Here is a 288,358-nt window from a genome sequence, read left to right on the forward strand (position 1 = left end):
TTTGAGGTTAACAAAATCATTCACACATGTTCTCAGTGGTCCCTAAAAATGAGCAATAGATACAAATCTGTATTTGTCTTTCTAGTGTTTTGCTCTTTTTTTTTGGTAACCTGAGGGAATGACATAATAAAGCCTTGTGTTACTGTATCTCTCTAGCATTTAAAATTAAAAAATGAGAAATACTTATTGTTGAAATTCAGTGATCTCTTTTGTCTTTAAAATATTTATAAATCAGAAATATAAATGTAACACCATAGATATACTTATCATTGATTAAATAATTTTCAAATAAATTTACCAGGAATATTTCTTCACAGCTTTCCTGAAATTTTATATCACTAACCAAGAAAAATTCACTTAAATTGTGGATTCTCTGTTGGATTTTTATCTCAGAATACATGACTGAGTTGGGCAAAAGTTCAATTTTTTAAAAAGCCAATATATTTTAAGAATAATATGAGATCATAAACTGCATTTAAAGATTGTCTCAATGCTAAAGCTTTGAGGAAAATGGCAATGTCTCGGCTATTATTCGTAAACTAAAAGAGAGTAGAGAAGTCAAGTAAATGAAATAAAAATGCTTCTGTCTTGCTTTTAGCATCTCTGATATATAATTCTAGCCAGAGGATTCTCAACCACACAGTTGATATTGATTTGAGTATGTGATAGGATAACTGTCTTTATCCAAGGAAATAATTTTGTGTTGTAGTAGAAAAAGTGAGAATGGTCTAGGTGATTCACATTTTCATCCCTGGGTCAAATCCATTGATTATTTTGTACTTTACTGCCACTATGTTGAAAGTGGAAGTTTTCTTCTTCATGTTGTTCTTTATTGGTCAAATGAAAAATGTCACTAGGATTTTAAGGACTCATAATCATTTAAGAATGTAGGGTGCATTTGTTTGATCACAGTGTGTACCACAGCTGATATTTTGCACATCAAATGCTTCATAATTGTCCACTAAATGCCTACTGTAGTCCAGCAAATTTGCAAAGTACTACTGGAAAGTAGTAGCAAAGAGAAAAATTTAATCCTAGTATAATGTGAGTGTGTTTGTGTGTGTGTGCAGTATGTGTGCAAGTATATGTATATTTTTCCCCTTAGCTAGAAATTCAGGGGGAAATCCATGCTAAATTTTCTGGTATTGTTTGTAATAAAAACCATAGGTCACAGGGAGCATCTGAACAACTTTATTTGAAGTAAAGTTGGAGAGGATACCTCAAGCTCTCCATTTTATTAGACCTGCAGAGAGTGATGAGTTTTACCTCCTCCCCCATCCTTTATGAAGGAAAGTCTCTAGAGATATGAGTTCATGTTGCATCTCTTAAGATTGTGCTTTGGAATGAATGATGGGAGTCAAAGTGAGTGCCAAGAATAAAGGTACTACTTGGAACCCAAATGTTAGGCCAACTAAAAGCTAAATGTCAAGTGCAATAGATCTTCAGCTCCCAAGGTGTCCTGTATTAGCTGTCAGGAGTGCGTGCAAGTGAAGCATTAGTTCAGTTTAGGAGTAGCAGACAAGTACATTCATACACAGATGTACATACTATAAGTACAAATATGACTCATTTTTCCTGAGTCAAATAAACTTTCAGGAATAAAAGTGAGCTAAAAATCACTGTGAAAAAAATGTACAGCTATAGTTTTGCTTGTGAAATTTCCCTCTTCTCTCAATTCTTTCCAATAATTCTAGGATTATCTGATAAGTCTTTAGGCTAACTTATGCTTCTGCCTTTACTGGCATTCCCTTGTTTATTTCCTACTTCTGTTCATTCCAGCCCAAATCAGAAACTTACAAACAAACAAACTCTGCCCTTATCATAGTCATCTTGGGCTACCATAACAAGTTATCATAGACTAGGTAGTTTAAACAACAAATATATATTTTATTACATTCTTGGACTCTGGGTCAGGGTGCCAGCATGGTTGAGGTCTCTTGGAGGTCCTCTTTTTGGCTGACAGACACAGCTATCTTCTTGCATCCTTACACAGTGATGAGGGGGAGAGTTAGTTCTTTTCTTCTTCTAAGAGCACTGATTCCATCATGCGAGCTCCACTCTCATGAACTAATTACCTCCCAATGGCCCTACCCCCTAGTACCATCTTATTGGGGGTTAGGTTTCAACATATGAATTTGGGGGGCACAAATATGCAGTCCATATACCACTGAACATGCCACTAGTGTTAGGGTCAATCAAAGAACAACATCATTGCTTGTGTCAGCCAGGGTTTGCAACAGTCTTTGCGTGTGTTTGTGAGTACACGTGTGGTGTGCTTGCATGCAGGCATATGTGCATTTTGAAGGCACTGTCTTTCATTACAGGGGACCCTGATGAATCATTAGATCTCTTGTTGAAAAGTTCTTTTTTCTAATTAATTAATGAATTATTGTACCTTCCTTACTTTATTATTAAGGGCTGAGCTAGAAGACAATGGGATGTGTAATCACTTGCTACCTGCCCCACCTGACTTATCTCACTCCCTTTGAGTCAAAGGTATGTACTTGGTCTCTCGAGAAAAGTAATTTCTACAAATTTGGTTTGGATTTTATTTCATATACCAATAATATTCAACAGACATGAGGTTCAAGCTGTTACAAATGATAAAAACATAATCCTGGTTACCAAAATTGATAATATAAGAACACATGATAGAGCTTACTACATTCCAAGCATCTTTTTAAGTGTTTTACACATATTTCATTTAAAATCTTTACAACAAACGTGAGATATTATTGTATCTATTCTAACAGATAAAAAAAAAATTGTGGCATTATAAGGATTAGCAACTTGATTAAATTTACATGGCTAGTGAAAGGAAGGAACCAGAATACCAACCTAGGAAATATGAAGCCAGAAACCAAAGTCTTAACCAATATGATATCTGCTTAAGGAATAGTCCAAAAATGGCCCCTCAATCTTAGAAGTTCATTAAATAATACTCTGGGCATGCAAGGATTTATTTAATGTAAATAAGTCTATTAAAACCCTAAATTTCGGGGCTTCCTTGGTGGCACAGTGGTTGAGAATCTGCCTGCCAATGCAGGGGACACGGGTTCGCGCCCTGGTCTGGGAAGATCCCACATGCTGCGGAGCAACTAGGCCCATGAGCCACAACTACTAAGCCTGCGCGTCTGGAGCCTGTGCTCCGCAACAAGAGAGGCCGCGATAGTGAGAGGCCCGCGCACCGCGATGAAGAGTGGCCCCCACTTGCCGCAACTAGAGAAAGCCCTCGCACAGAAACGAAGACCCAACACAGCCAAAAATAAATAAATTATTAAAAAAACAAAACAAAACAAAAAAAACCCCTAAATTTCTCCGTAACAAAAAAAGAAAGAAAAATATACACAGTAAATACAAACAAAATGTTTATATACACATTTATAATTTTAATAAATGTTACAGTGCATTTCATAAAATCCATGTTTCCGCCAAAACATAATTAAAACAGTACTAAAGATATTCTTTAATAAAATAGATGCCTTTTATTTCTGTAATTCCTATTGACTTCATGGAGAAACACAGGGTGTTCTTTTTAAAATAAGAATTAGAAAAGAACAGGATCCTATCACCATTACTGTTGGGAAAAGTCATTTTAGCTGACATTACTATTTGTAAAAACATTTCAAATATTATATTTCCCCGTCTTTAAAATAAAAAGAAATACAAATATTCCAAACTTGCTAACCAAGCTGATTGCAAAACTAGCCTGCTAACCACAAAATTTTCCAGAAAGCTACACAGCCAACTATATTCTCTTCTCTTAATTTCACCAAGAAATAGTTTCTATTGCAACTTGTAACACTCCACTGACATATGTGATACAGAACAGTTGCTTCTCCAATTATATAAAAAGCTATGCTCCATAGACCCCAGGCGGTGCATGCTGCTCTAAGGTTTAATGTGATATACAGGCTCCTGAAGTGTCAAAGCAATGGAGCCTTTGCTTACAAACTAATTTCAGGTGTGAACTGGTCATTTCCTGTTCTACTGAAATATAATATAATTTTATTTCTTCCCCAGGTTTGGCTCTTTTCACCACAGCTTCCACGAGGAATAAATATTTTTTAAAATTGATATTATTTAAGACATAAGGTAAATCAACTAAAAGTATCTCTACATTAGAGAAATATGCAGAAGTAATCAAATCCTTATGCATAATATAAACAATTTGAGAATTAACTGTCATGATATTTATGAAACAAAATATTAATGCCCATGGAGAATTAGGATGATTGTATTTGAACCGATCAATTTATCCCCAAATTATTATATATAATATTTTTATAAAAAGAATTTAGAAGTTGTCACTATGTTCTTAAACAGTATAGAAGTGAACTTTTGTTTCATTGACAGTTTATCTGTGAAATTTTACTGAGTTTATTGCTTTTAAATAATGTGGGGAAAGTTAAGAGAAAAGGGAAAGGTTTTTGACAACTCAGTTTCTCTTAAGGCCTATGATATATTTAGATTTGGTAAATGTCTCTGCGTCAAAAATAATAATTTATGTTTTCTCCATATATTAACAGTTTCATCCAGTATTCCCAATATATTTGCCAGAGTTGAATAAAGTACTCATAATTATTTTATGATACCCAGCATTCATATTTATGTTTATTCTTATCACTGTTTTTTGTGATTTCTCCATTTTTAATGAATAGATTTTCTAGTTCTTTATTTCTTTTACTGCTTTTCTGTTAAATCAGATTATGATCATGATTATGATTATTTTGGCCTCACCATGCATTTTTCGGGATCTTAGTTTCTGACCAGGGAGTGAACCCCCGGCCACGGCAGTGAAAGCCGGGAATCCTAGCCACTAGGCCACCAGGGAGCTCCCAGATAATTATTATCTTTATTTATTAGCTCTATTATTGCTTCATTTTCAATTTTATCAATTTCTGCTTTCACTTTAACTAATATATTCCATTAATTAATGTGGTGTTTTTGAGCACTAGGTAAATATCAATACAATAATTCATTTACTTTAATTCTTTCTTACTTAGTTATGTATGCATTTAAGGTCATGAATTTTTCTGAATTTCAATGTTAACTTGTTTATTACATGAAATTTTGTCATCATTACTCTTTAGATCTGTGTTCTGCACTATGGTAGCCAATAGCCCCATGTAGTTATTCAAATTTAAATTAAATTAAATTAAATTTAAATTAAATTTAAAATTTAGTTCCTTCATTACATTAACCATGATAGGTATGCTCATACCTACCACTTTTTAATTTTGTTTCATGAGAATGTATTCATACTATATTAACTGTGTTGTAAATTGGTTTTTTCCCCTTTAATAGTATAGCAACTATATCTTTCAAAGTTATTGAAGTGTACTGAATGGCTCTGTGTCCAGCTCCAGAATCAGAATGCTGCATTCAAATCCTGACTTCTTTATTTAACCAGCTATTTGATTTAGAGAGAGTTACTTAACATTGCAATATCTGTGAATGGAGAGATTCTCTAGCAACTTCATCATTAGGCAGTTGTAAATGTTAAATGTGATATTTACATTTTACTGTGTATATTTCCTGTTACAGTTAATACAACTGCCCAGATAAGGCTAACTTTATCCTTATGACTATTAACCATGTTGGTGTTCCTCAGTTTGTAACAAGTGCAAAGCATTCTATATAAACATAAGTCACATGACTGTTTACTCACAAATTTTTTCATTGTTGAATACAGGTTGCTTGAGTTCTTGATATCAGTTTTTAAGAATCTCTGTAAGTTGGGACATAATATTAAAATTGTTTCATAGAAAGTCTTTAATTAAATGTTTTGATAATTCCTTATGGTTTAATTATGCTTCCTGTGCCTCTTCCCTCTGGACTTGAAAGTTTCCCCAATGGACAGAAAAACGCTCACCTCTGGAGAAACCCATTGTTGTGTCTGCTTGGGTAATAGTTTCTTACCTGTGGCCTCTCTATCAAACTAATCCTATTGGCATTCTTTCTTAGAGAAATCCCCCATAATTCATGGTCCTTCTATTTTTCCTGGGCATGTATAGATTTCCTTCTCCTCCTTCCCATCTTATTCCTTCTCTTTCATCTTTGTAGTAATTCGAACACAATTTGAGAAAGTAGAAATATCCCTAATCAGAATCGTTAAACTTGTAATTTCTGACATTTTTCCATAAAAATTTTTCAATGTGTATTCAGCTTTGAGGCTTATAAAAAAATTGACAGTTTTTTATTTGGTTAATACAAGCTGCTTTAAAAGCAGATTTTTTGCCTTTTTGCAACATCACAATAATCTTTACGTGTTCTTTATATATTGTTTTAAGTGGTAGCATATGCTATTTTCTGCATGTAAGACTATCAGAATGGCTATTTTGATTATATTGACTGAATAGTTATCTCCCAAGAATTATCACCAGTAAATTTAGTTGATTATTTTGCCCTCACATCCTTAATTCAAACTAGTTTAGTTTTTATTCATAGTTGTTTTACTGTCAGATACACATAAAAATGGCTATGTCTGCTCAATCTGATAACCTAACAGCAGTTTATATATCATATTCTGCTTTGAGTTTTTGCACAAAAAACAATTGCAAACACAAATGATTACTGGTAGCATTCTCCATGTGCACCTACCAAATAACATGAGTGTAGTTATTTGAAAGACATGTGAACATGGCAATTTATAAGTATATACTTAAAGGTACTATTAATGTTCATTTGAGCTATAACTGAGTTCCCAGACTGTGCTTTACTCAAGATGAGTAATATAATATCTGAATAAAATAAGTCTCATGGTGTGATCTTATAAAATGGAGAGCTCTGAAATGCAAACTTCTCGGGTTATACAGTTTATTAAAATGGAAGTAATTTAAAGCACTCTGTATCTTGTTAGTCTTTAAATATGCAGATAAGAAAGGCCATTCAATTCATTCATTTTTATTTATGACATTTCCAGATGGAACATAACTACTCATTATAAATTCATTTCCACTTTTCAGCCTCTTGACTTTGCATCTTAGCTTTTGCTTTTTAGCATTGTAGAGCAAATTGATGCCTAAATATTACAAATTGAATTTTAACTATGATAACTAACCCTAACCCAAGATGGTGTAAATTTAAAATCTCCAACAATGAAGTATTTTTTCAAGTTATTGCCTTTTGCAGTTTAGCCTAAGGTTTTTAATGGTATACATATCAAGAAATTTATAATGAATTTAAATAAATGATTCACAGATGAAGAAAGAATTATATTTCATATGCTCTCACATTTCACCTTGAATTGGAAAAGACTTTATGACTTTTTGCATTGTTAAAATGAAGTCACTCTTTTGTTGTTGTTTTTGTTTACAGAAGTATCATGATATATTTTTTTAATCAAGTAAAAGGTATCCAATTTTCACAATTAGAGGAATTTTTCAGATGGGATTCTAATTCTTCAGTAGAGATGACCTCTCCAGATAGTTTGTTATAATATACTAATATCAATGAGCTCCATGAATGAAATGAACCAAACCCCAAGATTAGACTGGACACTAGGAAATTGGAGAATATTACACTCCTTTACTTTACTTGGTTACTTGTAATCAACCAAGTAACCAGTTAGAGCCAATTCCTTTTAATTAAATATCAAAGCTTAATATGAAGGAGTCAAATCATTTTTACCAATTATGATTCTTTACAACCTGTGAAAAAGCACTACTTCTGTTAACTTTTTTCATTAATTTAATCCATAATTATTGAGTATATTCTAAATGTCAAATGCTATTTCTTCATCCATACAGAATTTGAAGATTTGTACTGAACACAAACATACATCTCTCTGTTAGCCAGTGTTCACACCTCATCCAGAACCACACTTCTTGAAATTGTTTTTATTTGCTATCTTTACCTCTTATATACTCTTCAACCCATTCCATCATGGAAACTACAAGAGAAATGTTTCAAAAAAAGAAATACTCAAAACTATCAAAAGTGATAGGTCAATTAAAGATAAAGGTCAAATTAGATGTTGCTCATGCTGGATAATTTCATAGACTGGAAAGTGGTTATTTGTCATACCACTTTATTATTTGTTATTTGTTAAATACTCTCCAACCACCTTCTTTCCCTAGTATCCTAAAAAAAATTTTTCCTGTTCATCTTTACTCAGCATAGGACATCTTTGAGATCAAAAGACAGTAATCAACCTAGTAACCAGTTAGAGCCAATCCCAGTTGTTTGAGCTGGTACCTAAAACCTTCTCTGGAAATGCATTGTTATTGATACATTCAGTCTGATCAGACATGATTCATTATTCTTGGTCTGGCAGCCTCAGAATATATTCCCATATATTTTCTCCATATATTTGCCAACATAAATTAGTACAATTTTGTAATTGTTCCAGTTGTTAAGCTTTCTTCTTTGAAGTTAGACTTTGAGATCTTACGTTCCACCTCAACTGAGATTTCTTGTTATATGTCTGGAGGCAATGGGGAAGTGACCTGAGGACATTTGACTTCCCAGTAAAAGGTCATTTAGGCGAGGCAGGGAGAGTCTCATCAGGCAGAGGTGGACAGGCTGCGTCTTCTGGCCAGCATCACTTAGCTTGGATTTAGGGTTCAGATTCTCTGTCATGCAGCTACATTCTCAACTAAATGCAACTTTTATTTCTTATAGTCCAATTTTCTTTTTTTATTTTTCTGGTTAATATCTGAAGCTTTACTTAAGAGGCCTGGTGAGACTGTGTTTTCAAATTAGCATATAACAAATAGAACTTTAAGTTTGATTTTAGGCTATGCCAGCCAAAAATGTGCTGGGGTCCTTTAATACAGGAAATATCATTGGAGATATCGAACTTTCAATTTGCTGTATTTATTATTTGTAGTATAAGCAATGACATGTCTCTCTCTCTCTTATCCTGCTGTAGCTATTAATACAACCCATAAATTTATGTATTTTCATTTTGATTTAGTTTTAAATATTTTCTATATTGTGAAGTGTGTTTTTTATCTTTCATTATCTTTTTACTTTTAACTTTTCTGTATATTTAAGATTAGACTGTGTTTCTTGTGAATAGCTTGTAATAGTTGATTTTTTTAAATGCAGTTGATTATCTCAGTCATTGTTATGTGTATATATATATATATATATATATATATATATGTTGCTCATTTACATTTAATGGAATTAATGATATATTTAATTTTTTTATTTTATTTTTTTACCAGAGTATAATTGCTTTATAATGTTGTGTTAATTTCTGCTGTACAACAAAGTGAATCAGCTATATGTATACAAATATCCCGTCCCTCTTGGACCTCCCTCCCATCCCCCCCATCCCACCAGTCTAGATCATCACAGGGCACAGACCTGAGCTCCCTGTGCTATACCACAAATTCCCACTAGCTAGCTATTTTATGATCTTATGGTATGAGTCCCACCTGTTTTCTGTTGTGTTTCCTTTCTAACTTGATTATTTTTATCATTCTGTTTTTCACTCCTCTATGGCTTATGAAAGGCATATTTAACTTATCAAAGCCAAAATTATCTTTACTTTCTCTTGTATAGTACCAGAAACTGAGAACATTTTAGCAACTATTTCTTGTTCTCCCAATTAATAATTACTTACTGTATATTTGAAACTTTTTTTAGCCTAATGAAGTGTTCTTCTTCTGTACCATTAATATTCCTCCATAATTAACTACATATTTACCACTTTTTTTGACCACCATTCTTTCTTGCATCTTAGACCTTCCATCTGCTCCTCAGAAGTTGTACTGTTTCAAAGGCATTTTACATATTTTTACTGCTGCAAAGTAACACTACATAGTGATTAGTCCAGGAGTATTTTATATGAATTTCATAGACGGCTCATGTACACTAAATTCATAGCCATGAATTCTCAGAGATTTTATTTTACCATCCATCGTCTTGAGACCTAAGCCTGATATCCTATGTGTACATGGCCCTAGTACTTCAAACTCCCTGATTACTGAAGACAGCAATCAATCACAGAGCAGCTTAAGACTCATTGCTTCTGGTAACTCTCGTGTTTGAGTTTTTTGTCCCCAGGGCTCAGCTGTGTATTTGAGGACTTGTATCTTATTATTTTATCTATGTTGTTTAGCTTTTTTTGTGGCTCAAGTTGTTTTTTGCATGTAAGTTCTCCAAAATGATAGAATTGTAAGTCAATGAATTTTTAAATAATAATTGTTTTATGTGGAAGAAGTTGCAGTCCACAGTCTCATTTAAATTTTTACATTTTGTTCTTTTAATATATCCCCTCCATGACATAGTAACTGAATGTAAGGGAGAAGACAGTACAGATCCTCATAATATTCATAATTGGAAAGAAGTTTCAAAAAAATTGTGATATTTTTCAGTGCACTCTGCTGTTTTATAATACACTTATAAAACATTCTATGCACTATAAATATTTTGTAATTTTGATTTGCTTTTTTTACAGCCTATGTATAATTACTTCATCAAGAAAGCAACAAAATAAATACCTGATTTCATACCTCCTAACCTCTAATTATATAATGATTTGTTATTATAATTTTTCTGAAAGTGACATATCATTAGTTTTAAAGTGAAAGTCATTTAATAAATGGGTTTAACATACTATTTTTTTTTCCTAGCAAGACAGAAACATACTTTTTGGCGATAAAAGACAACACTATAAAGTCACTTTGGAAATAGTGAAGAAGTCTTGAAAATTACGGTGGAGGAGATTCGGTTGCAATGGCTTAGTGCTTCCTGACCTTTCATTTACTCATATCAGATCCTGGACATTTGTTTGGCATTCCATACAAAATAAGGCCAATTTTAGTTTTAAAATTGATATGCTGTTTTACACAGTGACCTGACTTTATATTGACAGTAGTAATAGATTATTTTCACAGTGACTCTGTGGCTAGTTTTTGTTTGTTTGTTTGTTTCTGCATCACTCATTCATCTTCTCTTGAAGAATATAAATGCATCAGAGGTGCTGAATGCCATTAACAGACACTGTTATATTCTTGACACTGACCACTAACCTTGCTTACCATTGTGACTTAAAGTTTGAATTTTAGACAATGTATGGTGATCCTTTAATCCTATTTTCCTTTAGACTGCCCCCTAATGAGATATTGAGATTGATACATAACTTTCAGTCTTAACTCTTTAAAAATCTATTACTTAGGGCTTCCCTGGTGGCGCAGTGGTTGAGAATCTGCCTGCCAATGCAGGGGACACGGGTTCGAGCCCTGGTCTGGGAAGATCCCACATGCCACGGAGCAACTGGGCCCGTGAGCCACAATTACTGAGCCTGCGCGTCTGGAGCCTGTGCTCCGCAACAAGAGAGGCCGCGATGGTGAGAGGCCTGTGCACCGCAAAGAAGAGTGGTCCCCACTTGCCGCAACTAGAGAAAGCCCTCGCACAGAAACGAAGACTCAACACAGTCACAAATAAATAAATAAAAGAACGTGAATTTCTTTAAAAAAAAAAATCTATTACTTAATAAGTTAAATTAAAACACTAGTATTAATAATGTCTTACCATCTTAGTGTCAAACAAAATTTAATCCATTTGATAATTTTAAAATATTCAGTATTATCCCACACTATCCATGTAGTCCTGGAAATAAAATATTATTTTCTATAACTTTCATTTCCTCTGGAACCATTCTTACTCTATATTCATCATTTTCAGTAGAAGATATATATCTGCCCACTCGACCTGAAATAAAATGTAAGGGTGAAAGAATATAGATGCAGCATTAATTGAATGAACACCTGTTGATTATAGATGGACGTCATAGAGAAGGGGATTTCTACATGAATTGGCTGAAATCTCTATCACTAGAGAGCTTTCAATCTAGTGAAGGGGGATTGACACACATCAACAGACATAAAGTAGAAAAGTATTGAGATCAGTCTATGGAAGGAGAGAGATCGATTCAGATAAAGGAGTCCTCTTGTATAGCCTGAGAGTTGAACAAGTGTATTAAAAACAGATGACAATGTATTAAACACTGGCCTGTTGAGTGTAGGCAGGATACGTTTCCTGCTGTCAATGTGACGTGTCTAAATATTTCTATTTTTTTTCTTAATTGAAATAATGCTTATAATGTATACAGATATTCACAGTTCTTTGGGAGCATAAGAATGGTATCAGAAAAAGTTTTAGGCTTTTGAGTTAAAGGGGCTAATTGGTTTCCAGGGAAATATTTCCACATCTGCAAAGTCCTAGGACTGGGAAACAGCTGGCGCACTCAATCAGAGTGATATTTACATCAGATACTTCAAATACACCTTAACCTTCATCTCCAAGATTTTGTAATGGGGAAATAAAATAATCAATATGATAATGCATAGCATAGAATAAAAACCTGGGAGAAATACAGTTACAATTTGGGTGAGCAGTATCATTCAACAAGTAGATCATGAAAGCCATGGGTATCTTGGTACTTTTACTTGGAGTTATCATTGAGGGAGAGGGTAAGCAAGACTCACTTTCTCTGCAAAGCAGAATGGTAGTATGATGGTTCATTAAACCTTAATTAAGACCCCCCTATAATCCAGACATATATATGACAGATGCATGAATAAATAAATGCACTGCAAAAAACTGACAATACTGATAAAAGGGAAATTTCCCTTTTGTGAGGGCGATCAGCTTAGCTGCCTCTCTAAGTAAAACTTGTTATTTAAACAGGATGTTCTGGAGGTGTATGCATGCAGCTTCAGTGTAGTTCCTCTACATGTGTGCCCTGTGGCATTAATTGTCATAATCCAGCGATACCTTCTGAATCATGGAGATCATCTGAATATCATAAAACTTTACTTCTACTTCATGGGTAGAAGAGATGAATGGTACAGAGGAAGATCTTTTCTCTAGCATGGGTAGGGAATTAATCAACTTGTTATTAATAGCGAATCTTAAGGTAGTTCAGAAGGCAGAGAGACATGAACTTACTGAAATAAATTTAATTGAAAACTAGACATAGTAAATATTTTGGTGATGACTCTTCTGAAAAGGCAATCAGTATCTAATTAATAACTTTCAGATAATATCCAATATTTTGATTATCTGAGGTCTGCGGAGTTAAGAAATTATAATAAAGAGGTCAAGAGTCAAATGTGTACTATAAAATTATAGTTACTAGCACAGCACCACATATGTCCAGGCTCTAAATAAATATTTCTGGATAGGAACTTGATAGGATTGTGATTACCTAATATAATTATTTATTGAAGGAGGGAGTGGAAATGTGAAAAAAGTAGGTTCATAATGGATTTTAATCCATTTTTTCGTTGTTGTTCAGCCTCAAATGAAAGCTTTTGAATGATATAGTTAGTAATCAGAAGCTGAATGCAGGCTTGATTATTCACACAATTTAGGGCTTTGTCAATTCTCTTCAAGAACACTCTGATGTGATCATGAAATGCAGTTCAACTTACAAAGTTAAATATAAATAGAATATGTTTACAGGTGTAAAAATATGACAGTATCTCGATCAGGGTGCTGTTTACATGACCGTGTTTTCTTTGTGAAAATTAATAAAAGTCTATATGCTTAGGATTCCTGCACTTTTTGGTATGTATGCTATGCTTCAAAAAAGATTTTTTTAAAAATATTATGGCGCTAGTTTTTGTCCATGATTCTAATATATGCTCCAGTTATTATTGAATAAAATTGACTTCATGGACATAATATGAGGAATGAGAAGAGGTGTATTGAACCAGAGAATAAGCAGATAGAAATCTAGATGTGAAGGATGGTATATATGTTGAAAAAGTTTTGATTAGACAACTTTGGAAGTTTTGAAAGTGTTTGAAGTTCACCAGGACTGCTTCTTTTCTGATTAGCCATTCTTTCTTATATATGTACAGCTGTCTACCTGCTACTAATATGTGTAGTCTTCAGTAAATGACTTAATGAGCATTGTATGTATAAACAGGGGATAACGTCTACCTGTTGTGATTCTTATTAATTTAAAAGGAAGGTAATATAGTGACATACTGGCTTGCAAGTCATGTAGCCTGAATTTTGACCTACGTCAAATGTTAAATAGATGTATAATCTCGCATACAAAAATTCATATTCCTAGACTATAATTGAGTCACATACAAAAAGGAGGATGATTTATAAAACCTCTACTATATTTGAATATTCTGTTATTATATTCTAAAAAATAAAGTGAAGGTTTTAATTACTGACTGAAAGAATATTGAATTTTTCTATTATCTTTTGGCTAATACACACACATGCACACACACAAACACAGTCAATGTATATAAATTTTAAAGAATAAATAAATGAATGAATGAGGCTAATGTGTTATTTGAAAATTGAAGCATCTCCTACCAATGACCCTTTTATGCATATAAAGTGTCTTGGATCGTGGAGTAACCTTTATATTTATGTTGAGTCTATTTTATTTTACGCTATATTATAAACTGTTCCCTTTCTTTCTTTTTATCCGCCTTAGAGTAAGAGATTGGTCTTAGAAGAAAGTTGAAATACTGACTACAATGAAGTTTAGGGTTATCTGTTGATTTTCTTTTTTCATTCTGTTTTTATCCGAAGATAAATGGATACTTATTTAGGTTTGAAACTATTTATAGGAGAGCAGCAAAACTACAGACAGAGAATGTTTTCCATCAGTTCATGAAAATATTTGAATCTTCTCAGGATTCTTCCATCTGAGATTTAAGCTTGGCATGTTTTTTACTATCTTTGAAATTTCTCATGTTTTAAAGACAGTGGTATCTCATATTATCAGATTCACATGTCCTTATACTTACCCAGGTAAACCAATGCACATTTGTCATGGCATATGGCAAAGCCAATAAGAGATAGGTTTTATGAACCATCATGGAAATTAGGATACCAGAAACAATATGCTCATTTCATCAAATAATTTTGTGAATGTATACTTAAAGAAAAAGACTTTTTCCTGGTTAGAAGACAGGTCTGAATATTAAAATGCAGATGTGTTAAAAATCAAGTTATCTTCCAACTGGGGTGGTTCATTCAAGTGATGCTATGTGGCCAAAATTATTATTTCATTCTCTATTTTAACAAAAAAAAAAACAAACTAAACAAAAATCTCTGCTTCAGAGTTAAGAATGACTCAGGGCCTCCTAGGTTGAATTTTGGAAATACACACATTTTATAACAAGTGGAAAGAACATGCAGATCTTAGAATTACCCACCATCAACTCACAAAATGTACTTAAAATTAATAACATTTTCACTTGCTATGAGAAGGGCTATTCTTTTTCTCAACCACCTTATTTTCAATGTATTGATCATTTGCCACTTTTATGGAATGGCAATTGTAATTCTGATTATGTGAGGAGGGTGGATGAGGAAAGAAGAATATTTGGGAAAAAATATTAGTGGTGGACAGTCAAAGATGAGAAAGTCTACTGCAAGAGAAAAGGCATCAGGAATATCAGTATCCTACACATCATCTTCCCTATTTTCTTCTTCTTCTTCTAACTTTCTCCATCATTAACATGGTTTTTAGTGCCTGCATGTTGCTCAGTCGTGATTTGTTGAATTATTTGGTGGTTATTGCATTCCAGATTCTGTACTGGATGGTAAGGTCACACACACACACACAAAATTGCATTTAACATTTGTGTAAATGTAGTCCCTACCCACTAAAATTTATATAGGAAAAGAAGACCATAAAAAAATGAAGAAAGAATAAAGATGGTATCTAAATTAGGCCAGGAGCCTAGGTTTTTACCAGACAGCCTGGGCCTCTTTCCTATGTACAATTTAGAGATGGGAGAATTGCTGTGGATATCTGTACATTAATAGACACCAATTCATTCAACCCAGTTTATTACATCCTAAGTGTGCTACGCCTTGAGACAGAAAGATGTAGAAAACACATTCTCTACTCACACTCTAATGAAATACAAACATGCAAAAGAGTGTACAGTAAAAGATAATAAGTACTATGATGGGGGAATCAGAGTGCTATGAGAAATGTTGAATAAACTTCTTCCCCAGCCTACGACAATTCTAGTGAGGCTTCCTAGAGGAGACAGTGTTTTAGAAAGATGAATTTGCCATAAGAAAATCAGAGAAATTGTATTCTGGAGAAAGAGCACCATGTGAGAAAAGATACAAATACAGATTACAAATCTGTATTACATTTTCAAACTGCTACGCATAGTCTGGGTTAAAAATGAAAAAGGAATGTGTGAATTGGGAGTACTGAGTGTGAAGGCTGGATTGGAACAGGGGTAGCTGACAAAGCACAGAATGTTTATACACAAAGGTACATCACTGGATTTATCCTGAGGAGGGTGAAGAACCAGTAAAACATTTTAAGCTGGGGTGACATAATTCGATTTCTTTTTTTTTTTTTTAAAAACACTCTTGTGGCAAGTGAGAGTTGGTGTTGGGCATGGTTTGGAGGGTTTTAGAAAGAATACAAATCTCAAAGTAAAAGACCAGTTTCTTCTGAGATAATGCCCTTAACTGTTCCCTCTCTAATTATGGGATGGGTCTATGGCTTTCTCTAACATCTGTCTCTCCAAAGTAGAAGTACTTCAGGAAGACAACAAGATTCTATTCTCAGAATCCACTTAAGCATTCTTATCTTTCTTCTGAGATTGACCCTTTTGATTGGCCTGATTGATGTTCTCCTTCCTTCCCTTGGATTTAAGGGATCAGATCAGCAGTGGTGTTGAGAGGAGGAACAGCAAGGCATGTTGAGTATTCAGGTAATGGATACTATTTTGTTTTCCCTCTGAGAATGGTACTTGGGTTCAAGATGAATATAAACTAGACCCTCTTAAATAATATTATCCAAGAGAAGAATGCTTTCAGAAATCAAGTGGCTGATGCACATAGAAACATGGCTACTACCCATTATTCATTTGTTTCGACACCTGGACATAAAAGGAAGAAAGTAGGAATTGCATACAGGGGCACAACATCCAGTTCATTTTCAGGAGTTAGATGGGATGAACTTTTTCCTTAGGACACTCATTATATAACTGAGCTCAGATATTATCAGTGGTGCCATGTGGCAGAGTGATACTCCTGATAAAGGACAAACTGAAGACCCTAAAGACCAGATTCAATAGTTGGGATAGATTAAGGTACCCATTAGGAGGCATATTAAACCAGATTCAGTGTGTTGGATAGAAGCTGGTGTCCAGGCAGGTCAAGGCACAAGGATAAAACAGAAATAGAAACCCCAGTATATGCCACCACTCAGGCTCATATTACAAGCTTTCTCAGTGATCTGCCATACCTCCGGGCCATCTCCCATTATCCCCTCTCACCTGCCCTCATCCTATTCGGCTCTGGAGCCCTCTGAATTTCAACTGAACAAAGACCTTGTTTTCTATGCACGCTGGATTGTCTGAACATTTGGAGAAAGACGATAAGCTCCATTTTGAAGGGATTATCAAAGTGAACATTTTTTTAGGGAGTTGTTTCTTCAGGCCAAGTGGTCAGGAGAGAGATGTCAGCTGAGATTAGACATGAAATGTTTCTATGAGTTGAGGTAGTTAAAAATATGAAAGTAGAGCTTCCCTGGTGGTGCAGTGGTTGAGAATCTGCCTGCCAATGCAGGGGACACGGGTTCGATCCCTGGTCTGGGAAGATCCCGCATGCCTCCAAGCAACTAGGCCCGTGAGCCACAACAGCTGAGCCTGTGCATCTGGAGCCTATGCTCCGCAACAAGAGAGGCCGCAATAGTGAGAGGCCCGCGCACCGCGATGAAGAGTGGCCCCCGCTCGCCGCAACTGGAGGAAGCCCTCGCACAGAAACGAAGACCCAACACAGCCAAAATAATAATAAATAAATAAATAATTATTTTAAAAAAAAATATGAAAGTAAATGAGTTCTCAAAGGTCTATAGATAGGAAGATAAACAATTTGCTTATTTATTCTCTCCCTATGACTGTGTTAGATTTCAGTCTGTGGACAATTCAAAAGAATAAATCAATGTTCATTAGAAAAGTTATCATCAGTAAAGCTGGAAAAAAGTTATGAAGCCAGAATTCAAAAAAAAGTTATCACAACTTTGTTTCAATCTTCAAAGCAAAGGTGGGGAAAGCCAATGGCTACTAACACCTCTACCTGTTCCAAAATGTACATTTTTCTTAGACTAGTTTGTCAGTTTAGAGCCAGTAAAATCCAGGAAGAAAGGGCAAATGCCAAAATTTGTGAGGCTGACTAGTCCCAATACACTTTAATTCAGGCAACATTCCAAGCATATTAGAAATGACATTAGCAAAATTGTTTTCTTGATTTTCCAGAATAAATTGGCAACTCCTAATAGGCTGGATTATTCAGTTTAATATGGATCAGACTACAAGCTTTACAAGGCTTTTTTAAAGTGGGCCCAACCTGGAAGCTTAATAATTCATAATGCAAAACGTTTTGAATTTACACTTGATGATGGCTATTGTGCTTAATAAAGCATGCGTTATAATATAATTTTATAGCATTGTTCATACAAGGATGGATCACAACTGATTATAGCTGTATTGAAAATACAATTCTCCTCAATAAGACACAGTCCAGTGCCTCCATGGTGAGGGAAGAGGTCCATGAGAATGGGGCCAGATGGACAAGGCAATACAACCATGCTCATTATGCTGAAGGCTGAGAAATGAAGTCAAATGATACATTTACATATTTCCTGAACAGTTCCCAAGTATTGCAGTTTTAGGGGCCATATTTTATTTCAGTTTTCTATTTTTTATTTAATCAGGATAGTGAGTGAAGCACAAAGTCTACTAGCCAGAAACTTTCAATCATGCTGGTTATAGAAAGCACATAGGATTTCATCTTCATCTTTGAGAGGATTTTCTCTGCCAAGGAGAAATTTGATAAAGACATCAATGTGTATGCCTTTTGTAGGTGTGCATATAAAACCACTTATTAATGTTCAGATTTTTAAAACGCTAGAACATTCATTTATTTATTGATGTGAACATTATTGAATATATAAAATGTTATCTGGTACTGTTAGTAACCATAGGGTAAGCAGCAGAAAAAATTTCAAAGAAAATTTTGTTTTCATGTCTTTAGGCACCAAGCATTTATTTAGTATTAACAGTGTGGTATTAACATGGCAAAGGAATTATCGGGGCAGGGAGCACTTAATGATGTTTTATTATTATCTGAGCAACAGAATATTTTAAAATAAAAGACTTTGGACATAATATATAGGGGAGATTTAAATTATCATATAGAAGTTAAATTAGATTGTACATTTTATTATTTTGCCCCCATTAACCTATGGATGAGAACTTTGGAGATAAACCAATTTAGTTACAGGATCTTTTTTTTTCTTTTGAGACATAATCGACATATAACAATGTGCAAGTTTAAGGTGTACAACACATTAATTTGATACATCTCTATTGCAATATGATTGCTAGTGTAATGTTAGCTAATACTTCTATTGTGTCACATAATTATCATTTCTTCTTGTTGTGGCAATGTTTAAGATCTAGTCTCTTAGGAAGTTTAATGTTTATAATACAGTTTTGTTGTTTGTAATCACTATACTGAATATTAGATCTCCAGAACTTATTTATCTACTAGTTGCAAGTATATACCCTTAAATGGTATCTCTCCCATTCCCCCCACCCCTATATATATATATATATGTGTGTGTGTGTGTGTGTGTGTGTGTATGTGTATATATATGTGTGTGTGTATATATGTGTATATATATATGTGTGTGTGTCTGTATATGTTTATATTTATATTTATAGATAATAACTTGATCATTTGAATTGTAGTGTGTGTATTAAACTTATTGACTCTGTTATAACTTTCTTAATCCAAGAAACAAATGCTTACTTTGGAGAAGGCACCAAGCAGGGTAATGGAGGGGATAAATTGAAAAATTATAGCCATGAGTTATTTTTCCAGGAACCCACAGATTACACTATTTTTATAACTTTCCAATTCTGTCTTATCTCACGGGTGGCCTTGCCTAGACACTGAGTGAAACAAAATAAACAATAAACTATGTGTATATTGATGAATAGAGTATTTTGCCCAATTCTCCAACCTGTGAGAATAAAAAAAAAAAGACCCTCTTATGGATCAACGAGGATTTGAGATCTGACTAAATTCTTTGCATCTCATTGCTGAGCTATTTTGTTATTTTTTTTTTTAATAAATTTATTTATTTTATGTTTTGCTGCATTGGGTCTTCGTTGCTACGCACAGGCTTTCTCTAGTTGCGGGGTGAGCGGGGGCTACTCTTCGTGTGGTGCTCGGGTTTCTCAATTGTGGTGGCTTCTCTTGTTGCGGAGCATGGGCTCTAGGTGCGCGGGCTTCAGTAGTTGTGGCACGCAGGCTTCAGTTGTTGTGGCACACAGGCTCAGTAGTTGTGGCTCACAGGCTCTAGAGCACGGTCTCAGTAGTTGTGGCGCACAGGCTTAGTTGCTCCGCCGCATGTGGGATCTTCCTGGACCAGGGATCTAACCCTTGTCCCCTGCATTGGCAGATGGATTCTTAACCACTGCACCACCAGGGAAGTCTGATTTTGTTATTCTAAGATTTGTAACGAAATAGGATTTTGTGTCAGACAATTAGAAATAGTCTTTGTATAATGTCATTACACCTTTGTCTATATATAAAAAATCCTTATATTAATTACAAGGTATTGTTTCATTTGTTTTTGCTTTGTCCTGGATGGTCTTCTGTTTCTGTTGATGTATAAAGAAAGGGAGTGAATGGAAGCATAGGCTTAGTTAAGTCTCCATTCCCATACAAAATTTTTATAAGCGAACTCCCTGTCTTATCATTTTGTGAAAGAGGGTCATTTTGCTTTATTTGTGTTTTGGATTCAACATTGGTTGGGTCATTGATCGTATCACCCATTTTTAGCTTCTGCTTCATCAGGGAGCTTGAGATACTATGTACAAACAGACATATGTTGAACAAAAGAAACAGCCTCTTTCTTATTGGGCAATGGTTTATCTATGTCAAAACAGCAAAGTCTTCCAAGAAGAACTCCTGTTTCCTATATAGAGTTGTAATATAATTCTAACTTTTTGCACTCTAGAAAAATTAGGAGACAAAGCACCAAACACTCAAATGTCAGCTTCCTGAACTGATATGCTGAGTTCTCATAATTCCAAGAGAGTCTCAAAGACTCTGTAACCTTCTAAGTCAGATATCACTTTGTACACCTGTCTCTCTTCCTACTCTGCTTAACCTACGCAGCCCACTTAGTTTCTTCTATTTCTTCTGCCCCTTCTCCTGTCCATCTAAATGAGCTATGTTTCTCTGGGAATTTATCAGAAAAAAATTACATTGTAAAATTGTTAGATCAAAGGTAATCTACAGAATTTGAATTAAAACCTCAATCAAGAGCCAAGTTAAGAACTATAATGAAGGGTTTTCCTATACCTCAGAAAAGTTACTACATAATTCAAGGTTTTGATAGACTGTTATTGCCCCTAAGTACAGATCAGTGTCAACTAGTTCAGCTAATTGTTAATTCAGTTAATTGTTGAAAGAGTGTAGCACTGGCTAAGAAATTGGCATCTATTTCAGTAACTGCTTATATATCACTATGTAAGTCTGAATTTTCTTTCAAGGATGGTTCAAATGCCATCTCTTCTGAGACACCCACGCAGATTATTGGATCAGTGGCTCCCTTCTTCTTTCTCTAAAGCTTCATGTAGCCATGGAATGGTTAAACAGAGAACCCCATGAGTTGCTGTTGCCAGAATGGATACTTAATGTCATGCAGAGAATACAAGTTTTCCAAAACTGCTTTCCAATACAGAATCTCTTGTTGCATTTGACTCTAATCCTAAATATGTTCCATTTGCCAAATTATGAAAGAATGAATGTCCCTTTCAATACCATGATTAAGTCAGTAGACACAGCTGTGCAGGTAAGGAACAAAAATGCTAGACAACTTAAAATAAATCTGGAAAAATATCAGCCCAGAGACCATTCTTTCAGTGACATTTGGATTATGGTTTTTACACATTCTTGGAGAAAGAGAATAAGAAGTTCTTTTCTGAGTCCTTCATATAATTATATCATTATATTTTAGTTAAATGAATGGCAATAGGCTGCTGGGTGGTCATTCTATATTGTGGAATCAACTGTTCTCAAATTACATGTATGTGTTTGCCTTATAAATCTCAAGTTAAATATCCTCATGTTAATTACAAAGAGATATCTGGTTTATTTTTACCTTACATGACTTACATGACTTCTGAGAAGAGTATGGTACCTAGTTAAAGAAGAAATCTTAATTCTGAATCTCCTGTTTCTTACTGGATGTGCTAAGCAATGCATCAGCTTATCACTTTATTACAGCACTTGCCATTGTGTTATGACTACATATAACTTTGCTATTATATTATGTATTCCTAGAAGTATAAGCTATATTTTGTGCCTTTATATGTGTATGTAAGAAAAAGTACCCAACTTAGGCTACAGATAGAAGCTTCCATCTTGACCTGAGACAGACCTTACAAGTTAGGTCAGTGAGTTATTTCACCAAGATTTTAGGCTTCAGATGGATTAAACATACTTATCTTTTTTTTCTGTGGCTAAAAATGTGAAAGTTAAAGCCCAGAGGGTCATTTGTTATGACTTCCACATGTCTTTTTGTTTGTTTGTTTGTTTTTGTTTAAAGTCTGTCTGTACTGAGCAAACCAATTAAAAGGAAGTATAGGGAGAAGCCAAGACTAGTAACAGGTACACAAAATCCTAAGGATCATATCATTCCTATATTTGGGTATCATGAGACACCTAAAATCCCTTTTTAGTTAGTTTGAGGTGTGTTTCTGTTACTTGTAACTGTAAGATTACTAAATAATATGAGGAGTGGGCGCGGAGAAACAGAGATGACTTTCCAGTTAGAATTCATCAGGTTGTAAATATATCCTCTTCACATGAGTTTATATAAAAATGTGTCTACCTAGAAAATTAGTGAGAGTCTCATGGAAATCCAACAGAAACCCTAATTCAGTTAAGCTTTGTGACAACTAGAAAGGGAACTAAAATATCATCAAGCAGCCCTCTCTTGGGGGATAATTTCTCATGGCACCTGTGTTTCTTTCTACACATTTAATCCATTTTCCTTTCTCTACCAGTTTGCTTTTGCCTACTATTAATGGCCTCTGTTCTATTAAATTGTTGGGTTGCCTATGGTCTTACTAAGGTACCAAATCACTTTATTGTGCCTGATAGCTGGGATAATATGAACCACAATAACAACAATAGCTAACAAATATAGTATTTACCATTTTCCTGGCATCCCTTATATTTAAGACACAGAAATATGAGCAAGGCTCCACTAATCATGCAAATCCAGCAGAAACTAATTATGTGAAAGAGCAGGGACTGTCGGCAATCCATTTTGGTGAGGACAGTAGGAGCAATGTCCCCTATATCCTGTTTCCAGCGCTGTCTGTTTCCAATTGCAGTTCCAGGGACAGTGTTGGCAGATGATAGAATTGGTGGGATAGGCTGTGGTGTCTGGTGCCTTACAATAGCAACAGTGGACAAGTTTTCATGGACAAGTTCTACTACATGATTAAAAATTCCTCTAACCCGGAGCTTTCAAGCCTGGTCTACAAAGCTCCCAGAGTACCTATCAGCTACATGGTCTTTGTAATAATTCTCTTAGATTATCCAGATGTGGTTTCTTTCCGCTTGCAACATACAATGCTGATTATTACTGGTGTCTTTAGGTCAAGGGTTGGCAAACTTTATTGTAAATGACTAGATAATAAATATTTTAGGCTTCACAGGCCACCTGCAAGCATATTCTTTGTTACTGTTTTGTGGGGGGTCTGTTTTGCTGTGCTGAGTGTGTGTTTTGCTTTTTACAACCCTGAGTTCATGGGTTATACACAGAAAATAGGTTGTAGTTTGCAAATCTCTGATCTAAGCATTTAGCGCTACTGCTCCTTCCCTCAGTTTCTTAGCTATTCACTTCCATCTTGCAGAGAAATTTATTTGGTGCTATCTATCTCCCTGAAGCAAGTTGTTCCTAAAGGTAGCTTCATAACAGTTTCTCATAGGTAAGCAGGGGAACTCTGAAGACAAGAGTTACTGCTGGCATAAGTGCACCACCCAGTGAAGAGGGAGAGAAAGGGATCGAAAATATATTTGATGAAATTATGCCTGAAAGATAAGAAGTGTTGACGTGGCAAGAATGTGGAATAATTAAAACTCTTGTACATTGTTGGTGGGAATGTAAAATGGTACTGCAGCTATGGAAAACAGTATGGCAGATCCTCAAAAACTTAAAAATAGAATAACCATATATTCCAAAAATCTCAGTTCTGGGTATATATCCCTAAGAATTGAAATCAGGATCTGGAAGTGCTATCTGCACTCCCATGTTAATTGCAGCATTATTCACAACAGCTAAGATATGGAAATAACCTAAAAGTCCATTGATGAATAAATGAATAAAGAAAAGTTGATAAATCCATACAATGGAATAATATTCAGCCTTAAAAAAAGAAGGAAATCCTGCCATTAGTAACAACCTGGAGAACATGATGCTAAGTGAAATAAGCCAATCACAGAAGAACAAATACTGCATGATCTCATTGATTTGAGATACCTAAAATAGTCAAACTCATAGAAACAGAGTAGAATGGTGGTTGCCAGGATCTGGAAAGGAGAGAGAAATGGGTAGTAATTTAAGTTTTCAGTTAGACAAGATGAATAAGTTCTAAAGATCTGTTATATAATTCTGTACCTATAGCTAATAATACTGTATTGTGCAATTAAAAATTTATTGAGGCTAGATCTCAAGTTAAGTGTTTTAACCACAATAAAAATGAAATATTGGGAATAACGTGTTTTGGTAAAGATAGAAATTGTGACTCATACATGGTTGATAGGAGTGTAAATTGGCACTCCTTAAGAAATCTATTTGTTAGCATATATTAAAGTTGCATATACAAATACATTATGACCTACTTTGATAAATGTATATGTACCTAACAGCATGTGCGTCCTCAAAGATGTGCTTAAAATTGTGCATGGCAATACTATACATAATAGCTCCAAATATTTTAAAAAATTAGATGTCCATTAGAAGTAAAATGGTTATATAAATTCTCATATATCCACTTAATGGAAATCTAAATAACAAAAATTAATATTTGTTGCTACATAAAATAAAGTGGATGAATACCACAAACATAGAGCAACAGTAGTAAATAAAAAGTACATGGTATAAGATACAATTTATTAGCCATTTATATTTTGGAATGGAATAAAGGTATTAGTATTGATTGTGAGATTGCACAAGAGGGCCTTTTTAAGGGTGTTGATTATTTCTATTATTGACTTGGTTATTGTTCAATGATGTGTTCACTTTGGGATCCTTTATTAGCCTGTAACACAAATTTGTATACTTTTTGAATATTATAAAGAAACACAGGGTGTGGGGTTATGTCTACATAATGGGGGTTTGGATTTACAACATGCAAAATTATTTACTTGTTAGACTCTTTCAATCTCTTGTTCTGGGGTCCTGTAGGTTAGGCCTTGATCTCCATAGTTTTAATGGATGGCCACTATTGGTCCTAGGGACTTAGATGCTGTCAGCAGTTTAGGCCCAGGGAATCACTTGTTTTAAAGAATGGCTATATTTCTCTAACACTCTATTTCCCCATCCATCTGAACCCTGCTGAAGGAGATTAATTCCTGGTGTAGCTCAATGAACATAGCGTAATAAAGCATTTCCCCACCAGAGCGAACTTGGTATTGCTAGATCGTTTGGTAAAATGAATGCACCTCACTTGTCCCCAGCCTGTGACAGAAATAATAAATAATTATGCTTTCATTTCACAAAAGGAAAGCTGGAAGAAACTAATTTAAGTGATTTGCCTGAGGTTGCTTATGGGGTCAGTAGCGAAGTCGGGAACGGAGACTCTCAATCCACTTCTCCAAGTGCGTGATTCCCCTGCCAGCTATGCGCTCCAAGTGAGAACTTTTCCCAGGGTAGCACAATAGAATTCACTTGGTGGTTACGGTCCCTGTTAGTGTTCATACAGGAAGAATGAAAATTGAGCCCAAGCCTTCAGGATACACTGGGATTATTGTGCTACAGGCTACAGTGGATTTACCCAACAGCTGTAAGATCACAAGTTCAGAGGAAGTTAGATAAAATGCCTTTATGTTTAGGGGTTCAAACTTGAAGAGTCATATTTCATAGTGCATTAGGAAATAAAAACCCCAAATAACAATAATATCACCACAACCTAAAAGTAATGGACTTTGTGTAGTAGTTGGAATGGTCATCTGAGAAAAATCGGAGCAGCTTGTGTCTTGCTCTAGCTCAACACATCATAAACATTCAGTGAGTCAATTCTCCCATGTAAATCGACTGCAGATGCAGAGTTAAACAATGAAAATGATTTCTGGTGATGAAAGGTTAGGGAACCAGGCTGGATCCCTCATTGTATGTGATTGTCTGTTGCATCTGCCATCTGCTGTATTACAAGATTTTGGCACTGGCCTAGAGGATTTACCCACCAGCCGAGTCAGGAGACACTTAACTTCTGTGACACTCATAAAACTATATAGGAAATGCAGTGGATTTTTTGTAGCCTTTAAGAATATATTTTAAGTTTAGAAAAGTTACAGCTGGGAGCCTTGTTCTCTGAGATTGATTTAAATGCTCTGTGTTGGTGTTTATGTGGTTCCTGCTGGGTTATAGCCATTAAGCACTCAAAATGTAAGAGCTCTAGAAAGAGAAAAAATACAAGCACCAAGCAACAAGACACCTCATTTCTCACACCTGTGGTTTCCTAGGTGGGGAGGTGGGTTAGGTAACGCAGAGTCTTGTGAAGAGGTCAGGGGAGGGCAGTTAACTGTGATTATGGGGCTTCCTAAGTTGAACTCCAGAGAAGGAGCAATGCGAAGTAATATTAGCTGTGTGAAGTGTGGATAACATAGATTAAAATAGAGCATATACCAAAAATCTTAGTTTGGGTGAGAAAGAGAGAGAAACAGAGACAGAGAGAAAAAAAATGTCTGGACATGCTTCTATTTTTTGAGGGACACACATGAATGAGGAAAAAATATGAAAAGAGGAAATTTGTAGAGCCCTAATGCTTGAAATTTAGAATCAGCCCTCTTACCCAGAGATTATCTGGAATTTGGGTGTATGAATCAGTTGGCATTTTGGGGAGAATATGACATTTTCTTCTGGACTTTAAGACAGAATTCCATTTCAAGTCAGGAGCTAGAAGGATTTGGGGCTCTGATAAATGCAAATCTGCCTCGTCCACCCAGAGATACTTGCAACACAAACATATAAGCACTCATAATAAAAATGAGTATGTATTTGAAAATCTGGTTTCAAAGAAACACTTACTATTTTGGGCCTCTCCTACCTTTAAGCCACTATTGCACAGCCGTCCTATTGTGTATTGCTTTTTCACCCCAGATCAACCCCCATGTCCTTCCTTCTTGTTTGTGCCTGGTCTGATAAACACTGTTGGAGTAATGTGCAATAATGTTCCAACCTGCTTCACTATGAATTCAATCTTGTAAGTCTTTAGTTTGCCTTGATTGGGGCTCAACAATCCTTTTAATTTTGGCAATGTACACATGTTAAAACACCAAAAACACAGCCTGGTGTTTAAGTTCCAATAACTATGTCTCCTCTCTAACCACTTTCTCTAATTCCTCTGCCCCCTGTCACTTTATATTGCATATTTTGTGCAATTCAAGATTTACTCATCACAGCGGTACTTTCAAGTATTTTCTCTGCATGAACCTTGGTTCCTGTTTAATATTCTGTCACCTATTCATCATTCAATCCTAGAAATATTTCTTCAGAACCTCTATGTGCAAAACAGGATGAAAGTCATCATCTTCTATTCTCTCAGAATAAAAAAAATAGATATTTGTAGTCCTCACATCATGCTATACTTGAGTCTAAAAATAATATTAACAGTAATTATATCTTAGATTAACTTACTATTTATTTTTTTGAAAGAGAAATTCGTGTTCATCTAAAATTCCATTATGGATGTTAAAGTGTATAAAATAAGGGATTAAAAATGTGCATCCTCCAATCCTAAATTTATTCTCTAAAGACAAATATTGTAGATTGACAATTTGTCGGGTTGTTGCAATTCTTTCTGATACTTATAACACACACACAGGTCACAAGATAATAGTGTTTTGCTACTTGCTTTATTATTCTTAACAATCTAGTTTCATCTTTCTATGTGAGTATATACAGATAAAATTATTTCATTTTGGTAACTGGATAATGTATTTAGGTAAATTTGTAAACTGAGATTCAGAAATAAGAGAAACACTTAACAATATATACTATTATTGACCTTTCCATTCTGCCTTCCTAGAAAGCAATGTAACAGAAAAATGAAGTTTCCTCTCTGTGGTGATCCACTTTATTAATAATGTGCCTCTCCAAAATTGTTGACAATAGTAGCTTTGAAAACAGGAAGGTAGTCTCTGAGAGAGAGATCATATCATCTTTAACATAGAGCTCTGACTGTCAAAAAAACTTTTACAAATATCAGTTTTGTGAGTTAAATGACATAATTTGACCTTAATTATCTGAATCTGTGGATAATAATAAGCTATAATGAGACTCAATTGTACTTTGAAAATCACTCAGATTTAGGAAAGTTTCTTGGCTCTTCAAATTGTGAATCTTCTGCACATCAAAGGTTGATAAAACCTCATGTGATTAATGGTCATTCTTAATTAACATAAAAGACTACAATGTATCAGAATGCCTCTGATCTTGTATTGTAAGTTTTATTACTGGTTGTTACAGAATTCCAAAAGCTCACAAAGCGTATAATATGGAAGGAATGAAAAGGAAAAGATCTACTTGGGAAATAAATCTAGAAAAAAGTGAAACCGCCAGTTTTCCATGAAAAAGAACACATTGTATCCTTGTAGAAGCTTGCATTTCTGATCATACATCACTTTCATCTTTTTATAATGATAAATTAGGACATGTGATGAAAACTGCATTTTTATTATTGTTGCATGACATTTTGATATCTTCTAAGAATGCCTGGATTCTCTTAATCAAAGGGCAAGGGATTTGAAAGGGAGGGATTTTATTTTCTGAAAGTGATACATAGTTGTTTTATGTTTACTGCAATAAATAAATTATATTTTAATGGGTCAACCTTGGCTGAGGAAATGTGACCTACTTTTTCACAGCGACAATTGTTATGAGACAGTCTCTCCACTGTCATGATTATATCTTTGTTATAATTGAGATCACACTCTTATTAATGACTAGAATAGAAAAATCCAAGAGAGATGTGCTATTCCCAGCTAGTGTTTAAGAAATTGTTATAGAGAGCCAAATCATATTCTCTGCTTGATCTTTCCAGAGTAGTCAATTTGCCATCACTGACGCAAATTTAAATCTTAACATTGAAAGATCCTGGACAGTGTTTGCCACAGGATTGCAACAGAGACGTCAGGGTGGATAGAGAAAATTAGACTGTCATGATTACAATGCTGCCAACACACTTGGTTTTCTAAGAATTGACATGCCCAGAACTTTGCAGATATTATTAGCATTGTTGCTGTTAGCTGATAGTTACATTTTACACAGAGTTGCTGTCATACATATGTATTTAATTTATTAAGGTTTATTAATCCTTAGTAAGAAAAAAATGATAGGTTTTTTTGGCTGAAATAATGGACACTTTTGAGATCATTACTGTGGTTCACACTTAATGGATAATTCTTTTCTCAATACTTTTCTCTTTTTCATCATATCCAACATATCAACATTATCATAATTACCACTGCAAAAGGTATTGTGTTACACTTTTTTTTATACACCATGTTATTTAAAGCATTATTCTATTGGAGTGAAGTAGATTTTTTGTGTCTAAAGTTTAAAAAACAAAGACAATCACATGTCATTAGGGACATGCAAAATAAAACAATAATGAGATACCAGTACACACCTATTAGAATCGCCAAAATCTGGAACACTGACAATACTAAATGTTGGCAAGGATATAGAGCAACAGGAACTTTCATTCATCACTGGTGGCAATGCAAAATGGTACAGCCAGTTTGGAAGAAGTTTGGAGGTTTCTTACTGAATTAAACATACCCTTATCAGATGATCCAGCAATCCTGCTCCTTGGTATTTACCCAAAGAAGTTGAAAACTGATGTCTACACAAAATCCTGCACACGAATGTTTATAGCAGTTTTATTCATACCTGTCAAAACTTGGAAGCAACCAAGATGTCCTTCAGTAGGTGAATGGATGAATAAACTGTGGTACATCCAGACAATGGAATATTATTCAGCACTAAAACTAATTGTGCTATTAAGCCATGAAAAGACATGGAGGGACCTTAAATGCCTATTACTCAGTGAAAGTAGCCAATCTGAAAAGGCAACATACTGTATGGTTCCAATTACATGACACTCCGGGAAGGCAAAACTATGGAGACAGTAAAAAGATCAGTGAAGCTAGGGATGGGGGGTCAGAGGGATGAACAGGTAGACCATAGAGGATTTTTAGAGCAGTGAAAAGATTCTAAACAATATTATAATGATGGATGCGTGTCATTATACATTTGCCAAACCCGAAGAATGTACAACACCAAGAACGAACCCTAAGGTAAACCGTGGATTTGGGGTGATGATGATGTGTCATTGCAGGTTCATACTTGGTAACATCCTCGAGACTGATGTTGAAAATGGGGAATGCTGTGCATGGGTGGTGGAGGGTGTTACATGAGAAATCTGTATATTCCTCTCAATTTTGTTGTAAACATAAAACTGCTCTAAAAAACAAAGGTCTTTACAATAAAAAAATAATTAAGAAAAACGAAGACAAGGTAAATGAGTTTGCATAACATGCCTAAAGTTACCGAGATACTAAGTAGAAGGCCAGAATTCAAATTAATAACGGACTTCAACAGTGACACTCTTAAACACAAAACTACATTGACTGGTTCTCCTATAACTTTTGACATAGAAGACAAGGACAGGAAATATGGAAAGCCTTCTGTGAGAAACAGAAATTCTCAATAAACTCACACATTTTCTTTTTAACATCACCTACTTATGATATCTGCGATAGTCTGCTACCTCTGTTTATATTTCTTCCGCTTTGAAAGTTTCTCCGGCGCTTCACTGTCTGTGTGACTGTTTCACATTCCACATTTTAATAATAACTAGTATATACATTTTAAGGTCAAACGAATAATGTCTCTCATGAAAAAAATAGCAGCATGTCTAACTAAAACATATTGCAGACACTTGTCTTTAAAATCAGTGAAAATTTCAAAAATGATATCTATTTTATTTTAGAGTAATGTACTTCCTATGTGCTCTACTGAGTTTAAATATAATAGATGATAATTTTAACTTCTTGTAATTATACTTTCTCTTGTGGAGAATATTTTAAAGGCTTTCTAGGGCTATTCACTGTTCCCAATAATCCTAATTTCAATAATCTCTGAATATTATTTTCATATGAGGACATTTTTTTTTCCTAAATAAATCTACAGTTATGTATGTGTGTGTATGTGTGTATGTGTGTGTGTGTGTGTGTGTGTGTGTATGTGCTCACGCATACACACAGTATGCCAATGTGGGATGCTGTTTCAAAAATATTTTCATTTTCATCCACAACTTTTTTGATCTCACAGTTGAAATTTTTTTAAAAGCAGAAAGTAAAAAGCATAAAATAAAAATCATATGTCTCACAAGTAGGAAAAATTATCTTTGATAATTTATTTAATAACTTCTTACTTTTTCTTTTATGCATATTTAAAATATGTAGAGAGGGCTTCCCTGGTGGCTCAGTGGTTAAGAGTCCACCTGCCAATGCAGGGGACATGGGTTCGATCCCTGGTCCGGGAGAATCCCACATGCCACGGAGCAAGTAAGCCCATGAGCCACAAGTACTGAGCCTATGCTCTAAAGCCCATGAGCCACAGCTGCTGAGCCCATATGCCACAACTACTGAAGCCCACACTCCTGGAGCTCATGCTCCGCAACAAGAGAAGCCACCGTAATGAGAAACCCGTGCACCGCAACGAAGAGTAGCCTCCGCTCGTCACAACCGGAGAAGGGCCCGCATGCAGCAACGAAGACCCAATGCAGGCAAAAATAAAATAAATAAAATAAAAAATAAATAAATTTATTAAAAAATAACTCAATGAATAAAAATATAGAGAGATATAAAATAACAAAAAAAGAAGCAGAATCACAGATCTAGAGAACAAACTAGTTATCAGTGGAGGTTGGAGTAGCAATACAGGAGTGGGGGAGTGGGAGGTACAAACTATTGGGTGTAAGATAGTCTCAAGGATGTATTGTACAGCACAGGGAGTAGAGCCAGTAATTTGTAATATTAAAATGGACAGTAACCTTTAAAACTTGTATAAAAATGTTTTTAAAAATTAAAAATAAAATATATAGAGGTTGTGGTTTATATACAGTAATTTGGCTACTGTGTATACCTGAAGAGTATATTATTTCAAGATAATTTTCAATGCTTATAACATTCCCCATTATTTATATGTCATAATACATTTAACTAATTCCTTACTGTAAGTTTTAAAGGGTATTTATTTTCAGAAAATAAAATATAAATAATTCTGCAATTACATATTTGAAATACATCTTTCATCACCTAGCTGATCATTTTTTTAAAAAACTAATAATAATAACAACAGTAACAACAACAATAATATTAGCGATTAGATAGCATTTATCAAGTGCTCATTATGTCACTATGATAAATATGCTGTATCTATAATCTAATTTGATCCCCGCAATAGCCATCATACGAAGGAAAAATAGTTTCTCCCATTTTACAGGTAAGATGTTGAGGTGCAAATAAACTGAATAACTTAGTTAAAATCTCACAGCCAGAAGTTGGTGGAGCTAGAATTAAACTCTGTTTAACTGGTTCCCAAACCCATGATCTATATTACAACAGAATGTGTGTAGAAGTCCCATTTGCTGTGATAAATACATACATATTATTAAAGCTCTAGATACACATTACCATTGTTGATATTTTTGTCATCTGTATGTACTTGTATATGATAACTATATGATGTGTCACTTTCATTTGCATGATTTTTCTGTCGTATAGAATGTTTTCATTTTTATTGACCCAACTACGTGTTTCTTTGTTTTGTACTTAAAGAGTTAATTGTTCTAGAATTTTTAAAATAGCTTTATTTTTCACTCTCTGCTGAGATCCCATAGCTCAGCACCGGGTCTAATAATAGCAACCCTGGAGTCTCTGCCTGTGGGATTGAAAAAATGTCCTTCCTGGACCACCATCCAGTGAAGTCAGCACCGGATTTCACGAATTTCTCTATTGTAGCTCCACCCTGGGCAAGCAGCTCCGTTGCCATGTGGGGAAGAGCATCAGAGCTTTTCAGATTCCCATCAGCCGACTGGGGTCCAGTACATAATTTGTGGGCTCAGGGCAAAGGGAAAATATGGAGCCTGTGTTCAAAACTTATCAGGAATTTCAAGATGGTGACAGCAGAACAGTACAATAGGCAGAGGCCCTTCTAAGCCAGGAGCTCTATGGCCCAGGTCACACATCCATGATTTCTCTCTCATTGGATTTCAAGCCACTGTGTTGACTGTTTATGTGTGCAATATCCAGAAAAACAACATCCCATGCCATTACCAACCCCTATACCGATTTCTTTTACCTTCTAGCCTATTAAACATTATATCTTTTTAAAAAACTGCTGCTGTTATTCATCAGGATTGCCTGCAGTATTTTACCATTAATGCTGATATTGGATTCTAATTGAAGAGTTTTCTCATTTTCAGTTCTAAGTAGTTTTTTTTAAGACTTCCACAAATGGAAGTTTTTTAATTCAAGACTTATTTAAATAATCATATGGTTATTATATATTTGGCATATTGATATGATATACTGTATTAATGGCATTAATAATATTAAACTACCACTGTATTCCTGGTGTGTAAGGAAAATCTATTAACTTTTGATGCATTCTTGCTGTTGTAGGGAGAAAGACTGTAAAAGCACATTCTCCCTTTCTTTCTCCTCCTCCAGGAAAATGGAACAAGCCTGGTTGTCTAAAACAGTCATTTCTGCCTCCTCATTCCCCCCAACCCACCCAACCCAACAGTTCTTCCGATTTCATGGTTTTAGTTAAAGAAAATACCTACACAGGTGTTTGACAAAAGGCATCAGCAAGGAATAAGGACGGAGTGGATCTGTGGATCATGCAGGAGAGAGGCTGCTGTTGAACAGGAATAAGGGAATGGCTAGACCATGGACAGGGGAGAGAGGAAGAAGAGAAGGCAGATGGTTTCTTTCAGGGGTGCAAACCTGCTTCCCACACAAGGGCCACGGAAGAAGCAGAAACACAGACAGGGGTGACACAGGTGTTCAGTAAGTACTGGGATTCTGAGGACCACGGTGGGGTGTTCTGAACTTAGGCTATGTGTGGCTGAGGGTGTGTCTCAGCTGCCTGAAGCATCAGCATTTAGAAGATGCCCAGGACTACTGTGCTTCAGAAAGCTAGTGGGAAGCAGCCGCATAGCACAGGGAGATCAGCTCAATGCTTTGTGTCCACCTAGAGGGGTGGGATAGTGAGGGTGGGAGGGAGACGCAAGAGGGAGGGGATATATGTTTATGCATAGCCGATTCACTTTTTTATGCAGCAGAAACTAACACACCATTGTAAAGCAAATATACTCCAATAAAGATGTTTAAAAAAGGAAAACAGAAAGTGCAAGAGAAAAAAATGACGACCACTAAGTTGGGAGGATTGTGACCATTCCTTCTCTCAGCAGGTGTCATTGCTAGGCTATTTACCTGACACCTGGAGATAGGTGTGTGTGTGTGGCGGGGAACGAGGGGATGGAATCACTCAGTGGGACATGAAGCCAGCTTTAATTTCACTTAGAAAAATAAAGAAATGAGATAATTCTCACTCCAGAGTATTAAATGGCAAATTCACATGTTTTCCAGCATATAATATTCCTGTATTATTAATTTAATATCTTTTGAATGTTGCTGGCTAGTCTGTTATTTAGAATTTCTGCATCACAACTCACAGAGAATGGAGCCTTATAGATTTGTGTTTGAAAGATAGTATATGCATGTGTGTGTGTTTCTGTCTTTCTGTTATCTTGTCCAAGTTTCTATAAGGATTATGCTAGCTTCATTCAAGAACCTAGGTTATTTACCAACTTTCCTAACGGTTTTACAAATATTTAAATTATATGAAAATGATTTATTCTATGAGCATTCCAAAGAACCAAGCTGCCAAGGCATATGAGCCCACATCCTTTCTTTCTCTCTCTCTTTTTTTTTTTTTTGGTTTTGATAGACTGTCTCTTTCTCATGTGTGTTACCACGGTTATTGTTCTTAAGAGATTTAGTATTCATTTATTGATTTACTTACTAATTGCATTTCTAGAACAATTTCTATTTTGGTGAAATTGTCAATTCATTAACTTACAAGACTATAATATAGAAGCAGTTTGTCCTAGTGACTCTCTGTATTCAAATTTAAGCTCTGTCATTTACCAGCTGTGTGACTTCAGGCAAGTTTACCTCGGTATCCTAATTTATACAAATTTTATAACAATAGGAAAAAATTATAATGTCTACTTCACAGGCGGTTTGTTAGGGCTAAATGAGTTAAGGTATGTGAGGCCTTTAGTATCAGTGACAGTCACAGGTCATGATGACTAAATATTAGACAACCATGTTTTAATCTTCTATTCCAATCCTCAGTCTAAACTAAGAGCTGTACTCAAAGTCAGGTCCACTTCCCTATTCTCTTCCCTCTTTCCAATTGAGTTAGTTCACCCAAGCCCTAATCAAACAAGCTAGAGAGTTATGCTTTGATTGTGGTATTTTTCAAAGTAAATTAGAAAAAAAAAAAAAAACAGATACAGTGAGGTTTTTTTTTGTAATTATGGAAAATTAACTCAGTAATTGTCACACTAAATCACACTAATGATGAAAAGAATTGGGACAGATTTTTCAAGGTTATGTGATAATAAATGCCTCTAACAGAAACCTAAAATAACAAAAAGCCACAGTTTAATTTGTAGATATATATGAACATGTTCTGGGGGTTTTTTGAGCTGCAAAATATTACATGAAACATATAGAAGTATTTTCAGAAATATTTTCTATGTATTGAACTTTAATACATGCAAGACTCAATTCAGGATTGAGGATAACTTTCCTCAGTTAACTCTTCCTAAAACTCTTTCAAAATAAATATTCTATCCTCATTTAAAATATTAGGTTATGTATTTCAAGTGTTGGAGCTAGGATGTATAGTCAGGTATACCTAAATCTGAACCTTAGTATTTTCTTTGCACAGTTTTTCATTTAGTAAACTTTGTTAGGTATTGAAGACACACACAGACAAACACACATGGACACACAGATAATTAAATAAAAAAAAATAAAATGTCATTTCTGCTGATAGAGGAAAATATTTAAAAGAGGGTGACAATGAAGTTTGTTGTTTTTTTAGGATGCGTGTATACACAAATATTTATTTTCCATAGAGAAAAAAGGAAAGGCTTTACGGTGGCGTGCATACTAGATCCAAAGATGGAAAAGGTGATGAGGTCACCAAAAGCATCTGGAAGGGCAGAGTGGGAGGGAAAAGAAATGAGATTATAAGTAAGAGGAACAGTAACAGTAGAGGCATGGAGAGGAAGAGTCTGTGCAGCTCCCAAGTGTAATTTTACTAGAACTGGGACAATTCTCTTGTAATTCTCTTGAAGAATAGCTTTGCAGACAGAAAGAGATTGCTTCAATTTTACAACATAGCTAATCTCTTTATGTTTTATTAAAAGAAGAAATGTAGATAATGCAATAGTCCTGCTTTTCGGCTGTGTCTCATATCACCTGTCCTACCTTCATTCTGAGAAAGCATTCACGTGAAGCTGTTGTTTTCTCACAACGATGGAAATAGCAGTTCTCACTTAGTAATGAATTGCAACGTTAACAGCAATTAGAATCAACAGACGCTCCTAGCAAACCAGCCTCAAATTAATTTACATGCTCTACATATTACAGAGTGTCTATAAAATGATGATAATAGAAGTGACATGCATTTACATGGACCTTTACAATTTGTAAAGCTTTGTGTGTGTGTGTGTGTGTGTGTAAGTATGTGTGTGTTCTTTAATGCTATTCTATTCAGGTCAAACAGTATATTGGAGAAACCAGAATATGAAGCTGGACATCAGATGTGTGCTCTCAGGTGACCCTATCATCTGCACTTAGAAATGAATCCTCCAAACAAGCTAAGGGTTCAGGATCAGAGATCATCAGGATAGATTTTGTATGTGTTAATTCTATAGAACAATATAAACGAGTTCAGGAGGACAACATGCTGACAACTGTCCTCACCGTGGTTACAAGCTCCATTGTCTCTTTATCCCTCTTAGCATCATAGCTTAGATCATCTAAAAGCTAAACTTTATCCTTTTACCTGAATACGTACAAGAATTTCTGGATGCCTCATATTCTTCAGTTCTCCATATTGTAAATGGTCTTGGTCTTAATGAAACTTCACCTTCTACTTTCTCTCCTCTCTTGTTTGCTTCTGCACAGGTACCTCAATCAGACATATTTCTCTGACTTTGCTTGTTAACGCACTCTCTGCTCCATTGCCAGGTGCTGAGACCACAAAAGAAGTATAAGTAATGGAACTTGTCCCCCAGGAACTCACTCCAGCAGGAGAAAAGTCATACCGTTATCTAGTCAACAACAATTTCTTGATCTTCTCTGTGAGATTAACTGCATACTGGAGATGAAAAGGAAGTATTTACAACTGTCTGATGGCTTGAAATTACCCTGACTTCCATTTGATCCCTGTCTCTTTAAATATCTTAATTTTAATGACTGCTTTGCAGTTGTCCCCCTCTCTCAGAACCTGTCTAGTCAAATAATGTTTATAAAATATTTGTCATTTCTATTAGCGTTTAAAAACATTCATCTTTCTCCCCATGGGAATTATTAGGTAAAGCTGTTCTTTATCTTTCTGGATTTATTTGCCTTAAAGCCCAGTGAGACAACATTAACCTTGTAATTTTTATGATCCTTATTTTGAAAGTTTGTTGACACTACACTTGATGGTCTACTTACTAGAAGCAAGATTTGTGGTTGGTATAGCTCTGTATTTTAAACTGACATAATTGAGAAACTGATTATGACATTTTAAATAAGTATTTGGAAGTCAGAGGTCATCATATCCTATGAGGTTGAACTTGGGGGAATTTCATTACCTAAAAGTTCCACCGAACTGCTTTCAGAAAGCTATTAAGCATGCATTGCTCTCCTGAACCATCCCAGTCAGCCACAGTGCCATAAAATGGGGGAAACAAGAATGAAAGTTTTTCAAGTGTATACACAACTGTGCATCTCAGTCTATCCATGTTGAACAGAAAGATCTAAAGAATATTATATTAAAGGGAATATGGAATTCTCCAGTCAACTTTAAAATGTAGACCTTTGAGCCTGTTACTGCTTATCTATTGCATTGCAAATCCCCAGTATTTCTCCTAATGGCCTCTGGAAATGTTTTATAATGAGAAGCAGATTTTGGTAATCCACATTGTGATCAAATTACTTTTGTCAGTGTCTTTCATTTAGTAATTATTAAATATACAAAGCCTAATTTGAGAGGTAAAAAATGTTCGTTTCTAAGCCACCTGATTGTCAACTGTCAGCGACTGATATAAAATGACTCATTGTGGGAACACAATTAGAATCTTAAAATACTAATGGAAGCGTGCATAAATGGAATTCAAGAGGTTTTCAGATCCATTAAATACACGAAAACTTGCTTATAATGTGCCTACACTCAATGCTTTTCTATACAATAACTGATATAACTGAAAACTGGAAAATCCTGACCAATGGCCCAGAAAGTATTTCCTGCATTTAGAGTGTTTCTCTCTTCTTCACTCATTGCCTTTCAAAAGGCTGATATAAATTAATCTGTTTCCAACCATTTCATGGCTTTCTGTACAGGGAAAAAATATGTTAACAGAACCAAGCTGGCCATACAATTTAGTCTGCTAGAAATGGAGAACAATAAGACAAAATCCACAATATATGGACCCTTATACCTCCATCAACATTAAGGCTAAGGATTTTTTTGTCTCGAATTTCTGCTGAAACCACAAAGATGGAAAAATAATTGTGATCACTCTCCGTCACATTCTGAAGAGAGGTGATGGATTTTTTTCATGACTGATTTAAGAAAAAAGGGCAGAGCCCATCCTGTGACTCTCAATTTTCATTAATGAGCTCTAGCTGCAAAAAAGAGAAAGCGATCCAGTTAGGTAGAGTCAAAAATGTAATGAGCTGTAAGCCTAAAGGTACACCTTCTCTTTCTCTTCTCTTTGGGGAAAGAGAGAATGAAGTGTCTTAAATTATTTAGGTTATCTATTTAGAGATGTTTCTGTTGTCGTGGCCCAAACGCGGGTTGGAAAAGAATTTCCAGACACAAGGCAGAATGTAAAGAAGATAGTACTTATTAGAGGGAAGTTTCACTGCCAGAACAGCGGGCGGACTTCCTGGTAGTCTGGGAGAGTTGAGCCCGAACCTGTGCTATTGATCTGTTTTTACAGCCAGAAAACAAAGAAATGGGCCGAGGTGAAAATTTCGTTCACTGATTGGTCGAGGCACATATACCTTCCTTCTATAGGGTGGGAGTGGGACAGGGCATATGCCTTTCCTTATTTGGGACAGGCCCCGTTGCCCAGGTGGGCATCGCCCAGGTGGGCTCAAGAATTTTATAACCATCGCAACATTGTGGGGAGGGTGATTAAGGGTCCCCGTAGGGGGTGTAACGCTGAAACTTTTTCAGGCAGGGTGGACCCTTGTCCTCGAAGCACCACATCTGTTACAGATGTTTTGGAGGGAATGCTTGCAATGGGAAAGTAATAGATTAGAAAACAAAACTTAAGATTCCTTTCAACTTAAAGGGGAACATTTGGCTTTTGTAGTATTAGACAAGGATACAACAGGCTATCCAATCAGCTGACCCTCAACACCCCTTCTTTCCAATCACACGTATACAAAATCGGTCCATGGGATGAGATACAGTATCCTCATCAATAGTTCAACTTTAATGTTTTTAAAAACATTAAGTACACTGAGTGACTGCATCCTTACCTGACAGAAATAAAACAAAGACATAGTTCTTAAGATTTAATTTTAATTAGACTATAAATGTAGCTGGAGCTATGTTAGTTTTTCACTACTCTATTCTATCCTCACACCTTAAGATATTTGTTACAATAGAATAAAATATCATGAAAATTAAGGAAATTATATTTCCGAAGTAAGGGGGAAAATCTCTACTATATTCCTTTCCAATGAAATTAGTGTATGTGCTTGTATGTGTGAGAAAACCTGAGGATCTAGGTAGATACATCAACTTTAATTATTTCGCATCATAGAAACTGAATCTGCAATAGAATAAAAGAAAAATTTCAAGACTGTCAAAATTCTCAACTCATAAGAAACCACACTTACAAGTTGGTAATCTTTCAACGAACAAGCATTACTACAATGATGGTAACTTCCCTCATCAACTAATGCAGGAGAGAAATATGCCAAGATTCAAACTTTGAAATTCCAAGCAAATGATGACTGCCACCTTTCAGTCACCTTGTTAGTTAGCTACCATAGTTGAGTCTATGTACAAAAATGCATGGTCTTTCTGGTTGTTGAATTTCCTTTTGGTTCTTATCATACCTGTAGCATTTTAACACTATTTCCTAGAGATAAAGCTGTCTATATTAACTTGTTATCTGTTGCCACCAAACACTTTACTCTGAGTTTTTTACTAGTAAAATGCTTAATCTCATAACTGAATAAGTAATGAACAAAAGCATAGATAGTGCATCTCAGAATCATCCCATCCATTGTACAACTTGAAACATTTACTTTAAATTGCTTTTTTTTTTCTATCTCTCTCCCTTCCTTCCTTTCTTCCTTCCTTCCCTCTTTCTTCTGCCTTCCTTCCTTCCCTCTCTTTCCTTCTTTCTCTTTCTTTCTTTTTCTTTCTTTCTTTCTTTCTTTCTTTCTTTCTTTCTTTCTTTCTTTCTTTCTTTCTTTCTTTCCTTTGGCATTACCAATATCTCTGTAATCATTTGAAAATAATTTATCAAAAGGTACCACTTGTGACTGTTTTTCCTCCTTAAACTTTCCTTTCCCCTGACTCTCTTTGAATTTGACTATGTGATTTTTGGTCAGATTCCCAGGGCTTGGGTGGATCAAAGCTGACAAGCACCGTTTAATTTTTTCTTGCATGAGTAAATAGGAGACTTTGAAACCTTCCCTCCTTCCGCTCATGAAGAAGCTGAAAAGCCTCTTTAGACCCTTCAGTTAGTGTCTAGAAAATGCAATATAAACTTCATTCTTCATTCCTCTACAATTTTTTTTGCCCTGAGGGGTCAGAGGTATAGAGTTGGTGCATTATAAAAGAAAAACATGAACATTGATAAATGTGGGAAAGCTAAAGAATTATCTTGGAAATTATTTCCTGGAAATATGATACTAAAATATCCATTTTGGAATACTGATCTTTTATTCATCACAGAAGATTACAAAATCAGAAAGCAAAACAGTGCATCATCTGTCTGACCTTCTATACGAATGTAAGTATATAAAGTGGGATAACAGCAGTCTTTGAATGTGAGCTCACCAGATTTAAATCCTGGGTCTACATCTATGCTTCATTGGCTGTGTAAATGACTTTCAGTTTCCTTACCCGTCAACTTTGCATCATATCTAACTTGATTGTTTTTAGAAGAAATTAGTGTGCTACTGAATACATGTAAGTTTCCTGGAACGGTATCTTGCACAATGTGGATACTCAAAATTGTGGTGATGGTATTAGTATTAATAGCAGTGATAACAATGGTAGTAGTACAAAAAGAAGTAGAAGGAGGAGGATAAAATAAATGAAACATCTGGGACCTCCTTACCATGAAATTTAATGTCTCTCATGACACTTGACAGGCCCCCTTTCCCATTAGCCCTATGTACCATCCTGTGATCCTTATTCACTACCACACCTGGAACTGGCCCTGCAGGACTACATAGTTCAGAGTCAGAGTTCACACAGTGTGGACATGTAGGCCACAGTCTGTGACTAAAGCAACTTTCCACAATCTACTGTGGGACAAATAAAGAGAAGCTTGGTGTGTGCATTCCTTTGTAATGAACGTGATCTGCCCAGCTCTCTGAGAGCATCCCTGGAATATCCCCATTTACATGGTAACTGATGCATTTTAAAAACAGTCTCAGGTAATAGTAACCATCTGGATGGGGCTCTGATCCAGGGAAAGGGCCAGGAGCACTGAGGTCCTAGGAAGACAAGTCTAGCTAGACCACCGTGTAAAAAGAGAGCTCAATTGGAGATACGTGGTTTAAACTGCTCTTCATTGGGAAGAAAGTGGTAGGCTTGAATAAAAAAAAAAAAAAAATAAGGAAGAAAATCCAAAATGCATTATTTGGAAAGACTTAAAATTAGTAAACTCCATACTTTAAAAATAATATTTAATTTAAGAATATAAGTACTGAGTCATTTTACCTTTTTATTTCTGATTAATTTGTATACATGTTGTCGTTAAGTATGTATGTGTTTGCGTATGTCTTTTATGGAATAACCTATAATACATCTCATCTGGTTGATCTGGGTGTTCTTCTGGGATCAGGAGAACTAAGACTCAAACAGTGCTAAATTCTTATACTTTCCTAAATTATTTCAAAAATGCACTTAGAAAAACAAAGAGGCCAAAGTATCCAATTATGCACATTGCTCTGTATGCTTGTAAAAATATACATTTCTAAGGAGAAACAGAGTTTAAAGCATAAGATTTCAAAACTATGCTATTAAACCTTTTAAAAGTGACACTGGTCAGGTGGAAGTGCTAAGGCATTCACCAACATTCTTAAAGTTTTTATGTGAAAGGGGATTTACAAGATTTAAGCAGTAGCATGTTGATTTGTACAAACCCTACTCTTAAGAGAAGAACTATCTTGGATTCCTATTTAAATGGCTATGAATGAGTTTTTAATGAAGGTACTAGAAGCTATCTTGTCTCAATTTTTCTCTCAAAGACACTTTCATCTAATTTTCCATTTATTCATTGTTTTTAAATACTTTGAATACAAATATTTTAGGCATCTATATGTGCCAGGTGCTATTCAAGTTGCTGCTAATTCAGAGATGAATGAAGAAGACCCTGCAGATGCCCTCCTAGCTTTTATATTCTTGTGAGAGTAACCAAACAAAAAACAAAAGAAAGAAATAATTCCAGGGAGTGACAGATGGTGTGAAGACATATAAAGTGTGTGAGCTAGTGGGTCTCACCAATAAGGGGAGATCTATGTTGAGCAGTTCGATTAGGAATGGTCTCCTTGAGAAGACGATATTTCATGGGAATGCCCACATAGGTGTTATGAACTGTAATATTGTATATCTCATTTGATTCTTACTGCAATCCTGTAAGGTTAAAGGACCAGACCCATTATTGTAATTTTAATGATGAGGAAACCAAGACTCAGAAGACTCAGAACGGTAAATAATTTCACTTCCATTCAACAACTATTTACACTTTGGCTGCTATGTGCCTAGAACTGTTGTAAATGATCAGGATACAACTAACAAATAACTAAGCTTTCTTTCTTTTTGTGAAGCTCGTAGTCCAGCAAAAAGAAAAAAGGAGAAAGAGAGAAATACAAACGTACAAATGACTGAGAATATGGTGTCATTATGGAGTTATGGACACAGTGCTAGGAGGACACAGATGAGGGGTTGATTCACATTCCCTGAGGATTGGAGAAGGACATGTCCCTGCATGCAGCACTGATACAGACAGTACACCATAGAGGACCTAAATGAAGCGGAAGGAAGGCAGGAGAAGAGAACAGAGTGTTAACTGAGCACTTCTCCATCTGCCAGATACTGTGCTCATCAGCTCTTCTAAACAACCCTGTAGGTAGGAATTAATATCCCCATTTTATAGATTAGGAAATGGAGCCTGAGAAAAGTTAATAAGCTTACTTAAGGTAACGAACTTAGAAAGAAGCAGATTTTGGATTTTGTTTCGGATCCTTCTGGCTGCCTGGGCTTCTTGCACTGCTCTGCATGTCTCGCTGGGCTGGGATTCCTTGGAGAGAGTATCACAGGGGCAGGAGGTGAGGTGGGACTGGACTAAGTCAGCACTAAGGACACTGCCTGATCTGAGCTTCTGTAGCTTTGACTGATCAAAGTCCTGGCATCTGTTCTCAAGAGCACAGCTATTTTTTCTAGAAAAAAAAATGAGCGAGAGAGAGAGAGCATGAACCATGAAGGCATAAAACAATGATTTCTGTAATATTTTATGGAATTTAAATATGTTAAGGAATCACATATTTTTTATAGAAAAATATGTCAGGTATCATGCTTCAGTCTCTTAATTTTTCCCCCTACACTCCCAATATTGGGTAAAATAAGGAAGTTATTTTATTCAAAGGATAATTTTACATGAGAGTAGATGTTAAGCTTGGCTACAAAATACAAAGTGAAGCTTGGTCACAAAATAAATGGGTCTTTGGTTTCTATACTGAAAAATGCAGGTGTGATAACCAAAGTGATAGCCATTGGATATAGCTTCCAGTAAATCCTACATGTAATATTCTATATTAGCAAACACTATTTCTCTGAGACAGGGCATTATGGTGCCTAAAAACACATGCTCTGCAATCTGAATATCTGTATTTAAACAGGGATTTAATCACTCATAATCTGCATGCACTTGCAAAGCACAAATTTTTTGGACCTCAGATTTTAACAGTTAAATAAAAAAAAAGACTTCAAATTCATACGTATCTATCATTCCAGATCTGTCTGCTACTTGATAACTGTGTATATCTGGGCAAGTTGTGTCCTTTTTTCTGTACCCCAATTTTCTCAAGGATAATTAGAGTACATATTACATAGTTTGTTGAATGAAATACATGTTAAATGCTAAGAAAATTTTGAGGCACATAATCACCATTCAATAAATGTCTGCTAGGACAATATATAGATGACACATCTTTTTTTATAAGAGGGCTAAAAAGGTTTCCATGTCAATGTGGAGGAGTATTAATTTGGGAAAATATAAATCCAAATCCTATCTTTGAAAGACAAAACACAGCCTGTTATAAGAATTATACCTAAATTCATATAAAATTAATGTTTCAAATGTTTTCAAAAAGAAAGAAACAAAAAAAGAATAAAGGTAGGCAGGCAGACAAGAAAGAAAGAAAGAGAGGGAAAGAACGAGAGGGAGAGAGGGAGGGAGGAAGGAAGGAAGAAAGGAAGGAGGAAGGAAGGGAGAAAACTGAAGAACAAGATATATGGGCAGAAATTTTCTTACCACTGTAATAGGTCTGGACATATCACTGTAGATGATTTTGATTATAATAAAAATCTACTTTAAAAACTATTAACTTACAGCACTCCCATATGCATTTAATATGGAGCACTTAAGACATAAATGTGTTCAAGACCAGGAAAGATGCAAGAATATTGAGAAAAAATAATAGCTTTCTCCTGAAATTTCATAACTCTCTTAAAATTTCATGTTTCTCCCTTTTAAGGATGTAGTTGTTTTGGGCAAAATATTTCTGATAGTTCTATTGCTCAAACGGATGATCATTGATAGCTATGTAACTTAACTCAAGTGCTACAATCCTGGACAAGCCAAAGTTGAATTAATTTTCTTTCCTATTGTTAATTTTCACTTAATTAAGTAAGCTAAGTCACTGCTAATGTAGTAAGGTAAATGTCTAAAGATGCCACCTATATTGATTGGACATATTTAATTTTAGCAAATATATTGGCTAATCATAAGCATTATAGGACTTAATAATTGTGAAATTGGCAAGTAGGTACAAAATTTGACTGAACAGAGCAATCCAATGGTGACAATTCTGGAATGGAGAAATGCCAGAGAATTTTACCAGAGCAAAGCTATTCTTAGAAAAACTGGATGCACAGAATCTACCTTGGATCTTATTAGAAATTTGTCTACATTCACAGGAATGAAATGGGCAAACATATTGATTAAACGTTGTATGCTGAGCTTGTAAATATGTTGTGAAGACAGAGAAACAACCACTCCCTTGAGGTTAAGAAGCCAATGTCACTTGACGTCAGAGGCAAGAAAAATCAGCATTCTCTGAGGAAGGTTTCTTTCTTATGATCTACTAGTTTCATGGTCCTCTTCATCACACCTGTTTGAAATGAAGCTGCCATATGTACAAAAAATAAATACTAGATGGACTCTGAAGGTATGCAGGGAATTAGATGCAGATATTCAGGATCAGGAACTGCTTGGCATTCTTATTTGTATCAGCTTTTCAGCATTTGCCTCTGCCCAAGACAGGAGTCCAGGTACCACTTTGTGCTAAGACATTGGTATGGGAATATATAAATGTGATCTCCACATGGTCGGTACTGGAATTTGCAGAAGAAGTCATTTTTAGGGCAGCCATTAAAATTAAGATGGACAGGATTAGGATAGGCAGAGAAGGGGTATTTTGGAGTGACAGAACTAAACACATGGGAAAGTACAATATTTGAGAGAGAGTGAGAAGGCTGAAATGCTGGTTTGTGAAGTGTGGCCGTGGCCTGTGAGGGAAGGTGGAGAAAAACAGCTTGTGGAGCAACTTACCTCCTCGTGTTCAGAGTAGAATTCCCATCAGTCAATTGATTATATGGCTATTTAATTCTGGGTAATGTAGGCAGGTGACTTAAGATATTCATGCTGTCATATTCCTCTGTACAAGAGCTGCCAACCTTCCTCAGCTATACTGAAGGTATAATTAATTAAAATTCCTGCAAACAATTTAAACACATGCTCAGCCTATACACTTGGGCACATGTTTTCCCCTTCAATCCCTCCCCCAGTTTTCTTAAAAAAAAAAAAAAAGGAATTTAGAGCATACAAGTGATTATATTTTAGAATGTTAAAACTAGTAAAACCAAATGTATCACATTGGAATCATCTATAGTAAAATGCAGTATAAAGTTTTAGCACAAGGAAATAGTCAAGATGCTCTGTGATTATCATAAGCTATCGATATTGATATGAAATGATTTCTGCTCTATATGATGAAGGTAAAATCACAGATTAAAAATGATTTAAAATTATTATGAAAATTATAGTTATTTTTTGTAGTAAAACTTTTCTCTGAAATTTCCTAACCGGTGCCTGTCATAGAGTAGCATTAGATAGATATTTGTTGAATAAATAAATGAAACAAAAAATAACAGGTTTTTTTTTTTTTTTAAGTGGGGAAAGTCCGGTCTTTCTGCCTCATCTAATAGTGTGTTCCCAACTATTTGGAAGAGTTATTATCTCAAAGGGACTCCTATCAATCTTTAAGGGGTAGGAAAGTAAAGGGGGCAGAAGTTTGGAAACCAGTAACATGGGGTGAATGCGAATAGTAAACCTTTCCTATTCTAAGTGTAAATATGGTGGCAAAGTCAGGCTGAGGAACTCAACACGAACTTGTGTTTTCCTACAGAGGATGGAATTTCATGATGCATATATGATTCTGCTAAAGCCCTGTGTTGATATAATTCTATATTTTATTTTTCTCAACTTCCACCTAGACAAAGAGAAGGTGCTTCCCAGGAAAAAGAGAATTATTTAAGAAACGATGAGCCAATTCCTGTAATAAACTCCCTCACTCTTGCTCCCTCATTCTTTCCCACTCTTAACAAAGAAATATTTTTTCCTGACTTTGGGTTGCAAAGTGAGATGCAGAGAATAGGTAACTTGTAAAGACTTTCTAAATTGTGTGTATGCTCTTTTCCTTTTTTTTTTTTTTAATTTTACTTATTTATTTATTTGTTTATTTTTGGCTGTGTTGGGTCTTCGTTTCTGTGCTCTCTCTAGTTGTGGCGAGCTGGGGCCACTCTTCATCGCGGTGCGCGGGCCTCTCACTATCGCGGCCTCTCTTGTTGCGGAGCACAGGCTCCAGACGCGCAGGATCAGTAGTTGTGGCTCACGGGCCTAGTTGCTCCGCGTCATGTGGGATCTTCTCAGACCAGGGCTCGAACCCGTGTTCCCTGCATTGGCAGGCAGATTCTCAACCACTGCGCCACCAGGGAAGCCCTTTTTTTTTTTTTTTAATGCTTCTCAGCCTGGGATGCCTTCATTCCCCAGGAGATATTTGCCAATGTCTGCAGATATTTTGATCATTGTAACTGGGGAATTGATGTTGGTATGTCGTGGGTAGAGGCCAGGGATGCTGCTAAATCCCCCACAATGCACAGGACAACCCAGGGGACAAGAAGTCATCTGACACTAAGTGGCAATGGCATTGAAGTTGAAAAACCCTGAGTTAGAGTGAACAAACTCCTTAACAATCAAGACATTTAGAATGAGTGGAAGCACTAAAAAGTGCCCTGTCTGCCTCACATTCTTGGCTGGACGATCATGTTTCCTCATTATTAAAGGCTTTTCAAAAGGAATATGCTGCAAGTGCTCAGTGAGCAAATTGAGGTATAAAGCAGTTACAAGAGGTAGGAATTGACTTTGGCATACTTCACAGGACTGTGACTGATTTTGTTTGTCACGTTATCATTAGATTTGAAAGTCTAATATGGCATTTGCATTAGGATGATGTGTCACTTGCAGAAATGGCGTGTGCATTTTAGTAACTTACAGTCCAGAGGTCATCCGGATGTCCCTCCTAGACGTGGCAGTCCATTCGTAATGGACTGTAGGACTGAAGAGGTCCAAAAGAAGCTAAAGATATTACCTTGGCAGAGTTGCATTGTGTGACAATTGTGCAATGGTGTTCAAATTGAAAATTGCCTGAACAGTTTCTTCTTTACTTTAAAAATTGTGACAGACTTCCTCCCAACTCCGTGCCATATTTTGATTTTTAGTCTGATGTGGTTTACCCTTATTCCACTACATGCATTTGCTTCATAATGAGATTCTGCCACATCAAAATATAAACCCCGTATAAATGATTCATAACAAATAAAACACTTTACATAATAACAGTAGAAAAGCTCCTTCCCCAGTGGAGTTAGTATAGGTTGGTTGATGGAGATGCTTAAGGATAAATTGCTACAAGGAAACATAGGCACATTGGCATAGGGGTTAGTGGAAGAAAATGATACATTACCACAACACATGCCTTTCTGAAAGCAGATCACCTAAGACAATGAGGAAGTGATGAGAAGTGGGGAAGCTAAGTCCTTGACTTATTAAAAACATCTGCCTACAAAAGATAAAAATAGGGACATTTCAACTCATTATGAGTACATGTTTTTGCCTGTTTTATAAAAGTGGGGTTTTAAGTAGGTTGGTTATGAATTTTAATATCTAAAAAAGTAGAATTGTCTTTGTTATAGTCTCTTTTTCATATCGATAGATATTGATACATATAAATATCAATACCTATCAAAATCTAATCTATATCTATGTGTGTGTGTATATATATATATATATATATATATATATATATATATATATATATATATCAAACGTGCTTCTGTCTGATATATCTCATGCAGTTTCATAGGAGAAATATGACAGTGACATTCTCTCAGAGTTCTTTTCTTCTTCCTTGTTCTTCTTTCATTCTTTGTTAAGAAAACGGACTCTTCTTAAAGCTAAGATCTGAAAATATGTCAAAGTAGAATTAAGTATCCTTTTTGGGCATGGTGAATTGAAAAGAGTTAGTGCTAAACGACACAGGTTTTCCTGCAGGGGTGCAGGTGGCAGGAAGCCTGGAAGTAACCAGCCTGAAGCATTGTTCTTTTCATTAATCTGGAGGCAAGTAGACATTGTTGTTCTTGAGAACTATGGCATCCCTTTTGAAATGGTACTTTCACATTTAATCCCCTCACTGTAACCTTGAGGAGAAGTGAGTGTGCTTGTAAATGAGCCTTCCTGCTGTCTCAGGTCTCCTCATCCTCTCTCTGGGGAACATTTAGCCATAAGCATGAAAAGCTGGTAATATTGAGAATCAGCCTCTAATCCATATTGTGTATTTTTGCTATTTTTGTTAATTTTAGCAGATCCAGTGTTTACCCAAAGAAACGTATAGGATGAATTCTGGACACTTTTATAATAAGAACTTTTAAATTAAAGGTGATAGTATATTTAGCAACAAATATATGTCTAGTTCTGTACTAAGCGGTGTAGATTATACCAAGGTTTCTCAATTTCACCACTATTGACATTTGGGGTTGAATAATTCTTTGTGGAGGAGAGAGGGTGTTCTGCTGTAAGGTGTCTTGTTGTAGGGTCTTCAGAAGCATCACTGGTCTCCACTCACCGGCTGCCAGTAGCTCCTCTTCCCATAACGACAATCAAAAATCCCAGTTACCCAGGTGATATTGATGATGTTCATCCATGACACATTTTAAAAACGTGCTGTATTAAAAGATATGTAGATTAAAAGTATAGGTTACATAGAAAAAATATTTTAATACCTGTATAGAGTTAGACCTGAGATGAAAGAGATGGGGGGATATATATTTTATAAAATATATTGATGTTTACACTGAATGCTCCTGGTGCATAATGCAGCTTTTTGCTGAAAAAGTTAGCATGAACATTGCATTCAGGCCACATTCAATTTAGATTCTGAGAAAACTAGCAAGAACTCAAAGCATTATGAGAACTCAATGAAGTTGACCCATAAAATTAATTATCTAACATTTCAAAGGCATGTTCTCTCCACTGTGATTGAAACTGTAGTTTGCTTTCTACATTGCTTCTGTGGGAGTATTTTCATTACCTACACCCTGAAATTATTTGTATGTCTTTTATAGGGTAGGTAGACATATACCTAGTTCTGTCTTGAACTATGTCTAACTCTTCTAACAGGAAAGAACCTACATCCGAAATTTTGTGCAAAGCTGACTATTGCTGGGAAATGGATAAAATTGTGCTTCAAGATTTGCTGGTCTCTTCATGAAGTGGTCTTTTTGCCTTGGAATTCTCCTTTCATTCATAGTTATAATTTCATGTACTCTGGATACCTGTCTTGTGGCCCTAAATCCACTAGAAATGTAGTTTGCCCAATATTGGTCGGCTCTGAAGAATTGAATAAATGATAAAATTTACTTGACATGAAGTATTGATAAAGGATGCCCCTCTTTTATAGGATATTTCCAACTTAAGACTGCTAGCAGTGACCTGGACAGTCCTCTTCTCTTCATTCTATTAATATATCTGTCCCCCCAGTCATCAAATGACCCCCAGTTTATGGGATTACAGCCTTATTTCTTAAAACACCTATCTTAGCCATCTCCTGTGAAATTACCCATGGTTCTCCTCACTGACCACAAACCCCAAATGCAATTGTAACAATGCTAACTATGTCTAACCTCTTGTCTTTATCAAATTTAACCATTTCTCAGGCATTCCCCTGGGCTTTTCCTTTGTACAAATATAGTGACTGGATTTTTCTGGACTCTTTTGGTTTTCCCAGTTCTTTTGTCCTCATGGATACCTTTAAACCAGCCATATTCTATTTATTGACCTTCCTTTCCTGGAAAGGGGTTCTACAAAACTTTTTAAAAAATAACTCATCACAATAGCAATGTCCTATTCATTTATATGGTATTCCATTTTAACCCTTGATCATGCTCTGCTTTACCTTGTTATCTACTGTTTTAGGTGTGAGTCTTCTCTTTTCAAAAATATCGTGAACTGGTCTTGATCAAGGGCTGTATCTTATACATATCCTTCATGGGATCCTACACTCTGCACATTTAAGTGTTTAATAAGTATCTAGCAAACTCAGTAAATGCAACTCTAAGCTATCTTGCATAAAACTCCAGTTCTTTAAGTGAGTCAGGTACCAATAATCACCAAGTGGATCAGAAATTACTCCTGAGTACCATCAAATCACAGAACTGAGTCTATTAGTATAATTGGCCCTGGATGCATATATATTATTTTATTTTTTCTATGGCATTAATGCTTCGTGTTTCACATAGGATAGAGCTTTCCTTCATTTTTAATTTCTTAGTAGTTAACTTTGTGGTCCAGCTTGAGACCTTCCTTACTTTTTAATATCAGTTGTTTGTGTGCATTTGTATGTGTTTGTGCAGATCATGAAAGATGAGAAGGAGGTGAAAGGGGAGGGCAGTTCAACATCCAGGGGAGGTTCCAGAAATGTCTGGATTATAAAGGAGAGCCTACAAGACTTTGTCTAATGCAGACTCAGGTTCAGAATTAATGAGATATTTTTCCAACTAGGATTTACTGGCTTTCAGAATCTTGGGGAACTTTATTTCTCAGGCAATTAATTATCAGACCAAGGATGATTATCAGATTTATTACAAATATTAGCCTACACAAATGTTAGGAATTGGAGTGGAACATCATCTAGTGCTGGATTTCTGCTGATTGGAATGAGAGTGATAATGAAGGGAGTGTTTAGTATTTATTGTATGCTTATCGTCAACGCTTACTGAGCAGAGAGTAAAAGGAAATGCTATCCTAGAGCTTCTCCTGTAAATGATTGCTCTGGGGTATTACTCTGGATCCTCAACATCCATTGGTGGTAAGTTTCTAAAAAAGGAATCAGTTTAAGAAGTAGTGTGGTATAGTTTAAAGACCCCTGGAGTAAGAGTATTTCTTCTACTCAGTGGTGAAGTCATCTCATTGCTCTGAATCTGTCTCCTTTCTTGCATTCTGGCACAGTCCTAATATAGATCCTGTCAATATCACTTTCCTTCTAGAATAATCAATGACAATGTCTGGGGCTGTGCAAGGAAAAATATATTTACTGTTAGCACGCATTCAAAAATGGCCTTTTTATTTTAAATCAGGAAGTAATCTCAGCGGATGAGAAGCTTTGTCAATTTCTAGATACCGTCACCTGCAGTACTCACCGCAGTAAAACAGGCAAGTGATTAAGCAAGGAATCCTCAGGGTCCATGGGCTGGGTACTACATACAGTTCAGCCTCTCGATCTTAATGGCTAAAATCCTCTCCCAAGCACAGACTGCCAGGCAGAAGCTCTTTTGACACAGTTCTGTTTGGATGTGACAGCCAATTTGAAAGTGACTATCTGAGCATCCCCACCCCAAATTTAATCACCACTGCATCTGTTGTGATGCAGCTTGTGATGAACAAGCTGACACTACTGTGTTGTTATTGCGGTCGCTGCCTCCCCTCCTTTACCCTCAGACAGTGGCTTTGCATGCAGTCCGACTGGTCATCACACTCAAGCTGTTAGATCCCTGCCAGGCTTCAACTAGCAGCAAATGCTGGTCGCTGGCTGAAACAGAAGCTGAGGGAGCAGTTGCTGTTACCGATCCACCAGTCTCCCTGCAGGAGCAGAAAAAGAATGGGAGCAATGACAGTTCGGTGACTGTGTCCGTGATAGTAACTCACAGAATACGTTTAGTTGTCAGTATAACCCTAAACTCATCCTGAATGTTTTTGCCAATTGCCAGTTTAGTACCCTGACCTGTGAAAGAATTTGCCTCTTTCTCTCTCCCTTTCTTTTTTTTCCCTTCTCTCATAGTCAGTTCATTATTATTATTATTATTTTTAATAAATTTATTTATTTATTTATTTTTGGCTGTGTTGGGTCTTCGTTTCTGTGCAAGGGCTTTCTCCAGTTGCGGCGAGCAGAGGCCACTCTTCACCGCGGTGCGCGGGCCTCTCACTGTCGCGGCCTCTCCCGTTGAGGAGCACAGGCTCCAGACGCGCAGGCTCAGCAATTGTGGCTCACGGGCTTAGTTGCTCCGCTGCATGTGGGATCTTCCCAGACCAGGGCTCGAACCCGTGTCCCCTGCATTGGCAGGCAGATTCTCAACCACTGCGCCACCAGGGAAGCCCCCATTATTTTCTTAATAAATATATATATATTGAGCAGATATTTAGGGATTGTATTAACCCTTGTTTCACACTTACTGGTACGATTTTTTTTTTATTTTACATTAAGGAACACTTGATCCCTTAAACGGTCTAGTGCATGATTTAGCTATAGACATCATACAACTGATCTAGCAAGACTTTCTTATTTATTTGAAATCAGTACCCAATACTAGGGCAAATTTCATTAAAACTGGAGTCCTCATAAGATTATCCAGAGTTATCATAAGGATCCTTATTTTTAGCTTTCCTCTAAAAACAATTTGAAGCAATGAATCCCAGCATAACACTGCATCAAAATACCAGAAAAATAATAAAATAAAATAAGAAAGAAAGAATGGAAGGAAGGAGGGGAGGGAGAGAGGAAGGGAAGAAGGAAAGAAGGAAGGAAGGAAGGAGGAAAGGAAAGAAGGAAAGAAGGAAGGAAGGACAATAAGCCTTCAGGGCATGAGGTGAAAGTCATTCTCAAGGTAAGTTTGGTACTTATAGTAGTATATCTGGGAAGTGGTAATTCGGTTGTATGTCTATTGTCTTGGTGTCTAAAAGAAGATGAACCATGTGTCAGACATTGGTAGTTCCTCTCTGTGTAAAATTTATATAATCTTCACAGTAAAACGCCTTCATGGTATTGATTATCAATTTAGAGAATTGGAAAGTGAAGCTGGAGAAGGAAAACCACTTGCCTGAGTTGACACAGATTCACAGATTGCAAATTCATAGCTAGTATGGAGTATAGGTCATCTTTTCTTTCTCTCTCACTGTCTTTCAGGTATTTTACATGCACATTGCAGTGGGGTTGCCTATCTGTTCCTGTAAACTAAATTTTCTGTACTCCTTGAGCCAAAAATTGTTTTAGTTCAATTTTTGATACATGGAAAATTGAAAATGCTTAGATGTTCCTCCTTCACTGACAGGATTACAGAGCCAACCAGGAAAGGCCAGGTGTTCAGGGCATGGTAGTCTTTGTTCCTGTGGAGCCACAAACTGCACCTCAAACCTTGGACATCAATGTCCATGTGCGGCAAGGAAAGTTAGGCAAGGAGGCAAGACCAAGCATAAGTCAATTTTTGCTATTTACAAAAATACGTTGAAAATATGTTTAGTTTTATCAAGGGCCTAGAGGAACAAAAACCTTTATAATTTAGAGAACTTCTTACCTCTAACAATAGACTGTGTCCTCTATTTTTCTTCAGAAATGGGTAGACTCAAAATAATTTTAGATATTTTCCATGTTACCAAATTCTTTCCACCAATATGTTATGTAGTTTATAAGAATTTGCTCGTTGCATTTGATATTCTGTCTACACACCAGGAAGTGAAAGGCAGTCACATTGCTGCTGGTTTAAATAAAATGTCATGAAATAAAATTAGACCCTACAAGTTTCTTTTTGTTCTCTTATGTTTGTCGAATAAAGTGGTAATGCTCTTTATTTTATCCATGTAGGTGTTGTCTAAATGTTCTGTTTATCTGTTTGTTCTGACAGTCATTTTTTCCCCAGAATATTTTGTAAGTAAGAAAGTATCATCAAGTTTTCAAAATTTCTAACACCAGAGATATGCTGGCAAAATGCAGTGAAGAACTAAGCTAGACTTTTTGTTTGTTTGTTTTTGTTTTGTTTTATTTAATTTTTAGTCATAAGGCCCCCCCTAAAACTACTGGAAAATGATACCACTTAATAGCTATGGACGAGAAATTTGAAGTCAGGTAGAATTGGGTTTTAACTCTTGCTCTTCCATTTACTAAGATGTTTCAAGCAAGTTGTTTTACCTCTGTATTCAACACTTTGGCATTTGTTGAATAGGGATGTTTCTCCTTTTTTATATGCTGGTTATAAAAATTAAATGAGATAATATAGAGAAAGTGCTAAGCAAAGTAAATTAAGCAATCAATAACTATTCTTATGATAATGATACGATTTTCTTTAATTAGATGACTTTTGGGAATGGGGTAAGACATATTTTTTGTTTGAGTGTTGTACAATTACTAACTAAAAATCATTTTTTTTTAGTCAAGCAATTTTTATGGCTCAGTAATCTTGATGGTGATTATACTGGTGGGATAAATCCCTCTGTCGCTTTATTATGCTTTTGACTTTTCTGTTACATACCTCAAAAGCTATTATCTACTATCTATGTATTGCTAATTTCATGGTGATATTTATATGTTTTCTTCTAATATTTCTGCTTACTCATGATAAACGTGAGAATATCAGAATACAAAACTAATGCCAACAGGAAATACAGAACCAAACAGAGCCTATAAGAGACAGGAGGTTAGAATCTCTGACATCTGTTTCTTGATCTGTCATTGAGCTGCTACTGAGTGTAGACAAAATCTTTCACTGGACTAAATAAGAACCTGTCTTCCAGAAAAGGTATACGCATCATCAGATCCATTTTTAAGCTTACAAAGGCAGTCTTGCAACTTTACTAGTTTATATTTTTTCAAGATAACTGCATTTACTGGAGTTTCAATTGTATTCTACTACAGTCTCCTTTCCCAACAATAATATGGAAACAGTTAAATTATACAGTAGACGCTTAAGTGTTGAGTGAAACTTTGCTATTCAGAGTACCAGAAAATAGGGACACCAACCTAACAGAACTCAGTTTGTTTTTCCTAAGAGATTTGTGAGAAATTTACTGCACATCTCTAAGAATTAGTCGTAAGGCATTAAAAATTTCTTCAAACTTGAGGCACTTGAAGGATTTTACTAGTATTTTACTTTATATTAGACTTCTTTCTTACAAAAATGAGTCCACACATACAATTATTCAAAATAGTTGATAATGGTGAGTGAAGTGTCCTTGCAAATGATAATGGTACAGATATGAGTTATATTGTTGCAGAAAGATTGAGAAGATCCAAATACTTTGTAAGCCAGTTATACCCAAAGAATATTGAATAAATTATAGCCTCGGTGTTCTAAATCTAAAATGGCTGACCAAAAATGTCTCAGCAGACTGAAAGTGCATTGTCTCATTTTTAAATTGGTGGGCCATTTAAAAAATATATTTTGACTGCTGGCTGCCAACTCAACTTGATCTCTTTCTCCTATCTGTATTTAAGAAAACTCTTAACCAACAATATGTCTTTTAGGGTTCAGCTTATACAAGGCGAGCATAAAGAGATCATAAAGTATGATCATATGGAAGTCATAGCAGTTAATACTGTGTAATGATATAATAATATAAAACATATATAATAAAATATACCTTAATAGTAAATAATTTTGAGCACTTACTAAAACCCAGTGACCATGTTATGAACAGATTGTGTGTTATTTAATTTTATGGTGTAGATGTGAACATAATCACATGTGACACTGGATATTGCAGGAAGCCTTCAGCTTTTTTTTTTTTTTAAGATTTATTGAGATGTAATTAACGTACCATATGATTCATCCATTTAAGGTGGTAGCTATTTTAGATAAAGTGTTCAGAAAAGATTTTTTTATAGAAGAGTTCAGCATATGAGGATATCTTTGAAATACCGTAGTAAGAATATCTTTTAGAAGGGCATTCTCAGGAGAGTAAACAGCAAGCTTATAGCTTGGCTGGAGTGGAGCTCTAGAGAGGAATTTATTTTTTTTTAATCTTATGACTATGAGCTGTCTTTGGATAATTTTGAATGGGGTTGACTTACATTTACAAAGGGACACTGGACTGTTATCTAGCGGAAAGGTTGAAAAGACAGATTAGATTTTATTTTTGCAGTGACTGGGCCAGAGGCAATGGTGGCTTGCACTAGGTCAGGAACACAGGAAGTGTGAAGAGTGGCCACATTTGTGCCATACATTAATCTTCAGTTGCAACTAATTTTGTACCCACCAATAATTCTTGACCCAGCAAATGTAATTTCTATCAGCTGTGTGTGGTTGTTCAGTGTCATGGAACCTGACTTCTTACTGACTTGGTCTCCTTGTCCTTTTCTTAAACTTGTTGTTTACTTGGAGCAGTGGTTCCGAAACATTGCCATACATGAGAATCCACTGTAGGACTTGTTCAAACACAGGTTGCAGGGTCCCTCCCCCAGAGTTACTGATTCAGTGGGTCTTAAGGAGAACCGAAGAATGTGCTGTATTTCTAACAATTTCCTAGCTTACAATGATGCTTACTGCCCTGGACGCCACGTTTTGAGAACCACTGTTGATATCAGGAACTGACAATTTTTGTCTATAAAGGGCCAGTAGTAAATAATTTTGAGTTTCTGGGTCATAGAGTGTCTGTCACAGCTTCTCAATTCATAGACAACATGTGGACCCATTAATATGTAATAAATAGATAACTTATAAGTGAATGAGCATGGCTGAGTGCCCGTAAAATGTATTTACATAACAGAGGCCATTCTGATCCTTGCTCTAGACAATTTATTCCTAGTTACCTCCCTCTGTCTAATATTCTAATACATACCTATTAGAAAATATACATATATACTCACATATACCCACGTGAATAGCAACCTTTCCTTAATATCTCATTTTTCTCTAGTTTATTTTTTTAATATCTTACAGATGATACAACAAATTAATATCTCTAATAACATATTATGTAAGTGTGATTATTTTATGTCCTCAGTATTCCACTTGAAAAGTAGGAAGATTAAATGGAAATCATTTTATGAACTGTCAATTCTGGAAGCCAAAATGCATTACCAAGGTTATCTGTTCCGTAATAACAATTTTCCATTATAATTAGTTCTCTTGTATTAAGAAGAAGTCCATTACAATGTGCCAAAAAATTATACAGTCTAGGGAGGAGAGAACAATATTAAATAAAGCTAGTATACTATCATTTTGGCAGATTATAAATGTAGATATAATGAGATAACTAATGGGAAATATTTGTGGGAGTTTGCTGAAATGAGTGTGACCTCGGTTTTTCAGATATTTTTTCAAGAATGCAAAAAAAAAAAATCCCCACCTACAGTTCTCAATAAGACTGATGACAGTTTGGCAGTTTTGCTAGTTATTTATGAATCTACAAAATACATGTCTTATAGCTGCCATGTTTCAAAGTAATAATGCAACTAAAATAGTAAGATGGGCCACAACACAGGAACACTAATTAAACAAACACTGCAGTATTGCACATAATTTGTATTTGCTTGACATTTTATCCTGTTTTGTAGAATAAGGTTATCATTACCCAATTGTTTTTATATTTTAAGGTGTGAATACTGAGGCTTTCTCATTTATTTTGCAGATAGCTCTTCTGTACCTACAGGTGCAAGTCAAAGAGAACTAAATTATTAGGCAAGATGGCATCGTATATGTGAGAGTCAGTTCACAAATTCAAGTCCATGGACTCTCAATTTATCCTTTAACTGTGTGCTGCTGGTTTCCTGGATATTAAAGGATAGACTGATGGTAAGAACACAGAGTGACTTCCCCGATGTATAGTAATGTCTCCTATGGGTCATGTAAACCTGAATATGGGTGTGGGCCATGATGTCAGAACGTGGTTTTCAGGAAAAAATATGTTTAAAACATTTCTATTTAAGTACAAGACGTATACAAAAAGGTGAATTAATATAATGCCCAACTCCACGGATTATCACAGTGACTGCACCAATAAAACTGTCACGCCCCTTGGTAAATGTCTTTCAAATGTTACACCCAAGTTTCTTGCTTGAGCAAGGAGATTGATAGTGATGTTGGCATATTCTAAGCTGGGAAACTTGCAGGAAGAGGAGGTTCCCTTAAGAAAGGGGATACTTACTTCTATTTCTATTATTTTTATTATTTATACAATTTAAAAAATATTCTCTTACTGAGCTAAAAATTCATCTTTTTATTTATCAGTAATGGAGGTACTGTTTAAGTATGCAGTCAATGAAGAGACACTTATGGAAAACACTGCCACTTAGTGCAAAGTAATGATGGGGGTCACTAAAAATAAGTAAGCATGTTCTTGCCTTAATGAGATTGCAATCTAGTGGATAACACAAGGCCAACTAAAGATATGGGAAAATACTAACATCCTCAGGTCTCAACCTTGCTACTGAATGTCTTGGGAGTACTCACCGAGTTTTTCTGTGTTCCTAAGATTCCTATTCTTTTTCTCAACAATATCTCATATCCTCTTAAGTTGAAAACGCTGTAAATCCAGAATTCTATCTGTGTAAAGTAGAAAACTGTACTTGCTAACTGAGTAGTAGAGGGACTATCTGAGACTATATATTCCAGGAAGGAGTTCAAAGAAGGGATTGTCTGAGATTCAGGTAGGTAATTCATTGATTCTTTCATTCACTTAATTCCTATTTATTCAGCAGCTAGTGTGTCCTAAGGTCTTTTTGAATCTAATTGGGAAATCTTAAAAGAAAATGTGAGTTAATATTAGAAACCTGAGGAATTATATGGAGCTGAAGCACTTTAGTGGCAAAGTGATTGTTTTGAAGGACTTAATTAAAATCTTGGCTTTTGACATTATTCAAAAGTTTGTTAAGACTGAAGATATATCAGTATTATGTTAAGTGTTAAGTATATATACATAGATAATTAAAGTGAAATATTTCCATCTTATAAAAATGGAAGGGAAAAAATCCCTTTCATATTGACTGGCTCTAACAGAACACAAGCATTTTCTGAGAGGTGGAATCCCTTTTCAAATCATTATTATGAGTAGATAATAAGGAATATATTACGAATTACTCTAATTACTATATAAATGCTAAGTCAAATTTATACATGAGTTGTTTTGTATTATAATATTTATACACATATATATACTCTATAGATTATAAAATATAAACTGTGTTATACATAGTATTTTCCTTGACCTTTTAATCAAATTGTTTTATTTATTTTTTAACATCTTTATTTGAGTATAATTGCTTTACAATGGTGTGTTACTTTCTGCTTTATAATAAAGTGAATCAGTTATGCATATACATATGTCCCCATATCTCTTCCCTCTTGCGTCTCCCTCCCTCCGACCCTCCCTATCCCACCCCTCTAGGTGGTCACAAACACTGAGCTGATCTCCCTGTGCTATGCGGCTGCTTCCCACTAGCTATCTATTTTACGTTTGGTAGTGTATATATGTCAATGCCACTCTCTCACTTTGTCCCAGCTTACCCTTCCCCCTCCCTGTATCCTCACGTCCATTCTCTAGTAGGTCTGTGTCTTTATTCCCATCTTGCCCCTAGGTTCTTCATGACCTTTTTTCTTTTTTTTTTCTTGGATTCCATATATGTGTTAGCATACGGTATTTGTTTTTCTCTTTCTGACTTACTTCACTCTGTATGTCAGACTCTAGGTCCATCCACCTCACTACAAATAACTCAGTTTCTTTTCTTTTTATGGCTAATATTCCATTGTATATATGTGCCACATCTTCTTTATCTATTCAACTGTTGATGGACATTTAGGTTGCTTCCATGTCGTGGCTATGGTAAATAGAGCTGCAATGAACATTTTAGTACACGACTCTTTTTTAATTATGGTTATCTCAGGGTATATGCCCAGTAGTGGGATTGCTGGGTCGTATGGTAGTTCTATTCTTAGTTTTTTAAGGAAGCTCCATACTGTTTTCCATAGTGGCTGTATCAATTTACATTCACACCAACAGTACAAGAGGGTTCCCTTTTCTCCACACTTTCTTCAGCATTTACTGTTTGTAGATTTTTTGATGATGGCCAGTATGAAATGATATCTGATTGTAGTTCTGATTTGCATTTCTCTAATGATTAATGATGTTGAGCATTCTTTCATGTGTTTGTTGGCAATCTGTATATCTTCTTTAGACAAATGTCTATTTAGGTCTTCTGCCGATTTTTGGATTGGGTTGTTTGTTTTTTTGATATTGAGCTGCATGAGCTGCTTGTAAATTTGGAGATGAATCCTTTGTCAGTTGCTTCATTTGCAAATAATTTTTTCCCGTTCTGAGGGTTGTCTTTTCGTCTTATGTATGGTTTCCTTTGCTGTTCAAAAGCTTTTAAGCTTCATGAGGTCCCATTTGTTTATTTTTGTTTTTATTTCCATTTCTCTAGGAGGTGGGTCAAAAAGGATTTTGCTGTGATTTATGTCATAGGGTATTCTGCCTATGTTTTCCTCTAAGAGCTTGATAGTGTCTGGCCTTACATTTAGGTCTTTAATTCATTTTGAGTTTACTTTTGTGTATGGTGTTAGGGAGTGTTCTAATTTCATTCTTTTACATATAGCTGTCAGTTTTCCCAGCACCACTTATAGAAGATGCTGTCTTTTCTCCATTGTATATTCTTGCCTCGTTTATCAAAGATAAGGTGACCATATGTGCATGGGTTTATCTCTGGGCTTTCTATCCTGTTCCATTGATCTATATTTCTGTTTTGGGGCCAGTAACTTACTGTCTTGATTACTGTAGCTTTGTAATATAGTCTGAAGTCAGGAAGCCTGATTCCTCCAGCTCCGTTTTTCTTTCTCAAGATTGCTTTGGCTATTTGGGGTCTTTTGTGTTTCCATACAAACTGTGAAATTTTTTGTTCTACTTCTGTGAAAAAGGCCATTTGTAGTTTGATAGGGATTGCATTGAATCTGTAGATTGGTTTGGATAGTATAGTCATTTTCACAATGTTGATTCTTCCAATCCAAGAACATGGTATATCTCTCCATCTATATGTATCATCTTTAATTTCTTTCATCAGTGTCTTATAACTTTCTGCATACAGGTCTTTTGTCTCCTTAGGTAGGTTTATTCCCAGATATTTTATTCTTTTTGTTGCAATGGAAAATGGGAGTGTTTTCTTAATTTCATTTTCAGATTTTTGTCATTAGTGTATAGGAATACAAGAGATTTCTGTGCATTAATTTTGTATCCTGCTACTTTACCAAATTAGCTCTAGGAGTTTTCTGGTAGCATCTTTAGGATTCTCTATGTATAGTATCATGTCATCTGCAAACAGTTACAGCTTTACTTCTTCTTTTCCTATTTGGATTTCTTTTAGTTCTTTTTCTTCTCTGATAGCTGTGGCTAAAACTTCCAAAACTATGTTGAATAATAGTGGTGAGAGTGGGTAACCTTGTCTTGTTCCTGTTCTTAGTGGAAATGGTTTCAGTTTTTCACCATTGAGGATGATGTTGGCTGTGGGTTTATCATATATGGCTTTTATTATGTTGAGGAAAGTTCGCTCTATGCCTACTTTCTGGAGGCTTTTTATTATAAATGGGTATAGAATTTTGTTGAAAGGTTTCCCTGTATCTATTGAGATGATCATATGTTTTTTCTCCTTCAATTTGTTAATATGGTGTATCCCATTGATTGATTTGCATATATTGAAGAATCCTTGCATTCCTGGGATAAACCCCATTTGATCATAGTGTATGAGCCATTTAATTTGCTGTTGGATTCTGTTTGCTAGTATTTTGTTGAGTAGTTTTGCATCTATGTTCATCAGTGATATTGGCCTGTAGTTTTCTTTCTTTGTGACATCTTTGTCTGGTTTGGCTATCAGGGTGATGGTGGCCTCATAGAATGAGTTTGGGAGTGTTCCTCCCTCTGCTATATTTTGGAAGAGTTTGAGAAGGATAGGTGTTAGCTCTTCTCTAAATGTTTGATAGAATTCACCTGTGAAGCCATCTGGTCCTGGGATTTTGTTTGTTGGAAGATTTTTGATCACAGTTTCAATTTCAGTGCTTGTGATAGGTCTGTTAATATTTTCTTTTTCTTCCTGGTTCAGTCTCGGTTGTGCATTTCTAAGAATTTGTCCATTTCTTCCAGGTTGTCCATTTTATTGGCATATAGCTGCTTGTAGTAATCTCTCATGATCCTTTGTATTTCTACAGTGTCAGTTGTTACTTCTCCTTTTTCATTTCTAATTCTATTGATTTGAGTCTTCTCCCTTTTTTTCTTGATGACTCTGGCTAATGGGTTATCAATTTTGTTTATCTTGTCAAAGAACCAGCTTTTAGTTTTATTGACCTTTGTTATAGTTTCCTTCATTTCCTTTTATTTCTGATCTGATCTTTCTGATTTCTTTCCTTCTGCTGTCTTTGGGTTTTTTTTTTGTTGTTGTTGTTATTTCTCTAATTGCTTTAGGTGTAAGGTTTGGTGGTTTGTTTGAGATGTCTCCTGTTTCTTCAGGTAGGCTTCTATTGCTATAAACTTCCCTCTTAGAACTGCTTTTGCTGCATCCCATAGGTTTTGAGTCGTTGTGTTTTCATTATCATTTGTTTCTAGGTATTTTTTGATCTCCTCTTTGATTTCTTCAGTGATCTCTTGGTTATTCAGTAGTGTATTGTTTAGCCTCCATGTGTTTGTATTTTTTACAGATTTTTTCCTGTAATTGATATCTAGTCTCAGAGTGTTGTGGTTGGAAAAGATACTTGATACGATTTCAATTTTCTTAAATTTACCAAGGCTTGATTTGTGACCCAAGATATGATCTATCCTGGAGAATGTTCCATGAGCACTTGAGAAGAATGTGTATTCTGTTGTTTTTGGATGGAATGTCATATAAATATCAATTAAGTCCATCTTTTTTAATGTGTCATTTAAAGCTTGTGTTTCCTGATTTATTTTCATTTTGGATGATCTGTCCATTGGTGAAAGTGGGGTATTAAAGTCCCCTACTATTATTGTGTTACTGTCAATTTCCCCTTTTATGTTTGTTAGCATTTGCCTTATGTATTGAGATGCTCCTATGTTGGATGCATAAATATTTACAATTGTTATATCTTCTTCATGGATTGATCCCTTGATTATTATGTAGTGTTCTTGTTTGTCTCTTGTAATAGTCTTTGTTTTAAAGTCTATTTTGTCTGATATGAGAATTGCTACTTCAGCTTTCTTTTGATTTCCATTTGCATGGAATACCTTTTTCCATCCCCTCACTTTCAGTCTGCATGTGTCCCTAGGTCTGAAGTGGGTCTCTTGTAGACAGCATATATACGGGTCTTGTTTTTGTTTCCATTCAGCCAGCCTATGCCTTTTGGTTGGAGCATTTAATCCATTTACATTTTAGGCAATTATTGATATGTATGTTCCTGTTACCATTTTCTTAATTGTTTGGGTTTGTTATTGTAAGTCTTTTTCTTCTCTTGTGTTTCCTGCCTAGAGAAGTTCCTTTACCATTTGTTGTAAAGCTGGTTTGGTGGTGCTGCATTCTCTTAGCTTTTGCTTGTCCGTAAAAGTTTTAATTTCTACGTCAAGCTAAATGAGATCCTTGCTTGGTAGAGTAATCTTGGTTGTAGCTTTTTCTTCTTCATCACTTTAAATATGTCCTGCCACTCCCTTCTGGCTGGCTTAGTTTCTGCTGAAAGATCAGCTGTTAACCTTATGGGGATTCCCTTGTGTGTTATTTGTTGTTTTTACTTTGCTGATTTTAATATTTTTTCTTTGTATTTAATTTTTGATAGTTTGATTAATATGTGTCTTGCCATGTTTCTCCTTGGATTTATCCTGTATAGGACTCTTTATACTTCCTGGACTTGATTAACTATTTCCTTTTCCATATTAGGGAAGTTTTCAACTATAATGTCTTCAAATATTTTCTCAGTCCCTTTCTTTTTCTCTTCTTCTTCCGGGACCCCTATAATTCGAATGTTGGTGCATTTAATGTTGTCCCAGAGGTCTCTGAGACTGTCCTCAATTCTTTTCATTCTTTTTTCTTTATTCTGCTCTGCAGTAGTTATTTCCAATATTTTATCTTCCAGGTCACTTATCCGTTCTTCTGCCTCAGTTATTCTGCTACTGATTCCTTCTAGAGAATTTTTAAGTTCATTTATTGTGTTGTTCATCCTTGTTTGTTTGCTCTTTAGTTCTTCTAGGTCCTTGTTAAACATTTCTTGTATTTTCTCCATTCTATTTCCAAGTTTTTGGATCATCTTTACTATCATTATTCTGAATTCTTTTTTAGGTAGACTGCCTATTTCCCCTTCATTTGTTAGGTCTGGTGGGGTTTTGCCTTGCTCCTTCATCTGCTGTGTGTTTCTCTGTCTTCTCATTTTGCTTAACTTATTGTGTTTGGGGTCTCCTTTTCACAGGCTGCAGGTTTGTAGTTTCCATTGTTTTTGGTGTCTGTCCTAGTGGCTAAGTTTGGTTCAGTTGGTTGTGTAGGCTTCCTGGTGGAGGGGACTAGTGCCTGTGTTCTGGTGGATGAGGCTGGATCTTGTCTTTCTGGTGGGCAGGTCCACGTCTGGTGGTGTGTTTTGGGGTGTCTGTGGCCTTATTATGATTTTAGGCAGCCTCTTTGCTAATGGGTGGGGTTGTGTTGCTGTCTTCCTAGTTGTTTGGCATAGGGTGTCCAGCACTGCAGCTTGCTGGTCGTTGAGTGGAGCTGGGGCTTGGCTTTGAGATGGAGATCTCTGGGAGATTTTTGCCCTTTGATATTATGTGGAGCTGGGAGGTCTCTTTGGACCAGTGTCCTGAGCTTTGTTCTCCCACCTCAGAGGCACAGCCTGGCTGGAGTACCAAAAGCCTGTCATCCACATGGCTCTTAATAAAAGGGAGAAAACAAAAGAAAGAAAGAAAGAAAGAAAGAAAGAAAGAAAGAAAGAAGAAGATAAAATAAAATAAAGTAAAATAAATAAATTAAAGTTATTAAAATAAAGAATAATTATTTTAAAAAAAAATTAAGTAATTAAAAAAAAAGAAAGAAAGAAAGAAGAGAGCAACCAAACCAAAATACAAATCCACCAATTATAATAAGTGCTAAAAAGTATACTAAAAAACAAAACAAAACAAAAAAACGGATAGACAGAACCCTAGGACAAATGGTAAAAGCAGAGCTATACAGACAAAATCTCACACAGAAGCATACACATCCACACTCGCAAAAAGAAAGGGAAAAAAATAATATATCTTGCTCCCAAAGTCCACCTCCTCAATTTGGGATGATTTGTTGTCTATTCAGGTATTCCACAGATGCAGGTACATCAAGTTGATTGTGGAGATTTAATCCACTGCTCCTGAGGCTACCGGGAGAGATTTCCCTTTCTCTTCTTTGTTCGCACAGCTCCCAGGGTTCAGCTTTGGATTTGGACCCGCCTCTGCGTGTAGGTCGCCTGAGGGCGTCTGTTCTTTGCTCAGACAGGACAGGGTTAAAGGAGCAGCTGCTTCGGGGGCTCTGGCTCACTCAGGCCGGGGGAGGGAGGGGTACGGAGGAGGCGGGGCGAGCCTGCGGCGTCAGAGGCATCGTGACGTTGCAGCAGCCCGAGGCGCGCCGTGCGTTCTCCCACGGAAGTTGTCCCTGGATCATGGGACGCTGGCGGTGGCGGGCTGCACAGGCTCCCGGGAGGGGCGATGTGGAGAGTGACCTGTGCTCGCACACAGGCTTCTTGGTGGCGGCAGCAGCAGCCTTAGCGTCCCATGACCGTCTCTGGGGTCCGCGCTGATAGCCGCGGCTCGCGCCCATCTCTGGAGCTCATTTAGCGGCGCTCTGAATCCCCTCTCCTCGCACACCAGGAAACAAAGAGGCAAGAAAAAGTCTCTTGCCTCTTCGGCAGCTCCAGACTTTTCCCAGACTCCCTCCCAGCTAGCTGTGGCGCACTAACCCCTTCAGGCTGTGTTCATGCCGCCAACCCCAGTCCTCTCCCTGTGCTCCGACTGAAGCCCAAGCCTCAGCTCCCAGCCCCACCCTCCCCGGCAGCTGAGCAGACAAGCCTCTCGGGCTGGTGAGTGCTGCTCAGCCCCGATCCTCTGTGCGGGAGTCTCTCCGCTTTGCCCTCCGCACCCCTGTGGCTGCACTCTCCTCTGTGGCTCCAAAGCTTCGCCCTCCGCCACCCGCAGTCTCCACCTGCGAAGGGGCTTCCTAGCGCGTGGAAACCTTTCCTCCTTCACGGCTCCCTCCCACTGGTGCAGGTCCCGTCTCTATTCTTTTGTCTCTGTTTTTACTTTTTTCTTTTCCCTACCCAGGTACGTGGGGAGTTTCTTGCCTTTTGGGAGGTCTGAGGTCTTCTGCCAGCGTTCAGTAGGTGTTCTGTAGGAGTTGTTCCACGTGTAGATGTATTTCTGATGTATTTGTGGGGAGGAAGGTGATCTCCAGGTCTTACTCTTCTGCCATCTTGAAACTCCACCCCTCAAATTGTTTTAAAATACAGAATCATTCTTAAATTTTAAGTCATTTTAACTACTACTCTATATAGCTAAAATATGAAAGAAAAAAATAATTTGAACAAGAGAGACAAGGATGGAACTACCCAGAAACTCCCTTATAATAAAGAAAGATGATTTACTTAAATCACAGAAGTTAGGAAGAGGTATATATGAAAAAATGTTGCCTTCAGTCCTGCCACGGGAAAAATCATTTTTCTCAATGTTCATTTTGTTGCTTTAATCAGTCTTGTTTAACTGTCTTAAAGAATTAGGTCCAAGTGCCTCTCACTTTGCTAAATAATTTACTACTTTACTAGTTTGGACTCTGTAGTGACCTAATCTCACTGATGAATCCTGGAGGCTAATGGGTTTATGCACCATGAATAAAGATAAATTAAGTAGCTTTCATTAGTTCAGGTGGCATTGGTAAGAAAATAAGCACACACAGGGACATAGTGTTCCAATAATCCATAAAGGTTACTTTTAGAATTTTTTTTTCAAAGGAAGGAGAGGTGCTTTAGTATAAACTGAACAGAACATAGCTCTTTTAATGTGTGCTATTCAAAGACCTTTAAAACCACATCATCTGCTCTTTTTAGGTCAATAAAACAAGAAAACAGTCACTCATGTGGCAACCCTACAGTGTTTCTAAGGATCTGAATATAGTAAGTGGGTATCCCTACTCTCTCTCTGTCTCTCTGTATATGTGTGTGTGTGTGGCTTCCTATTGATTCCTTTCCTATGCTAAGCAGCCTTCAAAAGGTGTACAAGATGAATATTATTAAATCAAGTGAAAAAGGTGCATGATTTCATGTTAAGTGAAAAGATAGCCTGCAAAACATTATATAGAATGTGAAACCAACTTTGGAAAAGTATTATATGTATGCATATTTAGACACAAAGAGAAAGTCTACATTAAAAGTGAAATTTTGGAAAAAAATATATCCTGTGTAATTACTAGTCATCGCCCTTAGGCAATAATGTTATAGGTGATTTTATTTTTAACTGTAGTAGTTTCAATTAATGGTAGTTCATTTTTTTCTACAATAAACATACTTACTTTCATAATTTAAAAAAATGAATTGAATTCCTCCCCAGGAGTATCAACTTGTGGCTATATACGAGAATGGCCAAGCTCCCAGAACTTAGACAGTGAGGTGGAATTTTGAAATCAAAATATCAATACAGTTCTTGAATAAGGCATTAGAGGTAAATGGATAAAAAATAAATTGCTTAATTATAAATCAACTTTGCTCTGCAAAGAATAGACATTGAAAATAAGATAGTACCCCAAAGGCCTCAATAGACATCACAGTACCAGTAGTTAATTTTAACATCTAGTAATACCTACAGAATAGATGGATTCTATAGTGTACATTCACTCAGTTGTGGTGATATGTAGAGAAAAATGCCCCAAATATAGCATTTTGTCAATAACCAGTGAATTAGAAATATATACCCTTCTTCTTCTCCTTTGTATTGCTATTTCAAAGGACAGATCCAATCCCACTTCTTCATGAATATATTTGTTATATTCAAATCAAATTTACTTACTCTAATTTCTGTAAGAAAAAAAATCTCCTGCAGTATTTTGAGACTGTTAGTTGCCGTTTTACGTTTATACCTAATTTCTTCCTGAGGACTACACACTCACTGAGAGCAGAGACTACTTTTAACAACTTTTATATCAAAATATAGTATTTTTCATATAGATATTTTCATGCCTGTAGAAGACAGTAGCAACTAAGATTTGGTCCCGAACTGTTTAGGTCCAAGTAGTAGCCTGACACTAATTAGCAGAGTGACCTTGGACTATTTCGTAAAACTTTCTGTGCATGTGTCCTCATTTGTAAATGGATCCAGCAGGTGTCGTTGTGTTTTGTTTTTTGTTGTTGTTTTGTTTTGTTTTTGTTTTGGCTGGGGAAGGGGTTCCACGTGCGAGACAATATTTTATATATTTACCATGTACTCACCCTTTGAATCCTTACAACAATACTATAGGTAATATTATTATTACTTCCATCTTTCAGATGAGGAAGTTGAGGCTCAGAGAGTTTCAGTAATGTGACCAAAGTATCACAGCTAGCAGGCATAAGAGCTGGGTCTCAGACTAGACAGCCTGTTTCCAGAGTCTACTGAAATTCTGCATTATAGAGCCTGGAGCAGAGTAAGTTCACAATAAGTATTAGTTGTGGTTACTATGTTTTTGTCAGAGGTTTAATTTTACCCACCAATTCTTAAAAATATATTTGCCTTCCTTTGTCAAGTCATTCACTGTGCAATTTGCACAGTCCCTCTTACTCCCTATTGTGTTCTACTAATATACCTGCTTTGCTTGGACCCTGAAGATTTGGCATCAGTTATTTTGTAAAATATCCCTCCATTTGCATGTTTAAATTTGTCTAGTTATATTTGTGTTATGCACGTTTGACAAGAATATCACAGAAGTAATGCTGCATTTTCATTGTATCCTATCACATGACAGATGATGTTACCTTTGATCTCTTGATTAAGAAGGTGTCTGCCAGGCTTCTCCAATATCAAATTACTATTTTGCCCTTTGTAATTAATAAGTGTGTGTGGAGAGGAATTTGAGAATATATAAATATTCCTCTACTCATTAAACAATTTATTTATCTATTAATTTATTCATTCATTCATTTATTTCAGCATGGATTTAAAAGAGTTCTGTATAATTTAACACTTGTAATCCATGTCTATTAATACTTTATTATTGTTAAGCTTCTTATTTTGGAATAATTTTAGATTTACAAAACTCTTGCAAAAATAATAATAACAAAGTTCCTACATATCCACTCACCCAGGGATTAACCTTTGGAAAAGTGTTCCAGGGAACTTTTTTGGGAAGTACTATACTTAACTTGATTAACTGTCTTCCTCACTGTCTTCCATCTGTGTAATACTCTCCTGCTTGCAGAAAGGGAAAGTTGTCTCTCTGGGGAAGATGGCAGTCTCCAGTCTTCTCTGCTTTGGCTTGTGCCAAACTAATTACTTGTTCTACTCAACTCTCAAATCACTTATTTGATATCACTTGAGAATAGCTATGTTCATCATTATTTAAAATATGTATTATTCATTCTGTAGTTATATAATGTCTTTGCAACTAGATTATCAATGTCTTCATAATAGAACTTATTTTATGTGCCTTTGTGTCCTCTGGCTGAGTGTTTAGAAGGCACTCACTCCACAGTTTTCTGATCACTGAATAACAAGTATCTTGCACTGGATAAGATACCTACTTCATTTTCAGCAGGGCCTAGCCTGAGATTCAGATGCTCTGAGTCTCAGGTTTGTGCTTGCTCTGATAAATAAAACTTATTCCGATTATAGATAACATGCAGACATGAAATTTCTTTAAGGGCATTTTGACCATGGTAACAATTTTTATATGGCCTATTTCAGACATCATTAACAATTCCAAGAGTATGAACATAATATTTTCAAAATTCTACATGAAACCAAAAATGTATTTAATTCCAAAAGCAGTCTTCACCTCAAACTTATTTGAAATCACCTGTGAAGGAAAATGAATTTGTCTCTTTCAACCAAAAAAACCTAAATTATGTGACAATTTCATTTTCATTTGAATTTTCAAGTCTTCTTAATGTTTGTTTGACTCATTTCAACTGTAGCCATCGTTCTTAGGCCTTCATTGATGTGTAAAACATACACTTTCAAATCTTAAATGACGCCTCACAGCTAAAGTATATCTCCAGATATTTTTCCTAGTCGCCAGGAATTTAGCGTGTTCCTAGCATTTAGTGGGTTTAGGCCAGAAATGCTAAGGTAATGCAACACATTGGGTGTTCTAATACAACAAAGCTATTTTCAGTGCTCTGCAGGACTTTCAAATATCTGGCCAGATATAGCTTTTAACAGATTGATTGTGTTTAATTGTATACAATAATGGTAATAATTATAATTGTAATAATATTAATTATAACTAAGAGAATGTCATAACTCAGTTAAGCTGGGAGAGAGAGAGAGCTGAGCTGTCAGGTATCAGAGTAGCCAATTAAAGCCAAAAACCAAAAATGAAACTGTTAAGCCTTTAATCACTCATGGTGAAGACATAAGCAAGAGTATGAACTTAAGAACACGTCAGGTCTCCTGATTTCATACTGGTGGAGAGTCAGGTGGATGAGCAAAGACCTGGAGATCATCCCACTGTCAAGGGAGGCTCCAAACAAAAGGCTTGGGCAGTTTTAGGGACCCTAAGTTTGTGGTATCTGAGGAGGAAGAACCAGGAGTAAAAATGTTCTGGGTACTGAGTCAAAGTGGAGAAAAGTGTCTTTGAGGTTTCCTCCTTCCCCTTTCCCTTTGCCTGAAAAGGATCTTTGCCCCAGGCTTTGGATAAGGGAACCTGGGAATGAAGACGTCTGGGCTAGGATGCAACTGGTGTAAGAGCATGGCTGGCTAGTGGGGCCTGAGTCCTTGACTGCTTCTCCCTTCAGGAAATGTTAATGTTCTTGCTGTGCACCAAGTCTGGTGTGAGGAAGGCAGCTTTCCCCTGGGAGGCCTACCAAGTGTAGCCTTTATAATTGCCTATAATCAGGCCTGAAAAAACATACAGGTTTTGAACCAGGAGCCAAAATCCTAGAGAATGCATCTAGCACTTCGTATGGGCAAGGCACTTTCTAAGTGCTTGACAAATGATGTGATTTAATCCTCATAAAACCCAACTGGACAAATTTTACCATTTCCATTTTACAGATGAGAAAACTGAGGCACACAGAGATTTAAGTGATTTGCCCAAAGTCGCAAAGCTGGAAAGGAGCAGAGCCATGATGTGAGCCCAAGAAATCTGGCTTAGAAAGTCTCTACTTTAAATCACCACATGGTACTCATTTTATTTATGAGCTTAGAATTGAAGTCTATTCTCATATCAAAACTAAACATTGTTACAGGTTTTAATATACATTGAGTTTTCTAGAAATGTAACTCCTACATAAAATATGGAAATGTTATCCTTAATTTTTAAGCTTACCAAGAATTGTTCATCATTGCAGAAAATCAAACCTTTAATGGCAACACTGTTTGTAGTATTTGAGTTGTCAGTACATCACACCTGTACCACTGTGCATTTGTAGCAAACTACACAAATATAAGCATCTGACTGTTTAATTGTAGCCCCTAGTGTCATGCTGAGTATTGACATGTTGAATTGTGTATTATTTTCCAGTTCACTCTGTTCAGGTTTTTGGTCAGGTTTTTGTCTAGTAACGTTTATTAAAGTATAATTTAATACACTAAAATTCAGCCTTTTTAGTGTGCACAATTCTATGAATTTTGACAAACACACACTTTTCTATAAGTGTGATATAAAATAGTTCCATCAACCTCCAAAATTACCCTTTTGCCCATTTGTAGATTAGAGCTCCATCCATGTAACACACGTACAATACACACATATAAACATTAATTGCATAATTTTTAACACTGTGAATCAGTGTGTATCAGTAATCCATCCATTTTTATTGCTGAGGAGCATTCCATTAAACGGAAGTACCTTAGTCATTTATTTATCCATTCATCCACTGAAGTCCACTTGGTTTAATTCCAGTTTGGGGTAATTATGAATAAATCCTTTACAAGTATTTACATACAATTTATGGTGTGAACATCAATTTTCATTTACGTTGGATAATGACCTAGGAGTGAAATGGCTGGGATGTATGATAACTGTGTATTTAACTTTTAAGAAACTGTCGAATGGTTCTGCAAAGAAGTTGTATCATTTTCCATTTCCACCAACATATATGGTAGTTCTACATACTGTACGTCCTCACCAAGACTTCATCTAATCATGACTTTTTCTTTTATTGCTTTTTATGAACTTGTAGTGTATCGTACTGTGGTTTTAATTTGAATTTCTCTATTGACTAATAATGTTTAGCACTTTTTCATGAGCTAATTTTATATCTGTATATCCTCATCTGTCAGTTGTCTGTTCAAAAATTTACCCAATATATTTTGGGTGGTTTATTTCCTTATATTGATGTCTGAGAGTTCTCAATACATTGTCAATTCAAGTTTTATCAAGTACTTGTTTTATCAATATTTTGTCCCAATTGGTGGCTTGTCTCTTCATTTCTTTAACAGTGGCATTTGAAGAGGAGCTTTTAATTTTGATGCACCAATTTTATTTTTTTCTCTATAGGCCATGCTTTCAGTACTATGTCTAAGTTATTTTTGCCAAATCCAAGATCAAATATATTTTTCTCCAATGGTTTCTTTCAGTAATTTTATATTTATTATGTTTGTTTAGGTCTTTGAGGTGTGAGATATGAGTAAGGCCATTTTGCATTTGGACAGTCAGTTGTTTCAGGATCATTTGCGGAAAACATTTTTCTTTCCCCATAGGATTGCCGTGCACCGCTGTCCAAAATGAACTGACCGTATTATGTGTGTCTATTTGTGGAGTCTTTATTGCGTCCCATTGATCTAGGTATCTATCCTCTGCCAACACAGCACTGCGTGGATTACAGTGGCTTTGTAGTAAGTTTTGGAGTCACAATTAGTAAGTTTTGGAGTGACAATTAAATAAAAAGATAGATAACACGATTTTGAAAAGTGTGTAAAACGTTTGATTTGGCATTTCACAAAGAATATACCTGAGTGATGAATAAGCAAATAAAAGGGTTCTCAACATCATTAGTCAGTTATTAAGAAAATGCAAATTAAAATCTCAGTGAGATACTTGTCTATAATTATCGAGTGACTGATAATTAAAAAAAAACAAAAACAAAAACAGAAAAACAGATAATAGCACAGGCTGGCCTGAATGTGTAACGACAGGAGCGCTCCTACTATAAGAAGGAATGTAAAATGATACAAGCGCTTTTATTTTTTCAACATTCATGCGCAAGTTTTTTTTTGTGGACATATGTTTTTATTTCTCTTGGAACAGAGTGGAATTGCTGGGTTTTAAGATAACCTATGTTTAACATTTGAAGAGCTGAATGATACAATTACTTTTGTAACTCTTTGGAAGTGTCTCTAAAAGTTAAACATATGTTACTTTAAGAATAACTCATTGTTTGTAGATTTTTTGATAAAGCAGAAACTAACATACCATTGTAAAGCAATTATACTCCAATAAAGATGTTAAAAAAAAAGAATAACTCATCAGACTCCTAGGTATTTACTCAAGAACAATGAAAACATGTACCTACACAAAGATTTTACTTGAATATTTTTAGCACTGTTCAAAATAGCCAACTATGAGAAACAATATACATTTACAAAAGTTTGGGTAAACAATTATGGTATATCCAGACCACAGAATACTGCTTGGCAAAAAATATGGTCGAATTACTGATACGTGCAACAACATGAAAGCTTCTCAGAGTCATTATGCTGAGTGAAAGAAACCAAGTCAAATAGAATACATACTATCTAATTCCATTTACATAAAATTTTAGAAAATTCACATTACTGTATAGTGTCAGACAACAGATCAACTATTTTCTCTATCTGATGGTGGGAGGGGAAGATGGATTACAAAGGGGCATAAGAAATTTTTAGGAGTAAGAGAAATCTGTATCTTAATTGTGGCAGTGGGTTCATGAGCATACACGTTTGTCAAAACTTATTTAATTGTACAATATAAATGGATGCAGTTTACGTAAGTTATATATAAAGTTGATTTAATAAAATGTTGTATCCAATAGGTATGAGAACTCTATGTGTAGATGGAAAACAAACAAATGAAAGACATTAACTTTGCAATAGAAATATAGGTATTCTTATTCTGACTATTTATCATAGCCCATTAAATCTGTAATATTCACCAAGTAACTGAACCCGCCCACTTTTTTTTTCTCTCTGTAAAAGGGAGATAGTATCTACCCATCAGAGTTACCCTGAGGCTAAAATGAAACAAAATATGTAAAGCACTTAATACACAGTAGATCGTTGTTTCTTCCATTATTTTTGAAACAGTATTATTTTTGTTTTTCTTGAATGTTTCTTCTGTGTTTCCTGTGTGAGTCCAACTGCCTGGGATAGTTTTCTTGCTGCATAACCAACCCTTTTAAATCAAAACATTATTTTTCACTCAATTTAAAACATTACCTTTTCCCATACCATTCACATTTTTATTGACCAAATGTGATTTGCTTATAGCATAATAAGTTGCATTATTTTCATGGGGGCGGATACCTGTTTATCTTTTGAACTGCATTTGCAGTGCATGAATAAATAAGAATGTACAGAATAATAAACTTCAAATGCCAAAAACCACGTCATAATATGATGTCTATATGAGTATGTGGTCGAAAGCAAAGTACACCACATAGTAAAGAAAAAACACTTACATACCTGGGTTGCAGAAACTGTGACTCTGTTTCCTCTGAATTCCTAAATGCACACTCTTTGCCTTCTGCCACCACCAAAATGAGTCCTCAAAACAACTTGAAAAGCCAGTTGTTAAAGAGGAAGTAAGTAGTGCAACACGTTGACCTAGAATATGTATGGGAATTAAATCCTCAAAGGCAATCCATATAGAAAGGAAGGAAATCTATGATTCAGTATCACTCAGCCACACTACTAAATGTCACAGTGAAGAGCTACTGCCTGAGAAATTACTCCAGGCTCAGCACCTACAGAAGGAAGACATCACTATCTTGATTTGCGGACCAAGAAGGGGGACATCAGCAGCTGGGAAGTGCTCCCTTCAGCAAAACAATTTTGGACCTTCTAGCAGATCCTAAGGCATACTCTGTCAGCTGAGTGAGATGTTTCTTTTCTTTTCTTTTTAAATTGCATTCTCATTTTCTCCTTTCCTTTAGAAAGGTCTCAATAAGCAAAGTCTTGTTTTGTTGTGCATCACTCTTGAGTGTGTGTCACAATTTATCTAACATGAACATTAAATAAGGATCATAGGGCTTCCCTGGTGGCGCAGTGGTTGAGAATCTGCCTGCTAATGCAGGGGACACGGGTTCGAGCCCTGGTCTGGGAAGATCCCACATGCCGCGGAGCAACGAGGCCCGTGAGCCACAACTACTGAGCCTGCGCGTCTGGAGCCTGTGCTCCGCAACAAGAGAGGCCGCGATAGTGAGAGGCCCGCGCACCGCGATGAAGAATGGCCCCCGCTTGCCGCAACTAGAGAAAGCCCTCGCACAGGAACGAAGACCCAACACAGCCAAAAATAAAAATTAAAAAAAATAAATAAATAAATAAGGATCACAAAAACATAGTTTCTATTTATTGACCACTTCCTATATTCCTTAACATATATCACATTTACTTCTCATGGATGTTTTGGGATATAAATATTCCCTATTTCTTTCATCTTATTTATAAAAAAAAAGCTTAGACACTTTTCTCAAGAGTCCACAACTAGCTTGAAGGTTGGAATTTGATTTTAGGAATATTGTCCTTATTTTTGTCCCTGCAGGATCCAGAGGCGAAGGCATTAGGTGAGTACCAGGTGATGGAGAAACTGACCAAAGTATGTTTTTACAGTGAAGAGTGAGAGCTCCCCCCAGAAACAAAAATGGTCAAGCATGTGGCTCCTTGGAAATCAATGTTTCTCATTCTAGGCACATATATGGTCTGTGTCCCATTTGCCCAAAGCAAAACTCAAGCAGTGTAAGAGATTAATAGTTGCCCTATTATTTCCAGGTTGCATGCCTGCTGTCTACTAATATCCTTTTGACATTTTGATGGATATGGGTCAGAAAACTATTGCAGGTCCATAATTTCATTTAGCCATAGGTGGTTTGAGCTTTTTCTAATTCATTACAAGCACATCTGGGTTGATGGAACACTTTCTCTTGGTGCTCAGTTCTCCTAATGTACTTGAGCAAAAAGTATATATTTGTGATTCAGGAAAGATACAATTATTCTTCTTTTGAAGTCATAACGAGCTGGGGTGTACAGTAGAAGGACCCTTAAGGACCCTATTCTTTCATTAACTCACAGCTTTAACTAGGCTAAGAAATACTTATTTGAAGTCTCATGATTTCAGTCTACACAAATATCTAAGTAGCCCAGTTAACTCACTGAGACTCTTCACTTCTAGTTGAGAAAACTTACCAAGCTCTTCTTTCACAGGACAGCTGTACAATTTGGGGAAATCAATCTTTTAGGCTCTTCCAATGAATCTCATTTTCTCCTTCTCTGACTTGGGAGGGCTTGAAATAAGGCATGCATCTGGTCATCTTCAACTCTAATGTCCATTGATTCTATATTCATGATTTCAAGTGAAAAAGGAGTGATTTCACTCCTATTGCATCTTCTATGATGATATTATTGTTGTCTCTTCTTTTCAGATAAATAATTTGCTTTTTATATGCTTTAGCTCTCCATGAATTAATGTCTCTAGCAAAATTACTAGTATAAGTGCATGTTAACCCAGTGACTTGAAAACTGATAGGAAAAAGAAAAAGAGAGAGAGAGGGAGAGACATACATATACTGCCTTGTTAAAAAAGATAAACTGATGTTCACTAAAGCCAAAATCACCACCTATATCTATCAATGGGTTTATTTTATTTTCTCATAAACTCTAAGGGTTTTAAACAACTGGAAAGCCCTTTTTTATGTTTCTTATCTTTGGTAATTGAATCATAACCATATTATCTGAGTAACTTATGCAATAATCCATCATTATTCAGATAAAAAAGGAACTGGAGTAATACAGAGGTTAAAAGTTTGCTTTGTAGTAAAATAGGCTGTGTTCAAATTTGGTTCCTAACAATTACTAATAATAATGCCTTCTCAACCTTGTTATAAAAAATAAATGAGATAAATGTGTATAAGCTACCTGGTGGCTATTTTCTATTACTCCTACCATATCTTTGAATAAGAGCATTGACATGGGAAGTCATCAGTCCTCTCCTTCCTCAGAGATTTTGATGGACTCAGTGAGAAATTCCACAGACTAAGGGGGTAGTAGTGCCATAATTAAGCCAGATTTTATTTTGATTGTTATAAGTATCACCCCATTCCTTTGTCTGGAAGGTAGTAAAATAAGTCTCACTTGAGCCACATTATAAGACAGTGAATTTCTTTCTGGAGACTGCAGTCTAGAGACAAAGATAGTAAAAGTCTAACATGTTTGAGCAGATCATTTTTACTGGCAGAAAACTACTGCCAATAATAAATATTCCAAATAGAATTATAATTGTGATACATTCATGAGCAAGACACATTCATCTTTTCTTCCTCATTCAGCCAGGATAAACAAAAAAAAGCAATATCCTATTGCTAGATATGTATTTTGTTTGATGTACATATTCATTTTTTCATGTAGGATTATGCAGTGCTATTCCCACAAACAAGCCCAGTACACATTATTAATTTGATAAATCAGCATAAGTAAATGTGACTACTTAATGGATAGATCCATAGATTCTTCTATTTACTGTAGAGAGAGTACATTAATGCTCACTTTCATAGTTATTAGAGTCATTCACAAATCTCCTCCTTTTTCTGGGCAAAGAGTAACATTATAGGGCTCTGTCCCCTTTGAAGTTCGTGTGGGTTTATGACTTTGGCAAATGCTTTGCATATGCTTTGGCAAATGTGAGAAGATGTGATGTATCACTTCTGGATGGAAGCTTGAAGAAACAGCATGCCATTTATACTCTGTTGTCCCTCTGCCATGGTAATCATGGGGACACACATCAAAATGTATATTTGCTTCACAGCTCAGTCTGGTTCTTGCATAACCACTATGCTCAGAGTCCTGCTGTTGACCCAGTAGAATATAGGACCTGAGGGGGAATTATATTTTTATGTTAAGCCACTGGAATTCGGGGTAGCAGAGTGGTGTTGTACATAGTCAACAAACTAAATGCTGGTATATTTGACTTTCCTCATCTTCCAGTTTTAACAAGTCCTCCATTTGTTCATCATTGCATGCAGAATAAAAGCCATGTTTCTTGTTATGATATATGATACTCTGCCTAAACTTCTCTAACCACCTCTCTCCTTCCACATTCTCACTTCAGTCACAGTGGATCTTCATTTTGTCTTTGCCAGTCTAGTACCTCAAAAAACAACATCTCAATGTATTGATGGTTTTAACTGGCTTTTCTATTACTAAGAACAAACTTGATCATCCTTTCATATATTTAAGAGCCACTTATCTTTTATTTCCCTGTGTGGTTCAAAAGGAAAAGCTTCAATGCTGTGAAGATATTATTCAATTGTCTTCTTGTATGTAGTCTTGTTGTTGACCTGTCTGGTGTCAGTCTTGCTTCTTGTTTATTCATAGGTAATATGCTTTTTATTTTTGTAGGGTTGTAAAAGTTCTGTTTTGATATTCTCAAGTTTTACTGTGATATGCATTGCATGGATGTGTTTCTTAACTTCCATGTTTAAATTCTGAGTAAATCTTATTAAATAGTAAATCTTTTTTTTTTTTTTTTTTCCTTTGGATAATTCTGGAAATCCTTGGTCTTTATTTCTTGAAGTGTTTCTCCCTTTGTTTCTTTTGATCAACTGTGAAAACTATTCTAAGAATGTTGACTTTTCTAATCTCTATTTTTTTAAACATTTATTTTACATATTCTACCACTTAATTTCTTTCTGATATCTTATGGGAAAGTTCTTCAATTAAATAATTTAACTCACTGATTTGTCCTTCAGTTGTATCAATTCCACTCTTCAATTCTTTATTGATTCCTTTCTGTCAACCATTATAGATTTATTCTGAGTTATACCATGTAATTCATTGCTCCTGGTTCATCTTTCCAATATTATAATTTCTTGGATGATAACTAATTTGTTTTTATAAAATTTTATTTTGTCTTCTACATTAATTCTTCAGAATATCCACCATCTGAATTTTCTATTTTATTAGTTATGGCATTTAGTGATATGTACTTGAGGTAAGATTTTCTAGCCTTAGCTTAAGTCTCTTCTCGTGGATTCCAAGTGTGGTGGGTGCATGTCTCAGGGAAGAAGGGCTTTAACATTGCTCTCAGCACCTTACTGTGCCCTAATATTTTTTTAAGAGCTTGCTGCCTCAGTTGTAATTACATAGCTCTTTGAGTATAGAAAAAAGATATAAGGAGGATAAAATTTTCAGGAGATTGCTAGTCCTTTTGCCTCAGATGTTAACTGCTTTCATCATACTAGGACCATTGTATTTTCCAAGCTCAAGTTCATGCCAAGACGGTTGCTGTTTCTCTGTCTGCAGTGACAATATTCAAGCACAATTTCAACCAAGCAAAGTGAGAAATTAAGGGCATATCAATAAACTTTCTTCCATCTTATCTTTAGTTAGATGTTCAAGTATTCTTCCATTTGGACCATTGTTTTCTTTCCTGTGTAATTTTACCATCTTGCTAGGTAAACAAGATTTCTCATAGAAATTGTCATAGACCTCAGCAGCAATGATGTTTGCTAATATATATATATATATTACACTGTCTTAAGTTTCTTCTATAATAATACACCAAAGTTGCTCCTTGTCTTTAGTTTGAGATTGGCTGTGTATATTTAAAGACTTACATATAATCATTTGTGTGTATTTAGAATTTGTGGGTAATGGTTCTCTTCATCAGTGTAAACTGCAATGTTACCAAATATTTCTTTGACTTTACCAGTTATATTTTTGGAAGTTCCTATGAGAATAAGAATACAGGAAATTAGCTAATTGGTATTATTAATTCAATGTATTACTCCCTACCTATGATTACTTTATCAAAAGACCAAGCTAACAAAAACACATTGTTAAGAGCAGAACTAAATAAAATTAAAACCAGAAAAACAATGGGGTAAATCAATAAAACAAAAAGCTGATTCTTTGAGATCAGGAAAATTGATAAATCGCTAGAAGACTAACAAATAAGAGAGAAGTCACAAATTACTAGTATCAGGAATAAAACAGGTGATGCCACTACAGAGCCTACCAACACCAAAAGGATAATAAGTGAATACTACACACAAAATCTGATAAATGAAATGGACCAATTCCTTGAAAGGTACTAAGTATCCATTAAATACAACTCAACAATAAGTATTTTTTCAAAATTTTAACATCTCTATAACTATCTTAAATGTATGTATTATAAGCTCCTGAAAAGTAATTCTCCAGGACCAGGTTTCACTGGCAAATACTGCCAAAGATTTAAAGAATAAGACTAATTTACAGAAAATAGAAGAGGAGGGAAGACTTTTCAACTCATTTTATGAAACAAGCATTACCTTGGAATGGAAACCAGAGATAAGCACTATAAAAAGCTAAACAAAACAAAACAAGACAAAAACTATTCACCAATATCCATCAAGAATATAGATGAAAAAAAATTTTAATAGAATATTAAGAATTTAGCAATATGTAAAATTGATTATATATCATGACTAAAATGAGGTTTATTTTAAAACTGTAAAACTAGTTCAATATTTAAAAAATCAACAATGTAATCTACTATACATTTATAAATGATTAAATATTAATTAATTAATATATATTAATATATTAATTAATATATATATAAATTAAGATAGAGATTCAGGAAAGAATTACAGATTTACTCTAAATATAGTCAGGCTGGAGAACTAAGAAGAGTGGAAGGACATCTATTTTCTCTTGCTTGCAGCTGACTGAATGAGGTTTACCAACATTATGGAAGGTACTTTTCTTTACTCAAAATCCACTAATTTAAATGTTAATCTCATCTAAAAACACCCTCCCAGAAACATCCAGAATAATATTTAACCACATATCTGGGCACTGTGGCCCAGACAAGTTGACACACAAAATTAACCTTCACAGAACTATTCAAATACATTGTGACAATGCCAAATTTCTGATATTGAACTATCTTTGCAACTTCTTCTAAATCTATAATTATTTCAAAATAAAAAGTTGTTCAAAACCACTTTGGATGTTTAATAATCAAAGAACATAAAGTCCAATTAACAATGACTATTTCTCCATACCCTCATAAAATTCATATTTGAAATTGAATTGAAAATTGAGTTGGATTGCTGCTCAATTTTACAGTGGAACTAAAACTGCTCTAAAAAAATCAAATCTACTCAAAAGGGGAAAAAAATGGATTGGAAATTCCAGTTCCTTTTACTCAATATTTCAGTTGGCTAATTCCCTATTGAGGAAATTCACTGGTGTTTCTCCCTTTACCTACGGAGCTGTATTTTTCTTTATTCAGGCAACTCTTACTCATTGGATTTCAGCTTAAATGTCATTTCCTCAGGAAATATTTCTCTGTCACTTGGATTTATTCTGCTTTCGTGATTAGTTATTCTCATTGCACCATGCATTTTTCCTTTGTAACATTTATCACGGTTGTAATTAATTCACAAAAGCTCTTTTTCACAGTATCTTTCTTTGATGGCATAAATTTTATCCATTTTCTTAAGCATCAATTAGTGCCAGTCTGGAAATTATATAACACTTAGTAGGTATGTACTAAATGTTTGTTAAATAAGTTATTCAATCAGAGTTCTTCTTACACAGAATTAAATGTGGAAATACTCTGAGAATTTAATAAGAAAACTCTAAGACACTGTTGTAGTTACTGATAAGCACAAAAATGGAGTACCCTGTTTTTCAATGAGTCATGTAGCAAAACAAGAAAGACATAAAAGAGGGCTTATAATATTGCTTTAAAATGATGCCTTTATTGAGTTGGACATGAGGAAATTCTACAGCCTTATTATCAGGACACAGTTATAGCCAAAACAGTAATTTAGGAATTCTCTTTCACCTTAATATGCAGATTAGGACACAGTAATCCTAAAGCAAGCTGACCAAGTAGACTTTAAGTTCACTATTATCTATTTAGTTTCATATTCACTGAAACCTACACCTACATACCCGCACACACGAGGTAATCAATACTTATGTGTTGAATGAATTAATAAGACCATACTTATAGACAAGGCCTGAGGTCTGAGAATTGAATGGGGTACTGGCTGTGAGACTGTATTTGAAGGAAGGGAAGTGTGGGCAGAATATCAAGTGATTTTTACCAAAGCTCACTGGCCTATGTGCTTTTTTGTCAGGTAAAATTTGTGCTAAACCAATGATAAATAACCTAGCTTTATTATAAGTATGATGATTCAAAGGTACAGAACTGTTATCATTTGTACATTGGCTATGGGAAGGGAAAACGTCTTTAACTTTAAATTGCTGTTAGAGCAGCATTCAATATGTGGTAAACAAACAACTTGTTTCCAAAAATGTAACTGTGACTTGCTTTGCTAGTGAGCTTCCGAGAGCAATGTAAGTGTTATCAACAGCCTCACACTGTCCAGGAATTTGTCTCACTCTCTGACAAGTGGTTCTTGTTTACTTTTTTTTCCCAAGATGAGCAAGCCTCTTTTGAAATAAATGAGTGATGCAAAGCTGTGCTTTTAGAAGAAGACTATTTTATTTCACAAAGAGAGAAAAATGGTAGCTCACTTCAATAAACCTTTATTTGCATTATTAATATTTTAAAATTTGCCTCTTTCTCTTAAAAGAAAAAAAATGCAAGAAAAATTTCTATTAATTAAAGGTATTAGAAATTATAGTTATGGTTTTCATGGTTAAAAATTTTCACAAAAACAAAAAATACAAATAACCAAGAAAATAACACAATAAATTAAAAAGACGTATACATACATACATATATATGTATATATATATATATATACATACATATATATACACACATATATGCCAGTTATATTTTAAAATAAGAGTAAATAATGAGCTTTAGATAAATAAAATTGAAAACTTAGACCACAAGGGCAATTTTCTAGAAAAGTGACTTACCAAAATGTCACAAAAGGAAATGTAAAACTTGAATAGCCCTAAGAGCATTACACAAAATAATTATAGTCAATAAACCTTCACTTGTACAGCAAATCAGGTCCAAATATTTTCCAGTATGTCATAGATAACATGCAAGATATTTCTATCATATATGAACTCTTTAGAAATTGAAAGCAGAGGGGATGATTTCCTCTATTTTGTGAGGCTAGAATAATTTGGGGTCAACTAAATAAGGATGATACAGAAAAACAAAGTCCCATTTCACTTGTGAACAAAGATTTTAGAAAAATACTTAAAGCGCATATTAGCGAATTAAATTCAGCAATATATAAAGAATGTAATATATCATGATGAAGTCAATTCAACTCCAGAAATGGAAGAAAGATTTTTAATAGAACATCACTTAATATAACTTACCACATTAACTTTTAGAAGAAAAAATATGATCATCTCAACAGGCAGAAAAACAGTTGAAATAATTATTCCACTGAAGGATGTTGATTGAACAGCTACCTTGTTCCAGACACTCTGAGGTTCCGGAGATATAATGTGAAAACAATGTTTTTGTGGCATGGGACTGTAATGGATTATAAGATTAATAAGATTTAACAACCATTTAAGGAAAAAAATATTTAGTAAAGAAGGAATAGAATGGAAATCCCTTAACTGCAAAAAGTGGTCTACCAAAGACATGTAGCAAATGTGATATTTAATTTTGAAATATTGGATATACTTCCTTTAATGAGGGAACCAGGCCAGAGTGACAAATAACATCATTTCTATCCCACATTTCTTTGGAGGTCCTACCAAATTTTATGAGAATAAAAAATAAGGCTTTGAAAAAAAACCAAAAAGTATTTTTTATGCATTAAGATTAGTCAATAAGATAATTCACTAAGATTGTTAAATGTAAGTACAACATAACCAAATAACTTATATTCTAATCCACCAGCAACAAAAGATAAGGAAAAAAATTAAGGTAAAATATCATTTCCAAAAGATACACACAAAAATTATAAATCACTCAAAACAATATAATAATAAAAAATGTTTAATTTTATGGAGAAAATATGCATATATTCAAATTATATATTATTAAAATGGGGATATACAGTATTCATGTAAAGGAATATTCAGTATTATAATGATGTTAATTCTATCTCAATTAAAATCAATTAATTCAATTAAATTTCAATTATTTCTGACACAAGTATTATAGCTTTATAGTATGATTACTGTTATTATAAAAATTGTTATATGGTTAAATCTGTGAGGCTGGCAAAGGAATAGACAGAGATCAGTAGAACAAAATAGAAACCTCAGAAATAGACCAATTTATGTATGAACATTTGATAAATGACAACATTGATATTTCAGATGAGTGGAGAAAAGAGTGGATATTTGATAAGTGTTACTAGGGCAGAAATTTATGTATATGGGAACCGTACTTAACAGAAATTAATTCCCAGAATTCTGTGATGATGACAGCTGCATAGGTTCAAATCTCCATGGGTTAAACTATTTAAGAAAAAAAACAACAACTTTTTAAAATCAAAACCAAACATCTACATTAAACTGGAAATTATGTAATTGGAAAAGGAAGGTTTACAAAGAGAGCTGACAGTATTTAGGAAGAGACTAATTTTTTTTTTTTTAAAGAAATTCACGTTCTTTTTTATTTATTTATTTATTTGTTTATTTATGACTGTGTTGAGTCTTCGTTTCTGTGCGAGGGCTTTCTCTAGTTGCGGCAAGTGGGGACCACTCTTCATCGCGGTGCGCGGGCCTCTCACCATCGCGGCCTCTCCTGTTGCGGAGCACAGGCTCCAGACGCGCAGGCTCAGTAATTGTGGCTCACGGGCCTAGTTGCTCCGTGGCATGTGGGATCTTCCCAGACCAGGGCTCGAACCCGTGTCCGCTACATTGGCAGGCAGACTCTCAACCACTGTGCCACCAGGGAACCCCGAGACTAATTTTTTTAATCATTTAAGAAATAAGGCTAAACTTCAAGAAAAAAGTAGTACAATAGCAAAAAACTAATAATAATCACTGCAGATAATAGTCTAAGGAAAAAAAGAGAGAGAGAAAGTGAGAAAATGGAATGTGAAATGAGGAGTATCCTGTTTAGATGTAGACTGTAACATGAAACAGTCATTTTCACCCTTACAGCCACAGCAAGCTGGATAATTTGAGAACTGAGAACACAAAGATTCCCAGTGAACTAAACTCCAGAAAGTGAAGAGACCCTCATAAGAGAGAGGTAACTTAGTGCTGCTTTCAATCCTCTTGCAAATGCAAGAGGATCAGGAGTGGAATCTGCCATAGACAGGGGAGGGAGAAATGAGCTGAACTTTTAATGAAATGTTAATAGCCACATGTGGTCAAGTGAGACAGATTATAACAGTGAAGATTCCCTTTGCCATGGATATTCACAGAATGCCCAAGAAGGGTACCCTGAAAACAAAACCAGAAGAAGAGAGTGGAGAGAGAGCACCCTGGGATGCATAGGGCTCCCAGCAAGGGCGAGGCATCCCCTGTCTGAAATCAGAGCAGAACTGAGAGAAAACCAACTGATGCACTCTGGGGTTGATACTGTGGATGAGACAGAATTGCTTAGAGAATCTCCTCCTTTTCCTCACACTCTGAAATTTCACCCAAGTAATACTGTGGCACAGTACGTGAGAGCTGAGAGAAATCCTTCCATGGCATATCAGATTGTCACAGTAGCTGGCGCTGCCATCCTGAGAAGGTTCAGGCAGGACTTCAGGACTGAAAGAGACAAGATAAAGGAGAAGGTGGGGAGAATTCCCCAGGGACCAAAGAGTAGGCAGCTAGGTGACAAAGCAGAGAGAGATCTGCAACAGCCCAAGATTGTGCAGGCTCAGCTACAAAGCAGAAGCACCTCTGCCAACCAGCTTTTAGATTTTTAGTCTCTGTTAAAGGGAAGGTCTTGATTCACCCCTCAACATAGTTTAATGAAATCAAACAAGTTAGCAGCACAGTTTGTTAAGACCTACCCTCTATTACAAATCAAATCTATTTGGCTCCTACTGTAGTGACATGACATAAGAAAGGGTGTGTACTATTCTGGAGGTAAATATAATTTATGTTGATTTCTATTCTTTTAGACAAAATGACTGTTACAATATTAAAAATACACTGCCAAAAACAAAGAATATAGCTTCATTTAATGTGCATGTGAAACATTCACCTGTTTCAAGGAAATATTATTTATGTAGTTTCTCCAAAGAAAATGTCAATAAATTGAAGGTATAGAAATAATAAAAATACAAAGATGTAGAGAACAAATGTATTGACACCAAAGGTGGAAAGTGGCAGTGGGGTGGTGGCGGGATGAACTGGGAGATTGGGATTGACATATATACACTAATATGTATAAAATGGACAACTAATAAGAACATGCTGTATGAAAAATAAATAAAATTCAAAAATCCAAAAAAAAGAAATAATAAAAATAGCATTCTTTGATCATAATGAGAAAAAAACTAGAAATCAATAAAAAATTATAAGGAAATGCTTTTCCATATTGAAATATATATATATAAATAATATTAAATAATTCTTAGGTCAAAGGGTACATACAAAGGGGCTTTATAATTACTTGAAAATAAGAATATAAAAATATGACACAAACGAATTCGTGGCATACAGTTAAAACAGTTGTGAGTAAAAAACTGTAGTATTAAATACCTATGTAAAAAAAATTAAGACAAAAATTAAATTAAAAGAGCTAACTATCCAGTTCAAAAAAACTAGGAAAAAGAACAAAGTAATTCAAAAGAAAACTGATAGAAAACTTTTTAAAGATGAAAACAGAAAGAAATGCATTAGAAAACTGATACACACTAGAACAAATAAATAAATGCCAAATTTAGTGTGCTGGCAAATGCTATCATGCTTCCGAAGCAAAAATTTAAACCTAGACAAATAGATCATTTTCTTAAAAAACTTACAAAAACTAAACTTAATGTACAGAAAATATAACCAGATTAATTACCCTAGAACAAATGCAGAAAGTAACTAAAGAGCCCTTACCAAAAAGCATCACCCCCAGATGACTTCATTAGGAATTTTACCAACTTTCTAAAGGTCAGGTGATGTTAATGCTACATAAACTGTTCCAGAGCATTGAAAACAACAACCTCCAAACTGCTTGATAACATGAATATAACATTTATGTTAAACACTGCATAAAATTGAATACATTTCACCTATAAATATAAATGTAAAATTATTAAATGTAACACTAGCAAATAGAATCTAAAGCACATTAGAAAATACAAGATAAACAACTGTAGTTAATTTAGTAATGCAGATATGGTTCAATTTTACAAAGGGCATAAATATGGTCATAAATAAAATCATATAAATAAATTTTAAAAGAATTACATCCAAAGATTCAGAGAAAGCATTGCCCAAATATCAGCAAACATAACAATAAAAATACATTTAATAAAATAAGACAATTGACATCATTGACATGATAAAGTATATCTCAATCAATAAGCAAGCACTTTATTTAAAAGCAAAACACTATAGGTTTTCCAACTATAGTTAAGAAACAACAAAGGTATCTTCTTGGCTGTCTTATGGTGCCAAGGAAAACACAAAAATTTCAGAGTATAAGATCCAAGGCTTCAAGTCAGAAACCCTGAGAGTAACACTCTAAGAGTACATATGAACCGGAAATTGAACATATCTTGCAAAAACCACAAACTGGTCTAGAGTCAGCTCAGGCTCCATCTGGATTAAGGTCATCTGTTGTCACTTTATGTACCTAGTAGAGAATATGATGAAGCCTCTAGGGAAAGTAATAGAATCTGGAGATTGTGGAGATTGCAAATTTTTCCTGTCCTGTGTTTATACACACACACGTACACATACACACTCAAAGCGTCAAGTGAAAAAAGGAAACAATAGAAACAAATCTTTCCACAGGTATTTGAGTAATTATAGATATCAAACACAGATATTAAAATAAGCATGATTAAAATATTTGAAAAAATAGATAAAAGGATAAAGAATTCATCACACAACAGAAATTCTTTAAAAAGTAAATAGGATAAAAGACCTAGAATTAAAAATACAACTTAATAGATGGCTTTAACAGCATACAGGGCAAAATAGAGAAGAGAATTAGTTAAAGGCTGAGAGCTGAATAGAAAACATGCAAGCAGATTCATGAAAAATTTAAAAGATCAGAGAACACAGAAAGGAGCGTGAGAGACACACGTGAAAACACATGATGAAAGATCTGGCATCCCTGGTGTCTGGGAAGTAAAAAGGATGGGGAATAATGCAGAAGCTACATTAGAAGAGATAATGGCTAAGATTTTTCCAAAACTTATATGTGACATTAACATAGTCAGAAGAAGCAGGATAGATAAAAATAAATCCTGTTTGTGTGCACATCAAAACATCACAGTAAAACTTCTAGAAACCAGTTAATAAAAGAAAAACTCTAAAAAGAAATCTCAAAAACATTACAAGGGAGACACAATTAGAAAAAACAAAGTGATATATCAGAAAATAAGTTATAATAGATTCAATAAAACAAGTAAGGAAACAAAAAAAAATCCTTGAAAAAGACAAAAATTAGGGACCTCTAGCAAGGATAATTAAGAGCCAAAGAAAGAAGATACAAATTAAAAATTTCAAAAGGTAGATACATAAAGGAAAAAGAGAAACATCACTATGGATTCTAAAGGCATCAATGATAAGAGCATACCATGAAAATCTCTTCTGATAATAAATTTTAAAACTTAGATGAAACAAACACTAGTAAGAAAAAATATTGTGTCAATACCAAAAGAAAGAGAAAATATTAAAGGTCCTATATGTGTTTTAGAAATGAATGAAATTATAAACATTTCCACTGTCAGGGAGGAAGAAATTTTCTTCTACCCTTCTAGGTTCTTCTGGATGGACTGAGAATTAAGTTGACATCAGACAGTTTAGCAGGAGAAAATCAAACACAAGTTTAATAACATGTATATATGGGAGAGATCCAGGAAAACAGAGTTAACTCCCAAACCTGGCTGAAATTCTCACCTTAAACATTATCTTCAGCTAAGGACAAAAGAGGATGTTGGGGATAGTGGTTTGGGACTCCAAAGGGGACGAAGGCAATTTACATGGAGATGTAAAAGCAAGTGTTTTTTAAGCAAATGTTTGCTGGGCAATGCAGAGACTGGACACAGAAAGGACTCTGATCTCTAGGGCCCCCATAAAATTTCCCCCACCACACTCAGCCCAGATTCTTTGCAGATATCTCTGGTGATATCTTTATTCAGAGAACAGGCCCTTTATCTAAATTCTTTCAGTCAGTAAAGGGGGAGACAACAAGAAAAACCTCCTGAGTCTTCTTTTTCTTAAAAATAATCAGCCTAAATTAATCATCTTGCCAAAGAGATGCATTTTGGGGTGGCAAAGTTTGCTCACTTACACCACAAAGAAATACCTAAACCTACATGGTTTTGATTGTGAATGCATCTAAAATATAAAGAAGAAAAAAATAATCTTAGAAAAAATATTCCAGAGATTTTAAAAGGATGGAATACTTTGCAACTCATTTTTGAGGCCAACATAAACTTGGTACCAAAGTGTGACAAAGACAGGAGAATAACTGGACAAGCCTTCTTAAGAAAACAGATACGAAACTTTTTTTTTTAAATAGCAAATCAAATCCAGTAATACATAAATAAATTATATGTCACAACTGAATTGGGCTGACTTCTGTAATTAATGATTGGCTCAGCATTTTAAAATGTTTAAGTTATAAGATTAACAGTAAAAGTAGAAAAATTTCAAAACAAATTAGATAATCTAAAGCTATGCTGAAAATAACGTTGGATAAAATTCAACGCATTCTGGTGTAAATATTAGTAGCAAGCTAGAAATACAAGGCTCCTATTTGAGAGAAAACATGAAAATTAATATTGAAATATTGAAAAATTCCATATGATTTATAATGAATCAAGAGTGGCCTTTAAAACTATTTCTATTCAGTGCAATAGATACAAAAAAAAAAAGAAAAAATGGTATCAATGGAAAGTAATGAACTTAATAGTCATTATTTGCCCATGACACAATTGTATATGCAGAAAATACAAAAGAAAAAACTAAAACATTAGAATTAATAGATGAGAAAATGTCCCTAGGTTCAGGATCATATAAATAAACATAAGAAAATATGTGCAAGTTACCTAAGCTGAAAACTACAAACTTTGAGGGAATTTAAAGAAAACTTCAATAAACAAAATCATATGTCATGATAAAAAATTAGAGAAGTCGATATTATAAACATGCCAGTTTCCCCCAAACTGACCTATGTGAAATCTCATTCAAAATCTAAACTGTATGTGAGTATATGTATGTGTAAATATTAGTAATGATTCAAAATTTATATAGCGTTTCAAAGGACCAAGAATAGCTAAGAAAATTTTAACAAATAAAACAAAACCCAGAACTTTGACTATCAGTTATCACTTCATTATCAAGATAGGAAAAATATGTGCATACAGATCCACACATATACAGTCACTTGATTTATAACAGCGGTGACACTGAGATAAAATTTCTTATCAGTAAGATAAGAAAAAAATCAAAATTTCGTGACATATTTGTTGTCAAGGCTGTGAGAAATAGACACTCTTGTACATTGGTGATAAGAATAGAAAATAGCAAAACTTAATATGATGGAAAATTTGGCCATATCGTCTCCAAACAGAAGTTCTTTTACCTTCAGAACAAGAAATATCAGCCCTAGAAATCTTTTCTAGGGTTAAACTGGCAAAAATATAGAAAGGCATATAAAGGGCTATTCAGTGAAGTGCTAGATTTAATAGAATAAGCCACAAAACTACCCATATGCCTATCAATAGGGAATTTTAAATTAAGTTACAGTGTATAAACAAGTTGATTACTATGCAAACTGCTAAAACCAAAAAGTAATAAAAATATTTAGGAGTCAGAAAAATGGGGTACATTACATTTAGGGGAACCATAAAAAGAATGATGGCTAACAGAACAAATAACAAAAGCCAGAGGAAGACAAATGATAAAATCAATAATGAGAAAAATTAGAAATTTTTGGAAATTGAGTGAGACACATTTAAAAACTCATGAGTGAAAAAGAAGCCATTAGCAAAACTGGAAACTATTTTGAACTGAATGATAATAAAAATGCATCTTATCAAACTTCATGTACATTTGCTAAAGCAAAGAACAGAAAGAAATGTATAGTTTTTAAAACCTCATAGAAATATGAAAAAAGTGTGGAATTAATGATCTATGCTTCCACCTGAGAAAACTAATTTTAAAAAGAGTAATTATAATAAAAAATGTAGACAGAAGGTAAGTATAAAAATATAAGTAAAATGTTAATTAATTAAAAAAACAGAAAAACAATAGAATCAATAAAAATAAAGATTGGTTCCTTGAATAGATCAATAAAATTCGTTTTATCAGGAAAGAAGAATAAAGAATAATTGTCAAGTTCTGAACTAAAAGATAGACATCACTGTAGTGTATATGTAGACATTCATTAAAAAAATGATGAAATATTGTAATCAACATCATACTAAGAACTTAGACAACAGATATAACACAGAAATATTCAGTAAAAGAAACAATTAGCAATACTGACTCAGAAGATTAGATCTTCTGAAAAGGCCTATTTTTATTAAAGGAGTTGGATTCATCATTCATTACTTCCTCTAAAAACAAAACATTACTACAAACAAGAATGACAAAACAGACTCAGATGTCATTACTGGTAAATATATTTCTCCAAACATACAGAGAAGAAATAAAACAATTCTAAAATACTCTTTCCAAAAATGTAAGAGGAAAAAGCATTTCCCACCTCTGATATTTGGAATGAAAAAAGAGATTTCATTACAGACCCCACAAACCTTAAAGGGAAATACTAGAAACAACTTTATGCACATAGATTCATTGACTCAAAGTAGACAAACTCTTCAAATCCCATGAACTGTAAAAATTCATCCAAGATGAAATAATTTGAATAGTCGTATAACTATTAAATGGATTTGATTTTTAGTTTTAAACCTACTCAGAAAGAAATCTCTTGGTCAGATAGTTTTGCTGGTGAATGATACAAACTCTTTGAAAAAGAAATAATATCAATTTTACACAATCTCTTCCAGGAAATAGAAAAGGAAGGAACAGTTCCAAACAGCATTGCCCTGACACCAAACCCAGACAAGATATAACAAGAAAAAAGAAACAAAAAAACTCTACAAATTAATATTTCTCCTGAATATAGAAGTAAATCTTTAATGAAGTATTATCAAATTGATTCAATAATATAGAAAAAAGGAAACTATATCATATCCGATTAGCATTTATCTCATTTATGTAAAGTTGTTTTATTTTTCTAAAATCAATCAGTGTAATCCATAATCCTAAGGGAAAAAAAAAGGAGAAAAATATATATTTTTTCAATATCTGCAGAAAATCATTTGGTAAAATTCAATACCTGTTCTTCATAAGAACTCATCAAATCAGGGACAAAATGAAAATTTCCCAAACCCAGTAAAAGGCATCTGGCAAACCCTATAGCTAGCACATGCTTAATGGTGAAAGACTGAACAATGTGTAAGTAATATCAGAAACAGGCAAGTATTTCTTCTTTTTAATTCCTTCTATTCAATGTTGTCCTGGAGGCCACATTTAGTACAATAAGCCAGAAAAAAATATATATAACACATATAATTTGGAAAGGAAAAAGTAAAACTATAAAGACACTTTTACTTTACTTTCTGAAAACGTAGAAAATCTTAGCTCTATTCTAGGGAATTTAACAAAAATTAAGAGTTGTTAGAATTTATGTCACTCTAACAAGGTTGTAGAATACAAAGTTAGTACATGAAAATCAATAATATTTATGTATATGAGCAAAAATTGAAAATGAAATTTTAAAAACGATTTTATTTATCATAGAAATATAAGTAAGTATTTAAAGGACACTTCATCAAAAAGGAAAACTGAATAGTGATAAAAAATAAATATACTAAATCTCAATCATCAGGGCACTACATTTTAAAACACTTATGATATTATTGCATATCACTAGAGAAGCAGAAATGTAAAATTCTGATAGCATTAAGTGTTGGTGAAGAACTGAAATAATAGTGACACTCAAAGAATGCTTGAGTGTAAGTTAACTAGAAAAATTACTTTGGAAAATAGTTTAGCATTACCTTAAAAAGCTAAACATGTGCTGTCCATTTCTAGGTATATACACTAGAGAAATTTTTCATATCTGCATATGCTTGTCAGTAGACATTTATAAGGGTTTTTAAAAGAGCATTGTTTTCATTTGCTTTAGATATATACCCAGGAGTGGAACTGCTGGATCATAGGTAGCTCTATATTTAGTATTTCAATGAACCTCCATACTGTTTTCTATAGTGGTTGCACCAATTTACATTCCCATCAACAGTGTAGAAAGGTTGAAAGGTCCTTTTTTACCCACATCTTTGTCAACATTTGTTATTTATGGTCTTTTCGATGATAGCCATTCTTACAGGTGTAAGGTGATATCTCATTGTGGTTTTGATTTGCATTTATCTGATGAATAGCAATGTTGAGCATCTTTTCATGTGCCTATTGGCCACCTGTATATCTTCTTTGGAAAAATGTCTATTCAGTTCTTCTGCCCATTTTTTAAATTGGGTTGTTTGCTTTTTTGATACTGAGTTATATGAGCTGCTTATATATTCTGAATACTAACCCTTATCAGTAATATCATTTGCAAATATTTTCTCCCATTCAGGAGGTTGTCTTTTCATTTTGCCAATGGTTTCCTTTACTGTACAAAAGCTTTTAACACTAATTCTAAAAGATACATGCACCCCGATGTTCACAGCAGCATTGTTTACAATAGCTAAGATATGGAAGCAAGCTAAGTGTCCATCAACAGATGAATGGATAAATAAGATGTGGTATATACATAAAATGGAATATTACTCAGCCATAAAAATAATGAAATTCTGCCATTTCCAACAATGTGGATGGACCTAGAGAATATTATGTTTAGTGAAATAAGTCAGGTAAAGAAAGACAAATACTCTGTTATCACTTATAAGTAGAATCTAAAAAATAAAACAAATGAATATATATAACACAACAGAAACACTCACAGATATAGAGTACAGTCTAGTACTTACCAGTAGGTTGAGCAAAGGGGTAGGGGCAAGATAGGAGTATGGGATTAAGATATATAAACTGCTATGTATAAAATAGATAAGCAACAAGGATATATTGTACAGCACAGAGAAATATAGCCATTGTTTTGTAATAACTTTAAATGGAGCATTGTCTATAAAAATATTGAATCACTATGCTGTACACCTGAAACTAATATAATATTGTAAATCAAATATACTTCAATAAAAAATAAATAAAATAAAATTAAAGCATTGTTTGAAATAGCCCAAAATAAATAAATTAAATGTGAATTAAAAATAAAATAGGTAAATAGATTGTCATCTAGTCATATAATTCTAAACAGCAATGAAAAAGAATAAATTATAGCTACAACTGCCAACATGAGTTAAACTTATAAATGTTACATTGAGGGAAAGAAATGAGTAATAGGAAAACACATATATACCATCTGACTGTATTTGTATAAAATCCCAAACCTTAAGTCCTATAAAGGGAAATGCTAGTATTTCCCTTTAAAGGAATATATAGTAAAATACTATATAAAATAATATATAGTATATGGATATATACTTAGGTGATAGAATTATAAAGTAAAACACAAAGTCAAGAAAGTGATTACCCTGATTCAGAAGGGAAGGGTATGTGACCCCAACACAGCTCACAGAAATCACCTCAGTTACTGGCAATGTATTAACTTGGGTAATGCTTATGGATCTTTCATTTTGTTAATATTTTTAAAACATTTTATGAATTTTCTATATTCATTAGAATGCATTGTATTAGAAATATTTCCAAATACAAGTTTTTTCAAATTTAGTTTTTATTTTATATTGGAATATACTTGATTTACAATGTTATGTTAGTTTCAGGTGTACAGCAAAGTGATTCAGTTATACATATACATACATCCATTATTTTTCAGATTCTTTTCCCATATAGGTTATTACAGAATATTGAGTAGAGTTCCCTGTGCTATACAGTAGGCCCTTATTGATTATCTATTTTATATACAGTAGTGTGTATATGTTAATCCCAAACTACTAATTTATCCTTCCCCTTCACCTTTCCTCTTTAGTAACCATAAATTTGTTTTTGAAGTCTGTGAATCTGTTTCTGTTTAGTAAATAAGGTCACTTGTATCATTTTTCTAGATTCCAAGTTTTTAAAAAGAATGCTACCTCTAAGAGTTTTATACTGTCTAGTCTTACATTTAGGTCTCTAATCCATTTTGAGTTTTTTTGTGTATGGTGTTAGGGGGTGTTCTAATTTCATTCTTTTACATGTAGCTCTCCAGTTTTTCCAACACCACTTATTGAAGAGACTGTCTTTTCTCCATTGTATATCCTTGCCTCCTTTGTCATAGATTAGTTGACCATAGGTGTGTGGGTTTATCTCTGTGCTTTCTATCCTGTTCCATTGATCTATATTTCCGGTTTTGTGCCAGTACCATATTGTCTTGATTACCGTAGCTTTGTAGTATAGTCTGAAGTCAGGGAGTCTGATTCCTCCTGCTCCTTTTTTTTCCCTCAAGAATGCTTTGGCTCTTTGGGGTCTTTTGTGTCTTCATACAAATTTTAAGATTTTTTTGTTTCAGTTCTGTAAAAAATGCCATTGGTAATTTGATAGGGATTGCGATGAATGTGTAGATTGCTGTGGGTAGTATAGTCATTTTCACAATATAACCCTTTGACATAAATCACAGCAAGAACTTTTTTAATCCACCTCTTATAATAATGGAAATAAAAAGAAAAATAAACAAATGGGACCTAATTAAACTTAAAAGCTTTTGCAAAGCAAAGGAAACTACAAACAAGACAAAAAGACAACCCTCAGAATGAGAGAAAATATTTGCAAACGAAGGAACAAAGGATTAATCACCAAAATATATAAACAGCTCATGCAGCTCAATATTAAAAAAAACAAACAACCCAATCAACAAATTGGCAGAAGACCTAAATAGACATTTCTCCAAAGAAGACTTACAGATGGCCAAGCAGCACATGAAAAGCTGCTCAACATCACTAATTATTAGAGAAATGCAAATCAAAACTACAATGAGGTATCACCTCACTCCAGTTAGAATGGGCATCATCAGAAAATCTACAAACAACAAATGCTGGGGAGGATGTGGAGAAAAGGGAACCCTCTTGCACTGTTGGTGGGAATGTAAATTGATACAGCTACTATGGAGAACAGTATGGAGGTTCCTTAAAAAGCTGAAAATAGAATTACCATATGACCCAGCAATCCCACTACTGGGCATATACCCAGAGAAAACCATAATTCAAAAAGACACATGCACCCCAATGTTCATTGCAGCACTATTTACAATAGCCAGGTCATGGAAGCAACCTAAATGTCCATCAACAGACGAATGGGAAAAGAAGATGTGGTACATATATACAAAGGAATATTACTCAGCCATAAAAAGGAACGAAATTGGGTCATTTGTAGAGGCGCGGATTCATCTAGAGACTGTCATACAGAGTGAAGTAAGTCAGAAAGAGAAAAACAAATGTCATATATTAATGCATATATGAGGAACCTAGAAAAATTGTACAGATGAACCAGTTTGCAGGGCAGAAATAGAGACACAGATGTAGAAAACAAACGTATGGACACCAAGGGGGGAAAGTGGCGGGGTGGTGGGGTGGTGGTGTGATGAATTGGGAGATTGGGATTGACATATATACACTGATGTGTATAAAATGGATGACTAATAAGGACCTGCTGTATAAAAAATAAATAAATAAAATTCAATAAAAACCTCATATTAAAAAATAAAATAAAAAGAATGTTACCAGTTTAATTTAATTTATAGATCTGTTTAATTAATATTGAATGTTTTAACTGAATAAAGTAGTTAGTAAATTGGCCCTCTCCTCAGAGTGTAAATAAATATAAATAGAATTTAGATATGAAAAATATTTTATATAACAGATTAAAATTCATCTACCTCTGAAACTATGAGACTTTGTGTATAATTATTCTCTTAAAACTATCAGTGTTAAATAGAACTAATGTTGTGTCAACTCCAACTCAGCAAAGCCCCTATGTTTCTATTTGGGAGAAAGTGTCATGTCTAGACAAGAATGAAAGAGGAAATCAACATTTATATAGCCACCCCAAGACAAATATCCATCTCCCATCAAGAGAAGAATAGAGAGGTTCCATCCAGAACAAGACCATCCCATCCAGTAGCTATATTTTTAACTATTAGAAGGAGAATTTTCTCTTACAGATCACTAAGTCAGGGGAAGAAGCAAAACTGGGTTCAAGGTAATTTATTCAAATAAATATTGTTTTTAATTGAAGGAACATTTACTGAGTATCTTTTAGATGCAATGCTAGGAAAAGCAGTAATAGCGTGCCGTGATCTATACCTCAAGGAGTTCACAAGCCAATCAAAGAGAAAGTACCTACACATATCATTACAACAACTATAAATATGGAAAATGAAGTACGTACTCCATGCATGGACGCCAGTGATAAGACGTAATAGACTTTATTCAGAAAGGAAATTATGAGCCAACCTGAAGAATGATGCATTTGGAGTTTTCTGGGTGGAAGAACATAGTATTGCTTAATAATATTATAAAAATTATTATATAACAGATAGCAAAAGTGACCATGGCATTGTTTAATAATAGTATGAAAGTCATAATATCAAAGATTGCAGAAATACAGTATCATTTTTATCTTCTTTTTCAGTTATCAATTATCAAAGATGAGTATTGCATCCTGAAAAATACCAACTTTCCATTTATCTATCACTCAACATATATTGAGGGCCATCTGTGTGCTTCAGCTGGGGCGCTGACAAAAGCATGGCCCCTGGCCAACCTCCTAGTGCTCACAGATCAGTAGTTATGATTCCATAGATTTTACTGTCAGTTTCTTCATACTTTTGTTTTCTTATTATTCACCCTCACAATCCATTTACATCTTCTCATTTGGAGAAAAGTCTTTTATAAATAGAGCATAGTCACCCTTTTGGTCCTGGGCAGGTTCACAGAGGCTACAAATTATCCTTTCTTTATAGGAAAGTTGGCCTCATAATAATAACTCCCTTTATAGAGGCCTGCAGAGACTTGTTCCTTTCCATGTGGTGTTCAGAGATTAATGGGAATGGTGTCCACATATTTGTGTTCCTGCCAGACTACACCACTTATCTGAAGCCAGTGTCAGGGCCTTATGACTATTAATCACCTCTCCAGTCCCTGAAATAAAATCTGCATTGTATATTGCTTGGACTGAGCAGGGGGAAAGGGAATGGTTTGTTTTGAGGCTGCTTCTCATCATTAATTTTCAATTATGACTGCAAGAACTATCCCAGCTAAGCCTCAAGTTGGAGGGCAGGGAGTAAAAAAAAGCCCTCAGGGAAGACTAATAAAGGCCACATGGAACGGGGGAAAATCTGAGACTTATAAACTCTTTTTTGGAAAACAAAAATAATAAACAATTTATAAAATTCTTCACAGGGAGGTATAAAATATATCCATGCTAACTGGGAAAAGTCATATAAAGGACAAAACAAGCAGGCCTTTTAAAGGTTTAAATAAGAATGACTAAGCCACGCCTTTGTTTAGAGCTAAATTTATGAACCCAAGTTTCTTCACTAGTTAAGATAATTGTTCCATTTTTGAAAAATGATTTTATGATGGCTTCTTCAGTTCTACTGACACTTCTTTCTCAGCCAAAAGAAAATGTTTCATAGTCTTTAAAGGCCTGTTCAGGTGTCCTTCTGGTGTGAAATGAGCAAGCACAGAAGATCTATGTTTAAAACGGAGAAAAAAAAAAAAAAAAAAAAAAGAATCAGCCTCCCTCATTAGACCCAAGAAATCTGAATAATGAAAATTAGCTTTATGTATGGTGTTCTGTATTTTAGAAATGGCTTTAACATAGAATATTCTCATCTCACAACATTCTATGTTGTCACTTTTATATAATCTCATCTTTCACCCAAAGTACCTAAAGATCAAGAAGCAAAATCACATGCTCCAGATCATAGGTTAAAAGTAACATTGTAAGGATTTCAATTGCAGTCTCCGGACTCTAAACACACATTTTGCCTGGCATTTTGAGCCTTTAGGAATTGGATATCGATACATCTATATAGAGTTATTAGTTTATACAAGCATTCAGACATTATTCTTATGAATAGAAAAAGCCATCGCATACATACACACACACACGACCTTCACATCATTTCGGATATCAGTCATGTTTGCATTGTCTTTCTTCTCATTCCATGCCAATCCCAAATTTCTTATTTCATTTTGTTCTCCTCGAGGAATAATTCCTTATTTTAAATATTTTTGATGGGGTAGTGCCTTCATCCAACTGCAAAAGCTCTGTAGGTCAATTCATTCTGTTCCTACTTGGGTTTAGCTAATCACACATTCACTCTAAGGACCTTGAATCCTGAATGAGGAAAAGAAAGACCTGAGATTTCCTAAAATGTGAGACCTTGGTTCTTGTTCTTAGTCCTTAAATTCTAGTGCAGAATCTTGGCTCTTGTCACTTCACCAAGTTTACTGTTCCAGCATCCTATCAATTCAATGAATCCCTCATATTCTTCCAATATGTTCCCTGGTTGTCTGAGAAATCAATCCTCAGTTTTTGTGACTTACAATCAAAGATGTGACCGATCCATTCTCTTCTGCAGCCTTGAATATTCATGGATTGTGAAGACACTAGTCTGATTCTTACACTGTGATTTCTTTCATATATGAAATTCTTAACTCAAGACATAGCCTAGGTCAACTGTTAAAACATCTCTTGGAACTATGATGTAATGCTTACAGACTAAATATTGAAGTGCTGATGTCATTATAACATTTTTATGAAGTGTTTCCTTCTTTATCTCTGTTTGACTCAGGACATAAACAGTTTATGTATGTGTAGAGTAATTCAAATACACTGTTAAAATCGGCCGAGAAAGGTAAAAATTCAAGGGTGAGCAAACATTGAAAGGGTTTAACATTCTTATTTGAAGACTGCAATACATAAAATATAAGATGAACAAATCTATTTCTCAGTCTTTTTTATACCTGTCAGACATGAGAAACTTCCCATTCGTGAATTAGACTTAACGCATCTTTTTTAACTGCCCGCTAGTTGGAAAATTTTACAATACAAGCTATTACACGTTAATATTTTTATTTATTGTTCTATGAATAATATCTTTCGAAACACTTTCCCTTGATTAACCTTGAACTTGAAATGAATTCTAGGACTGAAATTGTCAACTTTATGTGATTTTCCCATTCCAGACTGCATCTTGATCTAGCTGTCTGAGTTCCGAGTAATAATTCTGGCTTGGGAGATAAAAATGGCAACTTTTATGAAAAACAATCCTGTGTTTTAGAATTTTCAGCCTTATTTTCAAGGTTCATTGTTACTCTTTATATTGTTAAGTCTTTGTTACCAAATGGGCTTTTCTAGTAGCATAATACCAAAGTAAAACCTCTGGAGAACAGGAGATTTACGTAGTGAGTGTGTTAGAGGCAATCCCTCACTGAGTGGCAAAAGCACGTGTTAAATTTCAAGTTTGACGAGAGTGACGTTAGCCTTTATTTATAACGACAGCTGCTTATAAGCTGTGGAGACAAAATAGATTATGAATTTCCTGATACTTTTGCTCTGAAGATCATGTGGCAGGAAGGACCCTGGATTTGGATATTGAGGGTGAAAATATAAATTTAGTTTCCCACTTACCCCTAGGGGTTAAGAGTAAAGGCTGACTGGTAAAGGCACTTGATTAAGTAAAAATGGGCCTAGATACAAAATCAAGGAAACTTATTCACATGGAGCATGGCCTACCTCCATCTCTGGAGAATATATGTGTCCCTGGAGAATATATCAATAAGAACTGACTATATTTTTCTTGAATCTTTAATGTGGATTTGCATTAGCAAGAAATAAGTTCTCCAGTGAGAAGGTGCATATAAAAATAAAAGAAGTTTTTATTTTCTTAGTTTTACTCCTTAAAAATCATAGGAAGGAAGAAAGAAAAAGGAAGTGAGCAAGGAAGGAAAGGTGTGGAAGATAAGTAGGGAGAGGAAAGGAAAAGAAAGGAAGTAAATGACTAAATGCTTAAGTGTCAAACAATGTAGTTCAAAGACTCTGAATCCTCACTGCCTGAATTTAAATCATGACCTGAGTTCACAAACTGTGTGACCCAAAGCAAACCACTTAACCTCCTGGTGATTCAGTTTAATTGCCTGCAATATGGACTAACATAGCACCTAGTTCATAAGGTTGTATTAAGGATTATAAACATTGTAATAAGTAGAATGTCTAGAACCGTGCTTAGCACACTGTAAGCGTTACAAGTGCTTATTATTATGAATGTAGTTTCCACAAATCTGATGACTGTCTCAAGAGCTTCCATAGACACTCAAGGCAGTTACAGAGCTGAGTCAAGGCCTCCTGGTGCCCCCTCAAATCCAGTATTCTCACAAGCCAATAGGCTACCTTCATAGCAAAGACAGACAAAAATCCTCCCTCAGTCATTGCTTGCCTATCCACACCTACTGTATTCTTCTGCTTCTTTGAAAAATTGTTCCCTTATAAATGTTATGTCCTTCTTTGAAGAGCTTTGGCCTCTGTTATGGGTTGAATTGTGTCCTCCTGAAGTTCATATGTTTAAGTCTTAACTCCCAGTACCTCAGAATGTCATCTTATTTGGAAACAGGTTTGTTGCGGATATAACTAGTTAAGTCAGGATAAAGTTGTACTGGAGTAAGCTGAGCTCCTAAACCAATATGTCTGGTGACCTTGGACACTGATAGAGACAGAAGGAAAACACCATGTGAAGACTGGAGTTATGCTACCACAAGCCAAGGAATACCAAAGATTCTGGTAAACCACCAAGAGAGGCAGGTAAGAGATTCCTCCTGACAGTCCTCAGAGGGAACCAACCAAGTCAACACATTGACTTCAGACTTCTAGCCTTCAGAATGGTGAGATCATGTACTTCTGCTATTTAATCGCTCCATTTGTGGTACTTTGTTGCGGCAGCCCTAGCAAACCAGCAGACCCTCACTGAGGAGAAAATTCGCTGCCTATCCAACTTGCTGAAGTTTGTGCACATTGGAAACCCCCTTGTGTCTGGAAGCTTCTCCTTCTGAAGATGGCATTGAAGCTCTCTTATGGCTCTGGGACACTGACAGAAAGTGTATTGGTGCCTTTTTCTCAGTCTGTGAGAAAGATTCGTACTGAGTGCCACACGTCCTCTATCTAGACAAGCTCCTTGTATCGTTGCATGAAATCACTTTATATGGGGAAATAGGAAAAAGATAATGGGACTTGCAGTTTGAGTTTGTCAGTTTTGCCACTTGTAAAAGTGTAAACTTGAGCAAATTATTTCATGTCCTCTTTCCCACTCTGACAAGTGAAGATGCAAGTAGCCTCATTATTGCCCAGAAATAAAAAGATAAAGTTATCATTCATGCAAGTAGCAGATATGTATTGAGTATCTACCAATAGACATTAAACAAGACACTGGAATAAAAAACAAATGTGTAAAGCAAAGCCTGCTCTTGAGATATTTGAAATGCAAGAAGGGAGGAAGACACATGGACATGTAATTACAATATACGAGAAATGCTTGACTAGAGCTGAAGCTACAAGTTTCTACGTGAACTCAAGAGGAGGAAGGTATTGACATTGGGCATTGGTAGAGGAGTCAGAAAACACTTAGCAAGTGTGTGTGGCTTAGGGAAATCTTGACAGATTCCATGACATTTGAACCAAGCTTGGAAGAATTAATGGCAATTTGCCAAATGGAGAAATGGTAGCAGGGAGTGGGTGCCCAGCACGTGTATGGCGCAGTGATGCTTGTAGAAGCCTTGCCTCAGTCTATGTGGCTAAATCTTATGATGCATGTGCTGGCAGGTGGCTAGAGATAAAGTTATGAAAAAGATGAGTTTCAAGACTTCCTAACTTAAAGGGTTAGATTTTCAGGAATAAAAATTTCCTATCCTCCAAGTTCAAGAAAAGGAAAAACTGTCCTTTGGTCATGGCCTCAAGCCTTCATCAGAGATGTTTTTAAACCCATTTCAATCTTTTAGTAGCAACTTATCTTCTTAACCTGATTTCTCAGCCAATCAGCAACTGCCCGGCTCCAGTGACCATGCCTGTAAGAGGCTGAAAGATCAGGCAATCTGTAAACACTTCTGCTTCTAAATGCCTGCAGATGCCTGAACTCCATATTTCCCAAAGGCCAGCTCAAGATAAATTTCTTATTCAGTTCTTTGTTTCTTTGTTCAGAGATATTATACAACTACAGCTTGCTTAGCAAGCAATACATTCAGCTCTGATTTCATATTTTGACACTATTTAATGCTGTTATTATTACACCTCTTCGCCTCTTTCATTTTCTAAAATATTTAATAAGCACTGACTCCATGCCTATCTCAGTGTGGCCTGAGGATGCACAAACTTGGTCCATGACATGTGGGAACTGGTCCAAGGATTCACCCAGAGAGGCATATGGATGCTAAAATACTTTAATTAAACATGCTGCTCCACATATGAGTGGGTACAGGAGAATTAACAGTTGTTGACTGTCTACAATGAGACATGCATTATACTGCTTGCTGTGTATAGTTTACTTTCATTAAATATCACAGCAATACCTCAAGATGGGTGTTTTCATGCCTGTTTTCCAGACAAGATCTAGTATGTCAAAAGTTTTAGTCACTTTCTCAAAGTGAGAAAGATCACAGCAATGTGATCTCATTTTGGTATGGTTTGAAAACGTGTGGTCTCGTCCTTATAAGATCTGTTATCTCCAACATCCAAAGGGAAAGACTCTCAATGAAAGTAGCTTTTTCCAGACTCAAGGAGGTACTCTGTTGCTAAACACAAAGTTTAAACATAGCCACCTAATGCTAAACTTCCAGACTGGTAGCTGAAATCAAACCTCACTCTAGACTATGCGTACATACATTTGCTGATATTGCAAAAAACAAAATAGTTTCTCCCTGGTGTTTTATTCTTTAAAAATTGCTATCCTTTATAGAATTATAAACTATTGTTTTTCACATTTTAATTTGTAAAGAAATATGTAAAAATAGCTAAAAGACTACTTACACTGATACATACATGTTAAGCACCTACTTAACCTTTATACATTTTAGCCCAATGATATTTTGGAATTGAAAATTATATTATCCCTATTTTACAGATGAGAAAACTGAGACACAAAGAGGTTATGTAAATTTCCCAAGGACCTATATCTAGTACACAGCAAAACCAAAATATGACATTTGCTTTCCATGATGATATTTTTGGTTTAAAAATTAACATCTCATAAAAATATACTTGTGAATAAAATAATAAACAAATAGGTAAAATGAGTTTTGACAAGGTTTTAAACACTTTTCAGTGATACTTCCTTACAGTTAAAAGCAATTGAATTTCTTCTTTTGGTCAAAAATCACTTGAAAGATGCTAGAGATTTATGTGTATTTTCCTCAATTTCATATTGAAAATGTGAGTGTTTTCTCCTTGATGACTTATCATTGTGATTAAAGGTGAAGTAAACCACATCCAAAATTCCATGCACATATCCCTTAGAGAGGGATCTGAGGATGAGTAGATTAATTTTGATGCTTGATATAGTCACAGAAAATGCTAACTGTTAGGCAGAAAGTGTTTCCTGTAACACTTTCTCTTGCGAAGGTCTAGTAAAATCTGCATAGCTTGTAAGATTAGAAAATGTGAAGAAAATACAACTATTTTTATAAAGCACTACATGAAGTTTCTGAATGATGGCAATGGGTTAGTCTCTTTTCTTGTATTATGACTTCTGCTGTTGCATTCTAAAATAACTACTTGTTGACAGACAGGGTTAAAGACGCAGATGTAGAGAATGGACTTGAGGACACGGGGAGGGGGAAGGGTAAGGTGGGATGAAGTGAGAGAGTGGCATGGACATATATACACTACCGAATGTAAAATAGATAGCTAGTGGGAAGCAGCCACATAGCACAGGGAGATCAGCTCGGTGCTTTGTGACCACCTAGAGAGGTAGGATAGGGAGGGTGGGAGGGAGATGCAAGAGGGAGGAGATATGGGGATATATGTATATGTATAGTTGACTCACTTTGTTATACAGCAGAAACTAATACACCATTGTAAAGCAATTATACTCCAATAAAGATGTTAAAAAAAAATAAATAATAAAATAAAATAACTACTTGCTGAAACTTGTAGGAAATAGTACTAAATGGATAAACCCCAAAATAAATATGTAAATAAAATAATTTGTCCCTTTCTTGCTCTGGGTCTTTTGACGTAAGTCTTTCGGGACATAGCCTAAAGGGACAACTTTTCAGGCCTTTAATATGACAGTATCAAAGAACTTATTAGAATGAATTACTTGAGAGGAATCAATGATTACATTTCCCTAACGTACGGAAACAAACCAAAAATTTTAAAAAGGCGGAAAACAATCTCTAAATCATATGGGAACATATTAGGAGGTACCATGTCCATGTTGCTCAAACAAATGATAGGAAAGTCTGTTGATAACTATAAATCCTGACATATAGTCTCTGTCATTGAATTGTTAACAAGCCCTCTACATATTTAAACACATTTCATAGCTTTATGAAACAATTTTAACAAACAATGGGAATACTATTTAAAACTTTTTATTTGAAATAATTTTATCTTGACAGAAGAATTGCAACAATAATGGAGAGTTGGTTTAATTCTTCATCCAGCTATAGATAATATTGTCATACCTATAACTAGGCATATTCAACAGAGCTAAGAAATGAGAATTAGTATGATATTTATTATTAACTAAACTTCAGGCTTATTTTGAATTTTACCAGATTTTGTACTAATCCATCTAGGATAACATTGTTTATAGATGCCATGTCTCCTCAATCTCCTTCAAATAGTGAAAATTTCTTTCTTCCTTTCTTTTTTTTTTTTTTTTTTTGGTGTTCCATGAATGACCTTGGCACTATTAAAGAGTTAACAAGTCTTGGTCAGTTATTTTATAGAAAATCCCTCACTGGACTTTGTCTGATGCTTCCCCGTGACTGAATGAGAGTTTTTGAGGAAGAATACCACAGTGAGGTGCCTTTCTCATGGGATATCAGCAAGAACCTGATAATAACTTGACTTACTGCTGTTGTTGTCAACCTTGATCACTTGGATCAAGTGCTGTCTGCCGGGGGCAGTTAGTAGTTACCACTTTCTCCTTCCCATTCTCTAGTCGCTAGATTCCAGTCACTAAATCCAGTCCACATATAAGGGGAGGGGAATTAAGCTCCCTTTCCGGAGGGAAGAGTGTGAATGAATCCATAGTCCTACGTTAACACCACCACAGTGTTTAATAAATATTTTGGAGGAAACACTTTGAGACTAGCCAAATACCTTGTTACTCTAAATTTTGCCCACTAATTTTATCATTTATCAATTGCCTGGAAGAATTATGACTGTGCTGTTCTTATGGTTATTTTCTATTTCTCTCATCCCTTCTACATTTATTATTTGGAACTCTTCTGTAAGGAAGATCTATCCTATTTCTCTCATTTATTCATCCCTTATTTACTCAATCCTGTATTTATGTCAATATGGACATATAATACTAAACTCATACATTAATTTTGGAATTCTTCATTAGGACTTGGAATACTTTATCTTTATTGCTAATATTAACCATTTAAGAAATAGTTATGTTGTACTTAACATTACACATTTTATCCAGGAAAAAAAAGCTATTCTTTTTAATGAAGTCATATTAGCCAATTTTGGTTTGGAAACAAAAATACCATACCAAGTTATCTTCCACTCCCATTCCAAAGGAAACTTGCCAGTGTTTTGCTGCTTTATAATTTTTTTAACTCCCTAAAGGTACTTAAATTCTTTTTTTTTTCTATTTGGTAGGACTAAGAATCAGAATTTCAGAGTATGTATACTTGAGAAGGTCCAAAGAGAAGAAAGGATTAAAATACAAGGCAGGAAGATAATCAGGATTCATTTCATTTTATGTATAATGTAAATGTCCAGGAATGGGGAATTTGCTAAATAAATTATGATTACCCATAGGAAGAGATATTACACAGCCATTCTAATAATGTTTTTAAAGAATTTGTAATAGCATGGGAAAGGTCACCAAATAAAATAGAGCAAAAAGTGGCAGGATTAAAACTAGACATCCAACATGATCCTGATTTTGTTTTCTAAAAAAAAAAAAAAAAAAAAAAAAATAGAAGAAAGGAAAAGAATATAAAGAAAATAAATATATGTAAAAATATGCAAAAATACTTTAAAAATTTAAAAATTACTAAAGGATATACAACACCTAGTAGAATATTATAATGCCTAATAGCCTACTTGTCATCTACTGAATTAACTTTTTTTTTTTTTTTTAATAAGAGGCTCTTTTTTTTTTTTTTTTAATTTATGGCTGTGTTGGGTTTTCGTTTCTGTGCGAGGGTTTTCTCTAGTTGTGGCAAGCGGGGGCCACTCTTCATCGCGGTGCGCGGGCCTCTCACTATCACGGCCTCTCTTGTTGCAGAGCACAGGCTCCAGACGCGCAGGCTCAGTAATTGTGGCTCACGGGCCCAGTTGCTCCACGGCATGTGGGATCTTCCCAGATCAAGGCTCGAACCCGTGTCCGCTGCATTGGCAGGCAGATTCTCAACCACTGCGCCACCAGGGAAGCCCTGAATTAACTATTGAATATAAGAAATTATGAATAGTATCAATAGTTATGGCTGGGTGGTAGAATATCTGATGATAATATTTCTTCTTTATGTTCTTTGTGTGTTTTCCAAGTTTTTTTATTCTCAACATGTATTATTGGGTACTGCAATAAGGAATTACAATTTTAAAATGTCACATCACAGTTGGTTTTCAACTGTCCTCAAGCTTGCAAAAGTGACCCTTGATAAGAATCATTTTGCTACTGTATCATATAGAGATTATTTATAGAAAGAAACAATATTTAGGAAAAAATAAATTAAAACAGGTCTTTTCTAATTAACCAACCCGGGAACTTGGCCGCTTAATATGAATCGTGTAGGTCACCTGAAAAGCAAACAGAATAATCATAACTGCTTTAAGAGTCTTTGAAGTTATAGATTAAGCCAGTGGGAAATTAGCCAGATTGCCATTATAGCTGAAAAGTGCCAGAAGGCCCTGGCAGACCATGTAATTATGCAAACTTTGTGAGCCTTGAAAATTTTGTGATTGTAATGCGTGCTCTCAGCCTTCATAACGTTCTACACCAAACTGTATTCTTTAAACTGCTGTCTAGCCCAAGGCTGGGCGATAAATTAGCAGAGAAAAATAACTATCATAGCAAACCCTTCCTTCATATCAGAAGTTTCTTCACCTGTTGTGTTCCTAAGTTATGTGCAGTAAACTTGCTTCACCCTTCAGTGACTAACACCACTTGGGTAAGATGGAGAAGCTGCCCTTCCCATGAGTTTTTTCGTACTGGGCAGGCACCAGTATACACACAGCTGTGTCTAATTATGGCTGGACTCTCAATTATAAAAGAGGCCAGCTGGGTGAAGACAGGGGTCACCGATAACATTAAGGGCTCATAGTGTGGTAAAGTTTCACGGCACTGTTCTAAGGTATAGGAGAGGTGAGTCTAAAATGATGCTCTGATAATCACCCCAGGTAGATTTTTGGGGGGCTCCCTTGAATATGAACGCTGCTCTACACTCAAATGCCACTCAAATGCAGAGTGAACTGAAAGAAAAGGAGGTATACTGCCATGTGAATATAGACCTTTATTTAAGTAGTGAAATAATTAAGGGAATGGGTGGAAGGGAGAACAGACAATTAAAATATCTTCACAATTGTACAAGGACAGAACCAGAAGTGATAGGTTAAAGGTGACCCCCAGAAAAAGATTTTCATTCCCATTTGAAGATAAGCCTCTGAAGATAACAGAGGTTGAAGGAGAACGCCAAGGAGGAGTCTCCGCTAAGAACGAGTGCATTCCATCAAACTTAAAGAGTAAAACCTTTCTTACGTGTGACCCTTGATTCTTCTACAGATCCTTTGCCAAAGACAGCATTTCAGACAAGTAGCATCTGGTTTGGAATATCTAACAAAAAATATTGTGTAGGATAGTGGCCTTAAAATTTGAGGGGCACAGATCACATTAAGAATTTAGTCAAAACTATCGACTCCTCCCCCAATACATATTTCTCCATGCATCAAAAAATGCACGATTCAGGATGTTCACAAACACCCCCACGCACACACACACACACACACACACACACTCTACTAAAGCACATGAACCTATGAGCCTTAGGTTAATCACCTCTGATGTAGAAGTTGATGATATAAAAATTAATGAACAGAAACCTCAATTAAATAGAGTTGGGAGAACAGAAGGAAGAGCTCTCACACCCTATGATAATAGCAGAGCCCAACAAGAAGAAAGACTTCCTCTTCTTTCCTGGCAAGAGCTCAGTCAATGAGAAACTCTCACCACTCAGCCAATGAAAAGACATGGACTGTTTGTTTACTACAGCCCTCTCAACGTTCTTTTCTCCTCTATAAAAGAATTCTCTCCATTTTTGCTGGAGACTTGCACATGGCTCACCATTGCTGCAGACTCTGAATTGCAACCTTTTGCTGATCTTGAATAAACCCATTTTGCTGGAGAAATAACTGGCAGACTATTTGTTTTAGGTCAACAATGATGAGTAATTTTTTATAACTTTTCTTCTAGGAATTGAAGGAATACCTCAAATCTTACAGCTAACCTAGTTTAATTCTTTAAAAGAAAGATAGTTCTTGTTGTTGGTGGCGGTTTTTCCCCAATGGATTGAGACAAAGGTAAGGCAAATGTATTGATGGTTATTTGGCTGTGATTCAAAGCTGAGAAATGCAGTCATCTATTTCTTTTTCTATTGTTAGTGCAGCTATTGTTCATTTCCAATCTACCAGTTGGTTTGTGCAAATATTTTGGAGTTGGCGAAATACGTCTGTGGAGGCAAGGATATTCAGTTCACAAAGATGAAATATAGATAAACTATTCCTTAGTGTTTTGACATAACTTCACATAATATGCACATAAAACTACACAGCTCATTTTAAAACATTTATGTAATTAAAATTATTTGATAACTAAAAATTTTATTCTCAAAATTACAAAAAGAACTATTTATTTTTAAATGGTTGATTTATTCACATTTAAATTTAATATTTGTGTGAAAAAGAAAATGTAGCTCCCAACTATTTAAAAAAAAATAACACAAAATCTAAAACAATTAACAAAATTTGATAGGGCTTTCAAAAATAATAGCCCCAAAGCAAATTTTAAAATAATTTAAATATAATATTCTCATCCTACTCTTTCCACTGCACTCAGTTGTCTCACTTTATAACTGGGGATGAATGCCCATAGCAAGTTCCCTAAAACGCTTTTATGTATATTCTTCCCTATCCCCAAAGGATTTGCAGAGTTTACAGAATATCTAATTAACCTTGGAATCTGAGACATTTTATAAAAGTATGTACACAACACACTCACATACCATATGTGTTTCTGTTAACATTGTTATTCAATTTTATCATAATATTTATCATTTTATTCTCTGAGCATTTCATGTTGCTTCATAGACAGTTGGAGAAGAGAAATGGTTCTTAATGTTTATAATAGGGATGATGGTGTCTTTTCCCCAATCCCCATTCAACTTTCCTCTTCACAGCCAAACCCTTCCCCAAACTGCTAAGTGTCAGCTACTGACTTTTCATAGCTGGGCCCTCATGTAGACTTGCTCAAGACTATGGTCCTCCCAGAAGTCAGCATTAGCCAGTGACTGACTAAAGCAAGAATGCCTCATCTGATAACTCCAAAGGGCCATCACAGTTCCAGAGCTCCAAGTGAGATCAGTGCAAGCCTCAACTACAAGTGGAATTTGATCATCTTCTACTGGCCAACCCGACTTCCTCACTTTTTATTTTGCATCCAATTCACACTTATATACTTTTTTACATGTTATGTTTATGTATCTTTATCTTAATCAATATAAAGCATTTTTAAAAACTGATGTAAAGACTTTACTTGGATTTTATCAGTTTCTGCAAATGTCATTTTCCTGTTCCAACATCCAGTCTAGGACACCACATCGCATTCAGTAGCTCTATCTTCTTAGTTTCCTGCAATCTATAACAACTACTCAGTCTTTGTTTTTCATCATCTTAACAATTTTAAAGACTCATGGTCAGGTATTTGGTAGAATGTCTTTCACTTTGGGTTTGTCTGATATGTTCTCATCATCACACTGGAGTTACTGATGGGGTAAAATTACCTCAGAGGTGAAGCGTTCTTCTGCCTCCTATGGGGGTACCTGATATCAACAAGATGTTATTTGTGACTCTAACCTTGATTATTTGCATTAAGTAGCATCTGCCAGGTTTCCCATTGTAAAATTGCTATTTTGCCTTCTTCTACTTCTCTCCTGAATAAATAAATTCTCTCCTTGCAATAAAACTCCTGCATGTAGCTCTCAGTCTCATAGTCTGTTTCCACAGGATCCAAATTAAGAAAATATTTATTGTAACATTAACTGTAACCTGGAAAAATAAATACTGAATAATTTAATCCTTGAAATTTAATTTTGTCAATACCTATAGAATAGGGGCAATATAATCAAGTTAATATTAATTTTGCAGCCACACTAATGTTATGCCAAGAAGGATATACATTTATAAAGTTTACCAGATAATTTAATAGCTTTTTTTTAAAATGCAATAGCTTTAATTCAAGGAGCTCATAGAAATAACAATATATATTCAATATCCACATACATATTCTCACATATCTGTTGTTCCTGGCTGTGATTTGATATGCAAAGTATACAAAATTCATATTACATAAAATTGTGGTGCAAGGATCTAAACCTCTATCTTCACCAATTGTCCAAACTACTAATTAACCACACGAAAAATTAGCACAGTCCACTCGGAATCCTTTTATTTATTTATTTATTTTATAAATTTATTTATTTATGGCTGTGTTGGGTCTTCGTTTCTGTGCGAGGGCTTTCTCTAGTTGTGGCAAGCGGGGGCCACTCTTCATCGCGGTGCATGGGCCTCTCACTATCGCGGCCTCTCTTGTTGCGGAGCCCAGGCTCCAGACGCGCAGGCTCAGTAGTTGTGGCTCACGGGCCCAGTTGCTCCGCGGCATGTGGGATCTTCCCAGACCAGGGCTCGAACCCGTGTCCCCTGCATTGGCAGGCGGATTCTCAACCACTGCACCACCAGGGACCCCCCACTCGGAATCCTTTTAAACCGCTTCAGTGAGACCATATTTTATGAAAATCACTAGCATTAGTAGAACTTACATTGAAAATTATTGGATCCAACATTCTCATCTTTGCCACATCAAGTTCTCCACTGGAAAAATCTTTACAAGAAAGCTTAGTCAACTATATAAAATCTCTGTCACTTCTGTTTCAATGACTTTTTCTTTATTTTCAGAAGAGAAATACTTTTTTGAGAAGAATTAAGTTATTAACTTTTTTTTCTCTCAACTTAATTTATCGAAACTGGAAGTTTTCTAATAAAAACCTTCAAATTATCTTTGGCTCATCTTAGCTTACATGTGGTATTTGAATATATCTATCAAATTGTTAGGTGTACCGTAAATTCTCTATTTTATGCTCATTCACTAAATTAAATATTTTGTGAAAAGTCATGCATTTTTTCACATATTTTAGAAACACAGTAATATCTAGCCTCAAAAAAACCACCTTCCTCTCCCCTTCAAGAGAAGGAACAGGATACTTGGTACTTTTTCTTAAAAAAAAAAAAAAAAAAAAGCACAGGAGAGGTGATGATTTAGACCATAGGCTTTGATGAGTTTTACTGCAATCACCTCTGAAGACAAAACATCCTTCATTTTTGTAGGCAGTCTTTGAGAAAAGTGTACACTGGTACAGCATATCATGTGTGATCATGATACCAGATTGCTCTTCCGTGACAGAAGACACAAATCCTGAATTTTCTCCCCTTGGCATGGTAGGGTCATCCTTGCTATAAATTGAGTCACATATATCAAGTTAAAATAAAAGTCTCCTCCGGGATTGAACAGAATGATTTCCTTCATAGTTCAATGAAATCATCCTGGATAGCCATGTGGCTTTCCTCATGACACTGCTTTCTCTGGGCCACTGCTCAAATGTTACCTTATCATTGAGGACTATCAAAAAACTCCTCTGTTTAAAATAACTCACTCTCCCAGCAACTACACCACTTCCTTGTTTATTTTTTCTCCATAGCACTAATTATTACTATCCTAATTGGCTCTACATTTTGCTTATTTTTAAATGTCTGTCTCCTTGTTCTAGAATGCCAAGTATTGTACATGAAGACAGAGACTCCTTGTCTTGACCACATTTTATCCCTAGTTCCTACAACAGTGCCTGACATATAGTAGATGCTTAAAAGTTTTTAATGAATACATGAATTAATACATTTGTTTAACAAATATATGTGGATTGTATGCTACTCTAGATCCATACAGGGAAAGGAAACATGTCATGTTGACCTTTATGTTACTTTAAACCAAACAAAAAACAGATATTATCAATTTTAATCTACTTCCAAATACTTTTTTAGTATTATACTACAAAGAATTTTACTTAAAACTAATAGCTTATCCCTCTCTCCACTTCCTTTGCTACATACTATGAATAAAAGAACCAGTGTGATACTGTCTTTGTCAGAGTCCTTTTGCTGTAGCATTCAAAGTGTCAAATTAATTTCAACAATTCAAATAGTAACTAACTTCTTAGAAGGCCCATTTTTCTTGAGCAAATGCATAGCCTACAAATAATCTGTTGTGCTTTTCCTTGTCAGAGCCAAGATTTTTCAGTATTTCAAGGTAAGCATGTGTATTTCTACCTAATTGTGTTGATCATTACCATAGGATTACTTATGGCCTCCAGGGTTATACTGTGGTTTAAATAGCATGTTCTACTCATTCTCTACCCATCTTGTTGCATCTTCCTGAATGTACTGAGGTTTATTCCATTTGATATTAATTCTTGCAACCTTAAAAAATACAGTAAACAATTGAAAGTAATAAACACTTCTTTGTATTTTTTTTTCCCAAATAGAAAGTTTGGCTGTCTCACAAGATATGTTCTACAAAGACTGATGTTATCAGGACTATAAAAGATCAGAACCAAGAAGCCAAATCTTCACAATTTTATTCTAGTTACTTATGGCTGTTAGCTGAAGTTTATGGAGGAAAATATCATAGCAATATGTATCATCCTCCTTAATACACCAGGTCAGTCTTAAGAATGATATTTATATTTGAAAGGTCATTTTCAGGTGAGACAAATAGTATGATACCACACCAATTACAGAACCTCACCATTACTGATACGCTTGTGTTGCCAAAACTATCAACTTGCGCTACTTTTTTAAAGTTATGATGTAAAGGTTTTCTTTAGGAAATTTGAAACTAGTGAACTTGGCTTTGTCTATAAGTTTGCGAGGGCCATCCCCCAAAGGATGTGTCACAGGTAATAAAATAGAGCAGATGGTAAAAGGAAGTTGAAGCGACAGACTTATTCATCGTTTGGGCTATTGGGATAGTTATAGGCTATGACAATTTGTTCCATATATACATTCCCAGTCTCGATATTTCCAATGCTATTATGAAAATTGCCTTCAGACTGAGACGACGCACAGATCTTTCCTGTCACTTTGATAGTAGTCTTCACCTGAAGAGATGAACAGCAGCTCTGAATTAGCCCTTGCTGGAAATGTCCTCCTTTCACTTTGGTTATATTATACTTGGTTTACTGTGTTCCCCAAAGTGCCACACATTCTTCCTCTTCCAGGTTCAATAGCTTATTATTTCAATTAGACTTTCTTATTACAGGAAACTTTCCATTAAATAAGATTTCAATTTATGAACATTTACTTTTAATATGTTTTTCATCACTTTTCTTGTCACTTTTCTTCATTGTCAAAAGAAACAGATAGAATAACCCTATCTACCCTTTCAAAGGTAATTACTCATAGGAAAAGGAGGATGGAATTTATTTCACAATGTTTGAAAATTGTGTCTTTTCTTTGTCAATCCCATGTCCTTGTTCCTACAGTGAAATAATCATATTAAATACAGTCCTAAACATGGGATTATAACTATTTTCATGGTAGTATCCCATCAGCATTAGGGTAAAATATTTTATAACTTGGAAAATCTTACTTTTTACTATAGAAAAATTATTAAAAGTGCTGGTACTATAATTTCTCTTGCAATTATAAAAGTTACTGTGTGAAAAAATATCTCAGCTAAAATGTTACTTCGAGAAATTACCAGGAGATTAACAGAGTGACAATCTCAGCTCCTTACATAAAACACTTGAAATATCCGTCCTAATGAATTCCTTAACAAAAAAAGTATTGCCCTTAAAATACTGAAGCTTATCTTTGAGGTATATTGTTTTAGAAATTCTCCTTTGTTGGGAAATATTGAGAGAAGTTGAATCACTTCTTAGTGGTGTCTCTTTCCATGTTTTATCAGTTGCAATATAAATTTCACTAGAATAAATCAAATTAGTCCGTTTAGGTAGGGGTATTATTTCTCACAGGTACCCTTAGCCCAGATATGTTCCCACTGTCTTACTTATAATAGACATTCAATGAATATTTGATAAAAACATAAGTGAACACTAATTTTCGAATGCACTTTCTAATGTACACACTATAGTAAACAATCCCTGCCTCATGACACGTATTCTAAGAAGTCACCCTTGACGAAATTAATTCAATTGAGTAGTCAACACATTTTTCACTGTCACGTATTATTCTCTGAGGGGAGGAGAAGAGTAAGGTGTATCTGGTAGAAAGAGTTCTGTATTTTATATAAATGCATATATATAAATAATTTGGTGGAATACTGTGTACATATGACATATAATATGATCAAATATGGAACTGTCATTGAACAAAATATATTTTAGGGAATACATGAGAAGAGATGATCCTTTTCTCATGTTAAAGTATCCTCTCAGTCATTAGGTACTATTTTTTAAACATATTTGTAAAGTAGTTGGCTTTCTTTGAATGCTGTCCAACACATTGGTCAGTCTACAGGCTCACCCCCACTTAAATATACATTGGCTGCCATTGACTGGCACCATCTGGAGAGAGCAAAAGGAGGTCATTTTTAACACCTGGAAGCTTTTCCTCTGGGTAATGGGCTATAATAACTATTCTGTCAGGCATACATCTCAAGGTTTCTACCACCTTCTCCAGTGAGTTCCCCTATAATACGTTGGGGGAGAGTAGAGTGTCAAGGTAAAATAATTGCAAGTGACTTCCTTTTGTTAACTTTCATCCCAGGAGGCACCAACAAACTGCCTGGTAAAGTGGAATTACACAGATATAGATTCATAGGCAGGTCTGAGACTTCAATATTCTGAACTATATTTTGCTCTTCTTATGAGTATCTTAAAATATCTTATTATGTTGCTGTGATGATAAATTCAGATAATCTATCTCAAGTGGTAAGCACAACTAGCATATTATTAAAATGAATAAATATATTAATGTTATTTTACTATATCAATTTTGAGCAAGAGGAAAAGGAAGAAATACATTAGTTTCACCTCTCTGAAATGATGATACCTGTTGGTTGGAAACAAGAGAATATATAAAAGTGTAAAGATAAAAAGGAAATTACTCTGAATATTCAGCCATTCACATTTTGATATATTGAATATTTCTACATTTTCTTCAAATAGTTTGCTATTTTTAAAAAGTGCAGCAATGAACATCTCAGCAAGTAATCTTCATTTGTGTTTCTAATTATGTCCATAAGATAAATTCCTAGATGTAGAATTGATTTTACTTTTAAAGTTAACATTTTAAAGTCTTTTACTGTATATTATCATATTGTTTTATGGAAAAGTTTTATCAATTTACACTACAGCAATATAGCAATTCCTAGGTGATCTCACCCTGACTAGTGTCTCTTAATTGTTATCCATTTGGCAAAGGAAAATTGTACTCTGGTGTTTGTTTGTTTAATTTGACATTCTCATATTATTAAGGCCATCTTGACTTTGTTTATATTTATTTGAATTACTTTTGACTGAAATATGTTTTTCTGTTGGAGTTTTAATATTCTTTTGGACTATCTACATGTGCTTCATTTTTATTTTTGGTTCTAATCACTTTTTTACAATGTTAATCAAAAATACATCTTCTAATTTGCTAATTGCTTTTTACTTTTGCTATGTAGGCTTTGATAAACACTTCAATTTTTGTTGGTCAACTTTTTCTTTATTTTCCTTTTGATTTCTTCTATTATACATGTCTTGTAGAAGTCTTTCTGCATAGGAAGATAAAATACATTTCATGCTATATGTTCCTCATTTTTTGGTACTCTTTCAACTTTTTCCTATTTAACTTTTTAATCTCTCTAATTGTGTGAACATAAGAGCATGTATATGTGTTCTTGCACCTATTTGTTATTTAATATGAAAAGAGACTTTAAATTTTTCTAAAAGGCTAAATTTTCCAAAAATGTGGACTTTGTTTTGTTTACTTCTTTCTTCTTCAGTGGCTGAAAGATCTGTTTGTTGTTTTTAAGTCTATTAGTAGTTCTCTTTGTTTTTCATAAATATTCTTGAACTTTCTCTTTTCATCATAACAAAATAATTAAACAGGATACTTTTAAGACTCATAAGATCTGAAACTTAATATCAAACTCACCATTGTCTTTTTTTAATTTGGCATATTAGATTCTTATTCTGATTAATAAAGTATTATTTATTTTTCCTTTTATATCTTCCCTTTCAAAGTATAAACTGGCATTTGTAATTAGACAATTATCAGTACTGTATTACATAATCAGTTTTAGTACTCAACAGCAAGTCTTAAATTTTTAATTTTGATTCATTTTTATTTGTCCATCTTTTATGATTTAAGAAATATTTTCAAAAGGGTTATATGGTAGAACTGATTCCCTATTTCTTTCCTAAACAAATAACCTAGAACATTAATTATAAGCAACATTTCTTGACTTCTTTAAGCATCACATCCCTTCTCTGAGAAAAGGGGGACTGGCCATATTACCTAACTCATAAACTTGGTGTGGGAATTAAGTGAAGTGAAGCTAGCTAACAGTTAACCACTGCGTTTGACACTATTCAGTTAATATCATTATCCTGAGATTCCTTTAATTTCTTTAATAAGGGATGTAACTTGGCTAGCAGGAAAAGTCTTTGGCTATAGGATTGGTCCCTCAAATATCTAATTTCTCTTTTAGCATTTAATATGCTAGAGAAATCTGAAACTTGCTTGATTTTTATTCCATTTTTAATATTATGTATTTGGTTATTGCAGATCGAGGCTTACTTGTCTTCGCATTTGATGGAAGGACAAGTGGCTTTCTCAAGACTGATTTTCCCTGGTTCATGATGAGGCATTTCAATCCACATAGCTACAGTTAGATGTCTTTTTCATCTTTGGAAATTCTTCTTTAATTATATCTATAAGTATTGTTTCCATTTCAACTGTTTTGTTTTCTGCACTCTTCTCCAGATCCTCCTTTAATTCAAAGGTTGTCTTTCCATTATTATTATTTTTTTAATCACATCTGAACTCTTTGTCCTTCTGGGAGAACTTCTCTTATTTATCATACACCTACTGATTCCATCTCGCACTGTATTTTCTGCCTTAGATGCAGCATCTATCTATTTTTTATTTTACTCATTGTAGTGGGTTGAATTGTATCCCCCCAAAAGTTAATTTCAGATCTTAAACCCCAGTACCTGTAAATATGAACTTATGTGGAAATAAGGTCTTTACAGATGTGATAAATTTAAAGATTTCAAGATGAAATTATCTTGAATTTAGAATGGATCTTAAATCCAATGACTTGTATTTTTTTTTTTTTTTTTTTTTTTTTTTAAATTTTAAGAGTTTATTTGAATAAAAATCGGGTCCAATTAGGCAGCGCCAAACTGGAAGTGGTCAGGAGTGCTCCATCCAATGACTTGTATTTTTTTAAAAGAAAAGAGAGTGATATTTGAGACACAGAGATATAGACAGTGAGACCATGTGAAGAAGGAAACAGAGATATAAACCAAAGAACACCAAGGATCACATCACTGGCAACCAACAGAAGTTAAAAGAGTAGCATGGAAAATATTTTCCCTCAGACCTGTTTGGATACCTCAATTTTGGACTTGTGGTTTTTCAGAATTGTGAGACAATAAATTTCTTTTGTTTTAAGCTGCCAGATTTGTGGTAATTTATTGTGGCAGCACTAGGAAACCCAATTTTTATTTTATATTTTTATAATTCATTTGCATCTGTTTTGTACTAAATGACAGTTCTTCCAAGAGTCAGGAAGTAAGTTGTCAGTCCTATTGTTTATTGCCATTTTTTCATTTCTTATTTCCTTACTTATGTTTTCTTTCAAAGATATTTTAGTAGACAATTATGGAGATCTCATTGTAGGATAGAAGCCAAATGCTATTTTAAACAAAACCTTTACTTATATTGATAATGGAATACTTACACGCTTAATTATAAATAAGGGATACAGTGAAGACCAAATCACATTGTATAGGAAATGAGAAAAAGAAAATCTAATATACTGTATGATATTTAACATCAATTGCTAGAATAACCCTTTATATTTATAACTCTAAAAGGAAAATCGTATTAAAGACGTGTATCTTTTAAATTCAATGCATAAAAGCTGTCTTAGTTTGGATTTTCCCTGAACAAAATCCTAAAGCAAAGATTAGAGTAGATTTAGTTTATTTTGGAGGTGATCCCAAGAAACACTGGTAAAGAAGTGAGACCAGGATGGAAAGTCAGCCAATAAGGGTTGCTATCAAATAATAATGACTGTAGATATCTGGAGCTTAGCCATGCAGGGAACTCTGGGCACTAGTGTAAACCAAGTTATTTCACTCAAGAGGGAAGTGTTTATACACCAACTGCCTTCTGTCATTGGTTGAGGCCTGCTCTTATAGGTGGGAATGGAGTGTTCCCCTGAACACTTTTGGTTTGCTAATTGGGTGGGAAATCAGGCTCTGATTAACTGAGAAAGCTCTTAGGGAAACAGTACAGATTTTGTCAATTAAAATCAAGCCAGTGCACTCTAAAGTGGTAGAGAGCATGGGCAGGGCACAAGTCACATCTGCTACAGTGGCATTAAAATACAGGGACCCTCTCAAAATATCTGAAAGCCCAAGATTAGCATTTGCTAGCATTGATTCTATATCAAAAGAGCACTGACACAGTGGGAGCTCTGGATGGCATTTCTGTAGTTCTCTTGACCTTCCTGTCATGGATGCTAGTTGACTGTAGTATCTCCAAGCTTTGTGTTCTTTTAACTTTAGTCAAAGGAGGAAAAAAAAAAAAAAGAAAAGAAAAAGAAAAAGGAGCAATGCTCAGCAGAGATTTTCTCTTTTATAACAGGAGAGAAAAATCTTCCCCAGAATTCCCCCAGCTGACTTCTTAATACCTCACTGATCTGAAGGAAAAAGGAATGGACCTATTTTTCTTCAGATCAAGGACTCTCAATCTAGTATCTGAACAAAACTGAGGTTTGATAGCTAGGAAGATGTAGAAAATAGAGATGGCTTCTGGAACCAACACCCTAGCCTGCTATAAGATGTAAAAGAAAAAATGAGCCTGAAGATGTTTTAGGTGCAAAAAACACTTGCCTCAGTTTTATTTTGTTAACTATTCATATATATAATGTTATTACTAGAGGTAATGAAATAACATATACTTACCTACTATATATATATATATATATATATATATACTTACATTCTCTCTCTCTCTCTCTCTATATATATATATACATGTATCTGAGTAGGTATGTGCATCTTTGAATCAGTTTCAATGTGACAAGTTCAAATTTTTCAGTGTTCTCAAAATTCAAGAGAGATTATCTCCTACTTTTATTTATTTATTTTTTAATAAATTTATTTATTTATTTATTTACTTACTTACTTATTTATTTATTTATTTTTGGCTGTGTTGGGTCTTAGTTTCTGTGCAAGGGCTTTCTCCAGTTGCGGAGAGCGGGGGCCACTCTTCATAGCGGTGCGCGGGCCTCTCACTATTGCGGCCTCTCTTGTTGCGGAGCACAGGCTCCAGACGCGCAGACTCAGTAGTCGTGGCTCACGGGCCTAGTTGCTCCGCGGCATGTGGGATCCTCCCAGACCAGGGCTCGAACTCGTGGCCCCTGCATTGGCAGGCGGATTCCTAACCACTGCACCACCAGTGAAGCCTTATCTCCGACTTTTGAAGTCCCTCAGGTCTCTCTTGTTACTTTATTTTCTGGCAGTCGGTACTCCATGTAATCACGGAACTTAATCATTATTCCCAACTAAATTTTTAAGTCTCAGACATGCATAACTAAAATATATACAATGAAAAGACATATATTATTTTGAAGACTTTAAAAGGACAGTGAGTCTCTCTTCTATATAACCTTTGGTCTCATCTAAATGATAGAAAATGCTATAAACATGAGTGGCTTCTGTCATCTTTCAAATATTAGTGTTGACATATGTACTGTCTTAGAGAAGTCATGTTTTTCCTTTCCACTGCGTTTCGTTCAGTAGTTCCCCAGAACTTAACAAGATTTATAAGCTTAATTTAAAATTAATTTAAATTAGACAAAGAAAAACAAATTGTTCAGAAAATCATGAAGCATTATCCTAGATTAGTATGAACTTACTTTTTAGATCTAAAAAAGTCCCATTCCATTTGATTTGGGAATTGTTCACTCCTCTAACAGATAAAACTCCAAATCTCGGAGGCTTGACACAATACATTTATTTCTCATCTCACCAAAATGAAATTTAAAACAGAGTTCCTTGTTGGTCCAAGTGGTGACTCCAAGACCGGATCTACCTTTGGTTTTTATCTCCTTTAACAAATTGTTTCCGAGACCACTAAACAAGGGAAGATATCGATACAAAGGGCATGTAGGAGGGACTTGGGAGACTTGTATGGGTAAGTCCTAGAAGCAGCACACATGAAATACCCATTCACATTTCATTGACTAGACTCAGACACGTATTCACAACTAATTGCAAGGGAGTCTGGGAAATGCAGTCTAACTCTGGGACCAATAAGAAAAGAAGAGATTTAGTGATCAGCTAGCATACTCACGGCATTCTCTTAATCACTCCACGGTCCTCTTCCCAAAATTATAAAATGAAAGAAAATAATTATGTCATTCATTAACAAACAGATAAGGCTGTATGGTAAATACTTAGTATAAGCACTAAAACACCTTCACAGAAATTGAATATTACAAAGTTTCTTTCATCACTTTCATTTACCTAATGAATTATACCTGTAGTTAGTAGTTGTTGATATTATTTTACTTTGTCATTTTCTTGTTGGAATTGAGAAACAGTGAAGCCTTAAGCCACATAGTGGGGACTCCACTTATTCCAAGATGCTCCACCTTGATTACCAAGCAATCAAAATTCCTGACCCAGATAGAGGCTGTTTCCCCAGAAAAAAGAAGATAAAGAATTAAGAATTGCACACACACAAACCTGAAAAATACAAGTGATAATTTAGGAACAAGGTATAGGCTTATGTTTCCTGGTCTCAAGTCAGAGTTTTTTCATTAACCTTCTTCCTGCTAAAAGCAAAGAGATATCTATTTTATTTTTTCCTGTTAAGTGTAAATGGAAACCTCAAACTGACAAGATTTGTTCCCTTGTCCCTTTTTTTAAATTCACAATACTTGAGTAACCTCTCTTCTATGGTCTGCATAACATAAAAAGAGAGATAATTGTTCCTTTGAGAATAGCATCATATATATATATATATAATATACTATATTATATACAATAAATCAATAAGCAAAAAATGTACCTAATTATCTCTCTTTATATTTGTGAAGAAATTTTTGGGAGGGTGGGAACTAGGGGCTGCAAATCTATTTACATGTTTATTTTTTAAAGTATGAAGTTAAGAGAGACTGGTTGATGAATCACAGAGTTGGATAGTTCCCATTTTGTATCAAAGGTATCTGAGGATTATGACACAAATATACATATACACTCAGAATAATTACCACCAGCACCTAGCATGAGGTCAAAAATAACTTACTGACCAAATATTTAAATATTTTGTCAATGCAAGACTCTTCATGTATTGTTTGTAGTATTATACTGTATTATATATTTGAAAATTAGGCAGTCAGTTCTACATGTTTAACAAAAGGAGTATGAATGGAGTTGAGGGTCCATACTTTGAAAGACTTTCCACCAGACCTACTTAGCACGGAAACCTGATCTGTTAACCCATTCTGATAGCCAGGCTCCAAGATGGTCCACAGTAATTCTCACCATCTGGTATTTATACCACAATGTTATCCCTTTCACACTTAATATGACTGACCTGTTCAACCAAGAAAATATTGCAGAATTTATGATGTGTGACTTTCTAGGCTAGGTCATAGAAGATAATGTTACTTCTACATTGCTCTCTACCATATGATTCTTCTATAGGAAGCTAGACACTAAAGCCAGCTCCCAAGCCTTGAGGACTTTCAAGCAGTCTGTGGAGAGGTACCCATGACAAGAACTGAAGCCTCCTGTCAATAGCCAGTATCAAATTGTCAGTGATATGTTAGCCATCTTGGAAGAATGTCCTCCAGACTCAGTCAAGCTCTCAGATGCCTGCTTTATTAGCTAACATTTTTAAAACAAATAGTTGGACTAGAACCATCCAGAACAAATACATGCACAAAATCTGGAGCCAAGAAAGAACATTCCAGAACTGAAAGGTGTTATATTTGCCTTGGATATAGATTTCACTCTGTAGCTTCAGGTTAAAAACTCCTGGAAAGATTGGAAAAGACATTCTCAATGATTACATAAGAAATAGTCTTGCATACAGTTCAGGTTTCCTAGGCTCTTTAGAAGACAGGACAACAAAGACCCCCATATGTCTCTCCTCTCTTTGACTTGCTTCAGCTCATACCCACATGTTTCACACAGATCCAGGTTGGATTATGTCTTTGAGTGGGATGAGATGAGAGATGTGTTGCTGTAATATCCACTTCAAATACAGAAATGACTTCATGTGAATTCTCCTCAACTCCCCTGTGTGTCTTCTTTTAGAGGCTGGTCAGTTTGGAAATATTTTTTTTTTCCTAGTTGAATGTCTGCTTTCTTAATCTCAATGCATTATCCTTTGGTAAGCCTCAGAAATTTAGTGGCTATAAATGATTCTCCATACCCTCACAATTAATTTGCATGCTCAATGTAAGCAAACTTGTGCTAGTTTAAGCAAAAGTGGGAAGCTTATTTTAAGGCATCTAACTGTGGCTAGAAGGGTTGAAATTATTACATAAACAAGACTTCCAGGTCATTGCTTTTGAGGGTTGTGACAGTTAACAGAATTACTGTTACCTCAGTAATACTCAAAGCTATTATAAATGTAAAGGCTAAATTTTGCAAGAAAGTTTATGACAAAACGTTGTAAAGATTACTTTTTTAAACATATATTCACATGGCAGTGTATCACTGTAGTTTCAGGAAAGTTATCTGTGAAATGAACAGATATTGGATGAATCTATGTAAATATGATATATTGTTGGTGGTTTTTAACATTAGATTTTTTTCTAAAAATAAAATTCAAAGAATTATGAATCTCCATATTATATTGAGCTGCATTTCCTAGACATCCTACTGTTCTATTTGAAATTTAGCATTCTATTAAAATACAATTAATCTATCAGCCTTTTTTCTGCAAATTTCTTAAATCCTAATTGGAAATTTTGGTCTGGCAAGAAGAAAAAAATATTTATTTATGTTGATAAAATATCTGCACATTTTTAGTTAATGATATCAGAGAATTATAAGGACACAAAATAAGTAAGAGTTCTTTCAAACTGAATGCCAGTAAAGGGTCAAATACATAAAATTCACCTACATATCAATAAAAATATGCACCGTTCTATTAACACCATTTTCTCTTATAGTTATTTTAATTCACAAAGTGGAACTCTTCTTTATGGAAAACTCTATAGTTACTGAATGTATTAACGGCTCCTAAGATAAAATATTCTTAAGCAAAGGAGTTATATGATTAATTGGCGATGAGATATAAACACTCTTTCACTAAGACTTAATCAGAAAATGGGATCTCTCTGGAAGCATACTTTTAGTAGCCTGGCCTAAATTTGAACCAGTGATTTGAGAGATATAACTCTTCATGTTTTAAGTTTAGGAGAGTACATAGGAAGAGGTCAGATTTTTTTTTCCAGAGAATATTATCTAAAGGGTTTTTCATGATTTAGGGGAGATTGTCAGGCTGGGAATTATCTCTCTAGGTCAATGTCTGCATGTTCACCCTCTAGTCTGTCCTTGCCTGTGATGACTCTATGCATTGGTCTATGCATCTGTGACCCATTGTAAGAACTGTATATAATATATACACACTTCAAATAATTACAGTGTGTATATATTGGCTCCTATCTCCTCAGTCTCCCCTGACTTTGCTGTTGATCAGCTTTAGAGCTAAGATATTTTTATCCTCTTCCCTTACCTCACAAATCTCCAGGAACACAAGCCCGTAATTTATGAGAGGTTGTGTGAACATTTGGAGGCAATGGAGACTAGAGCAAAAACAGCATACAACTTTAAGAAGAATGTCAAATATTATTGCTCCTTGAAAATCTTGATCCATTTCTCACTGCAGAGAACTTCTTGGTGATCATGTGCTTTCTAGGCCCCAGCTGCCAACAGAACATTCGAATCTCAAGATACTCCCTCTCATTTTCTTTTTCAGGTTCCCAACACACTTCTCTGGAAATCAGAGAGAAAGCGCAAATCCCTGATACTGGAATATGCAGGAATAAAAAAAACTTTGGGAACTTATTCCATCTAGACTATAACCAGAGACATTTTCTCTCATAGCCATTAGTTTCAATTATATTCTTTAGCAAATGAGTAATTCTCTTTGTAAGAGAATATTATTTATTTATTCAGTGTTTCAAGGCAAGATGACTCAAATTGTAGACCTGTGTTAATAAAACTTACATACCCTTGCTTATACCATACAGAGTGGGGGAGAGTGAAGCAGCATGTAACATCAACATGGTTGCCCAGTATCTCCAGGTGGCCAAAATAAAAGCATCAAATCTATTTTAGTTCCTAAGGAGAAGAATTCAAAATAAATTAATAAATATTCTTCTTATTCTAGAAGCATCCATCTTTTTTACAAAAATAGCATTCACTTAATTTGATAAATATAGCCCAGGCTTGAAAAAAATTATTTTCAAGGTGTCTAACATTTCTCAGGTTAGCTGATGGGTTTATGTCACCTGACTTCATAACAATATTTCTATGTAGTCTATGTTTTTCTTGAATATTTGATAAATTTTAATTGTTTTTTTGTATGACCATCTGAGTGGAATTTTACAAAATGTTAATTTTCTGAGCATTTAAAATGAAAACTTGGTAACTTATTTTGGATAGAATACCCCACTATCTGGGGGCATAAATGGAATTAGATATTAATACTATTGTCTTATTTTTTGCACATAAACACAAGGCCAAAATCATTTGCAGATTTAACTCGAGGAAGCAATTTCTTCCTCAGGGCATTTTGGCAGGGATCTTGAGTTGCTTTTTCCTCTCCTCTTTGGCTGTTCTCCCCAGGGCTCAGAGCAGGGATTATCCATTAAGATCAGATGCATGTAATCGTGATCAATTTCTTGCAAGAGCAGAAGGGGTGGGTACGCGGATGCTTGGCCTCTCATTTTTTATTCTGTTTCCACTGTAGTATTTTTCTATGTGTAATAGCAGCTGGAATCCAACTATGTAGTGGAGAGGAGAAGAGGGAAAATGAAACTCCTCTTAAGTATGAGTATTCTCCATTTCTCTGGGTTTATTTTCTTTAAGTGAATTTTCCACAGTTCCAGTTTCTCTACTACATGCAATGTGATGAAAGCTATGGGAACCCAGACTCAACTCAATGTATATGTATTTGATGCCACAAACCTGAAGGAATGTCACTTTATTTCAAATGTTAGTATCCAGTGTTTCATGGAGAACAAATCTTCCATACAAGTCTCCAAAGTACCGGTAACTGGCTGTTGCTTGCTTAAAGTCTCAGCTGTGAAAAGATATTTTCATTTTTGTTTTGTTTTCTTTTCATTTTTTGGCACTCAGTATATTTGCAGCTATAAGAACACCTGGTACATCGGTAAGTTATGTAATGAATAACAAAAAGAGAGCAGAAAGGGCTTTCTCTTGTTCTATAGAATATATATGTGTATGTGTACAAACATACATAACTCTCTCTATAAATTACATATATACTTTCATATATGAGTTGTGTATTCTATGGTATATACTGCTTATTTTATATACTAGCTCATTTTTCTCATGAAAATAAAGATTCTGACTTAAAAAAAAGCTTCCTGAAAAATCAGATATTTCAATACCTTGATGTCAGTTTCTTTCAGTTCCCTTCAAACTGCTTTCCTAGACCTACAATTTTCTGATTATACTCTTAGCTTCATATCAAGAATAGAGATTTAAAAACATGTCATATGAAGAATATTCTGAATCTTTTATGAAACAGCTCCTTCAGAAATTGTTCATTATGATATTCAGTTCCTCTAATATGTAGATCTACACAATAGCTGCACTAGGAAAAAGCATCTCTCATTGTGTAATCGTTATTCTATAAAGAGAGTATATAAAAGAGTTTCCTTCTCGTTTGGCAGGAAGCTCAGTGCTAAAGTTTAAGCTTACCTGCAGTTCCTCCCTTTAGCTCAGACATCCTGATAAAACTTTCCACCTCATCTTATGATTATTATTGTAATAAGAAGTTTACTTCCTTCACAAACTCAGCTAGATCTCAGGGCAGAAGATGTGGTGACTTAATAGTCATTTGAGATCATAGTAAGGAGACATCTCCCTGGTATAGCTGGAAAAGTCATGGTTTGCCTTCCATGGTTCCTACTACTTAACAGCTGGACAGCAAGAAGGCTTGGTGCAAACAACTGGAAGTCTGACCTCACACAAAGAGTGGGTGGTTTACTGGCCCAGTTTCTTAATCCAGGTGATATTAATTTTCCTTGTGTAAGAGCCCAGTCAGTTGGTAAAGTTTCCAAGGCATTAGAGCTTCTGAGAATGCAAGCAGTTACCTCCTCACGGTAGACTTTCTCTTAGCCAGACTCTTTCTGGCACCTCCTGGACAGATGTTTTCATCTCAAAACAATTTCCTACTTGAGGCTCCCCATCAGTGAAGTTTCCCAACTCTTCTTCCTTCCTTTCAGGCCTCTCTGACTTATGCACTCACCTCTTCATCCCTGCACACCACAAACCCTCGTCCCATCTTTACTTAATTGGAAGGTCCCCATGACTGTTCAACATGAACCTTAATTACCTGTGAAAACTAGACCACAAATTATTAGCAACAGTACATTTGCCTCTCCTGTTCTTTAATTCAGAGAGGACTTGGTTTTCAGCAACATAACCAAGTGTCATCTTCCCTGAGGGAAGGAATGAATTTTTTATTCAGCATGACAAAAGTGTCTCTCTGCTGTAGGATGGTATAAATCAATTAGTATAATGGAGCAAGTAAAGAAAATAAGTTGAATTTTCATACCCAAATAATTTGAAGATTGAAATTCTGCTGATTTCTAAAGATCATCAGTGCATTACTGTTCATAATAAGATTTTGTCCACTTTCCCTTCATCCACATAAAAACATGGTTGGTTATTATTATCCTCAATATACCAATGAAGACATAGAGGTTCAGGGAAATTGTAACTTGTCCAGGAGAGCAGGGCAGAGATTTGAAAGCTAAATATCTCAGTCTGTTTTCTTTTTATCACATATCTAAACCATACAGAAGCCTTCTCTTGATAACCCTTCACCGTACTCATTTTGTATTACTATTTTTAGTACAGATTTTCTCCTTTTTTGTTTTTATGGCAACTCTTGATGATTATTTTGAAATAAGATGGAGTAAAAATCTTACGTACAATAAAGAATGGTGTTTTATGTGTAAAAAAAAAAAAAAACAATGAAAATTTCACCAATATTGTTAGTCAATCAAACTTCCAAACTTCAAAAGATGATACATTGTTTTGGAGGGAATGGAAATACCATCCAATATGTGCTTTGAATGTTTTAAATATGATTCATGGTTAAAATTTGTCCTAAAGTAATGGTACCTGCAAAACTCACTGTATTTTGTAAAGCAGAGAATCAACCTCATGTATAATTCTGAGCTTAATTCTAGCTCTCTCTGAGGATTTTACTCATTCACTTTAATAGGATGGACTTTTAGAATCCATCATTCACCTTGAGAGACTTATGAGAGGCTCAAATTAAGTAAATGACTAGAAATGTCAGGTAATTAAATGTCTGTTTTATAATATAAAACAAATCAGTTCATGCCTGTGATCTCTGTCACTTGATCCTTCCCAGGGCTCTCAGTCTTTAAGCTGCTTCTGGCTACATTTAACCTCTTAGTCAAGCCAGACATAACTCCATGTTCCTGTAGTTTCTTGGACATTCTTTTCCCCAAGGCCTTTACCTAGGTCTACTGAGTCTGGAGCTCAGGCCTGAGTTTAGAGTCTAATTTCTCTCTCACTCTCCCTAGTTAAAATATAGCCTAAAAAAGCAATACTTGTATGTGTTTAACTTAAACTGGGACTTCTAATTTCTCTGAGTGAGCAGAGTAATGGAGGAAACCTCTACTTCCTCCAATCCAACTAGGTCCCTCTTTTGGGAACAATACACTCTCATCTGATTTTTGAGATAGTATATTTGGACTTCTTTTCATAATTTCTTTAAAGCTCTTTAATTGGATACATTTTGGAAGGGTTCCACTATCTGCTAAAAAACAAAATGTTTTCTCACTTGTACTTATTACAAATGAGGAAGATTCGGGGCACTTCTTGGACGCACTGTGCATAATAAGGGTCAGTGGAGCATGGATTCTTCTCCATGCCACACATCCAAAAGACATCATGCCTAAGAGGTTGACAGCTAAGTTTTGCCCCTGACAGTAAACATTTGATAATTTTGTCATCCAGGAATCTGTGATTCCTCCTCTGGTTTATGTTTGGAGACCACAGCTCCTTCAGTCTCTCTCCATGGGTTCTGTGAGACCATCTCCAACCTTGTTTCAAGCTAGACCTGGATAATCAACTATTCCATCCCTTGGACATAGTAACAAGTTCAGTCATGAGAAAGTGAAGAATTAATGCCATTTCAATAAGATTCAATCCTGGGATTTTTCTGGGAAAATTACGAAGGGGAAGACCTTCTTTTGTTGAACTTGCTGAAAGAAGAGAATACAAGCAAGAAGTTTCTTCTGGTTATTTTTTCCACTAGAGGCAAAAGAATCTTGCTTTAATAACATGAAAAAATAAAACAGATGGAAGATTATGCAAAATGGAGTATAGTAACTAGACATGACCAGAGCCTCTCTTTATGTGTTTCAATAGAATAAATCAATGCATTCCTTTTTTGTTTAAAACAATTTGATTTGACTTGAAGGTATTTTGGTTGTTGTTTTTGTTTTTATTTTTGTCTTTTACAATCAGAAGATTCCTGACCAATATAACTTTACATCAAAGGCTCAGATAATTTTAGTTTAGAGGTAAGCTCCTTTTGGGCAACGGTATAAATTGAAGCTTCTGAGTCCTGTTTTGAGCTCACTTTGGTTTCTTGCCTCTATTTTCAAATAAAATGGAGGGGAAGGAGTTAATTAGGCTTTCTGAAACTGCCAACATCCCGTGACACTTTGATTCCTCTTTTGTAAGGGATGACTGGGTACAATTCTTCACTCCATCACAAAATCTCTGTCTATAGTGGCTCACCTGGGGTTGCCCATTTGCTTCCGTGATTGTCTAATGTGTAAACTTACCTGATAAAACATAGGCATAGGCCATACTTAAAGTAAAGAATTATTTGTTGTTTATTTGAAATTCAATGGTAACTGGTGTCCTCTATGTTTGTTAAATTTGTCAACTCTACTTATTGTGTTAATAAAACCACAGAAAGAGCTGTCACTTACTCTGGTTTCATTTGAATTAAATGTTAACATCCTTTAATTATAGACCTAGTTCCACTATTATCTATACTAGCAAGATTTTATCTGACTATTGCTTTTTGTATTTACTGTGTTTTAATCAAGCCTTAACTGTGAAGTGTCCAGGGAAATATGAAAGGGATATGGAAAAATGTGACGCTCTTCAGCATTCTGGGATTATTTACTTTGGAGAAAAGAAAACTAAGGGCTATTGATGGGGGAGACATTTTCGCCAAATAACCAAATGTGTCTTAAATAAAAGAGGTGGCAAATACAATCCCTATTTCTGCAAAATATGCAGCTCAAATTATAGGGAAAGTTACAGGATAGCATGTTAGATTCTATTGTAATTGCAACTAAAAAGAAAACAAGTGTTAAAGTGGGCATTTGCTATGGAATGAAGCAGAATAGATTTCTGCTTATAAAGACTGCCGATGTTTCAGGAAACCGACTGTCTGTCAGGACCATTATAGAAAACGTCCTTTCAGTGTTGTGTTTTGCTGGCAGGTCATGGAAAACAGTTTTGAGAAGTCCATGGACCTGAGAAAAAAGAGAGACAGTGAACATTTCTGGGCACAGAGTAGGTGAAAGTTGTTCCCACAGAAAGTCATGTGTATGCGATTATGGGGAATAAATGGACAGTAAAATATTTGTCACAGCTTGATAGCCAGAACATTTTAAGAAAAAAGCAGACAAATATTCAATTTAAATTGTTTCTTATTTTTTGCTGGAATGTGGTTTCCCTCTATTATCTCAAAACCTTCTCTTAATTAGGTGCAAGCACAAGTATTATGTTAGTGGAATTTGGGGTATCAGGGGAGAGGAGCAGTGGAGTGAAATTCTGAGGAAAGGGGATGGCAGTCATAGGTCCTGAAAAAAAGAAAGGAAATAAGGAAGCTGGCAGAGAAGAAAAGTTAGACAGGATGAAGTTAGACAATTCAAGCTGTCATTTGGAACCTCAGAAATTTAAGAAGAAATAACAGATGCTACGGGAGATAGTGTCTCAACACTCTCACCCTATTTTTGAGTATTAAAATGTTTATCTTTTTAAGGGAAGAGTGCTTGGAGCTATGCCAATGACATGAGGAAAAGCTTTATAACTTTTAGAACTTTCCATCAAGGTGATGGTCTGCTTTCTATTACAGTGGAAGCCTGTACTTATACTTTCTGGCAGGAACATTTTAGAAGGCATCCTTGCATTGGGTGGGGAAGTAGATGGAGGCCTCTATCATCCTTTATATTCCACAATTCTTTCATTAAATTCCCTGTAATTTTGTATATGCCTACCCTCTGACCCTCTACTACACTGTGCTCAAATTCCCAGAGCATCCTCAGATGGATTTCAAGCTTCCTGAAAAACTGTATTTTATTATATGTCTCTATAGCACCTATAATACAGTATTAGAAATCATATACTAGAAAGTTAATGAACAACTCAATGATTAAATATAAATTCTTTCAACTCTGACAACAAATCAAGAAAATGTAGAGGCAAAATCAAAACAAAACAAAATGACAAAATACTGTGTTCAATTTACTAAAGATTAAGATACATCTATAGGATCATGTAATTCTAGAATAAGCTATTTTTAGACTACAATAAGAGCAGATTGTGAAAATGATAGGAAGATAATGACTTTTCTTTCTCAAGCCACAAAAGCAACATCTAAAATATATTCTTAGTTTAGCTCCCTTTAATAGTTAGTAAATTCTGTCTTCTAATCAAAAGATATAATGATAAATTGCTAAATGCAGAAATACTAAAATTTGTAAAGAAAAAACTATTCTTATATCCATCTCTTCATTTAGCCAGTTTCCACTTATGCATTTCCTCATTTCCTTGAGCTGTTTAATATTTCTCAATACAATTGCAGTGTGTAAAATGAGCTTTTTTTTTGGCCGTGCCACATGACTTGCAGATCTCAGTTCCCTGAACGGGGATTGAACCCCTGGGCCATGGCAGTGAAAACGCTGAGTCCTAACCACTGGACTGCCAGGGAACTCCCTAAATGTTTTATATTGCCTTTGTTCTTGGTTGAATTATTTTTTAAATTCTGCAATTTAAAAATTCTTACCAATTTAATGACTCACTAGTATACTATTGTGTGGATATAATACTATAGTTTAATGATTCCCCTACTCTAAGTTTGTATGTTTTTAATTATAATTACCATGAAAATAAATTCATTTGTAAATCAAATTTTCTATATTTTAAATTATGTTCTTTAGATTTACAAAAGTAGAATTTCTATATAAATAGAATGAACACCTTAAGGTGAATACAGATATAATCTTACTCTAATTAAATTGTCCATATTAATATATCAGGTATATTAAAACATATATTATTATTATATATAAATAATATATTATTATTTCTGAGCTTTTACAATTTAAATGATTTAAAATATAAATTTGCATTTTTTAGGATACTGGTGAGTTTTAAAAATTTCCCCAATGTGTATTAGCTATTCATATTTTCTTTATTCTTATTTGTTTCTTAGTTGTTTGTTCAAGTTTTGCATATATATTATTGTGGATTAAAATATTTCACACCAGTCTGTAAAATACTTACTTAGAATACATTAATTCTATATGTTTCAGTTATTTTTTTTAACATCTTTATTGGAGTATAATTGCTTTACAATGGTGTATTAGTTTCTGCTGTATAACAGAGAATCAGCTATACATATACATACATCACCATATCTCCTCCCCATTGCGTCTCCCTCCCACCCTCCCTATCCCACCCTTCTGGGTGGTCACAAAGTACCAAGCTGATCTCCCTGTGCTATGTGGCTGCTTCCCACTAGGTATCTATTTTACATTTGGTAGTGTAGATACGTCCAGGCCACTCTCTCACTTCATCCCAGCTTATCCTTCCCCCTCCCCGTGTCAGCAAGTCCGTTCTCTATGTCTGCATCTTTATTCCTATCCTGCCCCTAGGTTCTTCAGAACATTTTTTTTTCTTTTTTTTTTTTTTAGATTCCACATATATGTGTCAGCATACAGTATTTGTTTTTCTCTTTCTGACTTACTTCACTCTGCATGACAGTCTCTAGGTACAAATAGCTCAATTTCATTTCTTTTTATGGCTGAGTAATATTCCATTGCATATATGTGTCACATCTTCTTTATACATTCATTTGTCGATGGACACTTAGGTTGCTTCCATGTCCTGGCTATTGTAAATAGAGCTGCAATGAACATTGAGGTATATGACACTTTTTGAATTATGGTCTTCTCACGGTATATGCCCAGTAGTGGGATTGCTGGGTCGTATGGTAATTCTATTTTTTGGTTTATAAGGAACATCCATACTGTTCTCCATAATAGCTGTATCAATATATATTCTCACCAGCAGTGCAAGAGGGTTCTCTTTTCTCCACACACTCTCCAGCATTTATTGTTTGTAGATTTTTTGATGATGGCCATTCTGACAGGTGTGAGGTGATACCTCACTGTAATTTTGATATGCATTTCTCTAATGATTAGTGATGTTGAGCATCCTTTCATTTGGTTGTTCCCAATATGTATATCTTCTTTGGAGAAACGTCTATTTAATTCTTCTGCCCATATTTGGATTGGGTTGTTTGTTTTTTTGATATTGAGCTGCATGAGCTGCTTGTAAATTTTGGAGATTAATCCCCTGTCAGTTCCTTCATTTGCAAATATTTTCTCCCATTCTGAGGGTTGTCATTTTGTCTTCTTTATGGTTTCCTTTGCTGTGCAAAGGTTTTAAGTTTCATTAGGTCCCATTTGTTTATTTTTGTTTTTATTTCCATTTCTCTAGGAGGTGGGTCAAAAAGGATCTTGCTGTGATTTATGTCATAGAGTGTTCTGCCTCTGTTTTCCTCTAAGAGTTTTATAGTGTCTGGCCTTACATTTACGTCTTTAATCGATTTTGAGTTTATTTTTGTGTATGGTGTTGGGAAGTGTTCTAATTTCATTCTTTTACATGTAGCTGTCAGTTTTCCCAGCACCACTTATTGAAGAGGCTGTCTTTTCTCAATTGTATATTCTTGCCTCCTTTATCAAAGATAAGGTGAACATATGGGCATGAGTTTATCTCTGGGCTTTCTATCCTGTTACATTGATCTATATTTCTGTTTTTGTGCCAGTACCATACTGTGTTGACTACTGTAGTTTGTAGTATAGTCTGAAGTCAGGGAACCTGATTCCTCCAGCTCCGTTTTTCTTTCTTAAGATAGCTTTGGCTATGTGGGGTCTTTTGTGTTTCCATACAAATTGTGCAAATTTTTGTTCTACTTCTGTGAAGAACGTCATTGGTAGTTTGATAGAGATTGCATTGAATCTGTAGATTGCTTTGGGTAGTAGAGTCATTTTCACAATGTTGATTCTTCCAATCCAAGAACATGGTATATCTCTCCAACTGTTTTTATCATTTTTAATTTTTTTCATCAGTGTCTTATCGTTTTCTGCATACAGGTCTTTTGTCCCCTTAGGTATGTTTATTCCTAGGTATTTTATTCTTTTTGTTGCAGTGGTAAATGGGAGCATTTCCTTAATTTCTCTTTCAGATTTTTCATCATTAGTGTATAGGAATGCAAGAGATTTCTGTACATTAATTTTGTATTCTGCTACTTTACCAAATTCATTGATTAGCTCTAGTAGTTTTCTGGTAGCATCTTTAGGATTCTCTATGTATAGTATCATGTCATCTGCAAACAGTGACAGCTTTACTTCTTCTTTTCCGATTTGGAATCCTTTTATTTCTTTTTCTTCTCTGATTGCTGTGGCTAAAACTTCCAAAACTATGTTGAATAATGGTGGTGAGAGTGGGCAACCTTGTCTTGTTCCTGATCTTAGAGGAAATGGTTTCATTTTTTCACCTTCGAGAATGATGTTGGCTGTGGGTTTGTCATATATGTCCTTTATCATGTTTAGGTAAGTTCCCTCTATGCTTACTTTCTGGACAGTTTTTATCATAAATGGGTGTTGAATTTTGTCGAAAGCTTTTTCTGTATCTATTGAGATGATCATATGGTTTTTCTCCTTCAGTTTGTTAATATGGTTTATCATGTTGATTGATTTGCATATATGGAAGAATCCTTGCATTCCTGGGATAAACCCCACTTTATCATGGTGTATAATCCTTTTAATATACTGTTGGATTTTGTTTGCTAGTATTTTGTTGAGGATTTTTGCATCTATGTTCATCAGTGATATTAGCCTGTAGTTTCCATTCTTTGTGACATCTTTGTCTGGTTTTGGTATCAGGGTGTTGGTGGCCTCATAAAATGAGTTTGGGAGTGTTCCTCCCTCTGCCATATTTTGGAAGAGTTTGAGAAGGATAGGTGTTAGCTCTTTAAGTGTTTGATAGAATTCACCTGTGAAGCCATCTGGTCCTGGGCTTTTGTTGGAAGAATTTTAATCACAGTTTCAATTTCAGTGCTTGTGATTAGTCTGTTTATATTTTTCTATTTCTTCCTTGTTCAGTCTCAGAAGTTGTGTTTTTCTAAGAATTTGTCCATTTCTTCCAGGTTGTCCATTTTACTGGCACATAGTTGCTTGTAGTAATCTCTCATAATCCTTTGTATTTCTGCAGTGTCAGTTGTTACTTCTCCTTTTTCATTTCTAGTTCTATTGATTTGAGTCTTCTCCCTTTTTTTCTTGATGAGTCTGGCTAATGGTTTATCAATTTTTTTTATCTTCTCAAAGAACCAGCTTTTAGTTTTATTGATCTTTGTTGTTGTTTCCTTCATTTCTTTTTCATTTATTTCTGGTCTGATCTTTATGATTTCTTTCCTTCTGCTAACTTTGGGGATTTTGTTCTTCTTTCTCTAATTGCTTTAGTTGTAAAATTAGGTTGTTTATTTGAGATATTTCTTGTTTCTTTAGGTAGAATTGTATTGTTGTAATCTTCCCTTTTAGAACGGCTTTTGCTGCATCCCGTAGATTATGGGTCATCGTGTTTTCATTGTCATTTGTTTCTAGGTATATTTTGATTTCTTCTTTGATTTCTTCAATGATCTTTTAGGTTATTAAGTAGTGTATTGTTTAGCCTCCATGTGTTTGTATTTTTTACAGATTTTTTTCCTGTAACTGATATCTAATCTCATAGCATTGTGATCAGAAAAGGTACTTGATACCATTTCAATTTTCTTAAATTTACTAAGCCTTGATTTGTAACCCAAATATGATCTATCCTGGAGAATGTTCCATGAGCACATGAGAAGAGAGTGTCTGCTGTTTTTAGATGGACTGTCCTATAAATTTCAATTAAGTTCATCTGGTTTAATGTATCTTTAAGGCTTGTGTTTCCTTATTTTTTTTCAATTTGGGTGATCTGTCCATTGGTGAAAATGGGGTGTTAAAGTCCCCTACTATGATTGTATTACTGTCAATTTCCCCTTTTATATCTGTTAGCATTTTCCATATGTATTGAGTTGCTCCTATGTTGGGTGCATAAATATTTACAATTGTTATATCTTCTTGGCTTGATCCCCTGATGATTATGTAGTGTCCTTCCTTGTCTCTTGCAATAGTCTTTATTTTAAAGTCTTTTTTGTCTGATATGATAATTGCTGCTCCAGCTTTCTTTTGATTTCCATTTGCATGGAATATCTTTTCCCATCCCCTCACTTTCAGTCTGTATGCGTCCCTAGGTCTGAAGTGGGTCTCTTGTTGACAGCATATGTATGGGTCTTATTTTTTGGAATCTATTCAGTCAGTCTATGTCTTTTGGTTGGTGCATTTAATCCATTTACATTTAAGGTAGTTTTCGATATGCATGTTCCTACTACTATTTTCTTAATTGTTTTGGATTTGTTATTGTAAATCTTTTCCTTCTCTGTGTTTCCTTCCTAGAGAAGTTCCTTTAGCATTTTTGTAGTACTGGTTTGGTGGTGCTGAATTTTAGCTTTTGCTTGTCTGTAAAGTTTTTAATTTCTCCATTGAATTGGAGTGGGATCCTTGCTGGGTAGAGTAATCTTGGTTGTAGGTTTTTCCCTTTCATCACTTCAGGTATGTCCTGCTACTCCCTTCTGGCTTGCAGAGTTTCTGCTGAAAGATCAGCTGTTAACCTTATGTGGATTCCCTTGTATGTTAATTGTTGCATTTCCCTTGTTGATTTTAATATTTTTTCTTTGTATTTAATTTTTGATAATTTGATTAATATGTGTCTTGGCATGTTTATCCTTGGATTTATCCTTTATGGGACTCTCTGTGCTTCCTGGACTTGATTGACTACTTCTTTACCCATATTAGGGAACTTTTCAATTATAATCTCTCCAAATATTTTCTCAGTCCCCCTTTTTTTTTCTCTTCTTCCTTTTGGAACCCTATAATTCGAATGTTTAATGTTATGTGTTTAACATTGTCCCAGATGTCTCTGAGACTATCCTCAATTCTTTTCATTCTTTTTCCTTTATTCTGCTCTGCAGTAGTTATTTCCACTCTTTTATCTTCCAGGTCACTTATCAGTTCTTCTGCCTCACTTATTCTGCTATTGATTCCTTCTAGAGAATTTTTAATTTCATTTATTGTGTTGTTCATCATTGTTTGTTTGCTCTTTAGTTCTTCTAGGTCCCTGTTAAACGTTTTTTGTATTTTCTCCATTCTGTTTCCAAGATTTTGAATCATCTTACTCTGAATTCTTTTTCAGGTAGACTGTCTATTTCTTCTTCATTTGTTTTGTCTGGTGGGTTTTTACCTTGCTCCTTCATCAGCTGTGTGTTTCCCTGTCTTCTTATTTTGCTTAACTTACTGTGTTTGGAGTCTCCTTTTTTCAGGCTGCAGTTTCATGGTTCCCGTTGTTTTGGTGTCTGCTATCAGTGGGTAAAGTTGGTTCAGTGGGTTGTGTAGGCTTCCTTGTGCAGGTGACTGGTGCCTCTGTTCTGGTGCATGAGGCTGGATCTTGTCTTTCTGATGGGCAGGACCATGTCTTGTGGTGTGTTTTGTGGTGTCTGCGACCTTATTATGATTTTAGGCAGCCTCTCTGCTCATGGGTGGTTTTGTGTTCCTGTCTTGCTAGTTGTTTAGCATAGGGTGTCCAGCAATGTAGCTTGCTGGTCGTTGAGTGGATCTGGGTCTTAGCATTGAGATGGAGATCTCTGGGAGAGCTTTTGCTCTTTGATATTATGTGGGGCCAGGAGGTCTCTGGTGGACCAATGTCCTGAACTCAGTTCTCCCACCTCAGAGGCTCAGGCCTGTCACCCAGCCAGAACACCAAGACCCCGTCAGCCTCACAGCTCAGAAGAGAAGGGAGGAGAAGTACGAAAGAAAGAAAGAAAGAAAGAAAGAAAGAAAGAAAGAAAGAAAGAAAGAAAGAAAAAAATAAAATAAAAGTTATTAAAGTAGAAATAAATTATTAAGAATAAAAAATAAAAAAGTAATAGAAATAAAAGAGAGAAAGAAAGATGAGAGCAAGGAAACCAAAAAACAAATCTACCAATGATAACAAGCGCTATAAATTATACTAAAAAAAAAAAGGACAGTCAGAACCCTAGGACAAGTGGCAAAAGCAAAGCTATACAGACAAAATCACACAAAGAAGCATACACATACAAACTCACAAAAAAGAGAAAAAGGAATAAAATATATATATATATATATATAAAATTTAAAAAGGAAGAGAGTAACCAAATCAATAAACAAATCTCTCAATGATAATAAGCTCTAAACACTAAACTAAGATAAACAAAAAACCAGAGACGAATTAGATGCAGAAAGTGAACCCCAAGTCTACAGTTGCTCCCAAAGTCCACCACCTAAATTTTGGGGTGATTCATTGTCTATTCAGGTATTCCACAGATACAGGGTACATCAAGTTGATTGTGGATATTTAATCCACTGCCTCTGAGGCTGCTGGGAGTAATTTCCCTTTATGTTCTTTGTTTACACAGCTCCTGGGGTTCAGCTTTGGATTTGGCCCCGACTCTGTGTGTAGGTCTCTTGAGGACATCTTTTGGGAAGTCTGAGGTCTTCTGTCAGTGTTCAGTAGATGTTCTGTAGGAGTTGTTCTACATGTAGATGTAGTTTTGATGTATTTGTGGGGAAGAATGTGATCTCCACGTCTTACTCCTCTGCCATCTTGAAGGCGCTGCCTATATGTTTCAATTTATCACATTTATTTTTACTCTTCGGCATTTGCATTTTAAGCTCGGTAATATTATAGGGGCACAATTTTAAAAATTTTATGAGCTGTAACTTTTTGATCTATTGTTTGGTATATCTGACATTCAATATAACATTAGATAATTCTTCTTTTCTATGAACCAGTTGGATGTTTTTACTTTTAGAGTTAATTTTTATTTTATCTAATATCATATGGTTAACCTATTATGTTTATGAAGTAGGAGATACAGATCTACACTTATTCTCTTCTAAATAATTAATTAACTGGCCAAGCACTGTTTATTAAATTACCTTTGCCTTCCTTATTGATTCAGGATAAGTTTTTCATCTATTTAGTTATTTAATAAAATTAAATACGTTTTCATTCAAACTATTTTTATTGCCCTTGTATTTTGAGTCCAGTATTATTATTTTAAATAATTTATTAATTAAAAAATGTAGGGCTTCCCTGGTGGCGCAGTGGTTGAGAATCTGCCTGCCAATGCAGGGGACACGGGTTCGAGCCCTGGTCTGGGAAGATCCCACATGCCGCAGAGCAACTAGGCCCGTGAGCCACAGCTGCTGAGCCTGCGCATCTGGAGCCTGTGCTCCACAGCAAGAGAGGCCGCGACAGTGAAGAGGCCCGCGCACTGCGATGAAGAGTGGCCCCTGCTCGCCGCAACTAGAGAAAGCCCTCGCACAGAAACGAAGACCCAACACACCCAAAAATAAATTTAAAAATTTATAAAAAAAAAAAATGTAAAGTTAATTAGTATTGAGCTATCTATCATTACTCCTTTATTTCCAAATTCCTAATGCTATTCTCATATCTTTTTTCTGTCCACATTAATTTTTAAATTATTTTATTAATTGAAAAATTACCATGAAGAAATCACACTAGAGTAGCTGGTTATCCTCACATTTGGGGCATATTGAAGTCTATAATTTCTAGTTTCCTTGTGGGTAGGCAAGGCAAAGTGAGTAGCTCTGGTTACTGGAATCTGGGCAATATGACCTGTGTTACCTCTAGACCAAACATGGAGGGATAAAAAGGAGATCTTCATGGACTTTCTTCCCTAGAAAACTGAAAAAGGAAATCACATTTTCAACGTGGAAGTCTCTATCAGCTTGGAGTCCTGAGCATTATGGAAGATATCATTGCCCATAGACCTCCATTGGATATGCACTGTGAATGGAGTTAAGCTTTTTCTATGTGCTAGGACTGATGATTAATTGCTTACTCCAACTTAACTAGGTTATCCTGACCTGTGTAGCATTGTTTTTGAATTATATTTATTTATCCTTGAGGAAAATCCTACAGGCATACTTTTCCTTTCCTTTGATGTAGACTCACCCTGCCCCCCCCAACCCATAGGCTATTTGTGTTTCTTTTCATTTTACTAATCTTTAAGAGAAAGATTAGTTTTTCCTTTTATAATAATAAGTGAGTAGGAACTCTGACTTGTGCTGCTACTTCATAAAACCAGCTCCCAGATGTGATCTAATTTTAGGGACATGACTAGGCTCACAACATCAATGTGAGTCAAGAAGTGGGGTCTGTTGGTGCCAAGATGGTCAAGATATAGTATTCCAATTGCCCAAACTATGTTAGATCCTAGGGAACTGAGGAATTTGAAGCTAGGAACAGGGACAGGAGCAGGTGGGATTTAGAGAAGTAAAGAACATAGAACTAGCTTGGATAGGTAGTAGTATATGTTAAAGCAATTCCTATAGCATTATAGTGGTGAAGAATATTGATATTGAAAAAGGAATTAGATAAGGAGCTGAGTCTGAGGCTCTAATTTTTCACTAAAACATTTAAGAAAGGTTAAGGTAGACCTCAATTGGAGTTGTCCTTTGAATACTCTCAGAGTCAGAAGCAAATCCACTTTGTTGTAAGGTTTCTTCACGGAAGGTCCACAACATTCTCACAGATTAACAACAAGCATAATTTTACAAAGATTACCGAATGTATAAGAAGTCAAGACACTATGCTTGAAACTCAGGAAAAAAAAAAGAAACAACAATTTTTGTTCTTTGATAACTCAAAATGTGAGTTAAGATTCAAAATAAATAGTAGATATGTAATTTTTTTAGAAAAAAATGCAAATACAAAGATGAGTTTAAAAACAGAAACTCTTGGCAATGAACAGACAAACATTAAATGTGGAACTTAAGAAAATGTAACACATAATTGTTAAAATTTAACTGATGGGTTAAGCAGGAGGAATATAAACAGTTGAAGAATAAATTAGCAACATTGAAGAGTATGTAGATATATAGTATGTAGTATGTGTTAAAGAATGTTTATGAGGTGGAAAGAATGAAATAGAAGTAAGAGACATGAAAGACAAAATAAATTCTGACATCTGATGAAGACTTAGGATGAGAAAAAGAAAGAGACTATAGGAGAAGAAATAGTTTAAGAGATAATGTTGTTAATTTCTAAAAATTGATATAACACATGAATAACACATATACAAGAAGCACAAAACATACCAAGCAAGATTAAAATATATGTATATTTCTACTTATATTGTGAAACCATAGAATATTGACAAATAAACTATATCAAAAGCTCCTAGAAAGAATGAAGAGACTGATTAAAAAAATGATATTAGAATGACAGCAATTGCAATCCATGACACAGTGGGATAATATTTACAAAGACTTGAGCAAAATTAACTGTTCTAAAATAGTGTGCACTGCAAAACAATAAAAATGAAATTAAAATATTTACAATTACTTCAGGGAGTTATCACCAGGAGAATTTCTTAAAATAAAATTCTACAAGGAGACAATCAAAGATCAAAAAATGATGTTGATCAAATAAGTAGAGAAATTCAGACAAATATTTTTTATAAAATACTAATATTGAGCTTAAGAAAGGACAGGATTTAAAAAATAGGTTACAATACCATGTAAATAGGGATAAAATATTTTAGAGTTAAAGATTTTTCTTTCTTTGGGGGGGGTCCTAGACCATCAATAATTTATTAATTTTAAGTCTTAGTTAAGGTCAATATACTCGATAAAACTACAAGTATGATAATTTTAATTGGAAAAATAGTGTAAAATCTCAAAACTACTAAAATGAAAATGAAAAAAGAGTGACAGAACAAGAACAAGCTTCAGTCCATGAAAAAAAGGAATGAAAAATAAAATTAAAAAAAAAATTTAAGTGAATGGAAAATGAAAAGTCAGATGTTAGCAAAAAATCCAAAAGTATTCATCATTATCAATGAAACTTGAATGGACAAAATCTGTGTATTAAAAGTCAGGATTGTCAACCAGAGTAAAACAAAAATATGGCTAAATTCTATTTACAGGAGATATAATAAAAGCATAAACTTGGGATGAGAAAATATTTATCAGATAATAGCTTTCAAAATAAAGCTTGAGAAACTATGTTAATATCAAGTAAAATTTACTTCTTGATAAAAATAACAATCCGTAGCAGAGAGAACAGTGGAATAATAGCACAGCACTTAATTTTAGCTTAATGTAAGAAAGCTATAGCAATTTTGAATGAGTATGTACCGTTTGTATGTGAACTAAAAATGCATTGTACTATAAGAAGAATTAGGCAAATTATTCTTATAGTGGAAATTCAACATACTTCAATTTAGATAAGCTAAAAATCAGCAAAAATATATAAATAGTTAAATTTATATTGAGTTAATTAACATACAGAAAACTCTACATCCAAAAATAAGTACATATTTTTTCTCTACATATATGGCACATTTACAAAAATTGACCTCATACTAAGCCATAAAGTAAGCCTCAACTTATTTCAAATAATAGATATCATTCAGAGAATTGTTCTGATATAAACTGCTTCCTTCCATGTATCTCACAAAAGAATTTAATCATGTTACCACAATCATTTAGCAGATATTTCTTATAACTGAAAATATTAAAGAAGCCACTTTTGAAGGAAGGATAATGGGACTTCATTTGTCAAAGGCTAGGAAAATTCTGGGTCAAGCAATCAGAATTTCCTGAGTCTTTTATAGCCTAATGTAGGGGGCAAAAGAGGGAAAGTTAAACACCTCATCCCTGGCCTGAACCAAGCTTAAATCCAGCTCTGGCATTCACAGTGCTATAGACACCTGGGACAGGATACTCTACCTCACAGCACCTCAGTTTGTTTATTGATAAAATGTGAACTCTACTATTACTGTAAAACCTAAGTGTGAAGGTACATATAGAGTCTTTAAAACAGTGCCTGGCCCATATTAAGTGACTTAGAGATGTCAACTTCTATTATGCATGTTCATATTGACTTTTAAAGAGGATTCATAGTACCTAACATTCTCCAAAATTGGTTCCACCTGGACTCCTTTTTATTTTTTATTTTACTTATTCCCAGAAGCAGTGTAAGGAAATAGCATACACAACACATTTGGGGAAATGCTCTTGTAGAGGGATCTTTCTCACTTTATGGTTTAGGATTCTGCACCCAATTTCAAGATATGTATGTTTTTCCCACACTACCAGACAATTCTTGAACACCAGCTAGGTGTCCTACAATTCAATTCTGAAACTATCTACCTGGAAACAGCATTAGATCACGCAGATGAAGGACTCAGTCCTACAAGACTGCAACCCCCTTCAGATGCCAATGGCAATTCCATGTTGTCACCTGTGCTTTCAACCAACCAGCTATAGATTGAAGGTTCCAATGACCCCCTTCTTGCATTCAGTTAATTTCCTAGAGCAACTCACAGAACTCAGAAAAACATTTTACTTACTGGATTACTGGTTTATCATAAAAAGATACATCAGGAACAGCCAGATGGAAGAAATGCATAGGGCAAGGCATGTGAAAAGGGCACAGGGCTTTCCTGCCCTCTCCTAGAATGCCACTTTCCCAGCACTTCCATGTGTTCACCAACCCAGAAGCTCTCCAAACCCCGTCCTTTTGGAATTTTATGAAGGCTTTATGACTTAAGCATGGTTGACTAAATCATTGGCCATTGGCAATTTATTCTACTTCCAACCCCTCCTTTCCAGGGGTTTGGGACTGAAAGTTTCAAACTTCTAATCACAGGGTTGGTTCTCCTGGCAACCAGCCCCCATCCTTAGGTGTTTTCCAAAAGCACCTCATTAAGGTAGCAAAAGACAACTTTGTAGCTCTTGTCACTAGGAAATTCCAAAGATTTTAGGAGCTCTATGCCAGAAAAGGGGAACTAAGACCAAATATACATTCTTTTTATAAATCCCAATGTCACAGACTCATTAAATAAAAATTAACTTAGCAAATTTTCATTCCTCCAACAAATATTTCTTGAGCTCCTACTGTGTACTACATTTGTAGGTGGATCCTACATTGGCAGGTGGAAGTTAAGGTAGAGAAATCTTGTAGTATAGCTAAAGAGCAATACTTTTCGAAGGGTATGTTTCAAAAAATGTCAGAAGTCATTAGGGAATGGTCTCTGAATTCAGAAATTGCAATGATTTCCTTCTCTTCCTTAGAAATTATTTGATTCCTATATAGAGAATTATGGACTTTTTGTGTTTACTTTTGTTCCTCATGTAGTTTGCTTATGCACTATCCCCATGCCTTTTTTTAAAATTAATTTCCAAGCGAATTCTTTTTTTTTTTAAGTATTTATTTATTTATTTATTTATTTATTTATTTATTTATGGCTGTGTTGGGTCTTCGTTTCTGTGCAAGGGCTTTCTCTAGTTGCAGCAAGCGGGGGCCACTCTTCATCGCTGTGCGCGGGCCTCTCACTATCGCGGCCCCTCTCGTTGCAGAGCACAGGCTCCAGACGCGCAGGCTCAGTAATTGTGGCTCACGGGCCCAGCTGCTCTGCGGCACGTGGGATCTTCCCAGACCAGGGCTCGAACCCGTGTCCCCTGCATTGGCAGGCAGATTCTCAACCACTGCGCCACCAGGGAAGCCCCCCCATGCCTTTTTGATGTCACACAATTAATACTTCACTCAACAAATATATTTGTGCCTCTGCTATGGCATTGTGCTAGATGCTGTAACTAAAACAGTAAGTATGAATGACACTATTCTTCATTCACTGAATTTAAATCTGTTTTGAGAGAAATCTATCTTAATTAGCAATGCAAAGACTGCAGAGAATATGCCGTTAAGTAACAGCAATGATGATTTATACATAAATTAATATTTGATTAATTTATATAATCCACATTATTTATTCCAAAAAAATACTCAACAAAAACAAAATTTTCTTTGACTTTAAACTTACAATGCAATTTATATTATTGACTAGAATGATCCAACGTTAATTTGAAGACATTACAAATTTAAAAGAAGACAAAATGAGAACACTGTCAGGGACGTTAACAATTACAAATCTCATTTCCAAGGCAAAGACTGGCAGTGTAAGGACATTTGGAAGACATTTCAAAAGTCCTAGGCCTAGAGACACTCATCCAGAAGCACTAGGTTAAAGCAACTGGAAAGCAATACTAAGTATGCGCGTATGCCTATGTGTGGTGCACGCACAGGCATTTTCTTTAATGATGTAGTACTGACAGCTTCCTTACCATCTCTCCATCTGAGACTCTTTAAAAAACTGTTCTAAGTTTTTGGCTTCCTGACAAACAAACAAACTGAGAAACAAGATGCTCATCTGATTACATAAAAGCTGTCAATGTAGAAGTCAGGTATGCAGGCATTTAAGTGACTTTTCTAATAAGATTTTCTCCAGGTCTCTCCTCTCTGTGGGAATCAGCTGTAGATTGCTAATTAATTTCTTTATTAGCTCACCTTTTCCTGTTAATTGGCACTGATCACTTTGCTCCTTACCACCTCTCTTCCGCTATAATATTATTCATTAAGAATAGTTACAAAAATAATTATTCATGCTTATGTATTCAATTTGTTGGTTTGGAAAGGATTCAATATTGGCAATTAAGTCTAGGCAACAGCCTTTGGAAGAAAGATAATTATAAAGACATTTTGATAAGTAGTGTTTATGGGGGGGTGTGGCAAAGCATGCAATTTCAGTCACCTGATTGCCCAGAAAATTTGAATTGGAGATTGAGAATCTAGGGGAGGAAACATATCTTCTTCCTCTATCCTTCTAAGTTCTCAACTGCGATTCCTGTAACAAAACATAGATGAACAAGGGAAAAGCATTTACATTTATCTAATATAAATCTTACGTGACACAGAAACCTTCATAAGGAAATGGGCACCCAAAGAAATGGTTAAAACAGTCTTAAAAATGAGCGTTTTTATGCTAGTTTTGCCGATGAGTAGAAAGTTCTGGAAAGATATAAGACAAAGTGTATGAGGTAAGTGTAGTAAACTGGAAGGAACTTGGTACCTATTGGTTCAGATAGCTCTCTGTGTCCCTTTGCCTTCTGAGCTAAGGATGCTCCTTTCCTCTGTGTATAGGGAGAACACCTCTCACATGAGGGTTTTATCACCTGCTTCAGAGAAGGTCAGAAATTCCTTCCTAGATTTTATGACCTGCTTTAGAGGAAGGTCAGAAGTTCCTCCCTGCACATGTCATTTCTCAAATTCCTTCACCTTGAAATATTTAATATACCAAAACTCCATAATTGTGGTAGCAATTCCTGAACCCCATAAGACAGAATCAGAGTTTTGTGGACACCCAAAAGTGGTTCATAAACTCCTAAGTTCATGGAACCCCACTTCACCAATTAGTTGGAAATATATAGGTTATGTCATAGATTTATGTAGAAAATCAGTGGTGCTGACGTTGAATAACTAATGCTGTAAATGATGTTTCATTTCACAGCAGGTACAAAGAGCAAGTGATTCTTTATACAAATGCCTTACCTTTTTGGAAATTCTTCTGTCACTCTGTCAAAGATATAACATATGCCTTTATAGAAAACTAAAGTATTTTTTCTAAATATATACGTTTACCTGTGTTCACATGCTTATATTATGTGTGTGATTCTTTTAGAGGTATAGAAACCCCTCTCTTTTAAATGCATTAGGTTCTGAATGGGTGTTTTAACTTGGTGACAGAGACCTCTCCCTAATTTTCCGTTCTGAAAAACCCTCCTAGCCACCTGGATCTTCAAATGTAGCTTATTTTGATTTCTGCTTTATTGTGCATGACTGGATTTCCCATTGTTTTGTTTTGAACATTTTCTGAGCCCAATCCACCACATAAACTTACCACTGCATTCCTGCCACTGCCTGCATTTCAATGGTGGATAGGTCTGCTCAGACACTCAGGAACTCTAAATCAGCTCTTTGGTAAGGAAGTAACTAGAGGATAACAGCCAATCAAGGCTCTAGTGTTCAGAACTTCTAATGATATTAGGGCAGGATACTCCTCATAAACTCTATTTTCCACCCAGCTTTCTCTAACTTTTTTGTGGTGGAAATCTTTTCTCAAAACAAAATTTTATGGACAAGCTTGATATAGAAAACATATAGGGAGCATATCTGATTCAACCAGGGCAAAGTCTACCTCACTCTTTAATCATAAGTACAGTGAATCCCTAATTTCCGGTTGAGTCCACCAATCTGTTTTAATTCCATCATTTCATAAATGATAAAATTAAGGTACAGAGCAGTAAAAATTACTTAGTATTAAAATATATCAGAGACCTGAGGCTAGAACCAAGGGTTAGTGGGCTGTGTTGCCTGTGCCCACACATTCCTACATTTAAAACATACCAGCAAATTTAAAACATTAATGCTTATAACTGAAAGAAAAATATGGTAATTCTCAGTGGATTAGAAAATATTAGAGACTGTATTCCAAAGAAGTTATATAATAATGCTGATCACATTTTTGCAGTCTCATAATTTTATTAGCTTATAAATTATTCCATGCATTTTGTTCAATAAAATTATTTAATTGGTAAAAGAAATGACAGTTTGGATAAAGATACAATTTAACTCATTTTATGCATTTTGGCATATTATTCCATTGTGAAATTTATAAATTACAATGAATGAGGTCATATAAGTGGCAGTGGAAAATAAAATGCATCAATATACGTGCATTTTTAATAGGATTCAGCAGATTTCAAGAGCACAAAAGCAATGTGAGCAGAGGTTCTTTGTAAATATTAAAAAACAGCATTCAAGGAACCATATTTCTAAAATAATCTTTTCCTACTTTTCTCTGATTTCATTATAAAACTTCTTGTGTTTGGTTTGTAATTTGTATCCTAATAATTGGATTCCATTGTTTTTTAGGTATATGAGAACAAAAAAACCCAAGGCAGTGTTATTTATTAAGATAAATTGTCATAGATATATGATATAAATAGATAGATACACAGAGAGGTAGATAGATAGACAGACATAACTTTATACACTCACAGCTATACACACATACACACACAGCTATAACTGTAGACATAAAATCTTTTTGGGAAAGCATCATCTCTTTCCACCCTTCCATTACCTTTGTGGTCCCAAATCTAGTATTTTTTGCTCTAGCTGTATAAACCTGGTTTCCAAAACATTTTGCCCTGTTTTTCAACTTTGCAACTACTCTTTGCAACTACTCTTTCCTTGTGACTAGATTGACAGAAAGCATGGTATCTGGAAAATAATTACCTTGAAATCTATTTTTTTCTAAATAAAATCATTCCACTGGCCATAATAGTAATTTATATCTTCTCAACTTGCCTCACATATATTATCACCTCTCTCTTCCTTCCATTTAGTAAACAGAGTAGCATGGTAGTTGCCAGAGGCTGGGGAGAGGGAGAAATGGGGAGTTGTTGTTCATTGGGTATAAAATTTTAGTTATGGAGATGAATGAGATCTAGAAATCTGTGTAACACAGTATATATAGTTAACAATATTCTACTGTACATTTAAAATTTTGGGAAAAGGTTAGGTCTCATGCTGAATGTTTTCCCAACACAAAAAACAAAACAATAACAACAAATAAATAACATAACAACCAAACCTCAAAATAAGCAAAGAAACACTTTGCTTTTGGAGGTGATAGATACAGAAACTTTTGGAGGTGATGTACATGGCTATTACTGTGAGTGTGGCGATGGTTTCATGGATGTGCATATGTCCAAACCCATCAAACTGAATATATTAAATACTTGTAGTTTTTGTATATTAGGTGTGCATCAATTAATCTTTTAAATAATTAAATCATGGATGCCAATGAGCCGCTTGATATTTGAGAACCAAATGAATCACTTCTGCATAATTAACATTGCAGTCTGGAAGTCATGGTTAGTCTATGCATAGATGCTAATATAGTCCTGACCAAGCACATATGATTTCAAGTACTAAATAGTTTAATATAAATTTATTTTATTTCACTTTATATCACAGTAATATATTGTGCTTCTAAAAATATATGTGATAGTAGACTATAGTATCATTTTTTTTAACATTTCTATTGGAATATAATTACTTTACAATAGTGTGTTAGTTTCTGCTTTATAACAAAGTGAATCAGCTATGCATATACATATATCACCATATACTCTCACTCTTGCGTCTCCCTCCCACCCTCCCTATCCCACCCTTCCAGGTGGTCACAAAGCACCGAGCTGATATCCCTGTGCTATGTGGCTGCTTCCCACTAGCTAGCTATTTTACATTTGGTAGTGTATATATGTCATGCCACTCTCTCACTTCGTCTAAGCTTACTCTTCCCCCTCCCCGTGTCCTCAAGTCCATTCTCTACATCTGTGTCTTTACACTGGTCCTGCCCCTAGGTTCTTCAGAACAATTTTTTTTTTAATTCCATATATATGTTTTAGCATACAGTATTTGTTTTTCTCCTTCTGACTTACTTCACTCTGTATGACAGACTCTAGGTCCATCCACCTCACTACAAATATCTCAATTTCATTTCCTTTTATGGCTGAGTAATATTCCATTGTATATATGTGCCACATCTTCTTTATCCATTCATCTGTCGATGGACACTTAAGTTGCTTCCATGTCCTGGCTATTGTAAATAGAGCTGCAATGAACATTGTGGTACATGTCTCTTTTTGAATTATGGTTTTCTCAGGGTATATGCCCAGTAGTGGGATTGCTGGTTAGTATGGTAGTTCCATTTTTAGTTTTTTAAGGAACCCCCATACTGCTCTCCATAGTGGCTGTATCAATTTGCATTCCAACCAACAGTGAAAGAGGGTTCCCTTTTCTCCACACCCTCTCCAGCATTTATTGTTTGTAGATTTTTTGATGATGGCCATTCTGACTGGTGTGAGGTGATAATTCATTGTAGTTTTGATCTACATTTCTCTAATGATTAGTGATTTTGGGCATCCTTTCATGTGTTTGTTGGCAATCTGTATAACTTCTTTGGAGAAATGTCTATTTAGGTCTTCTGCCCATTTTTGGATTGGGTTGTTTGCTTTTTTAATATTGAGCTGCATGAGCTGTTTATGTATTTTGGAGATTAATCCTTGCTCCGTTGATTAGTTAGCAAATATTTTCTCCCAAACTGATGGTTGTCTTTTCGTCTCCTTTGTAGTTTCCTTTACTGTTCAAAAGCTTTAAGTTTCATTAGGTCCCATTTGTTTATTTTTGTTTTTATTTCCATTTCTCTAGGAGGTGGGTCAAAAAGGATCTTGCTGTGATTTATGTCATAGAGTGTTCTGCGTATGTTTTCCCCTAAGAATTTTATAGTGTCTGGCCTTATATTTAGATTTTTAATCCATTTTGAGTTTATTTTTGTGTATGGTGTTATGGAGTGTTCTAATTTCATTCTTTTGTATGTAGCTGTCCAGTCTTCCCAGCACCATTTATTGAAGAGGCTGTCTTTTCTCCATTGTATATTCTTGCCTCCTTTATCAAAAATAAGGTGACTATATGTGCGTGGATTTATCTCTGGGCATTCTATACTGTTCCATTGATCTATATTTCTGTTTTTGTGCCAGTACCATACTGTCTTGATTACTGTAGCTTTGTAGTATAGTCTGAAGTCCAGGAGCCTGATTCCTCCACCTCTGTTTTTCGCTCTCAAGATAGCTTTGGCTATTTGGGGTCTTTTGTGTTTCCATACAAATTGTGAAATTTTTTGTTCTACTTCTGTGAAAAAGGCCATTTGTAGTTTGATAGGGAGTGGGTAGTATAGTAGTTAAGGTTATATATAGTCAACATTTTCACAATGTTGATTCTTCCAGTCCAAGAACATTGTATATCTCTCCAGCTGTTTGTATTGTCTTTAATTTCTTTCATCAGTGTCTTATAGTTTTCTGCATACAGGCCTTTTGTCTCCTTAGGTAGGTTTATTCGTAGGTATTTTATTCTTTTTGTTGCAGTGGTAAATGTGAGTGTTTCCTTAATTTCTCTTTCAGATTTTTCATCATTAGTGTATAGGAATGCAAGTGATTTCTGTGCATCAATTTTGTATCCTGCTACTTTACCAAATTCATTGATTAGCTCTAGTAGTTTTCTGGTAGCATCTTTAGGATTCTCTATGTATAGTATCATGTCATCTGCAAACAGTTGACAGCTTTACTTCTTTTCTGATTTGGATTCCTTTTATTTCTTTTTCTTCTCTGATTGCTGTAGCTAAAACTTCCAAAACTATGTTGAATACTAGTGGTGAGAGTGGACAACCTTGTCTTGTTCCTGATCTTAGAGGAAATGGTTTCAGTTTTTCACCATTGAGAACAATGTTGGCTGTGGGTTTGTCATATATGTCCTTTATTATGTTGAGGTAAGTTCTCTCTATGCCTACTATTTGGATAGTTTTTATCATAAATAGGTATTGAATTTTGTCAAAAGCTTTTTCTACATCTATTGAGATGATCATATGGTTTTTCTCCTTCAATTTGTTAATATGGTTTATCACGTTGATTGATTTGCATATATGGAAGAATCCTTGCATTCCTGGGATAAACCCCACTTGATCATGGTGTATGACCCTTTTAATGTGCTGTTGGATTCTGTTTGCTACTATTTTGTTGAGCAGTTTTGCATCTATGTTCATCAGTGCAATTGGCCTGTAGTTTTCTTTCTTTGTCACATCTTTGTCTGGTTTTGGTGTCAGGGTGATGGTGGCCTTGTAGAATGAGTTTGAGAGGGTTCTTCTCTCTGCTATATTTGGAAGAATTTGAGAAGGATAGGTGTTAGCTCTTCTCTAAATGTTTGATAGAATTCGTTTGTGAAGCCATCTGGTCCTGGGCTTTTGTTTGTGGGAAGATTTTTAACCACAGTTTCAATTTCAGTGCTTGTGATTGGTCTGTTTATATTTTCTATTTCTTCCTCGTTCAGTTTCAGAAGGTTGTGCTTTTCTAAGAATTTGTCCATTTTTTCCAGGTTGTCCATTTTATTGGCATAGAGTTGCCTGTAGTAATCTCTCATTATCCTTTGTATTTCTGCAATGTTAGTTGTAACTTCTCCATTTTCATTTCTAATTCTATTGATTTGAGTCTTCTCCCTTTTTTTCTTGATGAGTCTGGCTAATGGTTTATCAATTCTGTTTATCTTCTCAAAGAACCAGCTTTTAGTTTTATTGATCTTTGTTATTGTTTCCTTCATTTCTTTTTCATTTATTTCTGATCTGATCTTTATGATTTCTTTCCTTCTGCTAACTTTGGGTTTTTTTTTGTTCTTCTTTCTCTGATTGCTTTAGGTGTAAGGTTAGGTTGTTTATTTGAGATGTTTCTTGTTTCTTGAGGTAGGATTGTATTGCTATAAACTTCCCTCTTAGTACTGCTTTTGCTGCATCCCTTAGGTTTTGGGTCGTCATATTTTCATTGTCATTTGTTTCTAGGTATATTTTTTTTCCTCTTTGATTTATTTGGTTATCTCTTGGTTATTTAGCAGTGTACTATAGTGTCATTTTTTAAGCATTGAAAGAAAACCTTTACACAATATTTATTATAAAAAGAAGACTTTTGGCTCTTACATGCTACATCAAGTTCTGCTTTAACCTTAATGTGAACAGCAATCCTCATTTTTGAGATACTCACATACACATCAAATTTTTCCTTATCATTTATGCTTTTTGGATCTTGTTGAAGAAATTATTTATTAACCATGGGTCACAATAGTCACATTTTCTTCTAATAACTGTGTACCTATAATATTCACAGTTAAGTTTAATTCAAATGAAATCCAGGATTATACATAATGATATATATTTAGTTTGATATTTTTTGTATTGTGAGTAAATTTTCCTAACACCATTTGTTTCCCAACAGTTCATACTTTATTGCATTTTTTGGTGGTGCCACCCTATCAGATATCAATTTCCCACCATCTAATGGGCCTCAGAGAATTCGCTTTATGTGTGTTCACTATGTGAGTCCATGCCAGAAGGTAGAAGTACAAAGCAGAGGTCTGCCAAACCCACTCTGGTTTATTTTAAACAATAACTTAAAAAATACTTTGTTACAACAATGAAGTCCTAAACAGATATAAACTGGACTGTCCCAGGAAAATGGAGAGATTTGGCCATTCTATCTTTAAGAACCATTTCAAAGGTTTGAATGCATAGATGTTGCAGATAAACCTAAACGAACTTTTTGGCCAACCCAATATTTGTGTACTAGCCAAATGTATATTGTTATGTTCTGTACAGATGTAAGTCGTATGATATTATCTCTAGCATCATGTTGCTTTGTTGTTGTTGTTGTTTTTTCATTTGATTCTGTTTTTTAAGATTTATCCCTGTTGTTATATGGGCATTTAATGCATTGCTCCTAGCTTCTGCCTGATGCTCCTTTACACCATGAACAATACTCCACTGAACATCTCTGAGTCCCCTTGTGGACATACGTGAGAATTCATTTTACAAGTTAATGTGAGGCATTGTACATATCTTTCCCCATTCATTTATTTAATGACTTTGTTATACATTTGAATACATATCTTGGTTTTGGTTTTAAAGGCTTTTCCCAACTTATATACCTTATATTTTTGTAATTTTGAACTTTTGCTTAAGAAGTTCTTTCCCCACCCTTCGGTCACAAAATTTTTTGTCAATAACTTATTTGATTAATGTTACAATTTTACCTTTCATAATTACATCTTTATTCTATTCTGCCCTTTATTTGCTATTAGACAGGGATCAAGTTTTGTTTTTGTGTTTGTTTGTTTGGTTGGTTTTCTTCTCCATGTTATTTATCATATTCTCAACTCTCTCCATAACAATCCTTTTCCTCATCATTCATGGAACCACTTTTATCACATATGTTCACATGTCTTTCTTTATAAAATTCTGGCTCTGAGCTCTCTATATATTCCTTTTGTCTATTTGCCTAATGATTTTCAAAAGACATGGTGGTTTTGTGTTTATTATTGATATCATTTTAAAAATGTCAGTATTGGCTAAGGCAAGTCTCATTCATCAGGTTTTTTTAGTGAAATATATTCAATTACTTGGGGACTTTTATTACTCATTTTACATTTTAGTATAATTTTACTTATATTTAAAAATATTCAACTGGTATTTTGATTGAATCCATATTATATTTATATATTCATTTGGGGAGGATTAGCTTCTGCCTTAGTTAAGCTGTCCTATTCATGAGCAAGAATGGTCTTTCCATTCAGTCATTTAACACCCTTTATTTGGGATTTAGATTTTTTTCTCTATAGAGATGGGAGTACACTTGGTTAGTTATTTACTTTCATTGGTTTGTAGGTACTGTAAATGCCAATTTGTTTCTATATTTCTTCATTGCTGTTTGATGATGTAGAGTAACAGTATTGACTTTCTAGAGGTTAATCATTTGTTTGGCCAAATTTCTGAACTATCTTATAAGTTCCAACAGATTGTCTGTTGATAATATTCATTTTTCAACATAGATGAGCATAGACCATTTGCAAATAATGACATATTTTCTGTTTCCATTCAGCACTTATACCCATTAGTAGTATTTCTTTTCTTTATCAATAGCATTGTCCAGAACCTCCAGTACTGTGTTAAACAGCAGCACTGAGATTGAGCATTCTTCTCTTATCCATTTAAAGATTTCCTTATGAAGTAAAATATATTCTGTTGATTTTGGTTTATAACATATGTGAATCAAAAATATCCCATTCTAGTGTAGTACAAGTTTTTATTAATCAGTCTTGTTAGAGCTTTAAGTTTGTATATTTAATAAAAACAACTCAATTTGATTGAACTTATTTATTACTTTTGATATCTATTTTATTAATTTTTTCATTTTTCATTTTTGCTTTTCTTTTATGAGAATTTGCCTCCATGGCAAAATCCTTGGCTTATTTTTAAGCTTTTCTGTTTCTTAATACTCTATTTAAACCTTAAATTTCTCTAAGCACTGTCTAAACTGTGTCTCATAATTATGATGTGTAAGATTTCCATTGTCATTTTTTTTCTAAATGTTTCTTAATTCCTCTTTTGAATATACTTAATACCATGTTTTATTTAAATATGTAATATAAGTTTCTTATGTATACAAATTTTAGCTACTCCTCTATTTCTGATTTCAATTTTATTACAATATCCTCAGCATATATTATTTCTATAACTCAATTCTTTAGTGTCCATTGAGGTTTCCCTTGTCACTTTAAACATATTCTACTTTCCTTAATATTCCATGTGGGCTTGAAATGAATAATTCTGTATCTCGTATATGCAATACCTTGGATTTATTAATGCTATTTTTCAGATCTTCAATATTTCTGCCATGTTTGTCTGCTTGATTGATCAGTTAAATTTGATGACTTTCATATTCTTCCCTGCATACTATATTGCAAAAATTTATTATTAACTAAATATCCATTTATGATGGATGTGTATTCTTGTTCTATTTTTTCTTTTACTATTATGCATTATAGTTCTCTTTCCCATGTGATATATTTGCTTTAAAATTTATTTTGATAGATTTTAAGAATGCTATTCTCCTGTTCTTTTTATTCATATTTGCCTAGTATGCCTTCCTGCAACATTTTATTCCAACTTTTTTGAGTGTTGAACATTTTTCTCTTATTTATTATAAGGTCTCTGAAATCCAATTTGTGGTATTTAAACTTAATGGAACATTGAGATAGTGATACATTGGAAATGAACTAAGTATCCATTAGAAGGACAATAACTCTACAATTTTATGTAATGCAGTACTACAAAAGGACTAGATGAAATAACATGACAAGAACTAAAAGAATAGTTTAAGTAAAAGAGTTGCACAGCACATGTATAAGGTAAAATATGTTTTATGTAAATTTCTAAAAGTTCTTTTTAATTTAATATAGTGAGCATGTAAGCTTTCCATTGCTCGAGGTCCAAAAAGTACTTAATTTTTATGTACAAGTAATTATTTTTTAAAAACTATCTTAAAATCATAATGATAAAACATAAGCATGATTTTAACTTTACATGGTGGTAATGTGAATGTTTATTATATATATTGTGTATCTATGTATTTTCGAAATTTTCCAAAAAATAAGAAAGTCCACAAAACTTGTGTTAAAAACACTGAATAGAGTGAGTCCATATAGGAAATCCTATATTAGTATACAAAATAATTTAAATAACTGACTGAAAAGTAGGATTTAAATTGGTAATAATGAATCCCAATGTGTATTCATTTAAAGTTTGACAAAACTTATTGCATAATAACTGTATTCACATTGTTTGAACATCAAGGGTTTCTGAATGTAAAATAGAAGTTCTCTGACTCTAAACATTCTTATTAATTTATTTAGTTCTTGCTAACTAGTTCTAAATACCATGAGGGATCTTTCCAATCAATTTAGATTTTTATCAGAAATAATATCTAAGTATAAAGGCATTTTCTTGGGTTTGAAATAAAAAGTAACATTCTCAGGGAATTGTTTGTCATAGTACTGCTAAAAACACATCCCCCCCAAAAAATATTTAGATATCTTAGAGGTTTTCCTCCCATGTGTCATTAAGCAAATAGGCAATAACCCATGTTTAAAAATGCACTACTTCTTGAAGTAATAAACCCATCCAGGTTTGGAATTTGAATCTATCACCCACTAAAGACTAGGTTCTTCAATGAACTAGTTTTATGCAAGAAATTTATCATTAGTCCAACAATTACGTTAAAAAAAAAAAAAAAAAAGATTACCAGGCAAATTTTAACAATAATACAATTTTTAAAATTACTTTTTAAATTCAAAATCCAGTGTCGACTTCATATTGCCTAGTTGTATCAGTCAGAAACTGTGAAAAGAAAATTTTGTGCAACTGAAGTTAGGGCTACAATGAAGACTTCAAATTGACCATTGGGTTTGGCAATATGGAAGATGAAGTTCACCTTGACATGGGTGGTTTTAGTGGGGAGAAAGGCTTGATGTGGTTAAGAACCAAATGGAAAGAAAGAAAGTGGAAATAATGGCTACAGACAACTCTTACAGTAACTTTTAGGATAAGAAGAAAAGGGAGATGGAGAAGCACTAGAGTAAGCATGGAGACAATAGACAGATTTTGTTTCTTTGTTTAGGATATTTTAGGCTGAAGAGGATATTTTAGCAAGAATAAAACTTAAGATCCAGTAGAGAAAAGAGATCCTTTGAATAGCCAGTTCCCAGAGTTGACATGAAAGAATGGGATACCAATCTCAAACATATGATGGATTTAATAGAAGTGAGAATGGTTTGTTTATTGGGATGAAAGAAAAATCCATGTGTGCTAACACAGATGATTATCCACTGGTAGATTTAGTGGTGGTGCTATGAAATATTTTTCTTCTAGTGCTTCTACTTTGTCAATAACGAAATAAGTTGTTGACATTTTGAGACAATGATATTAAAGAAAATGTAAAATAGTTTTCTCACTGATGTGGAGAACCCCTTAATCACAAAATTTTAGTAGTAGTGCTTGATACTGTTTAACGCCCACTTGAGATTTGTAGATATAATTTTAAGATGAAGTTTACAAATTGTTATCCAAATACCTTGAGTTATTGTGCACTTGGGTGCACACACAAACTAAACAAAGACTTAGTTTAATCTAGGTTGGCGTGTTGGCTGAAAAACATGTTAAAGGGGGAAAGGGATAATAAAATTAATTGTGCATGTAAAGAATGTTTAAAGGGCTGGAGAACAGAATACGAACTAGTCATTCATGCTATAGAATGCTCTGTTTTTCAAAATTTAACTGAAATGTCAGATTTACTACAAGATCCAAGTTTAAGAGTGCACTCTGTGTCAGATCAGGAATTGTAGAATAGGAAGAAAAGAAGGGTCAGAATGAAAGTATGGTCATTGACTGCAATCAGAATATAGTTCACAAAATGTATGAACAACTAAATCAGAAATTTTGGAAATTAATAAAGTAGGGAAAATTCTTGGTAAAAATAGTTAGAAAAAAACAGGATAATAAAAAAATGTCATTAAGATTTTACAGTTCTAGATAAACTCACACACCTGTGGTCAACTAATCTATGACAAAAGGGGAAAGGATATACAATGGAGAAAAGACAGTCTCTTCATTAAGTGGTGCTGGACAGCTACATATAAAAGAATGAAATTAGAACACTCCTTAACATCATACACAAAAATAAAGTCAAAATGGATTAAAGACCTAAATGTAAGGCCAGACACTATAAAATTCTTAGAGGAAAACATAGGCAGAGCACTCTATGATATAAATCACAGCAAGATCTTTTTTGACCCACCTCCTAGAGTAATGGAAATAAAAACAAAAATAAACAAATGGGACCTAATGAAACTTAAAGCTTTTGCACAGCAGAGGAAACTATAAACAAGATGAAAAGACAACCCTCAGAATGGGAGAAAATATTTGCAAACAAATCAACGGGCAAAGGATTAATCTCCAAAATATATAAACAGCTCATGCAACTCAATATTAAAAAAAAACAAACAACCCGATCAAAAAATGGGCAGAACACCTAAATAGACATTTCTCCAAAGAAGACATACAGATGGCCAAGAGGCGCATGAAAAGATGCTCAACATCACTGATTTTTAGAGAAATGCAAATCAAAGCTACAATGAGGTGTCACCTCACACTGGTCAGAATAGGCATCATCAGAAAATATACAAACAACAAATGCTGGAGAGGATGAGGAAAAAAGGAACCTTCTTTCACCGTTGGTGGGAATGTAAATTGATACAGCCACTATAGAGAATAGTATGGAGGTTCCTTAAAAAACTAAAAATAGAACTACCATATGACCCAGCAATTCCACTCCTGGGCATATACCCTGAGAAAACCATAATTCAAAAAGACACATGAACCCCAATATTCATTGCAGCACTATTTACAATAGTAAGGTCATGGAAGCAACTTAAATGCCCATTGACAGAGGAATGGATAAAGAAGATGTGGTACATATATACAACGGAATATTACTCAGCCATAAAAAGGAATGAAATTGGGTCATTTGTAGAGACATGGATGGGCCTAGAGACTGTCATACAGAGTGAAGTCAGAAAGAGAAAAACAAATACTGTGTATTAACGCATGTATGTGGAATCTAGAATAATGGTACAGATGAACCAGTTTGCAAGGCAGAAATAGAGACACAGATGTAGACAACAAACATATGGACACCAAGGGGGAAAAGCAGGGTGGGAGGGATGAATTGGGAGATTGGGATTGCCATATATACACTAATATGTATAAAACATATAGCTAATAAGAACCTGCTGTTAAAAAAAATAATAAAAGAAAAAAAAAGATTTTACAGTTCTGAGAATACAACGTTGGCCTGTTTTTCTGTCCATGCCTTTGGCGAAATGCATTTTTCACTGTGTACCTTCCTATGAATAAAAAACTTAACTTAATGAAGCTGAAATCATCTGTCTTGAGGAAGACCATTAATCAACTACCTCCCACTATTACATTTGGTGATTTATGTATTATATTTGCACAAATTTTCACTTAATGATGCCTGTGCTCCATAGTTTAGGCCACTGAGAGTACATAAAATTCAAAGGGATATTGTTTTAGAACAGAATACCATAGATTAGGTGGCTTAAACAACAAACATTTATTTCTCACAGTTCTGGAGGCTGGGAAGTCTAAGATCAAGGCTCCAGCAGATTAGATGTCTGGTGAGAGATTTCCTCCTGATTTATATGTTGGCCGCCTTCTTGCTGTACGGTATCTTCACATGGAGGAAAGAAATGATCTCCCTCATGTCTCTCCCTATAAGTGCACTAATTCCATTCATGAGGCTTCACCCCATGACCTAATTACCTCTCAAAGGTCCCACTTCCTAATGTCATCACCTTGGTCATTAGGACTTCAACGTATGAATTTGGGGGACACAAACATTCAAATCTATTGCAGATATTGTAACAGAAATGATATATCTGGGGAACAAAGAAGATATTACAAATATCTCTTCTTTTAAAATTGGCATCTCCTACTAGCCCTAGAAATCCTGTGTGACATTTTGTTAAGGCAGTTTTTCACAAAAAAGTTTTCTTGAAAAGCAGTTAATCAACATATTCAAAGTTTGAAAACAATGTTTCCTCTGGTAGCTGAACTTATTTTCTGTGCCTTACAATCAAACTGGGAGATGTGTCTAAAAGGTCTCAGAAATTACTTGGAAAGATTGTGGCCATACCTAATAACTAAAGGATTTTTCTCCTGAAAATATGTAGCAAATCTCCAAACAAATAGCAGTTTTTATGGCAATGTTTGGTTAAATTTACTGCACCATTAGTGGTATTTCTTAGTAATGACACAGAAAAGGGAAAAAAAAGAAATCCCCAAACGCATAACTAGTCAGAAATAGCTATGGACACAATGATTTTGGTCCTCACACCAACTCAGTGGAAAAATGTTCTTCAAAGGAGTTCTGTCAGCATAAAATTAATGTAATTTTAAGAGTCTGTCTTTCTTTACGACGAATTTGAGTTGAACGAATCCATCTGGCTGGGCCACCGCTGATGAAAAGATATGTTGCATGAGAAAAAATGAGTGTGCATGTATGTTTGTGTGTGTGTGTGTGTGTGTGTATTTGGTTGGATCATATGAAATTACCATCTTTATAGATAAAAAACAGTCAAATATAATTAATTTTATATAGTTCATACTAAAAAATACATGCATCTACTTGAATATTTGTGAAATATAACATATTTGTTATCATTTATAATTGTGTTATGACAAAGAATATTTTGCATATATACAAAATATGATATTTGACACATGTACACCATTTGATAATTTAACCTTTTTAATCTTGCAAATTTCTTTGTACTTTTACCGCATCACCATGATAGCATTATGATAACTTGCTTGAAAAGGACAACTAAAACCAGCACTCAAACTATTTGATTTAACCAGAATAAAAAAATATTGTATTTTTAAAGATAGAAAGATATGAAGTTGGTAAAATTCCAAGATATTTTCAAACAGAACTATCTCCTTTCAAAGCATTTTTTATGCTATGAAAACTAAATTGTGCCAGTTTTTGTAGGACTACATTGTCATCAAGTATTGATCATATAGGGAATTCCCTGGTGGTCCAGTGGTTAGGATTCCATGCTCTCATTGCTGAGGACCTGGGTTCAATCCCTGGTTGGGGCACTAAGATCCCACAAGCCACGTGGTGCAGCCCACCGCCCCCCCCCCCACAAAAAAAAGTATTGATCATATAGAGAGAAAAACTGAAAGAGAGAAGAGAAGCACCAAGGCCAATCCTATGGAAAATGTGAGTAGCTGAATTTGTTACTTTCTTCCTTCCTCTTCTCACATAATATTGTTTTGTGACTGGTAGGTACAAAGCAATTAGCCCAAAAGGACACCGTGTGAAGTAAACTTAATTAAATCTCTGTTGACTTTGCTATGTTCTGTCCATACACTTTCCAACCTAGAGTAGTCTACAATCAAATTAGAAAGACTGAGCATATTTTTAGTTATGTGCAATTAAATAAAACTTACAGTATGTTAATTTGTGAAGTATGTAATCAAACTCTTCATCTTTTTTGTCTATATAGTAATTAGATGTAAAGGTAAGTCATATGCATAAATGTCATATAATATTACTTTGTTATAGCCAGTCTGTGTAGGGTTTTATTTTAATTTTGCTAGCTCCACAGTGTACATAAATTCATTTAACAACTTTCTGTAAGCTCCTACTGTGTGCCAGAATAGTCACAGAAATGGAGGAAACAGTTCTAAACAAGGCAGCTTATCCGTGTAAATGTCATGAATAACAAGTCTCATTTCCCCTTTAATTTCATTACTATCATAATCAATAACACATATAGCATAAGTATCCTCTTGTTCTGAATCAAAAGCCCCAATATGCAGTTTTCATTTGCTTCCACCTCTGTTTTTCTGCGCAGCCTTACCTAAGCACACCAATACATAAACCTCTGAGGCAGAGATTACAAACCCATTTCTCTTTTTTCTAGGCACACAAACAAATTATTTTCTGATCTTTTTTTTCTGGGTAAGTGAAGTTGTGTTACTGAATTCTTGGCAATGGAATATGGATAAAAATGATGAATGCTACTCAGAAAAAATGATTTCCCATCTAGAAACAGAAAAAATCATGAAGAATTCTAAAGCACTAGAAGATGACAGAGCAAAAATATGAAAATTTCCGGACCTCCGAACAACCAGCTAGAATCTTATACCCCCAACCAACCATACTGGATGGTGACTTGAATTAGAAACCAACGTTTTTTTCTTAAAACTTAGAGGTTTTTTTTCTTAAGCTATTAAAATTCTAAGTTTTTTGTTTTAGCTGTTAGCCTACTATGACTAGCACAACTTTTGTGACGAGGATTTCTGGTTTTGGAACGCACAGTCTCAGCCTATGATGATATTCAACTCCTGGAGATAATGTTAAATTCACAAAATGGAACGAACAATTTAGAGTTTCTCACTGTGTTAACTCCTAAAGTGACATAAAGCTGGGGTTTGAAGAAGATGGGACATAAATTGACATTGTCTTAAAGTTCTTACTCAACTGCAACTGAGTTTTGTTGCAAAAGTAATTGATAAAATCAAATCCTTTTATGGAGGAGAGAAGACAAATTCGGAAATTCGTTGAAGAAGAACTTCTTTGATTTCAGGATTGAAACACATGGTGATGGCTATTACAAATATTTGGAGAGGACGTATATTTATTCATTATAACTACAGAGAGCATAGCAAAGATTCATGGTTATATTTAGTGGAAGGAGAGTCCTGCTTAATACCAGAAGAAATTATTGCTAATTAGAGGTATCCCAATTACTGGAAATAACTAGTGACTGAATGACTAACTCTCAAGTAGAGCGCCTTAGATCTTCTCTTGGCTTTGTTGCTGTACTTCCATTTCCACTGCTGTGATCGCTATTTTGGTACCCTTATTAAAGTCCCCAAATCTCCTTCCTTAGGAGGGTCTGTGCTGTGCTCAAATGCCTTATACGTTGTAGACATCTGATTCATATGCCATGATCCCCATGCCTCATTCTAGAATCTTACTCTATATTAAATATCTTAATATTTCAAGGCATTTGCCACTTTCTTTGGGTAAGTATAGTTACCTTAAGAAATAAACAACAAAGACATATTTTTATTTTAGAATCCCTTCTACCTATGCTCACAAAAACAATTTGAATAAATCAATTAATTTCTGTCCTTGAACTTAGGGCAGACTGGATGCCTCTGAGACACTTACCAGTTCTAAAGTTTCTTCCTTGCTAAGGTGGAAAATAAAAATTTAATCAAGTGTCTTTTATTGGATGGTTGATAGACTTCAGAAAATTTTCAGAGGCATCACGTGCTTCTAGGAGGCTGGAACACTCAATAGCCCATTTTAATTTCTCACTTCCTCCCCTAGCTTGAAACTTTTCTTCTCCTTCACTGTCATACCATGCTTATTTTATTTTTCCCTCTACCCAATTTTATCTGAACTGTTCTCTGAATATCAATAATGTCTCCTTTATGTTATACTTTTCATGTCTGTCCCAGTTTTATACTTCTAAAAGTTATTATTTTGCTTCCATAAATGAACTTCTTTTCTCTCTCTCTCTTTCCATATATATAAAATACATATATGTGTATTAACAAATAATATACATGTAATATATATAGTACATATACATGTATATGTATATATATGAATATGTATAAATTTCTGTCTTTATCACATATATGATATGTATGCTATTCTATTATTCTATGTGATATATATTAATAAATATGTTATCATATATGTTATGCAAGATGTATATAAACAAGACATATGCATCATTATATATATACCATATGTGACATATATTGCACACTATATAATATATATCATATCACCATAATATATCATATATATAATATATATATTTTAAATTTGTTGGAGTATAGTTGACTTAAAATGTTGTGTTAGTTTCATATATCTTCTTCATATATTGACGGTACATATTTGTCAGAGACTTGTTATCTGCTAACCATCATGTATTAGCTGTATGATGAAAAATATATATATAAATTAAATTCTCTATGTCTCAGTTCCCTTATCTGTGAAAGAGGAAACACTATTTATCTCATAAAATTGGCAAGAGTATTAAAAGAGACCACACTGGCTACGTGTTGAAAAAGTCTCCTTCCCCATAGCAGGTACCAAATAAATCATGGTTGCTTACTAATATCAAAATCACTTCTAGTGTTCAGGTATTGGAAAGTCTGGCCGATAATGGTGCTTGAGAATACTTGTTGAATTGAGAGAGACCATGCTCTTGACTATTTATAATCTTAGTGAAAACAAACTATATCTCAGGTCTTATGTGCCAAATTGGTCAAGACGATCTCAACTTCCAGGTAATTCTATCGCAGTAGGCATAACCTTTTATGCCTTTAGCTGAAGTCTCATTCTAAAGCTACATAATGTTTATTCCCACTATCTGAGTAAGTGCAGGATGAATCAAAATAGAGGTCTTCTTTTAAAAAGTGACTTTAGGTCCTGTAAGTTCGACACCTAATAAAGCAGCTTACATATTATAACAATTAATTCTCTATCACAGTGAGTAATGAACCATACACAGCTCACTCATTACCTGCTCGAATGATGCTGCCAGTTGTAATTCCTGGTCTCTCACCTTGTAGCTCATACTGGCATATAGCACTATGAGTCTCCTGGGCAAAAAACATTGTTGAATTCATTAATCCCCCTCCCCAGACATCCTCGTTCATTCTCCTACTAAACTGTGAGAAAATGACCTGGGGCTGAAAGACCTTCCACAGACCTCCTCTGCTTTTTCTTAGCCTGGCACATATAACAAAGTTTATGGTACACACATGAGCTTGTTTACTGAGTGTTATAGGGAGAACATTTTTAATGCAACCTGATAGGGAAACTAATGTGGTAGATATGTTTTGGCTTGTGGTTACCATTCATGTGTGTTGTTAGGAAAAGAATTCTATAATCTGCTTGTAAAGAATGAAAAGATACATAAATTCTTTAGTTCATTCTTAGAGAGTTTGTAAATTAGTATGTGAAAATCCACATAACTTGTCAGTGTGTAGGCTAACGTAGCTTGGGAACTGGTCTATAATACACACTGGGCTCTTTAAATCATTTAAAACATTGTTTGGCAAATGGTTACATGGACTTGACAAATTGGGGTTCATTATTAGTCTCAGTGTTGCTTTTGGCTCCAGTCTTCTCCACCCTGCCCTCCACTCTAAATTTCAAGCTGCATAATAGCAGTCTTGGACATATTGAAAAGGTTGTGGGTGGTGGAAATAGAGGGTTGGGTAAGATAAGCAAGTTGTAATGTATTAAAAGTTTTAAAGTGTATTAAATGAACTCTCTTTGAATAGTGTAGAATATGCCTGATCAGAACATTTTTTTTAACTTTCTGGAATTCTTCAAACACAGAATCAGCTTACATATCAAGAGAAGAGAAAGTTGCTGACAGTGAAGTCCTGCCTGCCCCAAGAGATGGGATAGCCACTTATGAGCAAGTCATACTGAAAACTTCCAAATATGGCCAGCTCCCGAGGGCACTCAACCACAGGGATGGGACTTGGCAGTGACAACCGTTCCACTATCAACTAAGCCAGGTTCTGACATCAGCAGGTCAATTACAGTCAACCATAATTGGTGATTTTCTAGAGTACAGAAAGGAGAGTATTTTAACACAGAGGAAGCCTTCAGAAATCATTGTTCCTGATTTTTTTATTTTGTAGATGTGGTAATATAGGCTCAAAGACATTAAGTGACTTGCTCAAAGTGAAACAACTAAGGGCAATGCATGTATGAGTCTTCCATAAAATGTTGTTAATTTAAGCTTTAAATAAGCTTTTCTAAGACTAGATTCAGATCTCGTAAAAACAGTATACCAATTTCCTTTTATATAATGGAGTTTCCAAAGATTAGAAGCCAAACTACTTCTGAGAAATAGCACAGCATAATTTTCTAATATTTTTCCCAGTGTGCCTTACTTAGATATTCTACTAAAATTAAACTATCAACTTAATGTATATCACAGTACTGCTAATTGTACATTAGACACAAGAAAGCATAGATATAATCATACTCCTGGAATGTTAAAAGTCTTAAGGAAAGAAATAGATTTTTAAAATTACAACACAGAAGTTAGAGAGTAAATATATTAAACATATTTAGCCTCTTACAGAGATATGAACATACACTGAAAAAACTGTTGAAAGGAATATAGCCAAGTGGGGATGTACCTGGAGAAATTCATGAAGAAAGTGAGTATGTAATGATATTCTGAAGAGAAAAATATGCCAATAACCTCCCAATAGCTGACAGAAGAGAGGGAAGAATATGTGAAAGTTTTATTTTAAGTGAGCAGCTGTGAGCTCAGTGGCAGATTAAACTTGGGAGGGAAGCCAGTGGATAGAGGAACTTAAAGGCTTTGAATAGTCCTTCCTCTTTTGTAGGTTAGAGAGTTTGTAAAATGTGATAGACTTGTATAAAGAGTCATATGATCTGAATCTTTAATGCAATGATTTTCACTATTATTCCTAAATCAAAAGGTAATCAAGAAAATAATGGAGGCTGTGCCATCCACATGACTATGGTTGGATTAGTTGAAACATACAGCCATTAAGACAAGGAGAAGACACATTTTTCTGGATTATAAGTGATGGACTTTGATGAGAGACTAGATGCTGTGTGTGTAGTAAAGATTCAGCTTTCCAAAGTGGCCTAGGGGAGAAAAGTGCCTAGCTGAGTGCAGTGAAATGGCAGTGTTGATGTATATGAGGGAATGCATTTGGAAGAGCAATGGAGAAAACTGAAATGGGTATACCATAAATCTCTTCATCAACACTGTTCAAAAAAAAAAAAGACCTTCAGGATGTGGAGTAATGAGTTTGGCAGACCCTCTACCCCCCCAAAACAACAGTTTAAATGGTAAAAGTATTTTAAAGCCATCATTTAAAATCCAAATTGTCTACATGGAGAAACATTCATTCAAGAAAATCTACGAAATCTTGGTAAAAACAGTAAAATAACCTAATCTCTCATTTGCTACTCAGCCCAGCTCCATGCTATGGGGACTCTACCCAGGGCATTTACAGCCAAGAAGAAAGGGGATCCTTCCTATTCCAGCTCCAAATTTGGGATTACAGTTTCACACTAGAAGGGGAATATTGTTTTGCCTTCACTGTCTTGCTTTCCCTGCCCCCAGTCATAGACCCCCTTTTTACCCATCCCCCCTCAGAGGGTGGAAACTTTATTTCAGGGGCTACAGACCAATAATTCAGAGCCCTTGCTCACCCATACCCCAGCTATCTCTTAGACTAGAGGGTCCAGGTGGAAGAGGCAGACATACTTCCTCTCAGTGCCCCTTAAGGGCAAGGGTGTCACTCCAGGCAAGGCAGGTTCCCCTTTGGCCCCCAGCTCCAAACATTGACCCAAGGATTTTGCCTAGAGTGAAAGGAGGTCCCTAGGAATAAAGAGCTTCAGAACTCTGCCTGAGGGGACTGACTTCATTGAGAACAAAGAGTGGAGAAAGCCACGCCTAAGGGCATTGTTGAAAACAGTGGCGATCTTGGTGGGGAGCAATTAAGAAGACATGGGTAGCTTCTTTTTTTAATATTAATTTTTATTAAAGTACAGTTGATTTACAATGTTATGTTAGTTTCTGCTGTACTGCAAAGTGAATCAGTTATAGGTTATCAGTTTTATATATATATATATATATATATATATATATATATATATATATATATATATATATATATATATCTCCACTCTTTTTTATAGATTCTATTCCCACATAGGTCATTACAGAGTATTAAGTAGAGTTTCCTGTGTTATACAGTAGGTTCTTATTAATTATCTACTTTATATATAGCAGTGTGTATATGTCAATCCCAAGCTCCCAATTTATCCCTCCCGACCCCCCTTCCCCCCTTGGTAACCACAAGCTTGTTTTCTACGTCTGTGACTCTATTTCTGCTTTGTAAATAGGTTCATTTGTACCATTTTTTTAGATTCCATATATAAGTGATATCATATGATATCTGTCTTTCTCTGTTTGACGTACTTCACTCAGTATGACAATCTCTAGGTCCATCCATGTTGCTGCAAATGGCATTATAAATGGTAGCTTCTAATGCCAGCAAAATGGCAGAATAGCAGGAAGCTTAATAGAGAGCCAAGAAAAGAGACAGCCAAGAAGAGCCCTCCTGAGATCACAGGCAACTCTGGGACAGGAAGACCATGCATTTGTGATAGGCTGCACCCACTCAGAAGCAATCACAGCAGGGCCTGGATCAGATTTAACAGCATTACCCAACTTCACACAGACTCATTAAGACAGGACAGAAGATTCACTGGCAAAAGGGCTTAAATGCAACTCTAACCAAACACTGGCTGAATGAACTACTCTGACTCAAAGGTAGCTTTCTAGGAAACCAGGTTCAAAAATAAAATTACACACATCCCTGGAGTTCTGGAAGACTGTATGTGTGCCCGAGGCTATAGCCTCTCTGGAGAGATCAGAGAGGAAACACCCAACCTAAAAGTCCCTAACTAAACATGGAGCATAAATAAACACATGAACTCACTGAAACTTGAGAGTAGCCTATAAGCCGCATATATATCTGATGCTAATAGGTAAATATCTGACTGACTAAGGGGCTTAAGCACAACCTTTGATCACTAAGTGGACTATCCTTAAGTAGCTAAATTAAAAGGTAAAAGCAAGGGGGGGAAATCTGAGCAGGGACATTGAAGATTGCACATTTTGGGGAGAAAAGATTTCACAGAATTAGTTCAGCCAAGTTCTAAAGAAATAAACAAATGATTAAGCAAACAGCAACAACCTCTGGTGGGGGAGCAGTCTGCAGTTTCTTAATGTATTATCTAAAATGATCAATTTTCAACATAAAATTTGTGTCATCCAAAGAGACAGGAAAGTGTGGTCCATACACAGGGCAGGGGGTGGGGGAGACAAGAAATAAAAACTGCTTTGAAGGGGATGAGATGATAGACTTAGCAAAGACTTCAAAGCATTATAATACATATGTGAAAGGAACTAAAGGAAGCCATGCTTAAAGGATTAAAAGACAGTATGAAGATAATGATATTGATAAAGGGTCACTCCATGCAGAAGACCTAACATTTATAAAAGTATATTCATCTAAAAACAGCCTCCAGATACATGAAGCAAACACTGAATTGACAGGAGAAATATACAATTCAATAATAATAGTTAGAGACTTCTATACACTACTTTTAGAAATGGGTAGAACAATTAAGGGTAAGATCAACAAAAAAGAGACCTGAGCAATGTTGTAAGCCAACTAGAATTAGCAGAGATCTGTAGAACACTCTATCCAACTGCAGCAGAATACACATACTTTTCAAGCACACATGAAATATTCTTTAAGATAGAACATATTCTAGGCCATAAAACATGCCTCAACAAACTTAAAAGCGTTTCAGTCTTACAAAGTACGTTCTCCTACCACAGTGGAATCAAATTAGAAAGCTATACAGAAGAAAGTGTTGGAAATTCAAATTACCTGGAAGTTAAATGACTCACTCCTAATTGATCAACGGGTGGAAGAGGAACTCACAAAAGAAATTAGAAAATAATTTGCCATGAAAGGAAAGTAAAACACCACTAACGAAGACTTATAGAATGTAGGGATATTAGTGCTCATAGGGAAAATTTTATCTGCAAACACATACATTTTAAAAGAAGACATTTCACAAAAAAGTAATCTAAACTTCCACCTTAATAAACTAGAAAAAATAAGATTAAGCCAAATCCAAAAGCAAGCAAAAGTAGGAAACAGTAAAGATTAAAGATAAGTAAAACAGAGAATGGGAAAAAATAAAGAAAATATAGAGAAAATCAATGAAACACATTTTCCCTTGCAGTTTGAGATGGCATCAAAATCCTTAATTTATGCTTTGTAAATTCACAATAAATGTAGGGCATGATTTTCATATTAGAAAGGCAGAGAAGAAGCAAAGCTTGGGTTAGGTGTGTCCTCTGTTTAGGATATCACCAGGCTGAAATCAAGGTATCAGCTGGGAATGCGATATTGCCTGAGGCTTGGGGTTTTCTTCCAAGATCACTGTTTCTGGGCAGAATTCATTTCCTTGTAGTTTTGCGACTAAAGTTCTTATTTTTTTGTTGGTTCTTGGCTGGGGATGCTCTTGGCTCCCAGAAACCTCCCTCAGGTGTTTGCCACCTGGCCCCCTACTCTTACAACATGGCTCTTTACTTTCTTCCAAGCCAGTAGGAGACCAATAAAGACCTCAACTGACTAGGTCGACCCACTCAGGATAACTTCCCTTTGGATGAACGCAAATTCAACTGATCAGGCATTTAACTGCATATGTGAAATTCATTTTGCCATATAACCTAACATAACTGTATAAGTAATAACCTCTCATATTCATAGATTTTATACATATATATAAAAGAGATTATTTATATATATATATGTATATGTATGAATGTATGTATAATAGCTGTTGCCAAGTCCAACTAATAGGTTCATTTTTCTTCATGAACTCACAAAACAGCACAAATGGAATCATCAGCCTTAAGAGTGATCAAATAATTTCTGGCAACCAAAAACTTCATACATTCAGTTGGGAGAGAAGTACTAAAAGGATCTTCAGTGTGTTTATATACCAGTTGAAGGATGAATTAGCTGACATTCTCTTGTTAGCCTGTCTTAGATATGGGTAAAGAATAATGAAAATTTTTAGTTGTATATTAGAGATGTAGAGCCTTTTCACATGTATTTTATAATTTCATATTAGTTAAAATAAGGAATGTTCCAAGCCAGTGGGAAGTACTTATTTAACATTTAGATTATAATTTTTATCTATTTCTATGACTCACGTTTCCCCAACATGGTCCTGTAAGTATGAACAATAAATTGCATGCTTGTTTTAAAAGCATGGAGTACCCTTTCAACTTTATAATTCAGTATATTATAAGGAGTAATACAGGGGGGAAATGGAGGGAAAATGGGAAAAAGAAGAAAAATAAAGAAGGGAGGCAAGAGATAAGAAAGAAGGTAAAATAAGGAGAAAAAGATAAAACCCAGTTCATCACTATTTAGAAATAGGTTCAAGTTTCAAGTCCCAAAGCACTCAGGATTCTTTGCTCTCAGATATGTGTCTCTACTGTGCGTGCTCTTCTCTGAAAAAGAAGCCCTGAATTCTTTCATATTTATTTTAAATTGCCTCACTTATAAGAACCATTCATTAGGGTATTGCTGACTTTTCATAATTTACTACTACTGATGATGATCCTAGCCAAAATATTTGAGTCACTTAAAGCTTATGTTTTCATGCCTATTTATCTTCCACATTCAGTATCCTTCTCTTGTCTTTTCCTACTTCTGGTCTCAGATTCCCACAACACTCTAGCTACCTATCTATCTTCATTTTTAGACAGCACTGAACAACTAGACTTTTTTCTAGTCTCAGCTTTTCTCTTCTCAATCAAAATATGCCTGTTCTGTGGAGCTGCAGCTGAGAGCATTTTATTGTATTTCCTATTGCCCTTTGGGTGATTAGTAGACCTCAGATTAACGAAGTACAGATCATTCTGGTCTTCAGATTCTTATTGATGTTGCTCTAGCATTTCATGTTATGTTTTGAATACATTCCAGAAGATACAAACTGAGAAAATCCTTTGCACCCTACCCCACCCACTTAAGAAGGTGGTCTTCTATGAGAGAACTGGGTGGGTTCTAGACATTTTGTGTTTATTAAAATGTAAAGAAGAAATACATATACATATACACACATGTATATATTCCCATATATGAAATATATATAAACCCATACATGAAACATACAGCTGGATTTAATGCGACAGCTTTTCAAGCTATAGATGAGAATATTTACAAAACTTAGGTATTATTTAGCCAAGGGGTTATAAGATATACAAGCCTTAAAAGTTTCCATTTTGCTCAAGTGAGGTATTTTCACTTTCTCAGGGGTAAAGAATAACTTCATAAAAGAAGAGAGAAATTGTAGCAGGCTATTTGTGTATAGACAGGTACTCTACTTGCTTCTTGAGGCTCCAGGTTTCCTATCCTCAGGACAGATGTTGACCTAGTTATTGACATTTTTTAATTAACATAACAGGGGTGGAACAAACCGTAGGCTTGTCCCACTTCAGAACCAGAAGGGCAAGCCCTTCAGAACACAAGGCTGTGGACATCTACAAGGTGAGTAGATGCCCTTGGATTGCTAACAGGGAGGCTCAAAGTGAGGAATTAAATTTACAACATGATGTTCTCCTCTTAACACTCTTTGCTTGTTGCATATAAAGACCATGTTTTATCTCTGCATTTATTTCTTGGCATACAGAATGTTCAATATGTTCTAGGCAAGTTCATATTTTTTTTCATTTTGAAATAATGTCAACCTTAAAGAACAGCTGAAAGAGCAGTACAAAAAATTCCCTTCACCTGGATTCCCCATAGTTGAGAATTTATTATACTTGATCCATTGAGAGAGATCCATAAAAGAGAGAGTGTAATGGGTCAATAGATCAAGTATCTATATCTATATATCAAAATAGATACTTGTTTTTATGAAGATATACATTTATATGTCTTCAACAAATATTAGCAAACTGAATCCAGCAACATATAAAGAATAATATATCACAAATAAGTGAGATTTATCCAAGTAATATAAGGTTGGCTTAATATGCAAAAATCAGTTAATGTAATACATATTATAAATAGAATAAAAGACAAAAACCATGTGAGGATCTCCAGAGCCACAGAAAAAAGTATTTGACAAAATCCTACACTCATTAATTGAAACAACAATGACAACTCTCAAAAAGATAAGAATAAATGAAAAATCCTTCCACCTGAGAAAGGACACTTAATACAGATAACAACACCCTTAATGGTGAACGTAAATGTTTCCCTCCTAAGATCAGGAATAAGGCCAGGGTGTCTACTCTCATCAATGCTATTCAATATTTTACTGAGGATTCTAACCAGTGTACTAAGGGAAGAAAAAGAAGTAAAGTTATCCAAATTGGAAAGAAAGAAGTAAAATTGTTTTCATTCACAGATGATATAACCTTGTATAGAGAAAATCCTAGGATCCACAAAAAAAACTATTAAAAGTAATAAACAAGTCAGAAACGTTGCAAGATGAAAAATCAGTGTACAACATATTGATGTTTGACAGGATGAAGAACCTAATAAAAAAGCAAGGTGGACAAAAATGGAAGGGGGAGGAAGGTTAAAAGAGTGAAGAAAGACCCCAAAAATGGCAGCAACATTTAGGAAAGGTAGTGTTCTGCCCTCAAAATATGACCTGCAAAACATCCCAGGTAGTAGGAAAGTTTTGTGGCTTTTTGAGGGGAAGTCTTGGAAAGACGTGGCAAAAAAAAACCCTTTTTTTTTTTCAATTTAGAAGAATCAGAAGAGCATTTTTGCACCTTATTTTAAATTAATATCAGCATAAAAATAGGACAGGTTCCACTGGTGATAAAATTGAATGTCAAGGTCAATAATATAATGTCTGTTTTAAAGTAACCAAATAAAGAGGCATTAGACTGGGGTGGCTCTAAATCCTTGGTTGCTTATGTAAGCAAAGCAAAAACTAAGCCAGAGTCAATTCCTGTAAATGACTCAAGGTCAAGAAGAAAACCAATCATAGCCAACTAGGCTTTCCTAAATAATGCAACCGCGCTTAAACTATAGCCATTCAAATAATTTCCTTGCTTTATTTCCTGGTCTTCTCTATAAAAACCTTCCCCCAATTTCCTTTCAGTGGAGCACTCCTAATCACCTCCGTTTGGGAATACCAATGTGAATCCATGATAGCTCAAATAAACTCTTCAAAAGGAAGACTCAATACTGTGAAAATGACTACACTACCCAAAGCAATCTACACATTTAATGCAATCCCTATCAAATTACCAATGGCATTTTTCACAGAATTTGTAAATAGTGCAAACAAAAAATTTTAAAATTTGTATGGAAACACAAAAGACCCCGAATAGCCAAAGCAATCTTGAGAAAGAAAAACGGAGCTGGAGGAATCAGGCTCCCTGACTTCAGACTATACTACAAAGCTACAGTAATCAAGACAGTATGGTACAGGCACAAAAACAGAAATAGAGATCAAAGGAACAGGATAGAAAGCCCAGAGATAAACCCATGCGCATATGGTCAACTAATCTATGACAAACGAGGCAAAGATATACAATGGAGAAAAGACAGTTTCTTCAATAAGTGGTGTTGGGAAAACTGGACAGCTACATGTAAAAGAATGAATTTAGAACACTCCCTAACACCATGCAGAAAAAATAAACTCAAAATAAATTAAAGACCTAAATGTAAGACTGGACACTATAAAACTCTTAGAGGAAAACATAGGAAGAGCACACTTTGACATAAATCACGGCAAAATCTTTTTTGACCCACCACCTAGAGTAATGAAAATAAAAACAAAAATAAACAAATGGGACCTAATGAAACTTAAAAGCTCTTACACAGCAAAGGAAACCATAAACAAGACGAAAAGACAACCCTCAGAATGGGAGAAAATATTTGCCAACAAAGCAACTCACAAGGGAACAATCTCCAAAATATACAAATGGCTCATGCAGCTCAATATCAAAAAAACAAACAACCCAGTCAAAAAATGGGCAGATGACCTAAATAGACATTTCTCCAAAGAAGACATACAGATGGCCAAGAAGCACATGAAAAGCTGCTCAACATCACTAATTATTAGAGAAATGTAAATCAAAACTACAATGAGGTATCACCTCACACCAGTCAGAATAGCCATCATGAAAAATTCTACAAACAATAAATGCTGGAGAGGGTGTGGAGAAAAGGGAACCCTCTTGCACTGTTGGTGGGAATATAAAATGATGCAGCCACTATGGAGAACAGTATGGAGGTTCCTTAAAAAACTAAAAATAGAACTACCATATGACCCAGCAATCCCACTCTTGGGAATATACTCTGAGAAAACCATAATTAAAAAAGACACATGCACCCCAATGTTCACTGCAGCACTATTTACAGTAGCCAGGTCATGGAAGCAAACTAAATGCCCATCGACAGACGAATGGATAAAGATGTGGTACATATATGCAACGGAATATTACTCAGCCATATAAAGGAATGAAATTGGTTCATTTGTAGAGATGTAGATGGACGTAGAGACTGTCATACAGAGTGAAGTAAGTCAGAAAGAGAAAAACAAATATTGTATATTAATGTGTATATATGTGGAATCTAGAAAAATCTTACAGATGAAGTTAGTTGCAAAGCAGAAATAGAGACACAGATGTAGAGAATAAACATATGGACATCAAGGGAGGAAAAAGGGAGTGGGATGAATTGGGAGATTGGGATTGACATATATATACTGCTATGTGTAAAATAGATAACTAATGAGAACCTGCTGTACTGCACAGGAAACTCTACTCAAAGCTCTGTGGTGACCTAAATGGGAAGGAAATCCAAAAAAGAGGGGATTTATGTATACATATAGCTGATTCACTTTGTTGTATAGCAGGAACTAACACAACATTGTAAAGCAACTATATGCCAATAAAAAGGAATTTAATGTGCCTCACTTTATCTTTTAACATCTGTCTGTGAGAACTTACATGTCTTAACTATTAAAAAAAATTTACGTCTTTGGCAAATTTCCTAATTCAGGGTACAATTCTCTGATATCTCCCTTGGGTCTAGTAATGATGTTAACTCATTTCATAATCAACAAACCTAGGGAAATAGAGCAATGAAAAAGAAAAAGGAGCAGCAGTAGATTCAATATCTTTAACTTGTAACATTCCATGAAATGAAAAGGAAAACTCTCCTCCCATTTTGTCCTCTTCTCTAAATATTCTACTGTGGCACTGCTACACTACTGATGTCAGATATGTGGGTTTTTCTCACATTAAGCAATTCTGTGACACCAGCTAGGGGTTGTACAAATTTAACACTATCTACCTGGAGATAGATAACATCAGATTAAGGGCTCAGTCTCAAAGTCTGCCTCTTCTGTCCACTTCAGACTCCAACAACAAGTCCAGGTTATCACTTGTGCCTCTGACTGACTCCCTATAAACCAGAGTTCATACAAGCCCTATCATGTTCATTTAATTTGCTAGAGAGGTTCACAGAATTCAGGAAAGCAATTTACTCACTAAAATACAGGTTTATTACAAAGGATATTAAAGGATAGAAATCAACGGCCAAAGAGAGACATAGGGTAAGGTCCAGAGGGGACTGATGCTTGTGTTGTTAGATTGAACTGTTTTTTTTAATACCTGAAAATGACCAGAAAAGCAATGTAATCTTCCTGAGAATGAATCTAAGGGCAGAGAAGAATAATTGAATAGAGAAGGTTTTAAAAGTCAACTTCGAACTAATTCAATAAATATGTTTTTCCCATGTTCTGATAATAAACAGAACATATATGAGTATGACTAATGCATTAGATACAGGCACTTAAATAAATCAAATGATCCATATTCAAACCACTATAATAAAACCAGAATTCAGCCACATTTTTGTCAGTTTCTCCTTCATTCATCTTTCTATGAACTTGTAATTATATTGTAAATCTAGTTTTGCATCCTACTCTTTTGCTTAATACTACGTAACAAGACATTCCTATATGATTAGATCTTATTTATAATATTATTTTTAATAGTGGATCACTACACAATGATAAATGAATGTGCTATAGGTTAGCAAATCATACTTCTACTTTAGAATATTTTAAGTAATTTTGTATATTTCCAAAAAATACTGCATTAAGCATATTTTTATTTAGAACTTGTTTAAAATTTATTTTCATTTATTAATTTGGATATATTCCCAGAATATTTTTAAAATTTTTAACAAATATGAAAATTCCTTGATTACTTTCCATAAAGATGATATCAATTTACACTGTCATAATCAGTGTATGCATGTCCATATTGCTGTACGATCGATAACATATTTTTCAGAAAATTTGAAGGTCTAGTTAGATTTCACTCTGAGAAGAAATTAAAGGGATGTCTGTTAATTAGTAATCAAGTATTGGATAGGATTATGCTATAGACTAAATATTTAGATTTCCCCCTTATGTAAAGATATATAAACTTCTGCACAAGGGTAGAAACTCTAACCTTTACTTTTCAAAGAATGTATTTTCTGATACTGGCCTACATAGCGTCTGTTTTGGAATTCACATCATGTATAACTGATATGTACCATCAGGTCTCAAACTTCTCTGGGTAACCAGTTATCTGTAGCAAAACGAAGTTATCTTTCATAGAGTAGGAAGAAAATGGAATAATAGTGTTCCCATTTAGCTTTGCGGTTTTAAAAGACTGTGCTAAAGTAAAGCCCTAAGCTACATATCAACCACTTGTAAATATCAGTATAACTAGAACTAGCATTTTTTTCCCCTCTCTTTCTAATGAGTAGCTGTCCTTCAAATATTACTCATAAAGTCATTTTACAGGACGATGTAAAATCAGTTCCAGTTTTAGGGTATCTAATTTCATGGTTTAAAAGAATTAGAGTATGCATTGCAGTTTTCTCTTTAATCTGATACACAATGCCTGCAAATCAAAATGAATTCTTTCTAATTTCAACTTGGAATTGGTGAAAATGTAAAATAAGAAACTGAAAAATACAAGAGGAAAAATAGGCAGAAAACAAAATTGAAGGAATCTTATTAGATTCTTTTTTAAAATCGTGCACCTAGAAATTGTATTCCTTACCATCAATCTTACAACTGTAGGTTCCTTGCCATGAAATTAGTTCTCCTTTACCCCCTCAAGTTTAAAGAATAGAAAATTAAGTGCATCATGTGGACTTCAAGCTGTAATTTCCTTTGAAGTTGTTGAAGTCATAAATTGTAAGTGGGAACCGAAAGACGAAATTACAACCCTTCTGATATCCCAAGCAGGCACTCTTTATATTTATATAATGGGTGTTTCCACCAACTCCACCAACACCAAATTTGCACACAATTGCCATTAAAAATAACTTTTATTCCTTTTATATAAAGAAAAAGGCGAGAACACCACTGAGTTTAAAACTGTTGCCGCTTTCAATAAACTGTTTCAGGCACAAATTATTTTTTTAATAACTAAAATCAATAGCAAAGAAAAGATGACCATTTAAAGAAATAACTCTTCATTTACCACACTTAAGATGATATAAGTAGATGTTTATTAATTCTTTTTGCTTCAGGAGAATCCTTGATAAACGACAGTGTGTGATGAAATAAGGAGATAGCAAATATAAAGGGTTTGAAGGTATTTTTTAAACTAATTTTTAAATAAATAAATAATTTCATTATAGATCTAATAAGAGTATTATTTACTTCCTAAAGATGACAATACTTTTAACATCATTATTGTACAAAACCTTTTAAAACACAATACCATTACTCTGTCACCCAAAATGTTATGCTTTACTTAATATTCTAACAAGTATTCCCCAAAACCGGACTATATAGGGTAGCACACGAAAGGGAGGTTGAAGATGAAGATATTTAAGTCACTCAGGTACACATTACAGCTGTACTTTGCGAATGGATAAGCCGATTAAAGCACAAGTATTTTTTTTAAATGATGAAAAAAGGACATTGGAAAATACCCATATTTAAGGGTCTGGCAAAAGTAAAAAACAGACCCCAAAATAATCATAACAAAATAGAATATAATACATGACACAGGAAAGGGTTATGCAAATGTTGGGATTCATAGGTATCCACGCAAAAGAAATGAAAATATATATCGCAAAGATTTATATATGGAAGTTCATAGCAGAATTCACTTTAGCAAAAATGTGGAATGTCCATCAGTCTGTGAATGGATAAACACAATGGTGTGTCCATACAATGGGATATTGTTCAGTAATAAAAAGAAGAGAGCCCAGATACATGCTCCTACTTGAATAAACCTCCCCTCAAAATACATAACTGAAAAAACTCAGCTGTAAAAGACCACTTACTGTATGAATCAATTTATATAAAATGTTCAGAAAGGTAAATGCATATAAAGAGAAAGTAGACTGGTAGTTGCCTAGGACCAGGGGTGGGAACAAAGAGGGGGCGCTAATGATTTCTTTCTGGAGTGATACAAATGTTCTAGAACTGGATTGCAGTGTTGCCTGGCAACAATCTGAACTTCTCAAAATTCATTGAATTGCGTACATAGAATAAGTCAATAATGTGATATGTATGTTATAATCAATAAAGTGGAAATATATTTCGTTAGGATTTGAAAGAGAGAATTGTAGTTGTAGTTATAGGAAGACCTCATAGAAGAGGAGATATTTCAGAAGTATTTTAAAGCTTTAGTGTGATTTCATTTTATTTATTTATTTATCATTCCTGTCTACTTACAAAAATGAATAAAGGTAGCATAAATAAAAGTGATATTTGAATTTGAGTTAAACATTAATACAATATGAAAGATGAACATCTAAGTATAAGGGATGAGGCAAATAAAGAGTACTCAAAAATATTTAGGTTTAAGTTATAAACCTTTGCCTTTCAGTACAGCGTGTAATGCCACAAGGTTATACAATTCTCATTATCTAAGCCAGGAAGAACTTGGTGATGTGAAGTTCACCTGTACAAGTGGAGGAGAGGGTGGGGTGGGGACATCTGAGCAAGAGCAGAGAAGCTAGAAGAGGAAATTCAAATAAGTGTGTGCAGAAGCATGATGACTCACAGAATCACAGAAAGTTTATGGACTCTGAAGACCCAGTACAAGCAACTATAAAAGGGATTCATAGAACAGAAAACATAGGAAGGAGTTAAAAGTTGTGCAACGATCTACTTCTCAATTCTCCCCAACACACAAAAACTCCAGAAGTTAGTTGGTTACTTCTTGCCCACCCTAGAAAGATGCTAGATTTTTTGGGGGGGTTGTGGAGAAATAAAACCTAAGAGGATAGGTACTTGGATATACCAAACATAAAAGAGCAGAGAGGTCAGAGCCAGAAAAAGGAAAGGGGGGATTGAATAAGTCAGCATCCTGAATGGGGAGTTATGCTCCCAACGTCTTCAGTCATTCAGAGAACTCCAAGCAGATGACAGAAGCATTTTCCTCTGAAAAAAATGGAAAGGTCTCCAAGAAAGAACAAAACAAAATGCCAAACTTTTGAGAGATCTGCAAAGCACAGAAGACTTTATATGTGTATCATCTTGCAGTGAAGCAAATATGCGTTCATATAAATATCGAGTAAGCAGATTTTTAGTGATTCCCTCTTAAATATTATGGAAGGGTAAACATCACTACTCATTTGAAGAAAACCTCCAAACTGACAGAGATAAAAATAAATAGAAAAAATTCAGAGACACCACAGGAAGCAGAAGAAAGCTTTTTAAAAAATGTCATCAATACTCTCAAAAATAGTGTTTTTAAAAGAACACAAAAACACTTCTTATAAATCATATCATTATAAATGAAAAAAAAATCCCCTATAAGCTAATACCGAAAGCAGACACAATAGGAGGCAAAAGTTTAATAATTGGAAGAACCATACAGAAAGTTTAATGTGCAAGTAACAGGAATTTTAATGTCATCTCAGTAATTTCTAAGGATTGAAGGACACAAATCTCTAAATGGTAAAGACACACCAAGTGCCTAGCACAGTGAATAAAGTCTCTCACAAAGGCACTATACTGTGAAATGTAAGAACATAAAAATAATATTAAAAAATGACACCAAGAGCTTCAAGGGTAAGAGAGAGATTAGGCATATCTCATAAAAAGTGACATAATTCAGAATGGCATCCAGCTTCTTAGGAACAAGACTGGAAGCCAGAAATCAGTAGATTGAATTCTTTTAAAATTCAGGGGGGAGATAATATACCTAGCTAAACATGAATAAAGCCAGTTAGAACAAAAACATATTCAGACAGAAAACATTTCTTTAAAATTTTACCCCAATATGTTTTCTTAGGTAGCTACTAGAGGATCTGGTTCTGAAAAGTGAGTCCAACCAATAAACAAGAAGATACGCTATCCAGGGAATACAACATTACACAGGAGATTGCTGATGGAAATACCCAGGTGAGCAATTGTGTACTTCAACCAGTAAGCACCCAATCTAGATTGGAGCAGGAGAATAAGGTGCTAAGGAGAGAGATCTCCCAATAAAAGGGATGGATGAAGGGAGGAAGAGAGGGTGTTTGTGTGTGTGTGTGTGTGTGTGTGTCTGTGGTCTGTGTGTGTGTGTGTGTGTGAGAGAGAGAGAGAGAGAGAGAAAGAGAAAGCTTGGAGATGGAGATGTTTGGAGTTGTGTTTGAATATGTAGAAAAATAATTGTTGGATGATATAGTAATAATAATGATGATTATAATAATAATAATATAAACACTATCGACTTAACCAATTATTGTAATAGAAATACAATGAGAGAATATAGTGAGGGCAAGCAGTCCATTTGGTGGAGCAAGTGTAAGAGAGCTGCATTAACAACTGTCAAAAGGAAGTCAGTAGAAAGTATCCAAATTTGAAAAATCAAGAAATAGCAGTATAGGCATTCATTTAAAGATACAGAACTGAGGAGTAGAAAAGCATATTTAAAAGTTGAAAGTCTTTTTGGGGGAACTGAATTTGAATAATAGGGAGGACTGAGCAGCTGAAAGAGTTATTTTACTATATAACTAATAGCTATTTAATGTTCTTTATCATATACATATATTTATTTAATGTAAATACAAATTAATTATAAGGAATAAGAAATACAATATAAGAAATCTCAGTTCTGTTGACTATATTACAGGCAAAAGATGCATTGACAATATTGATTAGCTCTTTGTGTTAACATTTGTGGAAAAACTCCCAAGCTGAGAAATTTTCAAAGGGGAAATTAGTTTAGTGCTAAACGAATTAACACTGTTTAATTCCAATAACTGGGAAAATTTTGGATGGACAAGAATAAATACTACTACATTTTAATGATACAGAATATATTCTCAATAATAATATGACTTTAAAATATAAGGCCTAGAAGGGAGGGGGTAGGGTGGGCAAAATAGGTGAAGGGGATTTAGAGATACAAATCTCCAGTTATAAAATAAATAAGCCAAGGGGATGAAATATACAACAAAGGAGACATCATTAACAATATTTAATAACTTTTGTATGGGGACAGCTACTAGACTTATCATGATGATAATTTCACAATGTATGAAAATGTCAAATCACTATGTAGAACAGATGAAACTAACATATTTGGATTTTGATATCAAATTCACTGATCTTACACCTTAACCTCAAATGGAAGAAATGAATTTTATCAAAATTTTAAAAGAGAAAATGGTTAAACTATAAAGGATGTGGCATAATTTGCTCTGAACTTTATTATTATATTTTCTAATATTATTATATTTTTAAATTATCTAATAGTGTAATAGAAAGCTGGTCTATAGGAAGAGAGAATTTCAGGCTTTTATTATGTTGATGCTATAAATTTAGGTACAAATACAGATATTTTATATTACCAACTTTACATTGCTTATTATTATTAAGAAACATTGTTTTACATTTCGTGTCATATAGTCATATTCAATAAATGTTGAAGATACATTTGTGATGTGTAGGATTGTTCTTATGTTTGTTTTGTTGGAAAAACTAGTTAGTGTTTATAATTTTAAAACACTGTAGAACAGCAGTTTACCCCTTTGCATATTTCTTCTCTGAAACCTTAAACTACCAGTCATCAACACACACACACACACACACACACACACACACACACACACACACGCACACCTCCCCATGTCAGTGAGAGATTAAGGCAAGGAGAAAAGACAAAAACCTCACTCCTTTTCTATTCTTGGTAGTACAACAACCCAGTGATATTCTTCATATTTTTATGTGTGCTTGTCTGTGTCAAGAGGCTTAGCTAACACATTTGTTAAATGAACTTGTTTCTTCCAAATTAAACAGTCTTAGTAAATATGGGGAATGATAAATAATAAATTTATTTAAGGGGAAATAGCCAATAATTATGCATAACATAAAAAAGGAAAATGTATCACTGTTCTCTAAGGCACATCTGTATCTGTGGTATATCTATCTATATAGCAGATAGATGGATGGATAGATAACATAACTCATTTCATAAATAAGAACCACAATATCAGAGTAAATTCCAGAGCTGGAATTGGGATCTGATACACAAACTGTTCCAGTATGTAATCAACATATGCATATACTAAGAGTATTTTTGTTCTGAATACTAAGATTAAACATAACAAATAAAGTTGTATTTCTAAGGTGTATATTTCTTACCAAATCTAAACTTTCAAAGACTTGTCAGGATTCATACTGACAATCTTTTTCCTCCTGAAAAAAAGTCCTTTCTCTGTTTCATATCAACAACTTTAATCATATTAACACAAACAAAAGAAAATTAATCTTTCATTAAAGGCAAATCCATGCACCTGGACAAGAGATATTTTAATTCAAAGGGGAAATTGTTATTTTATACTATTTTTATTTTCTCTGAAAGCAAACACAAATATTGTTACCATAACAACATCCATGTTTCTGATTTATTTATTATTTGCTTCTTAGTAAAAACTGCAAAATGAGTGCAGTGGTTGGATTTATATCTCCAAAGAGTAATAAACAGGAGACATTAACTGGTAATTATTTCCACCTGCTGAACTCTATTTTGAGGAGATTTGATTAATTAACAACAAAGATCTGTCATCATTAGTTCCTGAGTCTTTGATTTTTTTCTTTTTCAAAACATGAAAATACTATTAACATTAGTTTGGAACAGAGTCTCCTGTCCATTTTCTGGGTCATTGCTCCTGAACTCATTACCCACATAATTGTAAAATATGGCTACTGTTACTCAATGTGAAAATGTGATTTCCCATTTAAAAGTTAATAGTAATTTTGAAAAATGGAAAACTATATTTGAAAAAAAAGAGGGAAATTGCATTCTTGGTGATTATACCAAATGGTTGACTTGTTATCATTCAAGGATAGGAATATTTTTTATTAAAATCAAATCTATTTTTTAATTTTTTTGGAAAGAAACTTAGTAACTAACTGATGTATTTATTTACCTATGTCCTGAAAAGACTTTTAATCTTGTTTCTTTTATTATATGAATGGTACTGGCAGTCTTTTAGGTCAATTGGATCTGGAATCTTCCGGATTTGAGATAGTCTAGAAATGAACAGCTCTGTCTCTTGGCTGTCTTTCTTTCCTCTCAGATTAATTCATTGCAAAACTGTATGAACTTTCTAATCAGAGCATACAACTGGGGCATTTCTCATTTTTAATCTTCATTATGTATGTTAGGCAATAAACGAAGGCCAGCATGAGCATTGAAGCAAAAATGCAAAGGATTGTTTTTCTTAAAAAATTCATGAACTTGCTGGCATGGTAGCCCAACAGTGAGTGTTAGGAAATTTCATAAATTTCATAAATCCAAAGTGACAAGTTCAATCTCACAAATGCTATATGCATCAAGCTGAAGAAATTCATTGTGCTTTCTATTTGGTTTGAAGAAAAAAAAATCACATTCTGAAAAAGTATATAAAGTAATGAGCACTTACACTTCTGAAAGCTTAATTTCCTCACTTTTGGATTCAGAGCATAAAATTTGCCTTTATCACTATAAGTGTTGGTTGGAGGAGAGGAGACAGATTTCTCCAATCCTTCTTATGGTTTATTTGCTATATTTTATCAGAAGTCTTGCTCTGCTTGTCATAAGTATGCCATTATGATATGTATTTAGCTAGCCTCTGGGAGAGCAGTTTGGAAATTTGAGAAGTAACCAATAGTTCAGGTTTGTTTCTAATGCAATCTTGAACAAGCATGAGACCATATTTCAAAGAAATTAAAAATATTATAAGCTCAGTTCATATGTAGATGATTATCCTCCTCATTAATCCCTTTCCAGGGGAAGATTCTTATTTACCCCACTTCTGTTTTTGTTTTTGTTTTTATTTTCTACCATCTTAACCATTTTTAAGTGTACACTTCAGTAGTGTTAAGTATATTCAAATTATTGTGAAAGAGAGCTCTAGACGTTCTCACCTTATATATCTAAAATTATACCCAATAAACACTCCCTTCTCCCCCCTCCTCTCAGCCTCTAGTAACCACCATTCTACTTTCTACTTCTATGAATTTGACTACTTTAAAAAGCTCACATAAGTGAAATCATACAGTATTTGTCTTTTTGTGACTCGTTTTTTCAGTTAAAATAATGTCTCAAGATTCATCCATGTTGTAGCTTGTGGCAGGATTTCTCTCCTTTTTAAGGCCGAAAAAATTCCATTGCGTGTATATACCACATTTTCTTTATTCATTCATCCATCAACGGACATTTGGGTTGCGTCCACCTCTTAGCATTTGTGAATAATGCTGCTATGAACATGGGAGTACAAATGTCACTCCCCCATTTTTTATTTAAAAGTGACAATTTATGCCATTTCCAGGTAATAGCATATCTTTATTTTTCATTTTCTCCTAAACAAGTTCTGAATGATCAGAACTGAATAAATATTTAGATTTAATGTGATTATCCCTCCATAATAGGGGTTATAATATTGTTATCCATGTTTGTAACACACATACATAAACATTTAAAGTCATAGCTTAAACTGAAGTGGACAAGTGATTAGCTTAGATGTTCCTAGATTTCACAGGTCTACAGTTGGAAACCTTACCTGAAGCTTCCAACAAATTCCTGAACCAAGTTTTAATTTTAAAATATTTATTTATTTATTTATTTTAGTCATTGAATTTCTAAGACAGATCTGGGCCTATCTAAAATTATACTTCCTCCCCTCTCCTTTCAATTGCTTGTCTCAGTTATTATCCTAATGCCAAAATAAAACATGTTTATTTTTCTCAGTGATGTCATATTCAAGATTCCAATGGTATCAGATTCATCATATCCATGATAGCATACTTGAGAGATCTTTTAATTTCAGTTGATTTCATGTGAAAAAATAGAAAGAGAAGAAGAACGAAGAGGAAGAAAGAGAGAGAGGGAAAGAAGAAAAGGAAGAACATGGGTATACTATAAGCAATATGGTTTTTAATGTTTAAAAATGGGGGATTTGGGGTCTGACCACCTGGGTTTGCATCCAGTAGCTGCTGGTTTATAGGCGCCTGAGCTTGGGAAAATTACTTATTTCAGTTTGTGGCTCAGTTGCCTCATATGAAAAATAAGTTAATTACCTACTTTTTGAGATTTCTATGAAAATTATATGGATTATTTCCATGCAAATTTCTTAGCCCAGAGTCTGGCATATAACAAATCTCAGTACAAAGTCTCTCAGCTCTTAAATAGCAACTCCATGGTCCTCATAACTAACCTTAGTCAGCTTTAAATCTAAACCAAACCCAATTCAAAACTTTGCTTATTCCATAAGAAAACAAACCATCCAACGTTAGTGCACTTTGTTCCTCTGGAATTTGGGCTCAAGATGAAGCAATTTTAATTTAGGGAGTCACATTTTAAACACATAACTTAATTTAAATTCAGTTTCAAGGTGCCTTGATGACACATCTGGAAAAAATGTAATTCTTTGGCACAGAAATCTTTTTACATACAGTAATGTCTGATTTGTGATACTGTTGTTTAGCCTCACAGTTGATCATGTGATAGAACAATCCAGATGTGCAGCAAGCTCTATGTCCAACAGGGTCTTGCTAACGCATACAGCGATGGAGCAAGTCCTGGTGATGTTACTGATAACCAGGCTGAAGAGTGATGCAAGGCAGACGGTGGATCATATTGTATGTTTACAGTGTAAAAGTGACCGCAGAACACGTGTGCGTCACAATTGTGTTCTATGGCCTTTTGATAAGATTTTAACAAGGTCTGCGTGAATAATTTAAGCAGAAGTAATCCATATCTACCAGGTGCTCCTACATCTCAGATTGAAAATTGAATCTGAACAGGGAAACATTTTCAATGGGAAAATGCCAATGGGGTTTTGGCAGCAGGTTAAACATCAGGTATCATTGGATCTGCCTAATTAAGTTCTAAAAGTCCTAATTAAGGGCTTTTGATTTCTTACTTCAAAGTCCAGCCTTGCCACTTACAGAGTGTATGAACTTGGGAAAGTTACTTACATTCTCCATGTTTCAGTTTTCACATCTGTAAAAAAGGGATGATATTAATAATCCGTTTTTTAGAAATATTGTGAGAATTTAATGAGTCCATGTATATACAACACTTAGAATAATTCCTGGTATATGATAAGCCCCCAGGTGATAGTCAGAGCAGTTACAAATTACGTACAAATTATATGGAGATTAGGAAGGAAGGAGAACTGACACCCACCCTCTAGTGTGTACCAAGTAGTTGACATCTTCTAAGATAGGGTCTTATCTGACCCACTTTCCCTCCCACCAATTCAGGGTTATGTTATAACTTCCATGGGCCCCTTTCATCCTAAAAATTATTTAAAAGTATATTTTATAATTGTATTGGTATAAAGGCAAATATATTAATATATATTTAAATATTTTTGACCTGAAAGTTCAAGATTTTTTTCCCCCAGTTTTAAAAGAAATTATATCATGTTCATTGGTCCCTGAAAGCACCATGGGCCATAGGCACTGTGCCTAGTGGATGTTGGTCTTGCACCAAAGACCATCTCTTCCATTCTACTGTTGAAAATCCGAAAGGTTAAGAAACCTAATGCAGACTTATATACTTAGTACATGTCAGGTCAGGGATTTTAAATTCAAGTTTAACACCAAAGTTTGTATTCTTCTTCCCTTCTCACCTGGTGCTTCTCAAGAGGTACATCGGAAATGGTCCAAGTTTTCCTTTGCCACTATCCTTCCTCCCTCAGCCAGGGCCACCTTCTCCCTGTTGACTTTCTTTCCCTAGTATCCATCTTCCCATTCCTGATCTCATCCTCTAACATCCCCCAGGAATTTCCTCTTTTTTGTAGTATCAAAATATTCATTCCCTTCTAGTTATTAATCACATTAAAAACAATCCAATAGACTACCTGACACAGAGATATTAATGACTGATAATGACACATGTTCCCCATTGAAGAATATTCTCATTTTAACAAAAGAATCCTGAAGGTTTTTTTTATGTAAAAGATTGCTTTGATAAGTTGATTACTCTGTTTGGGCTGCCTTAACAAGATACCACAAACTGGGTGGGTGGCTTAAACAACAGAAATTTATTACCTCACAGATCTGGAGGCTAGAAGTTCAAAATCAAAATGTCAGCAGGGCTTATTCCTTCCGAGTCTCTGAGGGAAGAATCTGCTATAAGCCTCTCTACTTAGCTTGTAGAGGGCTGTCTTTTCTCTGTGTCTCCTCGCATCGCTTTCCCTCTATGTGTGCCTGTGAGTCCAAATTTCCCCTTTTTATAAGAGGAAGTCATATTGGGTTGGAACCCACCCTAATGACCACATTTTAACTTGATTACATCTGCATAGACCCTGCCTCCAAAGAAGGGCATATTCTGAGGTACTGGTGGTTAGGACTTCAACATAGGAATTTTGGAGGGACATGGCTCCACCCATTATAATAATATTATAGATCGAAGTATAATGAAAGTCCAATTGTGAAGAAAGATTTTTGATTGAAAGATATTTCCAACCTCCCTATCACTCTATTAAAAAAAAAAAAGTTCCCTCATTCCATCATTCCATGAGCAATGCATTCATTCAGACAAATGCATTCTTTTCTAGTCTGCTCTAAAATCTGCTTTCTTTTCTTTCTGTTTCGATTTATCACCGCTTCTTAAAAATAAATCAAAATATATTAATATTATTAGGCAAAGGATAATAATGCATGAAACTAGAATTTCACAACTTTGGCACTATTGACATTTGGGAGAGACTGTCCTGTGCATTGTAGGATACTTAACCACACCTCTGGTCTCTGCTCACTAGATACTAGCAGCATTCCCTTCCCCCACGTTCTGACAACCAAAAGTGTCTCCAGACATTACAAATGTCCCCTGAAGGAGACGGAGGCAAAAATCACCTCTAGGTGAGAACCACTGCTCTAAACAAATGTAATTGAAATGCTTAGGCCAACAAGGTATTAAGTTACTTTAAGGAAAAAAGTCTATTAATGAATAGTGAGTGATAGTCTTAAAAGAACTTAACAACTTTTAAAACAAAGCTATAATCTTTTTCTTGTAAGAAAAAGTAGGAGCTAAAAAGTTTGACCAGCAACACCTAGTGATAAATGCCAGGGCAGAAACTTCAAGGTAATTAAACAAAAAAACTGACAAATTAATGATTGATGAAATGGGAATTCTCTTGGCCCTACTTCTGACACTGGGAGCTGAATTATTTGCCCTTTTTCATCTCAATTATCTTTCAGACACTGTGCCTGCTTATAACATTGATAAACAATTCATTATAACATGTTTATTTGTGTGAAATATCAAGGAAATAGTGCCATTTTAGAATCCAAAAGAACTTAGGTCTCTTACATCTAGTCCTAGTCTGTCATTATTTAAGGCACATGTTTATTTTTGCTTGCATTCATTCATGTGTTAATTCATTAATTCACTCATTCATTCATTTGTCAAATTTTGGTTCATACCTACTGAGTACCAGATGCTATGCTAGACATCGTGGAAGGAAGATAATAGATTACACAGATTACAAATACAGTTGATAAGTGCTATTATTGAGGAAAACAAAGGATGTAGAGAGATTTGAGAACTTGGAAACTGAAACCAATACCCCAATAACTGGTTCAGAGGAGGAAATGTAACTCAGACTTATCTAATCTGTGTGTAAGTCGAGATTTTTTGACTGATGATTAGGAAAAGAAAACTTTTGTTTCTATTGGACCTGAATGAAGATGACAATAGCCTTGGTTGTTACTGCAGCTGACTTACAACTACAGAGAGAATCTGTCCCAGACTGAAAAACAGAATTGCAGAAAAGGGAAATGAAAGGAAGCTTGGTACTTGATGGCATCATTAGGTAACCAGATAAACCTTTTTCTGGTGCTTGAAATGCTGCAGCTATTTTCTGAAACTATGTCAATTATTCCTCTTTTCTCAAAAAATTTGTGTAGACTTGTTTATAATCTGCTACTAAAAGCATTCTGTCCAATTCAATCCTCCATGGACAAATATAGTAAACGTGGAGGGGGCAATGTCTCTTTTTCTTCCTTGAGCCTCTTTAAGCAAATGAAACATCTCTTCTTGGTTGATGTAAAGAAGAGAAAGTTTTTATATGCCCTTTGATATTGACAAGCTGTGGATCGAGCTTCTCCCTTTCTTAACTCCCATCAAAGCAGAAGTCTATGAGATCTACCCAGTTGTGATTTATTTGTGCAAAACAAAGGAACAGCTTGGAGCTTGCCTGAGAGCCCCTAACAGAACCATACTGATGGTCCACACCTTGTAATTTCCATAACTCTTACACTTACACCTCAACTCTCACACCAAAGATGCCTTAAGAATGGCTTTGATTGTTGGTCTTTGTGAGCTGATGAATAGAAATATTTTTAAAAAATAAAATACAAATTATTTTGGCCAGGAAAATATTGTTTCTTACAGATGAAAATGCAGAGACTTCAAGCCTTTGAGGATATGATAATGAAAAAGGATTCCTGCTCTTCCTGGATGTATGGCCTGTCCAAAGATAGCCATAGAATTGACGCCGGTTCAAGCAGACCCCAGTGGGTCCTGTGTGCTGCTCATATGCTCCCCATTCATCTGTGTTCTCGTCTTCTTTCAATTCATCTTGAGAGCCTGTGAAACTTTACTCCTGCAGTCCTCAGTCAGCTTGATGAATGACTTTCCAGATATTTCCATAACACCCCCTCTACATCAGTTTTCAGATCAGCAACCTCTGCAGATGGTTTATTTTAATCAAATATATCAATGTGTAAGACTGTATTTGATAGAGGAAAATGTGAATTTTAAATTCCTAAAAATTGTCATGCTTTTCACTGGTGGTATTCATTGACAAAATGCAAATGTAAAAGAATTAATTCTTTGGGTTTGTCTTTACAGGATCTATCTATCTATCTACCTATCCATCCATCCAAATTTCTGGAAGGAACTTCGGCCCTCAATCATTTCACTAGACCAATATTGACTAAGCTCTGCTTGCTATGTGCATGGTGGCACTGTCTTTGATGTGTTGACAAGCAAACCAAAGACATAAGGCATATTTATACTCAAAGGAGCTTTGAGTCCGACTGAGGAACTAATAATTGCAAATAAAATCATTTGTATTAAACATGATACTGACTCAACAATCTGCATATACTGAGGGATGGGACAATCAGAAAAAGCTTCATGAAGGAGGAAGGATTAGAGTAGAGGCAGATGAAATGACAAATTAAAATGGTTAGAAAGGATTGAGGGAGAGTATTACAAATCAGTGTGGGGTAGTGGGAACCAGACCAAAGACACAGACATGAGAGTAGGCACATAATAAGTATGTAGTAATACAAGTAATAATAATGATAATAGAGACTTTTACAGGTCCCTACCTTATGCTAAACAGTCTACAAGGCATTTCACATATATTGTGTATCAGCCAGATAGGTTTTTATTATCCGTTTATTTTCCACAATAAAATAGCTAGATTTTTCTTAAATGTAAGTGATGATTTTTATCATAAAAGGTTTGACTATGTATAAACATATAATACGTATGTACATATGTAAAGATACATATATTATATTATATTGTATTATATTTTGACTATATATAAACATAAAATATGTATGTACATATGTAAATATACATATATTATATTGTATTATATTATATTGTATGTATATAGATAAGCATATAAAATCATCTGAAGTCTTGCCCTTGAGATAATTACTTCGCTTTTCACAGTCATTTTTTCATATATCTCTTTTATGTATTTATATACAAATTATAAAAGGGATTCTACCAAATACTCTAGTAGAATCTGTGTGTGTGTGGGTGTGTGTGTGTGTGTGTGTGTGTGTGTGTATCTTTTGCATAAAGCAATTTTTTGGAGGGAAGCTTTCCCAAAGCTATTTTCATCAGCTTGTAGTTGATTTTTCATTGCTTGTGTTGCTATTGTAAAGGAAATGAGTGCTGGATGCCCTAGTCTGTCATCTTACTGATGTCACCAGCAGTCCTCAAAACAATCTTTCGCTCTCATAGACGGATATTACTATTTATACAAAATATGATATGCTTTTATTTTTATCTTACTTATATTTGTTCACACTTTTTTTTTTACCTGAATTTTTCTTTTTTTCCTTTTGCTCATTTTTGACGATTTGAACAAGTTATTCTTCAATCCAATTTTCCCTTGTAAATGTAGATATTCTATTGCCTTTCAAACTACTAATATGTACAGCCACTTTAACATTCACAATCATGCCTGATCAAACATATTTATGTATTATATGAAAAAGATACCAACTCACTAAATTTCCTCACTGATCGTATATTTAACTCAATAGGATAAAACCTTTAGAATTATTTTATCGCTGTGTTAAAATCAGATGTGACTTTTAGAATATTATAATTATTCATTAATGAAATTAATGAATTAATGAATTATTATTAATTAATTATATTTTTCATTAATGAAAAAATGTCATCACTTAGTGAGCAGGAACCCAGTTGTAAACCTGAAAATACCTTATTTAAGCAAATGAGAAATGATTCATGGAAGCCTAAAGGAGGAGGTAAAAGAACCAAAAGTGGTTATGGTCAAATGTGTAATCTTACTTTTAAAATCAGAAAATTTGTTTGGGAATGTAGAGTTAAAAAGTAATTCATTTACATTATCAAGATCTGAATGACACAGATAAAACAGGCAACTGTTATTTGTAATAATAAAAATGTGGCTACAGTTACACAAAACCATCTATATCAAGTTGAACCCTTTAACTGCGTATTCAATTGTTCTGTTTCACCTACTAGAAGTACAAATAAATCACAATCATTTCATAATTCTAACTAGAATCCTAGTTCTAACCACATAATCTATTACATAATTCAGTATCTCCTGCTGAGGCTCTGTTCCACAACCCTCGCTTGAGCCCATCTCATCATCCACATTTTTTAAGAACTCTAAAAACTTACTCAGGCCTGCCTCCAATTTGCAGGGTGAGGTGTGATAAATGGAAAGTCTGATAATTTCACTATTGGCTTCCTCTCTGTTCTTAGCCCTCCAGCTTTATTGTTGAGAAATTGTCACGTCTTGAATGAAGGGCACCTGTGGAAGGGGGATTTATGGATACTGATACTGAACAGGCTATAATGAGAATCAATCCTTCCATCATGCTTATGCATCTTTTACTTCACACTGATGTGGTCAATCATTGTTTTGAAAGCACCACCACTATTCCAAAGTGGTTAAACTGAAGGAAATTCTACTTTTAGCCACATGGACAGAAAAGTGTTCTCTAATGGGCTGTACCTTTGCATGCATACACACACACACACAAACAATTTCTCACTGTACACAAATACCTTACGTGTTGCTGTTCTTCCCTCTAACTTTCCCTTCTCAGAGTCCCTCAACCCCAAACTTTTCACAACCAAACATTTTCAGTTCCTATCTCAAATTCAGACAACATTTCCAGAGCAAAATTTCTCCACTGTGTTTTTTTCCCTTTAATTCTTCCCCATCAGAAAACATCAGGAACTATTATCCCATTTCATAAGAAAGGTTCTAATAAGACTGAATCTCAAGAGGAAAATGACCAGAGGCATCATCTTTTGCCCCTCAAGAGGCTAATTGAACTTAATGCAAATATACCCATGTCCTCCCCAGGGGTCAGCTTTACTACGAAGGGTCTTTTTAGAATGATCTTCATTAGACCATAAAGTGTCTGCAACAGAATGCCTACTTACCTGACATTTGCGTAATCTTAAAGAGCCATTTAAATGTTCTAGAAAGAGGAAAGAGAATCCCAACTAGGCAACTTCTGAACTCTTAGCTAAAGTATTTGCTTTCTTCTCAAGGTATCACATTTTAAATTCTACCCCATCAGGTAAGGGGGCAGCTGCTTAGGATAAGTAATCTTCAGAATTCTTACAAGGATCCACATTCATGGAAGCATGCAAATATACCACTCATAAGAAACAGATAGGAATAACTTTTAGACGGCATATGATTCCAGGCATGCAGTCCACAAAAAACAGAAGTAAATTAAAAGCCCTATTATGTGGGCTTTAGCTGTCTAATCTTAATTTGTGATACTTGATGATATAGGTTTTTTATAAAAGAAAAAATTATAAATGTTTCTTTCTCCAAATTAGTTCTGAATACGTGGCTGAATGAAGTCAAAAACATAACTAATTTGGGGATACATTCCCAGAGTAATTTGGAGTTATATTTATGGCTCAGAAGAGAACTGGTTTCTAGAAGCCATTTAGACACCAAGCTTGGAAAATAACGATAGTAATCATAAATAGAACTTATCTATGTATGTCTTCCATGGCTCTCAGGAAAAATAAACTCTTGGGATTTTGGGGGGTGCCGTTCACCTCCAATTCTTAGAGGAAAATAATGAGATATTTAGGGGGAAAATGAATGCTCAAGTGGTACCTATAATCATACAGGGCATTCTTTAGAGATATATAAAATAAAAGCAATAACCTTACCTTATTGATGACCTACAGCGTCATCAGTTCTTGGAAATAAGGCCTAATGCCTTGACCCCCAGTCTGCATGGATCTGTTTTTCATATACTAACATGAGATATATTTTTCTTAATGTTATAAGGTGCTTTAGAGAAGAGCATTGGTTTCTAGTTAGACAATTCTGGATTCAAAAGCTGTCAAAGCCACCTAACATCTCTAAGCCTGAGTTTTCTCTTTTGAAAAACATAAAGATGATAATCTTATTTGCTGTGTGATTGTGAAGGTTAAATTGTATTGATTATGTGCAAGTATCCAACATAATCCCTGTCTCAAAGGTATTTGAAAAAGTATTTCCTTGACATCCTTTCTTGCCATGTAATTATCTGATTTCAAAAATCCAAGAGTCTAATGAGCTGTCTCATAATTTTTACTTTAAATACAAACAGATTCCCCTGAAAAGGTTAAAAAAACAACCAAAATATGGTTTGCTTAGCTACTATCTTATCCAAGAATTAGAGATTAGAAGGTAAATAAACCAATTTAAAAATAGGTCAAGACAAAAACGGGAGTTTGTTGAAAGGCCACAGAGATTTCACAAGGACAGAGAATGCGATCAGGCCTGGGAGGAGCTGGTCACAGCAACTGGCATGTCATTGGCTATGAAGGCATTGTTGTTTATTCTCAGTGTCTCCAGATCAGCTTGCTCTGCTCATGTATGACTTAACCTGGCTGCCCCAGTTAGCTTCATTTCCCAGTGCCCCAAATCATGTAGATGGGCTCATCCAGAGACAACAGCTACTTAACTAGTTGCTTCTGGTTCAAACTGTCAGCCTGATTCTGACTCTCTGGGTTAAGAGTCCATGTCTAGTTCCATTTTCCCTGGGCAAACTGGGCCGGTGAGGGAAGGGGAGAGGAAGTAGGTAGTACAGGGTCATAAGACTCCCATCTCCAAGACTGTGAGACAGACAAGTTATCCATGGAGGGAATTTGGAACCAGGAGAAAATGTTTACCTCTTCATATACATTCGCCTTCTGTTAGGGTGAGACATACACAAGAGGGCTGCCAACCACTGACTTAACTTTTCCAGGAGAAATAACATGGTTGCCACTTATATGACAAATCTCTAAGCTTGTGATCTCAGGGTATAGTGCTCACAAGATGATCAGAGATCCTTGAAGGTTGTTGTCTTAGTCATATTTCATCTTTCTCTCACCGTTTCTTTTTAACCAGCTCCTTTAAGCTCAAAGCCAATTTATCTAATTCTTTTCTTGATAATTAGTAGGTGCAAAATACAAATGCCATGGTTAGTAAAAGTATTCACCTGAGCCCAGCTATCTGTCTGGAGAATGATTAATGGAATAGAAATTCACACCTATAATGGCAAACCCTATTTCTCCCCCAAAAAAGTCATTTTAAATATCTTATCTCTATATTTAAATCAGGGTATATTAAAATGCATATTTTGAGGTGGGATAACCAGGACGTTCTGGATTGTACAAATCAGACATTTTTGACGTTATTTCAAGTACATTAATTCAAAATTGAACAAAAGAATTTTTTTCCTCTTGCACCTCAATGACGAGTTCATCTATTAAAAAAAAAAAAAAAAGCAACATCTGCTAGAGCTATAAAACAAATGAAAAATTAATTAGGTATTTGAAGGTCTCCTTTTAAGACAATGCAGTTTAGTCATGTCTTAAATCCTCTTACAGCTTAAACTGTGTGTTCAGTCTGGAAAAGACCTTTCCTTGTTTCCTGATCATTATGTTTGCAGATCATTTTCTTCTTCTTGGCTGGCCTGGGAGTTCTGGTTGGAGGAGCTGCAATGTCCTTCATTAAGTTCCAAATGCTTCCTCAGCATCCAGAAAGCCAGCGAAGAACATCTTCACGCGTTTAATAACTTTCTTATTCTTAAATCCTGCAGCACTAAAACAGCTTGTGAAAAATACTTTTTAAATATATTTAGTAAGTGTTTGGTGAGTATTTATTTTGCAGAATAGACTTAGGTCTATTTTTTAAACGTCCTCTTGCCTACCTGTTGGTTCTCTTAATTCTGAAGTATCACACTTCAAGGTACTTCTAATGAGGGAGTATTTTTCAAAATACATATACTAAATATTTTTTAGGCACCAGATAACATGATAGGTGCCAGAATTACACAAATTAAAAACAAACAAACACAAACAACACAGTTTCTGCCTTCTAGGAAGCTTGCACTATAAAATGAAATGTAAAATTGTAGTGTTGAACATTTTTTTTTATACATCTTTATTGGAGTATAATTGCTTCACAATGCTGTTTTAGTTTCTGTTGTACAACAAAGTGAATCAGCCATATGCATACATATATCCCCATATCCCCTCCCTCTTGAGCCTCTCTCCCACCCTCCCTATCCCACTGCTCTAGGTCATCGCAAAGCACCGAGCTGATCTCCCTGTGCTATGATAGACGTTTGTTACAGAGTCTGGAGGATTTTATATCCAGGGTTATTTAACTCATTTGTGGGATTTAGGGATGGTTTCTAGGAGGAGGAGACTCCTGATATGTGTTTGGAAAGATGAGGAGAAGTTAACTTATCAGAGTGGGTGGGAGGTGTTCCAGGTAAGTAAAAGAACACAGACAAACAACTCTGCTGTGAATGGCAAGACACACTTTGAATGTTGCATTATTTTAAATATTTGGAGCATAAGAGTTACTGTCATACAGTGAATTCACACACAGACACATATACAAAGCAACAGCAGTAGAGAAAAAGAATCATCTAAACTTTATACTAACAGAATTTGTCAAAATACAGTTAAGCGCTGGGAGAAGGGGAGTTTAGTTTCCTTGACAAACTCCTAAGAAGAAAAGCCTTTTTCCATTCAGGAGTTTGAAGATGTGCTCCTCAAACAATAAAAAACCCTTTTTTACTGCCACAATTATAACGACAGTGAGACTCACCTCAGTGTTAGCTGTCAAAAGTACCACTGGCTCTTCCAAGGCCTGGAATGTTCAAATCAAGAACCCCATGAGCCTTAATCCTGGGCAAATAATAAGAGAAATGGCATGTAGTGGAGAAGCCGCTCTGCAGTTTTCAGGTCATAATTAAAAGCAAACAAACAAAAAAGTCTTGATTTAATTACATTCCTTGAGCTCATGTCTTGTGGCTGGTCCTCATGGAAGTGTATCTGGTCAAAGCACCAGAAGGCTATCACAGAATTCACTTGTGTTTCTTGTTCTTCCTACATCTACCAACCCCAAAATGGTTATCTTCAGGTTAGTTTTATAATCCCTCTCTCCCTATATTTTATCAGAAAGGGAATAATGGAAATAACTAAGTTGGTAGCTATTTTCAATGGGCTACACACATGAGATTTAAAGATTCTATGTTTTAAGCACCCATTCCTGAATGAAATGCCTTGCCCTCATGTCTGGTCTTTCTTGGCAAGCCCAGAACATTTTCAAGATATAGGTTTGTACATTTGATATTTGAAAAATATTCTTTCATGAAATCATATTTTCTCATAATAGAGATTGTAGGAATATAGAAAAAGTACATAGAAGCAAACACAAATTAGGCATAATCATACAACTCCATGGTGTCTAACTACTCTGATACTTTTGGTCTATTTTTGCAAATATTTTATCTATGTTTTAGTTTGCTCAAACTGTCTTAACAAAGTATAGGGATACCATACCCTGGAGATACTGTGGGTTTGGTTCCAGACCAGGGCAACAAGGCGAATATTGCAACAAAGTGAGTCACATGAATATTTTTGTTTCCTAGTGCAGATAAAAGTTATGTTTACACTCTACTATAGTGTATTAAGTGTGAAATAGTATTCTGTCTAAAAAAAACCCAATGTACATACCTTAATTAAAAAATACTTATTGCTAAAACATGCGAACCATCATCTGAGCCTTCAGTGGGTCATAATCTTTTATCGGGTGGAGGGTCTTACCTCAGTTGATGTGGATGGTTGCTGACTGATCAGGGTGGTGTCTGTGGAAAGTTGCGGTAGCTGTGGCGATTTCTTAAAATAAGACCGCAGTGAAATTTTCTGCATCGATTAACTCTTCCTTTCAGTTGAACACTAAGAAGCCACCTTAAGGTTATTAATGACCTAATTTCAAATTTTGTTGTGTCTCAGGGAATAGGGAGGTTTGAGGAGCGGGAAAGAGACAAAGGAACAACTGGTCACTGAAACAATCAGAACACACACGACATTTTTTTGATTAAGTTCACCATCTTTATATGGTTACTGTTTATGTTGTCTCAAAACAATTACAATAGTAACATTATAGATCACTGACCACAGATCACCATAACAAATATAATAACAATGAAGAAATTTGAAATATATAAAGAGTTACCAAAATGTGACACAAAAACATGAAGTGAGCAGATACTGTTGGAAAAATGGAGCCCACAGACTTGGTCATGGGCGGGTTGCCATAAGTCTTCAATTCGCATAAAATGCAGTATCTTCAAAGAAGAATAAAGTGAAGCACAATAAAACGAAGTATGCCTGTGCTACAAATAGTTGATTTAAACAACAGAAATTTATTGTTTCATAGTTCTAAAGATTGAAAGACAGAAATCAAATGTTGGCAGAATTGTTTCCTTCTGAGGGCTGAGAAGGAGAGATCTGTTTCTGCCCCCCTTCCTTGGCTGATAGATGGTCATCTTCTCCCAGTGTCTTATCTTCCTTCTGTACATATCTCTGTGTCCAAATTTCCCATTTCTATAAGGACACCAGTCATATTGGATTAAGGCCCACCATAACGATCTCACTTTAACTTGATTACCTCTGTATAGACCATGTCTCCAAATAAGGTTACATTCTGAAATAATGTAACTTAGGACTTCAACATATAAATTTGAAGAGGACACAATTCAACCCAAAACAACCTAATTGAGGTCAAAATGTGATTTGAAATATGTGGTTTTTATTGAGCGTTATAATGAGAGTATTTCTTCATATTAACAGATCTCTAAAAGGAAAGATTTAAAAATGTGTTAAAAATAGTTTGTGATGAAGTAAATGAAAGAAGTTTTGTAATAATATTATGCCAACTGAAAACAAGCTTATAAATATATTTAGGTATGCATATGCTTTTCATAAATGTGTGTATGTGTGAATGTATGTGTGTAGAACTGTGGTGGAATATGCAGCTTGGGTAGAACAGGGCATGTGTGTGTATGATTCTAGCGCAAGATGGTTTAGAGGACAGGTTCCATAAAGTTGGGAGATGGAATTGTATTTTTCTGGTTTGTTTATTCCCCATATCCAATAAGAAAACCCAGTGGGGTGAAAGGGGACAAGATGAGTTAAAGGGTCTTCCTTGTACTCTCTCTGAGATTGCCTGTGTTGTTTTATTTTGGGAGGCTGAGGGATGACTAATGTTAGCAGTTTGTTCTCAATCCATCTTCAGTGCTGATGAACTGTGTTTTTGACACAGTGTTTTTAACCAAAGTTTAATTTATAGGCCTTTTCTCACTTTTGCTTCATTTTACATTTAATAGGTATCCTATTCAACTTTCTTTAGGTTATATGGCAGTGGAAAACAACCCCAAATTCTAGTGATTTACAATGTAAAGTTTTATGTACCACAGCTGTTATATGCTCTTCATGTTCCTGTGATTTGAATCCATATTATCTTCATTTAGACACCGAGGCTAAAGAAGCAGTCCTATCTGAACATGCCATGATTGTGTAGAAGGTAGAGAGAGAGAACACAAGCAGAACCTTGTGATCTTAAAGCTCAAAGTTGTGCTCAGTCACCTGTCACCTGCACTGACCAAAGTTTATGGCCAATGTTGTCAGTGGTGTGGAAATACAACATCTCACAAGGAGATACTGCAATTCCCATAGTCTTGGGTGAGGATGTATTAATGATCCTCTCACACGAATGATAGAAAAGTAATTGGAAATGATAATAATAATGAGACATACCTTTTTTTGTCACAAAGTTCCTTCTCTTCTGGACATAAAATGTGCTCATTTATGCTTGAAGTAAAGCATTCCAAAGATCTCATCCAATCGTAGCATTAGGCTCAAAGTTTAGAATCTTGTGGCATTTTCTATATGACATGCAGATAAGGCTCCTGTTGATGCAGAAATTGATGAGACCTGAAGGTAAATTATCTGTTCTCTCTCCCAAAACATACACAATAGTGGATAAAAAGCAGGATAAACACAATTAACATTTCTATTGAGAAAGCGGGATAATGGGAGGCATACTGCAGTCCCTGGTCCAAAGCAATTCTGAAATCTTGTGCAGATGTTTGAAGGGCTTTCAACCCTGAGAGTGGAGGATGCTCCTTACTTAGGTCCCGGTTCTCCTCCCTAGAAATAGCGACTTAGCCCCTTGTACTCCATAATTCTTGTGTCAGAGGGAGAAGAGAAATGGCAGAACCATGAGATTGCTCTGCATATGCCACTTTGCACTCATTACATTGTTCAATGCAACTCACATGGACAGGTCTGATGTTAATGGGACAGAGACGTGTGCTCCTTCACAGGGGAGTTCTGCAAGTCACACAGCAGTAGTTTGAATGCAAGATCCTCTGGAAGGGAGTGGGGAAGGGGAGGAAAGAAAATACTTGTAAACAATCATGGAATCTATGCCAGGGGAAATTTTAATACAGTGTTAGTTAGAATTTGGTCTCTTGCTCAATGAGACAAAAATAAGAAATTGTTAATTTCTAAACCTCAGAGTGGAATAATAACCTATAGGGTAGGGAAATAGAGAATGTCTCTTATTTTTGAGCCGATAATTCTATACTCTGGCCTCTTTTTCCTCACATAGACCAAAAATATTAGTAAAAATTTATGGTAGAAGGAATGACCATTAAAAACTAAGCTAGATCTACTTTCATTTTTACTGTTGGTGCAAGTTAGCAATTGCAAGTTTGATGGTGCTGAGTGAAAATTCACTCAACTAGATTTTATATGGTTTAAATAGTAGCTAATAATAAAAAAAGATTTTAGAGAAAAAGAGAAAAGGTGTTTACAAACATTGCAGGTCCACCCGTCTTTCTCAAGGGTCAGCTCCTGTGCTCCTGTAATAAGAAGTTATTTTATTAGTTGAGTCCCCAGAAGATAACGGTTATTTCTCCCCACTCCAATTTTGTTTCCAAACCTAAGAATAAAATTCAGAAGGTTTCTGTGTCTGTGTCTTCAAAACCTATGGCCCTACACTCAATTTTATTTTATTGTTATTCTGAAAGATAGAGCTGGGTCAATAAAGAACTAGAGAAAAATGAATATCCTGGAAGGCTCTGTAGCAAGGACATGAAGCTGTGCTGACTCACAGTATACTAGTTTTAAAACTATAGAGACTGCCATTGGTCAGCAATAAAACTCAGAGGAAGTTGGGGTCAGAAGGAAAGAAACAGAAAAGAAACTCTATTATCTGATAGTAATAAAACACAATCCCGCAAAAGATAGCATTAGTATAAGCCAATGGATAAAATCTATCATGTTCTGAATGAAAAGAAATAGCCTTTAGCCCAGAGTTTGCTAACACTTGAACAGATGTTTGTATATGCAGTAAAAGTACTAGAAAATACAGAACAACTTTCTGATATGTGTTCCTGCTTCTCTAAAATGAATTGTTCCTGAAATTTAATGATGGGGACTTTTGAAAGAAGCAGTGACAGAGTCAAACAATGCCTCAGTTACTAAGGGGAATCTCACAGTTAATTAGAAACATGGGATAAATACATGCATTCTTAGATTCATTTAGTGTGAAGCTTATCTGAGAAAAACAGATACAAGCAAAGAAACATTTGCTGCTACAAATGTCCCTATTGATGTTTGAATTGTGCTATCCACATTTTAAAATTTTAAAAGTTGAGATTCACACACCATAAAATTTACCCATTTAATGTGTAGTTTTTTAGTATATTTAGAGAGTTGTGCAAACATTATAACAATCTAATTTTAGAATATTTTTATCACCTCTAAAAGGAAATTCTGTACGCATTAGCAGACAAGCCCCTAGCCCCAACCATAGGCAACCATAAATCTATTTTTGGTATCTATATAATTGCCTACTCTGGACATTTCATATAAATGGAATAATACAATATGCATCTTTTTGTGACTGGCATCTTTTACTTAGCATTATGTTTTCAAGATCCATCCACATTGTAGCATGTATCAATACTTTATTCCTTTTTATTGCCCAATAACAAGCCATTGAATGAACACGCCACATTTCTTTATCCTTTCCTCAGTTGATGGGTATTTGAATTGTTTCCACTTTTTGGCTGTTATGAATATTTCTGCTATGAATCTCCATTTTTGTGTGGATATGTTTTTCTTTACCCTGTGTGAATGTCTAGCAGTGGAACTGCTGAGTTATATAGAAACTCTGTGTTAAATCTTCCGAGGAACTACCAAATTGTTTTCTAAAGTGGCTGCACCATTCCTGCTAACCACATTTTGCATCTACATTTCAAACTCTTCATTTTTATAATCCTAACTTATAGCAGGTGTGCTGGAATACCAATAAACTATCTACAGATAAGGGTCAAAACATGGTTGACGCTGTAATAACGTGAAGGTCAAGTTAAATTAGCCCTGAAATCCCATAAGCCTCTCTTGAAAGTGTCAGTAAATAGTCTTCACAATTGCCATCATAACAATAAGCTGTGTAATTATATGTTGATGTCCAAAGAGATCCCGGCTCTCATTAATACTTACAAACCCGTTGGGATTCAGAGAGGGATCCTTCGCACTTTTAATTACAGCAGAACAAAGTAGTTGCTGTGAGTGGCTGTGGCTCTGAGTCTATAACTGGGAAAGAAAAAAGGGGATTCCCAGAGCATCAACAAACATGCATGGGGAAGGAAGTCACTCTGAGTGGCTGAAAGTGCTTTATTTGTCACATTTAAAGGGAGAAACTTTTATTTTAAGAATTTGATAGCATAATGATAAGAAGGAAATCTCTTGTTGCAGGGTTTACTTAGGATCCAGTAAAACACTAGTTGTCCATTCACTTTTAAAGGTGGATCTAAAATTTAGGGACATTGATTTATCCAGCTGAAACTTTAAAAGGAATACCTCAAGGGGAAATTAATTGGCATAATTAAGTGAATGAAATAAACACTAGAAAGATTAGTCTTTTAAATATCACAATTGCCTTTACGAATCAAATAACATTAGAAAGGATCCCATTTAGTTGTATAAATTCTTTGCCCAGATGCTCTTTAGTAGCTGAAAGGGTAAGAAAATGAAGGGCTGGGGTTTGGAGGATCCATGCTACCGTGTGTCTTTTCAATAGCTCTTTTTAAAACTACAAACTATTGACCTTCCCATTCTGCCCTGTAAGGACTGTATACATTCTGTTTGTCACATGAAAATTTTGAAACTGAACCTAATGCTTTATAGTAACAAATTTTATAAAAACTTTTTTGAGGGTGTCCTACATTATTAATTTAATGTTTTTCCTTCTTATTATTTGATTGATCTGCATTTTTCTCTCATCCCCCCACCATTTATCATCCATCCCACTAGATTTCTTCCTCATGTTTACATAAATTTAATGCAAAATGTACTTACCACTACTTTCTGTGTTGCACCCCTAAAATGAAATGGCTACACTTAGTACAGGTAACCCAAAGACTGGCTGCTTGATTATGCCGCCTTGCCTACACATCTTTATTCAAGCTCTTTCTACCCTTCTATTTTTCTCTATATATCACATTCCTTAAGGTATAAATCTCATCCTGCCCATCCTTAAAACACCCAGTAAAAGCAAGAATTGTTCTTTATAAATAATCATTAAAATGTATCAGTTGTATTCTCCTGGCAGTTATCAATTTCTCTAATATCTTAACAGAAATTGAAGTACATGTTTTCTCTATTGGAAAGCCAGAGCCGAAGTTTTATTAAGAGAGTATCCCTTTCCATGCATTATACTCTGCAGGTTATAGTAGAAACTCAAAAGTGTTGCATAAATGACTGAATTTCACTTGCATTTATTTTATACATAAAATAACCATAATTATTTTATCTATAACCACACCATAATCCAGAAAAAAATTAGAGGTAGTAATACAATAGTTAATGCTGTATGAAAATGGAATACAATAGACATTGGCTCCTACTTTAACCACATGAACCCACCTAGTGGACAATATTCTGTATTTTGTATCCAAACCTGCCAATATCATGTTAGGCCTCCTAACCTAAGAGCTGTGCAGAGCTGTGGAACTTGGGTTTGCGGTCAGGGGAGGTGCATTTTATTCCAGCTCTTCCACGAATTAATAAAGGAAACCGAGGCAGCTAACATAATGGTAGGCCTCAGTTTTTGAATTTTCAAATGGACATTGTAATTAGAGACTGCCTTGCCAATAGTGCAAGATCATTATGAGCTTTCAATGCACTAACTGACCCAGTTATGAGTGGGAGTTCCAGATTGCCAGGGGTACCAGAGCATTTCAGTTCTTATGGTGGGATTTCACAACAAGCTTCTTGTTCTTCTTTGCCTGTGAAGTTGATGGGAAGATAAAGCCACATCTCTTTATGTGGATGTTATTTAAATAATATTTCAAATATTATTAGATAATTAGATAATATGAAATATAACATATGTAGAAAAGAATATATTAATCATATGTGTATATTTTTGAATATATTAAAACGGATAAATCAATATGCATACCACACAGCTTAAGAAATAGATAATTACCAGGGACTCAGAAGCACTCTGTGTGACCTCTCTGAATGTTTTGGTTAATAATTTTCTTGTTTTTATTTATTTATTTATTTATTTATTTTGAATTTCTGGGATACAGTATGAAATCTGAAATTTATTTGAAATAGCTGTTTCTAATAGCAACTATAATGTCAAACTTCCATAATTTGCTAAGGAACAGTAATTCTTTTCAGGGTCCATTGCTGTATTTCTCCCATAGCCATGCTATTGTACAGTTGTGATACCAAATATGCTCTTTTTCAACTGGCATATTTAATAATATAACAAACTTCTTATGGCTGGTTGAATATAATAGAGGAAAAAGTTTTTCATAAATATTTTCTAGTAGTAAATTCATATGTGGAATCCAAAAATTGAAAAATCGTATTTATTTATTTATTTATTTATTTATTTATTTATTTATTTTGGCTGTGTTGGGTCTTCATTTCTGTGTGAGGGCTTTCTCTAGTTGTGGCAAGCGGGGGCCGCTCTTCGTCGCGGTGCGCGGGCCTCTCACTATCGTGGCCTCTCTTGTTGCGGAGCACAGGCTCCAGACGCGCAGGCTCAGTAGTTGTGGCTCACGGGCCTAGTTGCTCCGCGGCATGTGGGATCCTCCCAGACCAGGGCTCGAACCCGTGTCCCCTGCATTGGCAGGCAGACTCTCAACCACTGCGCCACCAGAGAAGCCCGAAAAATCTTTTATTTTCACATATTATTTATTTTTATGAAATATGCAGAATAGATAAATTAGCAGAAACAGAAAGCCAGTGGTGGTTGCTGGGACCAAGGGAGGGGAAGTGAGGAGCACTGCTCAGTGCTTCAGGGTTGGTTTTTTTACTAATTTTTATTGGAGTATGTTTGCTTTACAATGTTGTGTTAGCCTCCACTTCACAACAAAATGAATCAGCCATACACATACAGACATTCCCTCCCTTTTGGACTTCCCTCCATTTAGTTTACCACAGTGTACCAGGTAGAGTTCCCTGTGCTCTACAGTATGTTCCCATCTGTTGTCTATTTTATACATAGTATCAATAATGTGTATGTGTCAATCCCAGTATAACTATATTCATAGTGTTACCATCCATGTATGTGTCTTTTGACTTTAATGATTTACTTCATTTAATGAGTTGTCCCATTTGTATTATTCTGTGACTTGTTTCTTTTGAACAATATTTTGAGTTTATCCTAGTTGATGTGTATACCTACAGTGCATTCACATTTTCTACCTTGAATATACCACATATGTTCATTGTTTCTGTCATTCATGGGCAATTGGATCATTTCCAGGTTCTGCTATGCAAAAAATTTCAATGACTATCTTAATATACATTATCAAATGAACACATACAAGAGTTTCCCTAGGGTATTTATAGCATATTTTATCAAGTTTAAGATGCTATCAGTAGTAAGATACACACCATTGTTTTGCAAAACCAAGAAAGAAATATTTTCAATTAAACAATATCATAATGCTTTCTTATTGACTCTAACAGTGCATTTCAATTTCAGAACTATTAAACTAAAAAAAAAATGTGCTTTAGAATCAATGAAATAGAATACCTTGGAGTGGGATTGCTGGACCACAGAGAATGTACAACTTCAAATTTACTAGGAGTCAATCCAGTGGTCCACAAAAATTATTGTAGGGATTTACAGATCCACCTGCAGAGTACTAGGGTCCTGGTAGCTTTACATCTCCTAGTTTTCAGCATTTTTCTGTCCATTGCCTCTTGAGCCAGGACAGTAAAGCATTTTAATATTTATTTTAAACTTTGCCAGTATTTTAGTGTTTCATTGAAGTATCTAATCTTCAATATTGTCAGAAATAGAAACTTCGACCAGTAATCTTCATTGAGCAACGTATCCTTTTGAGCATCCGATGAAACCTTGTTATTTATTTTTGCTCCTCAAATTTTCTCTATTTTCACCCCATGGCCAAATCTTTAGCGTGTTTTTTAATTTGGCTCAAACTTCATCTCCTCTATGCTTCCTTTCCAGCTGCCCCCTGGAAGGATCAAGCACTAAATCCTCTGGCTTCAGGAAACCTCTTTAGTCCATTGAAGTGTATTTATATGTTTACACATTTATTGTGCCCATAGAGTGCAGCCTTTATTTGTGTGATAATCACCTGACTTACCTGTTTATTTTCTGGCTCCAGGACTTGCTTAGATTGCAGTTTCTCCTTTCCAGCCACTTCCAGGTGCAAGAAGCTGCAACCTTTGTACTCACCTGCTGCAGCTATGAACAAACGCATAATTATGTAAATTAGTGATAAACAAGAGGAAAAAGCAGATATTACCATGTGTAAAAAAGGGAATACTCATCTCCATTATGCAATAAATTACAGATTTTGTCTCCTTCATTTTCCTCAAATCTGTACAATCCCTGCCATTGTGTTAGGTTAAAACTCCATGCATTTCTCCACGGTGACGGTGACAGTTACAGCTCTAAACCAGAGGCAGATTTTCATAAAACTTTCACTTTTATGGGCTACTTCTAAGGGCTTGGGAGGGACCATGACATTGTATTTATACGTTTATGTAAAATCTGCAAAAGTAACTATGTGAACCATAATCTATTTAAAGTACTGTCTCTCTCCTTCAATTCCTCCATCATACTTCTAAACTGCTTGGTCTGATGTGCGGATGAGCATTTTTGGAAGCTAGCCAGAAGGAGATTAACATCAAACACAGGTATCAATGAAGAAAACATAAAACACAAAATAGACCAGGATGGCAGAGACATCAAAGACAAAGAGATTAATAAGTAACAGTAATTTAAGTGGTTTTAATTTCAGCCACTGCACAGGAAAACTTGAAGTGCTAGGAAATCTTAGAATTCATATATGAAAGAAATTTAACAGAGATTTCACCAAATTTTAAATCAAACCTAAACTATTTTTATGGCCTTGCCAATAATGAGTTACTAAGCTTAAATAATAAATTTAAAGAGAAAAAGAGAAAAGTTAAATTTTGATCATGCTAGAGGAGAGAGTAAAGCATCTTTCTCTTTTCTCTATAGAGAAATGTCAAGTGAGGAGTCATTCAGAGAAAATACAGTCAGATTGAAGTAAAAAAGTATTACAGCAGTGTTAATAAGTTAATTCATACAAATACTATGCTGCTTTTAATAAATTTTATAATATTTGTATATAAGAAGTAAACTTTGAGAGAGGAGCTTCAAGATGACGGAAGAGTAAGAAGTGGAGATCACCTTCCTCCCCACAAATACATCAGAAATACATCTACACGTGGAACTGCTCCTACAGAACACCCACTGAACGCTGGCAGAAGACGTCAGACCTCCCAAAAGGCAAGAAACTTCCCACGTACCAGGGTAAGGCAAAAAAAATAAAGAAATAACAGAGACAAAATAATAGGGACGGAACCTGCACCAGTGGGAGGGAGCTGTGAAGGAGGAAAGGTTTCCACACACTAGGAGCCCCTTCGCGGGTGGAGACTGCGGGTGGCAGAGGGGGGAAGCTTCGGAGCCATGGAGGAGAGCGCAGCCACAGGGGTGCGGAGGGCAAAGCGGAGAGATTCCCGCACGGAGGATCGGGGCCGAGCAGCACTCACCAGCCCGAGAGGCTTGTCTGCTCCCCCGCCAGGGCGGGCGGGGCTGGGAGCTGGGGCTCAGCTTCGGTCGGATCGCAGGGAGAGGACTGGGGTTGGCAGCGTGAACACAGCCTGAAGGGGTTAGCGCACCACAGCTAGCCGGGAGGGAGTCCGGGAAAAAGTCTGCAGCTGCCGAAGAGGCAAGAGACTTTTTCTTCCCTGTTTCCTGGTGCGCGAGGAGAGGGGATTCAGAGCGCCGCCTAAACGAACTCCAGAAACTGGCGCGAGCCGCGGCTATCAGCGCGGACCCCAGAGACGGGCATGAGACGCTAAGGCTGCTGCTGCCGCCACCAAGAAGCCTGTGTGCGAGCACAGGTCACTCTCCACACCGCCCCTCCCGGGAGCCCGTGCAGCCCGCCACTGCCAGCGTCCCGTGATCCGGGGACAACTTTCCCGGGAGAACGCACTGCGCGCCTCAGGCTGGTGCAACGTCACGACGCCTCTGACGCCGCAGGCTCGCCCCGCCTCCTCTGTACCCCTCCCTCCCCGCGGCCTAAGTGAGCCAGAGCCCCCGAAGCAGCTGCTCCTTTAACCCCGTCCTGTCTGGGCGGGGAACGGACGCCCTCAGGCGACCTACACGCAGAAGCGGGTCCAAATCCAAAGCTGAACCCTGGGAGCTGTGCGAACAGAGAAGAGAAAGGGAAATCTCTCCCAGCAGCCTCAGGAGCAGTGGATTAAATCTCCACAATCAACTTGATGTACCTGCATCTGTGGAATACCAGAATAGACAACAAGTCATCCCAAATTGAGGAGGTGGACTTTGGGAGCAATGATATATACACATTTTGTCCCTTTTTCTCTTTTTGTGAGTGTGTATGCGTATGCTTCTGTGTGTGATGTTGTCTGTATAGCTTTGCTTTTACCATTTCTCCTAGGGTTCTGTCTTTTTTTTTTTTTTAATTACTTAAATTTTTTCTTCTTAATAATTATTTTTTATTTTAATAACTTCATTTTATTTATTTTACTTTATTTTATTTTATCTTCTTCTTTCTTTTTTTCTCCCTATTATTCTGAGCTGTGTGGATGACAGACTCTTGGTGCTCCAGCCAGGCACCAGGGCTGTGCCTCTGAGGTGGGAGAGCCATGTTCAGGACACTGGTCCACAAGACAACTCCCAGCTCCACGTAATATCAAAAGGCAAAAATCTCCCAGAGACCTCCATCTCAATGTCAAGACCCAGCTCCACTCAACGACCAGCAAGCTCCAGTGCTGGACACCCCATGCCAAACAACTAGGAAGACAGGAACACAAAACCACCCGTTAGCAGAGAGGCTGCCTAAAATCATAATAAGGCCACAGACACCCCAAAACACACCACCAGACGTGGACATGCCCACCAGAAAGACAAGATCCAGCCTCATCCACCAGAACACAGGCACTAGTCCCCTCCACCAGGAAGCCTACACAACCCACTGAACCAACCTTAGCCACTGGGGACAGACACCAAAAACAACAGAAACTACGAATCTGCAGCCTGTGAAAAGGAGACCCCCAAACACAGTAAGTTAAGCAAAATGAGAATACAGAGAAGCAAACAGCAGATGAAGGAGCAAGGCAAAAACCCACCAGACCTAACAAATGAAGAGGAAATAGGCAGCCTACCTGAAAAAGAATTCAGAATAATGATAGTAAAGATGATCCAAAATCTTGGAAATAGAATGGAGAAAATACAAGAAACGTTTAACAAGGACCTAGAAGAACTAAAGAGCAAACAAACAGTGATGAGCAACACAATAAATGAAATTAACAATTCTCTAGAAGGGATCAATAGCAGAATAACTGAGGCAGAAGAACGGATAAGTGACCTGGAAGATAAAATAGTGGAAATAACTACTGCAGAGCAGAATAAAGAGAAAAGAATGAAAAGAATTGAGGACAGTCTCAGAGACCTTGGGGACAACATTAAATGCACCAACATTCGAATTATAAGGGACCCAGGAGAAGAAGAGAAAAAGAAAGGGACTGAGAAAATATTTGAAGAGATTATAGTTGAAAACTTCCCTAATATGGAAAGGAAATAGTTAATCAAGTCCAGGAAGCACAGAGAGTCCCATACAGGATAAATCCAAGGAAGAACATGCTAAGACACATATTAATCAAACTATCAAAAATTAAATACAAAGAAAAAATATTAAAAGCAGCAAGGTAAAAACAACAAATAACACATAAGGGAATCCCTTTAAGGTTAACAGCTGATCTTTCAGCAGAAACTCTGCAAGCCAGAAGGGAGTGGCAGGACATATTTAAAGTGAAGAAGGAGAAAAACCTAAAACCAAGATTACTCTAGCCAGCAAGGATCTCATTCAGATTTGACAGAGAAATTAAAAGCTTTACAGGCAAGCAAAACCTAAGAGAATTCAGCACCAACAAACCAGCGTTACAACAAATGCTAAAGGAACTTCTCTAGGCAGGAAACACAAGAGAAGGAAAAGACCTACAATAATAAACCCAAAACAATTAAGAAAATGGTAATAGGAACATACGTATCAATAATTACCTTAAATGTAGATGGATTAAATACTCCAACCAAAAGACATAGACTGGCTGAATGGATACAAAAACAAGACCTGTATATATGTTGTCTACAAGAGACCCACTTCAGACTTAGGGAAACATACAGACTGAAAGTGAGGGGATGGAAAAAGGTATTCCATGCAAATGGGAATCAAAAGAAAACTGGAGTAACAATTCTCATATCAGACAAAATAGACTTAAAAACAAAGATTATTACAAGAGACAAAGAAGGGCACTACATAATGATCAAGGGATCAATCCAAGGAGAAGATATAACAGTTGTAAATATTTATGCACCCAACATACGAGCACCTCAATACATAAGGCAAATACTAACAGCCATAAATGGAGAAATCGACAGTAACACATTCATAGTAGGGGACTTTAACACCCCACTTTCACCAATGGATAGATCATCCAAAATGAAAATAAATAAGGAAACAAAAGCTTTAAATGATACATTAAACAAGCAGGACTTAATTGATATTTGTAGGACATTCCATCCAAAAACAACAGAATACACATTCTTCTCAAGTGCTCATGAAACATTCTCCAGGATAGATCATATCTTGGGTCACAAATCAAGCCTTGGTAAAGAAAATTGAAATTGTATCAAGTATCTTTTCTGACCACAATGCTATGAGACTAGATATCAATTACAGGAAAACATCTGTAAGAAATACAAACACATGGAGGCTAAACAACACACTACTTAATAACCAAGAGATAACTGAAGAAATCAAAGAGGAAATCAAAAAATACCTAGAAACAAATGACAATGAAAGCACAACGACCCAAAACCTATGGAATGCAGCAAAAGCAGTTCTAAGAGGGAAGTTTATAACAATACATTCCTACCTTAAGAAACAAGAAACATCTCAAATAAACAACCTAACATTACCCCTAAAGCAATTAGAGAAAGAAGAACAAAAAAACCCCCAAAGTTAACAGAAGGAAATAAATCATAAGGATCAGATCAGAAATAAATGAAAAAGAAATGAAGGAAACGATAGCAAAGATCAATAAAACTAAAAGCTGGCTCTTTGAGAGGATAAAGAAAATTGATAAACCATTAGCCAGACTTATCAAGAAACAAAGGGAGAAGACTCAAATCAATAGAATTAGAAATGAAAAAGGAGAAGTAACAACTGACACTGCAGAAATACAAAGGATCATGAGAGATTACTGCAAGCAACTATATGCCAATCAAATGGACAACCTGGAAGAGATGGACAAATTCTTATAAATACACAACCTTCCAAGACTGAACCAGGAAGAAATAGAAAATAAGAACAGACCAATCACAAGCACTGAAATTGAAACTGTGATTAAAAATCTTCCAACAAATAAAAGCCCAGGACCAGATGGCTTCACAGGCGAAGTCTATCAAACATTTTGAGAATAACTAACACCTATGTTTCTCAAACTCTTCCAATATATAGCATAGGGAGGAACACTCCCAAACTCATTCTACAAGACAACCATCACCCTGATACCAAAACCAGACAAAGATGTCACAAAGAAAGAAAACTACAGGCCAATATCACTGATGAACATAGATGCCAAAATCCTCAACAAAATACTAGCAAAGAGGATCCAACAGCACATTAAAAGGATCATACACTATGATCAATTGGGGTTTATCCCAGGAATGCAAGGATTTTTCAATATATGCAAATCAATCAACGTGATACACCATATTAACAAATTGAAGGAGAAAATCCATATGATCATCTCAATAGATGCAGAGAAAGCTTTTGACATAATTCAACACCAATTTATGATAAAAACCCTCCAGAAACTAGGCATAGAGGGAACTTTTCTCAACATGATAAAGGCCATATATGACAAACCCATAGCCAACATCGTCCTCAATGGTGAAAAATTGAAACCATTTCAATAAATGATAAAATACATAGCTAGTGGGAAGCAGCCGCATAGCACAGGGAGATCAGCTCGGTGCTTTGCGACCACCTAGAGGGGTGGGATAGGGAGGGTGGGAGGGAGGGAGACACAAGAGGGAACAGATATGGGGACATATGTATATGTATAACTGATTCACTTTGTTATAAAGCAGAGAGTAACACACAATTGTAAACAATTATACTCCAATAGAGATGTTAAAAAAAATTTTTTTAATTAAAAAAAATAAATTTAAGAAAAAAAGAAGTAAACTTTTTAAAATTTGTAATTTGTTGTGATTGTGATTTCATAGTTGAAAGAAATATTTATTCATGGACTTAATTTTGCATTTTTTTCTTAGAAAGTCCCTCCCCCTCACTTATATTAGCTCACGTCCCACACAAGTTGGAGGTAACCTTAGTACACTTGGGCTTCTGATTTCTCTTTCCATATTCTCAGTGCTTTCAGTGTGTTCTCTGTGTACTCCACTGGCAATCTCTGTAAAACTCTGTACTCTCCCGATACGTATATGTGATGTATATTGCAGGAAATTCAGGAAATATTTTTCAAATGAAGGAACGGATGACTTAATTAATCAAACTATATTTCATTCTTCAAACATTGACTTTTTACCCTCCCCTATTATACTGATTGCCTATTAATGGGTTTTGCAGCAAAATATTAATATACCTTATATATAGTAGATGCTCAAGAAGTATTTGATAAATTAATGAATCAATCAATGGATTAATGTCTATGTCATAGATGAATCTATAGTCATATCTCTGTGTCCTGGTTGCTTCATTTGTAATTTCCCCTCCCATAGTACGATTTTTCAGTCTAGGATTATTGAAGGAATTTTTTCTCACTATTACTCTTTTTAATCTTAATAAAGTTAAAAATCTTATGTGACAACCCTAAACAACAACTTGCTTCTGATCAAACTAGATCTAAAAGGAAAACTAAAACAAAAGACAAAAGTAAAATGAAGTGCTAGTTCCCTTGTATCTTTTTTTTTTTTTTTTAAAGTTTTATTGATTGATTTATTGCTTGATTGCTATGTTGGGTCTTCGTTTCTGTGCTAGGGCTTTCTCTAGTTGTGGCAAGCGGGGGCCACTCTTCATCGCGGTGCGCGGGCCTCTCACTATCGTGGCCTCTCTCGTTGCGGAGCACAGGCTCCAGACGCGCAGGCTCAGTAGTTGTGGCTCACGGGTCTAGTTGCTCCGCGGCATGTGGGATCTTCCCAGACCAGGGCTCGAACCCGTGTCCCCTGCATTAGCAGGCAGATTCTCAACCACTGCGCCACCAGGGAAGCCCTTGTATCTTTTTATGAAGAGCAAAAGGACAGTGTATTCATCTCTCTTTCCTTTTACTAATGAAAATTTCTTTCACATACAAGAAATAATAAAATTACATAAGAGCTGAAAGTTATCAATCTTCCTGAGTAAAGAAAGGTAAAAAATCAGTTCAAAACTATTGCTCTGACTGTTCCTTGGTACAAGAGAATAACGTGAGGAATGTCAAGTAATGATGAGACAGCTGATTCTGGGGTGTAGAAAGGTTCTGATGTCAGTAGGTGGATTTAATAGCTATCGTATATTGAGAGGCAAAATTAAAAGAAATTGAATTCTGTTTTTAGAGAATTTTGTTTCTCAGGAAGGTTTTTCTTCCAAGAAGTCACTAAATAGGCACAGTGTGGTGCCTAAATTTACAGAGGGAAAAGAATTATAGTAATAATAAAAATGAGGAACTCTATGCTCACCTCAATTTCCTTGGCCTTGGGTGGACTTTCTCATCCCAAATAATCTAACAAAACATCAAGGCAACAGGTAGAATTAAGAGAATAGAACTTTTCTGGAGAAAAGCTCATTTCAGAATATTTTCTTGGGTACATTCACATGGTTAAACTTAACTATGTATTTCTCTTATAAAAAATTTGTATTGTAAAATGTTTTAGTAATTAGCGCCCTGAATAAATTTACTTATAAGGTTTTAGTCCATTGAATTATAGCTCCAACTCATGTTAATATACATATGAGTACATTACAGTGTCAAGTTGTTGATATAACAAAAAGAGTGAAAATGCTGATCAAATAGTGCAGAATGGAAACGTCACTGGCATAACCTATTAAACAAATCACGGAGGAGTCTGAAGGATAGAATAGAGTCCATTTCTCCCTCTTGGATATATGAATTAGTACCTTCCAGGAGTCCTTCCCCTCTCTCTTCTTTTCTACTCCTTACTTCTCATACACTAGCCCCTTTCCACCTTTGAGAAATCTAGAGAGTAATTTTAGAAAGGTTCCTGCCATTTTTATAACTAAAAATATTAGGCTTCAGGATGATTCTGAATGTATCACCTTTCATAAGTGCTTTTGATATTAGACAATGAGCAGCTAACTTTAACAGAAAGATAAGAAATTAAGACCCACCAAGATTATTAGTCTTCTCCAATCAGTTCGTTTGAATGGAAAGGCCTGTTATCTTTAATGGTTTCACAACTGATATATGTAAAGATAAGCTAATTAAACTCTAGAGCTTTGCAAACAGTTATTATTACTATTACCCTGTTTAATTCTTATAAAAATGATGTGAGAAACCATGATCATTATCCCCATTTTACCAATGAAAAAGAAATTACTAGTTCACTCTTCCTAAGGTATTACATTATAAAACTAGAGGCTTTATAAAACTAAAGCCTCTTTTTAATATGTCAACCCTTATTAAAATACTGGTTGGCAACAAATTCAAAAAAAGATAATTTTTCCATGATAAGGACATCAATATATTAAAACAGCACCTCATATATATTCTTCTAAGATGATCTTTCCAATTATGTTACTATTACACTTTTTGTTTGTTTGTTTGTTTTTAATTCCTGTCAACACTGTAGATTCTGAACCGACCTGTAGAACAGACTGACTTCCCCTCCTCAGTATTGCCTCTGTGTCCACATTCATTTCAATAGTCCTGATCAATAAATGTGTCTGTTCTTCACATTCTCTTTTGAACTGATTATAATACCTCTCTTATTGATTTAGGAGTATAATACACTCTTTAACACCTGTTCATTTTTATATATGTGTGACAGTCACGATTCTACCTCTTTTTAATTAATTAATTAATTTATTTATTTTTGGCTGTGTTGGGTCTTCGTTTCTGTGCGAGGGCTTTCTCTAGTTGCGGCAAGCGGGGGCCACTCTTCATCGCGGTGTGCGGGCCTCTCACTATCGCGGCCTCTCTTGTTGCGGAGCACAGGCTCCAGACGCGCAGGCTCAGTAGTTGTGGCTCACGGGCCTAGTTGCTCCGCGGCACGTGGGATCTTCCCAGACCAGGGCTCGAACCCGTGTCCCCTGCATTGGCAGGCAGACTCTCAACCACTGCGCCACTGGGGAAGCCCTACCATTACACTTTTTGTTGTTTGTTGCTTTGCCTTGTTTTCCCATGGCAATGTATATATTTTGTTTTATTTTTATTTTGAAATTTTTTTACAATTTTAAAGGGTACTTTCCACTTACCGCTATTACAAAATATTGGCTATATTCCCCATGTTGTAAAAGACATCCTTGAGTCTTACATCCAATAGTTTGTACTTCCCACTCCCCATTCCCTATATTGCCCCTCCTCCCCGCTCCACTGGTAACCACTAGTTTGTTCCTTATATCTGTGAGTCTGCTTCTTATTTGTTATATTCACTAGTTTGTTGTATTTTTTAGATTCCATATGTAAGTGATATCATACAGTATTTGTCTTCCTTTGTCTGACTCATTTCACTTAGCATAATGTCCTCCAAGTCCATCCATGTTGCTATAAATGGCAAAATTCTGTTCCTTTTTGTGGACAAGTAGTATTCTATCATATATATATATACACCACATCTTTTCTACTCATCTGTTGATCGGACACTTAGGTTGCTTCCATATCTTGGCAATTGTAAATAATGCTGCTATGAACATTGGGGTGCATGTATCTTTTTAAATTAGTGTTGTTTTTTTTTTTGGCGGGGGGTATATACACAGGAGTGGAATTGCTGGGTCAAATTGTAGTTCTATTTTTAGTTTTCTGAGAAGCCTCCATACTGTTTTCCACAGTGGCTGCACCAAATCACATTCCCACCAGCAGTGTACAAAGATTCCCTTTTCTCCACATCCTCGCCAATATTTATTTGTGTTCTTTTTGATGATAGCCATTCTGACAGGTGTGAGATGATATCTCATTGTGGTTTTAATTTGCATTTCCCTGGTGATTAGGGATGTTTAGCATCTTTTCATGTGCCTGTTGGCCATTTGCATTTCCTCTTTGGAAAAATGTCTATTCAGGTCTTCTGCCCAGTTTTTAATCAAGTTGTTTGTTTCTTTTGATGTTGAGTTATACTAGCTATTTATATATGTTGGATATTAATTCCTTATCAGTCATATCATTTGCAAATATTTTCCCCCATTCAGTTGGTTGTTTTTTTGTTTTGTCAATGGTTTCCTTTGCTGTGCAAAAGCTTGCTTTTAAACTTAATTAGGTCCCATTTGTTTATTTGCTTTTATTGCCTTTGCTTTAGGAGATGGATCCAAAATATATTGCTGCAATTTATGTCAGAGTGTTCTGCCTATGTTTTCCTCTAGGAGTTTTATAGTATCCGGTCTTACATTTAGGTCTTTAATCTATTTTGAGCTTATTTTTGTATATGGTGTTAGAGAATGTTTTAACTTCATTCTTCTCCATGTAGCTGTTCAGTTTTCCTAGTACCACTTGCAATATATATATTTTTAATTCACCCTAGTTGGGAATATTTCTTTAAGGCGAAGATGCCATTGATTGTTTTTTCTCCCCTTTGGAGGTAATACCCTTTCATTTGTCATCTTTTCTCATTTTAACAAAAGCTGAGAAGTTGATAAAACATGAAACAAATTCTCACTTTTTTTTTTTCCTTGTATTCAATCTTTGTAATGCACACTTAATGAATGTCTGCCTTTGGTTTAGTTTAAAAAAATAAAATAAAAGGGAAAACTTGAGTACATTGTTCACCTTTAGCTTGCCAATTGACAATGGAGGCTATCAAGCTGGTGTTGGTTTCTTTGAGAGTGTCTTTCTGCTGTGAGATCATTGTGACAGTATGTTTCCTACAGTGGCCCAAAAAGCCCATGGGAGTTTGGGAAGGTAGAGCAAGCGACAATTTGAGTTTCTGAAAGACAAAATTGTCTTTCCACCCTTCCCCTTCTCTTACAGATGCTATTTTGTACACGAAATAGTCACAAATATAACCCTACCCAGCAAGAGAGTCTTCACACTCATTCTCAGATAGATGTAACTCTGATGAAGCCAACCATGGGACAAGAATGACCCCATAGCACAATCTTGTAAACTGAAAGAAAGTGGAGCAGATACAGAAAAACAAAATTACAAAGTACATGAAAATTTTGACTCCCTAATTCTGTATGTGTGTGTGGAAGTGGTGGTAGTGAAGGTTGACTGAGAAATTAAATGCATTTGAGTCACCTAAATTTATGCAGGAAAAAAAAAATGTATGTTTTGAGGATAAGGCACTTTCAAATCTTTTCATCTGTCCTTGTGTGCTAGCATAGTATTGGTGATAAAAGTAGTATAACTACCTATACTCATGAAACATTTTCTGGTTTATATAGATAGTTCATACTCCTTTGTGCACCACAGTTATTAAAAATAGACAATAATAAAAATATGCCTAAGATTTTCCTACGTTTATACAAAAAAACAATCTTCTCAGGAAGAATTAAATTAATTTGTGCACGTTATATCATTTTGATTTATTCTATGCAATACCATAATACAATGCCATAACAAAGAGTGGGGATCATTTTTTTCACACAAATAAAATAGCAAAAGGAAGGAAAATATATTAAATATTTGTTACCAAATAATCAAACTTCCACTTTGTTTTTTTCTCAAATTTTAGCTATTACAATTCAGTGACTGGAAAAATATAAAATGAGTGGCAGGTGACAGTGAGAAAGGGGTTTTCTATTTTCTTGAGCCATAAATCAGAATAAGAAATTTCCAAGGGAAGAACATCTTAGTTGTTTCATCTCCTCCATCTCGTACACACTCTTTTGTCTTAAGTAAGATAATAGGTAAAAAAAAAAAGAAAAGAAAATTGTGTTTCTATGGAGGAATATTATTTACATTATGGACTGAGTGAGAAATAACCAGGCTGGTTGACCCTTGAAGATATCAAGAAAGTTACCTTTCAATGATTTTTAACCAATTCAATCTTTTACAATTTTTCATACAATATTAGACTACAATTCTAAAATTTTCCCAGGCTGTTTCATAAAAAACAGGTAACTGATCTCAATAGGCAGAGGTTCCTTGTCTGGAACCTGAAAGTTGTGAAATGCAAGGATGGAATAATTGAGACCTTCTTTTTCCTTTCAATCACAGACATTAAATGAGTGCCTACTATGTGCCAAGCATTAGTACTGAACAGAACATGCAATGGCACTGACAGTATAAGGTTTCCACTCTAGTTCTTTATTCTGAGACTATCTTATTTCTGCTTTCTATTTTCCACTCCTTTACTGTTGTTTTAAGAGTATAGACATCAAGAAAACTTAATTCAAAAAGCCAGTGAGTTGAGTTAATCAGATGATGAAGAAATTATCTAGGTTGCTGGAAAAATAGGTTTGACATTAGAGTAAACAATGTAGCTGCCTCTAAAAAGAAACCCCACAATCTTAATGATATAACACAAAATTGTGTATTTTTTGCTCACACCATAGTCAGATGTAGGTGTTGGGGCTTTCTTCATCTTGTAGCTCTACGATCTGGAACATATCGCTTCTAAGATTGTCTCAGAAGGACAAGAGAGGACTGTTAAGATCATACCTAATGTTTTTAATGGCCAGTTCTGAAAGTGTTTTCCACTATCTCCGTGCACATTCCATTGGCTAAAATTTGTGACCTGGTCCCCACCTAACTGCAAAGGAGGCTGGGAAACACAGATTTTTAGTGAATAGTAAAAGGCTCTGTAACAGTGTATCCTTTTGCTCATCAAGTTTTCTTTTACTCTTTGCTTCTTCTGCCCAAAGTTCCATCCATTGACTGCATTCAGCTCAAGGTCAAGTCTCTTTGGGTGAAACGTAGTCTTCTCCATCAGATTTGCCTGTGGTTCTTCTTGGTGAAATGACTTACTGGCTAATAAAATTGATAGGTTATCCGTACTTTTCTTATACACACACATACACGCACACATACTGAGGGGTGGAGTAGGGACTGGATAACTACAACAAAATCTCAGCATTAGATAGAGAAAGAAAAGCAGACACATAATAGGCATTGCATAATGGTTATGTGAAAATCATAGAGTGCAGAAATAGAATGATTTTCTTCCATAGCAGTGGAGGAGGCTCGATGGTTTGATTCTTGATTCTTTGGGTAATAGCCCCTTTGAATTTGCTCCCATGTGCCCCCACGTGACATTTGTTGTTGTTTCTGTTGCAGGTGTCTTTTTGCTCGGGGAAGATATTTCTCCCTAACTAGTTACATTACATATTTTGAATGACCAAATTTCACAGTTAGTGCAAATAAAGATAGCTTCCAAACAGTAGGGTATGTCTTCCATTCTTACAACCCCTTATTTTAATAATGGGGGAAAGCACTTATTCTGCCTTCAACGATTTGAGGAATCACTCTTGGAATCACCTCACTGCCTTTTGAATAAAGGATCACAGAAGCATCCCATTCATAACACATTCACCTCTGGGCACGATGTCTACCAGACACTCTCCAACACAGGCTGTGACTTCTTGCCTTCATTTTTTGCAGCTTTATTCCCAGTGACCTATCCACCTGTTCCTAAATCTTTCCTTGGTGTGATCCAAGGCAATGGAGAACTTGAATCGAAGGGTTGTAGTAACCGCCAAGAAGGTCACAGAGATTTTGGACTGGGTAAACTGCAGTCACACTCTACTGGAGAGCAGGCATCTAAAGTCAGTGCCAAGGCAATCATCATATATTGGTGAAATTACCCTTGAGATATCCCTTAGAAAACCTTGTTGGAGGCTGACAATTTAGTGAGTCCAATGAAACAATTTTTCTTCAGTTTTGAATTAGATCATTGTTTCATTGGTCTAACATCAGGTATAGTAGCTGGATTAAAAATAGGGTATATGAAAAAATATATGTATCTTTAAACGCTAGAAGCCTATTAAGGCAGTTTAAGATTCTATCCCTGTAAATGGTGAAAAAACCAGGCTGGATTAAAGGAAGGCAAATTGTCATCCTCAACCCAGCCTCACTGAGGGTGAGAGAACAGCCGACAGAATGGCTTGCATGATTTAAATTTTTATTTATTTTTCTCTCTGTCTCACTTTGCAAAGCATATATAGTTGACTTTATGTGAGTTAAGTGAACATAGAATGGGACTTCATACAGATTAGGCTGCCTGCTTCAGAATGATTGCTCATTTAGAGACAATTTTGAGACATACAATACTCCTGTGATGCAACTACCATTCCATACCACAAGTCATCTCGCAGTTGCCTTCTGAGCCACTGCAAAATTCCAGGAAATATATATAATTTCTTGTTATATAAAGAATCAAGAAAAACACATAACATTATATATATATTATATATATATATAAATATATATATATATTTAATGCACACACATATATTGCTTGCTGTATTTAACCATAAGCACAATTGAATTGCAAAATGAGGATATAATGGCTCTATGGAAGAAAAGTGCTATATAAATCAGAGGCTATAAATGCACTACATGTAAAATATCCTAGTGCAACTTTAAAATTTTATAACCTTGGATTAACCTATGGCAGAAACAAACGGCAAGCGTCATGTGAAATCATATTTCATAGACTCTAATGTGAATATTTAATGTCCTTTTATTCGGTGCTTACTGGGCTCTCAGAAAGCAATGCATTATTGACCCATTACTTTTCATAAAAGCAGTGGTCAATGTTAAATTTACCTTCTTGTAGTTTTGTAGCATTGCATTTTTCCTGATCTTTGATGGTGCCAATTTCTATTAGTGCTTTCTTCCAGTATAATGCTGCTTTTGCTACTTTGTTTGGAATACTTGACAATTGTGGGCAATTTCGTTTTCAGATCAACTTTCATGTTGACCAGTTTCTTGCCATCTCATGCACCTATTCCCGTGGAAATGTTTTTCACATTTAGCAGAACTTCACGTTGCTCATCAGACTGTATTATTTAGCATGTGTTGAGTATCCCCCACAACTAGAAACCATACTGATGAGAAATCTGATCTTCATTTGTCCTATCCCATTATAAATTTTCATGAATTTATTCTTTTTCTTGAAATTTAAGTGGAAATGGATATCTTCTTAATCAATACTCAACTTTCTGGTAATTCATCTAGGGTTTTGTTTTGGTTTTGTGCGTTGTAATTTGTTTCACACTAATCAATCTAATTCCTGTGGCCAGAACAGATACCCATTGTACACATCTTTTAGCCTAACATACGAGGGGTAAAGAATAAAATATATTGGTAATAGAAAGCAAAAGAAAGATTTAACTTTTGTGTTTCCATGTGAACAATAGAAACATTAATAAAAGCCTGCTTTACAGAGGTGTGGGTAGCATTAAGAGAACAAACAAAAATTGGTGAGGAACCAAGGAATTAGCAACAGAGGTAAGAAGTCATCACCTCATAGCTGAAGAGACAAAGGAAGGAAATAGAATTACCAGAGTCTGGTGAGAACAGAACATTTGGAAGATGCAGCTGTAGTCATGTGGGGATGTAGCTACTGCTAAGTATGTAACTTTGATGTAGGAAGGGAACAAGGAAGAAATGGTCCTCCTCTGTCTTTCCTCACCTTCCTGTGTCATATTGGTGCTTTTCAGTGTCCACTGTCCACTCTACCTTCAGAATATGTCCAAGATCTGACTAATAATCCCCATCACCTCTACATTTAGCTCTCTGGTTCAAGCCATTATCACCATTTCTTTGTATTATTGCAGTAGCCTATGTGTGTGCACCAAATAGAAACCAGCCAGCAAGGGTATCTGAGGGCTGCAACAAGACAGAGAATTGTGGAGAAGACTCTAGAGGGACAAGATAGAGACTTACCTGGCAGTAACAGGGACTCCAGTGGTTATCTCTTCAACAGGGAAGTGTTACAATAATTATATGAGCTTATAATGTTCACATGAGACTACTTATGTACCTCACAAAGACTCATGACTAATGTATGGATTTTAGCCAATGGCTGAAACCACACACAGCTATTAATTGGAAGAATAACTTAGGTCAACAAAGTATATATTCTGTTGTCATTTACTTATGATTATTATTTTATGTCAGTCAGTAGCGATGTAGTTGAATCGCAACACTGTGCATACTTTACAGTTGTATTCAATATTTTTATAAGTTTGTTGTCACTCAAAAGGATAGCATCTTATAAGAAATTACCCTTCATTATAGAATTATAGATATGACTTGAGAGTATGGAGCTAAGAATAATTGTTACCCGTTTCGGGATTCCTCTTAAATGGCACTTGGTAGTCATTGCGTGCTTTTCCTTCATACCATCTGATGTGGTTATATCCATTCGTGGCAGGATGATTGTTCCATCCACAAAACTTTAGGTTAAATACCCTACAGTTTTCGGATTTAGGTAGAGTGCACACTCATACCTCTGTTTTCATTCTTTCATTCAACAAATATTTACTGAGCTGGTGTCAACTACTGTGCCAATTTGCCTGGACCACAGAGGTTTTCTGTGACAGACAATTTTCAGTACTAAAATTGGACAAGTTTCAGGCAACCTGGAATGAGTTGGTTACCCTAAGCACCTATTATATGCCTGTTATAAGAAAAGTCCTATTCTTGAAGGGCCATGTGCTACTAGGAGACAATAATATGTTGGATTGTGCTAGGTGCTAAGTAAAAATATAATAGTTATGGAACGTGTTTCTAATTTGAGTTAGGGTGGCCAGAAAGGTTCATTGAGAAGGAGGAGTTTAAGTAAAAGTATTAGAGAGGTGAGTTAACAAACATGGTAATATCTGGGGGAAGAGATAAGAGGTCAAAGAAACAGAAAGCCAGAGTCCCTGTGGTGAAGGTGTGCCTGGTGTGTTCTAGGAACAGCAAAGAAGGTAACCTGGTGTGACTCAAGTGACTGAGGAGATGAAGTCAGAGATAAGGCCAGAAAAGTAATGAAACCAGAAATTATTTGAGAAAATGGATCACTGTAAGTGCTTGGGCTTTGGAAACTTTTGAGGAGAGACATAATATGCTTTCACTTATATTTAAGAATTACTGTGCTGCATTATTGAGAATAAACTATGGAAAAGGGGCAAGAATTAAGAATAGAAATCCGTTAGGAGGCTACTGCAATAATACAAAGAAATGGTGATAATGGCTTGAACCAGAGAGGTAAATGTAGAGGTGATGGGGATTATTAGTCAGATCTTGGACATATTCTGAAGGTAGAGTGGACAGTGTTTCCGAATGAATTGAACATGATCTGTGTAGAAAATAGAAGAATCAAACAGGAATCTAATATTTTGACCTAAGAAACTGAAAGAATTGAGTTGCTTGTTACTGAGATGGGGAAAATGGAAAGGAATTAGGGCTACAGGGAGTGAGGGAGATCAGAAGTTCAATTTGGGGCACATTATATTTGAAATATCTATTAGACCTCCAAGTGGGTATATTGAATAGGCAGATGGTTATGCGCATTTGGAGTTCAAGGGAGAAGGATGAGTTTGTTAGTGTTTAAGGCCGTGAGGTCAGGTGAGTGTAGACATGAAAGAAAAGAGGCAAGTACTGAGTCCTGGAGCTCTCCATGTTTTAGAGGTCGGGGGAAAAAAGCAAAGGAGAGAAATAGAAAAGTAGGAGGAAATCTAGGAGCACGTGCTGTCCTGGAAGCAAAGGAAGTATTTCAAGGAGGAAAGAGTGATCAATTTTATTGCATGCTGCTTATAGGTGGAGCAAGGGAAGAACTAAAGATAGCTTCATAACAGGCAGGTCACCTCTGTGATGTGGAGGTCGTTGGGGACTTTGAAAAGAGTAGTTTCAATGGAAAAGCCTGATTGAAGTGAACTCAAGAGAGAATGGGAGGAGATACATTGAAGAGAGTGAGGATATATAAAACCCTTAGGAATTTTGCTGAAACAGGAAAGAGATAATGGAATAAGAAGCTTGATGTGGAAGTGTGGTTAAGACAGAAGAATTTTTAAGATGGATTAACAATAGCATATATGTGTGCCACTTAGAAAGATTCAGAAAAGAGGAGAAAAGTTGATGGAGAGGCAAAGAAAAGGGAGAAGTTCTAGGCAAAGTCTTTAAGTAGGGCAGAGAACAGAAGTGTTGAGGTAGTACACCGATGTTCTTAGAAACCAATGGTAGTACCTACTCTAGTTTGAGACAAAAGGGATTTACACGAGATATAAGGACGCTCACAGAATCTCTAGGCAGTACAGCAGAAACAACATCCAAATTATAACGCAGGACTCCCCCACAAGAAACCCCACAGGCCCCTGTTCCCACCACTGTGCTGGACCTGGATGTGATGGCTGGAACCTTTGCCACTGTGACCCACAAACTGTCTACTTCTGCCACCACCTTTGTGAGAGGGGAATCTGCCTCATTGTTTGAAGCACAGTCTGTTTGGGTGAGTTTGTGTCACATATAGGTCCAAACAGCTGGAGAGGACATGAGAGAAATGCTTTTGGCTTCTAAGTTGGAGAGGTGTGGACTACTTAAATGTGGAGAATTCCCCAAACATAGGAAGGATGCTCAAATATATCAAGTGGTCAAAAAGACATGACAAATATTTGTTCTAGTGTAGTTCTAATATTTCAAGGCTTAAAAATTCCTTGAATTTTTGAACAGGATAAAAAGAGTTTAAAATATGTTTCTCCAAAACATACATATTCATACAAATAGATTTGCCAACGTTAGAGATCATTTTTTTAAAGCCAATGATTTGTCCCTCCTTCCCCTCATTTTACATGTATTACAGATATAAATTATATGTATACATAAATTTTATATCTCTCTATATCTCTCTATATATGTGTATATAGACACACATGCACACACACATACATATATATCTTCTTATCTTCATAAGGCAGGAAATAGAATCCACACTCACACATGGATGAATAACAAAGACCTTAGTAAGTTATATCCTGTCATTTTACATTAATGGACTTAGGCAATTTTGGTTCAAAGTAAGTACACTATGTTAAACATATTTTCAGATTCAATGTTTGTGCTTGTTTGGTTACTTTATCTCGGAATCATGATTCTTATTCTAGAACAGTTGGAAGAATCTGCAGCCATGAGAGATGGCTTGCAATAGCAAATATATATTAAATATTATATATATTTTTTAATATATATAAATGTATATTTTTAAAGCCTACATGCAACCTAATCAATACCAAATAGCTCATTATTTTACTCAGTAATCCCTCAACATGAAATTCCTTATTTCTATTTAAAGTCTCCACACCAGCAACTGAATTAATATATTTGCATAATAGAATGTCTCTCTTTGGGATAATAAAATCTTATATTTTACGTATTCAAACTTTTAAAGAGTCACCTCTTATTTTTTCTCTCCTAACCTAAAATAAAACTCTAATTAGAATAAAAGTGTACTTTTTGGTAGAACTTTAACATGATTTGAGCAGGGGAGTTAACAGATTCTCAAATAAAATTTTGAACAGTCAATACAGTATACTATTCTGGGTTCTGACTTCGTTGCTAATGACTTTTTTTGTGGACAAATTCACTCAGTAGCTTCGGTTAACTCAAACATTTCTACACAGAAGCAGTTGGGCATTGTATGATTGAAGGAGTCATGTTAGCTCTGTAACCCCAGGTCCTGTTCCACGGACACATTATGAGAGTAAATTTGAGCAGGGTTTAGCTACTCTCATAACCAGTCTCCACTGAGGCAATTTCTGTGCTCAAAGACAAACCAACATCCACAGTCCCCTTTTCTCTTAGGGTGTTTGGAGTTTATGTTGTACTTATGGTTACATCCTAAGCAGGATTAGTGACTTACTCTGGGAAAAAGCCTAGAGTAGCAAAGAACAATGGTTACTCTCAAAATTAACTATGGGAGATAAATCCCAGCAGAACAGGCACCGAAGTGAGAATTGACCTAGGATGGATAAATGAATAATAAAATATTGTATTTGGAATATGAGAAGCTTCCTAGTGTCAGTGGTGGAAAAGGGAAATTAAGAAAGGTGCTTTGTGATCAGCTAGAGGGGTAGAGTGGGATAGGGAGGGTGGGAGGGAGACGTATGTGGGAGGAGATATGGGGATATATGTATATGTATAGCTGATTCACTTTGTTATAAAGCAGAAACTAACACACCATTGTAAAGCGATTATATTCCAATAAAGATGTTTAAAAAATAAAATAAAATAAAATTGGTATACCACAAAAAAAAGAAAGAAAGATTAGGAGGGCCAGTGACCACTCAGAACTCTGAAAATTCCAGTCTGAAAAACTACAGAGATATGTTTGTTTGCCAGATATTTCTGTTTCTGTATCAATGATAGAAAGACCCCTATTACCCTCAATTTTTTCTAATACTAACTTACACACGTACACACACACACTCCACAGATTTATCCATTGATATTTGTTTTTGGTTACCTATATATATATATAATTGGTTATATATATATATATATATATATATATATATATATATGTATGTATATAGATGGTTGGCTACTATTAGGTGTAAGAAGTAAATGATTTCTATCAGATTGCTTTTGTTTGTTCATTTTTGCCATATTTATTTATTAAATATAAGGTCCCTATTAGGGACTTTGCAGGATCTTAGGAATGCAAAAAGTGGCCTTCAGAGACAGAAGTTTCTGTATGAATCATGAGTCCACCAGTTCTTATGTGCAAGAGAAAATCTCTTTGTGTCTGAAATTCCTTCTCTGAAACATTATGGATAATTACAACTTACCTAGAAAGTGGGCAGAAGATGGAATTAGGTTGTGTATGTAAGCAAGGTAACTGGGATGTAGTAGGCACCAAATAAAAAGTCAATTATCTTTCATTCAGTCTGTTCTCTGGATGTTCAAATTGTGGGTATGGGATATGTAACAAAAATGTTTAATTACAGCATGATAATGTCTAATAGAGAAGTATGATATGGAAGAGGGGAGAAGTGCACAAAAGTTAGAATGACCATTTTCCCTGGGGAGAACTTTTTGACAGTTCTCCCTGGGGAGAACAAAAGTTCATCAGGAGGTCATCTTGGTTGAGATTTTTCATGATTTAGGATTGGCAGCATGTTTGCTTTAATGAGGGATCTAAAGTACAGAAGGGAAAAATAGTGACCTGAAACATTTTCTAAGTTTCGTGAAGAGGCTGGAGTTGGGAGGAGGCAGTCTATAAATGGATATCAAGACTAAGAACATCTTTGCTTGTTCACTCATTCAGTATTTATCTGGCATCTCTCATGGTCAAGCATGTGCTAGAAGCTGGGGCTCTAGGAGAATGAAGCACATTAATGGCTCTTGTTTAAGACAATCAAGTCTGCCTAATGGCTGTACATTTGCCCCTTAGAGCTTGGAATCTTGCAGGTGAGCACTGGTTTATGTATATGACTTGTATATACACCCATACAACTCACCCCCACATAACAGACTATTTTTGATAAAGAAGGGAATCAAGGTATCAAGTACAGAATATCAAGTATAGAGCTTTCATTATCTCTGTCTCTATAGGTCTAAGAACCTCAGGAGGTATCAACAGTTAAGAGAAAGTATATATATATACTATATAGTCTAGAGTTGGTAATGAGTCCAAAATAATATGTTCAATTGAATAGAACAAAGGGAAGGGGCAGATTCTGAGTCCCAGGATGTTTACTCACTCCACACAGAGCATAATAAATATACAGGTGAATAACTAGAATCTCTTGTTAGCTTTTGAGTAACTGTGTTCTACATTCAGGAAAGGACCCCAAAACTGCTTTTAGGTATATTTGAAGGATGCTGTCTTGGCTTAGTCAGAAAGCTCCCAAATAAGATGCTGAAATAAGATGAGGAAAACCTAGTAGTTTAAGGACATAAATAACTTGATTTTGCATGACGGCCTGGACCAATAGTTCACTTTGCTAACTATGAAATCATGTCTTCTTTTAACCTATCTCACAGTGAGAAAGTGGCAGTGTTATTTGCAGTAGCATCTTATTCTCTGTGATGGCAGTAATGTAGAGGTACGTAAGGGCTAGAGGGTACATACTTGAGTCCATAAGTGGCAGTGTAAACTCTTCAATAAAGGAAACCATATGAAGAATAAAAGATTACTGACTTAGGAAAAAAGGGTTAGACAAAGTTAATCTTATATAGACTAACTTTCCAGTCTTTTTGTAGTGAGAGTAAAAGAAAATTAGAATGCTCACAGCAAATAAATATTGCCTTACTGAATACACCAATTTGTCCCCAAGACCAACATTATCCAAGAGAACCTTCTGCAATGGTGGCTATGTTCTATATCTACGCTACCTAATACAGTAAGACACTAGCCACATATAACTACTGAACACTTTAAATGTGATTAGTATGATGGTGGAACTGATTTTTAATTTTATTTAACTTTAAATATAAACAACTACATGTGGTGAATGGCTACCATTGATCAGCACCAACCTAAACCTTACAAAGAGCTGATCAAAGTTTGAGCATGGGACCATTTTGATTGTAATCCTGTCAGTCTTGTTCTCTTAGTAAGAAGTGAGAAACCGACAAAGAAAATGTATTGGACTTAGGAACACAAACATAGGGCAGCAATGCAGCTGCCTCGTAAGTGCTCATAGGACCCGGACCTCAATATCGTTTGGTCAAATAGAGAAGCCATTATCCTTTGGTCCTAAATGAAAGCTAATCACCTGAATCTATATTTTTAGTTTCTTTTATTGAGAAAGTTTAGATACAGAGCTTGGTGTAGTCAAAGAATAAGACAGGGCAAAGAGTGGTAGGTAAGTATAATAGAAATTCTAAGTTTTATGTAATGATGATATTTGTTAGAACACTGTTTATCTAGAGTTTCATTTCTATTACCCTTATTTCTGGATTCCTACTGAATCTCATAACTTGCATTTTTAACAAACAGCATATGACCATTTTCTTTGCCTCTTTAGGCAGATAATACCCACATGGAGATTCCAAGGGTTTTTTCTCCATGTTGTTTAGCTTGTGGCTTTATTGATATTTTCATTATTACAAATAAGAAACCTGCATATCTCATTTTTATTTTTCTTTACAAAATGATGGTTGGCAGCATTCATCCTTTGCTGCCCTTTTTAAATATTTTTTGTGTTTAAGTCAACTGTCATATGAATGGTGATTGAATTAAATTAAGAAGCATTGGTAAATATTAAAGTAAAAGAAATACACACCACTGAAATGTAAGCTCTTAACTAATACATAATTAACACTTTACCCGTTGCGTATTTTTTGAATGAAGATGATTTTTATTTTTGGTAAATCTTGCCATGACATATGCTTCAAAGGCTTTGGAAGGAAGTTATTCCTATCCATTCAGTAGCCTAGGAAGTGTAGTGGAGAGAAGCATGCTGATATTCAATAAAAAAATTTCTTAATAGACCCAGAGGACACCTGTACACTTTCAGATGGGTCTAGCACCTGAAATTCATTAAGCTCAGATCCACTCATCCTTAAACTCCTCTTGATCATTAACTGTTCAAAGTGTTCTGCTCTTCTTTTCAATTACTTCCAATCAGATCAGGAATGACTTCCTATGTATGCTCTGAAGAAAAGGTGCTGGGGAAACATATGAGCCAATACACCATATGTACCAATGTACCACACAGACCCACAATGAACTCCTGTTTGATTCATGGAAGAGCACTGTCTATGTAATGCCCAGTGGAGTCTGGGCTACTCAGCCATGATGGCAGGTTATCATAAACTGCTCCTCTGAGAGGCTGTAAACCAGCCTGGGACAATAATCACCAACAAATGAGGATTCTGCAAAGGTGCCTAGATCTGAGGAGTGCAGTTCCTTTGAGTAAATAGACTAGTAATCGTGCCTAGGGTATGGTTCTAGCAGTGGCAGCAAATTTCAATACAGTATACTATCCTTGAAGGATAGATTAGTAGCATAGCAGGGCATTTAATGGCAACAATGGGCTCATTTGCAAATGGAAGCTTCTCGCAGTTCCTCTTCAGATTTGTGATATAAATACAATCATTTTTCCCTTCGTAGATGTACTGCTCCATTGGGAAATCACGACTGATGCCATAAAGTGGGTTCTTGCAGGAGGAATTTGAAGATATTCTCCTATATTGCACAGGATCTGAAGTTAGAGAAGGTTCTTCTCCAAGTTAAAATAGGAACTGAAGCAATGCCATATAGACTCCTCTGTTGGAATTTTGGAAAAGCCTGATGAATTTGTTTTAAAAAGTCAGTGGAGTCTGATATTGAAAGATAAGGATCACAATGATGAAGTTAAAGTCTCAAAATTCTAGCAATAACTAGATTTAGAAAATTAGATATCTTGGCATCCAGTCTTCAAGTTTCCAGATGAAATTAATAAGGAAAATGAAGTTGGGAAATTAAACCTTTATATAGCATCCCCTATTATATTACAGGATGGCAGTGAAGTGTTGTGTTAATAGAATTCTAGAGCCAGTTTCCACCTTCAGGTTTAACTAGGTACTAACTCTATGGGGCCCTGGGCATGAATTAATTTATAGAGCTCTGTCAAAAAGGGTCTGATAAGAGGAATATCTACTTCAGAGGATAAATGAAATTATTAAATAAGTTAATACATAAAAATACTTCAAAAATTCCCAGCACACAGAATAACATTCAATAAAATACTTGTTATTAATATTGGAAACATATAGCTATACAAAGTCAAAACTGATCCTACTTAGCACTGATTCCATAAAGTAATAAAGATGTGTAGAAAAAAAACATGATTTACCAATTCCCTGATCGCCTCTGAATGCTTTTGGGTTCTTCATTTAAATGTTGTTTATACCTACTTGAAACATTCTAGAAGACGGCATATTCCTTTTTTCTTAAATCCCCCAATTGATTCTCTGAAGATCTTGAAACTGATGGAGGTTTCATTAAGTCTTCTCGCAGCTATGGACCCTCAGTCAACACCCTAGATTTTGCATTATCCTTCTGTACAGTAAAGACTTTTGTGTCAGAATGCTATGAGTTGAATTCACATGATTTTCCTCGTTGAATTTGCTTTTTTTCCCCACCAATTATACAAGAATGGACATATGTTCTCTAAATTGATTTATTAAAGAATATTTTTTGAAAGGAGGCTCTCAACATCAGATGAACACAGGCATGAAAATAGCAAGGATTTTTTTTAATCTTCTTTTCATTGCATTCAGAAAGCAGCAGACTAAGGAAGTGCTTGTGGTGAGGCGGAAGGCAGTCATCGAAGGCAATGAATGCATCATATGGTTTTCAGCTTAGAAAAGCTGTTTTAAAAGACTTTGCAGAAGGAACCCTCATTTGCAGAAAATCAAGAAAATTTCATAGCTTTTATTCTGTGTTCTGTCATTTGAATACAAATGAACTCAATGGAAATATTCTTGCCTGAACTAGAAAACTTCAGATCAACCACAGCAACAGTCTGCAGCCCTGGAGTGACAATTTTGAAGAAGGGTTACTGTCTAGGTAACTGTCCTGGGAAGAGTAGTGTGGGAAAGAGAGAGGAGTCAACATGTTCCTGTGGCTTTAAGATATTAAATAAGTACTCTGTCATTACTGAGACCTGGCATTGTCTTACAAATGGAGAAAGTGAAGACAAGAAATATGAATGATTTGCCTCATGTCTCAATGCTATTTTATCAGTAGAACTAAAACTAAATTGTTTTGACCCATTAACTTAAAAATTATCTTTCATGAAATTTGCATTTAATTATTTTCAAAATCATTGCCAGCTCTTTATTCCAAGAATTTTTCGTTCTTAATTTTTTAATGCATACCTCAGCTACCAGGAGACTATTTTCTAGTAACATATTCAGGAAATATAATTTATTTTATGACTCTTTCTCCCATATTCTACATGAATACCTGTGTGTAGAATTCTTTTATCGTCTATCTGTCAAAATTCTAGAGATACTGCTTCATACGTTTGTAGTTTTTTTATTATTATGAATGTGTTTCCTTTGTAGGTATTATGTGTTACTAACCAATTATTTTTTCTTTTCCCTTAAAATTAAAAAAAGAAAAAAACCTCAGGCTGTAGATTGATGTTGTTACCGTTGCAGTCATATTTAATGATAGTCTAGGATTTTTAAAAATCTGGACATAGTCTTTTCATCAGCTCAGGAAAAAATATGGTTCAGTTATAGTTTTGAATAATGCTTCTCTTCCAATTGTCTTTCTTAACTGATGTTTTATTATATTTCCACTTATTTAACCCCTGGTTTGCTCCACACTCTTGAAGAGTCTAAGTTTTCCTTTACTTTTTGAAAAGTTTTTCTTCTCTTCTACTTCTATCTTTTGCTGTTGTGGATGAAGATAATAAAAGGTTACTCTATTTTAATTTCCCCTTAATTTTTTCTTAATTCCTTCAAAACAGATTCTCTAATGTCAACTCCTTGCTCTCTCCTCATAGTTTCTCCAAGTTACTTGATCATATTCTACTGCATCATTTTTCAGGATATCAGGCATATAGCCTCTCAGATTTTCATCACTATCATTTCAAAGACCTAGTGCAGCCTTGGCTTCTGTTTATTCAGACTTGAATGGCAGGAGGTCTGTTCAGCATTTGGCTGTCCTCCTCAATGTTTATGTGAAAATCGGTTACTTTATCACCTTCATATTCTAATACTCATCTATTCAGGTTAGTTATCTGATGAATATTCTCCAGTTTGATTTTTCCAGTCTTCTGAAATTTCCTTTTAGGTAGGTGTAGGTGTTCACTATCTAATATGAACTCCTTTTGCTGTGTGTATCTCCACCCCTAATTATAACACTTTCATGAGCCCCTAAGCATCAGAGAATAGTGTGTCTACATCCATTCTTTTCTAATTTTTAGTCTGTGTTGCATATTAAGTGCTATACCCTGGGGAAAGAAGGGAGGGGGTAACTTCAGTTTTGCCTCCTTCTCCCCCACTGATTTAGTTATTCAGTCATTTATATAATATGGTCTCATTATGTTTCTTTTATGCTTGAGTATTACAATACTATGTTATTTATTTTGTTGCCCAAAGTGTTCTAGCTTTACCCATTGGGACCTCTTTCTGACAGGCTCTTGTGTCCCTTTAATATGTTCCCAACATTTTGTTTCTTTGAGCACTTTTTTACTTTCTGGCTGAAAATTTTCATCAGTTTCCTTTAGTAAATCATTTTAAGTGATAAGCTCTTCAGAGGGACATTCTTTGGTGGAAATATCAGGACACTATTTGTTGGTCCTTTTTGCTCACTATCATTGCAAAGACCTTTTCAAAGACCATTCCCAAGACGCTTTTTGTATATTTCTAGCATCAGCCCTAGAATCAGCCATTTCTCCAAGGAGGCCTGGCTCCTTTTATTGGAAAATGTTCTTTAGAAACCAAGATACAAGTGCTAGGTATAATCTTTCTTTAAAATAATAATAATAAAAAAAAACTATGATGATGAACTGATGCTTACTTTCATGAGTATCTGAAATTCAAGTCAGTGCATACACACGGTTCAATTTGCTTTTACGCTAAGCTAGTTAATATTATGTCCTCACAAAGCAAAAATTATGCAAGATATAGCTTTTATTTTATTTTACACCAGAATTTGATATTTCACTATTTTATCTAATTCAATTTTTAACATTTCATATTGTGAGAACTTTTTGAACAAAATAACACCTTTAAAATATTTATCCAAACTGAAATTAAAAAGAGCCTAAATTTCACTTTAAACCAGCAGATGATATAATTTTATTTATGAGATATGTCTCTAAAATATCTTTCTTCCTTAGTTTTGAATAAAAGATCAGAAACAGAATCTTTAAACTGGTAAGAGGTTATTGTTTGTTTGCTTGTTTTTTTTGTTAATTTGACATTTATAGCCTGACAATTATAACAAAAATAAAATAGCACAGCATTTTGGGTATCTCATAAATCCGATAACAAAATAGCTACTGTAATGGAATTAGACAATAAACCATAAGCTCTGGAGAAAAGAATTAAAAGGGAATCAGTAGAGAAAAAGCTATTTCCATATAAACTTTAGAAAAATATATGAAGTTCTAAGGAAAACCATTTTGTGTTTGGAACATGAATATATGGGCTCAATTCTAAATCCATAGACAGCTGTCTGTAACCTTGGCCCAGTGACTTAACAGATTTGACCTGCAGTTTTCTTATTGAAAACTGAAGAGAATTTCCCAACTCTGCTTACTTTCCAGTGTTCTTGTGAGATCAAATAACATAATGCACATGAGGGCTATTTTTAAATCGCAAAATGCTATGCAATGTAAATTGCTTTTGTTAGTCTTAATGAATATGCATCATGACATTGTAAATAAGAACTGGAATTCTTGGACTGAAAGGGAAAACATAGATAATGAAGCGATTTTAATGGTATGTCCATGAAACTCACAGCTCATTTTTGTAATCCTAACAGCTACCACGGTACAGCATCTATCGCAGTTAGTAAGTACCGGAATAAAAGTGAAGAACATCAAAAAAACATGATATTTCTCTTTCTGTTTCTACTGCTGGTGCCCTCTTTCAGCATGACCTATTTTGATGGCCTTCAAACCAACCAGCTTCTCTATGTATTCTAGCCAATTAGCCTAAAGTACTGCAGGAGTTATCTTTCTAAAGCCCAATATTACCATGTCATTCCAGATCTGCAATAATGTCTCCTCATTACTATAAAAAAATTCTAAATTTTTCAACATAATATCGAAATATCCAACTTAGCTTTCTATATCTATTTCCACTATTCCGTCACACAAAAGTTATGCCTCAACTAAAATCTATTACTGCTTTTTTTAATGAATATATACTACTTTTTCCTTCTTTTACTGAAGAATGATAGGTAGTATTTATTGAAAGCAGTGACAAGTGGGTATTTGTCTCTTGCTAAATAGCCTTACATTGACAATCTCACATGAAAGAAAAGGAGAGGAAGTTCAAGTAAGTATTTTCAAATGACTAACTCCTGGGTTCAGCAGATGAGAACTACTCAGAAGGAACAAAAGACTGTAGTAATCACTGATAGATTGTCAGAGTTATTGGGAATTTAAAGAAAAAGATTGCTGAGTATTGAGAGGAAGTTTTAGAGAATAAACAGGGTTTGAAATGACTCTTAATTGATGACAGGAATATATCTGTATGTCATCTGCATACAAGTGAACATTCTCATTCAGAAGAAAAATTGGAATCTGATGGGTAAAATTATTGTGTGATAAATACCCCAAGGTATTTTACTTATTCATCATTTTATTTATTCATTAATTCAACAAATATTGATTGAGCACCTACTACGTGCTTGACACTTTCCCACCCCTTAGAAATAAAGCGGTAAACAAACAAGTTCCAGCTCTCAAAGAACTTCTATTTTAGTGTTAGTGGGGGAAGACTCACCAAAACAAAGAAACAAAAAGACATGATATGCCAGGTTATAGTAAGTGCAATGAAGAAAAATAAAGCTGAGGATGGTGTTGAAGAGTGATGGGGACAGAGGGGTAGCTCTTTTATTCAGGGAGTTTAGGGAAGAACTCTCTGATGCGTGTGTATCTGAGAGAGACCCGTGTACTTGAGGGAATGAGCCATGTGCATACCTGGGAGAAGGCCTGTCTGGAGGACAAGAAGTACCAAAGCCCTGAGGCAAGGGCATTCTTGAAAAGTTCTGAAACAGTCACAGGACTCTGTAGCTGTAGCAGAGAGAGCCAGGGAAAAGAGGGTTAGGCGACAAGGGTGGAGAGGAAGCTGTGAACATAGCCATCGAAGGCGTTAAGGTCAGCAGGTGGACTCCGGATGATATTCTGAGAAAGACAAGATGTTGGTAATTGACTGTGAGCCGACAAGTAACACGATCTGACCTGAGTTTAAATCAATCCCTCTGGCTGCTGCTGAAATAGACCTTGAGAGGGACGAGGAGGAATCAGGGAGCAGTGAGGAGAACAGAGTCATATTCAGGTGAGAGGAGCTGGGGATGGCTTAGGGCAGTAGCTGCAGAGATGGTGAGGCTCGCCCATCCACGATTTCCTGCTGTCTTTGGGATAAAGCAACCCTCTTTCATTTGGCCTAAAGGTGTGTTCCCTTCTTGTGTCAAAAACCACATTTGCCTGCTCTTTTTGTCCCCATCACCGTCCGCATTACATTTCTCCGTCCAAACCGTCTTTCAGTGCGTGACCTTTGGAGGTTACTTTCTCTACCATAAATATTCTTCCGATCCTTATTCACCTAGTGGACTATTCTCACCTTTTAAATTTCAGTTCTTCAAAAAAGTCCTCTCCAATCTAATACACTGGGTCAAATTCTCTTAACATAGTCTCTCATCACATGTGGTATTTACACTTCAAAGCAGTGGCCATAATTGTAAGTTTACATCTATTTATGTGACTTTTAAATTTTTTTTCCGTCTGACTGACTGTGAGTACAATTAGGGAAGGAACTACATGGTTTCTTTGCTCTCCATTAACCAGTCCAATACCTAATATATTTAGTGCTTTTATTTGTTGAGAAAGAGGGAATAAACATCAAGTAGGGAGTTGAACCAAAGTCTCATGCAAAGAGAACTGTGTTTGACATGTGAATACATGGCTTAATATCAGTTTTTCATGTTAAAACCAAAGGGCTTTGGTTTCTCCATGTATAAAATTCAGAATTTGGGGATGACTAGGATAACAGACTCTAAGTTTTCCTGAGGCTCTAAGATTTAAGACAAATAAGTAGTATTACTGACAACATTAATTTCCTCTTTTGATTACAGCATGGTATTTGCATAACTCTAAGAGATTGAACAAATGCAGTTATATCTTTGTTTTATATTTTTTATTTTTATGTTTTTACATCTTTGTTTTTAAGTTAAGGAGAATTAGTCTAAAAATATAAGTATGCACAGTAGAAGTAGAAGAGGTTACCAATTAAAAATGACATGAACTATACAGAGAAAATTAAATAGGAAAACCTGAGAGAAGATGAATCTCGTGAAAATGTAGCTGGCTCTACATACAGGCAGAGGGGACTGGGGCCTCTGTGTGGTGACTTGAGAGATGTGCACTCAGGAACCCGGAATCCCAAAGAGTTGTTATTAGATAGATCCTGGAGAATACACATGAGTTAAACATGTTTCTCAATAGCTGTCCCAAATTGGAGACTAGAACACTCCATTTATGGCATATTTGGTACCTAGGCAAGAAGTCAGTTTAGGAGCTTAATATCAACCCATTTCTAGAGCAGAAATGTCCACCTAGTTGTCATTGAACATATAGGATATCACCCTCAAAATATTTGATCAGAGTAAAAACAAGAAGAGGAAAATAAACACTGCAGATATTTATCAGATTAACATGCTTGAATAGGTAGTAAGTATTTGCTCTGGAGAGCTAATAAGTATTTGCTCTGAACAAAATTTTGACAAGTGCCAGGGCAATGAGGGCAATGAGAAGAAAAGTCCTTGAGAATGCACACAAGCTGATTTTTTTCCTTCTTTCTTATTTAGAAAATAAAATTTTAATTGATGCACACTAATTTATACTCTAACACCATTGGGTAGAAAGAAAACATTTCTTCTCTGGTATAAACATGAGAGAAATTCCCATCTTATCATTACCTGTCACTCCCAGTACTACCAGAACTTATTGGAAACATCTGTAATATGATACTACGTTCCCTCATTTTGAGAAATGATCTGTGAATATGTCTGAGGAAACAAAGACAGGAAATGGGAGCAGAATAATTAAAGATGCATATACATGTATCATGTGTCACATCTGAGAACTAATCTGTATATAGGATATAGGAGAATAATATACATACGTGTTACATTTAAAATGTGATAGTTTTGTGAGAAGCATCAAAGTTTGGTCTGAGAGTAGGGAAATCTGTGTATGTATGAATGGTGGTAACCAATCTATTTAAATAAAAGCATGTGAAACAAAACAAATAACTACCTATTCTGTTCAGTTAGCAATCTTGAGGAGACAGATCACGGTCTTAGCTTGGAATCTGCCATTAGTTGCATCAGGTTTCAAATAAGCCCACCCACTCATGTGACTTAAATTGGAGTTCTTTTCTCTATTTGCTCCAATATCCAGCCTTCCTGACAAGTTACTGTTGGAAATTCAGAAGCATAAACCTTAGGAACAATATCAGTGATGTTATTTATATCCGGAGAAAAATAATCATCTTTGAATAATGCACACACTCTTTGACATTCTCTCCATTCCCTTTTTTCTTTCTCTTTCATCACATGAAATTTTTTCAATTCTACTGAATTACCTGGGAAACAAAAACTCAATGAAATTCTCCATTTGACAGGAAAACATTTTAAACTATTAGGAAACAAATCATTTTTAGTTTCCAAGCACATATCTTGTCATTGATGCTTTGCTATTGATAATGATAGTATTAACTGCACGAAACAATATTATCCAGTACCATAAGGCAGAGTAAAGGAAGGAAATGTCTTTAGCTAGGGACCAAGGAGGGTTTTCTGTGTTTCTTTATAACCTAGAATCAAGCACATGGCATGCATATTATTGACTCTAGCCAAGGAGACATTTGCCTAGAGTTTTTTGTTTGTTTGTTTATTTGTTTGTTTGTTTTGTCACAAGACTTTATTTTTACAGAGCAGTGGTGCAGTCTTGGATTCACAGCATATTGAAGGGAAGGTACAGTGATTTCCCATATACCTTTTGCCCCGACACATGCATAGCCTCTCCCTATATCAACATCTCCTACCAAGTGGTATATTTGTTAACCATATATGAACCTACATTGACATATCAGAATCACCCAAAGTCTATAATTTACTTTAAGGTTCACTCTTGTTGTTATACATTCTATGGGTTTGGACAAATGGATAATGAATGACATGTATTCGTCACTGTCAGATACAGAGTATTTTCACTGCTTTAAAAATCTTCTGTTTTCTGCCTATTTATCCCTCCCCATCCCCAACCCCTGGAAATCACTGATCCTTTTTCTGTCTCCATGGATTTGCCTTTTCCAAGAAAGTTAAAAGTTGAAATCCTACAGTAGGTCATCTTTTCAGATTGGCTTGTTTCACTTAGTAATAAACATTTAAATTTTCTCCATGTATTTTAATGGCTTAAGAGCTCATTTCTCCTTAGTGCTGAATAGCATTCCATTGTCTAGATATACAAGAGTTCATTTACCCATTCACCTATTGAAGGACATCTTGGTGGCTTCTATGTTTTGGCATATGAACAAAACTGCTATAAACATCCATGTGCACGTTTTTGTGTGGGCATAAGTTTTCAACTCTCTAGGGTAAATACCAAAGAGTATGATTGCTGGACCATATGTTAAGAGTTGCTTCATTTATAAGAAACTGCCAAACTCTCTTCCAAAGAGGCTTGTAGTATTTTGCATTTCCACCAGCAATGTATAAGTTTCTGTTTCTCCTTATCCTTACAAGCACTGGATATTGGCAATGTTCCAGATTTTGGTCATTCTGAGAGGTGTGTGGTGCTATCTTGTTTTAATTTGCATTTCTCTGATGAGATACGATGTTGAGCATCTTTTAATATGCTTATTTGCCATCTGTATATCCTCCATGCTAGAGTGTCTGTTAGGGTTTTGGCCAATATTTTGATGAGGTTGTTTATTTTCTACTGTTGAATTTTAAGAGTTCTTTGTACATTTTGCATCAGTTCTTTATCAGATATGTCTTTTGCAAGTATTTTCTCCTGGTCTGTGGCTTGTCTTCTCATTCTCTTGACATTGTAATGGGAAAGTATTTTTATTTTGGAGAGTGCTATTGTACATAGTATTGTGTTTTTAATTTCAAATTTCTCTTGTTTATTTCTATTATATTGGAAAGAAATTGACTTTTGTATATTAATCTTGTATCTTACAACTTTGATATAAACACTTAATAGTTCCAGGAGGTTTTTTGGTGTTGTTTATTCTTTTGGATTTTCTACATAGACAATCATGTCATCTCTGAACAAAGACACTTTTATTTCTTCCTTCCCAATCTGTATGCTTTTTATTTACTTTTCTTGACTTGTTGCATTAACTAAAACTTCCAGTACAATGTTGAAAAGGAGTGGTGAGAAGGGACATTCTTACCTTATACCTGATCTTAGAGAGAAAGCTTCAAGTACCTCACCATTGAGTATAATGTTAACTATAGAATTTTTTAGACTTCTTTTGTTTTACCTAGCTGAGGAAGTTCCCTTCTATTCCTATTTTACTGAGATTTTATCATGAGTGTTGGATTTGGCCAAATGCTTTTTCTGCATCTATTGATATGATCATGTGATTTTTCTTTAGTTGATTGATACGGTGAATTACATTAATTGATTTTTGAATGTTGAACCAGCCTTACATACATAGAATAAATTCCACTTGCTCATGGTATATAATTATTTTCATACAATGTTGAAATTGATATGCTAATGTTTTGTTGAAGATTTTTGCATCTATGCTTATGTGAGATAATTGGTCTGTAGTTTTCTTCTCTTGTAATTTTTGTCTCATTTTGACATTTGGGTAATTCTAGACTCATATAACTAGTTAGGAAGTATTCCCTCTACTTCTATTCTCTGAAAGAGATTGTTAGAGAGTTGGTATAACTTCTTCCTTAACTGTTTGGTAGAATTCAACAGTGAACCCATCTGGGCCTGGTGCTTTCTTCTTAGAAGGTTGTTAATTATTGATGCAGTTCTTTAACAAATATAGGCCTAGTCATATTATCTAGTTCTTCCTGTGGGAGTTTTGGAAGATTGGGTCTTTTAAGGAATTTGTCAATTTCATTTAGGTTATCAAATTTGTGGACACAGTTGTTCATAGTATTTCTTTATTATCCTTTAATGTCCATAAGACTTGTAATGATATTCCCTCTTTCATTTCTGATATTAGCAATTTGTGTCCTCTCTCTTTTTTTTTCTTAGAGGCTTATCAATGTTATTGATCTTTTCAAAGAACCAGATTTTATTTTCACAATTTTCTCTTTTGATACCCTATTTCCAATTTCATTTCTTTCTGTTTTAATAATTATTATTTCTTTTTTTTGCTTACTTTGGATTTAATTTGCTGTTCTTTTTCTGGTTTCCAACATAAGAAATTAGATTATTAATATTAGATCTTTCCTCTTTTCTAATATATCACCCACTGATATCAATTTCCCACTAAGTACTGCTTTTTGCTGCATCCCCCAAATTTTGGTATGTTGTGTTTTCATTTTTATTTAGTTCAAAATATTTTGAGATTTTTTTCTTTGACCCATGTGTTATCTAGATGTGTGTTTTTTAATCTCCATATATCTTGGGATTTTCTAGTTATCTGTCTGACATTGATTTCTTGTTTAATTCACTGTAGTCTGAGAACAGATATTGTATGATTTCTTTCCTCTTTTTTTTGTTTTAATTTGTAAAGGTGTGTTTTATGGTCCATAATGTGATCTATTTTGATGAATGTTCCTTGTTAGCTTGAGAAGAATGTGTGTTCTGCTCTTGTTGGATGAAATATTCTATAGGTGTCCATTATATCCAGCTGATTGATAGTGTTGTTAAGTTCAACTATGTCCTTACTGATTTTCTGCTCTCTGGATGTGTCCATTCCCTGATAGAGTAATGTTGAAGTCTTCAACTATGATAGTGGAGTCATCTATTTCTCCTTGATGTTGTATTAAATTTTTCCTCACATGGTTTGTTGTTATGTGCACACACATGTAAGGATTGTGACGTCTTCTTGGAGAATAACCCCTTTATCATTATGCAGTGTCCTTCTTTATCCCTGATACCTTTCTTTATATACCTTTTATATACCTTTATATATATATATTCTTTATATACCTTTTATATACCTTTCTTTATAGCTTCCCATGCTTTCTTTTGATTTTTGTTAGTATGGAATATTTTTATCTATTCAATTACTTTTAATCTTCATGTGTCTTTATACTTAAAGTAGTTTTTTGTAGACAACATATAGTTGGGTCTTGTTTTTTGATCCAATCTGACAATTTCTGTCTTTTAATTGGTGCATTTAGACCATTAATATTCAAAGTGATTATTGTTTATAGTTGGATTAATATCTATCATAGTCATTACTGTTTCCTATTTGTTACCCTTGTTCTTTGTTCCTATTTTTGTCTTCCACTTTTCTTCTGCCTCTTGCTGTTTTAATTGAGCACTTTATATGATTCCACTTTCTCTCCTCTCTTAGCATATTAGTTATACTTCTTCTTTTACTTTTCTTTAGTGTTTGCTCTAGTATTTGCCATGTACATTTGTGAAAATCTAAGTCCACTTTCAAATAACACTATATTACTTTATGGCTGGTATGAATACCTTATAATAACAAAATGAATTTAATTCCCCTCTCTTGCCCTTTGTATCATTGTTGTCATTCATCTTACTTATATTTAAGCATACATAAACATATATGAAATAAACATGTATAATAAAAATATGTATATAATAAAATACATTGTTGGTATTATTATTTTGAACAAATTATCTGTTTATTCAATAACAGTAAGAAAAATACATTTTGTTATTTTACCTCCACTTATTCCTTCTTTGATGCACTTCTTTACTTTATACTTCCAAGTTTCTGACCTACATTATTTTCCTTCTCTCTAAAGATTTTTTAACATTTCTTGCAAGGCAGGTCATTTGCCTTGATTTTATTCTCTGTAATTTCAGATTACTAGTTGTGAAAAACCTATGGCTTGGAAACAGGGCATCATAGAATGCCAAAGTTCAGGAATTGATGTAGCAAAAACTATGGATAGCAATCCAAATGGAAATTAATCCCAGGGTGGTGAATAGAATTTTTTTTTAATCAGAGGTAGTGGCCAACTACATACAGATCAGATTAGTGCATAAATGTTGAATTATGGCTAGTAGTAGGCTATGTAGGGTAGGGGATTCCATTAATTTATTAGCATTGCTCTTATATAAAATCCCTGTGCTTTGGACAGTCAAAAGTTAAATTGAAAACACTAGAGAGTCTTGATCTCTAAGGTCGTAAGAAGTAGCTTATGTTCTAGCAAATGAACGGGTTATTTCCCTCAGGACGAAATCCAAATGGTATTCAGGAGACCCAGGTCTCACCAGCATTTGGTGTTGACAGAGTTTGGGATTTTTCCATTCTAATAGGTATGCAGTGGTATCTCACTGCAGTATTAATTTGTAATTTCCTTAATGAAATATAATGTGAAGCATCTTTTTATATGCTTATTTACCATCTGGATATCTTCTTTGGCAAGGTGTATGTTCAGATTTTTGGTTGATTTTTTAAACAGGTTGTTCATTATCTTATTGTTGAGTCTTGAGAATTCTTTGTATATTTTACATAACAGACCTCTCTCAGATATGTTTTTTTGCAAATATTTTCTCCCAGTCTGTGGCTTGTCTTCCACCTCTTGATAACGTCTTTTGCAGAACAGAAGTTTTAATTTTAATGAAGTCCAGCTTATCAGTTATTTCTTTTATGATGGTTCCTTTGTTGTTATATCTAAAAAGTCATCATCTTATGTAAGGTCATCTAGATTTTCTCCCATGTTATCTTTTAAGTGTGTTATAGTTTGGTATTTTATATTTAAGTCCACTTTTAATTGATCTTTGTGCAGCCTGTTAGGTCTCTAACTTCACTTTTCTGCATATGGATGTCCATTTGTTCCAGAACCATTTGTTGAAAAGACAGTCTTTGCTCTAATGTATTGCCTTTGCTCCTTTGTCAAAGATCAGTTGACTATATTTGTGTGAATCTCTTTCTGGGCTCCCTATTTTGTTCCATTGATCTATTTGTTTATTCTTTTGCCAATATTACATTGTCTTGATTACTTTAGCTTTATAGTAAGTCTTGAAGTCAGGCAGTGTCAGTCCTCCAACTGTGTCCTTCTATTTCAATATTGTGTTGACTATACTGAGTCCTTTACCTCTCCACAGCAACTTTAGAATCAGTTTGCCAACATCCACAAAATAACTTGCTGGGGTTTTGGCTGGGATTGCATTGAATCTATAGATCACGTTGAGAAGAATTAACATTTTGAGAATACTGGCTCTTACTATCTATGAATTTGGACCATCTCTCCAAACTGTAGTTTGTCTTAAATAGCTTTTATATATATATTGTTAGATTTAAACCTAAATATTTTTATTTTGGCGGCTGCTAATGTAAATAGTAGTATATTTTTAAATTTCTAATTCCATTTGCTCATTACTGTTATATATTTTTAAAAGATTGACTTTAGTTTAGACACAAAGTGTTCCTTTATTCTCTGTTTTCTTGAATAGTTTATATAATATAGAAGCTATTTATTTAAGGAAGAAATAAGACTGAATATTTTACTTGGATTTTGTGTGTAAATTGTTGACTACTGATACAGTCTCTTAAAACCATCAGGTGTATCTAGGTGAGTTCTTAGTAATTTTTAGAACTTTATATATGATAATAATATGTATGATGATAATAAGTTTTCTTTTTTTGCTTTAATCTTTCTCTTTCATCATGTTTAGATGAATCTTTTTGTTATTATTAAAGCTGATTTTTTAGAAATTTTCTTTAATTGTCTTTGAAATGGCATGGTAATGTATCAGTTTTTATTATTCTTATTGACAAATTTTAATATTTTCCTCCATGTTAATTTGTTTTATATTTTCCATGTTTTTTCTTTAATTTATACTTATAAGCATATATACTCATATATATATATATACACACATTCATGAATGAATTGATTTACTCAAGATTTTTTATACCCCCATTAGATATATGTATTATAGTTCATGTTTTATTACTCATGTTTAAATGTTTAACAAAGACAAACTTTATTCAATATCTCTTCTCCTTACCTGAACAATAATGTGAGATTTGTACATTGGTTTAATCAATTTATCTTCCTTAATTGTTGATTTGTTTAGAGTTTTGCATACAACTTATTTTGACATTTTCCAATTTATATATTATTATTTGGGTTATCATCAATGCTTACTTACAGTTACCTAAATATTTGCTGATATTTTTCTTAACATTGCTGTTGGTACACCATCCTTCCATCCTTTAGCAATTATTTTAATAAAATTATGAGTCAAAAATTCAGACTTTTTTCTAGTTTGTTTTTATTTTATATTCACAACAAGATTTTAACTGGACACAGAGCTAAGACAAACATTTTCTCTCAGCACTTAAAAATATCATTATTTCCTGGACTCTATTATTTTTGATAAGACACCTCCTTCCATTCAAATTTTTATGGTGTTTGTTTGTTTTTAACAGATAAACTTTTCTCAGCAGGTTAGTTAATGATTTTTAGTGACTTGGGTATTTTACATTTCAATAAAGTTTGTATAAAAAAGAATATTATTTATCCTCCTGTGTACTTGGTGTGATTTGTGATTCTTTGGTATGAACAGTCATGTCTTTCATGATTTCTGGAGTATTTTTAATTGGTTAAATTTTATTTTCAAATGTTTACATTTGCCAATGCTTTTAGATCTCTCTGTATGAAATTAGTTTGGGGACACCCTTTTAAGTGTGTCTTCTGTGTCTTTTAATATTTTTTCTATGTTTCAAAACAAAATAAATCTTTGTAACTTTGTACACCTACATGGGTAATTTTTTCCTGTCTATCAGTTCATCAGTTCTGTGTTCAGCTAAGTCTAATCTTATCTTTAACTCATCTGTTGAGTTCACAATATCAAAGGCCATGTATTTAGTAAATATTTTAGTATATTTTAAATAATGTTTCTTGTCTTTTTACCCCTTTTGTCCACTTCCTTCCAGTCTTGCTTTTACTTTTGGAATTAGTTTTCATTTTTTTCCAGATTCTCCTGTAATGTAAATTTATTTTGTGCTCTATTTTATGTTACATGTGTTATCTCAGCTTCATGTACATTATTTCCTGATGTTTTTGTTGTTTGATTTTGAGCTCATTTTTTTTTTTTTTCCTGAGTTTTTTTTTCTAGGAAGTTTCCATCAACCATAGGTTGTGGAATTATTCCTACATAGTAGCTTTGAGCATTTCTTTTTGATCCAGTGTTATCTTTACATTTGTTTTGTGGCTTGGAATTTCCACTTCCTCAGAACAATATAAATCTAGAATTGATACGTAAATGTGCAAACCTATCTTTTTTGTTGTTCTCATTAGATACTTTTTTTCCTTTTCCATCTAGAATCCAAAGCAAATTCTTGTAGATTCAATGGCTTAAGAGCAGAGTTTTTCCTCATACTCTTCAATGGAGGGAAGAGTAATTCTAGATTTCTAGTTAAGCAGAAATACTGTGTAATTTTGAAGGTCCAAACACATAACTAATGTTTCTGACTGAGCTTCTATATTCAGCTACAACATTCCCCTACTTCATCATATTATCAGCTCCTGAGCTTACTTTTATGAATTTTGTATCTTTTTTATTATGTCTTCATTGAGTTCTCTTCCTTTGTTTTCTGGATGGCTATATATATTTTTAATTTATTGCTCTCTTATTTTATCAAGTTTACCTGTGTTTCTAGCAGGAGAAAATATCTGTACTTTTTCAGCCCACATGTTGCTGAAATAAGAACTTCAAATAGAACTTTACCTTGGAAAAATCGTTTAATTCCTCTAGCCCTCATTTTCCTTATTTTTACAGTAAAAGTTTTGAACTAGTTGTAGTTTAAGAGCCTCTCTGCAAAGATCTATAAATTTATAACTATGTAGAGTATTAACTAATTACTGGAATAAAGAATATATGCCAGAATAAAAACAAAATTATACATTATATTCAGCAATTGGGAGTATACTTTAATGACTTTAATGTCTCTTACCCATGGGAAATACAAATTGATTTATAGATAGATAGATAGATAGATAGATAGATATGGATATAGATATAGTTGATCCTTGAACAAGTTAAGGGTTACGGACACAGATCCTCCGTTTGGTCATAAACCTACGTTTATGACCAACTACTTGAATGCCACTTTCAAGCAATTTACTGTGACTGTAACCAGGGAGAAGATTATGTAACCTGCATTATTGCCCTATTAAATATTTGTCCATGCTTCCTTTGTTTCTGTGGTCCTATACAAATAAATAAAAACATGAGCTTGTGCTGTCTCAACTGGTATGAGAAATTTGGCTGGATATCTATGAGCAATCACAGCAGTTCAAGGCGCAAAATACCCACCACCCCTGCCCTTTTGTGGCAGTTGCTTAGGCTGGGTGTTACAACTCTGTGCATTTGAGCCCATCATCAAAAATGCAGTGTTTAGATCTCCTGAGGTCTTCAAAGATTCATATTTTTGGTGGATAGTTGGAAACACCATTACAATATTTGGTATTGAGTTTAGTAAGGTATAAAGGGAGTGGAATTCTTTGATTGATTTCTGTACATTTTTGTAAATACTTCCCTCAAGTTGGATATAAATGAGCCAGTCTGTACTCTGGCCTAGGGAGAGGAAACAACTGTCAATTTGTCAGACATTTAAGTCAATGATCTAAAGATAATTAAATATACACAAGGGAGAAATAAGTAAGAAGGCTGGTAAGTTAAGTCCAACATTTGGGGCAGGTTAAAAGTTAGTGGACAGTGAAACAGGCAGTGCAAAGCCTTTGAAGATCTGTTATACAAATGAACAACATGAATTCTGCTTTAGATATGAGAGATGTCAGTTACACATTGTCCATATTGGCATACAACTAAATATATCAATTACTAGGTGATACGGGGATGAGGGATAAATTGGGAGACTGGGATTGACATAGACACACTACTGTATATAAAATAGATAACTAATAAGAACCTACTATATAGCACAGGGAACTCAATGCTTTGTAACGGCCTATATTAATGGAAATATAGGAAAGAATCTGAAAAAAGAATGGATATATGTATATGTATAACTGATTCACTGTGCTGTACATCTGAAACTAACACAACATTGTAAATCAACTATACTCAAATAAAAATTTTAAAAAATAACAAATTACCTTTCTATTGTTCAGTTCAGCAAGCCAATAAAGTTCCTCGAACTCTGAAAAAATTATTAGTTATGTTAATAAAAACTTATTAATATATGTGAAGAATTCAGGTACTTGAGTGTATGGTAGATCTAGTGCTTTTGAGTACGTAGGCATAACCCAGACTTGATTTTAAATGTAAACTTTTTGTTATTTTTGTTTCTATTCCAAGTGTGGAATTTTAATTTTTCATCTCTTTTGTTTGTTGTGAAGCTTGGTTAGTGTTCTTATCATACATAATTGAAGTGTAAATGTCACAGTATTTCTTTAAAAACAAATGCCAATTAAAGTGAGAGATGTTGGCAACAGGCACAAGTTCACTTCATTTATTTTAACATGTTCTGACCTTTTCATTATTTTGGTGGTAATTATTCCATGTTTTTGCAACCAACAAAAACTCAGATAGATTCTTTGATACTGTTCTCTCATTTGATTCAGAGTTCACACTTTCCTTTTCCTTGTTCTCCTAAGGATCACTGGTGAATTTCTCAGCTATACTTCTAAGGTTTATTTTACTAACAGTTAATTTATAGGTCTGCTCATTTAATTCCAAAAAAAAAATAACAAGTTTAATGGTTTAAGTTCTCTATCTGAATTATCCGTTTACTTCTATTAATGCTTACTTTGGTATTTACATTGTTGCATTTTTATTGGTGATTCTTTTTTCTCTCTTGTAGCACATGATGAAGAACTCCTTAAGGTAAAAGATAACATCATATTCGGCTTGCTATCTTCAGCATCTAGTACATTCACTAGGACAGAGAGTTGTTTTTTTTTTTTTTTAATTAGTGAACTTGTGCTTACATCTGAAAACCTCTATTTAACTGCTTGTACCATGTTACTGGAGGTTACTAGAAAGTAGTCAAGGTTTTTTATAGTTTTTGCATTGCCTGAAGCTTTAATGAAGTATTTTGCCTACAAATTTAAGTAAAATAGAATTACTTAAAATACTTTTTGATTTTACGCTTGTTCTTAGCCTGACAATGGATAGTTATTTTGATGCATGTTAGTTTGGGTAGAACTAGTCAGTATATTATATATTTAAAGCAGCAAAACTCAGCAGAACAAACAAACTAACATGAGTCAACTCCTAACAAACAATTCTATTGTTTCTGTGTATAGATAAAAGGTTGCTTCAATTTGGTTTGCTGATTTAATAGTCACTGTTTAACTGTAAGGAACCTTGGAAATGGGGTCAGTTCAAATCTAGAATAACAACAACAAACAGTTGGCACAGAGAATTAGTACAATTTGTGATTTCCGCATGCACTATTGGGGAAAGATGGCACAGAGATATTGACCTCTAAGCCAAGTGGAAAGTCAGTATTTCCAGAAGTCATTAGTTATCCATTCTAATAACAAAGTCCTCAAGGCAAAGTGCAGTTAAGTTAAATCAGGAGAGAAGGAAGGAACAACAGATGATTACGTCAGTGGATATAACTGGTAATGTGTGTGTGTGTGTGTCTGTGTGTGTGTGTGTGTCTGTCTAGAGATGTGTGTGTGCCTGTGTGTGTATATACATATATATATATATATATATATATATATATATATATATATATATATATATATATACATATCCAGAAATAAGAACCAGACTAAATGATGTACCAATGGCTGTAATATTACAGAAGCTGTGAGTAATGAATTGGCAGGTGCTTATCTAATAAGATTTATGCTGTAAATAACTCAGCCACAGAAAAACCACAAGGACTGAGAAATGACATCCAAGGAAGAAACAGAGGTATGGTGCACGTGTGGAAAATGCAACTCTCTGATTAGAGCTTAGGAGAAAAAACATGAGATTGTTACCCAGTAAATGACGACTTTCTTAAAGCAGTTGGGGAGAAAACTTTGCTATAGTCAAAGATGTGTTTGGAAGCACAGATATGACCTGAGAGGACCCAGAGTCCTATTTAAGGCTGTGACCATCTATGGCCAGTAGGATTGGATCTGAGTGAGGTTTGGGCTTCCTTTGGCTCTCCTCCACACAAAACGTGGGAAGGACCTCAATACCAGGTAGAGGCCTATAACACTTAGTCTAACAGGGTATTTTCATTTCATTACTCTTTCCTTCTGACTGGGGTAAATCTCACAACTCATCAAAGGAAGACATGGAAATTCATAGAGATCCCAGCTGAGAATCTAAGCCCAGACACTGAATTTTGGTTTTTGCAGCTTTACATCAACCTACTCTTAGAACGTGAATGAGTGAACAAAGGCAGTTTCAGTGATTCCTGTTTGTTACCTTATCTTGGGTCAGTTCATGAGCATTTTGACATGAGTCATTTCATGTTCATTTCATGTTCAACAAACTATTCCCTCCCCTTTAAGCTCAAACTAAATAAAAGTTAAACATCATGGTGATGATGCCATTACCTTACGCTGGAGTAGGCAAATGTAATAATGATGTCAATTATTTGCATGATTTAATCATTATCTACATACATTGTTATATATTTCTAATTTTCAACCAATAATTTAGAAACAATTGGACATTTATAGAATACATATCTCTTTAAAAAGGGAGTTGGCAAACTTTTTACTGTAAAGACACCAATAGTAAATACTTTGGCTTTGTAGCAATATGATCTCCATGGCTACTACTCAACTCCACCATTTTAGTGAGAAAGCAGCTATAGAGAAAGTGCAAATCAATCAGAAGGGTTGTGTTACAATAAAACTTTATTTACAAAAGCAGGTGGTGAGCTGGATTTGGCTAAGGGCCATACTTTACCAACCCCTGTCTTAAATAATTACTAAAATAAGCCATTTCCATCCACAGTCCTGAAACCCTTTGCATTTCTATGTAACCTTTCACTACACTGTTATTTCTAAGGTCATAGCTACTTTTAGGTCAATACTCTTTCTCCCAGCACCAGGGAAGGCTTAAGAATAATCACTGAGGCTGTCTACTCCAGACCGTGTGTGTCTTCACAGTTTCCCCACCAGGAGTAAGAAGGAGGGGAATCTCACGCTGGGTCTAATAAGGAAATAAGAAAGGAGAAAGGTCATTCGGACACCACTGCATGTTCCCACTTCTAATGAAACCACCTGATTTAAGTGGAAAGAATTGCCTTTAGTAGTCATAAATACTAGCATAAATTACTATTAAGCTTTCCATCTCTCATTCTTGTAATGTGTTCTGTAACATAAATGTATCACTTAAATAAATAATGATCAAATAACATATCATTTTATTAAAAATAAATTAGTCCATTATTAACAAAAGAGATCTAAGGAAAAATGTAGTTTGTACAAATTCTTCTGCATGGTCATTTTGATCGTGGTTATTAACAGAAACATCCTTGATGATGAGACCCTAAGTATATAATTGCATTTAGCATGCAGACAGATACTCTGCTAAGAGCTAAGGCATATAAGAATTCAAACCACATGAAACTGCTGTTTGTAAGTCACAAAACAAGAAAATATCAGCAATTTCATGAACCTAAAAAAATCAGTGAAGAAGACTGTCATTGACTCTTTCCCCAGGGAGTGGGGACAAGTAATCACAAGTACAATTAATGTTACGAATTAATGTCACCAGTAGGGAAATGTAGGGTACAATAGAAGTTTAGAATGGCAGGATCTAACAAGTGCAGGATATCAGGGAAGGCATACTGAGTAGGAGTCATTTAAATAGAGACCAACAAGACAAATAGGATTTAGAAAAACAAAGATGAAGAGAAGAAGAAAGGGCAGGAAGGGCTACAGCAAATGTCATCAGCCTTGAGAATCAATTACCTCCAGGCTCAGAGACAGGAGAGGGTTTGGGAACTTTTGGTAATGGATAATATGATTTCAAGGAATTCCTTCATATGTATGTATGTAATATATATATATATATATATATTTTTTTTTTTTAATTTATATATATTTACATATGTATATTTTCCCCAAAAACATCTTAGTGTTTGTAGAGCCAGGTCTGAAAGGCTGCATTAAATCTCCAGCACTATGAGAAGTGTTGGCCAAAAGCAAAAACTCATAGCCCCTTCTGGTTAATCTAGAAACTTCGAACATGGAAATTGATAGATAAATCTGCAAGGGGATGCACCTCCAAAGTACCCTTCAAAATCTCGGCTTCTGGTCAAGAATTCTATCTCTTCTGCCCTGATCTATTATTACAATATAATGAAAATTTTCTTCTCTGACATTCTACCAACACTATGTTCATGGCACCACCAATTTACACTTTTCCCCTTCCCTTCTTTTGTCTGAAGAGTATATTTAAATATTCTAGTTTGTAAGTGCACCTGAGAATGAAAGTGCATTCAGAACGTGCCCTTATATGGAACACTCATTGTGAGTTCTTGTTTCCCTCTTTGTGAAGATCTAATGAGCACTGGAGCATTGAACGCAGTGTTAATTCTGGCCAGGTGTGGGGTCTTCCTCAAGCCTGCAGAACAGCTCTTATGAACTATTTTCATTGTATGTGTTTGTTTGCCAATAATTTTCAGAGAGTAAATGCCTATGGGCATAATATAACCTGGTAGTAATGTGTGGATGTGGTTAGCTAATGCTCTCCCACAAAATTTCTGGTAGCTACCATTTACCAACAGTAATCTAAGAGGTGCGCATTAGTAAATTGAATCAAGGGCAGTTGAGAACAGTGTGATACCTGTGATGACAGTGTGCTGTATACTGAAAGTTTGGGCAAAGAAGTGTCATACCTCTGTCATCCTTTCAAAACTAAGCATTGCAAAATATTTTTAAAGCATCTTTACTTTGGAGGAATGAATTATAGCAACTCCTAACTTTTAATTTTCATTTTAACAGTTTCGCAGAGCCCCTTTACACACATTCCTTCATTTGATTCTTGCAGTGAGGGTTGCCATTGTCACAGACTCCGGCATTTAGTTAAGGAAGAGCCATACACAAAGATGCAGTAATTTGCAGTTAACCCCACACCTCTCCTTGACTCCTACTCCTATCCAGTGCCCCAAAACCTGTTTAGGAATAAGGGCTTGATGTGAGACGCCTCTCTCTTGGCAACAGTACCTATTGACATTGTGTTGCTTTGGGTTAAAAAAAAATACAGAGAGATGAGATAGGACATCTGTCATCACGTTGCCCACTGATGAAGGGAAGTGATATCCTCTCCGAGGTTAAATCAAGGGCAACTTATGTCTATTTGTTTCCAGGAAGTTCAGGCATTGAAGGAGCTGTTAACATCCTATTCTATGTGAATCAAACACCTGCATTTACTTGCCTTGGATAATGAGGAAAAATGGGCTCTCTTAAATATAGCCCTTCGCTATAAATAGACAATCCATCTTAAATTTAATTATTGTCATTGTCAAAGTGTAGACTTGGAGAGGCAGAGTAGTGTTGCAGAAATATTCCCTGACTGGACATAGGCACCTGGTTCCAATCGCAGCTCTGGTACTCATTAAGTGTGTGGCCCGGGTTGATTAATTTCACATCTTCAGGCCCCTCTGTTTTCTGGAGCATCCATTTTCTACCCTTAATGGTTTTCAGTGCATCTTGCTTTTCCATTCTTACTGAGGCTGCCTTTACTCCAGACCTCATCTTTTCTTACTTGGATTATTATAAGAAACTTCTTTCTGATTGCCATTTTCCCAGTCTCACCTCTTTAAGCACCCCAACCTCTGCTAAATCTACTTTTTATGTGCTGTCAGCAGTAGCTTATAAAAACCTAAATCTCATACTATCACTCCCTCAATTAAAGTCTTCCAAGGCTTCCCCTTAGTTTTCACATGAAGGTCCAACTCTTTAGCTTGGCATAAAGAGAACTGCAGGAGTGAGGATACCTGTTTATTGCCCATTCTCAGGAAGTTTCCTACAGTTCAATCATTCCAAAACTGTGATACTTTCCTGAATATGCCCATTGTATTCAGCTCTGTATTTTATCCTTTTGTGTGTTACATTACCCTCTGATGTCCTTCTGCATTTTCACTTGGCTCACACCTTCTTGTCATTCTCCAACAGTCTCAGACATTGCCTCCTTCTGGAAGTCTTCCTTAGCTTTCCCAGTCTGGATCTTGTTCTGCCTATTTGCAGATGTCACACTCTGAGAGACAATCCAGCATAAGGCTTTGCAGTGGACATCGATGATTACTATTTCCCCTTCTGCCTCGAGCCACTCCTAATAAATTGTGAGGTTTTCTGAGGGGAAAACCCGTACTTTCATTTCTATTTCTTCTGCAAAGCACCTGATAAGTGGCTGGTGTGCAATAAATGAAAACAAGATGAATAGATAAGAAAACTGGACTCTACTAGTTCATCTATTTGTGACATTCCATGAATGTATAATCATTCGAAATCATTTTGCATTCTAGAAAGTCACTGGTATGGTGTTTTATCTTCCCCTTTGATCCAAAAAAACAGAAGTGTGAATTAAATAATCTTTGCAGAATAGAGAAAATGCTAAATCCTAAATCTACACCTGATATCAAGTGACAGCCAACACCACTGCCCCACACTGTCCCCCTTGAGTTATATTCAACGTCCAGAAGAGTCACATTGCACAAGGATGTAGGTTAATAGATGCCAGTTGAAGTTCAGTGAATATAAAAAGTAGAGAAATGAGCTTGAGAGCAAAGATGGAAATGAGAAACTGATAAATGGAAAATACTTTGGGCTGACCGAAAATTAGATTTATGAACTATCCATTAAACATTTTTTTCTCAAAGTCAACAACAAACAAAATTTTTTAAAAAGAGAGTGAAAGCGTGAAAGATGGTCCCATATTTTAATACAATGTTTGGAAAACAGAGATACTATAATGTAATCTGTGATAAGAAATAGATTTACACAGCGGTAAGAAGAAGGGAGTAAGTAATTTGGAAGTTAAGCAATGTGATTTCTGTTCCTAGATTTACTGATAACTGCTGTGTGACTCTGTTGGTTCCTTCATGTCTCTGGGCTTTATTTTTACTTGGCCATGGATTAAGGGGGCTGATTTACGGAATTCTGATTTCCTAATTTCACAGATAATCATTCTGTGAACCTGTAAACACCATGTAGCGGTAAACAATGAGTCTAGGCACCCACATAGAGAATGGTTGATTCTCCCTTGTGAAAAGAGATGGAGGAGTCAGGGTAGGACCAGTTACCCCAAAGGATGTTTGGAGAAGAAGACTGAGAATATAAACCACAGTTATTTGGTGATGCAGACAAACTTCTTATGAAGGAAATCTAGCTAGCTTCCAAAACGAATGGGCTGGGAATTAACAAAGGAAGCCAAGACCCAACAAACCCCATCCTCTTTCTAGCCCTTCAGAAGTCATGAGCCTGACCAGGAATCATGACTCTTTCCCTTGCTACAAAATCCTATGATTTGGTAACTGGTAGAAACCTTATAGATCATCTGGTGCAATTCTCTTGTTTGATTCATCTAAGGCCCAAAAAGATAAGTGAATGGCATAATCTCACAAGCAGGCTGGTCTGTTTCCTAAGGGTACCTTTTCTCCTGCCCTCTGCCTGTTCCTATTTGTGGCTATTTTCCCCACCTCATACCTTCCCAAACACCTGTACCTTTTCAATACTCCTTCTGAAAGGGAACAGAATGAGTTCTCTGAAATCTTAGATGGCAAATTTAAACTCCATGTTCCCACCTTATCTTATTTAAATTGCTTTGATCAACTCTCTCTCCCTTAAAGATACCAACTTATACAGCACAGTCTTTACTCAGCATCCAGAAGAAATTAATATTTTGCAGAATTAAATTTCTCAGCCTTTTTGTGGCCACCAATTTTATTTGCAAAGACCGTTTTGTTTTTTTTTTTTTTTAAAGAAGGCAATGGATGATTTGATTTGAACATGCCAAAAGACTGATTTTTTTATTCCCAGGATTGTAGATAAACATTAATTCTCATGTTAAAATCTAAACATAATAATGGAAACTACAGTCATAGGCAGAATAGCATCATTTGAGCCATCACTAAATTACCTATTTGTGCTACATGTTCTCTTCAATACTTTTTCAGTCTAACCTATTGTAAGCTTCTCACCATCTGTGGTGTGTGCCTCCCTTTAACAAACTGTTGTCTTTCTGGTTTTCTGCTTTTGAGTATTTGAATGCTGTCAGAGCAAGAAGTTCTGATTTCCTGTCAGTTCATCTTTCTACGATAAACAGCTATGAATGAGATGCAGAAGCTTTTGTGTGATGTTCCTTGTACTACTAAGAGACATGTTTTCTTGATCCCCACTTTTTAATAAAAATGTAAACAAGAATAAATAAATAAGAGTACCTACTTATTATCAAGTTGTTTCATGTTCTAAGCACATAATAAGAAGAAACAGAGTTGGTGATATGTTCTGTATTTGCCTTAGAATAATAAGTAAATTGAAGTCTAAGATGAAACAAACAAAATGAAAGCAAAAAGGTAATAGAACAAGTAGGAAGAAAGTAAAAGACGAACAAAAATGTGAATAAAAAACCTAATGTGGTCTTACTGGATGATGTCCACTCCCTGAATTAGCCTCCTTGGGAATGTCCCTCCCGCACCTACAACCTGCTTGAGTGAGCAATTTTTCATTCTATTTGTCATGTGTGCAAGGAAAATGAAGTTGCTTTATTTCTACAGTTTCTTAGTTATATTTGAGTCCATCTGTTTGTGGCTCTGTAGCACTCTGTTTAGCTCAACACTTATACACCCATAAAGCTAGGAGAAATGATTTGTAAATAAAGACAAATATTTTAACAGGCTACCCCAAAATGCTTCTGAACAAGTGTTACTGTAGTGGGAGAGTCATGTAGCAGGCTTTAGTTTTTCATTTGTTAAATAAATTAGCATATATTACTTTATGTTATATTGTTAAAGAAGACAGTATAACAATTGAAATTAGACACTGCAATCTAGGGATGGTTTAAATGTTATTTTTAAATTAACTTTATTGCATATTTTTACTAGAACTTTGACAGAATTCACTTCTAGCTGATTCTGAATTATTTTAATAATAAAAATCCTATTTAATTGCAAAGCACAAGTTATTTTAAACTTTCCTCTGGAGGAAAGAAATCTCGGCTGCTAAATTAATATTGCTATTACAGAGAATTTGCTGAGAGAGACAATAATGTTGAGGTTTTTACATGGTCGGTGATCACCAAGAAAACTTCATCTCTGGACATCTCTACTAAAAACCATCTGACAATTTAGACTGAGCCCACAGGAGATTCATACTTTCATTCTATTTGGGATGCTAAATGAATTAATGACATGGTAATGTTTCAAGGGAAACATTAGTACTAAGTTAAGGATCAGGGTTGAGGAGTATAATTAACATGTAATGAGTAGCTCCAAATTCATGTTATCAGCTCTCTTTTTAAAGAGATCACCGCACATTTGATAGTGTATTTGCTTCTGTATGCAATTGGAAGTAAATGGTGAATACATCTTCCATTCCAGAGATGTTTATGACAACTTTTTTGAAAGAATACAGGAATATTTAAAATTAAATCTTGGTTTCGCCAGTTGCAAGTTGTGCTATCTTTGACAAGTTACTTAACATCTGCGAGTCTGAGGTACCATTTGTAAAATGAGATCCAGCACAGCTATTTTGCAGGATTTCTTTGAGAATCAGTGTAAATAAATACAAGTACATAGAACAGTGCTTGAGAGGTAATAGATATTTAAAAAGCCCTATTTCTTTTTCTGTAATTACTATTGCTCTTTCGCAGTGCATCTAAATTAGCTTGATTTACATGCATCATAGTTTTGTATTGAATTGTGTCATTCAGGGGAGAGTATATGATAATGATTTACATTTTTATATTATCATGTGGCTTACAAAGCATTTTCACAATGTTTGTGTAAAGAATTTTATACTCTGTTGCTTATTATCGCTTATTTTGATAAGTACATTTTATATCCGAGGATAGAAAAATCCGAGGGATTTTTAATTTTCCCAAAATAAAGCAAAGTTATATGAATGTCATTTATTATATGTATTTTATTGATAAAAAAATTACTTCATGCAAATGAAAATATTCACTTATTTTTTTTTAATGTAGGAAAGATTTGACCTGGGTATTGAAATGTACACATTTCCTAAAACAGCTATTCTCTCAGAACTTTTCTTTAAGATATAGTACATAGGTAAATAATCAGGGTCTGCCACCTGATAGAAATTTAATCATTTTTAAAAAGGAATTTTAAAATTAATTCCATATGTTGTGGTTGGTAATAATTGTATTTGCACAAAATTACTTTCAATTTTTTATTTCAATGTTTCTAAATATTTTCAATTCTTAAATCCTTAAGTGAAGCCCTTTGTGTTGATGGGCACAACAGGAAATTTAATTTTATGTTCCTCCTTTATAGGTGGTTTATTTGACTCTCAATATATCCACCAACCACCGCTTCCTCCCCCTGGACTAATTTTCATCCTGACCATTTTACACACAAGCATTCCCATATCTCTCTTCACTCAGGGACTACCAACTCCACTGTCAATGCCTTTCAAATGATTATGAAGGGACTGTAGACCGTCATAAATTTTCAAAGCTGGAAACATTGACTTAACATCGATGCCACTTCAATCCAGCCTTTGTCTTCTTCAAATACTGATACTCTTCTCCCTCTAGCCTGGATTCCTAGTCTTGTATTATCAAGATATTCAGAGCAGAGACATTTTGCAGTGGTTCTCAAATTTTTCAGTGCTGCTTCTAACTACCTGAATTGGAGTTATCTGTGATGCTTTAAAAAAAAACTACATTTCTTGGTCACACTGCCACCACCTGAATCAGAATGTCTAAGGTAGTTTGAATTTGCATATTTGGTGAGCTCATGTGTTTTTATTATGCACACTCAACTTGGGAACCACTGAGATGAGGGGATGCACTTTGTAAACAAGTTTTCACCAACCACAACAAAGTAGGAACCCCTGCTCCTTCTGCAGGTTCCATGAAAAAAATATCAGAAGCCAGGGCTCATGTGAGCATAAATCACAAACATGTGCAATTCCATACTTCGCCTAGGATAACTGCAAAGTTGCAAGTAGGGCTTAATTTTGAATTAAAAGGATTAAATTTCTTTTAAACTTATTTGCTAATTAAAAAATAGGACTGCAGTTTTTGAAGCATTAAACAAATTTATTTAAGCTAATATTTTTATGAATTTTCAGGATTTTCATTATAATCATGTGTTTATTTTTTTTTATATTTTCCATTAATGTTATTAAAGAATAATACTTATTAAGCATTTACAACATACAGGAACTGCTTTTAGCATTTTACATGTATTAACACACTTGATTCTTCCAACAAACTTATCCCATTGTTCCATATGAAATTGAGGTTTGGTAAGATCCAGTAAATCTTAGATAATACATGGCAAAGCTAAGATTCTCACTCAATTCCATATAATTCCACATGTCATGTTTCGTGTTTGTATGCATTAGATTATTATTTCCTCTTCAAATGGTAAGTTTCTAAAAACAGGAGCTCTGTCTTCCACAGCTTTGTATCCTCTTTCCATCATTAATATTAACATCACACATGCCACACAGTAGTAACACCAACAAGGCAAACATTTACCAACCCTGTTCAGCATAAACCTCTCCTCAAATCCTACCTTGTAGATATAATCAGATGACAGTTTCAGTTAATGTAGTTTTGGATCTATAGATTTAGTTTATGGGAACAATGACTGCCAATCTCATCTATTTCCTCTATGTAAATAATCCTATAATAATAGTGACAGTAAGATGAAGGCTGATACACTCAATTCACAAACCAGCAATTCTGGTTAAAAGAAATGTCAACATAAATGCTCATAATACAGTCAAACCTAAGTCAATGGATTCAACATGATTTAATTAATTGTGTGGTTCATGCTCAAAATCCCACATGCTTTCTCGTTTAATTTCTATGTTAATACACATTTTAAGTACACAATACTTTTTTGTTAACTTATAGGCACTATGCTTTACATATTGAACAATATAGCCCTCTTCCTATCTTCTGATAATCACCATTCTATTCCATTTCTATACCTTTGACTACTTTAGATGCCTTATATAAGAGGAACTGTGCAGTATTTGTCCTTCTGTGACTCACTTATTTCACTTAGTATAATGTCTTCCAGGTCCATGCATGTTGTCACAAATCATAGAATTTCCTTCTTTTTTAAGGCTGAATGATATTCCATCATATGTATATATGAAAACGTCTTTATCTATTCATTGCTTGATAGACATTTGGATTGTTTCCATATCTTGACTATTGTAAAAATGCTGCAGTAAACTTGGGAACTCTTAGAGATCCTGATTTCAATTCTTTTGGATATACACCCAGAAATGGTATTGCTAGATTATGTGGCAGTTATGTTTTTAATTTTGAGGGGAAGCTCCATACTGTTTTCCGTAGCTGCTGAATCAATTTACATTTCCATCAACAGTGTGCAAGGGTTCCAATTTCTCTGCAACCTTGCCAACAATTAATATCTCTTTTTTCATAATAGTCATACTAACAGATATGAGGTGATATCTCATTGTGGATTTGATTTGCGTTTCCCTAATGATTGATGTTGAACATCTTTTTGTATACCAGTTGGCCATTTGTATGTCTTCTTTGGAGAAATGTCTATTCAAATCCTTTGCCCATTGTTTGATTGGGTTATTTTATTATTTATTTATTTATTTATTTTGATATTGAGTTACTGCTATATTTTGGAAATTAATCCCTTATCAGATACATGGCTTGCAAATATTTTCTCCTATCCCATAGGTTGCCTTTTAACTCTGTTAATGGTTTCCTTTATTGTGCACAACTTTTTAGTTTGAGGTAGTCCCACTTAAGTATTTTTTGCTTTTGTTGCCTGTGTTATTGTTGTGTCATGTTCAAGAAACTGTTTGTGAAAATGGTAGATATCATGTTAAGTGCTTTTAACCACAAAACAAACAAACAAGCAACAACACAAAAAAACCCAAAGTGACAGGGAAAAATTTTGGAGTTGATGGATATGTTTATTACCTGGATTGTGGTGATGGAAGTGGGTGTGGATACATATGTCTAAACTCACCAAATTGCATACATTAGTTATGTGCAGTCTTTATATACAAATTATACCTTGATAAAGAAGCTGGGGGAAAAATTAAGAAAATAGCCATTGGAAATTAGTCACTTTTACCTAAAAGTGCTCCTAGTTTTGACATCCTTTTTTCTCCACTCAGATCATATCTAACCTACCAAGTTGCCATAGGAATCAATTCATTCAACGTGCTCTAGCTGGTTATTGTAGGGGAGGACATCTTTTCCCATCTTCCCTTCTAGTTTCTTTGGCTGGACAAATAATTAAATTGACTTAAGACAGAGTAACAAGAGAAAAATAAATTTAATTTCATACATACAGGAGCTCATAAAAATTTGAGACTCAAGGAAGTGACCAAAGCAGGTAACTTTTATACTTTTAGACAAGGAAACAATAAATATGCCAAGACACAGGGGTTTGAGCTAAAGCATAGTGAATTAGGAAGTAACAAGTTTTGTTTATACAAGCTCCTCAGTCCTAAATTCTCTGTCTCTGGTGGTGAGGTTACCTTCTACCCTCCTGGTACAGGGAGGGTACTTTACACATTTGAGATTTATTTCCTACATTCAGTGGGACAAAGAAGAGTCAGAGTGTCCTTCTTGCATTGGCTGTTTCTTAAGTAACTTTAATTCAGTATAATCAATATATCAAAGTGGCATATTTAAGGGTGGCATATTTTGCTCTTCATTATATGTGCAGCAATAAGAATAAGGTTATACTGATGACCAGCATTGAATTGCTTAAAAATATTATCAGAATTTAGCCAATAGCATATTTTAATTTTAATTAAATTAATTTTAATTTTAATTAATCCATCAGACATCTGGAATTATCTGGTACAGTACTTGCATTAATGGCCTCCCTGTAATCATAATGTTTATCCTATAATTTTTGCCCTGTAGTCCCCTCGTACTCTGAAGCTGACTCAACCATGTGACCTGCTTTGGCCAATAGGGTATTAGCAGGCTTGACACAGAGACTTGAAAAATCTCTTGCACATTTACACTCCTAGTTCTTGCTTCTCTGCAATCACTGTTAGAACAGGATTGAACAAACCTGGTAACAGCCTGAGTTAGCCTCCTGGAGGATGAAAGAGCATATGGAACACAGGCAAATAATTTTGGCCAAAGCCTCAGACATGTATGAGAACACAGCCAGGATCAGCAAAGCCACCTAACCAACCCTCAGTAGATTGTAGACAACAATTAAGATCTTCTAGCCCTTAGGATCATGAGAAATAGTAAACAGCTGATCATTTAAGCTGCTATGTTTGGGGGAGTTAGCAGTAATAACTAACTGATATACATGAAAGAATATTTTATGAAGGCTATTTAAATTATACTAATTACACAAACTCTCTGTCTTGTTTGTGAATGCAGATGTGGAGGAGGATACCAAAGTGCATATACTTTAATACAAAACTTGAGATTCCCAGTGCACCTAAGGGGTTGTGAAGGGTTGTAAAGTATTATAAATCAGAACAACCAGAGTAACTAAATTGTTGAGATGAATCTTTCCCAGTAGCAATCATAGATATATATGGATTGAATTTACAAATCAAGTCAGAAAATGATAATTTCATCATCAAATCTGTTCATAATGAAACAATAACAGCATCAGAATAGATTTTTGTGTTACAATTAGAAATGCAAAAATAATTTATGTTCATGCTCTGTAGATAAATGATTTTGCATAATTCTTTCAACCTTAGTAACAGAAATTATAAAAATTTGAGTGTTGTCTTTTAAAACCTCCTTAGCCCCTGCCCACTACTGAAAACAGTTATTGGAATTTTTTCATTCTAGTTTTAACCCAAGTTGAAAGCAGATATTTAATTATGCTTTTGCAGTTTCCTGTGTCTTGTAGCCAAATGCAAACATGTCATCAGATTTGTTATGAAGGATTTTAGCCACAGCTGACAAAGTTTTCTTTTGCCTCAGTTACTTCTCTTTTTTTTAAATTGAAGTATAGTTGATTTACAATGTTGTGCCCATCTCTGCTGTACAGCAAAGTGACTCAGTTACACACATATAGACATTCTTTTTTTATATTCTTTTCCTTTATGGTTTATCACAGGATATTGAATATAATTCCCTGTGCTATACATTAGGACCTTGTTGTTTATCCATTTTAAATGTAATATGCCTCAGTTACTTCTTGATTACAAATTTATAGAAGACAAGTGCAGAAACCCAGTTGCAAGCCTTGATATAATCAATGATGAGCTGCATGACCTTGGGCAATTAACTTCATTTCCACTTGATGCTATTCCTCATCAGGGAGATGAGAGAGCAAGAACAAATAATCTTTTATCTCAGTGACTTTAAGAAGCAGATTGCAGATTTAAGACTATGGGACTTATAGATAGGCAGACCCTGTTCAAATCCTAGCTCTACCCTTTATGATGTGGCATTCAGCATTTTAATTATAAAGCTTCTGATTTCTCATTTGTAAAATGAGAATAATAGATATTTTAAGAGCTATTGAATGGATTAAATGGATTAAGACACTCCTCAATGTTGTAAACCTTGAGTCTTCAAAAAGACCCTTGATGAAAAACCTTTCTCTTCTCTACTAGCTTCTGATATTTTGAGAAATAAGATGAGGAGTAGATATGGAGACCATAATATACTTAATGTTAATGGAAAGAAGGTAGCTTTGAGAGACAACCAAATGAGTCTCCTAAGTAAACCCCCAAATTGGGCAAAGTTTACCCACCAATCACAGCAAGAGTTGGAGTGGAGTATGAGGTAATCACAAATGAGGGTCCAGATAACATTAGCACGGGGTAGAACAGAAGGAAACTCATGCTTTCTGGGAGCAATCTTGCTCCCATATAAAATAAAGGGCAGAGCTGAGCCAAACATGGACAGTTCAGAAATTACTAATCAGAGAAGTCACATTCTCTCCCTTTGGTCAGGATGAGGAAAACAGCAGAGAGGCCCATGATTGTAATCACCGAAGTTTCTATCCAGGAGGAAAGATTTAGCATGGGTTAGAAGTATGGCCAGCCAATTACAAGAGATCCACATCCAGTAGTTATTGTGATGATTTTTTTAAAATGTTACACTAGTTTTTTTAGATCACCTGAATTTTATTTAGATCATTTTGATCTGCAGTTACTTTCATTTACATACGGAAATGGTCAGCTGAGATTTGCTGAGTTAATTTTTATCATGCTGAATTGTGTCTTTCTACATAGACATACTTCTTTCCAGAATACTTTGTAAAGTTCTGTCCAAGGTACTAAAGGTTGCATAATGTTCTTTCTACACTTCCAATTTTAATTGGAAAGACAGTCATTATGAGACTATTTGTATAGGCATTGTATGCTAGTGTATTTCAAAAATCTATAATGAAAATAGAACCAATGACAAAGGATTGGGATGGTAATGAAATGCGGTCAAGAACAATGGAGCCAAACAGATTAAAGGTTGTCAGAATTTAATGTGTGTTATTCTTGCATATGAGACCAAGATTTCCTCAGCTTTTAAATTTTATAAGACATAAAAATTCACAAAAACAAATTCTCACATTCATAAAAATAGTATTTGGAATTGTCATTAGTCACAGTAAAAGTAAAATGAATTTGCTCCAGAAGAGTCCTGAATTTTTTGCATATTTCCTCAACAGAGAAGTCTACCTGAAGTCTTTACACTATAGCTATATTCATTATTGTTGGAGAAATCTCTCATTGGATCCCTGGCTTAAATTCTCCTCGTTTTATTTCCTGTGAAGTTAAGTAACATCTTCTCTTCCTACTGCAAGAATGTGTCATGAGGCTACATTAAGACAGTGAGTAGGGAAGTGCTTTAAATAGTACCAGTACTAACAGACACTTGAAGCTACTTTTGGATGTGTTTTCAATCTTTTTCTGAACATAAGTCCCAAGTGCCTGTGCCCTGTATCCTTCACTGACTTTTCCCCTTCATCACTACTTGAGATGATGTAAAGACAATCTTATAAACTCATACAAAATGTGATAGGAAAACTGTCTAATGTGAATATTGATGAAAAATCCACATGAAACAAGTTACAAAGGAGCATATAAGAAAGCATCGTTACCTAGTCTACTGGGCATATGTGTGGGGGGTTGATGGAGTCGGGTGGAGAGACCCTGATTCAATGCCCTAAACATCAACAACACTCAAATCACTGACGTGGGTGGGGAGAGAGTAAGTTTATCACTCACGCTCCAATGCCCAAGTGAGCTTCCTTCTTGTGACGTCCTATGAAGAAGGAGGAGAATGCGGCCCCACTGCTTCTGTACCCGATGAACTTGACCTCAAGTCTTACAAAAGCTGTCATAAGAAGAAAGTGAATACTTTAAGAGAAAAGAAAATTGAGCTGTCCTAACAAGAATTATTTTAGCAAGAATATGCCAGGGTTTCCAGTCCCACAGAGCTACAACAGCCCTAGGCAGAAGGGGGAAGAGGGAAATAAAGGTCTTTTCTTCTCCACTCTACGTTAAAGCTACAAAGATGCCTTCTGATAGGAGGACATGCTGTAATTTTGTTTTAATGTCTTCAGTAGAATGGTGCCATTTAGTTCAGCTTTTAATGTGGCCTTAAATTGCTATTTTATTACCCTTGTTGACATTCTGGAAGCATGAAATTAGCAAATCACATTAAAGAAGCAAACAAAAAAAAAGCAAGAAACCTTAGCCTAGTTAAACAATGCCAGCATAAACCACATATTTGAATAATGTTCTTAACTTAAGACATTGAGCATATATTTATTTGAAGGTTTATTTTTCCATAGCCAATGAATTAGTTTTATGAATAATTGTATATTCCATTACGTTACAAACGCATGCACTCATGGCGACCTTGAACAATGCTTTGTGCCGTGTGGGAGAAAGAAGATAGTTTGTAATTCTTCTGCTTCCTTCTGAGAAATAGGATTCCTCTTGACTCCACTTGAAGAAAGAATCCTGTTCTTAAAACACTTGTCAATACCTTTGCTGCTCCACCCAGAAGGCACTTCCTTCTGTTATATTACAACACTGATCATTTTATTTCAAACAAAGGAATTTCACAGTTACAAAGTAAAAACTATTTCAACTGAGATATCTTTATTCTGTTAGAATTTTAAAATATAGCTTAATCATGTATTTTTTCTTATCAAACTAAAAGTAGTAATATGAAACACATTAGTATGTTTACCTGCTCTTGTCTTACAAAATAAAGGAGACAATGTCATATATTCATTTCAGTGGAGTGTGATGAAGGGCAGGCTTTTTATAGCATACCTTTTTTAAAATTTTTGGCTCTTTGACATCCATTTCCCCTTTCTAACCGTGCCCTAATTTCATTACGAGAATTAGCCCTTCCTTATTGGAATTAGGCTGGTGAGACTGTAATTAGGGTTTCTTTTCTGCTAGCCAAAGGATGGAAAGGAGACTCAAACTAGGCTAATCTGATGACCTTATCAGTCAATTTGAATTTTGAGCAGCAAGTCAAAGAGACTGAAAAATCTTGGCATCCTCTTATAAAAAGTGGCATCAGTGTTCTACAGAACGTAAGAACCAGCCTGCCTGGGCTTTCATCCTGACTCTATCACTAACTAGGTGTGTGATATCGGACAGGTAGCTTAACCACTCTCCCTTAGTTTGTTCATTTATTAATGGGGAGAATAACACCAAAGTCATAGGATTATGATAATAATTAAATGAGCTAACAGATATAAACACATAGTAGTTGATGCATGTTGGCTATTAGTGTCATTTTTGCACGTTCCAGCAGTGGTTGCCTTGACCATTTTGCTTTTCTGTGGCACATTTTTGTGGGTCCTGCTTCCAGCCTCCATATCTGCTTTCGTGCTCCTCCTTCCCAAATTGGTTCTTCATCTTCCTGTTGATTCTGAGTCTCCTGTGATCTTCCAATAAATTATTTTGTATTTAACTTATTCAGAATAATTTCCTCATACTCATAACCAGAGAAACTTTTCTGATACACACTTATATTGAAATGATGTAGTTTACAGACAAATCCAGAACAGATTATTGGTTTTAATAGTTAAAAATTCAAGCTGTAAAAATTGGCAGATTAAAAGATTGATATTCAACCCCTAACAGTAGGATATAATTGAAGTCCAAATGTTAAAAGTTGGAAGATGTTCCTTTAGTTCAATTCTCTCAAAATGATTCAATTGATTATCCACCACAATCAGCAATGCAGTGTTTCTTTGTAACAAGTAAACTTGAGTCTGTAAGATACATAAGTGTATTACTAGGAACTCTCCTGGGAATAGTAATGAAATTAAGGTCATAATTAAAGCATTCTTTAATCTGTTGGGTCCTGTACTTAAAGCAGGAAATTAAGGCTTGAATGATGGCCTAGAGGAGAATAGAGCAAATTATTAAAATAATGAAGTAATAGATTATATAAGAAAAGACTAGAAGAATTGAAAATTTTCAGAACAGCAATCTCTATAAGTTGTTAGCTTTGAAACACATACTGAAGATTATTTTATATGGTGATACATTTCACTTTCAGATCTATATCAAGTAATTTTGTTTGTGAAATATAGGCTAGATAGTAAGAAGATCTTATAGACTCTCCATTTTATGGGAAACAGATACACGTAATCAAGGACAATTTGGAATATAGTTTTTCCAGAATTTCTTGTAGAGATAAGTATCTGACATGGTTTGGCCCAGAGTGACCCAATGACCATAGCTGTACTACCTAATTCATAAATGTGGCAGATGGCAGTAAGGTCCTCTTGCCTCCACACCAAAGCTTTATTATTTAAGTACCTTTACCAAAAAATTATCAAAAAGGAGTCTTTGAACCAGTGTCACAATCAGACAAACGAGAGAATCTTGAGAGGGTTTTAGGTGCTCATTAACCACATCCTAGATTTGATTAGGAAGCACACAGAGAAGAACGTTTCAGCTGAGGTCCACCTAGCTAGCCACATGGTAATGCTTTTGCTAAAATAAACAGGGCCACAGAGTTTGATTCTCAAGGACACTAAACAGCAAGAGTTTGGGTGTATGAGATATTTAGTTTGTTTTCATTTAAAATGTATCTAATTTAGAAAATTTTCATTTGTTTTATTGAGATACCATCAGTATCTTCTCATTCCATAACAAGATTGACCATTTTTATTTTTAAGGAAAATACAGCAATTTGACAGAGAGAAAGTGGTTATAATTCACATTTAATGTTAAATGGTTCTTATGACTTTGAGAATGGTCTGGAGTGTCTGTTTCAGCTGCATCCTTTGGAAAACAGGGATAATAATAAGGGCTTATTCTCCATCACCTTCTTTAGAGAGTTATTGCGAGAACCAGAATACTGAGGTAGCCAGATCTTTTAGTCTCATCTTATACAGCATCCTAAACATCACAGTTAAGATAAATAGGCTACAAAGATCGTTTTTAGAATTGAATCCTTATTTGTGCTAATGAAATACTCAAAATGTATAGTCTAGAATAAAGACAGTTCTTTTTAAAAATACTTATATAGTATTTCTAGTCACCTTAAAATATTCAATTTAGTCATCACAGCAATCTGTGAGGCAGGTCCTATTATCATCTGCATTTTACAAATAGTTTATCCAATGGTACACTGATATAATGACGTGAAGTCAAATTTGAACCCAGGAGTTCTGGCTACAAACTCTGTTCTCATAACCACTACATAGTCTGCCTCACTGCATAGAAATTATAACTCCCAAACAAGGGAAGTTTTAATCCAAAAGATGTAGTAAATCTTTGACCTAGTGCACATCTTTTCTAGACAGCTTCTAAGGTTTCTTTCAGACTGTAATTTTGTGATGCTCTCCAGTTGACAAAGGAGACACTGAAAATACTATAGTGGGTGACTGATGTGAGCAAATCATGTCCATAAAGCTCTTTGAGGGCTTTTTCCTCCAGGAGCTCACAGTACTACTCATACTTCTATCTCCTGGAAAATAACAAAGTCGAGATGGTCTGATATTGGCAGATGAGTATTTGAATTGTCAAGTTGTAAGTGACAAAAGAGGTTCTTTCAGGAAGTCTGTTACAGCTATTGACATATCAAACCAAAAATCCAGGTTGCTGCCCAAGGGTATTCCAGGTGCAAGAATCTGAGATTTTTGATATCAAACGGGTATGTATGTAATGGAGATGGAGAAATCAACCAAGGAAACGAGAAGAAGGAAGATGAGTCTAGTGGAATGTATCTATTTCTAATGCTAGTGTATAGATTGCAACCTTAGGTGAAAATACAGGATTGAATAAATTCCAACTATAGATGTAGTTATTTGGGTTAAATCACAAAACACTGTTAAGATGCTTTCCCAATTATTAACTGCTAATACTCTAAAAAAGGTAAATGTGTGCCAAGTTCTATATTATAAAGTTCAATTTTATAAAGTTATTTTGTACGACCTTGCTGAAAAGGGCCAAAAAAGGTCAAACCATGTTATGAATATATATTTCTGGAAATCTCCCTATCTCAGAAGAATATGCAGCATTATATACCAATAGGGTTGGTTCTGCAAACATATTTAGACCACACTATGAACCAGATACTATTAGGTATTACATCCCCCCTAATGCCCTTCACTCAGGAATTCCTTAGTGGAGCTTACAGTCTAAGCAAAGGATATGGGTATTTGAAAGAATTAAAGTTTAATTGCAGAATGGGAGAAAATATTTGCAAATGAAGCAACTGACAAAGGATTAATCTCCAAAATTTACAAGCAGCTAATGCAGCTCAATATCAAAAAAACAAACAACCCAATCCAAAAATGGGCAGAATACCTAAATAGACATTTCTCCAAAGAAGATATACAGATTGCCCACAAATACATGAAAGGATGCTCAACATCATTAATCATTAGAGAAATACAAATCAAAACTACAATGAGATATCATCTCACACCAGTCAGAATGACCATCGTCAAAATATCTACAAACAATAAATGCTGGAGAGGGTGTGCAGAAAACAGAACCCTCTTGCACTGTTGGTGGGAATGTAAATTGATACAGCCATTATGGAGAACACTATGGAGATTCCTTAAAAAACTAAAAATAGAACTACCATATGACCCAGCAATCCCATTACTGGGCATATACCCTGAGAAAACCATAATTCAAAAAGAGTCATGTACCAAAATGTTCATTGCAGCTCTATTTACAATAGCCAGGACATGGAAGCAACCTAAGTGTCCATCAACAGATGAATGGATAAAAAAGATGTGGCACATATATACAATGGAATATTACTCAGCCATAAAAAGAAACAAAATTGAATTATTTGTAGTGAGGTGGATGGACGTAGAGTCTGTTATACAGAGTGAAGTAAGTCAGAAAGAGAAAAACAAATACTGTATGCTAACACATATATATGGAATCTTAAAAAAAAAAAAAAAAAAAAAAGGTCATGAAGAACCTAGGGGCAAGACGGAAATAAAGACACAGACCTACTAGAGAATGGACTTGAGGATACGGGAAGGGGGAAGGGTAAGCTGGGACAAAGTAAGAGAGTGGCATGGACATATATACACTACCAACGTAAAATAGATAGCTAGTGGGAAGCAGCTGCATAGCACAGGGAGATCAGCTCGGTGCTGTGTGACCACCTAGAGGGGTGGGATAGGGAGGGTGGGAGGGAGGGAGATGCAAGAGGGAAGAGATATGGGGACATATGTATATGTATAACTGATTCACTTCGTTATAAAGGAGAAATTAACACACCATTGTAAAACAATTATACTCCAATAAAGATGTTAAAAAAAAAAGAACTAATGCAGCCAAAAATAAATAAATTTATTTTTAAAAAAAGTTTAATTGCAAATTTTGAAAAAGTATTACAAAAGAAGGAACGGTGTTCTACTTTGAGAGTAATTTGGGAAGGGTGGTGATTGAGGACAGAGAAGGCTTTTATCAACAAACAACAGCTTTCTATTCTTGAATATTTCCTAACTCAGGGATATCCTTCCACATAATTAAGCAACAAAGTTTAATAGCAGGAACACAGGCATTAAAATTAAACAGCCAGGAGTTAAAATCAAACTATGTTAAAATCAACTTATTTCACCTCCTTTATCATCAGTTTCCTTGTCAGTAAAATGGAGTCATTACCACCTTGAAGGTTGTTTGGAGAAGTACAATAATTTCAAGTGCCCGGTACATGGTGGAACTCAATAAATTATAGAATTATACCTGCTTTCATTGTTACTTCTGTTAATTACAGCAATAAAATATATTTTGTTAAGCTTTGGGCTATTTGCTTCTTTGAGAATGTAAACACGTAAATCTTTAAGCTAACATATGGGTTTATACTGGAAAATCGTATTCACTGCCAAATAACTTGAGGGCATACACAAATATGGAAGCTGTCATTGATGTAGTCTGTTCATTGTAAAATATGAAAAAAGGCAGGAAGACTGACAGTCTCGTTGGGAAGTTGGAAGACAAAGTAAGTAAATATGATTTCAATGCTTTATTAGGCTTTGTGTTAATTGTCTCTGAAAGTGTGGCCATGAAAGATAATGTGGTTGTCATCACATAAGTCCCCATGTGATTTCATGAACAATTTCATTGAAATAAAACATTTCAATCAAGTCTCATGCATTGATCTGTGCACAATAGAATCCAAAACAGCTATTCTTTTCTTGAGAATTTCCATCAGAGAACAAATGTTCTGGCAACTTCTCTATCATTCAAAGATTAAAATTAGGGATTTTTTAAAAATCAGTATTTTTAAGGGAGAATTTGTAAGTTGCTCTAGTCAAATGTTTACTTTTAGGCTTTAGAAATTAGCTGGAAGGATTAAAAGAAGGAGATTCAAAATTATTAAATTAGAAGTAGGAACTACCAAATGTCTGATTCCCCTTCCTAGAAGGGATGGAAGACTAGGGACCTGGTTGCAGGTAGTCTCGGTATTTGGACTGATCATGAGGATGGAGATCCTTTGGGGCCAATCTTGTAAAAAATTGGAGTATGGGAGCAATTACCAAGGACTAAGTTCTGAGAATTTCTACTTTGCAGGGAGCCTAAGGGGATTTGTCAAAGTGTGGTCCATTATAACCTGCTTCAAAATTACTCATAGTGTCTCTTAAAAATTCCTGAACCTCACTGAGAACAATGGAATTTAGCTCTTGGAGATAGATACCAGAGACCTGCTTTTCTAACAGGTTCCCCAGGTCATTCATTTGCACACCAAAGTTTGGGTAGCACTTAGGTAGGTGATCTGGGCCTAGGTAACCAAATCCATCCTGTGCAATAAAACATGGCCCAGGGGTCATGCAGAGCACATGTGCATTGGTTTTGGAGCAGGTTTTAGATTTAAAGAGACTGAGTAGATCTTCCTGAACTTGAAACCAAGCAGCTTCCTTCAAAATTTATAATGTTCTGTAGTCATGATCACACATTGAGTGGTCAAGTGTCCAGGCCTGGAAAGACAACAGTAAACTGTATTCATAGAAAGCTTTTCAGCTTTCATCTAAGACGTTTTTCCCTGTCCTGCATATTAAATTCCATCCAAGCAGGGTACTAGTGGAGTAAATTACGTCAGTGATTTTTTTTTTTCCTGCTAATGTGTAATTTTAAAAATATCTTGTTTAGAAACATATATACCAAAATTAAATTCTATGTCTGGCATATTTACTGACTTGATTTTTTTAAATCGCAGGTATAGAAAAAATGCACCAGATATTTGTTAAAAAATGGCAAGGAAGACTTCATACCAAACTACTGCCATAAAGGTCAAGACTATTGCAATAGGGGAGAAAGAATGAGCTCAACTTTGCTGAAACAAAAGGTGAGACAGATTATAAATGTTGGTCTGTGCAAATGAGAAAGTACTGGATGACTTAGAGGGGAGTGTGGTCCACGTGGTTAGGCTGTCCGTGTTTGCCAGTCAGTTACGTATGGAAGTTAGACTCCTACCCTCCCACAGAGAATAGGAGACAGGGGCCCTATCTTCCTTGCTGATTATATTTCAAAAGGTTGGCTCCCACCTCTTTTACCTTGAGAAAGACCTTTCTGGATTATCAGAGATTCACATTTCAAAAAGGCAGAGAAGGAATTTACAATTGCAAGTTTTCTAATGAAAATGATCCAAGGAAAGAAAGGTCAGGGGCTTGAGGTCAGGAAGAAGCCTGTCCAACGTTTAATCAAGCTGAGGGGAAATTTAAGGCCATTTTGGTCACAGAATATAGACTAGGAAATGCTGTTTTCTTAAAGACCCATGGAAGTTCTTCTGCTTTTCAGATTTTTCTGGAATGATCCTGCTTTCAAATAGTATTCCCCCATTTTCCATCTTATGTATCTTTATACGTATCAGAATAGGAACCCCAAATCATTACTATTTGTCAGTGATATATGGGAATATGCTAGTTACAATTGCTTCTTCAGTCTGTTTGGGTTCAAAATTATTCATTATAGAGATCAAACCTGATATATTAGCCATCTTGATGTTCAAATAAAATGCATATTTAGCTTTGTATAGACTAGTGATTGAGGTCTTCCATTTTCATCTGGAAGTTTAGTAGGATATGTACACAAGGGATCTTTTCTTTAAATTTGTGGATGATGATATGCTAAAGTAGATTCTCAGTATTTGATTATTTTTTGTATCTTATAGCCTCTAACATGCCAGAGGTGTTATTTTTGCTTCAGAAGAATCTAGCACTGAGTGTAGGCATGAGATTGACATTAAGAATTAATGAAAGGTATACCCTAAATAGAAGTCCATCATACTTTACTAACTTTAAAATTATGGGTCCTAACTGCATATTTTCTCTTTTCTCATATTTTCTGATAGTGTATATCTCACCCATACCACTGACGAATGCTCTGATATGCTCATCTCTTTCTCAAGTGTTTGCATGTTACACCCTTGCCACTTAGTGTGAAGTGCTGTCAGTCCTACAAGCTGCTCTATGCCTGTTCCAACTTTCTACAACATCCTGCAGAAATCAATACAAAGCCGCCAGTTTGTTAATAAATCTGCAATTAAGATGTAATGAATTTTGAATGAGAAATGATTTCTTTTAAGTGTGACTGCAGACTCTGCATTCATAGTGAAATGAGAGAAGGACAGTTAAAAACTTGACTTCAAGCTCTAGGTCTTGGCTTTGCCTCATAATTTCAGTGACCTTAGAATTTTCAAGTTTGAATTTTTACATTTCTTCCTACCCCAGGTTCAGCTAGGCAAGAAATACCTGGTGGATTAAATGCAACATGCATTTGAGAAAAATTTTAAAGGTCAAAAGGTGAATTTAACTATTAAGAAATGTCTTGGGGTAATTTACAAACCTGAGGGTGTATCACCATCCTAGACAAATCTTAATTAGGGTAATGTTATTCTTGTGTTCCTATAGTACTTTCTCTAGGAACAGAAATCTCAGCCCAGTCTTTAATTAAGGCATCAAATGTTACTGATTATTTTCAGTTTAGTGAGTAACACTTAACATTTACATGCTTCTTTAAAGAAGACAGAAGAGAATTTTCATACCTCCAGAGCAGGACATCATTTTATGAGTTCAAGGGTAACTGCTGTCCTCCTTGGCCACCACATGAAGAGCTACAATGCATCCCATTCCAAGGGCCATGTGACATAGTCCCAGATTGTTCACTTCATCTCCCACAACATACCAGTTATTAAAGTAATTCAGTTCTGTAATATTAACACATCTAGCTGCCATCTCGTCTACTTCCTCAGTTCCTCCTCTTATTTCGTGAAGACCAAAATATTACCATAATCTCCTCACTAAGCATTTTTACCTTCTTTTTCAGCCAACTCCAACTAACCATGCCATTCATCTTACTAGAGTGCATTTTCTTTTATTTCCCTATTTAAAACATTCAGTAGCTTCCAATCACTTAATAGATAAAGTGTTGTTAGCTAAACCTCTGTCATCTAGTCCAAGCCTATTATTCCAACAGTTTTACCTGCCATTGCCTTCAATTAAACCTTTAAATAAAGAGTGTTCACTGCTATTCCCACCTGTGGCATCCTTCAGAGCACCGTCATTTTGTGCAGGTTTAAATTGTAGCTGTCTTTAAATTCTCTTTCAAAGCGATAACCTCTGATACCTTCCCTGATGCCTCCGACATGCCATACCAAGCCCAGCTAGGAGTCATCTTTCCCTCCTTTGAACCCCTGTAGAAGTTTAGTTGTCATTTTCTTGATGACAGTAGCATATTGTATTGTTTTTAGGAATGTCTTATTTCTCTTAATAAATTATAAACTCCTTAAAAGAAAAACCATGTCAGATTTGTTTTTCTTTTCTGTATTCAGCAAAGTACTGGGCACAGCAGCTTTGCTATAGGAGGTCTTCGGTAAAATTGAGCAACTCTTTGATGGTAAATTACTTTGATACTTTTCAATACTTTGATAAAATATTGAAAAACAATAAAGTAAATGTAACAAATGTTGGTGTTGTTTTGTAGGGTGATCTTCCTATAATTGCTGATTTTACTTATATGTTAACCCTAACTTATTTATTTTTTGAGCATTCTTTTTATATTAAAATTTATTTCAATACTAAATCAAATATATTACATTACCTTAATGCATTAAGAATTACATTTATTCCCATCAGTCTCAAATCCCAAACTTTTAGTTTCCTGAACAATTTTCAAACTTCGATTAAATTTCCAACATAAACCACTGGAATTACATCACATTTCAAGAATGGCAATACATAGTTCTAAAACATTCTCATAATCTTCAATATTATACTAGCACCCAATTATATCAATGTATGAGGACAATAGACAGACTTTATCATTTCCAAAATAGTGTTCTACTCACATAACTCAAAGCATTGACTTCTATCATTCAAAATATTTCCTAATATACAAACAGTGAAAGTTACATTCAAGGAGAAAAAAAAAAGTAATGCAAGGATACTCAAGTTCCCAGTCATTCAAAAGAAGATGTCAGTTTCTTGTGGCTGTGATAGAACATGTAAATATGAAGTAGATGATTTATATTGCCTATTGCACAACCATATTGAATCATTTCTAAAATATAATAGACTGTAGTTAAATGCAAACCTAGAGTTGCTGACCTCTTTATTACCTGTTTCATTGTGCTACACACACTTTGGAGGGAAAATGAGCTCATCAATCAGATGTTAATGTTTACCAGCACAGAGGTTTCTTCTGAGCTGATGACTTTCAGTAGCAAAAATACATGAATAGCTTTGTAAACTTCTTTGGGATAAAGACTTTGCCATTTCCAAATGATTCACTGCAAATAGTCTTTTTATTCTAAACACCTAACCTTTCTGCTAGTCCAATCTGACCAATCACAAATGCAGGGGGACTTGAAAAATTCAAGGTCTGCAAAGTTATTTGAAGAGAAAAACTCTTGTTGAGGAATTCACCCTGTTCTATTGGTGGAGTTTCTGTACTGAGCTGTGTAATAACTTCCTTTAGAAAAGCATTTCTTTTGAATTAAAGTAGGTGCATGCCTTTGATTTGGAGTATCACTATTTTGTTACATCTGAAAAAGAAAGTGTTTCTTATGAAAAGAAAACCTCTGGAGATATATCCAAGTGTTGGTTGCCCTCAATTCAGAAAAGGTCCCCATTAGAATGTAATTCTCTGGTAAGAATCAGTTCTAGCCTTCCCAGCCCACTCTCTGCTTCTTCTTCTCTTGTACTGCTTCTCTAAAAAACAAACATCACCTAGATTAACATTTGTATTGTATTAATTTTCATAATGCTCCTTCATTCCTTCACTCCTGCTCAAAAAACGTTATTAGTTTCCTCTTGTTTGAAAAGTGAGGTCCATATTACATATCTTGGCATTCCAGGTTCCCTTAAAACCTTTCCTAATCTTATGTTCAACATCTGTACTGCAAGAACTTGAGCATCTTTCCAAATTAGTTTTCCAAAATTTGTATCAATTTTCACCTACCACCATCCTCCCAAACAGACACTTAACCTCTCTTTCATCCCTGTTATGTCTGCCTTCTCTCTATGTGCAGGACCTGCCTCCCCATTTAGACTATAAGCCAAGTCTCACCACCCCCCCTCCAGGAACCTCAGCACTGAGCTGAGGGAGACCCTCAATAAATATTGAAGATCATGATTATAGAGTTGTAAGGTCAATTCTTCTTCCAGGAAATGCAAGATGAAATAATCATTTGGTGCATCATTTAATTTTAGATGCTAATGTGTATGTGTGTATGGGAGAAGAGGGCAGTGGGAGAATGGGAAGGACATATTAGCTTCTAACTCAATTGAAAATATGTAAATCAAATGTTTACACAGGGTCCAGAACTTAGTAAGAATTCAATATATGATATATCAAACAATATAGGTGGGCAATGTTACTTTCTTGCTACCTTCCAGTATAGTTGGAAAACATAGAACACTCATTTTTACATCTTGGTACAGTTTTGGAAAAGAATTCTGGGGTAAATGTTAAAATAAACAGTAACTATTAACATAGGTCTTGTGTGAGAAATGGGAGGTCACTTATACCCATTTCGTGGTATTAGAGATTCTTTTGAATTATCTCAGCTGAGATTTGAAGGATAAATAGGAACAAGGTAATCTAAGGGAAAAGTTAAGATCCTTCTCGGTAAGAAGCATAACTCGTGACATTTAAGTGAAAGAGTAGATATAGATAAGATTTAGGAACCAAACTGTAGTAGGACATGGGTGCTTTAATAAAGAATTATTTGTTTATGTGCCTTTTTAAACTGAAAGAAATAGAAGTTATTGAAATAAGCTTTAAGTGTCTGAATAACATGATAAGATTTGCATTTTAGAAAGGTCACTTTGGCTTATGGGGTGGCAAATAAATTAGAGAAGTTTGTATGAAAGCAGTGAAAGTTTCTATTTATTTGAGTATCTTTCTCAGGTTAGCCATTCAGAGGCATTTGCAACATCCCATGTGAGAAATGGTGGAGAACACCTGACTTGGATGTGGACAAAATAGTCTGGAAATGCTAGGGTCAATAGTGACCCTGTGTGGTTCCCGGGTCTCAGGTTGGCAAGACTTGGAAGATGAACCAGCCATTACCTTTGCCCATTGCAGAAGTGATGCTTTCAGGAAAGTTTTCATACACAGAGGTGATGGAAATCTTTTATAAAACCTTTGAGGATGTGAGGGTGTTGTAATTGTATAATGTGAGTTTAATTGTGTAGGTTGTGAGGATTAGGAAGGCAAAAGAAAGAAAAGAGAGAAGCCCAGTAGAGGATGGGTCAAACTGAAACAAATAAATGAATAAACAAACAAACGAACTGCAGTATTTTAGAGACGGGAGCCAAAGAGCATATTGACAGTTTATGGGGGGTTAGGATTCTGTCTGTGACCTTGGGAATTAGGGGTGAAACTCCTAATAGATTTTTAATTAGTTTATTTGTTTGCTGTATGTTTTTCCTTACTAAAATGTAAATTTATGAGGGTAGGAAATGTCTGGTTTGTTCACTACCATATTCCCAGTGTGAAGGAGCTGAAGGAGCTCAATAAATATTTGTTGAGTTATTTAATATATGAATGAATAAATTCTGCTCAAGTTGACTGCTTTGAATGGAGTAATTCTGAGTAGGCAGCAATGAATAGGATCAGATACATTGTAATAACAGATTCTATAAAATCTTGGTATCCATTTTCCAAGACTTATGAAAGAAAGAACAAATTTCTTTAAATGTGGTAACTTTACCTAATCACTAAACTCTTAAATCAATGGTAATGGTAATTATGCACCGTGTTCCAAAGAAAAGATCCCATAAGCACATGTTCACCCCTGGATGACCATATGACTCTGAATCTCAAATAGAACAGAGCAGTTCAGCATATGCTCAATAAACCACAGCAGCAATTCCAAAATCTGCCAGGCTAAGCAAAAAAGACAAGGAATCAAAACTTCAAATGACCCTGATACCAACATTTCCTTTACTGATCTAATTCCCAAGAAATACAGTAAGAACTCGACTAATGATGTGTCTGTAAAGATTGTACCCGTATGAAGGGTAGATTCACTTGTTTTTAGTTTTTATTATTGTGTATTTTTTTGCCTTTTCTCCTAGTAACAGGGACTTAGTTATTACATCTCACATCTACTTCAGAAGCTAATGGCATCATAGAATTTTCTCTCAAATATAGGCTATAGTTTTAGACATGAGAAAGGGTAAATAGACACAGACACGTAGCTAAAATCTAAAGTGTGACCCGTGGCTTTACGGAAGTGTTATTCTACAATTATTTGCATATGGTAGCAAGAAATTAAAAAAAAAAAACAAAGACTAATTGAAAAATATTAACCTTCTCATTTTAGTTTGCTAGTCAGAATTAAGGAGGTATGGCTTGTTGGAGGGAATAGAGCATTAGTGTCAGAAGATGGGGACTCAGGTTCTGACACAGCCAATGATTGGGACCTGACCTGAAGGTCATCTTAACCTCTGTGGATCTCTGTTTCCTCAAACTCCAAGTGAAAAGATGCCTTCAGGCTCTAAAATGCTCATTAATTTCATAAAATAAATAATCTAAATATGATGGATTGTGGAACTGCTACTTTTTGAAGAACATCCTGAATATCAAAGTTACAATGAGCTAGAGGTAAAAGGATCATCAGAAAAACTCTGTCCAAGTCCTTCCTTGAGGAAATGGAGAATTTCAAGATTAGGACAATTTAATATGTGTCTGAAAACAAACATAGTCTGTCCCCCTTATATACAGAGGATATGTCCCAAAACCCCAAGTAGATGCCTAAAACTGCAGATAGTATATATACTATGTTCTTTTTTTATATACATACCTATGATAAAGTTCAATTTATAAATTAGACAGGGTAAGAGATGAAAAACAATAACTAATAATAGAACAATTATAATAATATACTGTAATAAAAATTATGTGTTTATTCCAGTCCTGCCTCTAGGTTCTTCATGACCAATTTTTTTTTCTTTTTTTTTTTTTTTTTTAGATTCCATATATATATATATGTTAGCATACGGTATTTGTTTTTCTCTTTATGACTTACTTCACTCTGTATGACAGACTCTAGGTCCATCCACCTTACTACAAATAATTCAATTTCATTTCTTTTTATGGCCGAGTAATATTCCATTGTATACATGTGCCACATCTTCTTTATCTATTCATCTGTCGATGGACACTTAGGTTGCTTCCATGTCCTGGTTATTGTAAATAGAGCTGCAATGAACATTGTGGTACATGACTCTTTTTGAATTATGGTTTTCTCAGGGTCTGTGCCCAGTAGTGGGATTGCTGGGTCATATGGTAGTTCTATTTTTAGTTTTCTAAGGAACCTCCATACTGTTCTCCACAGTGGCTGTATCAATTTACATTCCCACCAACAGTGCAAGAGGGTTCCCTTTTCTCCACACCCTCTCCAGCATTTATTGTTTATCGATTTTTTTGATGATGGCCATTCCGACTAACACACAATTGTAAAGCAATTATACTCCAATAAAGAAGTTAAAAAAAAACAAGTTATGTGAATGTGGCCTCTCTCTTTCTCTCTCAAAATATCTTATTGTACAAACGTAATGCCTTTTCCATCTTAACTAAGCACTCATCATGCACTGTGGCCATAACTTTTGCAGTTTGAGGTATAACAGCAAAACTAACACGAATTTATTTTTCCTTCTTCACAATTTCATGTACAGATGATTCGTTTTTATCATAGATCTTAGCAAACTTTGCATACAATTTTTTTCTTTCCTTATTAAGTCAAGAACTCTCACCTTTTCACTTATGGGAAGCACTTTTTGTCTTCTCTTTGGCATATCTGACTTGTCAGCATCACTTCTCTTGCACTTTACGGCATTATTAAGTAAAATAAGGGTGACTTGAACATATGCCCTTGGATATCAACAGTCAATGTGATGACCCAGAGGGTTACTAAGTGACTAACGCTGGACCAAGGGATGCGTCATGTCCCGGGCAGGATGGAGCTGGAGAGCGCAAGATTTCACCACACTATTCAGAATACCATGCAATTTAAAATTTATGAATTGTTTATTTCTGGAATATTCCATTTAATATTTTCAGACTGCAGTTGATCTAGAGTAACTGAAACCAAGAAAAATGAAATCACATATAAGGCGGGACTACTGCAAACTAGCAGGAGAGCTAAGCTTCCTAGAGCCCCTGGCTTATAAACCAGAGTTCCTTCCATATGTTCTCTTTTTTCCAGAAACAAACATTCATCAATTTATTTCATTCTTTCTAAAACTTTTTTGAATGACAAAGCTTAATTCCAAGACCTTCAAAATATTTTTAAACAATTTATTTTACAGAGGACCCTCAATTTTTAAATCCTTGGTTGTCAGACTATGACAACTAAAATGGAAAACTGCTAAGAGTCACTTGTAAAAGTGTCAAATGAAATCTGAGCACAGACAAGACTATCAATTCCCATTTGCATAGGAACTTATATCTCAGAAATAATTTTTCAGGAGACATGGTTTCATGCTGAGACTTCTCCTTCTGTACTATTTTCAGTTTAAAAATCTAGTTAGTTGTTAGTTACCCAGGCCTATTTCTCCAAAGAAGATGTACAGATTGCCAACAAACACATGAAAGGATGCTCAGCATCACTAATCATCAGAGAAATGCAAATCAAAACTACAATGAGATATCATCTCACACCAGTCAGAATGGCCATCATCAAAAAATCTACAAACAATAAATGCTGGAGAGGGTGTGGAGGAAAGGGAACCCTCTTGCACTGTTGGTGGGAATGTAAATTGATGCAGCCACTATGGAGAACAGTATGGAGGTTCCTTAAAAAACTAAAAATAGAACTACCATATGACCCAGCAATCCCACTACTGGGCATATACCCTGAGAAAACCATAATTCAAAAAGAGTCATGTACCACAATGTTCACTGCAGCTCTATTTACAATAGCCAGGACATGGAAGCAACCTAAGTGTCCATCATCAGATGAATGGATAAAGAAGATGTGGCACATATATACAATGGAATATTATTCAGTCAGTAAAAGAAACGAAACTGAGTTATTTGTAGTGAGGTGGATGGACCTAGAGTCTGTCATACAGAGTGAAGTAAGTCAGAAAGAGAAAAATGAATACCGTATGCTAACACATATATATGGAATCTAAAAAAAAAAAAAAAAAGTTTCTGATGTACCTAGGGGCAGGACAGGAATAAAGATGCAGACGTAGAGAATGGACTTGAGGACACAGGGAGCGGGAAGGGGAAGCTGGGATGAAGTGAGAGAGTGGCATGGACATATATACACTACCAAATGTGAAATAGATAGCTAGTGGGAAGCAGCCGCATAGCACAGGGAGATCAGCTCGGTGCTTTTTGACCACCTAGAGGGGTGGGATAGGGAGGGTGGGAGGGAAACACAAGAAGGAGGGGATAAGGGGATATAAGTGTACATATAGCTGATTCACTTTGTTATACAGCTTAGATTAACACAACATTGTAAAGCAATTATACTCCAGTAAAGCTGTTTAAAAAAATATATGAATATATTTCAAAGGGCTGTTTCTCAAGATTTAACCTAGCTCGTTCAGATACAGTGGAGCACTTGATAGGTTATTTTGTCCAACTGGATAAGAAGAGATGCAATGTTGATTTCATGTATTATGCCACTTATTATAATAAAACCTCTTAAACTTTCTAATGTTGATTTATTACAAAATGTTATTGCAGGAGAAATATTTCAGTATATTAGACTTAAGCCACCCATCTGTCTCACTTCCAATACTAGTTGCCCATGCCTTGTTGCCTGTATGTTGGAATAATTACTTGAAGGCATCCATATAAGAGCTTACATATTTTAAAGTAGTGCTGCCAACAGAACATGAAAACTATAGCAACACCAATGTACCCAACTAATTATCTTCCTTCTTTCCCCATTAGGCCTCCAGAAAACTGACACAAATTTGCTAACATGAAAGAGCATCTAAGAAAATTTGAGTAGAAAGTTAAGAAAGAGAAGATGAAAGACAGAGATATAGACACAGAAGCAAAACTTTGTGGAAAGATTGAAAGAGAAAGCTAGAAAGAACACATTCATTCATTTATCATTTATTCAGTAATTAATATAGGATGAGCACTACACAATAATGGGAATGCAGAAAAGAAACTGTATAGCACCTACCCAAGAGAAGATATGATGGAAGTATTAAACTGGAGCTTAGTAGAAGGAAAAAGCTGTGTCTTCTGGGGAGATCAGTACAAATAGGTTCACAGAAAGAGGTGACATATGGACACTTGGCTAATGAAGCAGTAGGTATAGGTAGACAGAGGAGATCTGAGGCCTAAGGGTCTTTGAAAACTAATAGTAAGATTAAACAAAGAAGGACTCTTGTTTGGGTGGCACATTCCTTTTTTTTTCTTTAATAATAAATGCCAAGCATTGGATCGGAAGGTAGAAAGGTCCAGGTCTTAAGCAGTGGAGAGTCCATGGCGGTTGCTGAAGTGACATAATAAACTTTGTTTAAGAACCCAGGACCAAGTATGTGACAGACAGGCAACACAGAGACTAGACAAGAGGATTTTGCAATAGTCCAGGAGTTATTCAAGATGTCAACAAAGGTATGAGTAATGAGCACACAGAGGACACAAAGATGTGGGCAGGCAACTGCACT

The sequence above is a fragment of the Balaenoptera ricei genome, chromosome 2 (genome assembly GCF_028023285.1).
Source record: "Balaenoptera ricei isolate mBalRic1 chromosome 2, mBalRic1.hap2, whole genome shotgun sequence".
Classification (NCBI taxonomy): Eukaryota; Metazoa; Chordata; class Mammalia; order Artiodactyla; family Balaenopteridae; genus Balaenoptera; species Balaenoptera ricei.